A 254,854-nucleotide genomic window follows, 5' to 3' on the forward strand; every position below is an offset into this window, starting at 1 on the left:
AACTGAGCTTAGACTCATTGCTTTCAATCTACACAAATACTGAATGTGACAAACCAGTTACTAGTACTGGGAAATTTAATAAGTGCCGTATGTTAATACATTGTTTCAGTTCTTTTCATCTTGTTCAGTGACTCTTGACAAATTACATGTGAAATTGTCAATAATCACAACTCTGTACATGAATCCAGAAAATAACAAAAAGGTTTTTGTTGTAATCTTTATTATTTTTTTCCCAAATTGTGATTTAGTTGTTTTTTTGTCTTTTTTTCTTTTTTTTTTCTCTCGACTTTTTGTTGTTTTGTGTATTTCTGTGATCATTTTCTCTGTTGTCTTTGATCATTTTCATGTTTTGGTGAAAACCTTTTAGAGGAAAATACAAATTCCAAATAGTTCTGTACAGGAAGGAGGAGTGTAGAACAGAGGCCACTCATGGCCCCCCAAAACAATTACAGACACATGAGAACACGCCTTGAACATTACATTTTAATGTATGTTTAAAAGTCGGTTGGTGTCCAACATTAGTTATTTTTTTTGTAGCTCCATACTTGTTGCTTTCTTGCTGTTTTGATAGAAAAGTAACCACTAAAATCTGTAACACATGTGACGAGCTTTTTCAATTACTTTACCAGCTCCATTTATACATATTTATGTGTTTTCCTGCACATTTATTATAGGAAAACAAACAGGAAAGCAAGAAAGCAGAGAATGTGTCACATGTATGAATGAAAGAACACCTCATATCCCTTCATAGCAAGGTTGGGGTCAATTATCATTGTAATTGCGTAATTGATAATTAATTACATTTATGGCGTAACTATAGTTGTAATTTTAAAATTCTGTTGCCGTCGTAATTGTAATTGAGTTAAGATAATTGACTTTGTAATTGCCATGAAAATTCTAAAAAATTGTCAATTAGAATTTCTCACAAAACTGGGGAACCATGTTCTACACATATGTAGTTAATAATTATTAAAATATGTTTCATATCAAGCTTTCACACATTAGAAATTAAATGAGTACACTGACAGAGAAAAAGCTCAGATGCCCACACCAAAAATATTAAAACCTCTATTTTCATTGATTAGGAAGACTAACAAGGTAATCAATCGATAAGAAATAAATTAGATGATCGATTATAGTTTTGAGTGTATTTTACAGCTGATTTAGGACCTGTTAGCATTAGCTAACACGAGAGGATGGTTAACTTTTATTAGGTTTTTTCAGGCTCAGTAATTGAAATGTAGTGATTGTAATTGACTTCCTGAGAATAGGAAAAAAATGCTGGTCACTGTAATCGTAATTGAACATGGGTAATTAAAAACGTAATTTTAACTGAAAAATGTAATTGACCCCAACCCTGATTCATGGCGACAGAATAGGAGCTTTATTAAGTATTTTAGTGAATAAAATATTAAAACCTATATTTTCATTGATTAGGAAGCCTAACAAATCAATAGGAAATAAATTAGATGATAGATTATAGTTTTGAGTGTATTTTACAGCTGATTTAGCACCTGTTAGCATTAGAGATGCTAACATAAGAGGAATGTTAACTTTTATTAGGTTATTTATTTCAGGATAAGTAAATGAGATTACAGGTAATTGAAATTTAGTAATTAAGAACGAATTGTAATTGACTTTCTGAGGATAAAAAATGCTGGTCACTGTAATAATAATTGAACGTGGTTCCTATATGAATATATAGCGACAGAATGGGAGCTTTATGAAGTGTTTCAGTGAATAAATGTCTCCGATGTGTGTTTTGATCCTGTTTAACGCTGATTGAAGTCACGTGCTGATGTATTTGGTCTCATAAACGTAGATCAAACACCTCCTGTCAGGGTTGAGGTGCACTTTTAAACTTCCCAGCAGGTTTTGATGGTTTTTATTCCCAGAATGTGCTGTGGTTCCCGGCAGTGAGCAGGTCGCCCTCATGTGTTCCTTGTTGATATTCCACTGAACACTTCCGCTTCTTTACTGGCACGTTTGGTGAGTCAGGCGTGAGTCACTGCACGTGGGAGGGAATGATCTCAATCCTGGAGTCTCCGGGCAGATAACAGTCATGTGAGGCTCCGGAGCCGAAATGGACCCTCCGGCTTCCCGTAAAGAGCCGAGTCCCGGGGCGGTGTTTAGCTCAGTGGGTAGAGCGCCCGCCCCATGTACAGAGGCTATAGCTCCTCACCTGCAGCGGGTCCAGGTTCGATTCCCGGCCTGGGACCCTTTCCTGCGTGTCATTCCCTGCTCTCTCTCACCCCTTTCCTGTCAAGCAACTGTCATATAAAGGCCACTAGAGCCAAAAAAAATCCTTTAAAAAAAAAAAAAAAAAAAAAAAAAAAAGAGCCGAGTCCCACCCCGGCCTCCTGGTGGGCTCAGCCCGCCTTCAGAGGACTAATGGGACACGTCCATGTAAAACACACACGGAGAAGGACTGCATGGTCCAGTGGAACCATGGAAGCCTTTTAATTGTGTTATAGTGAATTAAAGACTATTTCACCTGCACCAGGTAGTAAACAGTTCTGTCAACAGCGGTGGGACGATATTCAAAGTTCACAAGACGATATATGATCGGCTCACAATATTTGTAGTAAAATAAAATTAAAAAACAGTGTCTATCCATACGGTCGCCTTATCAATATAACGACATTCGATCTGTATGCAGCGCCCCACATTGGCCAGTTTAGGTCACGTGACTAAGACTAAACCTAACCCTAAAAATTGATGTGATATTGGGTTATAACCTAACCCTAAGATGCTACATACATGTACTTTGGTAAATGTACCAATAGCACCAGGGGTTGTCCGTACGGCAAACGAACGAATAGACACTTTCTTTAAAAATAACCATGCTTGGGCATACATAATCTAAACCAGTGTTTCTCAAATAGAGGTACGTGTACCCCTGGGGGAGATAGCACTACAGTAGGTACTTGATATATATATATATATATATATATATATATATATAACTCTTTAACAAAACGTCATCAACACACAAATTACACCTCTTTGCCATCGGTGTGAGATGGACAACATGCTCCAAGATCATACAGTACATAAAAGTTAATTTATTGAATTCTATTACGAATACAAATCTATACAAATTATTTGAAAAAGTATTTTTGTCAAACCAAGTGTCGCAGTAAGACCAGCAGGAGACAAGTGAAGGCTGCAGTGACAATGTAGTAAATACCACTGACGTTATTTGATATATTTGTAGTAACTGTTGTTGTTATTGCAGCGGTGTTGTAATTTGCAGACGCACCCTGTGCTTTGGTCGCACACCCAGCTACACTTTGACACAAATGTTATTTATCTTCTGCTCGAGATACACATCTGTGTCTGATCAAATGATCTTGTAGCATGTTGCCCACCTCACACCGATAGCAAAGAGGTGTAATTTGTGTGTTGACGACGTTTTCATTAAAGAGTTATTGATGCTAGAAGTCCAAATCTGTGAATATCTGCCCACTTTACCAAACTTACCTAATCTTCGGAGAATGAAACTACCTATCTTAATCACTAATATGCTAAAATGATATAATTGTAGGAAGTGAGAACAAGGTAAACTACTGTGATAATTTGTGGCGAGGTTTTTGTAGTTATTTAGTCTAAATCGTTACAGTCCAGAGCAACTCACAAAACGACAACAAAAACACACAAAATAAGAGAAAAATATGCTGAATATAATTAAAAAAGAACAGACAACCAACAATAAAATACACAAAATGATATTAGAAATAGAAGATACACACACTAAGAAAAATACACTGAAATAACAGAAAAACATACAAAACGACATAAAAAACTAGCAAACGACAGCAGAAACACACACACTGAGAGAGAATAATTTAGATAATACCAGTAACACACAAAATAAGAGAAAAATGATCTATCGATAAAAGCAAGGAATCTCTGTCTGTCTGTCTGTGTGTGTGTGTGTGTGTGTGTGTGTGTGTGTGTGTGTTCCTCAAATATCTCTGCAAATCAGGCTCAGATTGAGCTGAGACTTTCAACATGGCTGCTGCTTGTTTCAAGGGTGTGCAACGTTGGATTTGCTTGGACTGCAATGATACCGTTAATAAATTATTATTATTAAACTAGTGCAGTGCCCGTAGGAAGTATGTCTTGCTATAGAAAAGTGGGAGATTTAATATTTAGCACTGTAATATAGGCTAGCATACATCTGCAGCTTGATGAGAGAGAGAGAGAGAGAGAGAGAGAGAGAGAGAGAGTGAAAGCTGGACAATGGGCTTTTAAAAATGACTAAAGTGGCTCTAATATCCTAAAAAACACGTTGTAAATATTGACCAGCAGGTGTCAGTGAGCAATGTTTGTAACTAAGGTGAGTAATAAAATTAATAATAAAAAGTTAATAATGATAAAATTCATTTTCTAATTATTTTATTAAAATAAAATAATGTAAATAATAAAATTAAAATTGAAATAGGCTTTCACTATATATATATACAAAATTTACAAATAAGTTGAGTGTTATAAAAGGGGAAAAGGTTATGTACACAATTTAATATCAATATACACACACATATGCATCCGTTTTTATTCTACTTATTTACAAAACAAGATTCATTTAAATGTGTGTTATCACTCATTCATTCCATCATTATAATGTATGGTTGTTTTTCACTGAATTCTGAGTGAAATGTTGTAGTCCGACATAAGGGGGTACTTGGATTCAAAAGTAAGAGAAGGGGGGGGACTACAGCCTAAACATTTTGAGAACCACAGATCTATGATCTATGATCTATGATCTACTTCCACGGGGGATGGTTTGAGCTCCGTCCATGCGTCCGCCCGTCTGAGTTAAAGGGGACAGCTTTTCTCAGAAACCGTTTAACATATGATAACCAAATTCAGTGTGTGGCTTCAGAGTATCAATACCTTGATGGAGTTTGAAAATGAAAAGCATGCAATTATATTTTCTGGAGTTATTGCCCTTGTTCCATTTTTTTCTCTGTTTGAGGGATCTTCAAAGGGGACAGCTTTTCTTAGAAACTGTTTAAGATAGTTAGTAATTTTATATTCTGATGTGATGATATTCTCTTATGTAAACATCTACATAAGACATTTAGGAAAAGGTTGTGAGTTGTAATGACAACTAATCTAGTGGGGGATGTTGATGACTATGTCTTCTTGTTATTATATAAAGCACAGTCAGAGCTGATGTCAAACTGGTGGTCATAATGTTATGGATGAACATGTTTCTGATACTTTGGCGTCAGAGAGGTCAGAGGTCAGAGGTGTGTTTGGATCTCTCTGCAGCAATGAACTATTCATCACCTCCTCCCGCTGTGTCATCATCATCCTCTAGCTTTTCAGCATTGCCGTGGAAACGGTTGCCATGACACCCAAAGCTCGTAAGTGATGTGAATGGTCCAGCTGCAGAGAAAACGTGTGTGTGTGTGTGTGTGTGTGTTACTGAAAGTTTTACAGTAAACTGGTCCACACTAGCGTGAATAAAAGACAGTAGGAATATGATCTTGTTTTCATCCAGTCCATGGATGGATGTGTTCAGGTGTGAAGTTTAAAACGTGCTCACCATCACACCAACATACAGCAGCTGGGTTTTTGTTTTTCCACTACACAGATCATTTTCTCTGAGATCTTTGAGTTGTACTGAAGTGTGCGTATCTGACTGTGAATGCAGTGTGAAGCATTAAAGATGTAAAATTAAGACTTCAAGTGCTTGTTTAGCAGTTTTATTCCATATTTGGATCAAACGCTGCAGGAGGGGCTGACATTTCTACAAAGCCACAAAAAGCTTTCATTTCCATTGCAGATGCTGATCAGTGTTACATAAAACACTCCAGTTCACTCATTGTCATTGCTCAAGCTTAAATGTTTAACAACTAAGAATTAATCATTTAAGTTTGATTATCTGTGCCATCTTCACTCAGATTCTTGCAAATTCATTGCTTTACATTAATTTATCAGGAGCTTATAATTGTGAGACAAAGTTACTTCCAAAATGTGATGAGTTTTAAACCCAGCTTCTATAACTGCAATGTGTAAAACTCAGATTATTTAAACTAATCTTATTAAGTGGAAGAGTAGACATTTAACCCAACATGTTTTGTTGGTCTTAATTTAAAAATGTCTTTATTTCCTGTAGATTCCTCTGAGGCAGGGGGTGACAAACTCATTTTAGTTCAGGGGCCAGTTTAATCTCAGGTACCATTATTTAGCAGATGTTAGGCAGGAAAATTAGCAATTTCAACATTTTTTTGCCGTAGTTTTTATATTTTGCATATAAATGATATAAAGTGTAAGGTATTGGCAATATTCAAGCAATAAGTGATGTCAGTCCTTGCAGGATCTTCACATTAAATGTATTTGATTTCATGACCAACTCCCATTTGAATTGCTAAATTTTGTCAAGTAATTTGAGGAAAATTGTGGGATTTTGGGTAGAAAATTAAAGTTTTAAAACCCCAAAACAGTTAGCGATTAAAAAGGACTGTCATCATGTGATGTAAGCACGGTAAAACTGTGAAAATATTGTGGAGTTTCATTTAATTTGTATTTTTAAAAGGGCTGATCTCCAACTGAATTAGTAATTCACACACAGGAGAACATGCAAACTACTCACAGAAATGCTTCAAATTGTCTCACACAAGCAAATACAGCAAATAGCTTCATTCCACCACTGCCCAATGTTTCAAACATCATTTTACAAGATTCCTCTTCTTTTTGTATATATATTCTGCTTTAAATAGAGATTTTTTTGATCATGGATTAATCATTTTTCAGTGTGGATTACTTATTATTCTTCATATGATGGTGAATTTAAAAACTTGGGGATTAAACCAATAATATCAGAAATGAGAAGAAAAAAAACAAAAAGAAATGAAAAAGCTACAAAAAGTATATGGCACACACACACACACACACACACACACACACACACACACACACACACACACACACACACACACACACACACACACACACACACACACAGCACAAATAAAGAATTTCAATGTTAGGAAAGCATGTAATAAAAACATATTTGTTTCTATAATTTAGTTATTTTATCTTATCTTAATTATGGTAATTTTATCATCCTATTTTCTTATTTTCAACTTTGTAGTGATGACCCTCCTCCTCTTTCTCTTATAATTCTGGACTCTGCTAAGCGTGCACAGTCTCGTATGCGCGTGCACGCACAATGAAATTACCCCCCCCCCCCCCCCCCCCCCCCACCCCCCCATATTTATATATTGTACTTTTTTTCTAATGGCTGTTTATGTATCAGTGTGCTGATTTTCATTTTCATTATATTCCTACCTCCAGCTCTCATGAGGCACACCCTGGACAAGGCGCCAGTCCATCACAGAGCAAAAATCACATTTCTACACTTAAAGATAAAAAAGGTGATTAAAGCAATAATATCAGAAATGAGGAAAGGGAAAACGAAAAGTGAAAAAGCAACAAAAAGTATGACACGCACACACACACACACACACACGGCACAAATAAAGAATTTTCATGTTAATAAAGCATGTAATAAAAACTACTTTTTCATTCTATAATTCAGTTATTTTATCTTATATTAATTATCGTAATTTTCTCATCCTATTTTCCTCCTTGTAGTGATGACCCTCCTCTTTCTCTTTCTCTTTCTCTCTGCTCCAGTTAGCGTGCGCAGCCTCGTATGCGCGGGCACGCGCATTGGGGGCTTGGCTCTACGTAACGGAGAGGGAGCGCGCCCGGCGGAGAGCCGTGCCGTCCGGTGTGGATGTGTCGCAGATTCAAAAAAGTGCGTGAGGCGGACGGCTGGAGTTAGTGTGTGACCGGAGAAGTGCAGTGCGCGCCTGGATCGCTTCGGCTCCGTGTCATCTCCATCACCTAGTGCGTCACTACCTTCATTCCTGCACTTTGAGCAAAACACGCACTTTGGTTCCCGCAGCGCGCGGCTATGGAGCTGTCATCCATCGGAGACCAAGTGTTCGCCGTGGAGTCCATCACCAAGAAGAGAGTGAGGAAGGTAGGAGGACTTCATTCAACTTGTTCTCAGTGCGTGTGTTTGTGCAGCCTTGGACTGAGTGTTCCCATCCACCACTAAACTAGGCTACGCACTTCTCAGCGTGCGTAACGACGCAAAGCTGAGCCGTTTTATGTAACTGCCACTAAAGTTCTTCACCGTCCGTCCCTCAGCAGCGGCTCTTTGGACGACACTACGCAGCTGTGGAGGTAAATAAATAAATAAATCAATCAATAGGCAGATAGCTACGCACTTTGTTTTGGTGACGGCGGTGAATCCGCTCCAAACTGCTGCGTGCGTCACAACCGCTGGAGCCTCGTCTGCTGAAAAGTTGATTCAAAGTGCGACGTAACATCACTTTATCCCACTGCAAAGTACACATGTCACGTGGTGCTATGTTTTCCAAAAACCTACGCCGTTATAGTGCTTGTACGCATGCGCAGTTGGAGCATGAGGAGTTGTTTTCATGACAGAGGAGACTGTTGTTCCCGAGCGGAGACTCGGAGGTTGCGCAACGTGCCGTTGTTTACGTGACGGCCCCGCCCCTTTCCTTCCCGGTGAAATGTTCTGGAAAGTGCGCGTGGGAGCAGCCGGCTCAGCGTGGATATGTGCGTGACGTGACTGCACATGAGGAGGGGTCTGTGTGTGTGTGTGTGTGTGTGTGTGCGTGTGTGTGTGTGCGTGTGTGTGTGTGTGTGTGTGTGTGTGTGTGTGTGCGTGTGTGTGTGTGTGTGTGTGTGTGTGTGTGTGCGTGCGCGCGTGTGTGTGTGTGTGTGTGTGTGTGTGTGTGTGTGTGTGCGTGTGTGTGTGTGTGTGTGTGTGTGTGTGTGTGCGCGTTCTGTTTGGAGGACACCCAGCTCTGCTGTCACTGACGTCATCTCAGAAAAACATCATTTAAAAATGAATACACATTAAAGCGACAGTAACCTCATTCCTCTGATGGAGCAGATTCCTCTCTCAGACAAAGGTTCTCAACTCGTGGGTCGGGGCCCCACAGTGGACACTATGCATTTTGCCTTGGCCCAAAATAAATAAATAAATATTACGCTTTCATTCTAATGGCTGTTCATGCATCAGTTTACTGAGAATCCACATTTACAAATCGGTGGTAGCCAATTTAATATATCAAAAGCACATATTTTAATTATATCTATTATATAGTAAAAATATATATATATATTAATATATATATATATATATATATATCAATCCATCCATTTTCTGAGTCACTGAGTAAGGGTGAATTGATATTTTGATGATTTGTTTTAATTATAATATAATTATAAATTATTTATTTTTCCATTTCCAATAGCCTACAGTGCCTATAAGTTTGAAAGTGTCAGCATTTTGTGCGTTTCATAGCCCAAATTACTAAACAGCGCTATTTCCTGTAACGGCTGCACAGTCTCACTCCGCTGTAAGGCAGAGGGAGGCCACGCCCCCTCCCAAAAGCACGTTGCTGCTCTGCCTCTGTTCCCATAGCGTGTTTTTATGTGTTTGCACATGCTCAGTCAGGTCCACAAGATGAAAACCATTTACGTCCAAAGGCAGCGTTGAGAGCTGCCTTTGGACGTAACCGTGCTATGCTAAATGCTATACGTAAGTTCACAGTACATTCGTGAATTGATATCACATGACCGCTGCTGCTACGTTCTCTAGCTAGTGAGCGGGATAACACTACAGTCAGGATGACAGCGCTAAAGACGATAAAGAAGCTTTTTTTTTGAGGAAAAACGACAGCTTTTAAAAGATGGAGACCAACACCTGAGCTAGCAGACCTTCAGCAAAGGTAAAGTCAGAACATTGTTGGTTCTTTCTACAGTGAACGGAACAAAAGGAAGGATTGACTTTGTGGATGCTCCTCACTGAGGCTGTTCTGAGTTGTTGTTGTTGTTCTTTTCTCCATGTTTCTGTGTTTCCAACACAAACAACAGATGTGCTGCTGGTCATGAGATATATGTTGTTGGGAGAGTATGGAGGTTATATTAAATAATTGTTTATGTTTCTTTAATGGTGTTTATGATGTTGATTTTGTTAGATGATAAATCTTCTTTGTTTTTTTCTTTCTTATTATGAATTTTATATTTTGATAAGTGTATTGAGATGACTGTTGTAAATTGCTTTATACAAATAATGTTGATTTGAATTGAATTAACACTTGCCAGCAGAAACATATGAAATTGTCATTGGTGTTCTTGATTTGGAATGTGCCTACCCAACCCTAGTGGTCACTGACAGAAAAAAAATGCATAACAATAGTGTGTATGCGTCCTGCACCACCATTAATGGTTGTTAATGAAGCTGAACCTTCTGTGGATGTTCATTGTGATAAAAACATTAAGCCCCTCCTCTGTGTCTCTCTCTAGGGAAATGTGGAGTATCTGCTGAAATGGCAAGGATGGTCTCCAAAGTGAGTCAGACTTGAGTCATGGTGCTGTGATCTCATCCTCTCATCATATTTCCATCAAACGGCATGGTGTGTTTGTTTGTTGCTACAGTTTAAATGTGTGTGTGTGTGTGTTCTTGGCAGGTACAGCACTTGGGAGCCAGAGGACAATATTTTGGACCCCCGCCTGGTGCTGGCCTATGAAGAGAAGTGAGACTTCACTGCTGCGGTGTTTGAAATGTTGCTGCTTTGTCTCAGGGATTCTTTTTCTCATTGTTTGTGTCAATTTCTCTTTTAATCAGTCAAGAGAAGAACCGAGCTCTGGCCTATCGTAAGAAGGGCCTGAGACCCCGCAGACTCCTCCTCAGAGTAAGCTTCACTTCTTACATATCTACTCTATTACTTCCAAGGCTTGTTGGATTACATTTACTATTATTATTGTTACAGGTTCAAAGTTTTAAGGAAAATAAATTCATCCCTGTTTCAGGATGTAACCATTTTTAATTTTACCATGTCAATTACCCGTGTTCAATTACAATTAAATTATGATTTCAGTGACCAGCATTTTTTCAAATTACAATTATTTTTTATTCTCAGAAAGTCAATTACAATTATGTTCTCAATTACTAAATTGCAATTACATGTAATCACAATTACTGATACTGAAATAAATAACCTTATAAAAGTTAATCTTCCTCTTGTGTTAGCTTTCTGTTAGCATCTTTTATGATACCTGGTCAATTCAATGCCTTTATTGTTATTATACAGTATAAGGAGATTTCTTTTTACAGTTCAGAACATGCTAAAATAATACAAACATGACATTAATCATAAATCAGCTGTACATTTTTACACTAAAAACAAATATCTATCATTTCATTTCTTTACTATCTATTGGTTGTTTTCCTAATCAATGAAAAAAAAATGTATTTAAAGAAGAAAGAGATAAATATTAGACATTACCAGAAAGAGGAACTCAGTAAGTATTTGTGGGAAAGTTGATTAGTCTTTTTATTGTTGATTCCAAACTGTTTAGTTAATGGTTTAAATTAAATGGCTGAAGTAATAACAGGTAGTTGATGATATTATCTAAGACCGTGGTTCCCATAGAGCTGGGCAATATATCGAGATTCAAGTTATATTGAGTTTTATATTTTGGCGATATAGAAAATGACAATATATATCTATATCTATATCTTTTTTTTTACTTGTTTTTATTTATACAATTGCACACAAATCGCATCATTCAAGTATTTTATATTATTCATAGAGTACAGTCAAACAGTTTCCTTTACAATTTTACACAATGCAATGTATTTTTATAGCTTATTTTGTATTAAAATAATCATTTTATGAGTGGCTGATTTAATTACTTCTCAGAACAGCATAAAAAGCGCAGTTTGATGGATTTCTGAGTGTGTTTTTTACCCTGACTTTTCCCAAAACAAGCCACACTACAGAACTCACTCACACGTGCTGTCCCTTAATAGAGAAAAAGCCAAAAGTAGCTCATATCGTGCAGCTGTTATAAATAATAAATAAATAAATAAATGTGCCTGTGTGGCTTTTTTCATCAGCAAATTTAACCCAGAATTGTCTTTCTGGTCAGACTTCATTGAATTAAAAATATCAAGATTAATATCGTATATCGCCATTTTGAGAAAAATACTGATATATGAGTTTTGGTCCATATTGCCCAGCCCTAGGTTCCCACTGTTTTTTGTCCCATGTACCCCTTTTGCATTTTTGCCAAATCACATGTACCTCCTCTTCATATCATAAGTACCCTCTCCATAATTTCATAATGTGTTTTCATTTGTGGAACAAACCCCTGAACCCCTAAATGTGTCTCAAACATTGGCTGAACAATGAGTGGAATTAAGTTAAACTACAACTTTTATGTGATTACTTCAACAGGAAGTAAATAGTCTCCTTTAGCTCAGGTACCCCTTTTTCTTATTTCTGAATCCATGTACCCCCCCTTTGTCCAACTACAGCATTTTAGTTGGAACTACTTTCATATTTGACACAGTAAAAGTGTATAAATATAGTTCTGTACGATTGTGTGTTGTTTTAATTAAATTATAATAATAATTTAAAAAAAAAAATTAAAATGTGTTTTAATTTTCCAGAAATTTCAGGTGACCCCATTTATACTCCAGGCGACCCCAAGGTTGAAAAACACTGATTTATTGGCTCCTGAATAGATTTATTTCTGTCTGTAGTTTTAATCATTTCCGGGACCAAGACTGATAATTTATTTGTTAAATTTCCGTTTTCTCTCTCTCTCTCTGTAGTGCCATCGCGTACCCTTAGGGGTACATGTACCCCCATTTTAGAAACACTGCTGTATAGCATAAAATAATCATGTTTCAAGAAATGACAAGAAAATATAGTATTTTATTTAGCAATATTACTGTTAGATTGTGGTGAATTTGACCCAAAACATAGTCTAAAAAGGAACAAGGAACATTTCCTGATTATTTTTGTTAAATCTTTCGGAGCACCTCCTGCAATGTGCCCCCGTACCCCTGTTGGGGAACCTCTGATTTAAGATATCCCCTGCAGTCAGTTTATGATAGTACATGATGTTAGAGCAGGCATATGATGCTAACTGGTTCCACTGGTCTTTTCACCACAGTTCAAATAAAGCAGCAGTGACACAGCTGTATCACAGTCTAAACAATGGAGTGATGCTTGTTTCAACGTAACCAATCAGAGCTGCTCGCCCCTCGGCTTCTTTACTGATACACAGCTTCAGTGCTAATAATAGCCTCTGAAGACCAGAAAGCAACGCTGTGCAGTGAAAGACCTGAAACGGGTGTTACTACAGGACATTTTCTCTTTTACTTTGATGCTTTCTCTTTCTCTTCTGCTCTTAGTCACACACTGTACATGGACTTACTCATCCAGGAGCAGAATACAGGCCGTGTGTAAAAACAGGAAAAGCTTAACCAATGAAATGTGAAGCTGTGGTTCAAGTTACACTCAGATAGAAGATTATGTCCTCCTGCTTGATCTTCATCAGCACACCCTCACACAAACACTTCAACGAGTCAAAAGAAAAGTATGCTTCATAATTCAAGCAAGTTCATTTTATCTTGTTTTTTTAAATAATATGTAAAGATTCCATTTATTCAGGCAACGCTTTTTTCAGGGAATTTGATTTCCTGACGTGTGTCATGAAAGCGATCAGTAGATGCTTTGATGATTTCCTTATGAAAGAACTAGGGATACATCAAAGCAATCACCCCTGAGGAAGACTGACAGTTGGCAGTCGAGACATGTCTGAATAAATGAAACCATAATATATTAAAAGTGAGATTGTGTTGCTTACTGACTTATTCATTTGTTGCTTTACAAAGGTGACATTTTTCTGTAAAATGTGTCTGCTTTAGGTTTACTTTGTGTTTAGTGTTGGTATAAAGCAGTGTTTCTCAAATGGGGGTACGTGTACTGTACCCCCAGGGTTACATGAGAGAGAGAGAGGAAAATTAACAAACAAAGTGTCAGTCTTGCATGGCATGAGATGACTAGAAATGATAAAAAAACTATACAAATAAATCTATTCAGGAGCCACTAAATCAGTGTTTTTCAACCTTGGGGTTAAGACCCCATGTGGTATCGTCTGGAGTTTAAATGGGGTCACCTGAAATTTATGAAAAATGAAAACAGATTTCTGCAATGTTTTAATAATTATCTTTTTTTGAGAAAATAAAACACAATCTTAAACAATTGTATTTCTATGATTTCACTTTGTGAATCTAGTTCAACTAAAATGCAGTAAAAAAAAAAAAAAAAATCTGAGTTCAAACATGATCAAAAACTAATTAAAAAAATGTCTTTGGAGTCGCCACAAATTGTTGATATCAAAATGGGGTCACGATCCAAAAAAGCTTGGAAACCACTGCATTAATTAGTTTCATTCACTTATTTACAAAATGAGATTCTTCAGAATGTGTGTCATCACTCATTCATTCCATCATTATGATCTGTAGTTGTTTTAAATAGTTTTCTAAGCAACATTTTGTCGTCAGACAAAGGGGGGACTTGAGTAAAAAAGTTATAGAACCACATGGTTTAAAGAATCTACTAAATATCAACACAATGTCCTCATTAAGTTTGAACACAAAACACTGCTGTGACTCAACGCAGCTTCACTGTCCAGCCTGATGAGCTCTTAACGTTACTGAGTCTGATCAGAAAAGGTGGAATTTATTTAGACATAACATCAGGATTTATTCTCATGGGGGTTCATTCTCCCGTCCCGCTTTTTTACGCGCGTGCACTTACGCTCTTCTCCTGCGCGTATTCTCCCCTCCAGGCTCCTGACACGCCCACCGCGCATAAATCAATCAAAAGCGCACAGTAAAGGAAGCAGACTGAGCCATGATGTCATTAAAATTACGGAACATGGAGTTTTACCAACGCTTGTAAATGTCATTGAAATTCGTGAAAATGATAATATAATAATATAAATAATATAAAATGATTTTAATTTGAAACGCCTTCATTGTCAAACAATGTAACAGGTTGATTTGATCAGATTATTGATCAGTTTATTGCAGTTTGAGAGGATTGGCTGCATTCTTCTGTCCGACTCCTTTTCCCCTCATACTAACGACAGATTAAGTGTGGAAAGCCTGATTTTATTAACTTTTTCCATCCCTGCATTCAGAAATGATCAGAACGTCATCATTTGTCACCAATACGGAACCTATAGATCTTTAGCGTGACCGAGTGTGATGCGCTGCAGATTTAAGGAAATAACTTTGCAGAGCGTCCTGAGATGTTTGCAGTGAAACAGAAACATTGGCTTCGTACATAATACTCAGTTTTAAATATAAATAGTTTAATGCCTTATGTATGGAATCACAGGAGTGCCAAAATTAAAAGGAAATGCATGTGGAGATATAAAGCGAATCAATAATATAAATATGTAAATAAAAAGAGAATCAATAATTTCCACAGGCTCGAGGAGTAAAGGATTACAGTGTTATGTAATCAGGATACAAAAAACATGTAACTGTAATCTGTAACAGTATATTAAAAAACGTGTAATCAGATTACACGGTTTTTTTTTGTAAAAACTGGGATTATTTCAGGGGATTATATTTTAAAAGCAAGCACAACATATTTAATGTGACTCTTAGCCTGCGAGCAGGTATTGTGTGAACAGGTATCGACTAGTCAGCCTGGACAGAAAGACCCGCCCACAGCCCTTGATGTGGGCGGGTCATTGATTTGACATTGCTTTTACCGACAGCTTGAGTCATGAAGTAAAAACAATGTCAAAACACAAATGGAAAAGACAAAACAGAAAAAGAATAAACTACATTTGTATATTTTTTTTATTATTGATTCTCTTTATATTTCCACATTTTTATTATTGATTCTCTTTTTATTTACACATTTGTATTATTGATTCACTTTAAATTTCTACATGCATTTCCTTTTAATTTTGGCACTCCTGTGATTCCATAGTTATGAAGCTGATGTGAGCGAGTTTGAGATGAGCCTTATTTAAATATGTGTGGGAATAGTTTATGGTCCATCCTCTAATGCGTATTTCACCAACCTCTGCATATGACAACTTGTTTCACTATTATTTAATCTGTAGTGGATCAAACTGTGGCTTTACGTTGGACATAGTATGAAAATAGTTGAACATCACTGTGACCAACGTGGACAGAAGTCTGACGTCTGTCAGAGTTTTTATTAATCGAGGAGCAGCAGCAGCAGCTGATGTGCAGCTGATCAGGTCCACCACACACGAGTCCGTGTGGCTTCAAATGTAACTCAGTCTCAGTTTCATCTCATCGGGTGCTGCACAGGTTTGGAAGCACGTAAAAGGAAAAGATCTTAAGCAGATGGTTAAGTTAAGATTTGAATGGGAATGCCCACATTTCAGGGTCACTTCACCCAGAGTGTATCTGGGATGGAGCGACTGACTTAAATAGATCCTCCACTGTTTTTACAAATGTGGCCTAAAGCCTTTGAAATGTCCGTATTAGAAGATCTATGCCTAACAAAACGCCTTATTTTGCACCATGTTTGTTTTTTTAACTTTTTAAAATGGGATTACTACCGTTTAAGATTCTGTGCACCGCCATGTTGAAATGACATCATTGATGACGCCAATCGCCCTTTTAGTCCACTGAGTTCTATATGAGGTGAAGCATTCAGGATCATTTAGCAGCTTTTTCAGTCAAAATGACAACTTGTGCTGCTTTGGGTTGATCTCAGAATCAGTAAAAGTTAAAAAAGTCAATGTAAACCTCTTTTGTTTACCAAAATTTGATAAACAAAATCCATGAGCCAAAAAGATCTGTGGCCGCAGGGGGCGACAGTTGTTTTGTAGGTGCCATGAAGAAGAGAAGAAGAGCTCCGGCTACATGTAAATACAGGAAACCATTGGTATTACAGGTTTTAAAGGGTTAAGGATAAGAACATGATTAAAAAGTCTTTAGGAATGAACTGCACTGCAGCAAGTTGTGCTTTTATTGTGAAAGAGGGTTTGGAGGGACACTTTGCCCATTAGCATCCATCTCTCCTTCTAGAACCTGTTTGCCATGGACCTGCGTAGCGCCCACAAAGGCACGGAGAAGCCTCCACCACGCCTCCGCCTGTCCCTCACCAGGTCCATGAGCACAGATGTGGACCAGACAGACCGCCGCCGGGTGTATCGGCGTGCTGTCAGGAGGAGGAGCCAGCAAAGGGTCTCCAGAAGAGGATCAGAGAGGGAATCCAACAAAGCCTTCCATCGTCAGAGGAAGAAGGTGGAGGACGAAGAGTGGGAATCCACCAGTGAAGACGACAAGTGTGAAAGTACCACAGAGGAGCGCTGTGCAGACAGTGTCTACGGTGAGTGTCCTGATCACAATCTGACCTTTGACCTTTCATCGTGGACATCAGGGTGGGCTGCGTCCGAATAGTCCCTCCTATCTCCTTTCCTATCCACTGTTCCTTAACCTTCTGTAGGAGTGTTCCAATTTTCTTTAAGCTCAGGAAAAGACGCTCAATGCCTCCTTTATAACCTCCTTTAGCCTAGGAAACACTGATACAACCTTTACCAAAGAAGACCAGATAATGCTGACCCACAATTCCTTGTGGCAACAACATTTAAAGGGACACGCACACCTGAGCGCTTAGGGAAACTCACGATGATTGACAATGCAATAATATGTCTTAAACAACTTTAAATAATCTAAAACCCATATATTATTAAATGTAAGCCATATTATCAGATTAAAACTGACATAAAAAGGATCAGAGACATTTTTATTCAACATAATTCATATTAGTGAGTAGAAGGTGAGTGTGATCAACCATTCTCACTGTGACGTTCTTTAGTTTACCTTTAGTTCCTCGTAGCCATGGAAACCTCTTTTCCTTTGATTTGCATTCAAACCTGTGATTTATGAGATTATATCAGTGGAAAGTGTTAGAAATGTGTTTTTAGCCCATTTTTGAAACATTGTAGTTTTTTCACCAGACAGACGTCACTAACCTTCACCACCGTCAGATTATTACGTCACCTAGTGGAAGTGTGTCTGATTGTCTAAACAAATGTGATGGCCTTTTCCTAACTCCTTTATGAAGTCTCCTTAACCCCTTGGATGACTTCATGGGGTTAAGGAACAGTGGATAGGAAAGGAGATAAGAGGTACTATTCAGACACACCCTTGGGGTCGATTACATTTTTAAATTACAATTACATTTTCAATTATCCATGTTCAATTACAACTCAAGTACAGTTACATTGACCAGTTTCTTTCCAATTACATTTAAATTCACATTTCTTATTTTCCCTTGAAATCAATTACAATTACATTCTCAATTACTAAATGCAATTGCAATTAATCAGAATTACTGAGCCTTTTATAAATAAGTCCATAAAACGTAATCTTTCTCTTGTGTTAGCTTTCTGTTAGCATCGAGTCAGTTATGACCCATGTCTTAAATCTAAGGTCCCCAAACTTTTCCCAGTCCCGTACCCCTTCAGATATTTAACCTTTTGTTGAGGAATAATATATCATTTAAAAAACAATAATAATCAGTGAGAAACTCTTGTTTTGGGAAAAATAAATCTACCTAACTTTTGTTGATTGAACATATATCAGTAATATATATATAATAATAATATATTCATCACCCTGAAACAGAAATACAACTCACTACAACTTTAATGAGTTGTTAAGAGGATGCACAGAGCTCTGCAATGTTTTCAAATTCAAATAAAAAAAAACTCTATTTGTAAATCAGGGGGAAATTCAAAGGCCCACAGAGCAGTAAATGAATGACATAGCAGCTATGCTAAAAATGTAACCAAAGATAAAGTTAAAATACAAAATTACAAAGTAAAAATACAAAAAAGAAATCCAAATCCAATGTTTGGCTGAAATTGAGAGTGTGAGTCTTTAATTGTTCTCCACGTAAAGTCTATATTTTGTTTGTCAAAGCTGAAAATCCACTTTCGCAGCACGTTAAGCTTAACGTAAACTATGCAAACGTAGCTCTCGCCATATTTGTGGTTTTTGAGATTGAGATTGTTTCTCTGTCACCACTAGAGGGCAGTAATACAGAGGCTCCTGATCTGCTCCACTACAGTATGTTTATATTTTAGTATACAATGTTGTCACACTGTTTTTCATTTTTAGTCACGTACCCCTCATGACCTGTACCCCACTTTGGGAACCTAGGTCTGAAATCATCTGTAAAATACACAAAACAAAATATTATCCATCATCCAATTTCTTTTTAATATCTTGGTTACCTTGTTAGTTATTGGTATTCATATTTTTAGTGTGAGTGTCTGAGCCTTTTTGTGTCAGTATAACACTCAATTTATTATTATTTTTAAATAGTAAAATGATTGTGAAGAGAACTGACAGGTAAACCTGATATGAAACATATTTTAATAATTGTTAACTGTATTTGTAAGACCCTAGTCTCTTTGACGCCCCCTTATATGCCTTTTTTATACCAAGTAATTGATATTTACATTATTGTTATACTATTAATATTATCAGAATAATTTCTAACACTCGGATAGTGGTCTTCACCATAACCCACAAATATGTTTTCCATGAGGAGAAAACATGAGCAGAATTACTTTTAACATGTTTATGTTTATATATATATATATATATATATATATATATATATATATATATATATATATGGCATTGCACACAAAAAACTAACAAACCAAACAATATATATATTTTGAAAGTTGTCATTAAAACTAATTATTAATAATACTATTAAGTTAGTATTCTAATAATATCAGCGCTTTGGTTGTTTAGTTCCTTTTTTTTTCACTCACTCAATTTTGCACCCCTGGATGTATAGCACCCTTAGCATTTGCCTATATTACCTATAACAGGGGTTCTCAAACCTTAAGCACCCCCTTTCTCTTATTTCTAAATACAAGTACCCCTATTGTCAAACTACAACAATCTGCTCAGAAATCTGTGAAAAAACCACTATAGATCATAATGATGACATTAATAAGTGATAAAACATATTTTAAAGAATCACATTTTCTAAATAAGTGAAAGAAACAGTATTTAGTTCCTCCTGAATAGATTTATTTCTATAGTTTTTATGGAACTCTCCTTTTGTGGAACCAAGACTGACCTTTGTATTTTCAGTTAATGTTCTAAAATTATTTCCACTATATATTTAGATTTATTTATTTACATTCGTATGATTATCAATTTTAATTGTTTTTCATTATTTTTTTTGTTTTATTTATTTTCCACTCTCTCTCTCTTAAGTACCTCCTGTAGTGTCATTGCGTACCTCTAGGGGTACCTAGTACCCCCATTTGAGAAACACTGGCCTATACAATGGGCCTGTCCTGTGTAAGACAGAACTGTAACATGTTCCACAGGTTTGCGTTTAATGAAATTGTAAATTACAGTTTTTATGCAATGTTCATGCCAATTACAATTATAAAGTCAATTATCTGAACTCAATTACAATTATAATGGACTCCAACCCTGGTTGACGTGCTGGTTTTTGGTCTCTCAGGTCAGTCCGAGTGCAGCTCGCCTCCCGTGCTGGAGCGCCAGGACCTGGAGGTGGAGGTGGAGGGGAAGGTGGAGAATGACATCACAGCGGTGAGCACCTGGGCTGACGGAGTGGGCGGAGCTACATTCCAAACTGGACACGATGAGACATTTGAAAAATCACAGGACAGTGTCCAGCCTGAGTACAGTGTTGCCGGGGGCGACAGGGAGGGAGGCAACGAGGGCGGGGTCTGTCAGAGCGTCTGCTCAGTGGTTGAGGCCAGAGGCGACAATCAGAGCGTTACCACGACAACCAAGGACGGTCCTGGGAAGGTGATCATGACTGACGTGACCATAAACTCCCTGACGGTGACTTTTAAAGAAGCCAGTGTTGCTGAAGGCTTCTTTAAGGGCTGCTAATGTGAGGTACAGAGGGACGACAAACCACGATCGACTCTCCACTCTCATTTTGTACGTGTACATAGTCGTGTACGTAAGGTGATTTCACACGTTTACAAGGCTACACTCATTTCCCGCTGCGCTTAGTGAAGATGTTATTGCCTTTCAATTAGAATTGAGAGGAGATTTCATCCGTTGGCTCATCATATGGGTGGGATAAGAAATGTGAGGCCCAGAAAAAGGGTTAAACTGAGGTGCCTGCGGCTGAGTAGACCCTGGTGGAAGGTTCCATTCCTGGGGGTGGGAGACGATAAATGAAGCAGCAACATGAAGCAACACTTGGATGCAGCTACTTTTTTTCCAGTGCTCTCAGACTCCCGGGGCTTGTTTCAGTAGCTCCTCTTTCTTACTGATAACTTTTTGTAAAGCATTATTTCCTCGTTTCTTCCACTGTTTGCACAGAACTAGCTGCATGTCAGTCTGTGCCACACTCATGCTTCGTAGGGGTTTATTTCTGTCACAAAAGGAATAAAACAAAGAGAAATAAAGTCTGCTGCTTTGTGAAAGTTATGCATTGGAAAGGGGAACAGATACACAAAAAGAAGTAGCCTACTCTGCAGTGTTTGCTGTCTGTCTGTCCTTTAACTTTTGAGGTATGAGATGATGTCTGGGTCTATTTTTGTAATACCAATTGATAAATAGTCCATTCTTCCCACCGGCTTCTGTGCATATGAAAAGGTGTCAGTTTTTTTTTTTTACACCGCCGCTTTGTAGGCTATGTACAAACATACGATGGATTAGAATGTAGTGAGCTTTAATTTATTGCATGTGGTGTGTACAGTATAAGGTAAAACCAACTGGTGTCACTGATGATGTCAGCTGGAGTCTTTCTCATTTTTGAACTAAATTTTCAATAAATGTGAATTTAAAACATCTGAGTGTTCACTCCTTTATGCACCTTCAGGTAAAGATGAAAGATTTCCACATTTCACTTTGCATGAATGGAAAAAGGACGACTCTTTATATTATGGACTTCATTTAGTCCCAAAGCTCATTCACCCATTCACACACTAATGGGACTGAGCTGTCGTGCAGGATGCTGGTCAACCACTGGGTTCAGTGTCTTGCCCAAGGACATTTCGACAGGTCCGACTGGGATCAAACCCCCAACCTCTGGATCAGAAGACGACCCCCCCCCTACCACCATTGCCATAGGATTCGTGATCCTATAAACTCTGCACCAACGAGTTTATAGGATCAAGAATCATTGATTGGACACTTTTTTTCCGATATTAACTACTTTCGCCCGCAATCATGTATCTCTATGGAATTAACATATTGATATGATGTTTCACTGGATATATTCCACCTGCGCAAAATAAGAAAACCAATTCAACTTCAGTAAAGGAAAAACTGTCATATCTAGTTTATAAATGTCTGAAACAACATATGGGCTTTTAAAAAACAGTGATACTAACATCAACTGAGATGAAATTTAATGACAAATATTGGCCAATAACAGGGTTGGGGTCAACTGTAATTGTAATTGATCAAGCTTTCAAAAAAAAAAATAATCAAAGGGGTATAATGACACTGGATTTTAATTTTTATTCGTCCTTTAATGTTGCTGTTCTTATGATATTCATGCACTCTTGTTTTATTATTCTATTGTGTTGCACTTACCACAACTCTGTACAGCACTTTGTGATTTTATCTGCAAAAAGCGCTTTATAAATAAACTACTTACTTACTTACTTACTTACTTAAACGACCCCTTGAACTGCCACCTTAACATGGTGGGGTTGTTTGAGTGCCCGAATGATCCAAGGAGCTATGTTGTCTGGGGCATTATGCCCCTGGTAGGGTCCCCCATGTCAAACAGGTCCTTGGTGACGGGTCAGACTAAGCGCAGTTCAGAAGACCACCTGGAGCCAGGCCTGGGGCTGGGGTTCGAATGCGAGCGCCTGGTGATCGGGCCTTTGCCCACGGGGCCCGGCCGGGCCTAGCCCGAAAGGACAACGTGGGCCCGCCCTCCAGTGGACCCACCACCCGCAGAGGAATCCGTAGGGGTCGGGTGCAGAGAGGACTGGGTGGCGGTTGAGGGGGGGGGTGCCTTGGCGGCCCGATCCGCGTCCACAGCTTCTGGCTGTTGGGACATGGAACGTCACCTCGCTGGGGGGAAGGAGCCTGAGCTTGTTCGGGAGGTTGAGAGGTACCGGCTAGATATAGTCGGGCTCACCTGCACTCACAGCTTGGGCTCTGGATCTGGTCCTGGAGAGAGGCTGGACGCTCCACTTCTCTGGCGTTGCCCGCGGGGAGAGGCGGCGGCCTGGGCTGGGCTCGCTTATTTCCCCCCAGCTCAGCCACCACATGTTGGAGTTTACCCCAGTGAACGAGAGGGTCGCATCCCTACGCCTTCGGGTTGGGGACAGGTCTCTCACCGTTGTTTCGGCCTACGGGCCCAACATCGGCGCAGAGTACCCAGCCTTCTTGGAGTACCTGGGAAGGGTACTAGACAGTGTCGCGACTGGGGACTCCATTGTTCTACTGGGGGACTTCAACGCCCACGTGGGCCGTGACAGTGAGACCTGGACAGGGGTGATTGGGAAGAACGGCCTCCCCGATCTGAACCCGAGTGGTGTTTTGTTATTGGACTTCTGTGCTAGTTACAGTTTGTCCATAACGAACACCATGTTCGAGCACAAGGGTGTCCGTAAGTGCACGTGGCATCAGGACACTCTAGGCCAGAGGTCGATTATCGACTTTGTAGTTGTATCACCTGATCTCCGGCCGCGTGTTTTGGTGAGGGTCTGTTGGGAACGTCTGGTGGATCCCTCTGTCAGTGGGGTCTTCAACTCCCACCTCCGGATGAGCTTCTCCCAGATCCCGAGGGATCTGGCCAGAAGAAATTCTGGCAAACCGTTCGGCGCCTCAGGAAGGGGAAGCAGTGCTTCACCAACACTGTTTACAGGGCAGGGGGGGAGCTGCTGACCTCAACTGGGGATGTTGTCGGGCGGTGGAAGGAGTACTTCGAGGGTCTCCTCAATCCCACTGCCACGTTTTCCGATGAGGAAGCAGAGGCTGGGGACTCAGAGGCGGACTTGCCCATCACCCAGGCTGAAGTCACCGAGGTGGTTGAAACGCTCCTCGGGGGCAGGGCTCCGGGGATCCTGAGTACCTTAAGTCTCTGGATGTTGTAGGACTGTCTTGGTTGACACTTCTCTGCAACATCGCGTGGTAGTTGGGGACAGTGCCTCTGGATTGGCAGACCCCAGGTCCCTCTCTTTAAGAAGGGGGATCGGAGGGTGTGCTCCAACTACAAAGGGATCACACTCCTCAGCCTCCCCAGCAAGGTCTACGCCAGGGTGCTGGAGAGGAGGATCCGGCCAATAGTCGAACCTCGGATTCAGGAGGAACAATGGGGTTTTCGTCCCAGTCGTGGCACACTGGACCAGCTCTATACCCTTCATCGGGTGCTCGAGGGTTCCTGGGAGTTTGCCCAACCAGTCCACATGTGCTTTGTGGAGCTGGAGAAGGAGTTCGACCGTGTCCCTCGTTGTGCCCTGTGGGGGGTGCTGCGGGAGTACAAGGTCCGGGGCCCTTTGCTAAGGGCTGTCCGTTCCCTGTATGACTGCAGCAGGAGCCTGGTTTGCATTGCCGGCAGTAAGTCAGACCTGTTCCCAGTGCATGTTGGTCTCCACCAGGGCTGCCCTTTGTCACCGGTTCTGTTCATTGTTTTTATGGACAGAATTTCTAGGTGCAGCCAGGGACCGGAGGGAGTCCGATTTGGGAACCTCAGGATTTCATCTCTGCTGTTTGCAGATGATGTTGTTCTGTTGGCTTCATCAAATCAGGACCTTCAGCGTGCACTGGGGCGGTTTGCAGCCGAGTGTGAAGCGGCCGGGATGAGGATCAGCACCTCCAAATCTGAGGCCATGGTTCTCCACCAGAAAAAGGTGGCTTCCCCTCTCTGTGTCAGTGGAAAGTCCTTGCCTCGAGTGGCGGAGTTCAAGTATCTTGGGGTCTTGTTCACGAGTGAGGGTAGGATGGAGCGTGAGATTGATAGACAGATCGGTGCAGCGTCAGCAGTGATACGGTCACTATCTTGTGCCTGGATCGGGAGGTCTGGGCATCTCTGCTGGGACTGCTGCCTCCGCGACCCGGCCCCGGATAAAAGCGGAAGAAAATGGATGGATGGATGAATGGGTATACTGACAGAAAAAAGGCCCAGACACACACACCAAAAATATTAAAACCTATTTATTGATTAGGAAGCCTAACAAAGTAACCAATAGATCTGAAAGAAAATAGATGATAGATATGTTTTTAGTGTATTTTACAGCTGATACAGCTAACACAAGAGGATGGTTAACTTTTATTAGATTATTTATTTCAGGCTCAGTCATTGTAATTGAACTTTAATAATTGAGAACGTAATTGTAATTGACTTTCTGACAATAAAAAAAAGTTGTAATTTTAATAGTAAATGGAAAAAATGCTGGTCACTGTAATCGTAATTGAATTGTAATTTAACATGCATAATTGAAAACGTAATTGTAATTGAAGAATGTAAAATGTCTTTGTTGTAACAATGAATATTAAAGCACAAAAACACCTACTTTTATTTCTGAAATTGAACATTGGGTAAAAGTGAGTCTGTATTTCGTGTCCATTGCTAGTGTTAACAATAACTAACATTTTTATTAATTAATTTTATTATAATTTATATCCATCATCCATCTTCTTACCCACTTGCCCAAACATGGCGCCAGTCCATTGCATTATTGCTAATTGCTTATTGCTATTACTATTATTATTTAAAGTATTTTACACATGTATACCTCACAATTGTGTCAAAACAAATGTTATCTCTGTGGTTTAGGCGTTACAGGTGAAGGGTAACTTCCCTGGAGACACCTGAAAACGTTCATGTTTTTTTTTATTTGAAAAAAAGTGATTAAAGAGTCATTATGTGTATTTTTGTATCTTTCTGTTGTATTTTTGTGCATTTTTTGTATAATTATTGTTTTTTGTTGCCATTGTAGTGATTCTGGAATCGTTTTGTGTCTTTTTTTAGTTGTTTTTTTTTTTTGTTTTTTGCATTTCTGTTGTCTTTTGTGTATGTTTTGTATAAATATTTAGTTTTGTGTGTTTTTGTTGTTGTGTTGTGTGTAAAATAAATATTTTTGAAATGACCAAATTACCCCAAAATAACAGATGCACAAACTCAGGGTATTTGGAAGCCGTTGACAAAGTTTCAGGTGGAACAGGCACCACTTTGGGGAGACATTCGCTCCGAACTGGTATTTAAAAAAAGGTGGGAAAATAGTTGCGTCATCAACTCTATACAGTACTTACTTAGAGGAACCTCCTGAACAAACAATGAACAACGTATGATGGGATCCTGAAAAATAGGACACAGAGGAACATGAGATGAGATGAATAATAAAATGTATAAATGACAGATTGTGATGAAGTGATATTTTCACAGACTTGGTGCTCAACACATCAATAAACAGTCACATTAAACCTCCACAGCAGCAACACTCAGCACAGCAACACAGAACATTTCCTCAAACATGGCAACCTTTGAAAAGTGTAAGGAGACAAACAGAGAAAGGTCAGAAACAATTACACCTGATGGACTTGATCACATGATCAAGGTTCTGGTATCTTCACTCTTGAAAAATAGCTGAATCATGCATTTTATACAGTACTGACTTAAAGGAAACTCCTAAAAATGAGTGACATCATCCTATAAGAGGCAGTGAGAGGTTAAGGCTGGAAGAAAACAGCTGTTTGTATAAACAATACCTCATTCTTATATTTATTCCACCTAGTGTCTTATGCACTAATAAATTATAATTTAAGCATTTTCTGAGCACTTTACTTGTTTGCACTCAAGTTAGATACAAAACGTTTTCTCTGGACTGTACTTTGTGCAATGACAGTAAAGTTTAATCTAATCTTATTTGAATTTTGATACATTATAATGAGTGTTTTGATCATTTTATTTTACCTCATCAGGCTACAAAAATAACTTCCTCAATAACTTACTCTTCTCAGCTATGGGGTGCCAAGTGTAAAAATGTAGTATAAAAGTTGTAGCTTACACATTTTCATTATTTATCTCACTTTTCTCATATTTAGCACATTTTCCTACATTTAACACAACATTTAACCACATATATTGAGGTAAAAAAAAAGTCGGCGGTCTGATCCTTTGCCATGCAGACGTAATCAAGCTCCAACTGAACTGCCCCAACCAGGACCCTGGAGAGGCAGTCGGCGACCACGTTCGACTTGCCGGTGACGTGACGGACGTCAGTGGTAAACTCCGAGATGTACGTCAGCTGCCGCTGCTGGCGCGTGGACCACGGCTCCGCTACCTTGGACATAACAAACGTTAGGGGTTTGTGATCCACAAACGCTGTAAACTCCCGACCCTCAAGCAAAAAACGGAAGTGCAGCACCGCGAGCCAAAGCGCAAGCCTGTCAAACGCGCTGTACTTACGCTCCCTGGGAGTCAGTTATCTGCTAAAGAAGGCAAGCGGTTGCCAAGCGCCACCCACCCACTGCTCGTGAACGACGCTGACAGCGTAGTCCGACGCGTCCGTAGTGATGGCGATCACAACAGCGTTGCTTGTGCTAGTGCCGTCTTGACGCCTCTGAAAGCTAGATCCTTCTCCTCAGTCTAGTCGATTGCCTGACCTGGGGATTTACCCTTAAGAGCTTCATACAACTGAGTCCATCAACCGTTGAAACGATTGAGCAGCGTTCTTAAGCCCAAACGGCATGCGCAGGTACTCGAACAACCCGAAGGGGGTGATCACCGCCATCTTGAGGATGTTCGCTGAGTGCACCGGAACCTGATGATATCCACAAACCACGTCCACCTTTGAGAAAACACGCTTGCCAGACAGGTGTACCGAAAAATCCTGTATGTGGGGGACCGGGTAGCGGTCAGGCACAGTCTTGTCATTGAGGCGGCGGTAGTCCCCACATGGACGCCAACCGCCATTGGGTTTTGGGACAATGTGCAGAGGGGCCGCCAACGGGCTGTCAGAGAGGTGGATGATGCCCAGTTGCTCCGTGTGAGCAAATTCCACCTTCGCCGCTGCGAGTTTGACTGGATTGAGACGCCGCGCCCTGGCGTAAGTTGGGGGGCCTTCGGTGACGACATGGTGCTCCACCCTATGTCTGACTGCAGGCATTCTCGGCACCTGGGGGATGTCAACTCTGCGAACTCGGCGAGCAGGCGGATGTACATCCTCCTCTGACAACGAGGCTGAAAACCCGTCATAGATGGACACACCGCTGGAGCATGGGAGAGAGGAGAAAGTTAATGCGTCGACTAACCGGTTGTTCTTTACATCCACCAGGAGACCGTGGGCACAGAGGAAGTCTGCCCCCAAGAGGGGAAAAGCAACATCAGCAGCTACGAAACACCACTTGAACCTCTGTCCACCGAAACACAGCTCGACACTCCGCGTGCCGTAAGAGCGGATGGGACTACCATTAGCGGACGCTAACGGCAGCCCGTCACCCCCTGCCGAGATCTCTGTCCTCGATGTGGGAACAATGCTCCTCTGGGCGCCGGTGTCGCAGAGGAACTTGCAACCGGAGACAATGTCTTTGATGAAGAGTAGCCTGCTGGAGCCGCTGACGTTCAGGGCCACGACTGACCGCCAGCCCTTTCGTTTCCCCCCGGCCTGAAGCTGCATGGGGGGCGGCACTTCTTGGTTTTGTCTCCGAACCGTGCATGACAAACGCACAGCCCATGATAAAATGTTTCTTACCCATCCTTAAGGAGGGCTGGTGATGGTCACAATTATGCAATAAAATAAATGATTTTATTGCAATAACAAAACATGCATTGCTGTCTCAAAATGTTTGCACTTCTTGTCGTGTTGACCTTTGACAGCATGTGCAGACAAGTGAAAAAAAAAAGACAAATACCAGGTAGTTTTCTTTAAAAATGAATCCAAAGTCATATATAATAAGTCTGATATGTGAAAAATTGACAGGCTTTTATTTTGAAACTACACATCAGAATTTCTTGGAACTTATTGGGTCACGCCATAAGGTTGTGTACTACAACCATGAAGTGAAATAAGACTGTGATAACAGGGCGTTTTTAAAAATAAAAAAAAAATTAAAAAAAATGAATTCAAAATCATATGTAATAAGTCTCATATTTGAAACTCTGACAGGCTTTTATTTTGAAACGACAGATCAGAATGACTTGAAACTTATAGGGTCACGCCATGAGGTCGTGTACTATAACCCTGAAGTGAAATTAGACTGTAATAACAGGGCGTTTTCTTTAAAAATGAATCCAAAGTCTTATATAATAAGTCTCATATTTGAAACTTTGGTGAGCTTTTATTTTGAAACGACACATCAGAACTTGCTAGAATTATCTTAGCCATTGTGTTCATTTTTATGTTGGACTTTTTATTCACACAAATAAAATGTCATGGCCTCATTTTCTAAGGCTTCAATGTGATCAGAATTAGGATGGTAAAATAATCAAATATTCAATAATCAATTATTTTACTAGATGTCAAATTTATTAGCAACTCAGTCATGTCCAAACATTTCCACAATGGGCCGATGTGACTGTAGCTTTTCTTCTCAACCAAGTAGCAGCACATCAGACGTGTAGTGTTCATAGGACGGTGCTTTTATTTTGAAGTCCGTCCTCAGACTGCATTACCGTACTGTCGTCAATAAACAGGCACCGCAAATTGGCTGGCGGCTAGAATGACCGCGGATTTTCGAGTGGAGGCTGGCTTGACCGCAGTTCCTCCTCCTCCTCCTGCCTCCCCTTCCCCTCATCCACCTGACGACCACCATCATCAGCTGCGGCCGCTGCTGCTGCTGAAGATGAAACTCCACCTTAGCCACCAGCAAACATCTGTGTTATTTTCACACATTTGGCAACATCTGCCTTTAGAGCTTGTCTCTTTTTATGTCGATTTTTTTCTGCGTCTCCTTCTTTCTCTCTGTAAGATTGATTGATTGACAACCGAGGCTCGAGAAGGGGGAGCATTGGCCCTCAGCTGTAATTGGTTCAGCCCTGAATCAATCATAATTAATGGGCTGGCCCAAAATCACCATCGGCCCATTTGCACGGTACGCCCGATGGCCAGTCCAGCTGTGGGTACACCCTGGACAGGGCGCCACTCCAGCAATCCAGAGACTCTAATCAACCTCACAGTCATGTTTTTTGTATTATGGAAGGAAACTGAAGGAAACCCAGCAACACAAGGAGAACATGCAAACCCCACACAGAAAGGACCAAAGTGTCCACCTCAGGGATTGAACCCAGGACCTTCTTGCTGTGAGGTGGATGTGCTAACCACTCAGTCTTTTCTTCTTGCTCCTTCTCTTTTTTTTCTGTCTCCTGGTTGTATTCTCTTCTGCTTTCTACTGCTTCAATTATCATTGTTGTCCAGTTTAGAAACCTTTTCGTTGTGGTGCGGGGAACCAAAACACCCACACATGCACAACAATGATCCGTCCTGTTTCTCTGCTTCCATTAGTGACTATAATGGAACTCTGCTCCTGGAGAAAACTTTGAAAGCAGATTCAATCCCTAATAGCTACTGTATATGCCCTAGGGGAAAGGCCCCAGACATGTTCAACCAAGGATTAGGGCCAGACTGACTCCAACAGGGTACAGGCAGATGAGGAGCTGGACACTGGAGGCCTACTTTAGATCCATGGTCTAGACTGAATAGAAACAATCCAGGGGAGTGTCTAATGACAAGAAAGATGCCATATAACAAATTACCCCAAAAAATATCACTTCTTCCAAAAAAAACACTGTAAACATTCCCAATATAAAAAATACAACATAATTTAGTCCAGAGATCCATTGGGGTATCTTGACCAAAGGTATAGTCAAGTTTTTCTTTAAATACTCCCATAAAATTTTCAAGAATCCTAAAACAGGGTGTATGAATAGCCAAAGAATAATGCAACAACTCAGTACACCCAGAGCTATAAATGGTTGATAAAGTGTATTAACAAATATAAAGTACATAATCATTGTAGCCAAATAAGTTGTGAGTCTAACCTGAAGAAGAAATTGTTCTGCTGTCCATTGTATCATGTATATTACCAGCAAGACAATCTTGTTTAACCTATCAATGTTGATTTGTAACTTTGAGTTTAAAATCATCCACAACCTTTCTAGTGGTGAAAAAAAGGGAGACAAACACTTTAACATTGGTGAAAGGGACAATTTGAAGATATTTAGGATTAAAATGATAAAAAACAGATGTAAGATGATCCAGATACTAATAAATTCCCCAATAGTAGGCAATTTCTTCAAAGGGGCCATCCTTGCATCAAGATTCGAGGCCCAAAGAGTTGTGAAAAATGAATTATTCCAATAATCCCCCAAAGATCCATTAACCCTGGAGAAATCATCTAATTTCCAACTAGGATTTTTTTTCTTCATACTCCACAATATCTTATCAATCTTGGAAATAAGAGTTTTGAAGATGTGCCAAACCCAAACCAGGGAAAGACCCGACATCCAGTAAACCTGGTGCAAAGAAGATGAAACTGATTTCAAAATGTTACCCACCAAACAACATTTCAGAATGAGACCTAACAATAGCACAATTAGGATGGTCCAGGTAATGTTCCAAAGAGGGGGAAGTGTCGTTATATGTGTTTTAAGGATTGCCAGAATAAAACATGCAACATACTGTAAGAAGAGGATCCTTATGGGTATTGTAAAGATTTTCCAATAAAACCTCAAGAGTCCTATAAAGGGAGACATGATCCAAAACAGGAAACTGACTATTTTCCAATTAACCCAGCACAAACAAGATGAAATTATTAGCATTAAAATCTCCCGGAAGAAACTCTCTAATAATTGAAAAATGCATTTCAGGCATTCCAGGATTTTCAGTATGGTACCGATCAAAAGCAGAAGAAGGCGAGACTTCAAACACGTGTTTGCAAGAGATTGTATCCATAAACTCATCCTTGGCCATAATTGGAGTGAATAAACATACTTATGGATCACCAGAATGTAAAATGTCCAAAACAGTTGAATGAATGAATGAATAGAAGGAAGAAAAAACGAGTCAAAAACAAACAATTCAAACGGATGAAGTAAATCCAAAGATCTACTGGCCTGATAAGTCCTGAGCTCTCCAGACTGGAGATGCTGTTCTCCCAGTTGGGGAACATTAGCATTAGCATTAGTGTGGTGCTGAACCAGCTCCTTTACCTCCACACAGCACTCTCCTCCACAGCACTCATCCCCCAGCAGACCCTGGTTTATCTGAGGTGGGTGAATCAGAGCAGTAGTGACTGTAGGGTGACCATCACCCGAACCCATGTCTTTTGTAACAAAAGTTGAATCAAACTGTTGAGACTCTATGGTGGAGAATAGCATGTTCATCATCATGCTGCGCCATCAAAATGAAGGAAAGACATGCTGCTCACAGTGAAGAAGTGACAACACGAAAGTCACACAACATCAAAGCGAAACAACGTGTCACGCGTGTCTATAGAGAATTTTCACGACGCGTCATCAATCCGGAATTCGCCGTATTGGCGATATTCAGCAGGTAAACAAAGCGTACGCACACAAGCGAAACCCGAATTTCGAGAGGAAATGGTGAATTATTGTTGTATTTTTGTCTGTACCAATCGTCAGACCGTGAAAAACATTTGGAGTTTTAGAGACTTCCAAAACGTGTAAAAAATCAGGGAGTCAGAGGAAAACAGGCGCTTGTTGCTAGCAAAGCGTAGGCCTTTGCTTCTATTACGCATTTTTTGTGGTTTATCCATCGCAGTGTTTACCTCCGAGTGCCTCCAACATGTAATGTTGGTTACTGCCAGAACGTGACGTCTGTAAAAACCCTCTATCAAGTTCCACAGCACATACCAAGTGCTGCATTTGATTGCACACGGAATCCTGAAGGATTGAGGTCTGGGTGGTGATGCTCTTTGCCTTGGTTGCCAACCACTGGTAAACTACACAGAAGAAGAAGAAAATTTGGGTCGTCAATTTTGAACTCCGAGGTAAATGTGTTTAATTCAGTAAACTCGGAAAACATGACTGGCCACAGCAAGCTGATGTTTGTTTTTATATTTTTAGAGGAGCAAAAATGCCTGCTGGAGAAATATATATTATAAATATAGAAAGTATCTATTCGTACGGTTGCTGGACAAACAATCCCCGCTGCTATTGGTACGTTTACCGAAATACACGTACGTAGCGTCTTAGGGTTAGGTTATAACCCTATATCACAACAATGTTTAGGATTAGGTTTAGTCTTAGTCACATGACTGAAACTGGCCAATGAGGGGCGCTAAGTACAGATGGAATGTTGGTGTATTGTAGGGATGGGCGATATTGGCAAAAAAAATAATCCTGATAATTTCTGGTATTTATCACGATAACGATAAATATCACGATAAATAAAAACTATTTTTTAAAAAATCACAATTTAGTGTAAACAGTTCTTTACAAACACAAATAAATGTGAATACATCAACATTAGACACATTGTAAAAGGCTACAATAACTGCTGAGTTCATGAGCTGATATTTTATGGAATATATTTGTGTATGTGGGTCTATCAGAGTTATTGTATATAATTCATTTAATTTCATTCCTCATTTGAAAAAAATTTATTTTCTTAAAAAAAATTTTAAAAAAAAAATGAAACCGAAACTAACTCCATTAGTGTTTTTACTGCTGATTAATGAGTTACATAAAGTTATAATTGATAAATATCTCTATGATTTTCTATAATTAAACCAGATCAAGCTGATGATTTAATCATTCAGTATATTTATGTGTAATAATCTCAATATTTACATTAGTCTAATGAGACCAGATTTGTCTGTGAACATGTGAAATATGATTAAAAAATATTGTGTTTCACAAGTTTGCATGGATGAATAGTGACATTAGTATTATATTAATATTTATTTCACACAATGTGTGACATGTTTAGTTTTTATTCTTCCATAGTAAAGTATTAAATCTGACCATAAACAAATCAATGGTTCTCTGTGGTTTTATGACAGTAAGATGTGTTCTTTTTATTTGGTCTATTCCTTATATGGAGTGGTTAGCATTAGCTCTTAGCCCTGTCTGTGTGTTGGTGGGTTAGCTTAGCATAGTTAGCTTTAGTTGAGTTTCCAGTTCATAATCATTGCTACAGGTTCATCTCTATCACCGTGTTTGTAGAACTTTAGGTGGATCTGATGGAGGAACTAGGATTGGTTCACTTTGTTTGATGTTTATCTGGTTTTAACCAAATAGTACCCTCTACCGCTGCACACTTAAAAAACATAATAATGTAATGCAATGTTTTTCAACATTGGTGTTGTGACCCCATGTGGGGTCGCCTGGAATTCAAATGGGGTCCCCTGAAATGTCTAATAATTTATAATAATAATTAAAAAACTGATTAAAAATTTATTTTTAAAATGTTTTAATTATTATTCTTTTTCAAATTACAACACCACACACAAAACAATTTTAATACTAATAACTCTATACTTTTACTTTCTCAGATATAAATCTAGTTAAAATAAAATGCAGTATAAAAATTGCTGAGCTGGCACATCTTGCCTTTTTGTGCCCTATTCCTGACAACAACAAACATTATTAAAAGCTAATTCTAGAAAGAAAGAAAAAAGTCTCTGGAAACACCAAAAATGTGTGATAATAAAATGGGGTCACAACCCACAAAAGTTGGGAACCACTGATGTAATGTCACATATAATGTAGCCCAACTGTGAAATTTGTCTCTGAAATTCACCTCCTCTGTTGAGGAACAAGATAATAATTAAAAAAATAATAAGAATTTGTTTTAGATCGGTTAATGTTAAATTTGTGGAAATGCATGGAGGCTTATGTACCCCCATGACAATGTTCGTACCCCACGTTGGGAACCAGGCTGTAGAGAGCATAAATATCATATATAGAGGCTAGAGGACTAACGGCGGATTCTGCCACGGCAACACCGGCAGCCATCTGTGGAACCAGAGGGAAAGTGAGTGATCTGCCGAACGTAAATACTTTTATCTTGCTAAAATCTGGATGGATTTGCATACGGTTTGCTTTCTTACAAATGTTATTAACGTGGGTACAAATCTGGACGTTTTCAAATGTTAAAATTGCAGCTTTTCTCTTAAAGAAATGACTTAATCATGCAGCATAGTTGTGTAAGGCTGAGACCACCAGATTTAACTTGTTAAAAAACATTTTACATTATGATTCCTTGAGAAAATTGCTGATGGAAGATTGAAGTGAAGATTCTAGACTTTTGTGCAGCCTACGGAGGCTCTAATCTGTTGTAACCAGAGCCTGTGTGATCACCTTTCACATGTAACATAGTACAATACTATGACTATATTTAGGATAATCGTTAGTTACTTAGTGGAAGTGTGTACAATAAGGTCACAAAGGAACAGACATAACAGAATTGCAAGATTATTGTTGACACAAGGCTTTTTATAATACTTACGCTCATTTAATCAATTACTGAGTGTTTTTTTTTTTTTAAAAAAACAACCTTTTTATAACTATTTTAATGTGGTTATTCTTAAAGTATCATATGGAGTATCTTTATGTAAGATTTTACTATGTTTCCTGGGTAATTTCTTATCTCAGTCCTCCACTGTAGTCTAGTTCTGGGATTTACACATGCAGTATTTCTTGATGTGTATTTGTAAAGGGAAATCTTGTACGTATTTGTTATTACAAGTAAATGTAAAATTTATGAAATATTATTAAGATACAATTTGAATTATTACTTGTTTAAACTAAACATGTAATAATTAAAACTATTTTATCATATTAGTAATATTCCTATAATAAAAGTATACATATATCTCCTGTTGCCATTCTGTACGCCAAGTTTTAGTCGCTCATATATTGATTTGACATATTAATAACTTGTGTGTGTGTTCATCAGTGTTGGGAGTAACTTGTTATTTTTGTAATATATTACAGTAATATATTCCTTTTTGAAAAAACTCAGTAGTGCAACTCATTACAAAAGTGAAAAGTGATAATATATTACTAGTTACTGTTATACATTTTCTGTTTCGTTTGTATTACGGTGTTTTTATGTTCAGGCACCTAAACGGGCAGCTATTGTTTTCACCGTTGTGTTCGGGCACTGTTGCGGGCCGCCAAGGGTCCTAACCACTGAATGTGCGGTTGACATTATTTTCCACTACACCACGCGAGTGTTCGGCTGGTCAATGTGTCGTCTGCTTTGAATGTGATGCGTTCATGAAAGAAAACATCATCACAAACCATCAGTTATCTTGTACATCAGTGAACTAATGGATAATTCATCACTGTTTCCATACTGTGGCATGTAAAAGGCTAAGACTGAATTCTGTCCTCGTTTCTCTCTCTGACCGGAGCAACTGGGTTGAGGTGTTCCAGCAAATATTATTACACAATAATCTCCAATAGTTACAATTAAAGTAACTCAAGTTACATGTATATTTGATTTAAGTGCATATTTTACTTTGTTTTCTCACTGTTTGCAATTATATGAAGAAATACAGATGATCATTATAGATAAATATAACTTATGGGGAACAAGAAATAACTTTCTGCTCCTGAAACAGCAGAAATATTTGAAACATAACTTAGACCAATGTTAATCTATCAGTGTGATATAATTAGTGTTCTGGACTAAAAGTAACTCAATGTAGTGTAACTCAGTTACATTAAAAAAAAAAACAGTAATATTTTAGTACAAATATATAACAATTTTATCCCAGTAACTTTAATATACATATATTACAAGTTTAGAGTAACTTACCCAACACTGGTATTCGTTGCACCTATCTGAAGTCTAATAAGTAGGTCATCCAAAACTATTGACTGGAAGTGTAAAATAATAATCCATAAGTGCAGTGTTATAATAGCACCTCTGACCTTCATAACAAACGAAACCGTTTGAAAATCTGTAGAAAATTGAGCAAGTTATGGTTATTTAAAAAGTACATGCGCCACTACTACACAGTGTTATGGGTGAGCGAGCTGACCGAGACAACATGGCCGCCACTGCGGACGACACAGCTAGCCTTTATATATCTATGGCCAGAGTGCTATACAGGTATCGTTACTGACGCAGAGCGGCGTTCAACAGAGTGGGGATGGAAATACCGCTAGTTATTCTGCACTTCTAATAACACACGTGCCAAATTAGACGCCACATAAAAGTAAAAACGTTTTATTGCACTTTTCCGATTCGTTCTGTCCGATTTATCCAGGTTCCGAGTGCAATCGAATGCAGCATAATGGACCGTACCATTGTCGGACTTTAACGGGTTATACAGGTGAATACATGACCTACCTGAATAGTTTGTGAACGTACGTGAATTTTGTGATATTTTCTCTCTGTTGTTAAATTTTAAATCTAAATGTTAGATACAAACATACATGTAAACCTAAAAGCTATTTGCTGTAAATCTGGTCAAAAAAATTGACATTTTAAAGGTGGTTTGTTGCTAAATGTGGCACAAAGTTGCTGTTAATGTATGTACAACTTTACAATCGGCACACAGTACACACATTTTATTAATCAATAATAGGCCTATTAAGCAACAAGAGTTTATGATTTGCTTATTTAATAACTTATTTGGTTCCGCCAAAACAAATAGGTCCAAAACTGGAAGGGAGACAGGCGGTTGCCAGGCAACACAAACATTTCCTAAATGTTGTATAAAAATCAATATACATCCAGTGACAGTGCATCCCGTCTTCATCCATATAAAATCTTAATATATATATATATATATATATATATATATTTTTTTTTTTAAAAAAAGCAGAAAGGGCCTCCTAATGCAGAATAAAAGATATTGACTCTGAAAGGAAAGGCAGATAAAAAAAAAAAAAAAAAAGTTTAAATAAGGCACTTTGTACCCATCTAGTTACTTCTCCTAGTGGATGAGTTACAATCACCATGTGTTCATGATGACTGAGCACCAGATGTACATTTAAAAAATGATTTAACCTTCATATGTCAGACAAGCAGAAACAGGAAGGCCACATGATCATTGATCATTTTCATTTTATTATAAAAACAGTATCTGAGTCCACAGTTTTTTTGTACAGTAAAAAATATTAAATAAACTCCCAAAGTTCATAGCAGAAAGATAGAGGCTGGAGCTCATGGATGGGGTTAAAGAGTCAGAAGGAAGCAGCAAAGGAGACGAGCAGAGTCAAGCTTCCTCTGCTCGTTTCTGTGCAACACAGTTCATTTGGATCACAACCCTCCGTTCACTCCACAGTAGAATCTAAAAACACTAACAGGAGCCCGCCCGCCCCACGCAGTCCAATGGTTACAGGCACACAGGTAGCACCCCCCTCCCCAAGTGTCTATAGAGGAAGGAGTGCACACACATTCGAGGGAGAGGGCTTGCATGTTTAATGAGGGATACGAGCGAGACGCTCAGCCAATTGCACCAAACTTTGACAGCATTCCCATCTAAGGACATCCTGTTTGGAGCATCAACAGTCTGTAAGAAAAATAGACTTCTATACGAAGCAGTTTCAGGGTCCCACCCCAGAATAATACAATAAATAAACCATTTCAAAAGGAAGATATGCATCATGTTTGGATGTATGAGGATAACAGCCCATTGCACTAAACTGTCTCCTCTTTAATTCACAACCATTTTTAAATCCTAAAAACATTTTGTGTCAAAAAGAAAAAATTTAAAAAGGCATTCGCTTCTGTTTCTGAAAACATTTGTTTTCCTGCAGGATGTGGAGGCGCCAAATATTTGTCCCGGTCTTTGTCCACAGTTGGAGAAAAAAATATATTAACAGCAATAACTTACCATTCATTTACTCTAATCCATTTAAAGACTGCTTGATTTAACATTCATCTCCCATAGGAAGTTCAGTTCAACACTTCTTTATTGAAAACTTTAAATAACATTTAATAATAGTATAAAAAGAAATTCTAAGTAGGAACGATAACACTGTCCTGGGTGAGTGCAGTTTGTGCCAAGAATGGAAGAGGACTACATGATATCTAAAGGGTTGTGACTCATGTTCTGGCCCATTGGGTCCTGACTGGTTCCCCCAGGCCCATGCAGACCTGCCATGTTGCTCAGCTGGGACAGCATGGTGCTCTGATCTGGTCCAAATTGCTCCATAGAGTTCTGCTGCTGTGGAGGGACCACCATGTGGTGCTGGTTCATGTGGGCCGGGTGCGGAGACCCCGTCTGCATCTGCGGAGAGATGTGATGTGGCGAAGGCTGCGGCTGCATACGTGGGGACGGACTGGAATGCGGCGGCTGTGACTGCGGCCGCGGTGACGGCTGTGGCGATCGCACCTGATTGGCCAGAGAGGTGGGCAGCGGCTGACCCTGCAGGTGGGTGTGTGGAGACGGAGCCATGGGCTGAGGACTCATGGGGTTACTGTGCTGTGCTGGTGATCCTCCAGGACCCAGATGTTGCTGTTGCTGCAACAGCCTCTGATGGAGAGCCTGCTGCAGCAGGGCCTGAGAGGACTGAGGTGGGGGGCCACCCTGAGGGGGTTGGGGGCCCTGAGGTGCCTGTTGAGGACCTCCACCACCTGGTCCTGTGTCACCACCTTGTAGGCCAGCCATGGCGTTCTTCTGCTGCATCTGGAGGTGGTGTTGGTGCTGGAGCCTCTGCTGGAGGGAAACGGACCCAGGATAACCTTGGCCCTGCTGGCCAGGGGGGCCACCGGTTGTCTGAGGACCAAGCTGGGGCCCACCTGGACCTTGTCCAACAGCAGAAAGCTGCATCCCAGACTGTCCCATGAATCCCTGCTGCTGTGGAGGCTGTGGCTGCTGGAACTGAGCGTGACTCCCTCCCATCTGCTGCTGCTGCTGCTGCTGCTGCTGCTGCTGCTGCTGCAGGTGTCGTCTCATCAGTAACTCTCTGAATTGGGGGCTGTTCAGGTTCCCCATTTGTGGACTTTGGCCCTGCATTCCTCTTCCCACTCCTTGCTGTTGCTGCTGCAGAGCTGCAACATGCTGTTGCTGCTGCATGGAGCTGAGCATGGGCCTCTGCTGCTGGAGCTGAGCCATCGACGCCATGTTGACATTCCCTCCCTGACCTCCCATGTGCATTCCTGTCTGACTCACAGCTGCAGGATTAATGTTCACCTGTGGACCCCCTCCTGTAAGCACATTTCCTACAGAACCCCCAGTTGGACCAGGTCCTCCGGGAACCCCTCCTGGTCCTCCGGGCCCTCCTTGACCCCCCTTGTATTTGGAGGCTCTCTGTTTAATAAAAGCGGCCATGAGCTGAGGGCTGGACCGCAGGATGTTGAGGACTTGTTGCTGCTGGAGCGGTGAGCTCGGAGAGCGGAGAGTCTTTAGAAGCTCCTGAAGTGCAGCCTGAGGAATGTTTCCGCCGGCGGGGAGACTGGGAACTCCAGTGGCTCCAGCGACCGCTCCACCTGCTGCTGCAGACGCTGTCGGCTGCTGCTGCTGAGTCATATTCATTAGGACGGCGTGGCTCTGAGCCTGTTGGTGCTGCTGCTGCTGTTGTTGTTGTTGTTGTTGTTGTTGATGCTGAGCTGCAATCATGGCCGGATGGTTCATTTGGTTCATCATTGCTTGCCTTTGTTGTGGTACCATGTTCTGACCCGTCCACTGCTGCTGCTGTTGTTGCTGCTGCAGCTGCTGCAGATGCTGAGGGTTCTGGACTGGGACCCCCATCCTCTGCTGCTGATGCTGCACTTGTTGATGCTGCACTTGTTGATGCTGGACCTGCTGATGCTGGACCTGCTGATGCTGGACCTGCTGATGCTGGACCTGCTGATGCTGGACCTGCTGATGCTGGACCTGCTGATGCTGGACCTGCTGATGCTGGACCTGCTGATGCTGCACTTGCTGATGCTGGACCTGCTGATGCTGGACCTGCTGATGCTGGACCTGCTGATGCTGGACCTGCTGATGCTGGACCTGCTGATGCTGGACCTGCTGATGTTGAGGTTGCTGCACCTGCTGGGGCTGCATCACCATCCCAGGTGGAGCGCCCTGCTGCTGATCCATGTGGGCTCGGGCTTGGTTCTGTGCCATGCTCCCTCCCCCTGGGTGTCCCATGCCCATTTGCTGACCCTGCTGGTGAGGATGAGGAGGCATCAGGCCGGCGGCCGCCTGAGCTGCTTGTCTCTGTAGAGACATCTTCCTCTGAGCATCTGCCACCTGCTGGATCTTCATGGCTATCTCCACGGCCGCTGGAGGGGGCCCAGCAGTGGGCTGCTGCTGCTGTGAAAGAGAAGCCTGACTCTGCAGATGATTTGGGGGCTGCTGAGCCCCAACGCCTCCGACCATGACGGCACCACTCTGCTGCTGGTGTGGAGGCGTAGCTGAGCCCAGAACTGGTTTACCCTGCGACTGGTGAATTGGGGAGGAGCCTGGTAATCTGCAGGCGTACGGAGGCAGATTGTTGGGGTGCTGCTGGACCTGAGGAAGCATTTGCTGATGTTGTGGGGAGTTCATTATGCCTCCTGCTCCAGCACCTCCAACCGACATCTGCTGGTACTGGTGAAGAGGATGTTGTGCCTGCATCCCTGCTGGCTGCTTCTGTGGTGCTCCTGGTCCAGGACCCAAAACCTGCGCTGGGCCTGGAGCGACGCTCTGAGTGGGCGTCTGTGGAGTTGGAGGTTGGGTTCCACAAGAAGTCGGTGTACTTGGTGCTGTGGAACTGTTGTTTCCTGGTGATGGAAGCCCTACTGGCCCTCCTGGCGGCCCTCCGGTTGGCTGCCCGACCCGCTGCATGCTGGCCATCCTCCTCCTCAGCATCTGGGCCTGCTGGAGTCGGTGCTGCAGCTGCTGCTGCCGGAGCTTCTGCTTGATATTCAGACAGAAAGGGACGGGACATTTGTTCTCCTGACAGTGTTTGGCATGGTAGCAGCACAGAGCAATAAGCTGCTTGCAGATGGGACAGCCGCCATTAGTCTTGCGTTTGCAGCCTTTAGTGTGCTGAACAACGCGCTTCATCTTCTGGCAGGATGGCAGGGAGCAGTTGGCGTTCCTACACTGGCACGCATGGACAAGTGACTGGATGCAGCGCTGGATGCTGAGTCGACGAGAGTCGCCGGGGCTCTGTGTCGCCGCTGCCGATTGGTTGTTGCTGTCATCATCCAGTCCTAGCCCCAGTTTGTCCATCTTATGCTCATGTCCTTTGGCGTTGTAACAATTGATGCACAAGTCATAGTCCTGGAGAGTAGAAGAAGAAGACAGATGTAAAACCAAACCTGTAATTTAGATTTTTAATGCACTCATAAGACTTTGTTTTTTGAGTGAAAGTGTCTTGTCAGGTCTAAAAATTTGAAATCGGATTTTCCTTTACTGGCCAATAAACTAGCAGACCTTTACTGTGCATTATTTGAAATCACAGGTTAAATCAGTGGTTCCCACCCATGACACCATTAGTGGGGGCCTGAGAGCATCCTTGCTGAACATTGAGCATTTATAAATAGTGATAGTAAATTGTGTTATTTTTATTTTAACCCCCAATTTTTTTCTTTTTCAATACAGATAACATTTTTTTAACCAATTTTGTTGCAATGGGGGGAGCTGAACATTTTTCTTTCTTTAAAGTAGGGCATAACAGCAAAATGAAATGCATTAAATAACGATATGAAATCATAATACTAATAATAATGTATAATGTATGTTTAGTCAGATCCAGATGATTTTACAACCCTGGAAAGCTCAGAAACAAAGTCTCCAAACAAAACAGATCTCATTAAAACTGTGTAAAAAGAATCCCAGCTCTCACCTCACAAACGGTGCAGTGGAAGCGCGTCTCCACGTGGTGTCTACACTCGTTGCAGGTGTAGACAAAGCGATCCTGGCTCTGGTTGTGGAGCTCCACCAGCATGCACATGGAACTCCATTTGGATCTCCTGAGAGAGCTGAACTCCAGGTGCTTGTCCCGGGCCAAAGTCAGGAAGGCATCGCGGCCGTCCATCAGGTCACAGGCCATCAAGGTGTCCGGGTCAGAGATGGGTGGGAGGGAGTTGGCGGTCGGGCCGGCGATGAGACGGATGACGAAAAACACCTGAAAACAACAGAGTCTCAAAGATTAACCACAGAGAAAAACCAGCAACAGTATTTTGCCCCTAAAATGTACCGTAACTCAACAACATTTTCAGATGTTTTTGTGAATTTGATGTAGATACCTCCTTGTGTTTCTCCATTGTGGCGTAGAGTTTCTGTGAGAGGTCATTGGAGACGTTGGGCATCCCTGGTTTCTTCTTATTGGCTCGGCTCATGCTGCTTTTGTTCTTGCTCGTCTTTTTGTTGTTCTTCTTTTTGGCATTCTTGCTGTCGCCTTTTGAGGCCTACAAAAGTTAGTCAAAATTTGGCATGAGAAGAGGACAACAGGCGAGGAAGAAAAATCAGAGGACTGTATCTTTTACTCACGTCTGTGCTTTCATTGGACGTGTTGTTCTCCTCCCTCTTCCTCTCCTCCTCCTCTTGCTCCAGCTCTTTGATGCTCTCCTCCAACACGTTGGGCCAGAAGTCGCCCTCAAAGTACGGCAGCTCCTTGGCACTGGTCAGCCGGTCCTCTGTGGCCTGCTTGAAAATGTCCTAAAGTGACAGGCAGATACTTGCACTTAATCAAATTCCAACAAATAGACTTCAAACACAGAATGAGGGAAGTCTGTCTCACCTTGTAATCATGAACGATGCGCTCAGCCACGGCTTTGTCCAGCATCTTCTTGTACCACTCCTGCAGGCGTTTGGGCTTAGGAATCTTCTGATCCGATGGGTGACAATGAAAGATGTAATCATCCCCCTCACTGGGAGGACAGGCCCAGATGTGTCCAGCTGTAAACCTGTATTAGGCAACAGAGATTTATTTGTTTTATTTCCCCAAATTCTTCCATTGATTTCTATTCTTAATTATTCACTCATTTCCAGTTGTCACAAATTAGACATCATCAGACCGTAGTGCACCAGAACCCTTTTCAATAGTTTTACTGCTTTAGGTTTTTAGGTAACTGTCGTTACTCTTTTCTTTTCTCTTCCTCTACGTTAGCATCACAACATTACAGAAGTTTACTTTTGTCTCGCTGTCACTGTCTCTACATTATATCTGTGACTCAAGATGAATGATCCTGATCTGTGTTTGTTGGTTCTTTATTATAGATCCAAAACATGCTTTGTTCTCTCTTACTAATTCAGACAAGAGCCCGACAGATGTGATTTTTAGGGCTAATGCCGATGACTATTTAAAAACTACTATAGAGCATAATGATGGAATGAAGGGGAATATAATTTAAGAGGAAAACTACATTTCAACATACAATATGCTAGAACAACAGTGAAAAGGATGAGTATAACAATATCGGGTTAAATTATGGCACTGCCTTTTGGATGAAATAAAACAAAGCACCAACATAAACCATTTTAAAAAGCTTTTTAAGGCATATCATTAGTAAGTATAACAAAGAAGAGCAACAATTTTACCTCGGACAGCAATAATTTATATGTATATAATGGTATAAAATATATTAATACACATAAAATAATTATCTAAGATTTATATATTGCCACTCTAAATTTAATTGATTACATTTGTACAGTATGTATAAGCTTTGCTTCAACCTACACACTTTCAGCTGAAAAACGGCACAATTGAATGTTTGTTATGTTTTGTTTTTCTGAAGACTGCCAAAATAAAATTCTACATAAAATGAGTGACAACAGATTTTAAATGATCATATTGTAAAGAAGTGGAAATAATAAACAGTATTTAGTGCAGTGGTTCCCAACCTTTATTGGATCGTGACCCCATTTCAATATCAACAATTTCTGGTGACCCCAAAGACATTTTTTTTCTAGAATTAGTTTTTGATCATGTTTGAGCTCAGATATTTATTTTTTACTGAATTTTAGTTGAACTAGCTTTATATTTCACAAAGTGAAAGTATAGAAATATTGTTTAAGATTGTGTGTTGTTTTGACTAAAAAAATGTTTTAAAAATCTATTTAAATTTTTCAGAAATTTCAGGCGACCCCATTTAAACTCCAGGCTCACATAAAGTCCTGTCCCCAAGGTTGAAAAACACAGATTTAGTGGCTCCTGAATAGATTTATTTCCATAGTTTTTGATCATTTCCAGTCTTAACACGCCTGGTGGGACCAAGACTACCACTTTATTTGTTAATTGTCCTCTCTCTCTCTGAAGTACCCCCTGTGGTGCCATTGCGTACACCTAGGGTTGGTTACAATGATTAATTTATATCGGTTAATTACTATTACCCGACATCAATTAATGGGTGATAGCTAATCATCTCAAATTAAGACCAATCTAAACCAATGACACAAAGGAATTTTTTCGGACAGGTTTCTTTGTGATCACAAAAAACAAATAGATGGGAATAAAACTGCAAACTGTATAAAAAAGGACCTCATTGGATTTAAAATCCATTCTTCTTACAGAGAGAGAAACCAGTGTTGAGTTTTTATTCTACCATGTTGAAGAATGTCTTTAATTTGTTCTTCTTACCCCATTCTCCTGACGTACTCCAGATAACCCAGCAGGATCTCGTGGTAGACGGCAGTTCTGAGGTAGCGAGGTTGGAAGAAGTGCACGCTGTCCAGGTAGGAAATATACACCCGCCTCTGATTGGGAGGCGGACAATCCGAGCCATACTCTTGGACGTGCATGCCGAAAAAGCAAACATCAGTTCCATCGATGTCCTCAAAGGCAAAGAGAGCTTTCATCCTGTACGGGAAAGACTCGGACATTTCTCCGCTGTCCACAAACCTGGAGGAGTGAGAAAAATAACTCATATTTATATGATAGGCCAGAGCTTCTCAATTCAGGGTTCAGAACTAAAATTAGGTCATGGATCTGTTTTCACAGAGTTCACACCAGGGTTGTGGTAAATTATAATTGTAATTGATAATTACTCTTTAAGAAAATTCTTTCCTGTTTGACACACCCATGAACACTCCCCCTTCAGTATGTCATCCCAACACACATGGATGTTGTTTACTTGTGTTTCTCTGTTCGCTGTATTTATAGGTAAAGACAGGTAGCTAATACGATGAGCAGAGTCGCTCTCAGGTGTTTGCTAATTGCGACTGCATCCGTTTTGATGGAGGTACGTCCTGGAAGCGAGGGGAGGGGAGAAAGTTTTTTTTTTTTTTTAAATATGGACATAAAATGAGTACAGACGATATAAGCCAGGGGTTTATTACAAAAGCATTTAAAATAAGTTAATCAAAAGCTAAATCTGCAGAGGCGGGTGATGTGGGCTGAACTGAGGAATAGAACATACTGTAAGAGGGGCCTCGTCCCCAAGGCGGAGCCTCGTCCCCTCGAGCAAAACAGCAGGAAAATGGCTGCTAGCAGGAGATTCAAAGATTACTCAAAAATACATGAATCACTCTGAGCAACACTGGAGGTATGTTTTTCAGGAAGGAACAAAACACTAACATGATATAAAGCTTAACAGTGGTTTTTACATAATACCCCCTTTAATAATAATAATGTAATCTTTATTAATGACCGTATAATGACGTGGTGAAATTCATCTCTGCATTTTCCCCGAGGGGCAGCAGTGGGCTGCCAATTGCTGGCACACCGGGGAGCAGTTGGGGTTAAGGGACTTGCTCAGCATCCCACAGTGATGGCCTGGGTGAGATTGAAAACAACCCCCATTTCCAGTTTTGAGTATACATATATTGTTTGTAAGGCACCTACACTATCCAAGCAATAAAAGGCATTTTGTGTGAATGTTTGTAAGAAATAGCAGGATTCAGAAAACCTGGAGCAATCTTTCAACAACTGTAATTAGATTGTGGAAAGAACTGCAGTATGGTGATACAGCATTAGGAAAACAGCAAGCCCCTGCATACATTTTGGAATTTTAATGAATCTGTGAATTTGAAGGGACTGAGATATTTACATCTGAATTATTTGGTCATTTACATAATCATTAATGTTGATCTCGATGATCTATTTGCCAGATTTTGACATACGTTTTAGAGCATACGCCTTATAGTGCTTCTACTTACTGTATAGGCAACAGTTTCTGCTTTTTAGATTTTTGGTTAAAAACAAATATCCAAAATAACAAAAGAAATGCTTTCAGATCATCTTTTTTGGGTTCCTTAAAGCTGGTATAAACACTGATCTGTTTGGCTGCAAGATTTAAAGATCTGAGATTCCAATGTGAAGAGTTCTGAAAGAGCCCCCAGAGACACTTAATGCTCTATTTTCCATGCGTTTAAGTCAAAAAAGCCACGCAGCGGTGCTGTTTTTGGCTGTGTACTATTCTCCCCCTGTACTTAAGTCAGTCACTGCGTGCCTTCATCCCAATTACACACTCTGGGTGGAGCAGCCCTGAAATGTGGGTGTTCCCATTCAAATCTAGCCTTACGTGTATTCTCCCATCTGCTTAAGTTCTTTTCCTCTTACGTTCTTCTGAACCTGGAATAATAATTTAAGCGACATGGACTCATAATATTACAGAAGAGACTCCCGGAAAGAATCTATCCAAAGTGACACTGTTACGGGGTGGTGGAAGTCACACAAGCCTTTACATTTAATTATATTTTATCCGTGTCATCCACTCCTTATCCTGGAAGGGGGTGTGTCGCGGAGCTGATCAGCTGTGTGCTGCAGCTCATTACAATGAAACTCTGACAGACGTCAGAATGATTCAACTATTTTAACACTGGGTACAACATAAAGCCACATTTTGATCCACTGCAAGAGTAAATAATAAGTGAAACATTGATGACAGATGATGATGATGACTAAAATTAGGCTTTCCACGCAAACAAACGTTAATCTAGCTTTAATACGAGGGGAAAGAGAGAAATTTTAACTGTGGCTCAAATAAAACAAAGTCGCCGATCTTCACACTGCAGTAATCTGATCAATAATCTGATCATATCAACCTGTTACATTGTTTATCAACAAAGGCGTTTCAAATTAAAAGAGAGCTTTATCATTTTCACAGACTTCAATGACATTTACAACCGTTGGGAAAACTCCATGTTAGGTCATTTCTAGACAGCCCCAAAATAATGACATCATGGCCCAGTCCGCCTCCTTTGCTTCAGACCTTCATTCACGGGCTTTTGGTCGACTTACGTGCGGTGGGCGTGTCAGGAACCTGCAAACAATGAATACGCGCAGTAGAGGAAAGGATAATTTGATAAAAGTGGGAGGAAAGGCGAAAAATGTTGACGGGGTTTTCATTAAAAAAATAAAAGTCAGAACTTCATCACCATTGCATGAAATAGAGAGAATGGAGGTTGTCGTACAGTTGTTAGTTTATGTTTTGAAAAAAGAAACATTTATCCCAGATGTTTCAATTTGACCACTTAAAATTTTACCTCTAATTTCCACTGGATCCGTATCTGCTGTGGAACAGCAACGCAGCTGATAGGTTTCCATTAAAGTCAATGTGCTAATTTCCCCTGCATGCGTATCTGTTCCAGCATAGCTGTGTAACTGCTCCGTCATGCTGGAGCCCAGCGGGACAGGAAGTAGTGCACAGACACTAGAGATGTCTCGATACAACTTTTTCACTTCCGATATGATACCGATATTGCAACCTTGCGTATCGATATTGATTTATTACGATATCAGCACAAATCATACATACTTTTATTACTTATTTTGTTGTGTGGAATGTTGGAAAAGGCTTGATCGAGGGATGTTACTCAAACAGAGAACAATAGTCAGCAACAGTAGGTTACTTTGTTGTTAGTGTGAACCACAGACACCTATGGATAGAAGTGCTGGTGCAGAACATTTTATCGGAGAGCTTATATCGGTGATTTTAGATGCAGTCCAATAAAATCCGATATTCGTTTTCTGGCTGATATCGGACCTACATGCGATATCAATATCGGATCGAGGCGCCTCTAGCAGACACATAATAAAATGTATATGTCTTTCAAAATGAAATACTCCGTGTTTAAGGTGGATCATATTTCCATCCATTGTACGACCCGCTTGCTCCTTCAGGGTGGCTGGGGTCTGCTGGTGCCTATCTCCAGCTTTCTTCATGCGCTAGGTGGGGTTACACCCTGGACAGGGAGGCAGTGGATTGTATTTCACATACAAATATTGACCTTATCCGTTGTTAGATCACAATAATCTCCACAAAAGCAAAAGATCTACAGGACAGGACCAAGTTGATTTCCAACACACAAGCTCATCTGTGAAGCATGGTGGAGTTAATGTCATGGCTTGGGCTTGCATGGCTGCTTCTGGAACAGGCTCACAGCAGAATTAATTCTGAAGTCTACAAAACCATTTTGTCTGACAATTTAGAGAAAAATGCAGCAAAACTAATCAGGAGAAGCTTCATCATGCAACAAGACAATGACCCAAAACACAATGCTAACATAACAAAGGAGTTCATCTGGGGAAAAACGTGGAAAGTCTTAAACTGGCCAAGTCAGTCACCAGACCTTAACCTAATAGAGCATTTTAACTCCTGAAGAGGAGACTGAAGGGAGAAACCCCCAGAAACAAACAGGAATTGAACGAGGCTGCAGTAAAGTCCTGGAAAAGCATTTCAAATGAATAATGCAACAGTCTGGTGAAGTCAATGGGTCACAGGGTGGATGCAGTTATTGCAAGTAAGAGTTATCCCACCAAATATTAAATGTTATTCACTTTAAGTTAATTTCATAATGTCTGTTCCAATACTTTTACTCACTTCAAAAGTGGGTGGGTTCAAACAAAAGGTGCCCTGTCCTAAGTTGTTTAACACATCTAGATGTAAATACCATGAAATTCTGGAATTCTGAACTTTTGTCTCATATTCATATTTTCATCTGAAACCCGAATGTCTTCAGTATACATCAAAAACAAAGGAAAGGACCGAGTGGACTGTAGAAGATGAGATGAGCCACTCCTCATGAAAAACAATGTTCAGCTCCGTCCACAGCTTGAAAAAGATGGTGATGATGCAACCAAGAGTTGTCGACTATTGCATTTGTCTGTGACTAATTCTGTTATCGATTTTTATCGACTAGTCATTGCACCCTTAGTTTGTATGGCTTTGTGCTTCTCTTTGGATTCACTACAACTCGATACATCGTGTAATTCCATGTGAATTAGCTGGATCTCCTGAGTCCTAGACAGAGGTGGTGGGGATTGACAGACTAAAGATTACACTGCAGTTACAAAGCAAATACACATCCTGTAGAAATCTGGTGTAAATGGTTTAAATCAGCCAACTACAGCCGCATACCTTGACTTCATGCCTGGCTTGACCTCCACAACCTTGTCAGAGACGTGGACGACGCGGATGGTGACCTCACCAGACTCGGGGTGACTCTGCCGCTTGAGGTAGTCGTTGACTCTTGTCTCGAGGTAGCACCCGAGCTTGGTCTGAGGAAGCCCTGACAAAGCAAACACAGCATTAGGAGAACTAGAACACTCAGGGATGGCCCTAGGATTGTGGGGGCCCTAAGCAAGACTTTGTTGTTGCCCCAAAACACTCACAGTGCAACGACCTAATCACACACACACACAGCTCATATATGAATGCAAACACACATGGAAATGTGTGACAAACACCTTCCATTTAAAATAATATGTTATAAAGCAATTACAAAGTCCTCAACATGTTTTGCCTCTTTGCTTTTCTTGAAACAAAATCATCCATGACATTAGGTGAGATACCTGTTTGCCAAGCTCATGGTTTACTGATGGTTTATTTTTCACTTCTTTTCCGATACTTAAAGGGGGTCAAAAAGCAAATCATTATCTGATTGTGTGGCCCCCTCTAATGGTTGTGGCCCCAAACAACAGCATAGAGTGTTTGTGCCATCAATGGTGTTAATTATTTTAATTTGTTTACATCTTTCTTGAAATTATTGTACGTTTGTTTTAAAAAAATAGACCTTAAAGGAATTTGATACTGTCAGAAAACAAATAGATACATCAGGACATTTACTATATTATTGACAAAAGGAAACAACATATTTGCATTGATGAGGTTTGACTATTGGGTTACTGTGCACTGTTGTTGCTTCTTCTTCATATTCATATTGACTCACAGTGTGTAACAGCAGATAGAGCCAGGTATGTAAGATGTACAGGTGAACTCTCTTTACTGTGCCATGTTGAACTACTTACTCTTGGCTGCGTATTTGTTCTCTTTTCGTGTCTTGTTTGCTTTTTTCAGGCAGCCGTCGCACACAAACCTGCAATTAGAAATCACTGAATGTCATTTTTAGTCCAACTTAGATCAAGTCTGATATCCCACACAGAACACACACAAAACAAGGAGGGAGCGATTAGTTTAACTCTACTCTGCAAAACTTGCCCCAAGTCTGGAAGACATTGTTACTGTGGAGCAGTGATGGGTAAATTAGCTTTCAAAAGTAATTAGTTATAGTTACTTTCACCAAAAAACGTAACTGAGTTATTTTTTTGTAAATGTAACTAGTTACTAGGAAAAGAAATTTTTGCATTAATTTTTTGAAAAACCTAACATAAAAAAATAATTCAGATTTTTTAGCGGTTTTCAAGGGCCAGCTGTATAAAGTAGAACAGCATAGTGACGTGTTCTTTATTTCACTTATTTATTGGAACTCAATGATGACGCTGTTACTTCCAACACTGTTGCGGATCAACCAGAGTTAGAAGAGTTTAAAGCTGTATTAGTTCAAAGTTGTGTGTTCTTTTAAAACATGCACTAGAAACACTCTCTGACGAAGTGGAGTCAGAGCAAAAAGACTTTAAAGATGTACATTTCCACCATCTGGATTTATTTTTCCAATAATTCCTTAATCCGTGGTCTTTTTTCAGTGGATCAACATTTACATTCCTTAGTGAGCCACGCAGCAGAATGAGAGGAGTGTGTTATGTGACGGATGGCTCACCCTGACGGCCATATGGTTTCATGATGCAGGACGCAGATCTGGTGCATTTTACGACCGCAGTCGGTACATTCCACGAGTCTGAGAGCAAATAGAGAGGATGGAGGGGAGAAAACAGGAGATAAGGACCACACCCAACACGGTGACGAATCTTCATGCCTCCCTAAGAGGGAACCCATTATTGGATCCCAGAGGTGACAAGTAACAAAGTATAAATACTTTGCTACTGTACTTAAGTAGTTTTTTCTGCCATCTGTACTTTACTTGAGTATTTATTTTTTGGCGTCTTTTTACTTTTACTCCTTACATTTTAAAAATGAGCTCCTTACTTAAAAGACCTTCTAAGATGAAGTCACGGCGTAAAAAGACGCAAACATTATTAAGTTTGTAAAAATGGTAAACTTAAAGCTGCTCTGGGTTTAATTGAGCATTTGCATTCGTTTTCTTGAAACATTATATTTACAAATTTCATCTATAAGTGCTGAGTTATCCAGGTGTTCATAAAAGGAAACAAATTAATTTTTTTCCATGTACCATGTTCTTAAAAATGTTAAACTCAAAGCTGCTCTGAGTTTTATTGAGCATTTACACATTTTTATGAGTGCTAAATTCTCCAGGTGTAACATTTTTAACTTGTTTCCATGTACCTGTTTTCTACAATTCCTAAAAAAATAAAAGATATGGAATTTGCTGGTTTAAAAACCCTGTTTTATTATTTGTTTTACTTTTTTACAGTACATTTATTAGCAGGTACTTTTTTTTTTTAACTTTCACTCAAGTAAGGGAGCAACCTCAATCCTTTTACCGGAGTCATTATTTAGTCAATGATCTATACTTTCACTTGAGTACTGAAGACTAGTACTTTTACCACCTCTGTTGGATCTCAAGAAATGAAATGCTAAAAAGGGGATGCATGTCACATTTCAACAGTGTAAAATAATATCTGAGCTACATGAAGCACGTACAGCTCAGGGTCGAGGGTGTCGTTTTTCTTTCTCTGAAACTGGTCTTTGTTGATGGACCTGTGGAGAAAAGACAGAAAACATTGTGCTGTTAACAGACTGGAAAGCTCATCAGCACTGTGTAATATATACTGTGGAGCTCCAACTATCATCGTCTGATGCCTTAAAGGCTACCACTGACAGAGAAGATCAAACACTAGCGTGAACCAGCAAAAGCAGCCACAGTGCAAATAACATTCATCAGTGCAAAAGGAAACACTGGTGTTGAGGTAGTTCATAGCGGCAGCGTTTACACTGATTGTTAAAGTCACAATAGCCACATCCTCAGCCTGTTTAATCACAGGAGAGACTTTATTAATTAATCTCTCCAATGATCACTTCCAACAGATCTTAATTATTACAGTTTAATCATTTAGAGGTCTATTCTTTCATCTGGACTTAAGCGCTTTTTTACGCGCCTGCAGTTAAGCGCTTCTCTCCTATGCGTATTCTCCGGTCCAGGCAGCTGACATGCCCACCGTGCGTAAGGAGACCAAAAGCGCGTATGTGTGAATGAAGGCGGGCTGAAGGAAAGGAGGTGGTGATGTCATTTTTTTGGGCCGTCTAGAATCTATGGAACATGGAGTTTTCCCAACGCTTGTAAATGTCATTGAAATTTGTGAAAATGATAATGTAACAGGTTGATTTGATCAGACTTTACGGTGGACATAGTATGAAAATAGTTGAATCACTGTGACCAACGTGGACAGAAGTCTGTGTCTGTCAGAGTTTTAATTAATCACACAGCAGCAACTGAGTGATCACAGCTGCGTGACGCACGAGTCCGTGTAGCTTCAAATGTTACAAAGTCCTTATTTCTAGTGCAATATAATGTTTCACCTTATGAGGGCGCTGCACTTATTCCAGGGTTAGAAGAACGTAAGAGGAAAAGGACTTACGCACACCGGAGAATGTGCGTAAAGCCAGATTTGAATGGGAACACCCACATTTCAGGGCTGCTCCACCCACAGTGCGTAACTGGGCTGAAGGCGCGCACCGACTGACTTAAGTACAGGAGGAGAATAGCACACAGCCAGAAAGCGCTGCTGTGCGGCTTTTTGGACTTACGCACATGGGAGAGTAGAGCCCTTAGTGAATAATTTATGGGATCCCCACCCTTAAACCTGACACCACTACAGTAGAGCTACCAGCTGAGGAAACATCATTTTAATGCAGTCAGAAAAGGTTTATTTAGGTGTCAGTCCGCTGTTAAGAAATGAATCTGTTGTTTATTTGGAGAGGATGAGGAGACATCTAGGACATGCGAGACCATGGACCTTCAGGACCAGCATTTGGACTATTTATTATTGAATCCATTATCCAGGGTTGGGGTCAATTATAATTGTAATGAAGTAATTCATAATTAATTCCAAATATGGCATAGTTAGCAACAGATTTTTAAATTTACAATTACATTTCTGTCGTAAAGGTAATTAAATTGTAATTGAGTTCAGATAAATTACTTTGTAATTGTAATTACCATGAATATTCTATAAAATGTTCAATTATAATTTAACGAAAAACTGGGGAACCATGTTACAGTTCTATGTACAGCTCTACACATACGTAGTTAATTATTAAAGTATGTTTCATATCAAACTTAACCACATTTTACCATTTAAAGAATAAATAAATTGAGGGCTATACTGACACGAAAAAGTCTCAGACTCCCACCTCCAAAATATTAAAACCTATATTTTAATTCATTAGGAAGCCTAACAAGGTAACCAATAGATAATATATATATAGATTTATTTTTAGTGTAATTTACAGCTGATTTAGGATCTGTTATTATAAAAGATGCTAACAGAAAGCTAACACAAAAGCAAGATTAACTGTTATTAGGTTATTATTTCAGGCTCAGTCATTGTGATTAATTGCAATTTAACTTTAGTAATTGAGAACATAATTAATTTAACTTACTGAGGATAAAAAATAACTTAATTTAATTGTAATTGGAAAAAAATGCTGGTCATTGTAATCGTAATTGAATTATAATTGAACATGGGTAATTGAAAACATAATTGTAACTGAAAAATGTAATTGACCCCAACCCCGCATTATCTCATAAAGTGGTACTTGTTTTATACAAAACAAGAAAATCTAACTCCAGTAAATTTTAAACTTGACTTATTGCTAAAGCTAAAGTCGTACAACAGTTCATCGTTAATAGTGTTGTACTGTGCTCACTCTACATGTGAGACATGTTTTAATAACTGCTCTGATATTATACGATATGATCTACAAAGATACCACAGGGTGGAACAATAACTTGTATACAAGTGTTTTAATGAACCTTTCATGAACAAACAAACAGCAGCCATTGATAGATTAAACAGAGAAAGTGTTTAAAGTTTCTATTACCACTCCCTTTACTCAGCATGGTAGTGCCAACATGTAATCTCTACCACTACATATCAAGTGAGTGTGTTTTAATCTATTATCAGGTGCAACAGTTTGTTTTAATGGTTACCTGCAAATGAGGTAATATTTTCACTGGCGTTTATTTTTTTTGTCTATTAGCAGGATTAGGATAAAAGCACTTCATTACTTTTGACTTTTTTATTTTTTTTTATTTTTATGAAATTTGACAGTTATGTTGCGTTAGTTCCCATTTAGCTCACAGAGTTTCATCCAGATTGAATCCTGAATGCACATTTCATCAGTTTAAAAACCAAAATGGGGGTGTCTATTAGAGCTGGGTATCATGGCCAATTTATTGAATCGATGCGTTTTCTAAAATCGATTCATCACGATTCGATTTCGATTCAGAATTGATCTTTTAAATTTTACTTGAATATTTATAAGGTGGTTCCAAACTTTTGACTGCAGTTGGGGGGGTTTTCGGGCTGTGCATTGCCATGAATACAATATGATACCATTCACGATTTGCATCTCACAATATGACAGATCCCGATACCAAACAATATGATATACATCGCAATATCAATAATTACAAATTCCACCTTTAAAAGTACAAAATTATATAAAATGCTATTTATTTAATTTTTTTAAACTTGTGAGAACAAGTGAATGGTAACTAACGGTAATTCAGCTACCAATATGAAAAACAAGTGGTACTGTATGTGTCAAATACATTTTTCAAAAAAGTTAAACTTTTGCTTCTACAACAGATTCTAATAATGTTAAGTTCTTAAATTCTTTACAAAAAGGAAGCACATACATCTATAAAAGTGTCCAGTATGTTTTATGTAAATAAAGTGCAATCCTCTTCCAGCTAAAATGCATTGAGGAGTGTGGTAGTTTAACAAGGTCTGATGTGGTTCACTGACACCTAGTGACCGGGAGTTTACGTGCTATGCATGTTAGCACAATTAAATGGGTATTTTGTTAAAAAAAACATGATGAAAAAAATCAATTTGGACATTTTATTGCGTCAATAAAATAATTGCGCTGTGAAATATCACGATATCGCCAAATCGATTTTTTCCTACACCTCTAGCTGACTTCGTCTGCCATGTTCGCACTGAATTGAATGAACTGTCCCATTGAGCCTACGCAGTCGGCGGCTTTGCCAACACCAGACTATAACGTGAGACTACAGGGGTTTGAGTAAAAATAATACATTTCGGCACCTATGAATCGATTTTGGAAAATTTCAATGAAATTTTTTTTTTTTACTCAGCTCTAGTGTCAATACGTTTAAACCTACTGTATAGTTATTAATGGGGATAGACATTTCTTACAAACCTTTAATGTGTGAATGATCATGGTTCGCTGATCAAACCACTGATCCAGATAACAGACAATATCTGGTAAAGAGGAGATTTCTGCTCTTGTAGTTTTAAGATAAGAACCAGTGAAGGTTGGGAGCTTCTACCTCATGTTGATCAACTTTTAACAGCAGGAGTTAAACAAGTTGTTGCATGTCATGTGTAAGGATGGAGTGTGATGATACTTACGTCTGAGGCTGGGAGGGGTCATCTCCAAGAGAAACATTCTCGCCTTGGATTTCGTTGAAACACTTCTCACAGAAGTGGTACCTGTCAGCAAGAAGCCCATATTTTGGTGAACTACACCGTTCGTCATCAGCACAGCCAATCACAGAGAGGGCATGGAGAAGCAGCCGCCAATCAGGGCAGGGCAGGACAGGCCGGGGGAGCAGGCGGACACACAGGAGAAGGCAGAGGGCAAGGTGGGTCGTCGCCAGGAGGCAGCAGCCAATCGTGATGCAGGGTTTTTGTGTGGGCGCGTGTTTTGATTTTGCGCATAAATTTTGGAGTGGATGATTGGTCACACCAAAGCAGGCCAATGCAGACATCACAAGCGTTAAAAAAAGAAGGGAGAGAGGGGGGAGGGGGGGAAGTCAAAATGAATATTAAAAAGCGTGAAATAAACAGATCAGACGGAGACGATGGAGAGACAGAGGGACAAGAGGGGGAGGGACAGGATGTGAACAACGACCAACAGGAGACAGAGAGCCGAGGCAAAGCAAAGATTAGCATCAGACGTCCAGTGGTCGTCAACAACAACAACAACAACAACATTACAGCAACATGAGCGACCACCAGGAGCTGTGGCTGAGGAAGGTGTGAGGATACGAGTCTCCAAACATGACATTAGGATGAGGAAAATAAATATGATAAAGCAACAGAGACCCATCATCCTTTGTGTTCATTTATAAAGTGGGAACCCTTCTTCTTCTCATCAGAACAAACACACCAGCTTTGTTTAACATTCACTCAGTTTGGAAACAACAAGTGAAGGATCACGTTGAAGAAGAGGAGAACCCACTTTATGAATGGTGACATCATGAGAGTTAAAATGGTGAGTAACAATGAGAGCTGGTGGCAGGGTAACCATTAGAAGCCAAATTACTAATTTGTGATTATTGTGATTGAATAACTGCAATTAACTAATTAACAAGCAGCACACAGCAACAACACAGAAGCTGATGTTAGTCTTACCTGTTCTGGTAGCTGAAATAAGCAGCATCACGTTGGATGGTGCACAACTGTTTCCCATAGCAGCACAGAGTCTGAGGTGAAAACTCAAACTACAGAGGGAAAAAGAAGAAGAGAAGCTATGGTTTTCCAGTGTGTCATAGCGGTGGTGCACACAGGCAGTGAAGCACGACAAAAGCACACCAGCGTGTTTCCACAAGTTCACATTAAAATGATCCAAACAGGCTGAAACAAGAAGTTTAAGGAGTAAATAACCCCAAAACCACTTTTTACCCCTGCTAAAAACAAATGTAGTTGGGTATGAAGTAGGGCTGGGCAATATATCAATATTCAAGACATATCAAATTTTCTATTTTTGCGATATAGAAAATTACAATATCACCTATACATAGTTCCCACAGGCCACGTGACCTCCCCGGATACGCCATCTGTGAGGGCAATTTTAGAGGCACACTTGTATTGTATCGATCCGTACAAAGTTTGTCAAACCAAAATACCGCTGACAACAAATATATTCCTGCTATAACGTACATAGACATTCTAAACTATTTGATTTGTTCCAAAAGTGCTAATACTATGGAAGAGTGCAGGCTTTCAAATCTCTCGAGGCGTACAACCAGTTTGTGAATGGTTGGCTGAAAGATGTGTACAGCATGAGGATGAATGGGAAAATGCTTTTGACAGGCAGGGTATGCAAAACTATTTAAGTAAGCAAGCCAATTTATACCATGGACTTCAATGGGGGGGGCTAGGGAGATCCGCCAGAAGGGCTCGGCGCGCGTCCAGAGTCTTTGCCGCCAGCCGCCGAGACCCGGTCTCCTCTGCCCAGCACTGTCCCGAGCACGCCGGATCGCCCGTCCCCTCCGACCCCAGGCAAAGGGGGCCGACAACGGTAGCAAGGCCAGGGAGTGGGGGGGAGCGCCACCACTTCGCTGTATTGGTGGTACCCGGGGAGAGGAGGGCGGTGGCAGCTGCTTCTCCAGCGGCGGCGCGAGCCCAGCTCCGCTTTGTACCCTAGCCCGACCGACCCAGCCCCGAGAGCCAATCTTTATCCTGAAGTTAAGGATCTGACTTGTCGAATTCTATTACTAAATAATCCACATTTAACTGAACTATCACAGTCATTAGTGCACCATTCACCCAACATGAAACTACCATATTGTGCTCTTTTGGCTGTAAACAGATGCTAACTTGTTTCAGCTGCCCACAGCAATGGCACCGGGTCAGGAAATGCCCGTACATTGTGACGTCATGTGGGAACCATGTATATCAAGACATCTTTTTTTTTTTTTTTTAACTTGTTTTTATTTATACTATCACACAGTACAAATAATACTATACACATATTTAATATTATTCTTAGAGTACAGTCAAACGGTGTCCTTTACATTATTTCTATATTTCTGAGATATACATTTTATTTTGTATTAAAATAGCGGTTTCAGGAGTCACTGCTTTTGTTCTCAGAACAGCATGAAAAGCACAGTTAGATGGATTTATAAATGTGTTCTAACCCAGAGCTTACCCCAAAAAAAACCACACTACAGAACTCACTCACACGTGCTGTCCCTTAGAGAGGAATAAAGACAAAAGTGGCAACTATTTGTTAATAAATGTGGCTGTGTACTAGAATTGTCTTTGTGGTAACACTTTATTGTGTTAAAAATATTGAGATTAATATTGTATATCACCATTTTGAGAAAAAATATTGAGATATGAGTTTTGGTCCATATTGCCCAGCCCTAGTATCAAGTAGAGTTGTTGATTCATTCTTGACATTTAGTCAAATCATTTCCATTTGGTGTATTTTGTGGTAAAAATGTAAGAGTGACTGCCCTCTATGGGTTGAAACCCACTATTACAATAGAATTTTGCTATTGGCTGAGAATGAAGGTTTGTGATGTTTTGGTGGCTTCTTGCATCACAAACCACCACTGATGGCCCCACCCCCAAAAAAACTAGCACTCACTTATCCACTGTGGTGAGTAGGTTGGACTAAGAGAAATGTGAATAGAGAAGTATAGTGAGTAGCTAGTTAGCATAGCATAGATTGTTCGTTGAAGATTTTTAGTATAGACTAGACTTTGTGTCTTATCTGCTTTAGGAGCCCCGCCCATAACAAAGGCATTTTTTTTTTGAGAAGAAAAAAATACAGCGAAAATAATTAAAATATAATAATTATTTATTTTCATCATAGAGGGTTTAGTTACCCTTTAAGTTTGCCCCCTCTGCAACAAATAAAGTAATTTAACTTAAACTGAATAAAAAATAAAAAAAAATATAGATAACTCAATTATTTTTACTTCTTTAGTTTTTCAGCTGTAGGTGAACAATCGTTCTGTATTACTGCCTCACCTTCCTCCCACAGCAGTATCCCAGACCCTGCATGACGGGGTCAATCTCCGTCTCGAACAACTTTCTGCCAGCTTGGAGCAGTACTTGTACACACGGGACGTCTTCCGATTATACAGCCATGCGTTGTTGAACATCAACCATATGTCCTCCACGTACTGCCATGGCTCCTGGTACTAGCCCTGTGTCCAGCTTCCGTTTGATGGTCGACAGGTCCATCGGGTTCTTCACGATGTCAAAGTAGTCCTGGTTTGGAAATGGTGGTCCAGTTGAGGAGTTTAGATTCCAGAGGAGATGAAGAGGAGGACGGCCAGAGTCATCATCAGCAATGCAGACATGGAGTAAGGACGTAACGGAGGCACGGTAGTGGAGCAGGCAGGACCAGAGTGGGGAGAGAAGAGGGTGCAGGGGGACAATGTTGTTGAGCACTGCAGAGAAGAAGGTTCACGTGCAAACAGAGAGACATGACAACTTCTGCCCTCCAGCTCTCAGCTTTGCACCCTGTGACAAAAGCCCTGGACTCAGTCTGTGGGGTTACATCAGAGTCCAAGAGACCACTGTAAGTCTGCCCAGACCACCGTCTCACACACAGCAGCATTAGCATTAGCATGTAACAGACTGCTGAGGCCCTCTTACAGACCATCGCATTATCAAATACCAATTTGCAGAGGTGACAAGTAATAAACTTACTGTACTTAAGCAGTCTTTTCTGGTATCTGTTAGGGGTGTCCCAATCCGATATTGATATCAGATATCGGTCCGATATCAGCCAGAAAACGAATATCGGATTTTATCAGACTGCATCTAAAATCTCCGATATATATTATATTCATTCAATTGTTGAATACTGTAGATATTATGTTGAAGGTTAAAATGTATATAACTAATTGGTTAATAATAAATGGGTCAGTTTTTCCTCATCCCTACTGTTGCTGATTATTGTTCTCTGTTTTATTAACATCACTTGATCAAGCCTTTTCTAACATTCCACACTACAAAATAAGAAATGAAGTATGTAGGATTTGTGATGACATCGTATCGGATCGATATCGGTATCGGCCAATAACAAAGGCTGCAATACCAGTATCATATCGGAAGTGAAAAGTTGTATCGGGACATCTCTGATATCTGTATTTTACTTGAGTATTTATTTTTTAGGCGACTTTTTACTTTAACTCCTTGCTTTTTAAACAAATATCTGTACTTTCTACTCCTTACATTTTAAAAATTAACTCGTTACTTTTAAGGCCTTTGAAGCTTTTTTCTGTTAGGCAGGTCCCTTAGTTTTATGGTTAACATTTTCAAGTTTTTAAAAATGTTAAACTCAAACTGAACACTCGCTGCTTTTTTTTTTTTTTAAACATTTTTATTTACAAATTGTACCAATGAGTGCTAAATTCCCCAAGTGTTTCATAAAGGGTAACATTTAATTTATTTCCATTTACCAGTTTTCAACAAGTTCTTTAAAATGTGTTTAAAATGTTTAAAAAGCTGCTCTGGGTTTTACTGAGCATTTGCATTTATTTTTTTTCTTGACACATTTTATTTATCATGAGTGCTGAATTCTCCAGGTGTTCAAAGGTGACAGATTTAACTTCCACGTAGTGATAGACGATACATCGGTTGTTTTTTGCATTTTTTACGTGTATTGGCATCAGCTGATGAGGGCTACTGTGTTCGCCGATCTGCATTATTTACAGAGGGCAGAAATATGTTTTACTCATTCACCTGTTTTTAATATTTGTTAAATATTTTTTACTTGTTGTCGTTCTACCTCACCTTTGTTAATTTCAATAAATGTTTCTTTTTTAAAAATGGAGACTTGTACCATTTGTTATCATTGTGTAATTTTTATGAGGTAAATTGAGGGAGCAAACGCAGTATAGGCTCCAAAAATCGGCTCAAGAAAATCGGCAGTCCGTATTGGTATCGGCCCTAAAAAACCCATATCGTCTATCCCTAGTTCCATGTACCAGTTTTCAACAAGTTCTTAAAAAATAAGACATGTAATTTGCTGGTTTAAAAACCCTATTTCATTATTGAAGGGACATTTGTTTTACTGATGTATGAATTACTATGTAAATTTAGTAGTATATACTTTGTTACATTTACTCAAGTAATGGAGCAACTTCAATACTTTTACCAGAGTCATTTTTTATTCAAGTATCTAAACTTTCACTTGAGTACTAAAAACTAGTACTTTTGCCACCTCTGGTGATTTGTAGAAAAAAAGTCTACATCTTGCCAAACAGGCGGAATGTAAGCAAATAAAAGCTTGGAGTCAAAGTTGAGATCAGGGTGCAAAACCAAGAAGAACAGAGCAGTGGCAAAGCATCAAGCAGACACAAATCTACTGTTTTCAGCACCACGGCAATAAACATTAACAACGTCTGCAGCACCAAAGCCAACGAGGCAGCGCTGAGGAGAGGCACAGGTGAGAGGGACCACTGCATCTCTGACATAGCTTTCATTTTCGATCTGACGCCGTTTAGAACAAGGAGAGATTCTTCAATTCTACACATTCATTTAGCAGACGCTTTTATCCAAGGCGTCGAGATAGAAGTGAGAAAAAAAAACCTCCATCAAGAGATTTAACTAATAAAGTTAAAAAGAAGGGAACCGGGGACCATTTTGCTGTCTCCATGGCAACAGGAGTCAGAAAATGGACCCTTCATCTCTACAGGGGAAAAGCTCACATTAACAAGTAAAAATGCAAATTACCACATAGAAGCTTCGAGCCAAATTAATATCACCAGACTGCACCATGGATGAATCCCAGCCTTTCGGTGCTGTGTCGAACTTTGTAACATGGCGGCACTGCTCCAGCAGTAAATAGTTGCGTTAATTGTCACAGGATTGTGTTTTTACGGTTTTTTGTTTCTTTCAAAACAAAGAGGGGGAAAAATGGAGGAAGAATAAAAAGCTTTGTGCCACCTCTAACACACTGCCCCCCCAACACATCACTAGAACTACAACTACTACTGGTGAGGAACTGGACTATAAGCTAGCAAGGAGCACTACAATGACAATTAAAAGAAAATATGAGAATGTCAACATATGGATGAATGACAGCAAAAAACAAGCATAGAAAAAAGGCCCAATCAAAGCAATCTTTGTTATGATTAATTCTGCTGTGTCATGATTGATAAGCTTTTATAAGATTAAAGGAAAAGTCTGAAAATTATTCTTTGTAAATAATATAATCAAGTGCAAATTGTTTTTGCAGTGGTTTATTATACATTATTGCAGGGAATCAAAAGTTTTAAAATGTGATAATATTATTTATTATTAATATCAACGTTCATGTGCCAGGGGTGCCATCTAGAAAATTATTGTTTAAGTGTTCTAGATCACTTTCACTGATTATTAATCAATTACTTTCCCTTTCTGGTGGGTTCTTTTCACCAATTACACATTAATAAAAATCATAAGGTAATAAAAACAGCAAGAATAATTTGTGATATTATCATCATGCTTCTATGTTATTGATATTCACCTGAATAATAAATGCACAAATTATACCTGCTGTTTTGATTAACATCATGATTTTTATTAGACCTCTAAGTAGCAATTAGTATTGATTAATAACCCATAAAAGTGATCTAGAACACTTTAACACCAATGTTCTAGATGGCAGCTGAACCTTGATATTAATAATAATTAATATTATCAAATTTTAAAACCCTACATTATTTAGTAATATTTTACAGTTATTTTACAAGCCAACATATCAATCACTCAGCCTTTTAGCAGTATGAATTACATTTTCAAAACAAAACAAATCTTTTGTTTTTGACATGATTCGTATACACATTCACAATATTCCTTGCTTTGATTGACCAAACATCAGCACATGCACTCACATGTGCACATACAAACACAGACACACATTTCCAAATGTATCTTTTAAAAAATAAAAATAAATATGACATGCAAAAGAAAAGTACAATTATCAATGTGGGGAAAAAAAATCAAATATGGCTACTATGGCAAAATGTAAAATATTTCAGGAAGAAAAAAATAAAATAAAATCTACGTTTTCAGAGGAGTTGAAGCAAAATGGCAGCCAGTGCAGTCCCTTACCAGGTTAGTTTTGTTACTAGTTCGAATACGTACGGGTATTCCCAGTAACTGGGGGTCCACCGGCTGACGGAAAGGCAGGGACTCGGGGTCCTGCCGGTACAAAGCCTCCAGGGTCGGCATCAGAGCCTGCCGCAGCTCCTCTGGCTTAAAGACTGGAAGAAAGGGTGAGAAGGAGAAGAATGGAGCACTTGTGTATGGCTAGTGTCTAATGCTGCGTCCACACTGGGTGCGTCACAAATGTTTGTCCATCCAGATTATATACAATGTCAATGGATAAACAGGGCCCAGAGGCAAAATCTTTTCTGTGCGGCGATGTGGTCCGATCTGCGCATCAAGAGCGTTGGCCGTGCGAGTGCTTTCCCTGTTTTTTGTCATATTTGCAACAGTTGAAAAAATATACAAATATAAATAATACCTTTCACATGACGAAAGCCAATCAAAGTGTTTGCTGACAATGACGTCAGGCCGTCAACACGGACACCGGTCTGTTCACACATTCAACCATGAAGTAGAAGCTGTGTGTGACCACCTGGAGCTGTATGACACGCCCTTTATAACTGGGACTGAACTAGGAAGGATTTGGCGTGGAGGAAAATCAGCGAGGAGGTGGTAGTAGCAGGTAAAAGTTCTCTCTGTAGTTTTCATCTTTGAAAGTCGGCACTGAGCTAGGCAGTGACGTGCAGTCAGGGTAGGCAAGGTAAGCAGTGCCTACCCAACGGTGAATTGATATTTTGATTATTTGTTTTAATTATTAATTATAGCCGACAGTATCTATGAGTTGAAAGTGTCAGCATTTTGTGCTTTTCATAGCCCAAATGACTAAACATCGCCATATCCTGGTAGGGCAGAGACACTGCACAGTCTCACTCCGCTGTAAGGCAGGAGGAGGAGCCAGGAGGAGGCCACACCCTCTCCCAAAGGCACATTGTTGCTCTGCCTCTGGCCCAATAGCGTGTTTTTATGTTTGTGCATGCGCAGTCAGTTCCCCAAGATGAAAACCATTTACACCCAATTCAGCTCTCTACGCTGCCTTTGGACGTAACCGTGCTATGCTAAATGCTATACGTACCTTCAGAGTGCATTAATGAATTGATCTAGAGCTAGAAGCGGGATAACACTACACGCAGGATAATTGTTAATGTTTCTTTAATGGTGTTTTATGATCATGATTTTGTAGATACCTAAATGCTTTTTATGTAGATCTTGTTGGGTTTTTTCTTTCTTATTATGAATTTTATATTTTGATAAGCGAATTGAGATTACTTTGTTGTAAATTGCGCTATACAAATAAAGTTGAACTGAATTGAATTAACACTTGCCAGCAGAAACATGAAATTGTCATTGGTGTTAACATTGGTGGTCTTGATTTGCAATGCACTGCCTACCCAACCCTAGTGCTCACGGCACGTCACTGGAACTAAGAGAGCATTAGCCGCTAATCACACCGGCTTTTTTCACTGGTGGTTTATGTTTATGAGAGGAGAAAAAGAGCGCAGCTCCTCGCTTCAGTAGGCAGTGAAACTCACCGAGTTGGATGTGTCGCTGGTGGGCGGTGCTTGGCTTCAAATGCACGTATGAGGCGAATGGGGACATTTTTCGATCCTGCGAAACGTTTTGTGCGGCAGATGTGTCCGGTGCCACAGATGACGCATTCGGTGTGAACGCAGCATAAGTCTTCTCCACTTTGTCTAAGGAGCTCCAGGAACCAGTGTTAATTTTGATAAGAAAATGTAAATTAGTTTTAGTCTTTTGACTAAATTCTTTTTAGTTTTAGTCAAGATTTAGTCATCTGATTGTTTTAATTCAGTCGACTAAAATACCAAACAATTTTAGTCGACTAATTCAATAACAGATTTACGAGACAAATTTTTACCACTAGTATAGGAAACAAACTAAACCTACTGTAATTTATGTGTATATATGTAATATATAAAACACAAATTTACCTTTATTTCAACACAACTGTGTCTTTATATATAAATGGAGTACTGAATGACACAGACAGACTGTCAAGTTTGAAATGGTATCTTTCTCAAATAATAATGCAAACAAAATTTTACAATGAGTATTCATTTGCAACTCAATTTATACACAACAAATATGTCAAAGATCAAATACTCAGATTAAACGTCCTGTATCAGAACCATATATGGTGATGTGGCCTTCTCGAGCCAATAAAAGCCGAAGAGGAAAAAAATGTCATATCCCCTGCGCAAAGCAGTTTCAAAACAAACATGGCGGCCGCAACTAAGAAGACCTTCGCAGCTGCGCTTGCTCTGTTTAAGAGACCTGGATATATTGTTGAAACCACAACAAGAAGAGGCTGTATAACTGTAAGTCTGTACTGTACTACACACTGTTTTCGTCTGCTGGTTCCGTTTAGAAAAAAAGAACTATGCTTGTCACGCTATTGTCGTCAGATTCCGCTCATTGTTCGATTGGTTACTCTGGCGTGTTTGTCCTGACCCCACTCAGCACTAGAACTCAAACGCCGTGAGCGCTTCCAGACTAATGGCTGTCATGAATAATACAAGGAGATTAAGATGGTTCCAGGACACATCTCTCTCTGATTTTTGTCACAGTCTATCTTTGTGTACTCTTTATTCGTTGACGATAACGTCAATCAATTTAGTCATAGTTTTAGTCTCAATCGATTACTTATTTTTTAGTTTCCTTTCGTTTTGTCTGCAAAAATTATTTAGTGACAAAGATATCTTAGTCAACGAAAATTAACACTGCCTAGAACTTAAGGTCTTCTGTAATATTCATTTTTCTAAACAATCTCGGAACATTCGACAAACAGTTCTACCTTAAGACTAATTTGTTAATGAAAACAAAAACAAGCAGGTTTTTTGATGTAAAATTTTTAAAACAAAATAATGAATAAATATTGTTTTCCAACCACTGCGCCACATGTATGGACTGAGATTTGTCCCACTGGAAACTACATGTGAATGGCTCGATATTGAATTTGAAAGCTTAAAATTTAATTTACGGTTTTCAAACTGAATTAATAACCTAAAATTGTTTTTTTTTTTCTGTTTGTTGAAAAAAAATCATAGTACATTCCAAAATCTGTATATTTCTGCTATTCAAATTCAGATTCGGTACATGCAATTTAATTTCACTACACGGAGACACACTTCCAGTCCTCCAGGTTGAGCAATCAATAACTGATCATGGAACTCCTGTTTACGTCTACAAAACCTCCTTTACAAGCCCGTTGACTTCTTTAAGTCCAAATGACGCGTGATTGCGTTTGATTGTTAAAAATCATTGTGTTGTTTGTGTAAACATGCACCTTTTTTCTTGCTCTGACTGCTGGCTGCGGGGCTGTTGGTAGCTACAGACCCTGAACCCTCCTCTTCCTCTTTGGGCTCTTTCTTCACCTCTGGCTTTACGTCTTCGCTTGTTGCAGAAGAAGAGGAGGACGAGGTTGTGTCCATAGGCTCAGTTTTACACCCATCTCCTGAAGGCTTTTCCTTTAAAAGAGAGAAAAAATAGAACATTTATAGATCAGAGAATCAGCTCATCAACTTAACAGTTACATTTCAAGCATTCTTACCTCAGTTTTCTCCTCCTCTTTCACGTCCGACAGATTCTTGCCTGTGATTTCTTTACTGTCGTCTTCTGTGTCGACTCTTTCGTCTTCCTCCTCCTCTTCCTGCTTCTTCACCTCCATTTTGACATCCTCCAGACTGGGAGCAGAGGTGTCCCCTGTGGTGAGCTGGGAGTTGGGTTCGATGGAGCTTGTGACTGAAGCTGGAGACAAAGCCTGAGTGTCTGCAGTCAATGAAGGCTTTGGAGAGAGCTAAGAGAACAACATGATGTTAGTTATGGACCAAACTATATGACAGAGGATTTCATCAGGATTGGGTCAGTTACAATTGTAAATGCGTATGATAATTAATTACAAATATGCTATAATAATAAATGTAACTGCAATTTTAAAAATATGTTGCTGTCGTTATCATAATTAAATTGTAATTAATTGTAATTGCCATTAAAATTCTAAAAAAAATGTCAATTATAATTTAATGCTAAACTGGGGAACCATGTTACAGTTCTATGTACAGTTCTACTCATATGTAGTTATTAATTATTTAAATGTGTTTCAAATCAAAAAGCTCAGATGTCACACCTAAAAATATTAAAACCTATGTTTTCATTGATTAGGAAATCTAGCAATGTAACAAATAGATAGGGTATTTCCTTTTTTTATTTTCAGGCTCAGAAATTGTGATTCATTAATTGAACATGGATAATTGAAAACGTAATTGTAACTGAAAATGTAATTGACCCTTACCCTGGCTTTGATCATTTTCTCTTGAATAAAAAAAAAAATCAATTTAAGTTGAACATGTATATGAATAACTGTTACCATAGTTTAGTGTTAGAGGTCAAACCATCATTTTTGTCTATAGAAGTACTTTTTTAGCTGTTCAATAAACGTGGTGATGAAGTCACTAATATTAATGAAACTTATTGTATCGTATGTAGATTACATTTTGTTACCAAATACTCTGATTTCCGCCATTTTATAAATATGCAATAAAAGATAATTAAGCGTATAAGGAAACATTTTTCCTCTTGTTAAGACCTTTAATATTCTACTTTAACTTCATTTAAAGAATGTTTCCACAGTGCGATATTAGGCGTTTCATTGTTTGTGGTATATGCGTTATGTATGAACAAAGTGGAGCTTCACTGAACTCACCATGGTCTGCGGTCGCTGTAATGGCACGTGGCCGTTCTGTATCGGCACCGAAGGCCTCTGACTTCCTTGGGGAACTGAGGAAGCTGCAGCTCCAAGCACCTGCTGTGTAAATTGATTGGCTTTCTCAGAGTTGGAACGTCTGTCCTGGTGGATGCGGCGGTGGCTGAGAGGACTGTTGCTGTTGCTGCTGCTGCTGCTGTTGCTGCTGCTGCTGCTGCTGCTGCTGTTGCTGCTGCTGCTGCTGCTGCTGCTGCTGCTGCTGCTGCTGCTGTTGCTGTTGCTGTTGCTGTTGCTGCTGCTGCTGCTGCTGTGGTGGCGGCAGCTGTGGTGTGCTGGGGGTATGGGGCTGTGGCGTCTGTGAGCCGTGTAGTGTAGGAGGGGTCTGATGAGGTTGAGGCGTTAGGCTGCGTGCTGGTGAAGGGGAGTTTGTACGAATGGGCGGACAGTGAGGAAAGGAAGCAGACTGCGAGGAGGTGGAGGACGGAGGCAACGTGGGTAAAGGCCCAGTGGTGTTAGCATTAACAGAGGCCATGGAGACGGCGGGCGAGGCCAAGCCAGAGGCCGACTGTGTTGCTGGGCTGCTGGCTGACATGGAGTGAGCTGTTGGCATCTGGCTCTGCTGGAGAGGAAACCATTCTCACTCATTCATTCACATCAATATCTAGGATTAAGGAGTCCCTTAGAATACATTTGTCAAACTCTACGCTCATTCCATTCGGCTGTAGAATAGATTTAGATGAGTAGGTATAGCTCATTACTTATCACACCACCTGAGTCCCAGGCGGCGTTGGAGTCAATTACAATTTCATTGATTAGGAAGCCTAACATGGTAACCAATAGATTGGAAAGAAATTAGATGATAAATATTTGTTTTTAATGTATTTAACAGCTGATTTAGGACCTTTTAGCATTAGAGGTGCTAACAGAAAGCTAACACAAGATGAAGGTTAACTTTTATTAGGTTATTTATCATAGGCTCAGTATTTGTGATGAATTGTAATTGAACTTTAGTAATTGAGAACATAATTGTAATTGACTTTCAGAGGATAAAAAATAATTGCAATTGGAAAAAATGATGGTCACTGTAATAATAATTGAATTGTAATTAAAATGGGTAATTGAAAAACTAATTGTAACTAAAAAATGTAATTGAGCCCAGCCCTGGTTCCAGGTTTTTCTTCATGAGCTATTAGCATACAATTAGTTAATAAATGTAATGTTTTAAAGAGAAGTTCATTAACTGCATGTAGTAGGTTGTAGGGGTGGTGGGAAAAACTTCCAAAAGATCAATTTGTTACATTTTTCAATTTGTAAAACAAACTAGGGAAGTCCTCTAAATTTGGATATTTCAACTACACTGTAAATATCAAAGGTGCTGTGAGGTGTTAATCAACTAATTCAGCAGTTGACTAATGTTAAATGAAAGATCGCAATCAGCAATAATGGAAAATCAAATCTATCACCATAACTGAAAATTAGTTTGTAATTAAATCACGACTCGAATAGAATCTATAAATTGGGCTGATTAACCCAGCCCTAGTAGGGTAGGTTGTCAAGGCTATTTTTATCTAGTCTACGTGGTGACAAACAGAGTCATATGTGGCCCCTGGACTAACTAATGTTCAACACCTCTGCCCTAAACCTTACCGGTGGCACAGCAGTCTGCGCTGCTTGGTGGTTCATGCCAACTGGACCTGAACCCAGTCCAGGACTGGACCCAGGATATTGGCCCGGGGAGAGGTACTGGTTTTGCAGCTGTGTGGTATTTGGCTGAGCCATCCTTGTTGTTCCCACACCCATCTGTAAACAAAAACAGGAACATTTTAGACTGAAGACCAACAATAATACTATACAATACATTATTTAAATAAAAACAGTAATAATGACAAATACATGTGGCTTTGCAATCATTAAATGTAAACAGGAAGGATGGACTAAACGGGAGCGATACACACCTGATTCATTGAAGGGTTATGAGGAAGAGGAGGTGTTGACCTCGGACCCATCGACTGCATCCCCATCTGACCAAACTGGTTCATTCCTAAAGATGAAGAGAGAAAAAAACTTGTTTGCCATTGCTGAAGTTTTTGCTGCTCGTGTAAATCATAAATTACAGGTGAAAAAGCCGCTGTAAAAATCCATACCTTTATTAATCTTATCCTTCAGATATTAGGGAAGGCTTTTGTACAATAAAGAATAATAGGCTGTAAGGATTTTCTTTAATTTGGGGAGGATAAAATATAATCTTTCAATAAAATTGGGATGTTTATTGTGTTTCTAGTTTGACCTTCTGTTTTCATCAGATGTGATGCTACACTTCCTGATCCTTTTCTAAAGCTAACACAGAGTTAATATATATGCTGGAAACACAAGTGGATTGTTCATCCAAAAAGTGAATTTCTTTCACGTTTAATTGGAGCATTCCTAAACAAATGCTCATACTTTGGATGAATTAGCTCTTTAATGTAGCTTCTTTTGTATGTATAATGTATATTAGTACAGCTTAGAGCTGGGCGATATATCGAGATTCAAGATGTATTGAGTTTTCTATTTTTGGGTTATAGCGTATATCGATATATATATATATATATATATATATATATATATACACATTATATATATTTTGTATTAAAATCCTAGTTTTGGGAGGCGCTGCTTTTGCTACTCTCCTAAATAAGCCACACTACAGAACTCACTCACATGTGCTGTCTGTTAGAAGAGAAAAAGACTAAAGTGACACATATTGTGCAGCTGTTTGCTAGTAAATGTGTCCGTGTGGCATTTGAACTTAACCCTGAATTGTCTTTCTGGTCAGACTTTATTTGAAATAAAATGATCAAGATTTATATCATGTATCACTGTTTTCAGAAAAAATATAGAAATTTGAGTTTTGCTTCATAAGGCCCAGCCCTAGTACAGCTCTATGCATCTTAGGTTCCCCATTCATTGTTTTAAATGATCTGGATCTTTAAATAAACCCTAATCAAGCATGACTCAGTGGTGAATGAATGATATGAAAGTGGATTACCTGGTGGACTTTGCATCCTGTTGGCCATCTGATTGGGTCCAACTGATCGAACCATTGACGGTTCGACATGTGGAACGTCTACAAGTCGCAGAAATCACATTTTGTCACAGAGCAGCAGTTATAAAGTCTGCTTATCAAACTAAGACCAAAGCCCTTTTAAATGTGTGATATAAATATATTGAGTAGTGTTTGGTGCAACGTGAGAAGATAGACTTGGTCCACTCACTCGGGGGCATCTGTGGTTGGCCCATGCTGGGAGGCACTTGTGGGAGCCCAGGGGAGGCGATCCCCTGCTGGCCCGGCATCATGCCCTGCTTCTGGAGCCGCGTCCTCCTCTTTTCTTCCAGCTCCTTTTGGATTTTGTAAATCTTCTCCGCCAACAGGTGGTAGTACTCGGCCTGAAAGACGAATCAGAGGAGGATTTACAGCAAATCCTAGCAGCGGATGGTGAATATATTCCATTGTTTATTAATACAGGCATTCCTGCTGCTTTCTTACTCTGCTGTTGGCCGACTCATACATGTCGCCTTCAACTTTACGAGCATATGCCACCAGGTTTTCCATCCGCCGGTCCTTCAGGGCCGCTGGATCAGGGGTGGGAAAGATTGCCTGCACACTAATCACACACATGAAAACGGGAAAAGCAAACAGACAATTAGCTTTAGAAAGCAGTGACCTATGTGAATGTAATTATGAAACATGTCGTTGATTTGAGGTTTGGGGCTAAAAACGCAATCTTTATAAAGTGTTTGAGTTTCAACCAGGCTTTGGGTCAATTATAATTGTAATTGCAGAATTGATCAGTAATTACAATTATGGACAATATTGTAATGCAAGTTGTTTTTAATATTATTATTACAACAAAGTAATAGCATTTTTGAGGGCCTAAACAAGTTCAAATTCTCATGAAAGTTTGAACGCATATTAGAACTGGTGAAAAACTTGATATTATGAAGGAATTGCACATGTGAATGGAAAAATGATTCTATAGGGCCCCCTTGAAAATTGGCCTTTAGTGGAGTTAATACAATTAGTTTCACAAACAGCTACGACATTTGATACACATGTATCACATCATCATTTTCAAGATACATTTTAACATACAGGGCAACTCCGAAACACCTAAAATTTGATCAGTATATACAACAGGCTACTGTTATTAAAGTTACCAAAATCTTCTACACAGTAATTGCTCCCAGCTGGGACTGATGACATCATCATTGTGAAGGTAGGACAGATGAGCCTTTGATAGCTTTGATCACCTTTGCCTGATAGTCGAATGTCTGCAAACTACATGGTGTCTGATTAATTCATTTAAACACAACATATTATGAAAAATCCACTTTTGCAGTCTTTTTGAACACACATGAGGTAACTTCACACGGCACACAAAATATGTAATAAATCCATGAAGTCCTTTGTTTGTGGTCTGTGTAAGTCTCACAACACAGAGAAAATTGCTCCATTTCTAATTTTTTACACTTGTGATGTCACAAGTGAAATTGGGAAAGAAAATACCCTGCCCACCACTGGTATCTCCACCCATGGACTCCACCGCCAACCTGATGAAAACTTTTGCGAAAGTCCATCTTTGTTTTTCTTGCTAGCGAAAGCGTGATGGCTACCGTTAAAACTAAATACAGGACTTGCCTGCTGCCGGTGCCTCGCCTCCACAGTGAACGTACACTGTAGCGTTAGCACTATTTGTTCATGCGGAGGTGTACTGCACTCTTGTGGTTTCCAGCTCATCTTGTGGTTCGGTGTAGCACCAGGAAGCAGATACATTTTTACTACCCGTTATGTCGCCTCGTATCGACCCTGAAGCGCTGAGACAAACTCACAATAACAATAGCCGCTTAAATATCCATGTCTTTTACTGTAATGTGCGTATTTTTTTTTTAGCTGAAAACAATAACAGTGATTGGATAGCACAATAAAATTGCTTTGGTAATCACTGATTTCTCTCGTAAAAGAGCGAGGCATGAAAGTGGAGCGTCTATAGACACGCCCACTCATGAATATGCATAAGTAGGCCCCTAAACGGCCCAATTTTTAAATCTGCTCAGAAAGTGACTTTTCAGTGTGTGTTTACTGTCATCACCACTACTGCCTCGTCTCTATACCTACAGTGTGTTTGTGTGTGTGTGTTTCATTAACAGTAAACAATGACCAACATGCTGTGGAGGAGCTAGAGGAGCAGACACAACGTTATGTTTAACGTGATCTTCACAGCACTGTTCCGCTCCAACTCCCCGCTTCCCGGGGGTCGTAGACCAGGTTACCTCGCCGCTCTCTCTCCGCTCTATGGCGGGGTCTGGGTCTCCTCACCCCCGGTGTGACTGTTGAGCGGAGAAGTCGACAGTCTGCTCGATACACTTTTATACATTGTTTATGAGTTACATGCTTATATTGAAAAATAAAGTGCACGTTTTGAAACCATTGTTTTACTGCTTGTGTCCAACAAAACACACATAGTTAGGTACAGTAGGTAAGTAATAATCCAGAAATAAATTACATTTTAAGATGCTTAAAAAATATAAAACATATTTTTCTGGGACCACAAGATAAACAAGGGCTTTTTAATGCTCATTTGTAACAACACACAGCCACAACCACAACCCCCTAGCAGCCAATCACATAGCGAGGAGTTCCCTCCACGCAAAAGTAAAAGGGCCAACTTCCGTGTCACGTTGACGGCATGCCCCCGGCATAGGTCCTAACGCTGAACCTTAAACCAGGCTTTAAAGGGGGTAGGGTTATGTCAAAATCCCTTTTTCAAGTTCTATATCATGTTAGTGTTTCGTTCCTTCCTGAAAAACATACCTCCAGTGTTGCTTAGAGTGATTGATGTATTTTTGAGTAATCTCCTGCTAGCAGCCATTTTCCTGCTGTTTTGCTCGAGGGGACGAGGCTCCGCCTGGGGACGAGAGCCCTCCCATGTTCTCTTCCTCAATTGAGCCCACAGCACCCGCCGCTGCAGATTTAGCTTTTGATTAACTTATTCTAAACACTTTTGTAAGAAATCCCTGGCTCATGTTGTGTGTACTCAATTATGTACGCATTTAAAAAAAAAAAAAAAAAAACTCACTCCCCTCCCTCTGCTTCCAGGACGTACAGTCAGTCAAAACAGCTGCAGTCGCAATTAGCAAACACCTGAGAGATATCCTGCGTTGCCATTGTTCAAAAATAAAGATAAAAAAAAAAGTAGAAAGTAGCAAAATACAGCGAACAGAGAAACAGAAGTAAACAACATCCATGTGTGTTGGGATGACATACTGAAGGGGGAGTGTTCATGGGCGTGTCAAACAGGCAAGAATTTTCTTAAAGAGACAGAAGCAAAATCAAAGTGTCATGAACAGTGTTGCTACAGAGGGAAATTCCTTTAAACCTTTACTCTCAAAGTAGCCATTTTGCCTAATCTCACCTGGATTAAAGTCCTTCTGGAGCCGAAAAAAATTCCTTCTCAATACAATACAGTGTATGACATTATATACAGTTAAAATAATACTGAATAATGTCATGAATTAATGGATTTGAAGGGCTAGAACATATAGCTTGAATTTGAGAACACGTGATCATGTTGGTCAACACATGCTAATTTCTTGCGAACATATCAAGCGTGTACATTAAGCCGGCATGTTGACAGTTAAATGAATCTGTTCCCACACAATTAAAATCTCTATTTTCTTCCAGAATAGTGTTTTTGTTGGTTTAGTTTCTTACCAGGGATTTAAAACTTAAGGTTAGCCACAGGTGCAGGAAAGTTGATGGTCTGTAGATGTTGTAGGAGGTGAAGTAGGAAAGTGCTGAGTCATTGCACAATGTGATTTATTTTAGGTTAACACATTGTTTTGCCATAATTTTATTTGAAGTTAATGTCATTAATCATCAATACCATCTGTAAGAAATAATTCATTATTTTAATATTTTTTCATGCGCTATAGAGAGCCATTGCAAAAGAGTGAAAGAGCCACATGAGGCTCCAGAGGCGCAGTTTGCAGACCCCTAGTTTAACCGAACTGTCATTCATAGTCATAGCACCACCTATTGGTAAAAGGAAATCATAGACATTATATTTGCACAGAACATTGCAGGAAAGTTTGTGACATAATCCTTGAAAATGGTCAGCTACGTCTTAACACTTTTCACATTTCTGCCACACTCATGCAACACACCTCAACGTGTGCCACGTCCCGACATGTGTGTGGTTGCGAGGGCCCGTTCAATACTGTTTGCAGCTTCAATTGCAATTTTTTAAAAATCTGTTGCTGTTGTAATCATAATTAAATTGTAATTGAATTTAGATAATTTACTTTGTAATTGCCATTAAAATTCTATAAAAATTGTCAATTATAATCTAATGAAAAAGCTTTCCCACATTTTACCATTTAAAAAAATAAACAAACCTAGGGGTATAGTGACACAATAAAGGCTCAGATGCCCGCACCAAAAATATTAAAACCTATATTTTCATTGATTAGGAAGACTAACAAGGTAATCAATAGATAGGAAAGAAATTAGATGATAGATATTTGTTTTTAGTGTATTTTACAGCTAATTTAGGACCTGTTATCATAAGAAATGGTAACAAAAAACACAAGAGGTTAACTTTTATTAGGTTATGTAATTCAAGCTCAGTAATTGTAATTCATTGTAATTGAAATTTAGTAATTGAAAACGTAATTGTAATTGACTATCTGAGGATAAAAATAGTTGTAATTTAATTGTAATTGGAAAAACTTCTGGTCACTGTAAATGATGTATAATTTAAAATGGGTAATTGAAAATGTAATTGTAACTGAAAAATGTAAAATGTCTCTGTAGTAACAGGTCAATGAATATTAAAGCACAAGAACGCTGACTTTTACATCTGAAATTAAACATTGAGTAAAAGTGAGTGAGTGTTTTGTGTCCATTGCTAGATTTATCAATAACCAACATAAGCCAATTTTAACCCTGGTTGACCCAAACCCTGGTTCCAACTGCCACAGGTTGTGATCAACCACTGAAGCACGATAAGTTGTTAATGTGAATGGTTTGTTCTTTGTCAGAGAACATTCATTCCATATGTTCTGGGCTTCTGTTTGGGACCGAATACTCACAGTTTGTGGACGAGGTGGTTTCGAAGGTCTTGTGTTATGTCTTCATGCCAAGACTTCCTAATGCATGCAGCAGAAGGAGGAGCAGCTGTGGGCATCGAACCCAGGGTCCCCAAGCTTTCAGCCATCAAGCTGAAAGACACAAATGTAAGTCAATGAAACAGTAACTGGCAGTGCCACATATGGACATGTCTGGGATCGTCTTCATGACTATGAACAGGTGAACAAAACCCAGTCCTACCTTTGTGCATTCAGGCTGTTGTGCAACATGGCATCTGGCAGTAGGTTGGACTGTTGGTTGGCAGACTGTCCACCGACTCCACCATTTACCCCCATGGAGTTTCCTCCTGGAAATCAACAAGTGTTAAAATAACACTAAGTAGCAAAACCACAGTTTGAGCAACATTTCATTTATTTTTTACATTAATATTTCATCAGCATTAAGGTTTATAGTAAAAATAGGGCAGTAATTCATTGTTAAGTGGACAAACTAGTCGACAGTGTAAGCTTTTCACATTTAAAAGGCACATGACATCAGTTTAGACTTCTTATGTTATTAACACCATCTTCTATGATGAATAAATCTTGCTGATATCTAGTAATAAAATAGTCAAACAATGCTCAGTTTGTGTGTAATCTCTAACATTGTATTTTTCACTGTCTCCTAGCTTCACTGCTGAAATCCAAAGTTGACTTTGAAAATGGTCCCCCTTCATGAAGTTGCAGATAGACATTCTGCTTGAAGTATTCATTCATCCAGCCTTTATGGATGTAAACCAGATCAGTGGTTCTCAAACTTTTTTGGCTCTAGTCCCCCTTTCTCTTATTTCTGAATCCAAGTCCCCCCTTTGTCTGACTACAACATTTTGCTCAGAATACTATAAAAACAACTACAGAACATAATGATGGAATGAATGATAACACATTCTAAATAATCTCATTTTGTAAATAAGTGGAAAGAAATACTATTTTGTGCAGTAGTTCCCAACCATTTTTGGATCATTACCCCATATTGATATCAACACTATCAGGCGACTGCAAAGACATTTCTTCCTAGAATTTGTTTTGGATCATGTAAATAAAATAAAAAAAAAACATTTACTGCATTTTAGTTTAACTAGATTTACTAAGTAAAAGAAATAGAAATACAGTTGTTTAAAATTGTGTTTTAATTTTAAAAAAGTTTTAAATTTTTCCGAAATATATGGTAAACTCCAGGTGACCCCACATGGGGTTGAAAAACCTCGATTTAGTGGCTCCTGAATAGATTTATTTCTATAGTTTTTTATCATTTTTGGTCATATCACACCTAAGGTGGGACAGAGGCCGACAATTTATTTGTTGATTGTATACTCTCTCTTTCTTTCAAGCGCCCCTGTAGTGCCACCGCATACCCATAGGGGTACACGTACCCCCATTTGAGAAACCCTGAACTAGAGGAAGGCTACAGACTCCCGTCTCCTTAGTAATAAGGGAGAGCACTCCGTCGCAGCCTAATTCCAGTGCCTATGTTGACACGTTCCTATAAACAAACATGAATATGTCATTAGTATGAGATTGTAATAGTGTTGGGTTGGGGCTGGACCAGCACTCTGATATGAACGCAATAGGATGAGGAAGCAGCCCTGCACTCTGTGTAAATAAGGAAACTCCGTTCACAGAAGTCTTCTCACTCTGAGCTGAGAGACAGTAGGGAGACATCTTGGTTTGCGTAATGATAATAATGATGATGCTATCTAACGCTGTAGGAGTCATCCGTCTGAAGGACGCCTCTCACTGTCCTCTCGGCTGCGTCACAACCCATATATGGTCATGCTCCAAAAAGCAGAACAGGTATGGGTGAACAGCAACAAATAAATGATGGACAAAATATAAAATATTTTGTGGACGCACTATTTAGGATGTGTCTTTACATTTAGCATCATCATGAATTTTGGTGTCATGTGCCATTTTAGGTAAAATAATTCATTCATCAGTTAGAGTGAAAAGATGTGAGAAAGAGCAGGAGAGGATTGTGATTAGATCAGTCTGAGAAGAGGAGAGCTCTATTCATTTCATGTAAAATGTGAGAAAGCTTGATATGAAATATATTTTAATAATTGTTAACTACATATGTGTAGAACTGTATAACATGGTTCCCCAGTTTGGCGTAAAATTATAATTGACAATTTTTATAGAATTTTCATGACAATTACAAAGTCAATTATCTAAATTTAATTACAATTATTATGCCATAATTGTAATTAATTATCAATTACGGAATCACAATAATAATTGACCTGTATAAACTGTATCTTTGAAGCTTTGATTGAATCACCAATCTCACCCCCGATAATTCAAACTGCTTGTTCACAGTGTGATGCAGACAAAGTCGTTAAACCAACCCATGGCGTTGAGCGTCCTCATCCCAGGCTGCCCCTGCAGCCCCTGGTTTGGCACGTTAGCCTGTGACGGCTGCTGTGGCATCTGGTTGCCCTGGTAAGTGAGACCTAGAGCAGCGTAGGCCCTCTCTATCGAGCTGGGGTCAATCTGGTTGCCAGGGTTTAAGTTGGGGGCGTTGGACTGAGCACCAGGTACCCCTGAACCTATAGAGTTCACCAAACCAACACCAGCACTGTTGACGAGAGCTGTAGTAAAAAAAAAAAACAAGGATAAAGAAATGTTTTTAGCTTTAGTGGATTAAGTCACAATTCATTGGTAAAAAGCTTGTTAGCTGGTGTGAGTCTTAGGATGCTTAGAAAACAGATTACTGTACACTCTTTATATAAACAAACTGATGTGTGATTTAGGGCATTTCATAAGACTTTTAAAGGAATCTATATTTATTCTTATATTAAAAACTAAAATAATGTAAAAATAAAAAAGTGTATGTAAAACAACCAGGGCATTTCAGTGTGTTCACTTCTGGTAAATATTTGTGAGAGATCACTCAAATGAAATACAATATAATTGATTATATTCATAACAAAATTATTTCTGTTATTAGAATATCAACACAAAAGGCTTTTGATCACAAAATTAAGAGAAAAGTTTGTTGAGAAAATGAATGAATGGACTCAGTTTGTAACTCATGCACATGTATATAGTAAAACACTCACACTGCTGGTTCCTCTTGTCTCCAGCGTTTTTCAGCGGCAGGCACACAGGACAGTCGTGCCGTGTGCAGTTCTTCCAATGAGAAATGATCTGTCTCGATGAGGCACAGTGTGCCACTGAGAGAGACGAGACGAGGAAAGGTGTCAGAACAACACAAGTGCAAATTGGTGACAAGGTGAAAAAGACAGGAAAATACATCAAAGAGAATGCAGAGGCTGAAAAGGCTTTTGAATCACTTGCTCAATGCAACTATGCATCTTTTCCCTTAACTCGGACTTCTTTACAACAAGATCTGAAAGCATCCAGTGTGATCCAATTTGGTTTTTATACCAAACCAAAAAAACATCCCTTTTTAGTGCTATTCTTGTCTCATACTCTGCTTATGATTGGCAAAACCGTTATTAAAGATTCATTTGTGTCTGCTGGTAATGGTTGTTGTGTTTCACTGAAATTAGACAAACTAGTACAGTGCCCGTCGGAAGTATGCATACATGCGGGAGCATAAGTAGAGTTGTCATTTATGTCCAAATGAGTATGTGTGAAGGTTGGATTTACAAAGAGGTGTACATACTCTGTAGTGTTATAAAGGGGTTTATTTGCAGGTGCAAAGTAAAATAGCGTGCATGATTTCCCTGGTTTAATTCTATGGGACATGAACATGATAAATGTGTTTGGTTTTTTAAACTCATTTTTATATTTTTTTGTTTGATGTATTTTTCTGTAATGTATTTTTTTGGAGTCATTATGTGTATTTTTCTGTTGTCTTTTTGTGCATTTTTTGTATAATTATTGTTTTTTGTTGCCATTGTAGTGATTCTGGAAACATTTTGTGTATTTTTGTATCTTTTTTGGTGTAGTTTTGTCCATTTCTATTGTTTTGTATTTTGAGTCATTTTCATGTTTGTTGTATTTTTCTGTAATGTATGTTTTTTGTGTTTTTGGAGCCTTTTTGTATATTTTTATGCATTTCTGTTGTCATTTTGTACTTTTTGTATAAATAGTGTTTAGTTTTTTGTTTTATTTTACTCATTTAGTATATTTTTATTATAAATACTGTGTGTGTGTCTACATCCATCTCCTCCGTGCGTTATCTCTCACGCACGCACGTGCGTCTTGCACATAATCCGTCGCAGGTTGTTAAGAGAGACACGGAAGTACCACCAAAAATAAACGTTTTGCAACACCAAAGTCGTAACTCTCTCTGAACGGCTCTGTGCGAGTTTAGTATTTTCATCCCGGTGTAGGAAAAACGATCGTGCAAAAAAATATCGTGATGCACGCACGCACACACACGCGCACACAGTATAGAAGTCACAATGATAACTTGTATAACTAGAATATTTCTCTCGCACTCGTTTAATAGGAGTTCCCTCTTAGGAGCAGGTAGAGTGTTGCTCATGTGCATTTTTTTAAAAGGTAGAGAGGGTGTTTTTTTCTGAACTTCAGGAAAATCCTCCTTTATACCTTTAACCTAGCAATAGCTGAACATTAGCAATACAGTTGAAAAAAGTTGAAATGGGTTGAAAAAGTTGAAAATGTTAAAAATGGTTGAAATGGTTTGAAGGCAGTAGCTTCAAAGGTTAAAGGTTAAATGGTCAAAATCAGTTGAAGAATGGCTGAGGATGAGCAAATTGAAAAAGCTGAAATTGCATGCAACAAGTCAAAAATGTTAAAAGTTAGAAATTTTAAAAGTGACAGCATAAATCTCTGAAACATTCTGAATTTTCTGATAGCTCATTTGTCAAAATCTGTGTCGGAGGTGATAACGCAGGAGATGATGCAGGAGGCTGAAACACATTTCACAAAAGTAAAAACACATTTCCAGTAGAGAGTTGAAGGTGAGGAACACAGGGAAACAAAAGTTCTGCACATGTTCAAGCCATTGAAGGAATGCTGCGTGCATGTGGCGTTCATGAAACAATTTCACAAGCAATAATGTATTAACAGACTCACCCTGGCAGGACTTGCCAGCCTGGCAGTGAGTCATGTGGTTCAGCACGTTTTTCATGGTGCGGCAGTGTGGCAGGTTACACTGCCTCACTTCCCCGTTGGCCTGCTCCCTCCGCTGGCACTTGTGAGCATGCAGCAGGAGGACCAGCTGCTGTTGAATCAGTTTCCGCTTCTCGGGGTCGGCTGTGGGGGGCCCTGCGCCGGGTCCTGCGCCGACAGAGTTGAGTCCAACTGTGGCCCCTCCCACTGCAGTTGCTCCACCGATGGGTAAAGTGCTGACGGCCCCAGGCTGCTGCTGAGGACTCTAACAGAGGAGAGACAAGAAAGCTTTAGCATGGATAGCTTACAAAAAGAGGCTAAAGGAGAAGCTTTGAAGTCATAGTTTTATAGACAACAGGCAAGACAATCTTTTATCACTGATTGCCGTGTGCTAACGTTTGGCCTTAGCCTGACTAAACACCACACAGTAGCAGTTTTTGCAAATGTTTAGAGGTCAGTCAGATTTGAAAAAAAAAAAAAAAAAAACATGATATGCAGCCATTCTTGACACTTTCTAATGTACTGTAAGTGATGAAGCTGACTGAGCTTAAAGGGGCAGTATTATTTAAAAAAAAATATCACTTTATAATGGTTTTGCTACAGTGATATACATTCCTTTAGCCTAATTCAGAGGGACAAAGTTGAAAAAGTTCTGTTTCCTCCCTCCCTTTTGTGTCCACCACAGTCCTGAAATGGATACAAGTGTCCACTATCAGAGTGAAAGTAAACTGGAGACATCACTCTGCTTTAGGACTTTAACATGTTTGGGCTGAATAAACAAAACAAACGCGCACGCACACACATACAAACACACACAGCAGACGCTGTTAGCCGCATTTTTTGGATCGATACGATAATCGCAGAGTGAAATTGCGATATATCGCCAAATCAATTTTTTCTTACACCGCTAGGTGACTTACCCAGGTTACTCTAGCGTTAAGAGCAGGTGCAGTAGTTGACTTAGCTAACGCAAGACTATAGTGCAAGAGTGCTGGGGTTAGAATGTTTTATAAATCAATTTCAGCACCTATGAATCGATTTTGGAAAATTTCAATGAAATCGATCTAAGATTGATTAAATCGATTTCTTTACTCAGCTCTACAACTCAGCATCATCTTTACGCTCTGAACTGTAGTTTTGCTGCTTAATGCCAATAAAAGCACTTTTATTCTTTTGTCTGCCTGACACGTAACTCTTTGTGTCTGAAGCAGGGAGTTTTGTCCAAAACAAGTCAACAAGCAGCTATGTGCAGATATGAAAAGGTAAAAATTGTGTATCTCATGCTTGATGATCCTTTTTGTGTCTTAAGGATTCAAGTAAAAACCACTGCCATTAAAACGTTGTGTAGTCTGAAGGGTGGCAGTCTGTGGGATGGGTGTTCACAAGTCGGACCTGCTCCTCAACTTAACACTTCACTTGTTGTGAAAGTATCAGGTTGTTTAAGGATTATTATTTGATCAAAAGTTATTTACGATCATAACTATTCCCACACTTTTACCAAACCCTTTTCAGAATTATTGTTGCATCATGAATTTGCAGTTGGATGGCAAAAAGGATATTAGTGGTTATTTTTTTTCCAAAACAAAAGCATGAGGAGAAAACGACCAACTTCCCTGTGGCCTGGTTATGTTTCTCAACCTCTAATATTTCTACTTCCTCTGCCTGTCTGTTCTCAACTGACCTGTTTGTGCAACCGGGTACGCCAATACATTTGCAAACAACAATTTCTAGAAGATGCTAAAGAACATGCTCAAATAATTTAAATATATATATATATATATATATATATATATATATATTTTGGTCTATTTTGACTTTATTTCATCAGACATATAGTGTATGCTCTAAGATCTCCCTAACACTTTCAAAAAAGGGGCTTTTACTTCCTTATGCTGGATGAGACACACAAACAAGACATTTATTGCGTTTAAATGTTTTTTCAATAATTTACCAATAGGAAATTCAACCATTAAACATATTAAATGACACTTTTAAAGTTCATCCTCCAATCAACAGTCATTGTGTGATGATTTAAAATGTCAGTAATCCTAAAAAAACAAATAAAGAAGAACAAAAGATCAGATGCAAAACATAGTAATCAGGGTTCTTGCAGCGTTATTGAGCGTAGGGGCTCACCCAGTGTTGTGTTCAAGACCACACAATCCGAGACCAGAATGCACCGAGACCAAGACAAGATCAAGACTTCCGGGAGCCGAGACCGAGTCAAGACCAAGACCATAAACATTTTTTTTTTTAAATTTAAAAAATTATATAAATTAATAAACATTCTCTCTTTAATTTTAGTTTCTTTTAAATACATTTGACGGAGAAAAAAGGTGCCTGCAAAAAATTAAGTAAAATATTAAATCTACTACTGCTACTGATAAATTCACAATTATTCTCCATATTTGAAAACAAGATTTTTATGTCAGCTGAATGTACAGCAAGTGTTTAAAAGCATTTCTGCCAAGAAATAAGATGGTGAAACTAAATAAAACAAACTCAAACCTTGGAACAGTCATGTGACAAATCAATCAACAGTTCTTGTTGAGAATTATTATTATTATTCTGGATACAGTGGAAACAGAAACTATAAAAAATAGTTATATTGTGAACCTGTTTATATTGTAGGGAACATATTATATACATAAATGTAATTGGAGTCTAAAGACACAAAAAAAACACCACTTTAAAAAGAAAATAGACTAATATAAGACCTCTTTACAGTTATTTGACTTATTCTGCGCATGTGCAACTTGCGGCGATGACGCGCTGGTGACGACATAATCCAAGATGGCGGCGGCCCGGACTACAGCCGATACTTTGTAATAAAAGCCTTAAAAGACATGGATATAATGAAAAGAGTGGATGGACAGAGGCATAAACATGCAGACTTTCACACAGACTTATTAAACACACACGGACCTCGGTAAACGGAACAGGCTTCACCGGACGGTGATTGTTTTCCGGAGTTTTACTGGGATTTTTACCAGTGATTAGTTTCTATCTCCCTTTCACTCCGCGGTCCAAACTGAAACCGAAGCCACACACACACACAGTCACATTAAGGAAGGTTGTGGCCATTATACAGGGTGGATTAAAGAATGAATAAAATATTGTTTTATCCCGTTCTTCTCCTTGTTATTATCACATAAAATGTTTAAAAATAGCAGGAATTAGTGCTGGTCTCGAACGGTCTTGAGGGAAAATCCTGAGTCAGAGACAAGACCTTTAAAATTTAAAGGTCTCTAAAAGACCGGTCTCAACTACTACAAAACTAGGCTCATGACGTAATTTTGCTCCTCTACGCTCCGTTTTCAGCAACGTAGGGGGGATTTTCTGTATTTTTTTTTATTAATCGGTACCGTCGTAATAATTGTTGCACACTTAAACGGACTTCCAGGTGTGCACGGGTTGTTTTAACTTTCTTTTTCATCTGCAATACCCAGAAACACATACATCAGCCGCATCGTCTATTTAATACAAGCGATCTGCTCGGATGCTTCTGTCTTTACCTGAGGACCCCTGTCAACACTTTGCTGCCCCCAATGCTGCCTGTCTGCATCCTCTGTGTAGTCATTGTCCAAAATAAACGATATAGCTTCAACCAGATGTAGCAACACATGAAGCTACTCGTCATGTTTACACCTCAAAAGATCATTCTACATGCGCGCGCATGGACGTGAATACGTCTGATTGAAACGTGTTCGGCCTTAAAGAGTCGGACAAGTTCGGGCCATGTTCTCTCCGGCCAGGTGTTGTTTATTTGGCCCAATTAAAGCTGTAATGTGTGCAACCTCTGCGTATGTGCGTGCGCGCGCATTGGGGAGTTTGTGTGAGCGCATGCGTCCTTCGCACATGTGTGTTTGTTCCAATATTACTGCAGGTCTCACATAATACCTCGTTTAAACATGAAAAATGCGTCTTGGAATCAGTCTTTTGAATCAAATGCTATTTCTTGTCTCTACAGTTTGTGTGTGAGTATTTATTAATGGAGGACCTATACTAAGCATGAGTAACTCTATAACTACATTCATCATCACCTTCACCAATTCAACAGATACATTTTAGCTTTAAAGTAAGGTTGAAGCAAAGATGAAAAAAACAACTTTAGCTTTACTAAATGTGCTGCTAAACATTCCTGGTGAGAACCCTGGAAATAACAATGTTTTTAAATAGCTTACCATTCCAGTCACTGCTTGACCTGGTGCTGCCTTCTTGTCCATGTTGAACTGTGCAGCCATGCTATTGGGTAGAGCTGCTTTGTTTTGGAGCTGTGGGCCCAGCCCGGCTCCTGGCAGCCCCTGACCCGACGACTGGCTGTAGGGGCCGCCATAGGGGCCGCTATTACCCATCATATTCATCTGGAAAAAAGAAGAGAAGACCATGAGATGGAAGAAGGAAAAAAGATGTTCATGAGAAATAGAAAAACATTAATACAATGATCCATTCACTTTTCCTAACATGAGAGCATGACAAAAAAAATTTAGGATTAGAAATTATAAATGTATTATTCATAAAATTATAAAACGTGTTGTTCGTGCTCTCAGCGATGGCTTCAAGCTACAAATCAACAGCAGCTAATAAAATATGATGCTTCATGACCAATAGGAAACCGGCCTGATGTAAATCAGATTTGGTCAAGCTATTTTCATCCGTCACCAAAATTTGATCCAAAAATACAGCGATTTAATTTCACAGCTTCAAAGTTCATGAAAAAAAATCAAATATAGATAGTGTGCTTAATCAACTCAACAAAAACAATTAACTAAATGAAACAAATAGAAAAATGTAAAATAAACAGTGCCAATATAACTGCGGGTCCCACTTAATATCATCCATCCATTTTCAGCCCCACTTTGTCACGGGGGTCTGCCGGTGCCCATCTCCGGCTCACACTGGGCACTAGGCGGGGGTACACCCTGGACAGTACTTTCTACTCCTTACATTTTAAAGACCTTCGAAGATGACATCACGACTTAAAAAGACGCAAACGAAACAACCGCAAAGCTGGAAGAGAAGCTTTAAACAGTTTCTATATCTATAATGAGTGCTAAATTCTCCATATGTTGATAAAGGGCAACAGATTTAGTTTATTTCCATGTACCAGTTTTCTACAAGTTCTTAAAAAAAAGCTATGGAATAAACTTTTTTATTTAAGCACATTTAGTAGCATGTACTTTTTTACTTTTACTCAAATAAGGGAGCAACTTTAATACATTTTACCAAAGTCATTTTTTCTTCAAGTATCTATACTTTTTACTTGAGTACTAAAGACTAGTACTTTTGCCACTTCTGGGCAACACACACACAGACAACCACGGGCAATTTAAATACTCCACACAACCTAACAGTTTGTAATCCCTAACAGATCGTCGGAGGAACAATAATAAGGAAGCCGGAGTACCAGGAGGAAACCCACGCAGCATGTGGAGAACATGCAAACTCCACACAGAAAAGACGTAAGTGTCCTTCCCAGGGCTTGAACGCTGGAACTTCTTGCTGTGAGGCGGGCATGCTAACCGCTATATCACCATGCGCCCTTGACAGACTATGAAAAATAAATCAAACTTGCTTGCCCCATCTCACACTGCTCAGAAAACACTCCGAGTCCTCGGACGAGTTAACACGTGGTGTTTGGTCACGTCATCACCGGAATTTCAGGCCATCACTAATTACAACACTTAAAATGTGTGTTGAGGGTCTCGGTGAATCAAAAGTGTGAGTTAATGAGGGATTCAAACACAAACAGCATAATTTTCAAAATCAGAGAGGCAGAGAATGAAAAAAAAAAGAAATGGAGGAAGAACAAATGGTAAGCAAGATTATTTAAATTAATGAAGAAATGCTCATTTTTTCACAATCTAAACTTACTTAATTTAACACAACAAACATACACTTTTTAAACATTTGCGGTGAATTTCTTCCCTCTGCTCACCTTGTTCAGTGCTCCTGGTTGCTGTGGCCTCATTCCAGTCTGACCACTGGCTCCCATTTGCTGGCTGCCCAGCTGCTGCTGTAGAGTTTCTGCCAAAAGGTTACCATTGTTCCCCATAGCGGCGCTGCCTGCGTACCCCATCCTGGGTGTGCCATTCACCACCTGCCCCCCAATCAGCCCTGCCTGCTGCTGTCCAGCGTTGCCCTTCTGAGCACCCATCATGGCTGCTGCTCGGTTGAGAGCTGTAACTCCTCCGACCATTCCAACCTGCTGCATTAGTCCAGACTGCTGCTGTGTCCCCAGGCCAGGGGGGCCGCTAACACTTCCCATCATCCCCAGGGAGGTACTGGATGGTGTGCTATTGGATGTGGGACCGCCTTGCTGGACCGGGGCTCCTGCACGCAAGAGTTCTGACAGCTGTTTGTGCTTTGCAGCTGCATCCTGGCCTCCCAAAGAACCAAGACTGACACCAAGTCCTCCAAGGCTTGTATGGAGCTGGATGGGATCCCCACCATTGGTCAACCCGAGGTCTGAGGAGCTGATGAGCTCATCTGGAAGGTCGTGCTCCAGGTCAAAGAGTGAACCAAAATCTAGGTGTAACAAAAAAAAAGCAATATAACAACACTTAGGAATAAGGAATGAAGCTGAAGACATGGCTCCCACACTTTTTCCACAAGGATTTTTCAAAACGTTTCCAAAATATTTTATCAAATTTCCATGACTTAGTTTTTAACCGCAACGATCAGTGTACTAGTGTAACAGAGGTCTGAGTGTGTCATGATTTGTAGCAAAAATGTGGCACATGTATACATGAATGCAAGTTGTAACCGTAACTTTTTTATTATATATAGCATCGTATAATGGCACGATTGCCTTTGACACCCATTTTGCAATATTTCTTTAAAATAACAATTAACTAAGTGCTACCACGTTTAATTATAAGATTACAATTAGGGGTGTCCCAATCCGATATTGAATATTGGGCCGATATTAGCCAGAAAACCAATATCGAATTCAAATTGACGGATTCTTTGATTTTTTTTTTCTTTCCCTCAATTCATTTTTTATTATATTTATTCAATTGTAGAATACTGTAGATATTATGTTGAAGGTCAAAATGTATGTAACCAATGGGTCAGTTTTCCTAATCCTACTGTTGCTGATTATTGTTCTCTATTTGAGCGACATCACTGGATCAAGCCGTTTCTAATATTCCACACTACAAAATAAGTAATCATTATTTTTTTTATTAAAAAAAATAAATAAAAATTTTAAAAAATGTAAAAATTCATGCTGATATCAGATCAATATCGCTATCGGCCACTACACAAGGCTGCAATATCGGTATCATATCGGAAATGAAAAAGTTGTATCGGGACGTCCCTGATTACAATTTCAATTTGCAGACACATTTAGTAAAAGCAATGTACAGCACAAGGTGTGAGGGACTTGCTTAACGTCCCATAGTAATACAAGGTTTCTACAGCTTGAGTCAAATTAAATTCAAGACTTTTTAATTCCCTTTGAAATTAACTTTAAGGCCGACTTCACAATAAACAAAATTGGGGGGGGGGAGTAAATGCCACATAAATTACATAGGGTTAAGGTCAATTTTATCCAGTGTCTAGTGCAGATGTGCAACTGGAGGCCCTAAAAGTAAGCACACAAACAAACACAAATTGACAGTAAAATACACACAAAAAAAACAGACTAAAATAATCAAAATCACTCAAAACACACAAGAAAAATCTTCATTGGACAGACAATTTTCTTTAAATTACATTTCCACATGCTGTTAAAGTTGCTACAACCGTGAGTTCTACTGCAACCACGTCACTGTTTTGTCGTTGGCTCCGCTGTCGTGATTGCGCAATGTTACAATAAATTATTTATATTTTTATAAAAGGAATGTTACCATTTCTTTTGAAACGTGAGATTGTAATTACAATCATAAAATCACACTTAATGTGTTGAAATTTTAATGAGAATTAAGATTCCATTTTTAGATTCATGAATTTAATGCCTTTTAAGACTTTTTAAGGATCTGCAGGAACCCTGTAATAGCGAAGGTTGGATTTTAAACATTAAAATAAAATTGGCTATTTTTGGAAAATCGTTTTTTCAAATTCCATAACTTTTCCAGGAATGTCATGAGCGTGGGGACCCTGTGAAGAGAGAAGCAAAGGCAACTGCATGCATAAGACTTTTTTATGATATCTATTTGGTGTATTCTAGCAATCTCTGCTGGTGTGTTGAGTGTTTGCTCTGGTTCAACGTCAAACTCTGACAGCAGTAGAAGTCCAAATACAGAAAAAAAAACTACACAGCAAGAAAACCATTAGTGAGCGTTATTGATCATTCACCAAAGCCAATAACTGATCTTAACTCTGTAATAATGGCTGTTTACTGGTACCTAATGGTGTCTGATCTGTGTTAAATCTCATTATTAATGTTAACAAAAACTTTTTACTTTAAGAGACTATTAATAGTACTTAGGCAAGGCAAGGCAAATTTATTTGTATAGCGCAATTCATACTCAAGGCAACTCAATGTTTTTTACCTGATAAAACATTCAATTGTTTAAAATCAATAAGAAGATTTAGAATCATCTGTAAAATCAATTAAAATCATCAGTAAAATCATCAACAAACACATGACATCAACAACAACTTAGTGCTGTCCCGATCCGATATTAGCAAAATAATCAATATAATCAATACTGTTTTTATTGGATTTATTGAGGTTATTTTTCGGGGGCTTCTAAAATATTTTTATTCAATTGTAGAATATTTTCATGTTAAAATGTATTAAACCAATTGGTAAATAATAAATGGGTGTTTTTTTCCCCTCACACTTACTTCTGTGGACTATTGTTGTGTCTGAGTAATATCACTTCAAGCCTTTTCTAACACACACACTAGGGGTGGGAACCTCTGGGTACCTCACGATACGCGATACAAAGCTCACAATAACGATTATCTCACGATATGACGAAACTGTGATTATCAATATATTGGTCAGAAATCAGTCTACGATAATCTATGACATAACAAGAAAGATTAAGTGAAAAAATACAATTTTTATTTTATTTCTCTGAAAGTCAATAAACTGAAAGTGCCCTATGAACAGAGACACTATCTTAGTGCTACATTTCTGTAAATAAGTGTCAACATATCAATGTAAATTAATAAGTATCTCTAATAGTGCTTTCTGTAAATAATAAATAGGGTCTTTCTTACCAGTGACATCGTTATAGTGAAATATTCCAGTAAACAATATATTGGTTCCTTCAACAAACAGTGGCAACATTTCTGTGAAGACGTACCTGCACATTTTAGTGAAAAAGCAGAAAAGGTTTTTTAAAAAAAAAAAAATTAATTAAAAAAAAAAAAATCGATAGCGCGAGCATATCGATAATCGATCGTGCAAAAAAATATCGTGATATGTGGCCATATCAAGACACACGCACGCACGCCAGAAAATGAATATCGAATTTTATCGGACTGCATCTAAAATCTCCAATATAATATATATTGTTGTTTTTTTGTTTTTAATTTTAAATATCTTCTATTTCATTTTTTAACTTATTTTATTCAATAATAGAATATTCTTATTCTCAAAGGTTAATTATATGTAATCCATCATAAATAGGTCTGGTTTTTTTAATAATCAAGCCTGTTCTAACATTCCACACTACAAAATAAGTTAAACATATGTACGATTCGTGCTGATAATGTATCAAAACGATATTGGTATCGACCAATACCCAGAGCAGCAATATCGGTATCGGAAGTGAAAGAGTTGTATCAGGACATCCCTAACAAAACACACATATAATATAATATTATATAAATATTTGTGCTGATATCAACATCATAGCAGAAATCAAAAAGCTGTATCGGGACTCTATTGGTAATAATTGACTATTGATCAGAGGATGACAAGTTATTGTCAGCTAAGTAAATGAAAGATAATTTGTTTCTTATAGTTGCTCTGATTGCATTTTGTGAAGATATACACTTGTCATTTTTTCCTAAGTGATTTTAAGAATGTTCATGGAAAAAAATAAAATAAACAATAATAAAATTGGATTTCGTTTTTACCTTATTGAACAAGTGTGCATAAAAAACTTCATGCTCTACATCCAGGTAGTAAAACTAATACTGGCACAAACTAATTATTAATACCAGGATGTATTTCCCAATGGGTTAAAAAAAAAAAGCGAGAGGAAATGGAGTATAACTCAACATGCATTCTATGCCAGTCCTAGGTTCCCCAAGTGGGGTACGCAAATTGTCATGGGGGTACATGAATAAAAAATATAAAGTGGAAACTCAAATCAGTCAGGAGCATCCATGCATTGCCACAAATTACACGATAGCCAATCTAAGACAGATTATTATTCTTTTTTTAATGATATCTTGTTCCTCAACAGAGTAGGTGAAATTCAGAGACACATTTTACTGTTAGGGCTACATTGATTGCGACATTACATCAGTGGTTCCCAACTTTTTTGGGCTGTGACCCCATTTTAACATCACATTTTGGCGTCTCCAGAGACTTTTTTCTTTCTTTCTAGAATTAGCTTTTAATAATGTTTGTTGTTGCCAGGAATAGCGCACAAAGTGGCAAGATGTGCCAGCTCAGCAATTTTTATACTGCATTTTATTTTAACTAGATTTATATTTAAGAAAATGAAAGTATAAAATACAGTAGTTTAATATTGTTTTGTGTGCGGTGTTATTCAAGGTTCCCACACTTTATTCACAATGATTTTTCAAAACTTTTCCAAAATATTTGACCAAATTTCCATGTTGGTTTTGAACTGCTAAGATCTATTCTACCAAAAATGAGCAGACCTTTGAGTGTACTAGTGTAACAGAGGTCTGACAGTGTGTCACAGTTAGTAGCTAAAATGTGGCACGTTGTGTCCATAACTTATCTATCATTAAGCGTCGTATAATGGCACGATTGCCTTGAACACCTATTTTGCAATATTTCTTAAATAACAATGCAGCAGCTATTGAATGAAACATTAAACAACAACTAAGTGATACCATGTTTATTTATAAGATTATTTAATTACAATTTAAAATAGAAAATGCTTTTATCCAAAGTGATGTACAACACAAGGTGTTAGGGTTAAGGGACTTGCTTAACATCCCATAGTAATAGCAAAGGTTGGAATTTAAACATTAAAATAAAATAGGCTATATTTCTAAAACAGTTCATTTATTCCATGACTTTTCAAGACTGGAAAATCGTTTTGTTTTTTTTGTTTTTTAATTCCCAAACTCATGGAGACCTAGTTATAATTTGAAAAAGAATAATTATTAAAACATTTTTAATCAGTATTTTTTTGATTTATTTATTCTAAATTAGACATTTTAGGGGATCCCATTAGAAATCCAGGCGACCCCCACATGGGGTCCCAACCCCAAGGTTGAAAAACACTGCATTACATTATTGTTTTTTTAAGTGTGTAGCGGTAGGAGGTATATGGCTACAGGTTAAATGTCTGAAGGGGTAAAGGTGTGTGAAAAGTCTGGGAAACACTGATGTTAGTGATATAAATACACAAAACGCGCTGAGTTTATGATGAGTCCATTAGAAAGTGAGCAGCAGGGCTCTCACACAATGGGAGGGGGTGTTACTACGTTCGTTCCATTGATAAACTTAACAGCTTTGAACACATCCCAATCAGAGAGTCTATCTTTGTTAGTTCATCCTAACGTTGAACTACAGATAATATAACAGTGAAACAGTTGCAACTTGGGCCGTGTCTCAGCGCGTTGGTGAACTTAATGAGCAGTCCGAACAATGGCCGGCTTGTGTACGACAATAGTCCAGTGAAAACAGAGGCTAACGGTCTCTTTATCAAACTAAACACACAACTACAAAGTGATTTTTCTTTAAATCACAAACAACATAAATAATCAACGATTCCCCGACGAACTGTGCTCTGATGAGTGCTAAAGTTATTCACTGCTAACCAGCTATAAAGCGCAGCTGAGACAATGTTTTGGACATACTGGTGTTCCATGTTAGCTAGTGACTCAGCATCCGGGTTAGTTCACAGTTGTGTTGTTGAATACAGATGTAGCTTTCAAGCTGTTTATAGAGAGTTAATCAATAATCATAATTCATTCATATCGGGTGTGGATTTTAGGAGGTGTAAAAAGATTGATCACATGAAGAATCCATTTTAAATGACATAACTTGTTTATGTCACATTATGACGTTTAAATCGTCTGCTTTGACTTACATACAGTTTAAAAATGTATTGAAATAGCTAACCTTGCCATGAAATGCTCATACTGTTGCATCTGTTTCCTATTGACGAATCCGTTTTTTTTTTGTAGTAAGTGACGTGTAGGGTTTAATAAAGGACCCCAAATTAGGCCTAAAATATCACCAAAATAAAAATAAAAAATTAAAATAAATCATAGCTTTAAGGATTTTTTTTTTTTTGTAGTGTAGTGAATTTGAAGTATTCAGTCTGATAAAGCTGAAACTAAATTGTACAACATTGAAAGTTTGCGACTGTCCGAAAACATAGCCCACAATGTGAAAAAACAAATAGTTATTTCATTATACAACATCGACAGGGAATAACTATAAAAACACAGCTATTTTGTGTTTTAAACATCTTCTGTGCCTACGAGCAACAACAGATGCCACCGGAAGCAGGTCATTAGACAACATGGGAAGCAAGTAGAGCTGAAACATCAGCCCGGCGGAGTTTAGCGATGGAGCTAGCTTACTCCCGTTACTTTCCCTTTAAACACGTTTGTAAACAACCACTCGTATGTACATTTCCGGACTGTCTAAACACTGGCGCGATAACCGTAAGAGATTTCAGACGGGCGAGAGGCCATTTTAAATGCAGTCGGACACTTTAAAGTGAAGTGGGGGTTGACTCCACTCTTCCATTGTTTGGAGGTGGACCTCAGAGTTTGGTTAGCCTGTTGAGGCTAACGCATCAAAACATGGGCGCCGCAAAGTTGCTGTAGTCGCTGGTTATGCATCTGACTTAGACCTAAACACACCCACGCCTCCAGCTAACACTTTAAAAACACATGCAACACATATGATTGTATTTGCATGCATCTACCAGCACGGTGCTAGCCGCTGTGCAGAGGAACCCCCTTAGTCTGAAGTGCACAGCTACATATCATTGATAGCGTGAAGCATGCAGAACATTTACCGTTTCCATCGCTGGCAGAGACGGAGAGCGCTGGGGAGGAGAGCTTGGGCCTCTTGGCTGAAGGCTGGCCGGACTCCAGAACATTGTCGGCCATATTTTAGTTAAATAGACACTTTAAACCGCTTTAAATCCACTGCGGACAGATGTGTGTCCCGGTAAGTGTCGTTTCTCGTCGTTCCCCCACCGGTCGGGGGGACGGCTCTCACTTCGTCTGAGTCCCTCCTCCTCGTCCTTCTCTGATGTCGGAGGTTTGGATTCTTCACAGATTTTGAGCAGGAGGAGGTGGAAAGGTGGAGTCACGAAGCGTGTGCGGCCCCTCCGACAACCTCATTTGGCCCCCGCCTCCTCTGCGGATCATTAATGGTCCCGGGATGCTGCCCGCCATGCCCGAAGAAATCCAGCAATCCAGGTGAAAGAAACAAAAAGCCCACACTACATGGAAAACTTATTCTAAACTGACTTATCGGACTAAAAAAAAATCCAGATACACCTGGATCTGCTGAGTCAACAGACTTCTACTTCTAAGATTGAAGAGGAAACAGTAAAATACTGACTTTTCTCACCAGACTTAGATACTAATACTTCAATTCAAGTCCTGTCAACTTTACAAACTTATCCATTTAAATGTGGATGATCGAGAAGCCCCAAGTAAAGGATGTCTGACTTAAATCTATGGGAAGGTAAGGACACTAAGCCAGCATCACTCACACATGTCTGCTATACTGTCCACTGATGGCGTGTTCAACATCTTCAAAGTCAACTTGAAACAAGCCTTTTGTAAATTTACCATCACTTGGATGATCTAAAAGATCAACCCGTAAATTTACACCTAATCGTGGATGGCAAATGGTATTCTTTCCAGGAAAATTACTAGAAAGTACTGGCTTTTCAATTGAAATCTAAAACTGGATGATTAAGGATCTTCTATTTGATGCTAACAAGTCAACACTTTTTTGAATAAGATATAAAATATCCCTTAGAAACACTCTGTAAAGATTCAATTGCAATTCCTAAGTTCCCAAATATACCAGGATTTTCAAGAACATTTCCAGACTCAACACAACAGTGCCTGAAAAACTTATTTCTCTTGGATGGCAGGTGATTTGGCATCAAGAAAAACCCTAAGCAAGTGGCATTTCCTTTGCAAAGTTCCTCACTATCTCATGCAACATTTTCTAGTGGGCTACACAACACATCCCTACAAAACAATCAGCTTTTTACCTTATCACTGATAATTACCCACGTTGGCTAAATGGTAACTCTTAAGTCAGAGTTGCAGATAAAAACTAAACAAATTGCAGGCTTATATTTCTATGCAAAATGATGCACTTAGTGTTGAGAGCTTGCAAGGCACTGGGTCAGAAACTAGAAGCTGCACATGATCCGAGTTGTTTCATCACCATTTGCAGAAACCCTTGGACGATCTGGCGCAATCTCTTTAGCGTGCAGATGTTTTAACAGCAGGATTGATTGGATTTCTATGCAAAAGACAGTGGTCAGTGGTGTTCCTCCTCAGGAGATCAAATGCACGATAAACACTTGGTCAACCATGAAGAAACCTAAAGCTTTCCACTGACAGGAGAAAAATGTGTTTTTTAAAAAGCTGGAAGCTCCACATCTGCACTGTAATGTTAACACCTGTCCTTTGTCAAATATTAGTGAGTAAATCCTCTCTGGGAGCCTTTGTGATGATGAAAGCCCCCCTCCTTGTTGATCCTGGCTCCTTTCCTTCTTCTCTTTAAACCCGTCTTTCTTTCCACCTCTCCCTTCTGCCCGGTAGCAATTTATTTATATAATTGTCTCTGCGGGCTCTTTCCTTCCTCCACCGCGGACACATAATGATTCCTCATGTTGCTGGTTGTCCTTCTGGCTCTTCTCCACAGCCCTCTGCCTCTGCTTTGGCTTTCCCACCGTTTTCCCTCCTCATAAATACACGCAGATATTGGATTTGTATGTCTATATGTCAGCAGGTCGGTTATCCCTGCCGTGACGTCCTGTCCTGTCTTTTCCTGATGCTGGCTCTGCCCTGGTAACACGGACGGGTTTCGGACACCCTGTCCTGCCCCGGTGGCTCCCGGAGCGGTTCAGTCGGCGGCCGGAGTCGCAGCCCTCGGTTTCCTCGGTTATCTCGTTCCGTCTCCGACGGTCCGTCCGCACAAACAAAATGGCGGCTTGTTGTTTCCACTGCTCCGATACGGGGGGAGGGTTTGAGGTACAGCAACATTAGGCGTGAAAGGGGAGGGAGGCAGAGAAGAAGAGGGGAGGATTGTCTTCGTAAATGATCGGGAATGTCCGGAAACCCGTTCAGTGGTGTTAACCGGCGGTCACCAGCTCCAGTCAGTAGAGAACAGTGGAGATCCATGTAGAAGTCTATCAGCAGTTCACAGCATCACACTGTTAATTCACACAATCCATAAAAACGATCATATGAATGCAGTTATATCTGGCTTAAATCTATTTTATATTTCATTAGCATATTTATCTCTACCACCAGAGGCTCAGAAATACTTTTATAGATGGATGGGGTGGTCAAATGGAGGTGAAGGATGAACCATTGTGATTTATTTAATATGTAATAATGAATTTTTGCTAATTTATTTAATATACTCCATAATATTAAATCCATTGTTATTCATTTAGAGCCAAACAGTAGGGGTGTGATGATGATGATGCACTGAGTTCACAATACGATAGCGGATAATCAATATTTTTGAAAGGGAAAAAAAAGTGTCAAACTTTTATTTCATTTAAACTCTGGGCATATTAGCATCAGAAAAAGTTCCTGTTGTCACAGCCTCTAAAAATGCTCCAAAATATGCCCAAACCTAACAATTTCATTAGGGTTTGTTGTTATATAGGGTCATTTCATATGCAAAGTATTTGATTCAACTATAAATAGTTTGTTTTTAAGGAAAAAACTGAAGGAAATGCAACCCTGTTAATGTGCAGTAATGCAAGTTGCCACCTTGTAACTCTAAACATAGTAACAGGGTTGCAAATTCATGATAATGTTAGCTTTTTCTCAGGAATAGAAGCTAGCTTCTTAGATAACTTATTGTTGACTAAGGGGGAACACTTACTTAAGTCAATAAGTAAAAAAAAAAACATTTCTTTTATCCTGATAATTATCGTAACAGTGTTGCGTGAGGAGGATTGAGACATTAAAAAAAAAAAAAAGAAGAAAGAAATCTGACATTGTTGTAAAAAAAATAAAAAGTACAAAATATGACTTACCTTTTCTCTATCCATGCTGTTGGGAAACTGTTTGATGTCAATTCCATTGTTTCATGTGACTCACTGTTTTCTTCTTCTTCTACCATGCTAAAAATGTTAGGGTAACGGTTGCACAAATGTTGTGGGACACAGATTCCTTGCATAATAATTAATATTAAAAAAACCAAATGTTTCCAAAATTAAAGGAGACATCTATCAACAAAATAATACAAAAGAAAGGGAATTTAAAAGGACAGTCTTGTGAAAAAAAATCACTTTATAATGGTTTAGCTACAGTGATAAACATCCTTTAGCCTCATTCAGAGGGACAAAGTTGAAAAAGTTCTGTTTCCTCCCTCCCTTATTATTCCACATTTTGTAAAAAGTCAGCTCCAAATGGGACAGTTTGATTTTTCTTGCTGCTTGATGTCACCTAGCGGAAACTCCTCCTCCTGACAATCCTGGCTCCTCCTACCCTATAAGAATGTGACCTTCTCCCTCTCAAACTACCTCACAGGTAAAACAAACGCTGCAGTTTAATATATAATATACATAATACTTTATTGTCATATATGTAGAGCTACATACACTAAATGTGTTCTCTGTATTTAACCCCTCCCTGAGGAGCAGTGGGCAGCCACGGTGTAGAACCCAGGGAGCAGTTCCATTTTTAGTATCCGTTATATTGCCTCGTATCACCTTTGACTTCATCTGACGTGTTTGTGACACAATGCAACACAGCGGTTGGACGAAACAAATAATTAAATTCATCACCTTAAATGCACTATTCCTGTAGTTAATGGCAGTGTTTGGAATAACGGCGTTATGTAACGGCGTTTTTTTTTTTTTCAGTAATGGGGTAATCTAACTAATTACTTTTTACACCGTTACAACGTCGGTATCGTTACTGAACGCTAAATGCGGTGCGTTACATTCATTGATTGAATAAACTTTTATCTGAAAGCATCCCTGGCTTCTTACTCAGCTGTTATGAGGAGGTGGGTTAAAAACAAGGTGAGAGATTATGATTGGCTAAGGTGGCGTCATGTTTCATGGTAGCCAATCAGAGCCAGTGTTTTTACACATGTGCCAGCACACGATACACACACACACTGCAGATTTGATGAATCAGCAGAGATGGTGAGCGTGAAGCAGTCTGATGAAAAGTTGTCATTTTTAAGGTGACGATACAAACACCACTTTATATGAATTATGGTCAAAGACAAGAATGTGTATGTAAAGTGTTCATTATATCCAGGAGTGAAGACTTTGTCCACATCCGTTGTAAACAACTCAAATTTAATGAAGCACCTCACAACGACACACGCATCTAAAAATCTGAATTCTTTGACATAGAGCAACTTTTTTTTTTTTTTTTTTAACAGTAACGCAAATAGTTACTTTCCTTGGTAATAAGTTACTTACATTATCGAGTAATTCAGTTACTAACTCAGTTACTTTTTGGAACAAGTAGTAACTATAACTAATTACTTTTTTAAAGTAACATTTCCAACACTGGTTAATGGAGATGAGGAGAAGAAAGTGACTTAGCAGCTTAATACTCTGATGAGTGTTTGAAGCAGCTGAATGACTCCGCTGCTGCTGCTGCTGTGATAAACATACAGCCTGAGACTGACTCACAATCACAATAGCTGCTTAGATATCCATGTGTTTTACTGTAATGTGCAGTTATTTGGCTGAAAAGAATAACAGTGTGTGGATAGCAAAAGAAAATTGCTTTGATGATCAGTGATCTCCCCCGCAAGAGCGAGGCATGAAGTCTGCGTCTATAGACACACCCACTCATGAATGTGCAAAAGTTGGCCCCAAAACAGCCTGTTTATGGAAGCGTCATGAAAGTGACTTTTCAGAGGCTAAAACTCAACAAAACAGACGAGATTGGCAAAATAAACCTCAAATACTATGTTGTTGGGGTTCTTAGAACAAATGGAGATGGGTGAAAATTAAAAATAGCATGATACTGGACCTTTAAGTTGCATTTTAACTGATTTAGTTGAGGTTCAATTCATCAAGGGGGTGGAAGAAGAGAAAATGCTATTTTAGGGGGTATTCCAGACACATTTGGTATTTAAAAAAATATTTTCAATCAACATTTTGATTTTTGACTAGTGGTTAGGTTAACGCTATTATACTGTATACACGTTAGCAAATAAGAAGGTCTTTAGTTTAGCCTTAAAGGTGGAGAGACTAGCAGCCTCCTGTACTGAGACTGGGAGCTGGTTCTAAAGGTGAGGGGCCTGGTAGCTGAACGCTGTGCCTCCTGTTCTACTTCTAGATACGTAAGGAACTTCCAGAAGACCAGCAAACTGACAGCGGAGTGATCTGCCCGGACGATATAGGGCACTAACAGGTCTCTAAGATAAACAGGAGCTTTATCATGTAGAGCTTTGTATGTTATCAGGATAATTTTGTGCTGGAGAAATCTGCTCTTTCCTGTTAGTACCTGTTAATATTCTAGCTGCAGCATTCTGAATTAACTGGAGATTTTTAGTGTTACTAGAACATCCTGACAGTAAAGAGTGACAATAATCTAGTCTAGATGTAACAAATGCATGAATTAATTTTTCAGCATCACTCTGGGTCAAGATATTCCTGATTTTATAGATATTACGGAGGTGGAAGAAGGTTGTCCTTGTGATTTGTTTACTATGAAAGTTAAAGGATAAGTCAGTATCAAAGATAACACCTAAGTTTTTTACTGTGGTGCTGGGTGACAGAGTAATGCCAACCAGAGACACTATTTACTCTGATAATTTATCTCTGAGGTGTTTTGGACCAAATAAAATCACTTTGGTTTTATCCTGGTTAAGAAGGAGAAAGTTACGACTCATCCAGGATGTGATGTCATTAAGACAAGCCTGGAGTTTTAATAACTGATGAGTTTCATCTGATTTCATTGAGAGATAAAGCTGTGTATCATCTGCTAAGAAATGGATATTTACAAGTTGAAAGCTGCGTAGAATCTACATGAGTGACTGCACAAAGGGTTTTTAAAAACGACTAGTATCCTAAAAACCACCACGTAAATATTGACTAGCAGGTGTCGTCAGTGAGCAACGTTTGTAACTAAGGTGAGTAATAATAATAAAATAAAAATAGGCTTTCACTATATATATGTAGCCTTTATTACAGTGCTAAATATTTTGCTCTGCACACTTCATTTAGTTGACTAGCTACAAGTTGACACTGTTCGCCGCAACCCAGCTTACTCTCTCTCAACAAGCTGCTGATGTATGCTAGCCTGCATATACTATAGTAATAAATATTAAACCTCCCACTTTTCTATAGTAATACATGCATCCTACGGGTACTACACTAGTAAACCTAATTGATGATCAGTTATAAGATCACTCACTGAGAGATTTAGATGAAAGGGATCTGGTTTTTAATAGTCCACATTTAATATTGTTTTCATTGTTTTATGTTCTGTTAGTAGTTTTAATTTTGATTAGATTTTAATGGTTAACTCCTCTCCTGTGGGCTTTAGTTTGCACTGCGTGCTGCTTTATACTGCTCAGCTCAGTGTTCATAGGGTGTAAGTGCTCTGTGCTTTGAATAAGAGGCTAATCTATGGAGGTGTCTATAGCTGCCTGCTTATTCTCAGCTAGACATGCACGACTAATACATTTTTCAGTTACAATTAGGTTTTATGTTAAATTACGATTACAGTGACCAGCATTTTTCCAAATACAATTAAATTACAATTTTTTTTTCTATCCTCAGAAATTCAATTACAATTACGCTCTCAATTACTAAAGTTCAATAAAAAATAATCACAATTACTGAGCGTGATATAAATAACCTAATAAAAGTTAACCTTCCTCTTGTGTTAGCATCTCTTATGATAACGGTTCCTAAATCAGCTGTAAAATACGCTAAAATTGATATTGATTACCTTGTTAGGCTTCCTAATAAATGAAAATATAGGTTTTAATATTTATGGTGTGGACATCTGAGTCTTTTTGCGTCAGTATACCCCTCAATTTATGTATTTTTTGTAATGGTAAAATGTGAGAAAGGTTGATATGAAACACATTTTAATAATTGTTAACTACATGTGTAGAACTGTAATATGGTTCCCCAGTTTAGCGTTAATTATAATTGACAATTTTTATAGATTTTCTTGGCAATTACAAAGTCAATTATCTAAATTCAGTTACAATTTAATTACAATTACAACAGCAACAGATTTTTAAAATTAGTTATAATTACGTCACAATTATAATTGACCCCAACCCTGCATACAGTACATTTTTTTGAATTGTGGAAGGAAACCCGAGTACAGTAGAAAACTCACATAAACATGGGCAGAACATGCAGACTCTACGTAGAAGAACCTTTCAGTGTCCAACCTGGAGCTTTAACTTAGGACCTGCTTGCTGTGACGCAAACATGCTAAACACTGCACCGTGCTGCCACTTTTATATAAATCCTTTTTAAATAAAGCCTTTGACTCAATCAACATGTCAAATTGTTTCACTTAACACACATAAAAACAGCTGAATTTATTAGTGACAAAAATATCTAAATCTTTATCATATGAAAACTTTGTATAAACCTCAACATGAAGGGCAAAATTCTTACACACATGACAATTATCTCGTTACTTAAACTTCACAGTCAACTTTCTCACCAATTAAACTCACTGATTTAATGTAGCGTCACTTAATATTGATTTGTATTATGTGTTTGGGGCAGGTTCCTCTTTGTTTCATTAATGTTGTGTCCACTCGTTATCCTAGAGTTTAGAAAGACACAGTTTAGAGTTTTATGGTTCATGTATTTCTGCATAATGGCCACTGTTGATGATGGGCAATCAGTTCAAGATTTTTATTTTTACAGGGTTTTAACTTGATTTTTGACCTGTATGAGTTTAAGTCATAAAAATGTTAGCGTGACATCAGTATTTCACTGTTGGTGATTACGGTTTATAACAAGTGCGCCTGATATTTAAACAGCTCTGCTTTATATTTCTGCTGCTAACAATAGAAATATGTCAGTTGTGGTTGCTTTTAACTTTTAGATATTTAAAGAATCGCCAAAATCTGATTTATTGGGATTTATCACACGGCGCAGCTTTTCCACTACATGGTACCATGAAGGTAAAGCTTTCACACAGCACAAGCTTCTTGCCTTGCTATGGCTAAACAGTCTTCATATCCGTTTCTTTTGTGACCCATCTCTGATCACAGGCTCGCTCCACATCAGCGATAGTCTTCGGTGCATCAGATGACAGAATCAGAGGTCCTCCGTTTTGACGGATCACCACGTCGTCCTCAATCCTGACACCAATGCCCCGGAAACGCTCCGGGGCCTGGTCGTTATCTTCACAGATGTACAAACCTGAGGCCAAATGAGTAGTTACACAACAACAACAGTAATTGGACAGGGAAGTTTGTATAAAGTAAAGACAATAAAACACAGGTGAGCAGTGCTGCCTTTTTAATGATTATTCAGTTTGCTTCTAGTTAAGACGCATAATTAATAAAGAATCCTTCATTGTCTGGATTGATATACAATGAAAAGTGTCCTTGTATTTTTTCTTTATTAGTGAATGGAATGGAGAATTTGCATTTGCATTACAGACAGTGCAAACAAATTACTGTCCATCCTCAGTGTCCTTATGCTGTTAGTCAGGCTTTTAGTATAAGTATTTTACAGGCAGATATCTGTGACCCTAGCAACAGATGACAGCTAAAACATATTTAGATTAAAACTTATTTACAAAAATAACCCACCCAAAGAGGAAAAAAGTCTCATATTAAATAATCAAATTAAATTAATTTCTGAATGCGTTTAGGCTAGCAGAGGAGGCTTTTTCAGACCTGATGGTTCACTGATCTTTATGTGTGTGTGTTTCCCCTTCTGTCAACACCGCTGTCTGTGTGCGTCTCCCGGCCAGTTTTTGGTCTGTGTGCATCTGCCTGTCCGTCGCTACGTGTCTCCATGTGTTCTGGTTTGTGTGGATGCTGCGTGAGTATGTTTGTGCGACTGAGTGTGCTTGAGTTTGTTTTTGTGGAATGCACGGTTGGGCGTTCCGTGGTCCGAGGGGTAGTAGCATTGCATAAAGGTTGTACGTGTGTGTGCCGCGTGGGTGGTACAGTCTGTGAGGCAGATCAGTGATTAGGAGCCAGCAGTCCGCAACTGACAGGCGTAGGTGTTGGTTCGTTTTCGGTGTTGCAGACAGTTCTTGGTTAGGAAGTTCAAGTTCTTGTCAGTTAGTCAGCCTTTTGGTTTAACCTGTTGTGTGTGGAAGAGCGTGTGTCTGCATCCATGGTTTGAGAAAGCCACAGAGGTGACGTCAAAGAGACTGCTGCCGGCTTCCAAGCCTGTACGGGGCTACGCCCACGTTGTCAGTGCGCCGGACCCTCAGCAGAAAGTCCTCTGCAGTACTGAACCTTCCCTGCTTAGTTTTTGTTATTAAAAACTGCTCAACCTAAAAACTCTGTCAGCCTGAATGCCTGCATCTGGATCCATAAGCCTGTCTCTGCCTGGTCGTGACACTGATGCTGTGACAGTCATTTATTTACTTGTCTTTACTGCAAGACCTTTGCATGCATCTGTGGAACCAAACAGTAGTTTAGTTCACCGTGTTTGCCTTCTTCCAGTGGAGAACATGCATTCAGCATCATTTGACGTCACGTCTGCAGAACTACACGGGAAAATCGCACCCAGAGTTGCAGAACAAAATGCATCACACATTTGTTCAAGGGAATAGGGTGTGGTGTGTGTGGGCTCATTCTCTTTGGTTTTGAACACTTCATCAACCATTAGCATCAAAAGACTTAAATTAAGTGATGCAAATCCATGTACCCTTTGTTCTTTGGTTATTCCGTTTTAAAACCAATTCAAAATAACAAATAAACAGTGTGGTTATTTTGTTTTACTGACTTATAACAAAACAGAAATACAGAAACCACAAAAACCACAAAAGCTGCATTTTTATTTTTTTCCAAATGAAATCTTGTTCCGTTATTGTGATATTTGGATATTTATAGGGACATTAGAGCAAGAGCTCAGATTCTGTCAGAGTGTGTTACAGTCCAAATAGTATCAAAATAAACTGGTGACTGACCATCAACTGTGAGGCTGGTTTTAAGGAACAATAGATGTTAGAATTTCAACCATTTGACACTTTTGCAAAAACATTTATACAGCTTTTTTGAGGGCAGTAAAACATTTTTTTCTGCACGTTATAATACCGTTACCACTAATGGAAGCCGTCAACACAGACGGAAGTTGATCACAAGAAATGAGGAGCACCAGTAGATTCCTTACACCACATCTGGTTCCTTTAATCACATATTGTTTGTATTTATTTATGTATTAATAACATTTCTATTCACCAGTTTATCAGTAATGTGACTTATGCGTTACTCCGGCCCCACCATCTGTGGGTCCCTTCTGTGTGGTGATCTTAAAACATGAAGCTCTCGTCCAATGTTTCCCGTTCACACAAACAGAAAAAGATTTAATTTTAAAACAGAAAAACGCTGCTTATCTGGTTTTGTATTTCTGTTTTTGTTTGATGTCAGTAAAACTAAATAACCACACTGTTTATTTGTTATTTTGATTTGGTTTTAAAACTGAAAAACCAAAGAATGAAGGGTAGACGGATTGATGTGCCTTGAATCAAACAAAAAGTGAATTCTAGTTCAAACTACTTTTTTTCTTGGGATGTAAAGGGGCAGAATAAATTCTTATGTAAGAAAAAATATGCTCCTTTGTTAAGAAAATTACTAGGAAATAGATTTAATGAAGTCTAAACCATTTTTTGCTGTTAAAATTCACACTGGTCATGGACACATGGTACGTACCTGGTTCTATGGTGATGGCCATTCCAGGCTGAAGAGGTTGTGAGCGGGAAAGCTCTGGAGTATCATGGACATCCATTCCAAGGTAATGACCAACATGGTGGGGGCAGTATCGCCTTGCAATCTGTGAATGAAACAAAGCAAAAACAACTTTTGAATTGTGATAAAAATGAGAAAATGATGCACAGTGGGAGTCACCACTGTACATATATAGATAAGGATATGTACAGAGGACAAGTACATGTATATATATATATATACATACAATGGTGTGAAAAAAGTGTTTGCCCGCTTCCTGATTTCTTACTTTTTTGCATGTTTACATTTTTAAGAACATCAAACAAATGTAAACATTAGTCAATGATGACACAAGTAAACACAAAATGCAGTTTTTAAATGAAGGGTTTTATTAATGAGGAAGAAAAACAATCCAAAGCTACATGGCCCTGTGTGAATAAGTGTTAACACATCCTGTTAAAACATAACTGTGGTTGATCACACCTGAGTTTAATTTCTGTAGCCACACCCAGGTCTGATTACTGTTCTCCATCTAGAAATCACTTAAATAGGACATACCTGACACAGTGAAGTCGACCAAAAGATCCTCAAAAGCTATAGACATCACGCTGAGATCCACAGACATTCAAGAACAAATGAGAAAAAAGTAAAATAAATCTATCAGTCTGGAAAAGGTTATAAAGCCATTTCTAAAGCTCTGGGACTCCAGAGAACCACAGTGAGAGCCATTATCCACAAATGCTGAAAACACGGAACAGTGGTGAACTTTCCCAGGAGTGGCCGGCCGACCAAAATTACCCTAAGAGCGCAGCAACGACTCATCCAAGAGGTGACAAAAGACCCCACAACATCATCTAAAGAACTGCAGGCATCACTTGCCTCAGTTAAGGTCAGTGTTAAGAAAGAGACTGGGCCAAAATGGCAGAGTTCCAAGACCAAAACCACTGCTAAGCAAAAATAACATTAAAGGAGACAAATGCTTTTAAATCCTTCCTTTTTACATATAAATCATACAGTTGTGGTCTATATAAAGCAGAACGGCAATGCTTGGGTCTGAATTCCTCATTATTATAGCTCCACCCCTTTTCTACCCTTTTCTGATGTGCTTCTGAGAGCAACTCGTTTTGGTGCTGTCTCTTTAAATGCAAATGAGACACTTCATACCCCGCCCCCTCTCCAGGTTGCAGAGGTGACACTCGGTTCAACTCCACCCTGTTCGGCCATTTTTGTAGTTTGATAGAAGAGATACGGCTATGTAGCGGAGCATAAACTTTTTATTCAGAGATTATTTACAAAATGTCAACAACGTTAGACTTGTCCATCCAGCCTTACATGTTCCAGCCAGAGTCTGACCCAGCGGAGCGAGATGAAAATGAAGATGATGAACCTGCAGAACCCTAACAAGTGAGCTAACACAAGCACCAAGCTAACACAAGCACCGAGCTAACGCTAGCGCCAAGCTAACGTCACGAAATGCATTTTAATACAGTCTTTTCAGAGACAAAAACATCAAAATGAAATGACTAATGAAAACTTTAGACTTAAATTAAATCACGTAGGCCATATCATCAAGGATCTAAAACGAGCACACAGCGCTAACATATGAAGACGGTGCAACTGCTAATGCTAACAAAACAATGACAGGGACGTCTTATCACACTTTTTAGCGTTATTTACAGCTTACCGAAGTGCTCTGTTCATCGTCTCCAAAGATAGAAGGAATTGAACCCTCAATCAGACAAAGTCTTTCTGTAAATCCTTCTTAATACTGGTGGAGGTTGATGAAGCAGTCATCATTGAAGTGCTTCGTGCACACTAAAATGACCTTATCCACAGATGTGGTACATTTCTATAAAAAATAAAACTCAACCAGACACTTTGAAAAGGTTCTGATGCTGGGAGACGGTGTAATGAAGCGTGTGGGTTACTACATCCAACAACCCAACATTTTGACTTATCCTCTCGTAACTTCTGCATCCTGGAGCTTGGACTACAAAATAAAAGCGAGAAATATAAATGGCGGATTGCTGAAGTGTTGGACCTGGAGTCGATGTCTTAATTTGGCAGTTCTGCTGCAAATACTTTGATGTTATTGTTCAAAAAATGTAATAGAGAATTGAAAAATCGAAACGGATTGAAAAATATGACCAAAACAGAATATAAAGATAGCAACGGAGCACCTGAAGAGACTAATTTGAACTTTTCTGTACTTCTAAACACTAAATATACAACAAAATGCATTTAAGGGCTAAAAAAAGTGGATTTAACATGATATGTCCCCTTTAAAGCTCATCTCATTTTTGCCAGAATACATTTTGATGATCCTCAAGACTTTTGGGAAAATATTTCGTGGACTGACGAGACAAAAGTTGAACTTTTTGGAAGGTCTGTGTCCCATTACATCTGGCATAAAAGGAACACTGCATTTCAGAAAAATAATATCATACCAACAGTAAAATATGGTGGTGGCAGTGTGATGGTCTGGGGCTGCTTTGCTGCTACAGGACCTGGAAGACCTGCTGTGATAAATGAAAGCATGAATTCAAAGAATGTGACATCAAGCTGAAGCCAACTTGGGTTCTAGAGCAGGACGATGATCCAAAACACACCAGATGAAAATATTTGGAGTGGCCTAGTCAAAGTCCTGACCGCAACCCTATTGAGATGCTGTGGCATGACCTTAAAAAGGCAGTTCATGCTCAAAAACCCTCCAATGTGGCTGAAATATAACAATTCTGCAAAGATGAGTGGGCCAAAATTCCTCCACAGCATTGTAAAGACTCATTGCAAGTTATCACAAACGCTTGATTGCAGTAGTTGCTGCTAAGGGGGGCCCAACTAGTTATTAGGTTTAGGGTGCAAACACTTTTTCACACAGGGCCATGTAGCTTTGGATTTTTTCTTCCTCATTAATGAAACCCTTCATTTAAAAACTGCATTTTGTGTTTACTTGTCTTATCTTTGACTAATGTTTAAATTTGTTTGATGATATGAAATGTGGACAACATGCAAAAAAAGTAAGGAATCAGGAAGGGGTAAACAGTTTTTCACACCACTGTGTATGTATATATATATATATATATATATATATATATATATATATATATATATACACATATATATATACACACAGAGAGAAGGTAAATACAAAGCTCTGAAAAGTCTTCCAAATAACTTAAAAACTAAATATTTGTACACTTCATATTTTAGAAGATGTTCATAAATGAGCCAAATTCCTACAGTTAGTTCTCGGAGTACATTAAAGCTGTAGAAGACCAGTTTCTTGAAAGCTCACTTTCCTTATTTGTAAAACTAACTGCTGTTATGCAGAAGAGTGTTTTTATGATGATCACCTGTAGTACATCTGAATCACTGACGCTGGCCTTCAGGATGCCAAGTCGCTTTAGCTGTCGTCCCAGCAGAGCCAGCATGGAGCTGTAGATGTGGTCTAGACTGACGCCCGGGGTACACAGAGACAAGCAGGAGTGCTGGACCTCCAGAACAGCCTCATACAACTCAGCCTGAGCAGAACTAAATCTGGGAAGGAGGACCATTGAAATTGAATATTTTCTAAAGGTGCAGTATTATAAAATAAATAATAATTTTATAATGGTTTTGCTACAGTGATATAAATTCCTTTAGCCTCATTCAGAGGGCCAATTGAGGGGTGGAATATTTCTCTAAACAGAAAAGGTGAAGATGAGAAGAAAGTGGCATAGCAGCTCATTTGAGTGTTTGAACCAGCTGACTCAGCTGATAGTTGAGAGTTTACCTTCCTGCAGCACAGAGCGCGCGGTTACAATCACTGCCATTTTTAGTAGCTGTTACACCGCCTTATATCGTTTTTATGGGATGATCTGATGTCTTTCTCACCCAGCAGTCGGACAAAACAATGGACTATCGTCTTGAATGGACTAGTTCTGTGATCATAAGAGGTGAGGAGGATAAAGAAGATTGTTAATGATTTACTGCCGTTGCTGCTGTGATAAACACACACACTGAAGCAGAGCCAGTCTGCATCTACAGACGCAGCCACTCATGCATATGCATAGAGGCCCCAAAACAGCCTGTTTTTAGGAGCACTCTAAAGGCTCAAACATACTCGGGCGGACCCCGCGCACAACGCTCTCAGCGCGGACTGTCTGTTTACCTCAGAGCTGACATACTTGGGTGCATCGCCGTGTATAGTTTCCATTAAAATCCCACATGTCCCATGATCCTTAGCGCTTCTCTGTAGTCCTTGTATTCCTGGAACGTGTTTTAAAGGTGTTGCTACTGTTGTAGCTGTCTGCCAGTCTCTCCTCTAAGCTCATGTTCATCTCTTCTGCTCTGTTTCACCAGGAGCCACTTTGTCTGCACATGATGTCAAAGGTCAACACTACAAGAACCACAATCTGTTTAAGACAGCAATGCATGTTTTGTTATTGCAATTAAATAAATACATTTATTTTATTGCATAATTGTGACCATCACCAGCCCTCCCTAAGGAAGGGTAAGAAATACTTAAGATATGGGAAAAATATCATACCACGATTTTTTATTCGCGAAATCACGATCATGATTTTATCACAATTTTTTTTCATTCAAATCATTTAAACTATTTTAAAGTTATTTACCAATAAAACAAACCAAATCACCTACTTAAAATCATCGCCCTAAATGGAAAAAAAGGAATAAAAGATAATTTTAGACAAGGTAATTATTAATTTTTCTTTTAAATTGCATGTAAGCAATTTATCAAACTGGTTCCAAGTACAATTAACATCAAACTAAAGGTCTGACATGTTCTTATAGTCACACAGTCTTTTTACTTTGTTTAACTAAAGTAGTGTAGCATTATCATTAGCATCACTGCTCCATAACGAGGCAGCATATCAGTCGAGTGATTTCTATTAGTTATTGAGGTAACACACTCATATTAATAAAATCATACATTAAACAGTGTTTGAACACCTCATTTCACACAGTTTAGACAATCATATCCTTTACAAGATAAAACGTTACTGCTTTGGTTACATTAGGCCTGGGTGATATGGACCAATATTCATATCTATATATTTTTCCTCAAAATGGCACAAGGTGATTTAATCAATAGTTTTACAAGAAAAACAATAATGGTTCTAAGTCAGAGGAGAAAAATGCCACAAAGACACTTTTATTAATCACTAGCAGCACAATAACAACATTTTGTGTCACTTTTGACTTTTTCCTTCATTAAGGCTGAAATGTGATTAAATTATGTAGTGTTGCTTTTTTCAGGGCAGCTCTGAGTTGATGAAAGTAGTTTTTAAAGTAAATCACATTCAGGTCACTGTCTCTTTAAGAATGTGTAAACGGGGGCGTTAGCTACAGCAGCAGCAGATCTCTGCTACAGCGCAGCGACAGAGAGTTAGTTAGAGAAGAGAAACACATGCAGTGTGTCCTCAAACATCTCTCAGTGTTTCAAAGTGATAAAGTTTAACAGACAGACAAACATCTGCACTGAGCCTCTGACAGACAGTCGCTAACACAGCTAACTCTGTGTGTCTGTGCACTGGGGAGGAGGGGGAGCGGAGCGTACTTTTGCTCTGTTCACACGCTTATTAATCTGTAATGTCTGTAATGCTGACATGCTGACTAGCAAATGGTGTGATTTGATTATTGCAGTGTAACGATCGGCTGCATTTTTCTGTACAAGCCACAGCTAAAATCTCTCTTTTTCCCCTCATATTAACGGCAGCTTAATGTTTGTTTGTGTGGAAAGCCTGATTTTATTAACTTCTTCTATTCCTGCATTCAGAAATGATCAGCACATCATCATCATCTGTCATCAATACGGTACCTGTAGCTCTAAAGCGTGACCGAGTGCGATGCGCTGGAGGTTTGAGGAAATAATCTTGCAGGACGTCCTACTTTAATACAGAGGAGACAGAAATGTTTGCAGTGAAACAGACCCATTGGCTTCCTACATAATACAAAGTTTGAAATATAAACTGTTTAATGCCTTACGGAGCCTCATTTCTAAATATGTGTGGGAATTGTTTATCCATCCTCTCATGCGCATTTCACAAACCTCCGCATAAGACGGCTTGTTTCACCATTATTTACTCTGTAGTGGATCAAACTGTGGCTTTAAGTTGAACATAGTATGAAAATAGATGGACATCACTGTGACCAACATGGACAGAAGTCTGACGTCTGTCACCGGCAGAATGCGCGTAAGGTCAGATTTGAATGGGAATGCCCACATTTCAGGGTCGCTCCACCCAGAGTGAGTAACGGGGATCAGTGACTGACTTACGTACAGGGGAATAGCGCACAGCCAAAAACACTGCAGCTGCGCTGCTTTTCAGACTCACGTGCAGGGGAGTATAGAGCCCTTATTGAATATTCCACCCCTGAACTGCATAGAGCATAACGCAGAGTTGGTCAAGCAGGGTGACCAATACACAGACACTTATTGGAGCTGGATCAATAAAAGTCCACCTTAAAATGTGCACTTTTGTCACTAGTCACAATGCCACAGTTGTCACAAGTCATGAGGAAGTGTCCATTGGCCTAATGGAAGCTGGGATATCTGTGATGGCCGTGTAAACACTTGAATGTGCATCATTCCACCATCAGCAGGTTGAGAAGTGGATTCAGAGCAATCGGAAGCACTAGGAATCATCGTTAACACCTTTGGGATGTTCAGACAACGTGTTGTGGTTCAAGGAAACGTGCACAGGTCAATATTGACAATCTGGTTAACTCTATGTGCCAGAGATTTACCGCTTTATGTGATGACAATGGGGGACACATTTGGTGCTAAGTGCTGTGGACTGTACCAACTGACCCCTGGTGGGTTTAGGCAGTGATAACTCATGAATTATGCATAGTAAATTGATTTTGTTGCTTGAATAATAAGAGAAGAATAAAATAATTGTTCTGTTCTGTTGTTTCAGTTGATTAAAAAAAAACTTTATTTTGTGTTTATATTTTTGTTCATTTTACATGTATTGTGTTTCCTTTATTACTAATTTACAAGTAGTGATTGATCTATGGCTCTCAGCCTCCTGCTGGTTCGGTGGGCGGGGCTTAAGTGGCTCTTACGATGCTAAAGGTATCGGATCCCTGCTCTGGACTTACCTTCCATTTATTGGCCACGTGCGAGTGATGTCACTGACATATCCAAAGTATTCACAGCCACCGTCAAGAAGAACCATTTCACCATCCTGACAAAAAGCAGTGAAACAAACATTATTGACAGGCTGATCAAACATAGTTATCTGCTGATGCTTGCATTAAAGGCCTTACCTTGACAATCTGGTTGTTATTGATGTAGTGCAGTGTGTTAGCTCGGTTCCCTCCTGCGACCACAGGTGGGTAGGCCAGGAAGTTGGCACCATGGATCCGATTCTCAAAGTCAAACTAAAATCATAGCAAAGTTTTCAGATTACTCAACTTTTTATGGTTGAATTTAATCATTATGGTTCATAATTATTTTGAAGGTATTTTTCCTGCAGTTAAATTTCATCATTTATCAACATGACCTGCATCACCTTGGCAAACAGCACTGCTTCATCCACGTCACCCCTGGACAGAGCCATCGTCTTCTTAAAAGCCTAGAACAATAATTTCTCAAGATGAAGCAAATGTTTACTTAAATTTCAATGCAACCTCTTCAACGGCAAGCGTCTAAATGTTGTAAAGAATCAGTGAAATCACACATTCTATACCTCTCCGTAAACCTAAGAAACTCAGCTACAACTGTATCTAACCCACATTCAGAACAAAAGACCACAGCACACACACCAGGCCATTATGTTCAAAGAGAGAAAAGTTAACAACTCGGCAAACACTGCATTTTTCCACTGCTGTGAGTCACAAAATAAACACAGATCTCTATAACAAGAGCCTACGTGAAACTACAGGTCGAGGTGAATCCACTGATATACAGGTGGAGTATGTTACGTACCAAAACAATGCCATAAAATCAGAAAATACACAGCGAAAAGTCAGCAATGATGTCAAATCGTGTTCTACCTTTGTTGTTTCTAATCAAAAGTTGCTCCAATGTGCATAAAACTCCATATTTTGATAAATCCAAATTGTGTCATCAGATAAACACCGCCATTACAGATAACCAGCCATTTCACAGTCCAGAAATCCGTCCAATGAGTGTGCAGCGCTCGTGCATAAAATGGCCGGTCCCTCTTTTACCAAGCTCTGATTGGCCAGGGCTAAAGCCCTCCCCCATAGTGTTTGATATCACCAATTTCTACAGGCTCTCAGCTTTCCAATGCCATGTCAATCATTCTGATTCGTCAAAGCATTGCTGAGCTAGACACATGCGTAACGACTTCAAAAAGTGGAACCAAAAGTACATTACGCATGGCACCGCAGAAACCTGAATAAAGGATATGTGCTTATTTAAAGCCAAAATGCAACATCTAGTGGTCAAACATAAGACTAACAATGATTGGAATCAATTTGACTGTCATATTACAGTTACACACTTGTTTACAAACTTCTGGAAAACTTTGGCACAGTTGTGGTAAAGTGGGCTTCAGCCTGAACTTTTTTGTACAAAAACACGTACGTTTGGCCTAATGTTTATTACTATTACCAAACTTGATGCAGTTGATGTCCATACATTAGTTCAACTACTTCTGCTTTTATAGCCTTCGTTAATGAGAACTGACTTTATATTTGATGTAAATCCCTGGTTTCTTTTGAGCGGACTACAGATTTCTATATTTAAAATATGATTTATTGTCACTGTATCATATATTTCCAAAAATTCACATAATCTGTAACCACTAAGGGTCCTACTTCAATCTGAACAAAAATTTGCTATGTAGGTCACGTAGAAGCTTCGAAAAACTTTATTTGTTATGGGTATGTGATTTTCAGAGAAAAGTCGCTGGGGCTTAAGAGGTTAAAACAAAGAATGACACAAAACATTTGCAGGTGACTGACCTGTGCAGTGATACGACCCGCCTCCTGCATTAGCGCCACCTCAGCAGAGCTTTTCAGGGCCCGAAGAGAATGTATAAGAGGGCGAAGAGAGCGAGGTGTCGGCCCTACGTCCAGGATGGGACTAATGTGATTCTGGTGGAGCAAAGGGTGGGTGGTGGGAGAATTCTCATACCACAGTACACTGGCTGAAAGAGGACAGAAGAGAAACAAATGATCTTCATACATTCAAGAAGCAAGTTTCCCATTTAAAAACATTCCTGTTTCCTCAACCTTTCAAACTCTTGAGAACAAGGCTCAGCTCTTCGGTGCTGTGAATTCTCTCGATGCCGGTTAAAGCAGCCGCCCCCTCCTTCCCAGACCGAGGTCCGTCCCACAGCTCTCTCCCCGGGTCTCTGCGGGGGACGAACAGGATGGCCTCGTCTGGCCGACCCTTCCCGTAAAGAACCAAGGCACTGTCCGGCTCGAGGAAGCCGCTGAGGTAGAGAAAATCCTGAGAAACATTTTTTTGTAGTTAAATAAAAAAATTATTAAATCAACATTTTAATTGAGTTGCCAGCAATGTTTTTTTAATCCATGCCTAATATTTACCTTATCAGTTGTAATAAATACTTTTTCTAAATATATTACAACTATTTTAATTTGAGTTAAATAAATGTTTATAGCCTGCACTACAGTAGAGGATATTAAAATTCAATGGCATAACCCGTAATGGTGAAGTTAAGACTGTACAATATAGGGTTTTATTGAGAGATGTTTGATATTAGCTTTTTGCCAACATCTGATATGCCGATACTAATAACAGATAATAACAGGTCACAAAATATACGGTACGTTTCAATGGCATTAAAACATTAAGCCTAATTTTTATTGTGGCTTCCCAAGGGATGTATTCTAGAAACCAACATCATCTGTTCCAAAAATGAAACCAAATCAACTTCAGTTAAATGAAATTAATTAAATCGGTGCTTTCACCTTTAATTGGCCATGTAATGTTATTACATTAATGGAATTTGTCCTCTACATTTAACCCATCCCTGAGGAGCAGTGGGCAGCCATTTTGCAGCGCCTGGGGAGCAGTTCAGGGTTAAGGGACTTGATCAATATCCCACAGTGATGGCCCAGGTGAGGCTTGAACAGGCAACCCTCCGATTACAAGCGTCCTTAACCACTAGGCCACCACTCCCCACCACTAAAACCAGTTAATACGATATCACACACTCTTCATTTTGTCATTAAAGTGTAATTTAAAAAACACAACACTTACTTGGTTTTGGTGGAAGGGATAGGGGATATCATTGCTCATGTAACGGGTGGGATGAGACAGAATGATGGCCAGGTGAGTGCTGGAGGAAGCAGAAGGTCCCATTCTTTCAGCTTGGGCCTCAATCAGAGAGGCTAACCGATGCCTGCGTAGCTCATATTCTGTCTGGGTCAACCCTGGAGTCACTTCTCCTGAAAGCCAGACGGAGAGAGCAGGAATTTAAGTTCAGTTTTATGCTATTTTTCACACATCTCCACTTGTTCTATAAACCCCAACAACATAGTATTTCAGGTTTATTTTCCAAAACTCACCTGTTTTCCAGACTTTTAGGCCTCTGAAAAGTCACTTTCATGACACTTCTAAAAACAGGCTGTTTTTGGGCCTTCATGCATATGTATGAGTTGGCGTGTCTGTAGACACAGACTCCATGCCACAGCTGATCATCATAGAGATTGTCTTTTGCCATATTTAAGCGGCTATTGAGTCCGTCAAATGCTGCTTCAGGGTGTGTGTGTGTGTGTGTGTGTGTGTGTGTGTGTGTGTGTGTGCAGCAGTCAGCTGTTTCAAAACGCTCAGTGGAGTGTTAAGCTGCTGAGTCACTTTCTTGTCATCCTCACCACTTCTAACCACAGAAATAGTCCATTTAAGGTGACAGTCCATTGTTTTGTCCGACCGCTGCGTCGCATTGGGTCACAAACACATCAGATCACATCCCAGTGGCTCCAAAAACTAAATACCAGTTGCATTGACCTCCCACATCTTAAAGACCCTGGAGAGACTCATCCTGGTGCAGCTCCGACCATCTCTCAGATCATACCTGGACCCACTACAGTTCACCTACCAGCCCAAGGTTGGAGTTGAGGACGCCATCACCTACACGCTCAACCGTGTCTACTCTCACCTGGACAAGCCAACGAGCACTGTGAGAGTCATGTTCTTTAACACCATCCGTCTGGTTCTACTGGGTGAGAAGCTGACAGAGATGCAGGTGGACTCCTCCATTGTGTCCTGGATTGTGGACTACTTAACTGGCAGACCACAGTTTGTACGCTTGAGACACTGTGTGTCTGACAAAGTGGTCAGCAACACCGGGGCGTGGCCCCTCAAGGGACTGTACTCTCTCCCTTCCTCTTCACCACCTACACCATGGACTTCAACTATTGCACTGACTCATGTCATCTCCAGAAGTTCTCTGATGACTCTGCAGTGGTTGAATGTATCAGGGAGGGGGACGAGGTGGAGAACAGGGCTGCTGTGGACAGCTTTGTCACATGGGGTGAGCTGAACCATCTACAGCTCAATGTGACAAAGACCTGAAGAGAACCAAGAGGTCAGTCAGCCCTGTCTCCATCCAGGAGGTCAGTGTGGATATTGTGGAGGAGAACAAATACCTGGGAGTGGTGATTGACAATAAACTGGACTGGAGGAGGAACACTGACTCCCTCTACAGGAAGGACCAAAGCCACCTCTATTTTTTGAGAAGGCTGAGGTCCTTCAACATCTGCAGGAAAATGCTGAGGATGTTTAATGAGTCAGTGGTGGTGAGTGTGATCCTCTACGCTGTTGTTTGCTGGGGGAGCAGACTGAGGGTCACAGACACCAACAGACTCAATAGACTCATCCACAAGGTCAGTGACGTTGTGGGAATTAAACTGGACTCTCTGACAGTGGTGACAGAGAGGAGGAGCCTGTCTAAGGTGAAGGCCATCTTGGTCAATGAGTCCCACCCACTCCATGATGTGCTGGTCAGTCACAGAAGAACCTTCAGCACCAGGCTGATCCCACCGCAGTGCTCCACAGAACACCACAGGAAAATACAATTCAGCACTGTAACCTCACAGCTTTGATTGTTGTAAATATTTCTATTTTATTTGTATATTTATATTATTATTCTGTTATTTTATGTTTTACTGCTGTCATGTGTGCACTTGTATTTAATCCCTAATTAATTAACAGTTTCTTTTACTTTTTTTTTACTTCTCTTTCTTTCCGTCGTGAGGCAGGTTAGTTTTACCCTACTGATGATGTGTTGTTGCAATAGTAATCCTGAAAACTGAGAGAATGAGGTTGCAAAAGTGTGTACACCCTCTTATAACTGGGGACGGGGCTGTGTTCGGATTGAAGACAGTTGTCATCGAGTGCAGAAAATATGGCACAACAGAGACTTTACTAAAAACAGGACGTCCGTCCAAAATTAATGACGAGAAGAAAAGTGGTCAGGAAGGCTGCCGAGACGTCGACGGCAACATTGAAGGAGCTGCAGCAATTTCTGGCAAGTACTGGCTGTGTAGTACATGTGACAACAATCTCCTGTCTTCTTCATCTGTCTGGGCTATGGTGGCAAGACGGAAGCCTTATCTTACCAAGAAAAACATTTTGCAAAAACACATTTGAAGTCTCCCAAACGCTTGTGGGAAAATGTGTTATGATCCGATGAAACCAAGGTTGAACTTTTTGGCAATAATTCTAAAAGGTTGGCACAAAAACAACACTGCTCATCACCAGAAGAACACCATACCTACAGTGAAGCATGGTGGTGGCAGCATCATGCTTTGGGGCTGTTTTTTCTTCAGCTGGAACTGGGGCCTTAGTCAGGGTGGAGGGAATTATGAACAGTTCTAAATACCAGGCAGTGTTGGTACAAAACCTTCAGACTTCTGTTAGAAAGCTGAAGATGAAGAGGAACTTTATCTTTTAACACCACAATGATCCTAAGCACAGCATCAACTAAACAATGGCTTCACCACAATCAGATGGAGGTTCTGGAATGGCCCAGCCAGAGTCCAGACCTGAATCTCTTTGAACATCTGTGTGGTGATCTGAAGAGGGCTGTACACAGGAGATGCCCTCACTATCTGTCACATTTGGAGCAGTAAAGAAGTGTGGGTAAATATTGCATCATCAAGATGTTCCACACTGATAGACTCTCACCCAGTGCTGTAATAAAAGCCACAGGTGCTTCAACAAAGTATTAGTTTAAGGATGAGCGTGTTAATGTAACCAGGTTATCTTAAGTTTTTTATTTTTTATCTTTCCCCTTTAAAGGTTTCATCTTACAGGTTATAGGTCACATTAAAGGTGGAAAAAGTTGTGAAATTATTTATATTGGCGTCATTTTTTTACATCACAAAAACCTGGCATTTGAACAGGGGTGTGTAGACTTTTTATATACACTGTATATCACTGTAGCAAAACCATTATAAAGTGAATTTTTCATAATACTGCCCCTTTAAGTTCAGTAAAGATATATGTGGACATGACCCTTCAAACTAACCCCCCAGGATGAAAAATCTTTGTGTCAACATTGTCATTACAGTGATCTCACCATGTTTGATGAGATGTGGATGTGAGAAAGGACTGGGCTGACCCAGGTATCGTGCAGGTATCAACTTTGGTTTTAAACCTCCTGGTTTCACTGAAATGCTTCTGCAGCCAATCCACCCTGTGGAAAACAAACAAACAAAAACAATACAGGATCAAAATAACGTGTCTAGGGAACTTTCTCAGGATACTTAACAATATAATACATATTTGATTTCTTTAGGACACGTACGTAAGTTAACAATGCCAGCTGTCAGCTAAAAGCCTGGTGCATGAAACCACTGACACCCTGGATTTTAGAAAGAATTGCATGTTCTCCCTGAGTGTGGTTGGGCCTTCTCTTCCTTAGCTTTCTAGCTAAAGTTAGAAACAAACTATACAAGTAATTTTAGGTGAGTCTCTGAACTACTGAAGTAAATGTGTGTCTATGACGGAATATCGACACCACTTGTACCCTCAACAATACATCTTGTGACGTTTTAATATAGCGATATACTGTCCCACCTCAAGTACATTTGTGTGGTGTAAGTGACTTTTAAAACAGATTGAAGATTTTTAATATCATAACAGTCACAGCAGTTGAAGTTATCTGCTGATTATAAGGGTATTATTATTGCCAGAAAATAATAATTTCAATAATATAATCATTATATTTTTAATTTTTTAAAAGTCAGACCTGAAAAACTATTTTTGGTTTAATTTGCTGATGCAAAATGCCACACAGGTTCATTTATTAACGAACAGCTGAACAATATGTGCCACTTTTGGCTTTTTCTCCTCTAAAGGACAGCATGTGTGAGTGAGTTCTGTAGTGTTGCTTGTTTAGGTGAAGGTCTGGGTTAAAACGCACTCAGAAATCCATCTAACTGAGCTTTTCATGCTGTTCTGAGAAATAGTGAAAGCAGTGACTCCTAAAACAAGTATTTTAATACAAAATGAGCTATGAAATATATATCGATATAGGCAATATTGTAATTTTCTATATCGCTAAAATAGAAAACTCAATATATCTTGAATCTCTATATATTGCCCAGCCCTATAAATGACACCTATATATGGCTCTAATTATGAAAGGCTCTAAGCAGAGAATATTGTTCTCTGTACTATTGTAGTGCCCGTAGGAAGTAAGTATTGCTATAGAAAAGTGGGAGGTTTAACATTTAGCACTGTAAGATAGGCTAGCATACATCTGGACCTTGCTGAGCAAGAGAGAGGTGTGTGTGTGTGTGTGTAGCTAGTTGACTAAATGAACTGTGCAGAGCATAATATTTAGCACTCTAATATAGGCTACATATATAGTGAAAGCCTACTTTTATTTTTATTATTTATGATTATTACTCATTTACAGGGTGTTTCTTTTTGGATATTAGACCCACTTTAGCCATATTTAAAAGCCCTTTGTGCAGTCACTCCTGTAGACTCTATGCAGCGGTCAGCTTATCCCGAGTTACCATGACTACCTGTCAGCATTGAGCTGTTCTGCAAACTGCATTTAAAACAATTTTATTAAATAAATCATGAACGGTATCATTGCAGTCCAAACAAATCCGACGTTGCACACCATTGAACCAAGCAGCAGCCATGTTGAAAGTCTCCGCTCAATCTGAGCCTGATGCGCTGAGATATTTGAGGAACACACACAGACACACAGACAGACAGACACACAGACAGGTTTCTTGCTTTATAGTTATAGAATAAGAAGAAGAGTCAAGTCGTGTCTTTACCTGAGCAAAGCCTCAATATGTGTTGCTTTACAAGAACTACCTGTTTATCACACAGGAAGTTAGACCCATAAACAGGAAGCAGTGGTGTAAGAACTTTGTGGATACAGCTTCACAGATCCTCGTGTTATTTAAACTCAGAAAGGTCATGTTTAGTGTTAATCTAGTATCCTTTAAATGTTTACTGCATGTAAAGTGCATTGAGTCGGTCTCACCTCCATTCACAGTCCGTTGCAGCAGTTTGACAGTAGACATCAACGAGTTGGAGGCTGAAGGCAACATTGTTGCTGCAACTTCAAACAATGACCAGTCAACACATACCGCGATACCTTCAAAGACAACACACTAACACACGCTTTAGGGTCAAACAAACAGTCTGAGGTGAAATATCCTCTGATTACCCTCCATAACAACACGCTGCCATGTCTATCAACCATTGGGATTGGGTTTGTTATGCCCTTGGTTTAGTATTACAGGCAGAAAACCGAAACCCATCCATTTATGCATGTAAATATCATAAAACCAAAACCTGTACGTTAAAGCTTGATTTTGTGTTAACTGTAATTTATATGGTGTATTCTCTTTTCAAGGATGTGTTAACGGGATAAAATAAATAGACCAAACCTGAACTCCCTGCACCTGTCAGACACTGCAGAGGGAAACCAACTATAGGTCTGTCCATTAAAGCGCCTGAATAAAAAGCCTAAAAGCAACCGCTGCAGCAAGTTGAAGGAAACCAAACGCTCCGGAGCTTCAATCTGTCTATTAATCGCTCAACTGCCCGGACACAGAAAGGTGTGCTTCCATCATTAATGTTTTTATTCTGTTTGCTGCTTTAATGAGCTTAGATTCCACAACAGTTCGAATTATTTGGTCGAGTGCCATTTAGGCTAACAACGTCGCACGCCAAACAGACGTTGGGAGGCAAAGCTTTCTAGAAACTTCCAGACCTTTGTTCTAGTTTATCTGCTAATGGTTAATGAATAAAATTGTCTTGATGTATAAATTTCATTTTGTGTTGCATTAATGATCAAAATAAGCCTAATTTAATCCGTGCGGTTGGCGCTCCGAGCTAAGTGTGTCCCAACCTAGGGTTCGCGAGTAGGAAGCGCTGAACAGAACTCTTAATTTGAAAAAATGGTTTTTAAAATCTGGATTTTGTTGTTCTTTGTTCATTTATTTGTGCTTTATATTTTATTTTGTACATATATACACAAAAACATTAAGTTACGGTATCTGGCACTGAACAATATAGTATTACTTTATTATTACAAGGAGCTGCTGGACTTACAGTACCAACGGATCAGATGGAGTTTCTGGTGTAAAACGCATTAATTTTTGCTATAGACCATTTTAGTGAAAGTGGTACAGCCCACACAACCTTTTCCCCGGATGTAAATATTTATGTTCCAATTATATGATATTGTTTTTATATTTTCTTTTTCGTGTTTACACTTTCTATTTATGCCTTTTTTTTCCTTTGCTGGAAGTCAAGATTTCTGACCACAATTTTGGCTGCGTGTATTAAACATATTCATCAAAACAATCAAAAAATTATTATAGTCATGGGAAAATAAAAGCCAATCTGTTTAATTGTGGTTAAATCAGTATTTTCATCCTCTGTAATTACTCTGAACTCACTGTATGTCTGAACTACTTGACAAAAACACTCATAAAGTATCATCATCTTCGTTGACAAATGCAACACGTTCTGAAACTAACTGTGCTTAGCAGAAAGACTTCCTGGATTAATGAATACATGCATCAATGCTAAATCTACAGTAAAAATGGGATCTTTGTATTGCCAAACCCATCATGCTAGCTCAACCTTTTCTCTCATTGTGTTTGTTTTGACAGCAAATTTTGATTTAGTTTGAGGCATAGTGTTTTGATGAGAATGCAACTTTGTTTGCATCACAATTTATTCATCAGGACTAGTTTTAGCAGAATAAATTACAATAAGATTTGTCCTTGCTCCTCAATATGTTGTTATTCTATCTTTTCAGATAAGAACACTATGAACCACCTTTTGTAGGTTACAGTGGCTTCTGTTGGGTCAGGTTTGGTTCTGGTTTTTATTCCCACAGAGCTGCTTGCTGGACGTGACACAACATGGATCCACGGAAATTGTCGGAGCTGAAGGGCTTCGTGCAGCTGTGCGACTCCAACCCGTCAGTGTTGCACCTTCCAGAGATGGGCTTCTTCCGCACCTGGCTGCAGGGGTCAGTATACCAAAGAGCTTCACCATTGTTTACCCAAGGGACAACCCTTGGGGCAGTGTTGAAGTGAGGGTTGTGATCTTCCGGGCAGGCGCGGCTGGTAGTGGCAATGGCAATGATGGTGATAGTGATGCTAATAGCAATAATGATTTGTTAATAATTTATTTATTACTCCACCTCACCTAACTATTAGTAACTACTGGGACAATTATGACAGACTTCACTTGAAGAAAATCCACACACGTCTTGCAATAAAAAAAAAAATCAGTGTTTACCCCATCAATATTCTAAGATACTGTCCTTTAAAGGTTCAGATCCCTCTCTCTCCACCTTCCCCGCTGCTCTCTTGCCCTGCCTCCAAACTTTTTAAAGTTCCTCCCTCAGGGGAGCTAACAGGCTAACGTTAGCCAGACAGTAATATAACATGCTCTGTTTAAAGCATGTTACTGCAACACTTCTCTCTCTCTATGTACACACAGTACACCAACCTAGCAGCAGCAGCAACACAGTATCACTTACAACAGCTCACATGGAGGCTGCTGCACGCACACAAACACATGCACCACATAGTTCTAGTGTAACAATTACAAATCAAACATAATGTAAATCAAGCAGCAGTAATTATCTTTCAAGCAGAAAAGTCACCATTTCCATCTTCTACTCCTCCAGACCATACACTGTAAAAAAAAAAAAAAAAACAGTGCTGGGAAAGGGGCGGGGCCTTTGAGCAACAGCTGTCAGACAGCCCATCAAACACAATCCTGGCTCTGATTGGTTCTTTTTACTCGGTCGTGGAGCAGCAGGGGGCGGGGCTCAATGAGCCTGTTTTTTTTTTTTTTTCACAAACTAGTAGTTTGATGTTTGATGTAAAGTTGTCCTTACATAGTGACAGCTTTAGCAAATATGACAAAGACATTTTTATAACAGTTGCAGACTGCACCTTAAGTTAGTAAAGTATTTCTAGATAAAACATTAAAAACCGATTAATTAGGAGTTCCAAATGAGGAATTACCTGACATTTTTGACAAAACATGTAACAAAAGCAGTCGTTCTCACTATGTCACTGTGGCCTCTTCTAGCTAACAGTTTATTTAACTTCCTTTTTTATTTTTCCTGCATTCAGAATGGGTGCAACACTCCCTCCTCCACCTAAGGCAGGGGGCTCATGTCAAGTAAGTCTACTTTGCTGTCCCAGATTATTTTTTGTATTGTTTAATGAGTTTTAATTGCCAAATTTCTTTTGATGAATGCCTTTTTTCCCTACCTGTAGGGAGGCTGTCCATGTGGTCCTTCACCAACAGCAGCATCTGCTCCTAAGCCTGAACCTCCTGTACCGTCTGAGAGTGAGGAGAGTGAATTAGGTACTGTGATTTTGGTCTCACTCCTCAAACATCATCAGGATAAAAAAAACAAAGCAAGCAAAGTTATTTGATCACCTTTGAGGTTGGTTTAAATTATATACATTTTTAAGTGGGAAGAAAAAAACTCATCTCTAAGGGCCTGTTGTTCAAAACATTTAAGTTGGATCAAAATGATCCAAATTTGGAAATCCCATTTTTCTGCTATTCATATCAGGTAATCTGTATTAATTTTATCCCAGTTGTTCAAATCAAAGCAAAAATAAACGCCTTTTGGGTCTATATTGCGAAACTACATTTCCTGTTATTGCGCTAACTTCCAGGATTTAATCAGTGTGTGCTGGACTACGAAGCTGGCTTACGTTTTACGGAGCTAAAGCACCATGGTAACTTATGCTGAACACCTAACCTAGTCAGGACCAGGGATGCGTCCGAATATTCCTTCCTATTTCCTTTCCTATCCACTGTTCCTTCACCCCTGGAAGTGTTTAAGTGGTGGCCATGATAAAGAGCTTTCGAGTTCTCTTTAAGCTCAGGAAAAGGAGGCTCAATGCTTCCTTTATAACCTCCTTTAGCCTAGGAAACATGGATGCATCCTTTACCAAAAGAGACCAGATAATGCTGACCCACAATTCCTTGTGGCGACAACATTTATAGGGACATGCACACCCGAGCGCTTACGGAAACTCACGAAGACCGACCAGGGACGGACATCATGTAAGTTACCAATGCAATAATGTCTTGAACAACTTTAATTAATCTAAAACTTATATTTTATGTGAGATATATTATCAGATTATAACTGACATGAAACAGACACTGTCGTTCAAGAAAAAGGGCTCAGAGACATTTTTAGCCACATTTATTCAACATAATTCATATTTCTGAGTGAAAGGTGAGTATGAGCACCCATTCTTAAAGTAACGTTCTTTTAGTTTCACTTTTGTTCCTCGTAGCCTCTTTTCCTTTGATTTACATTCAAATCATCTGAATTTTGAGATTATACTGTATCAGTGGAAAGTGTTATAAATGTGCTTTTTTCCTATGCTTTTCACCTAGTGATCACCTGATTGTCAAAACAAACATGATAGCGTTTTCCTAAGTCCCCTCCTAACACCTTTCCTTAACGCTGCAATGTTAATTCTGTCTTTTAGAAATTGACAACGATGGAGTCATTGAGCCGGACACTGTTGATCTGCAGGAGTCTGGCGAGCTTGATGATGTTGAGGTAAAGTTTTAGTTCTTATGATGTTAAAACTAAGTTATTTGGGTTATCGGGCAATATGAACCTCACTATGGGCTCTATTCTATTCAGAGTGTCACTGTGTGTGCTGTATAGATCCAGAGGTCTATAACGTTATAAACAAAACTCAGAACAACTGGTTATCGTCACACTGCACATTTATTGTAAACAGGGGAAGATCAAACACTGCTTCTATGTTGTTTCAGACGGGACGGTAACAGAAAAGTAACATAAAGCTCTGTCCATGTGTTCAATACAAATCAGGAAGAAGGCAAGTCTGACTGAACTCTGACCTTACGTTATCATGGGGCCCTTAAAGGGACAGTCCTCCGAAGACCATCGTTACAGTGCGTTAGTAGTTGTAACTGGTATATTATAATACTTTGGATAATAGTATCTGATAAATTCACAATTGTCAGTAATAAAAATAAATCAATAATTGATAGTTAATTGTATTAATAAAAAATAAACTGTACAGCACTTTGGTCAGCTGAAGTTGTTTTAAAAATGTGCACAAATGCACATAATTCTTTATAAACTATGATATTGTTCTCTACACTTATGTTATTAAAGGTCCCTGTGTGACATTAGACATGTGGCTTTAACTGACTTACCTTATTTTAAGGGTTAAAAGAAACTAATAGATAGGTTATGCTATTATAGTTAGGGGAAACCCCAATTACATCACAGAGAAAACATCAATATGTATTGATTATTGCCATTCTGGTTTGATTTTATGCATCAAAGCATCATCTCAAGGCAAGGGCACAATAGAGATGTACAGTATATATATTGTGATATAGCTTGAAAATATTGATGTTAAAAAAAAAAGGGCAGGAGAGAGGCACGTAAAAAAGAAGCCCAGAGAATAGGGCCTTATGTCACTGCTGGTACGTTATGACATTATTTTGCCCTCAGGTCACAGAGGAGATGATGGATCAAGCCAATGAGAAGAAGAGTGAAGCCATTGACGCTCTGGGAGAAGGTTGGTTAATATGAGGGTCAGAGGGTGTGCCAATATTTTTGACTCTTTTTCTATACAAATGCTTCAAATGTGTTGCAGGTGATCTTCAGAAAGCACTGGACCTTTTCACTGAAGCCATCAAGCTGAACCCCCACGTAGCGATAATGTACGCCAAGAGAGCAAGGTGAGAGAGACAAAATTATTGTTTCTAGGTTGTCAAACACAAAAACCGTTGTGTATCCAACCTTTTTTTTTTTTTTTACCCTGCATCAGCGTCTACATTCGGATGCAGAAACCTAACGCTGCCATTAAAGACTGTGATAAGGCCATCAGCATCAACCCAGACTCTGCACAGCCCTACAAGTGGAGAGGAAAAGCTCACAAGTAATTGAATTATTCGCTTCACAAAAAAGTGACTATGACTAGCACAAAGAGGTCTGCACATGCACTGTAACCTAGTATCTGATGCTATGGCATTTTGTAGGGCACTTAAAAGGACACGCTACAGGGTTCTCGCCAGTGCTGTTCAGCTAAGGGGCGCCTGATATTGTAATTTTTCTTTAAAAAAAAAAGCACATGAAAAGCACAAATAACTCCATTAGTGTTTTTACTGCTGATAAATCTTGTTTCATTTATCTGATAATGAGTTACATAACTTTATGATTGATAAATAACTATGATTTACTATAATTAAACCAGATCAAGCTGATGATTGGATCATTCAGTATATTTATGTGTAATAATCTCAATATTTAAGTTAGTCTAATGAGACCAGCTTTGTCTGTGAACACGTGAAATATAATTTAAAAAAATTGCGTTTCACAAGTTGGGACGGCTGAATAGTGGCATTATTTATGCTAACATTTATTTCACACAACGTGTGACATGTTTAGCTTTTATCCTTTCATAGTAAAGTGTTAAATCTGACCATAAACAAATTGATGGCTCTCTGTGGCTTTATGACAGTAAGACCCAGTCGGTGTGTTAGCTTTAGTTGAGTTTCCAGTTCATAATCATTGCTGCAGGTTCATCTGTCACCGTGTCTGTGGAACTTTGGGTGGATCTGATGGAGGAACTAGGATTGGTTCACTTTGTTGGATGATTGTATGGTTTTAACCAAGTAGCGGTCCATGATGTACATTGGGGGAAAAAAAGTATTTAGTCAGCCACCAATTGTGCAAGTTCTCTCACTTAAAATGATGAGAGGACTGTAATTGTCAAATGTTTTCTGTAAGTCTTCACAAGGTTTTCACACACTGTTGCTGGTATTTTGGTCCATTCCTCCATGCAGATCTCCTCTAGAGCAGTGATGTTTTGGGGCTGTTGCTGAGCAACATGGATTTTTAACTCCCTCCAAAGACTTTCTATAGGGTTGAGATCTGAAGACTGGCTAGACCACTCCAGGACCTTGAAATGCTTCTTACGAAGCCACTCCTTTGTTGCCCGGGCGATGTGTTTGTGATCATTGTTGTGCTGAAAGACCAGCCATGTTTCATCTTCAATGCCCTTGCTGATGGAAGGAGGTTTTCACTCAAAATCTCATGATACATGTCCCCATTCATTCTTTCCTTTACACGGATCAGTCGTCCTGGTCCCTTTGCAGAGAAAAAGCCCCAAAGCATGATGTTACCACCCCTATGCTTTACAGTAGGTATGGTGTTCTTTCTCCTCCAAACATGACGTGAGTTATTTACCAAAAAGTTCTATTTTGGTTTCATCTGACCATATGACATTCACCCAATCCTCTACTGGATCATCCAAATGCTCTCTAGCAAACTTCAGACAGGCCTGGACATGTACTGTCTTAAACAGGGGGACACGTCTGGTACTGCAGGATTTGAGTCCCTGGTGGCGTAGTGTGTTACTGATGGTAACCTTTGTTACTTTGGTCCCAGCTCTCTGCAGGTCATTCACTAGGTCCCCCCCGTGTGGTTCTGGGATTTTTGCTCACCATTCTTGTGATCATTTTAACCCCACGAGGTGAGATCTTGCGTGGAGCCCCAGATGGAGGGAGATTATCAGTGATCTTGTATGTCTTCCATTTTCTAATAATTGCTCCCACAGTTGATTTCTTCACACCAAGCTGCTTACCTATTGCAGATTCAGTCTTCCCAGTCTGGTGCAGGTCTACAATTTAGTTTCTGGTGTCCTTTGACAGCTCTTTGGTCTTGGCCATAGTGGAGTTTTGAGTGTGACTGTTTGAGGTTGTGGACAGGTGTCTTTTATACTGATAACCAGTTCAAACAGGTTCTATTAATACAGGTAACGAGTGGAGGACAGAGGAGCCTCTTAAAGAAGAAGCTACAGGTCTGTGAGAGCCAGAAATCTGGCTTGTTTGTAGATGACCAAATATTTATTTTACCAAGGGATTTATCAATTCATTCATTAAAAATCCTACAATGTGATTTTCTGGATATTTTTTTCTCATGTTGTCTCTCATAGTTGAGGTTTACCTATGATGAAAATTACAGGCCTCTCTCATCTTTTTAAGTGGGTGTACTTGCACAATTGGTGGCTGACTAAATACTTTTTTGACCCACTGTATCACAGTTTGGAAGCTTCAGGTAGCCATGCCGAGCACTGCCGTCTGTGTGTGTGTGTGAGGGCTGGGGGCGGGAGGGGTGGTGAACACTGTGGAGCTTCTGTAAACAGCATTCCGCTCCAGAGAATAATAACTTGTTGACAACAAACAGGTGCAGTTTTTATTTTTTATTTTATTTGAAGTGTGTGTCTTGGAATCAGTCTTTTGAATAAAATGTTATTTTTTGTCTACATTCATCATGACCCTTCACCAATTCAACAAATAACTTTTAGCTTTAAAGTAAGACTAAAAAAAAAACTTTAGCTATACTTCACTAAATTTGACCCTCAAGTTATACATTTCAAAATTTTCCGCACCGGTGGTGCTCACTCGTGTGCCACACGATCCCCTTATGTTGTGAGAACCCTGCGCTACCTTTTTTTTCCAACAAGAATAGAATTTTGTGTTTTAATGATGTATCAAACATGGGTAAAATGTTTTTTTTTTTTTAAAAAAATAGGTTGAATTTTGTACAGCAAAGGTTGTATTTTGGGTTTTTTTTTTTTCAATAAGGTCAGCCATGTGTGATGATAATGATACAGTTTGTTAAAATTCCAAAAGGCTGTCTCTCCAAATCTAGTAAATACAGTATTTTGTGACGCTGTAGAGGGATGGAAGCTAAAACAAGTTGTTTTGAATGGATTTTGTCATCTGTGTAATATCAACATTTTGTAAATATTTATTGTAATTGTGAGGAAATAAGGAAATGACCATTAGTTGTTCTCAAAGCTGCTGGAGATAAAATTTAATCAAAGATCCTTTGCTCGGAAAAAAAAAAGATTACGGTTGAAATTGCCGCTTGAGTTTGTTTTGATCTCCACTGTAAACACTTTGTTTATTGACATTGTCAGAACAGTTTGGTGCATTGCATTGTGGGATGTGGAGTCCTGTAGATGGATGCGTAGAAGTGATTTTACTGCATTCTTACTGTGATTTTTTTTTTTTTTTTTTTTTTGTGTTTGCCCCTAAAAACTTTGCCAAAGTGACTTCCCAACACATTTCTGGAGTTTTCACTGAAAGTTGTGGCAAAGCAATGGCATATTTTTATTTTGGGTTTTAGTGCTAAGGCTAGGTTAGTGTTAACGCTAGGTTAGTGTTATTCTAATGATATGTTAATGCTAACCAATGATGTGTTAGTGCTAGGGATGTAACGATTAATCATAAAGCAGTTAAAAATCGATTCATAGGTATCAAGGTTCACATCTATGCTGTGAAAATTGAATCGCAGTACTTTTTTTAACCAGAAGTGTTGGCGGCGAGCGAAATCTGCTACTACTTTCTTTCTGGCCACCTTCTACTCTTTCACATATTCATAAATGATTCCTTACCCCTTTAGCACCGAAAGAATATCTGTAATATTATGTGAATAGCTGTAAAAGTCACGTTTTTCTATTAGCTCTGTCTGCTAGCATAGCATCTCTTCTTCACTGCAAGATATCTGCATGCTAACCGACCACTGGGTTACCAGCGCCCTCTTGTCCAAACAAATATCTGACCTAAATACAGTAAAATGACTTTTTTTAAGTCCAATTGTTAGGCACAAAATACATTTTCAGTTGCACTTTTAAAAAGAAAAAGAACTATTATGCAGTTTTGCATTGTTTACTATAGAACCAGAATTTAAATAAGCTTCTTCTTCATTTGTATTATTCCTTTATTTATTTAATTCAAGATTTATTTCTAATTAAATTGCATTGTTTTGAATAGTTTATCAAGGGATTCTTTTGACAATGAAAAATAGTATAGTATTTTCTCCCAAAAAAATAAAGGAATATTTTTCAGTCATTTATATACAGTCCCATTTTGTAAAATAAATCGTGAGAGAATCGTATCGTGAATCGAATCGTATCGTATCAGGTGTTGAGTGATGCAGTGTGACGCGGGCCAGAATATGCATCCTCACTCGCATTTTCTTCAGGAAATGCAAATATTCTAGTTATTTGTCCGACCTGAAATATTTGTCATTGGCAGCAGTTTTGCAATTCTTCAATTTGTCATCTTGTGTTTTGAGTGCATCACGTGTTTGTGCATGTTGTTGCAGGCTGCTGGGTCACTGGGAGGAGGCAGCCAAGGACTTGGCTACAGCCTGCAAACTGGACTATGACGAGGACACCTGCACCATGTTAAAAGAGGTGCAGCCAAAGGTATGCGTCTGAATACAAAGAATGTTCCCTGCTCGCTGCTTGGAGCGGGCGATGCATTAATGTGATCATCCTTCTGCGTCCTCGGCCCAGGCACACAAAATTATTGAACATAGACGCAAATACGAGCGCAAACGAGAAGAAAAAGAGATCAAAGAGAAGCAAGAACGGATAAAGAAGGCCAGAGAGGAGCACGCACGAGCTCAGAAGGTAAAACTGAAGATATTTAAAAATGTTCAGATAAATCATGATTAGATTATAAACCAATGCATTTGTTTCACTTCTTTTAGGAAGAGGAAACACGACAATCTGCAGCAGGAGGAGGAGGAGGGGGGGCAGGGTTCTTCCCTGGTAGGCCAGTTTATATCAAGTAGTTGCAATGCATGATGGGATGAGACAGCCTGTTGTTGCAGCAGATTAATTTTATGGAACTAAAAGCTTGGATTGATCATTAGTGAGGATACAGGAGGCATCCTCACTATTATCAGTTTTTTTCTTTCGACTGCGTTAACTCCTCCTACACAGTTTGTTCGATTTTGACAGATAAGCAAGATTTATGCTATCACTTTTATAATATCTAACTTTTAAAGCTTTTGACTCATTACATTTTTTTTCCCCATTTATTTGTATTGGAAATTTCAGCTTTTCAACTTTGAGGCCCTTCATCCCCAGCCATTCTTCAACCGATTTTGACCATTCAACCTTATTGCTAATGCTAAAGCTAGGCTATGCTAATGTTAACGCTAGGTTAATGTGAATATTGAGCTAAAGCAGTGCAACGCGGGCCAGCACCTGCATCCTCACTTTCATTTTCTTCAGGAAATGTAAATATTCTATCTTGGACTCTGTGAGCTCATGTTATCCTGCTGGATTTATGATTTTGTTGTTGTTTAGGTGCTGCTGGGTTTCCAGGTGCTGCTGGATTCCCAGGTGCCGCTGGGATGGCTGGGATGCCAGGATTCAGTGAACTCCTAAAGGATCCTGAGCTGCTCAATGCCATGAAGGTAAAGCAATATGGCTGAGTTTAAATATCACTACACTTTTACACATTACTAAGCTGCACATGTACAGGTACATCTCAAAAAAATTTGAATATCATGAAAAAGTTTAATATTTTTGGTCACTCATTTCATAAAGTCAAACCCAAATATGATATAGGCTCATGACACAGAATTAATTATTCCAAGCCTTTATTTCTTGAAATTTGATTATGGCTCACAGATGATGAAAACTCAAACTTCAGTGTCTTGGTAAATTAGAATATTACATAAGATCAATAAAAAATTACGTTGAATTGCCTTTGAAACGATATATATCCCACGACTGTGTTCCAATAAATTTAGAAAATACCGGAAATGGGGGTGGAAAATCAGGATTGAGTGTCGATGCGTACACATTCATAGAATATACTTACCAAATTTCAGCCCGATCTGTTCGCAAATAACAGAGGATTTCAACTAGTATACACAACAACAACAAGAACAAAGTGAGTGGCATTTTGAGTCTGGCAGCCCGGCCTAAAAATTTAAGGCTTCTGATAAGTATGTTAATTTCTATGCACTCAATAATTGGTTGGGCCTTCTTTTGCATGAATGACTGCATCAATGCTGCATGGCATGGAGGTGGTCAACCTGTGGCACTGCTCAGGTCTAATGGAACCCAGAATGTTTTGATAGCAGCCTTCAGAGTGGTATTTCATAAAGCAGGTTATGTTCAAACTCTGAGTTTGTTCAGGCTCAAATGAGGGAAACTCTGAGTATCTCATTCCTAAACGCGAGGTATGTTCTACTCTGAGTATGTTACCATGGCAACATTGTCCGTGAACTAAACCTGGTCGCTGGCAGGTTTTATCAAAGAAACCCTGGGTTTCTACCTGGCTCCGCCCACCTGAACCTATAATGGAATCAGATACCCAGAGTTTCCCATCGCGGGGGTATGTTGACCCAGAGTTTATGGATAGACTCAGTTTGTTAACCCTCCTTTATGGAATACCCCTCAGGTCATCTGCATTGTTGGGTCTGGTGTCTCTCACCTTCCTCTTGACAGGTCAGGCCAGTTTGCTGGCCAATCAAGCACAGTAACACCATGGTGGTCATTGAACCAGCTTTTGGTACCTTTGGCAATGTGGGCAGGTACCAAGTCCTGCCGGAAAATGAAATCAGCATCTCCTTAAAGCTGGTCAGCAGAAGGAAAAATTTTCTTTGGACTGAGCAACAGTCCAGTTCTCTTTCTCCACAGCCCAGGTAAGTCGCTTCTGACGTCGTCTCTTGTTCAGGAGTGGCTTGACATGAGGAATGCCACATTTGTATCCCATGTCTAGGATTCGTCTGTGCGTGGTGGCTCTTGATGAGCTGACTCCAGCCTCAGTCCACTCCTTGTGAAGCCCCCCCAAATTCTTGACAATCTTCTCAATGCTGTGGTCATCCTTTTTGCTGGTTCACCTTTTCCTACCACACTTTTTAATTCCACTAAGTTTCTATGAATATGCTTGGATACAGCACTCTGTAAACAACCAGCTTCTTTAGCAATCACCCTTTGTGGCTTCCCCTCCTTGTGGAGGGTGTCAATGACTCTTCTCGACATCTGCCACGTCAGCAGTCTTCCCCATGATTGTGTAGTCTACTGACCCAGACTGAGAGACCATTTAAAGGCTCAGGAAACCTTTGCAGGTGTTTGGAGTTAATTAGCCTATTAGGACGTGACACCATGACCTTTAAATAGTATTAAGGATTTGTTTGATTTCAAGCATTTTACATTTTTTATCCAGCTTTAATTTTTTCAAGTCCAGCCACAAATTCTCTATAGGATTGATGTCTGGGCTTTGACTCAGACAACCAGGTAAATGTTCTGGAGTCATCCGTTCCTGTCACGTGTAGTTTTTGCAGTAAGCATTTTATTTTCCTTCTACCTTTACGAGCCTTCCAGGACCAGTGACTGAGAAACATACCCACAGCATGATGCTGCCACCGCCGTACTTCACAGTGGAAATGGTGTTTTTGGTGATGTGCAGTGTTTAGTTTTTGCCAAACATCTTGTCTGATGGCCTAAAAGCTAAATTTTGATCTCATCAAACAGAAGAACCTTCTTCCATTTGGCCATGGTGTCTTCCACTTGCCTTTTGGTGAACTCTAGTCAAGATCTAATATGATCTTCCTTCAACAGAGGCTTTCACATTGCCCCTCTTCAATAAAGTTCATAAATCGCTAGATGCTCACTCTCTCCCCTCTCAGCAGCTGAAGCTTTTAACATCTTCAGAGTAGTCGTAGGTGGCTTCTCTCACTATTCTCCTACTTACACAGTCCCTCAGTTCATGAGTACGTCCTGATTTTGGCAGATTTACATGTGCCGTATTTCTTCACCTCTTGATAATAATCAGAGAACAATAGTCAGCAACAGTAGGCATGAGGAAAACTGACCCATTTATTATTAACCAATTGGTTACAAAAATTTTAACGTTCAACAATATCTACAATTGAATAAATATAATTTTGGAGATGTTAGATGCAGTCTGATAAAATCCAATATTCATTTTCTGGCTGATATTGGACCGATATCAATATCTGAACGCGACACCCCTAGTTTTGAGGTAATTAGCTGATTAGGGTTTGACACTATGACTTTCCAAAACTGAACCTTTTCACAATATTCTAATTTTGTGTCATGAGCCTATATCATATATGGGTTTGACTTTCTGAAATGAGTGATATTCAACTTTTCATTATTTATTTTTTTAGATGTACCTGTAATTGATTCTGTTCTTTATTTGAACATGTGAAGACAAAATGTTGTAAAATTAATTGAAATACAAGACCTGCAACAAAAGTGTCTGTCAAACCTACTTAATTCTAGCTCTTTTTAGAACCTACAACTGATTAATAGTTGATGTAACGAGCGTACCATAGTTTTGTATGAAGTAAAGAATGACAGTGACTTGAGATATGATGCATTAAGATATCTTGTATTCATTTCAGAAATCTTTGAACTGTTTTGTCATTTGCTGACCTGCTTGCTCCATTTCAGGGTCACGGGGGAATGTAAATAATTGATCAAGAAATTTAGGAATCAAATCGTTTCACTGTTTCCACCACCCCTAACACTAAATGGGAGTGGCTAATCAACCCCAAAGTATAAACACTGGACAATCAACAAGTAGGGTATTTGATTTTCTGTGATCTTGGAAAACAGATGGAAATTACAGAATTCACCTCCTGAAAAGGAGATTTTTTTTATAACTATTTGTATTGAACAAAATCAAGCAGAAATTGCAACATGACATGGAATATACCATTACATGCATGTTTGGGCACAATATCACACTTATTTTTAATGAATGGGTGGGCAAAAAGATGTTTGGAACAATTTCAGGAAGTTTAACAGCTACTAAAGTCATCCAATTTCACTTATTAGCATCAATGTGACGACCTTGCTGGTCAAACAAAAAACCCAAAGGCCTGAACAGCTATGAATCTAGCTCCATATGTACCAATATACCAGTGTCATCACTGTATTGGTAGGACTGATGACATCAACAGTGATGTCAGAAGTTCCACAGTGTGGACGGGAAAAGGAATTTTGATATGTATAGATCTATATATATTTTTTATTTTGGTTGTCAGAACATCACCAAAAATTAATCATCTGATCCTTGTCCCATTTATCAATTTTCCTGAACATTTCATCCAAATTCATTCATAACTTTTCAGGTTATCTTGCTAACAGACAGACCAATAAACGCAGGGTAAAACATAATCTTCCGCTCTGCACTTCGCGCTTGTCGGAGGTAATAATCAAACAACAACGTGACGAAAACAACACAATGTAAAACTAAGTAAATAGCACTCAGACAATACATGATAAGCTAGTGATGCCTAGTACCTGGCCACACACCAAATGGACCAATAGGAAAGCGTCTGGGGCCCTGGCTGTATGGCCTTACTGGACACGCTGAAGTGTGTATTGAGCACGTGCAGCAGTGCATTGATTGAGAGCGCTGCAAAGGGCCACTTCTCGCTGTGCCCCATAGAGATCAGCTCAGACAAATCCACTCTCAACAACATTACAGACAAGTCTAGAGAAGAAATACACTGTTCACCAAATAAAACGTTAAAGATTGGATTTTCAAAGTTCAGTTTTGCTGAACAACATAATTATCCTCTGCACAACTGTGACATCACGGCCCCTAATGCAAAAATGCCACTGCACAGGATGACAACAAAAATATCCATAAGTTTATAAAACAATCAAAATGCAAAAAATAAAAACCATTAAGAAATGTATTCGTTGCCATAAGCATGCAACTCAGTCACTGTTTAGTAGTTAATTCTGCTGTCGTGATTATGCAATGTTGCTGTAAATTGTACTTTTTTTTTAAATAAAATTAATGTTATCATTTATTTTATGTGAAACTAATTACAATCACAAAATGAGACATTTTAATGACAATTAAGGCCTTATTTTTAGATTCATTAATTTAATGCCTTTTAAAACTTAAGGATTTGTGAGAACCCTGAGATATTATGATTAAAGACTGATTAATAAGAGGATAAATCTATTTGAAATGAAATCTTCTTTGTAGTTTATCTAGATTAAGTATTTTACCATTTTGTGAAGAAGAACAAAGTCACTTCCGTGTGTCTCTCTTTACGTTCCCAGGACCCTGAGGTGATGATTGCCCTCCAGGATGTTGCCCAGAACCCAGCCAACATCTCCAAGTACCAGAACAACCCCAAGATCATGGCCCTCGTCACTAAACTGAGTGCCAAGTTTGGAGCTCCACCTCAGCCATAGAGACCAAAGCTGGTGGAGAACTGTTACTCACTGTGTGTACTCCAAAGGAAAATTATGGTGACAGTGCAAATTTGACATAAAAAAGCATTCTAAAATTCTTAATTCCAGTTTGCGTTTAGCAGCATCTCAACAAAGCAGGCATTGGCTTTGATTCTTGTTCTTGATTATTAATGAAGCAGCTCATCAGGGACCGTTCAATTCTTCTAATTCTCAAATGTTTCAACACAAAAGCTCCCGCAATGAAATGCAGATTCTGCTCAGATTGAAAATGTGTTTTAGGTTTAACAGCTGTTTGGCTTTCTTCTGCTTTAAAGTGCTGAACTCTTCAATCTTCAGTACTTTTTGTTATCAAATCTGTTGCACTGTAAAAGATGTATGATCCCTTTGGAAACATGATTCATTAATAAAAGCTCTATTGCTCTGTATTTGATGTTTTGAAATGCTCTAAAATTAAGCACTAAAATGTTTGGGAACTTCCAAACTGAACACTGTTTAAATCTGTTGTTTCCTTTTAACGTCAGACATTATAAAATAGGGTCACTCAGTATAATTAAATAGTATTAAGGATTTATTTGATTTCATGCATTTTAGATTTTATAACCAGCTTTAAGTCCATAATGTGGTTTTCCAGAACTGCCACATCTGATTACTATAATAAAAACTAAAATGTCAGATCTTAAATACAGTACCTATCATAAGTATTCACCCCCATGGATGAGTTACCCTTTTATTGATTTAATAAACAAATCATGGCTAAAAAAAAAATAATTTGAAATAAACAAAAATCTTTCGAAAAAATGTTTGCATAATTATTCATTTGCTAATAGTCAGCATTTAGTAGGTGCACATTTGGCTGTATTCACAGCACTGGGTCTGTGTGGATGAGTCATCACTCTGTAACATCTGCACACGCGTTGTTCTCCACTCAACTATACTGCTCAAACTCTGACAGGTTGCGTGGCTATCGGGCATGAACAGCCCTTTTAAAGTCCAGCCACAAATTCTCTATGGGATTGTTGTCTGGGCTTTGACTCAGCAACTCCAGAACATTTACCTGGTTGTCTTTTAGCCATTTTTGCAGTACACTTTGGATCATCTTGCTGAAAAATGGTCTCCCACGACGTGGTTCTCTTGTTGACTGACTGAGATTTTCACAGAGGATTTCAGTGTATTTTGCTGCTTTTTATTTTTCTTCTCCCTTTACAAGCCTTCCAGGGCCAGTGGCTGAGAAACATCCCCACAGCATGATGCTGCCACTGCCATGCTTCACAGTGGGGATGGTGTGTTTTTGCCAAACATAACATCTTGTCTGATGGCCTAAAAGCTCAATTTTGATCTCATCAAACAGAAGAACCTTCTTCCGTTTGGCAATGGAGTCTTACACTTGCCTTTTGGTGAACTCTAGTCGAGATCTAATATGATCTTTCTTCAACAGAGGCTTTCACATTGCCCCTCTTCGATAAAGCTCATAAATCACTGTATGCTCAGTCTCTCCCCTCTCAGCAGCTGGAGCTTGTAACTCCTTCAGAGTAGTCGTAGGTGTCATGGTGGCTTCTCTCACTATTCTTACACAGTTTATAAGGACATCCTAATCTTGGCAGATTTACATGTACCATATTTCTTCACTTCTTGATAATTAATTTCGCTGAACTCCAGGGGATGATCAGAGCCTTAGAAAAGTGTTTGTGTCCATCGACGACATGTATTTTTCAATAACCCTTTCCCTGCGTTGCTTGGGATGTTCTGTCTTCCTGGTATAACCAGGAATACTGATCAACCAGTCACTAGACCCTCTAGACCAGAGGTAAGCAACTTTTATCACAGCAGGGTTACAAAAATGTGTTTGCTTCATCGGAGGGTCATGTGATCAACATTCATGTAAGCATTTAGAATAATGAGCGATCTGAGCATTAATACATTAAGAACAAAGTTTTTCTAGTAATTGTTTTTTCTCTCTTTCTGAATATGTTTGTCTTGCTCGTGAGGCATTTTTTGCATTTCTGTTCTTGTGTATTTTTCCTGTAAAATATGTTTTTTGGAGTCATTGTGCATTTGTTGTCTGTTTGCATGTTAGTACTGTGGGTTAGCTGAGTCACTATCTTGCTATTTTCTGTAATTTTGTGTATTACTGTTGTCGTTTTGTTCATTTTTGTGAGTGTTTTTTTTCTTGTCTTTGTATTTTTCCTGCAATGTTGTATTTTTTTTTTTTTTTTTAATGTATTCTTGCTTTTGTTTTAAGCATTTTTTGTACATTTACTTTGGTGGCCGCATAAAATTAGACCGAGGGCCAAATGTGGCCACTAGACCGCCAGTTGTTTATTTGTGCTTTAGACACAGGTGTTTTATATCCTAATCACTTTAGACACACCCACACAACTCAGGTGATCCTCATTTCAATGATTGTGAAACTTTGCAATGATTTGATAGACCATTAAATTTAAAAGCGGGTAAGTAATTATGTAAACAGTTATTTTGTAGAAGCCTGTTTCTGTTTTGACATTGAACTGTTATTTCCAAGAAATCTGTTTATTAAAAATAAAAAAGGGTAAATCATCCAATGAGGTGAATACTAATGAGTTCACTACCCTGCATTAGCATTACTAAAATGAAGCCTTCTTTCTTGGCCATAGAGGTGTGTCTAAATGTTAATTACACAGACTGTGGTAAGATTCGTTTATTCAGGACACTGAAACAATCACAAGTGGAAAACAACTAACATCATTAGCTCTGAGGAAAAACCAAGTAAAGATGGAGAACAGATGAAGCCCTTTAGTGCCCGTATCTGTGAAAACAAAAACATTCACAATGGATTAGTTCAAGTAGAAAACACTAGCATTTTAAAATTAGTGATACTCACTTCTGAAACTCCCACTCTCTGTTATCCAGGGGACACACTTGTCTGGTTTTAAGCCAGCGAGAAATACAGTGAAAGTGGAAGGCATGCTGCGGGAGAGAGACAACTTATAAGAAACACTAGAATTGTTTTCTGTTAACATTTACACAGAGGTGGAATTCTGTAAATCTATTGGGAAATGGATGAAATTCTACTAGAAGTAAACATACATTGCAGACACCCCAGGCCACAGTGCACTCTTCAGAGGTGGCAGAGGCCTGGTTGGCCTGGCACTCTATGCCTGATGGAGGGCGAGAGCGACATAATACATCAGTTACACATGCAAACCAAAAAGCTATCAACGTTCGCAGGACTTCACTATTTATAAGTTAAATCCAAATGTGTATAAATGACATCGTTGAACAGAACTTACAGAGATCCATGATGTGGTTCCTGCAGATTGCACAGTTGTCTACCACGATGTCCCAGGCCCACAACGCCACAGCGTTCCACTGCAGGGAAATCACAAACATGTAAGTCTAAGGGTGTCCCAATCTGACATTAGCTGTGTTTCCATTACCCCTGGAAATGTGCAAAATCTAAATAGGGCAATAAAAACTGGTCATTTAAATACTTAAAGTAAAAAAGCACTCAAATATCACTAAAAAGTGTTGCCACTTTCATGAAGAGGAATTTCAGACATTTTGATGTTGAAATGTGTCGCAAAAGCGCCAAGGAAACACTTTTTCCGCAAATACATGTCACAGAACGTGACGTACCTGGTCATATGACCACTTCTCTCAGAGAGAACATGGCACGGTACATGAAGACAGAAGAGAAGACAGGGACATTTCTTAGCATTATACATGAACATTATTAGACGTGAAACAACAAAGGAATACAGAGCAAGTGTCGCGGGATGAGATTTCACGGTAGTTGCGAGGTTCCTTTTCCCTTCAAAGTAAACAAGTTCAAAGCACAATTATACTTTGTCTCACGGTACGTTATCAATTCACTGATGGCAAATTTATGTCAATGTCAACTTTATTTATATAGCACATTTCAAAACAGCTACAACTGCCCAAAGTGCTGTACAGCAAACATTATAAAATACAATGTAAAAGCAGTCACAAGATATACAGCATAAAACAATAATAATAAAATACATGGGATCTGCTCAACTTGTGTTGAAAGCCAAAGCAAAAAGATGGGTTTTCAACAATGACTTAAAAACATGAATGGACTGGGCCATTTTGACATTCAGCTGAAGGCTGTTCCAGAGACTCGGAGCCGCTATGGCAAAAGCCCGGTCTCCTCTGGTTTTGTGCTTAGCTATAGGCACCACCAGAGTCATTTGATTGGAGGATCTCAGTGTTTGACCTGGATCACAGATCAACAGAAGCTCTAAAAGGTAGGATGGAGCCAACCATTCAGACATTTAAAAACCATCAACAGTATCTTGAACTGAATCCTAAAACTGACTGGAAGCCAGTGCAGAGAGGCCAACACAGGAGTTATGTGCTCACGTTCGTTCCCGTGAGCAAACGCGCGGCTGCGTTTTGAACCAACTGCAGACGCCGGATGGAAGTTTGATCGAGGCCACAGTACAGAGAGTTACAATAATCTAAGCGACACGTAATAAAAGCATGAATGACACGCTCCAGGTCGGCGTGAGGCAAATAGGATTTTATTTTGCTAAGCAAACGCAGCTGAAAACTTATTTGTCTGTCAAACTTAAATAAACTGTCCAAAACAACCCCAAGATTCCTAGCAGGGTCGTGGAAATAGATACTCAAAGGGCCCAGAGCAGTGACATCACACGAGTTACCAAATACAACAATTTCAGTTTTTAAGTCATTAAGCTTTAGGCAATTTTGAGCCATCCAGTCCTTTACTTCCTGTAAACAGTCAAACAAAACTTGAGCATTGTCTGTGCCTGGCTTCAAAGGCAGATACATTTGCAGGTCGTCTGCAAAACAATGAAAGTCCATTTTATATTTTCTGAAAATTGACCCAATGGGCAACATATACATTGAAAACAATAAGGGGCCCAAAATGGAGCCTTGCGGCACGCCACAGCTGAGTGGGGCAACTCCAGAAACGTAAGGACCAAGGTGGACGGCAAAAGATCGATTTTCAAGGTACGATCTAAACCAACTTAAGGCAGTACCTTTAATGCCAACATGATTTTTGAGGCGTGAAAGCAATATTTCATGGTTGACAGTGTCAAATGCTGCCGTTAAATCTAAAAGTACCAAAACAGTAGAGCAGCCTGAATCAACAGTTAAAATAAGGTCATTAAAAACTCTGAAGAGTGCAGTCTCAGTGCTGTGACGTAACTTAAAGCCAGATTGAAATTGTTCTAAAATACCATTTACATCCAGATAAGTTTGAATTTGAGCAAAAAACAGTTTTTCCAAGATTTTTGATAAGAAAGGCAATTTAGAAATTGGCCTGTAGTTTGCCAGGACTTCAAAGTCCAGGTTTTGCTTCTTAAGCAGAGGCTGAACAACAGCATGTTTAAAGGAACTTGGAACGCAGCCTGATGTCAGCGAGGAATTTATAATCGCCAGCATATGAGGCCCAATCGCACCCAAAACATCTTTGAGCAGTTTAGGAGGGAAACAATCAAGCGGACAGTTAGAAGCTCTTAATTTATGCACAACAACGGACAGGTCGCTAAGGGACACAGGTTCAAAACGCTCAAAAGTCGCAGAACACACAGAAGTAACACAGGGATCAACTACTTTGAAAGAAGAGGTTGAGTCCCTAATAGCAGTTATTTTGTCAACAAAAATTTCAGAAAACTTTCACACAAAGTTTGAGAATGTACAAGATAGTTTGAGTCAGTAGGTTTCACAAGTCTATTTAAAACATTAAACAGAACTTGGGGTCTGTTATAATTTGTAGAAATCAAGTTTGACATGTACTCAGCTTTAGCACACTTCACAGCTTTCTGATAATTTGATAAACAGTCTCGCAAAATGCCCAAAGAAACGTGAAGCTTGTCATTTTTCCACCTCCTTTCTATGCGTCTACATTCACGCCTAAGTGTACGAGTAGAGTCATTCAACCATGGCTCAGACACAGACTTGGATTTAACCATTTTCAAAGGATGGAGGAGCATGTAGAACTAAACATGCTAGTGACCTCTTCAACAGAACAAGGTGATAAGACCAGTGTGGGCACCAGATGAGTAAAAGCATTTGAGAATTCTTCCGCTGTCGACGGGCTTATAATGCGCCGCGGCACACGGTTTAGCTGGAGCACACGGAAGTGTTAGTGAAAACAAAACTGGCAAATGGTCCGATATCTGCGTGCTACAGAGATTATCAATGCCTACATTTAAACCATGAGACAACACGAGATCAAGTGTATGCCCCTTTTCATGCGTAGGGCCAGTTACCCACTGTGTAAGATTAAAAGAATCGATGGCACTTAAAAAGTCCTTTACCAGAGGCTTTGAGTCACAGCAAACATGTATGTTAAAATCACCCACTATTAAGAAATGATCACATTTAAGAACGGTTCCTGCTACAAAGTCTGCAATGAAGTCTTTGTTAAACTTTGGAGGTCGATATACCAGCGCGCACAGAACAGGCAGTGTTCTGTATTTCAATCAACTGCAGTTCAAAGCTTGAGAAAGTTGTTGCTGGACGTTGTCGGCATTTAAGACTGGATTTTAACACCGACGCTAGCCCTCCGCCCTTTCCAGAGGTACGGGGAGAGCTAAAAAATGAGCCGCCTGGAGAAAGATGTTCAGAGAAAGCTGAAGACTCACCAGGACGTAACCATGTCTCTGTCAGAAACATGATATCCAAATGCTGGGAAACGAAGAAATCATTGAGTACGAAGGTCGTTTGCCAGCGACCTGACGTTAAGCAGTCCCATGCGAAGTATATCCACGTTTTTCGGTGAAGAAGCTCGTGCTAGCAAGCGCAGGTTTTCCTGATTGACGCCGCGGTGGTTAGCAGCTCTGGGACGCCGGGTGCGGAGCCGCTCCAAGAGTTGCGACGGCATCAGCTGATGCCCCTCCTGGATACCACTGGGCAATACAGGGACAAGACAACGCTCACTTCCCCGAGATGTAGCTGGGTTACCATAGCCGCCTTTCTTTCCGGATCGAAGGAAAGCTCTGATTTTAATCAAAGTACCTCCACGCTTACGTCTTCTGCGGGAGCGTCTCCTCCAGGGCACACCAAAAGGTGTGCGCAGAACGCCGGTTGGCGACGCGAGGAGTGGCGGTGGAGGACATGAAGACTGTCTAGCAGTACAGTTCATCAAATTTAGATTTTTTTTTATTGCACCATCCAATACGTGAATATATATATATATATATATATATATATATACACACACATGATACACAGAGATAATACAGTACAATGAGAATAGGTGAGGAGTGGATATTTACAAATTTACACTGTGTGTATGTTTCCCTTAAAGGTCACGTCATGCTATTTTCACCATCATCTCCATTTGTTCTATTTGTTTATTTTCCAAAACTCGCCTGTTTTCCAGAGTTTTATCCTCTGAAAAGTCACTTTATGAGCAACTCTACACAAACAGGCTGATTTGTGGCCTACTTATGCATATTCATGAGTGGCCGTGTCTATAGACGGGACACCGACTTCCTCCTCCCCGCAGGTGACGTAGGGCCAGAGGACGGCCCGCCCTCTTCCCACCCACTCTGTAGCTGAGCTCATGCTGCTTTATAAACACAAGACAGAGCATGGGGGCGTGGCATTCACCGGTACATACATAGACTGTAGAAAATATATACACGCTGAAATGATCACCTTCTTGAGTGTTTGTTTACATGTCAATCATGGCAGGTGTGGCTTCTCCAGCTCAGTGTCAAATTCATCATCAAAGTGGGAACGCTTCATCAAATTATAGCGAGGTGTTTGTGCTCACCCTGCAGTAAGGAAGGAGTCAATCACCCTCTAACTAACGATTGAAGGAATCAATGAGAAAAACACTTTGGGCATGTGTATGAAGCCATAATAGAACTTTATTATGTTTAAAACACACAAAAGTCCATTAAAGGGGCCATATGTAGAATTTGCAAGCAATTTCTGCCACCACCAGGAGGCAGTAGCTCAGTCCGTAGAGACAAGGGTTGGAAACTGGAGGGTGGCCGGTTCAAGTCCCAATGCGGACCAAAAATACAGAATTTGTTCTGGTAGGTGCCCTTGAGCAAGGCACCAAACCCTAACACTGTGCTCCCTTCATTGTAAAAGCAGCCCCACTCTGACATCTCTCCATTAACGCATGTCCACAGGTCCTGTTTGTGCATGTGTGTGTGTGTGTGAGAAGCATGTCCCTAAAAATCCCTTCAGGGATTAATAAAGTAATTAAAAAAAAACACCTTTGAGACACCGGAAATTAAAACTCCACTCTCAAGCTCTCAAGGCATCAACAGTGTATAGTTATTTCAGAAGATGACATATTGAAGTGTTTCACCTCTAAGTGAACCAATAAGTAACCTGTGTGGACCTGAGTGGATTATTGATAATGTTGTGATCATGAGATAAAACATCAACTAACCGGGCCAAAGGGGTCATCTCTGCATGTCGGGAAGAAGAGGAAGTTACGTGTGTGGTATTGATGAGGGAGAGACTTGGAGGAATGCCAAAATACAGTAAGAAATCAATTCAAATCTAACATAGATAACAAAATAATAATTTTGCCAAAAACCCAGTCTCAGAGTTGTTTTTGTAGTTTTATAGAAGGAAACTAATGTTGAGGTGTCACTAAAGCAAAAAAAAAAAAATGCTTCAAAGTAGGGATGGGCGATATGGACAAAAAAATTATCCCAATAATTTTTGGTATTTATCACGATAATGATAAACATCACAATAAATAAAAAATATAAATAAATAAAACAATCTCTAAATTGCCCATAGGAGTGAATGAGAGTGTGAATGGTTGTCTGTGTTGCCCTGTGATGGACTGGCGCCCTGTCCAGGGTGTACCCCCGCCCAGCGCCCTATGAGAGCCGGAGATTGGCACCGGCAGACCCCCGCGACCCTGTAACGGGAATAAGCGGGTATGAAAATGGATGGATGGAAAACAATCTCCAACTTAAAGTGTAAACAGGTTCCTGACAAACATAAATCTGAATACATCAACACTAGACACATTAAAAAAGGCTACAATAACTGCTGACTCAGAGTTCATGAACTGATATTTTATGGAATATATTAGTGCATGTGGGTCACTATTAGTTAGAGGTGGGAATCTCTGGGTACCTCATGATACAATACGCGATACACAACTAACGATAACAGTTATCTCACAATATGACAATACTGCGATTATCGATATATTGGTCAGAAATCAATCTACGATAATCTATGACATAAGAAGAAAAAAATAGATTAAGCGAAAACGCACAATTTTTATTTTACATCTCTGAAAGACAATAAATTGAAAAAATGTCCTATGAACAGTGACACTATTTTAGTGCAACATTTCTGTAAATAAGTGTCAACATACAGTGATGTTGCTAGGTACGCGTCCTGCGTCCCTGAAGCATACAAATGTAAAAGGACGCAGTAAATCCACTATCCATGTGTTCCAGGGACGCACCTCATTTTCCCATGAAAAACGATACATTGTGAATAGAGCTGGGCGATATATCGAATATACTCGATATATCGCAGCTTGTAGTCTGTGCGGTGTTGAAAATGACCATACCGTTAAACTCGCGGACTTTTTTTTTTTTTTTTTTTTTTTTTTTTAAATATCTTAGTGGCATTATGCACAAAAGGTGCACTTAAATTTAGTGTTGTTTTGAAATGTCATCTTAATGACAACATGCACAAAAGGGCACTATTTGTTTTAAAATATTGTAGTGGCATTATGTACAAAAAGTGCACTTTAATTTTGTGTTTTGAAATGCCATGTGAGTTGCATCCTGCACTAATGTCTTGTTTTGAAATGTCTCTGTGACAATTTTGCACAGAACGTGCACTTTCTGTTGACAATTTTATGTTTGAGCCACTCACTGTTTAATAAATACAGTTATGTCAACTTTGACTTAGTTGTGATATCCCCTTTTTTGCATGAAAGTTTAAAATTGGCATATATTAATGCAGTATGATCAAGAATGTTTTAATGTACACATATAGAATCATCATACTGGTGTGATTTTGTGCATCAAAGTGTTAATTCAAGGGTAATGCAAAATATCGAGATATATATCGTGTATCGTGACATGGTCTAAAAATATCGCGGTATTTATAAAAGGCCATATCGCCCAGCCCTAATTGTGAACAACAACTTCTGTTTAAAATCACAGTAACTAGCAAAATAAACGTCGCCATCAGCGGACCCCTTCACGCAATAACTCAGCACAGACATGATCACCTTGAGTACATGCTAGTTTAGCCGCTACAACAACAATCAGCAAGTTAACTAACAATACACCACAAACATATCTGATCATTTTATTTTTCTCAACAGACTTTACACTGTGTTAGTTAAGTTACATTTTTGTGCTATAAGATTCATAGTGATTGATTCATTTGATTTAGTTGATGTTCAGACAAGAAGATTCTGGTGACAATTTATTTTTTGACTGTCATGATGATGAGAAAGTTTTGTTTGTGTTAAAATCTTTTATTGATCGTTTATTTTTGTAGAACAGACACCATTTTGTTTTCATTTGAATTGTATTTGTTTAATTTCAGATACATTTTGAATATATCTGATAATTATAGACACACACCACCATTAAAAGAGCTTAACACTACAATTTAAGAAATAGAAGAATATAAGAAATAGAATTTTTTTTTTTTTTTTTTAATTGGGGACCCATTGAATTTCCCAGAGACCCACTCAAATACCACCTGTGGGTCCTGGGGACTCACTACCTTTAAAACCCATCAACATCACTGAACATACCATTGTAAGTATCTCCATTAGTGCTTTCTGGAAACAATAAATAGGGTCTTTCTTATCAGTGACATCATTATAGTGAAATATTCCAGTAAACAATATATTGGTTCCTTCAACAAACAGTGACAACATTTGTGTGAAGACGTACCTGCACATTTTAGTGAAAAAGCAGAAAAGGTTTTGAAAATAATAAAATAAATCTTAAATTAAAAAAAAAAAAAAAAAAGCGATAGCGCGAGCATATCGATAATTGATCGTGTGAAAGAAATATCGCAATACATTGCCATATTGAGATATGGTCACACTCCTACTATTAGTGTTATTGTATGTAATTCATTTATTTCCTCACTTAAAATGAATTTTTTTTTTCAAAAAAAAAAAGCACATGAAAAGCAAAAATAACATCATTACAGGACTCTACACCAGTGGTTCCCAACCAGGGGTACGTGTACCCCTAGGGGTACTTGAGCAAATTGCAGGGGGTACTTGGAAACATTGATTAATCCATTTCCAACATGCTGAGTCATTTTTAAGCCTATTTCAGACACTGTACATGCCAATCCAACATCTTTTCCACCCATTGACAATAAACGGCATTAATGGAATAAACAATATTGTGGCCTTAATATCCTACTAATAAACATGTTATGCACATTACTAAAAATTGAGGTAAATATATTCTCTGATCTCTGATATACATTAATTGTAATGCACAAAATTGATATTTAGTGTGTGTTAAATGTACAGGTTGACATTTTCAAGCTGTAGTAGATTTCAGATGCCAACATGTTAACAACATGTAAATAAAACAAAATAGGGGGGTTCTCCTAATCTGAAGAGAGGCCTCAGGGGTACATGAGACAGAAAAGGTTGGGAAACACTGCTCTACACTAACGTTTCCAGTGGCGGCACTGGTGCAACTAGCTTTCTCAGTTGGTCACACCAGCACAGAATTTGGTAGCACTTTTTTTGAGGGGGTGGGGGGAGTGTACAGCATAGCTATGCATGCTGATAAATAATTGACTTAACTGGCATACCGTAGTTTTGTATGTAGTAAATATTGACAATCACTCGAGATATATTTGCTAAATGTTTTCAGGTTTTAGTGTCAATATTAAGTTTTTCTGCAACAAGCAGTGGCTGAAATAACAGGTCATTTATTTTATATCATTTTAAAAGAAGACGTAACAATTTTTTTTAAAAAGGCCTCGAGACTGCGACCAAGACCAAAATGGTCGCATATGCTAGTATTTTTTCAGTATGTGCGAGTGAAAATTTTAACTGGTCGCATCCGTGCGAGTGTGTATGGATGACTTTATTTAGGACGGAGCGGCTGAGCGCTTTGTCACATCCCACAGAGTGCACCGCTCTCTCTCACCGCGCGACAGAGACTTGGCTGCGGGTAATGCAACTGTGAATGCACCGAGTACAAACACCAATGAGCTCCTTTGGAGTGCGTGCAGTCCACAAATGAAACCAGGCATAACGAGTCGATCACTGAGTTCACGCTCACATTGAGGGCAGCAGTAAAAAGGAAGAATGTGCTGAGCTCAGCGATAAAGCGTACACACTCATCAGAATCATCATGGAGGGACCAGAACTGATGGACTATGATACCAGGACAGCGGAAACTGGTCCCCTCCTCAAGTCCGAATATGTGCAATATTATTAATATAAACACTATTAAAACACTTAAGATCCCTGGAATAAAATTACAAACGCTGTTAGGTTAGAAATATCAGCAGAGTGAAGAAGCTTGTTGACGTTTTCATCCCTCTCGACCTATGTCTAAATATTTGTGGTTATTAAACGAGCTGGGAAAGTTCAGCCTCTTTCAACGTCTCCACATATCAAAGGATGAACCAGCTGCTGATTATTAATCCAAAACCTTTGCCTGTAGAGCAGGGGCGGAGCTATGGGTGGGCCTGGATGGGGACAGGCCCACCCAGGGAGATTCATGAAAAAAATAAATAAATAAAAAATTATATTTTGTGAAAATACATTCTGTGAATTAAGAGCTTTGTTATAGATTATTAGACAAATTTCTATGTAAAATCTGAGAGTAAAGGAGACTAGACTAGCTCACCGTTGTTGCACCAGTTATTATTGGTGTATATGTAAACACCGCCACCCTCATCTCCTGTCTTACATTTAAATCCAGCTTCAGGAAGTCCAGTTTGTTCTCCAGAGAGCGGACATTAGAACACAGAATGGAAGAAAGCTGCGTTCCATGAGGATTAGCTTTTAGCTTGGTTGTTAGCCCAGCTCCTGCTTCTGATCACATTGCTTACGTCACCGCTGGTACGAGGCTTCGCAGGTCACTGAATGTAGTCGGCGTAGCAATCCGAGGCTCTAGGTCCAGAGTAGTCTCATCTAACAGACTATAACCGTTTGATCTATACTATTTTACAGTAACTACGCTACAGGTTCACTGTGAAATGTTGCTAACATGAGCCTCTACAGCCGCAGCCGACCTCCAAACTTCTATAAGATTTAAGGTCTTCTGCTGTGTATGGCTTGGTGAAAACCAGGTAGTTGATGATATCAGGATACATAATAGATGGAAGACTCTCTTCATTGATCCAAGACGAGGAAGTCGACTCGTATGGATCTGCACCACCAATAAACCATATTTTATCCAAATATCGTGCCCTTTCCTGCGGACCAAGTCCTTCCCTGTATGCCTTTGCATCTATAATACATTTTGAGGAGCTTTTCTGAGATTTATCCATCACAGAGTACACCTCTGTGAGCCTCCAACATGTAGTGGCAACATCCGCTTACCTCCAACATGGCCACGTATCAGTGTGTTTCTTCCTCTGCCTTTATTTGACAGATTTTTATCTTGTTATTGTGGTTGCCACGCCTGAGAACGGTAACAAAAACAAACTTCATCTTTAAAGCAATTGACTGATGTTCGTTGCGAAACTTCAAGTTCACCAGCGATCAGAATGCGGGTTACTGGAGCAGGTAGACACAGCTGTTGGACAATGGCGAAATGGGCTAAACAGTTATCTGAGGTCCAGCTGTGGAGTAGTGGTCTCTACTGTATATCCACTCATAGGTATAATATTTGTACCACAGGCTAAATTACAGTGGCCCAGCAGATTTTATTATAGCCTATAATAAATTGTTAACATACATCTCATATCAGTTTTAAAAATAATCAAACCCATCCTGATTTTTCCAGGGCCACCCATTAGCCACATTCTGGCTCCGCCACTGTTATAGAGGTAGTTCACAAAAACGTGCTTAACACAAGACAATTGGTCGCGGGACCGCGCACAAGCTTCACGGTTTCTTTAACTAGTAATTACAACAACTGCCTTCTCCAAGTTCTACATTTTAAATCCACACGTATAATATACACAACCAACCAAAACTAAATAGAAATAACTAAAGTGAATGAATAAGCACAGGACACGTGAATAACACACCGCGCTCCCGCTATCAACCACCACTATATGGCTTGTGATCACTTTTTTCCGCAACGCAGTCTTAAACCGTTTACGTTAGCATGAACAGCTAGTGGCTAAAGAGTGAGCGGCACTATAGAGACACCATGAGCTGTTTTAACACCATCAACACACAACACATGGATAATGCGGGTGTTTGTTGTGCGAACGATAATGAATGTACCTTTTTCACTTCAAATCGCTTCTTGCTGGCCCCGCTGTTGGTGCCACTCGGCGTATCGACATCCATCGCTGCAGCCATGTTTGAGTCTGCGCAGAAGAGTGAATGACCCGGAAATCATTTACAGTGCGTCATGATGCATCAGCAGCTTTTTCTAACGCTGTGTTCGAAACATAGGCTACGTGAACCCCCTGGCACTCTTTTTGTGTATTTTGTATGTCCTTGTATACTGTTTGTATATCATTTGTTCGCAAAATATAAAAAAAAGAGTGTGGGAAAAAAAGTTCCAAACATAGGCTGCGTCCGAATAGTCCCTCCTTTCTCCTTTCCTATCCTCTTTCCATAACCCCGTGGATGACGTCACTGGGTTAAGGAAAGGAGTTAGGAAACGGCCATCAAGTTTGTTTTGACAATCAGACGCACTTCCACTAGGTGACGTAATAATCTGACGGCCGCGAAGGTTAGTGACGTCTGCTGTGGTGAAAAAACTACAAATTTCCGAAAATTGACTAAAAACTCATTTCCACTTTCCACTGATATAATCTAAAAAATCACTCGGCTTGAATTTAAATCTAAGGAAAAGAGGCTACCAGGCTACGAGGAACACATTCCTTGTCACATTCTTTGCCGCGCCGCCTTTGCGGTGCTGCCTTTGCGGTGCTGCCTTTGCTGCGCCGCCTTTGCCACATGGTGGGTTCCCCTTTATCTAAATGTTGATGTGATGATGTGAAGAATTCTCGGCGGACACCTTCTTGATATAAACACAACATTTTATTAATACAAAGTGAAGATGAGTGTCCGAATTTGACCCTCTATGGTATGGTCTGAGAGCAGCAAAGTCAAACGCTACTCTAAGGGAAAAAAACCCCAATAGCACCCCCCCCCCCCGGACCGGGAACCCCTGAGGGCGAGCCCCCGGGCTAAGTCCCCCGAGCGGCACCCCCCCACCCCAGCCCATGAACCGGCCACAGTCCAGCAAGACCGCACAGCCCCAGACGGCGCAAGGACAACAGCCCAGGCCCCGCCGCCCACCGGACAGCGCAAGCCACAGGCGCATGAGCGACCGGCGCTGCCACCGTGGGAAGAAGGTACTCCAACGGCACACACCCGGTGCATAACAGTAGCCCCCAACAAAGGGCACCCCAGACACACCCACCAATCCGCAGATAGCAGGACAGACCTACCAGGCGGCCGACAGCAACAGCAACCACCGAAAAAGCTAGCCCCCCCAACAAACAGCATCCATTCCCCAATGGAGAGGCACTTCCCTATCTCCTGTGTGAATGTGTGTGTTTAGTGAATGTATGAGGTGTAATTAATCCAACCTTTGTGTTTATATGTGTATGTGGTGCAATAGCTCCAGAGGGTGGAGGTGGTGGTCGCACCCTCTGGGGGTGGTGTGTTGTGGTGAGATTAAAGTTGGAGGGATTGGTAGGGCAACTTGAAGTGGGAATGCCGCCCCCGCGCCACTACTCAGTAGCACAGGCGGCGGCACCTCCACCCCCAGCCCCACCATCCACCCCCCAAGGGTTGGGTATGGGTGTGTGGTGCACCACGTGAGTGAGCCAGACCAGCTGGGAGTGGAGTGAAGTGTTCATTTAAGAGGCCTGTCTGGTGTGAGCCATCCACATGGCGGGCCATCGGAGAGGGTCGATGGCGCAAACGGGCACGCGGCACCGCGGGCCAGAGCAGCATGGCCAGAGACCCAGTTTGCGGCACCCCCGAACCATGTCGGCCCCACAGAGCACGGCAGCACCCCCACCCCCCAGGCGTGGCCGGGCACCAGCCATACTCTCCAGTGGTCCAACATGCAGCTTTTATTTACATAGTTTCACTCTAATTGGTCTGTCTGAACTGACCTCAATAGTTAGTGCTTCTAAACCAACAACCTGTCTTTTAGATCCAATTCCAACTCCACTATTTAAAGATGTTCTTCCACTAATCAGCACTAATATGATGAAATGGATTAACACATCTCTAGTAACAGGTTATGAACCACAGGCCTTTAAAACCACTGTAATCAAACCTCTCCTTAAAAAACCAACCCTCGATCCAAGTGACTTGTCCATTTATAGACCAATATCCATCTTCCTTTTGTTTCCACAATTCTTGAAAAAGTCATCACAGGTCAACTATGTGATCACCTACATAGGAACAATTTATATGAGAGCTTTCAGTCTGGCTTTAGAGCCAATCACAGCACAGAGACTGTCTTAGTAAAAGTAACCAATGATCTCCTCTTAGCCTCAGACAGAGGGTTGGTCTCAGTTCTGGTGATCTTAGATCTCAGTGCAGCCTTTGATACAGTGGATCATCATCTACTGCTGCAGAGACTGGAAAGTGTTTCTGGGATTAAAGAAACAGCGCTGGGTTGGTTTAAATCCTACCTATCAGACAGAACCCACTTTGTTTATGTTAATAATCTCTCCTCAGCGCACGCCAGAGTTAATCATGGAGTTCCACAAGGTTCAGTTTTGGGACCAATACTCTTTACATTATATATGCTTCCACTAGGTAACATTATCAGAGAACATAATGTACATTTCCATTGCTATGCAGATGATACACAGCTTTATCTCTCAATGAAATCAGATGAAACTCATCAGTTATTAAAACTCCAGGCTTGTCTTAATGACATCAATTCTTCCTGAGCCAAGGAAGAGAGCGAACGTGTTTTTCAGAGCTCCGGGAATGTTATACTCCCGTCTGATAATGCGACCTTGATTACCAGCGAGCAGCGACCAGCTGCATCTGAAGAGAGAGAAAACTGGGCCCAGAACATGCCAACAAAAATGGAAGAGAACTTTAAGCTCCTCAAAGAAGAGCTTAAAGAAATGATTAAGGAGATGAGACAGGATTTCCTTCCTTAAGACAGGACCTATCTACGAAGATGGAGAACATGACGAATGCCCTGGAGAAATCATTGAAAATACTGGAGAATGATGTCAAGGTACTGAAAGAAGAAAATGTAAAGAATGCAAAAATCAGACCGATTTACAAGGGTGGAGAAAAATGGAATTTCACTAATTATCGACCTATATCAATATTACCACAATTATTAAAAATTCTGGAAAAACTGTTTATGAACAGACTCGACAAATTTATAGAAGATAATAATTTACTACATGAAGGACAATACGGATTTAGAAAAGGACGTTCAACAGCAATGGCTATAATTGACATCACGGAGAATATAAGAGAAGCATTAGAAAAAAAACTATTTGTATTCGGAATTTTTCTAGACCTAAAAAAAGCCTTTGACACAATTAATCATGATATTCTTCAACAAAAACTTCAAAATTACGGAATAAAGTACAACGCCTTAAAATGGATAAAAAGCTATATGACAAATAGGAGACAATATGTTGACTTTGAAGAACACACATCAAAATGCCAAACCATACAATGTGGTGTTCCACAGGGTTCAATTTTAGGGCCAAAACTGTTCATTCTATACATAAACGACATTTTCAAAGTCTCAAATTGCCTCAAACTAACGTTGTTTGCAGATGACACAACCATTCTATGCACAGGCAAAGACATTAAAACTCTAATAGAGTCAACAAATGAGGAACTATTAAAAATTCAAACTTGGTTAGATGTAAATAAACTAGCCCTAAACGTCAGTAAAACAAAATTCATTAATCTCGGAAAGAGAAAAAAAAACGGTAGATATAAGAATGAAACTAAACATGGAAATAATAGAAGAAGTAATAGAATATAGGGCACTCGGAGTGTGGATGGACGACAAGCTGACCTGGAAAAAAACTACAAATAGTTAAAAACAAAGTTGCCAAAAGCAGTTACATCCTATGGAAGCTTCAACAAATCCTACATACCAAATCACTTAAAACAATCTATTCCTCACTCATAGCATCGCACTTAAATTACTGCTCCGAAATATGGGGTAATAACTACAAAACGTATCTTGAACCACTATTTAAACTACAAAAAAAAGCTATAAGAATTTTACATAAAGTACCACACAACACACACACAAACGTAATATTTGAGGAGGCAAAATACCTAAAACTGCAAGAAATAATACACTACAACACACAAATACACGCATTTAGGGCTTCATCAAATAAACTACCACATCGAATACAAAAACGTTTCACATACAATCAAAATTCCTATGAATTCAGACATAATAATGTGTTTAGACCAAACAGGGTCATATCAAACGTTGGCAAACATAGTACTGTGTATAGAGCCATGAACCTCTGGAACAGCCTTGACGAAGAGACACAACAGTCCGATAATCTGAAACAATTTAAGGACAAAACGAGGAGTACATTTCTACATGCATACAGATCTCAAGTCAACTCTTCATTGAACGCTACAGCGACGACATGGAACTCATCAACTGGTCATTGAGCACCATTGACAAAATCTTCTCAACGAGGCAATTGCTTCAGCACGAAATACTGTGTCCAAAGGACACATACCCAGGTGGATATGTCATGGATGCACGAGGGAGAAGCCAGATGCTCTGTCTCTCCCAGCTGAAAGTGGAAGATGTGGAGGACATCTATCTGCTAGGAGTCATGATCTTTGGCCTGCTAATGATGGGGGTATGTGTATGTGCATGTGCCTTCCGGATGGATCGTAAGCTGAGGCGACTTTCAGAGGATATGAAGGTTCTCCGAGAGAAGAAGAACTTCACGTTTGGAGAGTTGGAGGAACGTAAACAACGACTGGAAAAGAAAGCCCGAGGAAATACGGAGGAAAAGGACAGTGAAGAGGAATAACAACAGGAACAATGACTGCAGACGAGAACACATCACAAAAAAAAAAGGACAAAAAAAAAAAAAAAAGGGAAGAAACGAGGTTGGATGTAAAATTATTTGTGCTCAAATTAGGGGACGGATCTGGATAAGCATAATGCTTTTTTCCGTCGCCCTTTCCGGCATGAAAAAGAAAAAAAAAAGACAAAAAAAAAAAAAAACAATGATGTGATTTTGCTCTGAATGTCAAATGAATTTCTGTGAATGCAACCATGTCGGAAATGAACTGAATAAATAAATAAATAAATAAACATCCTGGATGAGTCGTAACTTTCTCCTCCTTAACCAGGATAAAAACCAAAGTGATTTTATTTGGTCCAAAACACCTCAGAGATAAATTATCAGAGTAAATAGTGTCTCTAGATGACATTACTCTGTCACCCAGCACCACAGTAAAAAACTTAGACATTATATTTGATACTGACTTATCCTTTAATTCTCATATTAAACAAATCACAAGGACAGCCTTCTTCTACCTCCATAATATCTATAAAATCAGGAATATCTTGACCCAGAGTGATGCTGAAAAACTAATCCATGCATTTGTTACATCTAGACTAGATTATTGTAACTCTATACTTTCAGGATGTTCCAATAACTCACTAAAAAGTATCCAGTTAATTCAGAATGCTGCAGCTAGAATACTAACACGTACTATTTCTCCAGTGTTGGCTTCCCTTCATTGGCTTCCTGTAAAATCTAGAATAGAATTTAAAATCCTCCTGTTAGCATACAAAGCTCTATGTGACCAAGCTCCTGTTTATCTTAGAGACCTGTTAGTGCCCTATTGTCCAGGCAGATCATTCCGCTCTCAGTCTGCTGGTCTTCTGGAAGTTCCTAAAGTGTCTCGAAGTAGAACAGGAGGAAGAAACTCTTGAAAGATTCAAATTAGATATTGACTACAACTGTGACTTTTGCAGTTAGAACAAGAAACTATTACACATTTATTGTAGGCAGTGGCTATCTGTACGGTTGCCGTATCAATATACCAACATTCTATCCGTACACAGAGCCCCTCATTGGCCAGTTTAGGTCACATGATAGGGAGGCGACCAGGAGGCATCAGAAACAGATGCCCGAGCCACCTCAGCTGGCTCCTTTCAATGTGAAGGAGCAGCGACTCTACTCCGAGCTCCTCCCGAGTGACTGAGCTTCTCACCCTATCTCGCAGGGTGTGCCCAGCCACCCTGCGAAGGAAACTCATTTCGGCCGCCGTATCCGCGATCTTGTCCTTTCGATCATTACCCAAATCTCATGACCATAGGTGAGGGTAGGAACGTAGATCGATCGGTAAATTGAGAGCTTTGCCCCCCGACTCAGCTCCCTCTTCACCACAACAGTCCGATACAGTGACCGTATCACTGCTGACGCTGCACCGATCCATCTATCGATCTCACGCTCCATCCTACCCTCACTCGTGAACAAGACCCCGAGATACTTGAACTCCTCCACTTGAGGCAAGACACGTACAAATAGACACTTTCTTTATTCTATCACTGCTGCTACAACAAAAACCTCTGGACTTACATACAGCAACTCATTTACAATAAGACAGGTCATGTGATTGGCCTCTGGGAGAGCGGCATTCTCTTTTACTTTGAAAACTCATCCACTCCCAAAAACCAAACGGACATCATTTTGAAAATGAAATGTATCTATATTTTAATGCCATAAAACATGTAACAAATGAAAAAGCTGTGAAACTAAATAATGTAATATATGCATACACTGTATGTTTGCAAATTGTGTTTCCCTGTCACCCCTTTATTGTTATTTATTTATGTTTATTAATTTATTTGTTTCCTCTCCTTTCTCTCTCTTTTTTTAATTTTTTTTCTCTAATTACATATGTAATTAAATCTATTTCCCTGGCTCTATTAACCACATAAATGCCCGTCTCTATCTTTCAACGCATGCGCGTAGACTACGTCACTTCTTTCACTCGCAATCCTTACAACAGAGCTGCTGGGACGTGATATTTGAATGTCAACCCACGTTTGTTAAATGTTTTAATAGTACACATATAAATATGTAACTGTTTTGTGGGGTTTTTAATTGTTGATTTAAAACACACACACACACACACACACACACACACACACACACACACACACACACACACACACACAATACACAATACACAAAATTTACATTAAAAAAACAAACAGAAAATAAGAAAAAAAACTAAAATAAATCGGAATTCACTCAAAACGTAAATTTCTAATTCTTTGTAAAATAAACCGACCGGATTAAGACGCGTTGTGCGCATGCGTTGAAAGGATCTGGTTCATGAAAGGATTGGGGACTGACACATGTATATAAGCTCGGTAAAATCAAAGCACCTAGAAATAATAACAGTGAAATATAACTATTCACAAAACACATAAATATGAGGGGAAGAGGTAAAGGACACTCAAAAGAAAACTTGTGAAAACTTAGGTTCCACCGAGATTTGAACTCGGATCGCTGGATTCAGAGTCCAGAGTGCTAACCATTACACCATGGAACCGCTACAACACTTTGGTGTGTAACTCAATTATTAACTGTATTGACTGCCACTTTTAATCTTGAGGCGCATATTAATATGATACTTTCCTTATGAGAGAAGTCGTAGTAATACATCAAAGCACTCACCTCTGAGGAAGACTGGTAGTTGAGTCCAAACATGTCCGGAGATAGAATTTATATATATATATATATATATATATATATGTGTGGAATCAAAATAAGTGTTCACATTAATAGTTTGACCTGTTTTCTTGCTTGTCTCTTCCTTCATGTATTTAACTTTGAATATTGCTGTTTCTTTTATTGTGGTAATGTTTTGTACAGTGCATTTTCCCTCCTTACTTCATTATTTGTTACTTTTAACCCTTTGAATGCTTCCTGTGGACAGGTGTTGTAAATTGACATGTGCTAAAACTTAAAGGGCCCATGTTACGCTAAATGGACTTTTCTGTACTTTAAACATAATAAAGTTCTATTATGGCTTCATACACATGATCAAAGTGTTATTTTCATTGATTCCTTCAATCATTAGTTAGAGGTTGATTTACTCCTTTTTTACTACAGGTGAGCACAAACACCTCCCTATAATTCGATGACTCGTTCCCACTTTGATGATGAATTTGACACTGAGCTGGAGAAGCCACACCTCCAGGAAGCTTACATCTGGGTACCTAATATAATTGGGATGTCCACATCAAATAAATAAATATAATTTGAAAAAAATGTCATATCGTTATCGTGAGCCCAATATCATCCACCGCAGTGTTTCCCAAACTTTATTGTCCCATGTACCACTTAGCCTTTATTTCTGATCACATGTACCCCTTAGCTCAGTGGTTCTCAAACTTTTTTCACCAAATACCACCTCCGAAAATACTTAGCTCTCCAAGTACCACCATCGTGACCAACATTAAAATACAGTAGCGTAGTAGGCCTAAGTATTCATTAAAAACAAGGCAGAGGTTTTATTTAACAAGTATATTTAATATTATTGGCCACTGTAACATTACACACAGTTTGAATAGTAACACTGTTTACTGTATATATTCATCTAAACTCTTTCCTGTCTCTCGTCCAACATTAACCTTGAATTTAGGCCTTTTTATTCATGTATCTTTGAAGTTTTGCTCATTTTAGAATTTGAGCCACAATTATTGATGGATGAGAAAAAACAGTCTGTGCACATAAATAAAAAATCAATGTTAAAAATTAAACTGACAAATGGTTCTGTGTACCTCCTGAGAGGTGTTCACGTACCCCTAGGGGTGCACGTACCCCGTATCTACCGTATCGTTAATAGAAGCGTTTCATCCCAACCCTATACTTTCCCAAATTGGTGTGACACAATTCTATAGGACTAGAAATATATCAGTATTATCCTCGTTTTTCAAATCTGGTGTTTCCCGAGTCCAAAGGACAGATTACAAAGAAACCCACACAGAATTAAAATCCTGACCACTTTATTAAAAAACAACTTTTTCATTGGATTATGAAAGACTAGCAGGCTGTTGAACAGGTCAGTTTGAGTGTCTCCTTTATTGTCACTCTTGCTGGTTTTCTCAGAGGTTTCTTCTTTAATGGTTTTGGTTTCACTGCTTTCACTTTGCCTTTGGGGAACCTTAAAGCACTGGCTTTGGATTGAGGTCCAGACTTAACAAGCTTTTTGTTTGGATGCGACACATTCTCTGGGCAGGACTTGAAGTTTTTGATATCCTTGACCTTTTTACCCCTGAGCTCTGGAGGGTGAGCGCAGGTCGCAGTCACCTCTACACCCACATTATCCATCCATCTGAGTAGGAAACACAAACACATCAATGCTTTTAAGTACATACTGTTACTGCCACATTTTCATTTGTATTCTTTTTTTGTTGTGTATCCTATTGTTTGGTTGTAAAAGAGCAACGTTAAAGGTCCAGTATTATGCTATTTTTTACCCATCTTCAGTTGTTCTAAGAACCCCACAAATTCGTCTGGAGTTTTAGCCTCTGGAAAGTCACTTTCAGACGCAGACTTCCATTGACCGAGATCACCCCTGGTAGAGGGAAACACCGACTTTTTAGGGTCTCCGGGAATGATGCACATATTTTTTTTTTTGTTTTTTTTTTGGGGGGGGGATGGGGGGGGGGGCAGACCTTTCTGCTGATACCATGTTCGATCCAATCCGAGCACTTTTGAAAAATCAAAGGAAGAGACTTCCAGGCCCGGCCAGCCAGGACTCTACCCAGGGAGGAGTCACCCTGCCTGGCCAAAGGGGCACCAGAGATGCCTCCTGTGCATCTGAATTCTCTGTGATCGGCAATTGGGGAACAAGATGGCTGCATCTACAGACCGTGGAGACGCCGCTCCTCAGCTACCGTCAGAGATAAACATTTTACTACTAAATGCCAACAAGGAAATGACCAATCTACGGGAAGAGATTTGTCGCCTTTCTAACAAGCTAAAAAAGAAAGATGAGCTACTTACACTGATGTCCACCCCATATTCATTTTCATTCCATCAGTATCCTGTATCATGTTTTTTTCTGCAGTCAGTGTCTTCTCCTCGTCCTTCTCTCTCTGCTGTTTCAGGTGTCTTGAAGCTGGAGCTGACACTTCCTGATCTGTGGTTTATGACTCAACTAGTCTAGGACACTGATGTTCTATTTCTCTATCCTGTTCTGTTCTCCTCCTTCTGTCTACCAACCCCAACCAGTCGACGCAGATGGCTGCCACCTGTGAACCTGGTTCTGCTGGAGATTTCTACCTGTTAAAAGGGAGTTGTTTCTTCCAACTGTTGCTAATGCTTGTTCATGTGGATTTGTTGTTTTTTTCTTATTTCTTACGAATTTTATATTTTGATAGCGCGTCGAGATTTTTGTTGCAATTCACGCTATATAAATAAAGTTGAATTGAATTGGTCCCATCGATGGGGTTCTCGGCAACAAGCACCGACTTCCAAGGTCTCCAGCGGGCGCAATTCGGACTGTAGCTGAAAACTAGGTGCATATTTGGACTCGGGAATAAAACCTGTTTACTGATACTACCGTAAATTTGGACTATACCCAGGAATGATGCACATATTCAGACTCGAGGGGGACCAGACCTTTCCACTGACTCTATTTCCATTTCGCTTAGTACATGACTGGCAAAGATAAAATCCTGCCACTGGGTCCGTAAAGGCTCTGATGAGGGGAGTAAAATTATATTTGTCCGTCGTTCAAAGCAGCCAAAACAGCGCAACTTTTGTGACAATGTCTTGCCTTCGCCATGTTTGTTTTACCAGTGAGGTAGTTTGAGAGGGAGCTGCTCACATTCTTATAAGGTGGGAGGAGCCAGGATCGTCAGGAGGAGGAGTTTCCACATTGTGACGTCATAAAGGGACAAAAATCTAACTCACCCATTTGGAGCTGACTTTTTACAAAATGTGGACTAACAAGGAAGGGAGGAAACAGAAATTTTTCAACTGTGTCCCTCTGAATGAGGCTAAAGGATGTTTATCATTGAAGATGGATGCTATTAAATTCATCAGTTGACGTAGGTTGAAGTATTTTCCCATTTTGTTCAGATTAGTGAGGTTTGAGATTCTTTGAAGAGACAGAATGTTACAGAGGGATAATTTCAGATTTTAAAAAAAGCCTTTACGTGAAGACAAATCAGAGAAACTTTCTCACAGTTGTTTTTCATACAGCTGAATGTTGTCTACAGCAGTTTTTCTTAAATGGAAGTACGCGATGGCACTACAGGGGGTACTTGAGAGTCAGAGAGAGGAAAGTTAACAAATAAAAATATAAAAAAATATGGGTTTTTTAATGTTTATCTTTAGTTGAAAATGATAAAACTACTAAATATTAACAGTAACTCACAAAAATGACAACAAAAAAACTAAATAAGGGAATATATTAAATAATAAAAAAGAACAGACTAACAACAACAAAATTACACCAAAAACACACAAACACTAACATAACAAAGACACTAAATGAGAAATAAAAAAACAAGATTACGAGAAAATACACAAAAATAAAAGAGAAACTTGCAAAACGACACCAAAAACACACAGAGAATAATTTAAATAATACCAACACACAAAAACAAGAACAAAAACACACAAAATGAAAGAAAATATACTGAAAATTAAAAAGAACAGACAAACAACAACAAAAAACATAAAATGACACCAAAAACAAATAACACACAAGGATCAGTGTTGGTCCTTTATCAGGAGGGAGATGACCGGAAAAGAAAGAAACTTTAGGATTTATTCAGGAAACCTAAATACTGTTTCATTTCACTTCTTTATAAAATGATATTCTTTCAAATGTGTGTTATCACAATAATTCCATCATTATGCTCTATAGATGTTTCAAAGTATTCTGAGTAAAATGTCGGACATAAGTTATTTGTTTACACTTCTTACTAAATAGCCTCTCCAACTGCATTTATATCCATACTGACCCACGTAAAGGCAGAAGAAGACAGTCACAATGCAGTGGATTGTCCTGCAGGTCCAGCGCCTCCAGGCTGGACAGTGAACTTAAGTCAGGGACTTCTTTCAGCTGGTTTCCTCTCATAGTCAATGTCTGCAGAGCAGAGTCCAGACCCAACACGGCGTCCCTGGACATCTGGTACAGGACAAGACAGAGTTAATAATACATTTGTGGAGAGAATCACAGAACCAGCAATAGGAGAAAACAATAAAGCAGATTTTAAACCGTCTCCCACCTTCTCCATCCCCATCTCATCCAGGTAAAGCCTCTTTAGGCTTTGAGATATGGGCTGAAACGCTTTTGGTCCGACCCAGCCAATTGCGTTTTTGGATAAACTGAGCTCCTCCAGGTTGGGTGTGTGGATCAAAGCGCTGGTGGGCACAGTGGTCAGTTGATTGGAATCCAGGTGAAGTGTACCCAGGAAAGCTGAGGTGAAAGCACCCTTAGCAACACTGGATATATTGTTCTGGTTCAAGTACAGTTCTCTGAGCTCTGGATTTACTGCAGAGAGCATGTTAGCAGGCTCCACTTTGGAAATGGTGTTTCGCTCAAGATGCAACACAAACAGATGTGGAAGGAGAGACAAAGCTACAGAACGGACACAGAGAGACACAATAAACACAGGTTTTATTAACTCTCCTGGATTTACTCACTGACCTGGTCCAGGGAACACCGTGAGCCGGTTGTCCTCCAGATGGAGGTAGGTGAGTTTTGGGAGCCCAGCAAAGGCCCTGCGTCCCAATGATGTGAGAAGATTGTCAGAAAGATACAAATACAGCAGCTCCTTCATCCCCTGGAAAGCACCGTCTTTAATCTTTCTAATCTTGCAGAGCTCAAGGTGGAGAGAAACAACGTGTGCAGATCCTGGAAAGCTACTGGCAGGAAGGTAGATGAAGTTGTTACTGCGGAGGTCCAGCAGCTGTGTCTTTAGGGGAAAACCTCGAGGAACTTTAGTTAGACCTTGACCTTCACATGTGGCATGTTGGGCTTTGATCTGCAAGGAGTCGCATGAGTAGAACATTCAGAATAAAAACAGTCTAAGCCTTTTTTGGAGCAAAGAACTGTAAATGAGTCCAGAGACAAAAACATTTATACCAGTGATTCATCATTGTATGAAAAAAAAAAAAATCACTGGATTTCTTGCAGATGGAATGTCTGAACATACATGTTATTTTGATGATACGTACTCACGCCAAGCGGGATACACATATACCGGTACATTTTAGCCAAAAATGGTGCACAGAACAAGAGTTCTCCTCTTGGTTTACTCAAATGTTGTTTGTGCGGTGAAACCCAGGAACCTAAACTTGATTCATAAATTAAATAAAAAGTGGCCAAGTGGTAAGATATCAAGAACTGTTCATTCCTTCTTCGTTTGTTCACGTAAATGCCCACAACACTAAAACCAGTTCTGGAACCAACATTTGGGTCCTGACTCACATGTTGAGAACCGCTGATTGAGAAAATTCAGTGAAGCTGGCGCAAGTTTCTGGACTGTGAGAAGAAACACATTAAATCAAACCCATGACTGGCAACAACTTTCCTACAAAAGTTTAAAGTGAATTTGTAAATGTGTCGACAGATTAGCATAATTGCTTATAAATATATACTAGGTTTTACACCGATATGATTGGCCTTTATTTTGCATTTTATGCAATTAATGTGGTCGGCTGTAATGTCTCAATTTGCAGATCCGATCAATGACGTCATTGTCGTGATGAAACTTTCTGTAGATGCTCCCATTGCATTGTTTTATCGTCTCATTTACAACAAAGAGTTGTTTGCTTTGCATGACACGGCTTTAATTCACTCACATTTGTGCGCAAAGATGAAAACCTGAGAGCAAACGGCAAAAATGTCTCTGTTGGAGTGAAGCGGCTGAACACCAAACTTCTTCCCCAGTCTGGCTCTGAAAGCAGGGGCAGCGTCTGCTGTTAGTGTGTGTGTTCGTTAATTCAGCTGGAGCGATGCACACCCGTTTACTTTCACTTTCATACCGGACACTACTGTCCGTTTCAGGGCAGTGGTGGACAAAGCTGAACTCATCCTTATTTTTATAGCGCAAATTACAACAAAGTCATCTCAGAATGCTTTAACAAAATATAAAGTCTATAGTAAGAAAGAAAGAACTCAACAAGATCCACATGAACAAGTATTTAGTGACAGTAGGAAAAAACAACTCCATCTTTTTTATAGGAAGAAATCTCCATTGGAACCAAGTTCAGAGGTGGAGAACATCTGCTTCCACTGGTTGGGGTTATTGAACAGAAGGACAAACAGGATAGGATATGAGGATAGAACATCAGTGTTCCACATTAGTTGAGCTGTGAACCATTGATCAGGAACCACCAGCTCCAACATCAAATCACCTGAAACAGAAGAGAGAGCGGAGGGCGAGAAGAAAGCACAGACTGCAGGAAAAACACTATGATAGACTTGTTCCTAGTGGTTAGGTTAATATTAATATTAAACGTCATGCAGCCACCCACCATGCTCTCTCTGAAATACGCTCATTACAGACAACATTTTGTCTGTTTAGCATAATTGCTTATAAATAGACAAGATTTTGTCTGTAATGGGCGCACGTAGAAATCTCAGCGATCATTACAGAGGGGATGCTTCTCCGCTTTAATTATCGCAACTATACGGTGTACGCTTTAGTGAATAAGTAAAATACACAGAAGTGCGCGCGCCTGTGTGTGTGTGTGTATGTGTGTATGCACCCCAACTCAACTGTGCACCTGTGAATATGGCCTATGAGCAACAGCGGGTTTTGCGATGCTACAGTCAGGAAATACAGTATGTGTTTGCTCCTAATGCTAATGCTAATGCAGGTTTCACGTGGTTCCAGTGTGGTCTGCCTCCACGGCTTCATCTCCAACTCTCTTGTAGTCGACACAGCTGCTGTTCAGGAACTAAATTAAATGATTTTCAAGTGCTGGAGTGAAGCTCACATTTACATCTGCCATGTTTTTTTGCAAGTGCTCGGTCTGCATGTTATGTTCAGGTCCTTCATGGAAATTCTTCATCTCTTCCACTCCCTCACAGTCACAAGGCTGCTTTTAGATCCTTAAACATGGAATCGTTTGATTTTCCATGAATCTGTATCTGGTTGTACCGAAGGAATTCGGTCGGTACCTTAAAAAAAAAAAAAAACCTGAATTCATATGATCGGATCAGTGATAGTTTTTTTTTTTAAACTCACTGATCGGTGATCGGCCCAAAAATCCTGATTGTGTAAAGCTTAATATACTACACAACCCCACACACTGAAAGATACACACTATGCACAGCAGTACACATTGGAGCTGCAGCCAACCCCACAGAGAAGAATATGCTTCGTTTCTTCACTCACGTCACATTCACAGTGAATCGGACACTTGACTTCCTGCTTTGGTTTGTCTGTGGTGGAGGGAGGAGGGCTTTGAGTGCTCATCAGTTCCTCCTTCAGCGCTTCTGTCCTGCTGCGGCAGCGCAGACGCACAGAAGACACTTTTTGCAGCAGCTCGTCTGTGAGGTGAGCAGGTCCAGCACAGGCTCCCTGGAGCTTTAGACCTCCAGCTCCAGCCCATTCCCTCAGGGCTCGCAGGTAGCAGTTACAGTAGAGTGGGTTCCCTTGAGGAGAAAGTGTGATTTACATGTAGATATACACCATCAGTCATCACCTAGAACATAAATCACATCTGCAGGTGAATGGGTTAGTGATCCTGCACAAACGCAGAGTAATCCAGAGCACTCAGAGAGCGCAAACCTCTAATCTTACATGAGAACAGACTCCCTCTGACTCCAGTTCTCCACATGGATCTGTGTCTGTGTCTGGTGAATCCTTTCTGAACCAGGGAGGGACATGAACAGAATGCTTGAAGCTGATTGGGTGAAGCACCTGTCCACCATGATTTGTTTTAGCCAATCACACGGTAACAAATGATGATGTCGTCATCGGCATGCGCCGCATAGACGCTGCTACAACAATAACAAGGCTACGCTGGTGAAAACTTTCTTCTGGGATAATAATGCTGTGGTCATTATGTCGTTGAGTGACTTTTGTCGTTTTTGCAACACAAGTATGTGAGTTAAGGGCACGTTAACCATCCTCCTGCATTGACATCTTCCTATTTTGATTCAAAGCTATGCTAATAATGGTAGCCCTGCTAGTTTCTGTCTCTGCAACTGTACATGTGCCAGTTTTGCTTCAGTGTTTCTACCTCCGTCACACCCAGATATCCTGCCCTAAACCACAACACTGCCTCATGATTGGTTCTAACAGGTTCAGTTCAGAATCAAAAGGCAAAGGCGGGAACAGCACAAGATGGATTCTGGTGTTTGTGAACACCAGGAGAATACATCTTATAGGCAAGGTTAGCAAACCTCAGCCAAGTCCCAAATCTCCTTTCCAGATGTTGTCAGTTATCTGGATCAGTGATCCTGATCATGGTACCATGATCATGAGCACCAAATGAATGGGTAACCCATAACTGAGTCAGATTTCATAAAGATCGATCAATTACAAACTGAGATATGAATTTTTGAAATTTTACCAATGATCGGGAATTTTACATTATTGAAACTGATCCAAAATCAGTAAATTAGATTCAGATCCTCTCCAAAATTGAAGGGAATCTTCCATGGCTTAACGTCTGTCTTTGGATATAATTTTGTCAAACTCCGTTAAGACGTTTTGATGTGATTCTGCAAACAAACAAACAAATAAACAAATGCATAAACGCTGAAAACATTACCTCTTTGGTGGATGTAATAAACATTAAAGATAAAAAAAATGTACAAACTGATATTTTCATTCTTAAACCTTAATGGTAGTGTATACTGAAAACCCCTAAACAACTCTGCCCCCTAGTGTTATAAATCAGTGATTCTCGTACCCCTTTTCTCTTACTAAGTACCCCCTTTGTCCTTTGCTCTATAGTTGTGAAAAAACAACTATAGAGCAAAATGATGGAATGAATTATTAAGACATTTTAAAGAATCTAAATGTGTAAATAAGTGGAATGAAACAGTGCCTCTAGTTTTGATCATTTCCAGTAATCTCCCTCCTGATTTGGGACCAACACTGATCCTTGTATTTTCAGGTCACGTTCTAACCAAGATTATTTCTATCATCATTTTGTGCGTTTCTGGTGAAATGTTGTGTATTTTGTTGTTTGCCTGTTCTTTTAATTATTCGGTATATTTTTCTCTTATATTGGGTGTTGTTGGTATCATTTAAATTATTCTGCGTGTGTGTGTGTGTGTTTTTGATGTTGTTTAGCTGTTTCTGTTATTTTGTGTAGTTTGTAGTGATCTTGTGTATTTTTCTTTCATTTAGTGTGTTTTTGTTGTTGTTTTGTGAGTTGCTGGTAATAGTATTTTTGTCTCTTAGTGTGTGTATATTTTGTGTCATTTTGTTATTGTTTGTTCTTTTCATTATTTAGTATATTTTTCTCGTTTTGTGTGTTTTTGTTGTCATTTTGTTAATTTTCCTATACTCCCTGTAGTGCCATAGCGTACCCCTAGGGGTACAAGTACCCCCATTTGAAAAACATTGTTATAAATGATAGAATGGCTTTCTAATAAAAACACATGCTTTTTGAAATAAAAGTAGTGTTTTATTTTGTTTTTGTTAAACACTCTGGAAAATTAGTCCTCGACCTACTTTAGTGCCCTGAGCCATGAGTTAAGAACCAGTGTATGAGAGCAGTCGTACCGGTCAGGTTGAGGCTGCTCAGCTCCTTTGGACCAAAGAGCGGCTCCAGGTAGCGGAGCTGATTGTGACTGAGGTCCAGGTGGGTGAGGAGTGGTGAACCAGATAAAGCCAGCTCGGACAGATCCTGAAGAGACATGTGGTCCAAGTAAAGGTGTGTGAGCTTTGCCATGGAGACAGACTCCTCCCCGAGGTAGATCATGGGGTTGTGACTCATGTCCAGACGTGTAACCTCACGGATCCTTCACAGGAGAACGTGCACACAGATTAGTTGATGAAGGAATCAGAATTCCTTTTTTAATCCCAGGGGGAAATTACTTTTGTTACAGCCACAGAACACATCACAAATAAAAGAAAAAACGTTAACAAAGACAAAAGAAAGAATAAACAAGTGTATAATTAAGTAAAAGACTGTTAGAAATAGGGATCAGAAACACACACATTACAGTAGTAGAAAATATGATTTAGATATGTACATCAATCAAGCTGTGAAGTTACAGAGAGGAAATCATTCCTGCCTGTGGAGATCAAACTGTATAATTCATGTGGCGTTCTGTGGAGCACCGTGGCTGGATCAGCCTGGTGCTGAAGGTTCTAAAGGTTCTTCTGTGACTGACCAGCACATCATGGCGTGGGTGGGACTCATTGACCAAGATGGCCTTCACCTTAGACAGGCTCCTCCTCTCTGTCACCACTATCAGAGAGTCCAGTTTAATCCCCAAAACGTCACTGACCCCAACACTGGGAGCAAGAAGGTTATTTTCTGAGACCATTTCTGAATCTGGTTCGCTAGATTAACAGACCTGCAGCCCTTTAGGATAAGATACCAAAATGACTTGTCACCTGGCCATGGACTGCGTGGGGAAGAACTGCAGCTCATTGTGATCCAGGCTGAGGCGGCGTAGGGTGAACAGTCCAGTGAAAGCTTCAGGAGCCAAGTTGTTGAGGGAGTTGTGGCTCAGACGAAGCCACTTGATGTTCTGCAAACCCTGGAGGAGAATCAGATCATTGTAGAGAAGTGGTTCTCAAACTTTATTCACCAAGGGGGTCTATTCTCCCGTCTGGACGCAAGTGCTTTTTTGCGCGCCTGCAGTTACGCGCTTCTCTCCTATGCGTATTCTCCAGTGCAGGCTCCTGACACACCCACCGCCCGTAAGGTAGACCAAAAGTGTGTATGTGTGAATGAAGGTGGGCTGAAGGAAAGGAGGTGATGTCATTTTTTTTGGTCTGTCTAGAAATCAAGAAACTGAGTTTTCCCAACGCTTGTAAATGTCATTGAAATCTGTGAAAATGATAAAGCCTTCATTGATAAACAATGTAACAGGTTGATTTGATCAGATCATTGATCAGATTATTGCAGTGTGACTGAGTCACAGTTAAAATCTCTTTCCTTGATCAGCATCACCTTCATCATCATCATCATCATAGCTGAGCCTCATTAAAATGTGTGGGAACAGTTTGTGGTCTATCCTCATCTGCATATGACAGTATTCTGTCCCTCTTATTTCAGCACATTTATGTATTTTAAGTTTCTAAGTTGATCTATTTGGAATGCACGTGTGGTTCTCTGTTTGCCCATGAGAGGTCACTGTTTGCCTTTCTAACTTCTTCTTTGGTATTGGCTTTGTTTGTGGTGCAACTGCCTATTGGCCACTACCTGTAAGCAGTGGCTAATGACGTCATTTTAAGGGCAGCACTGGAGGACTTCACAGGCAAAAACGCTCCTCTGTGCACTTTTTGCTGAGTGTCAAGACATAATCTGTAAGTTACCAATGACTTGTAATGTTGTGCAGTACTTTATTATTTGTTATAAATGTTTATTTATGTAATTTCTGCATAAATCGTTTTTCCTGCTGAGTCTAAGCTAAGCTATGCTATTTAGATCTGTGCTAGTTGTGTTATGCAATAATACCACATGTATAGTAAGTTATATACTCTTTTATTTGAGATTTGTACATATATGCAAATAGTGATGTATATTTTATCTGTTTTGCAGTTTTACAAAAAAATTAAGAAATGGTTTACGGACATAAAAGACACCCCGAGTCCTGTCGTTTCTAGGGCCATTTCTTTTGTGTTAAGCTAGCTGTCTAAGTTAAGTTAAGAAACACTTAGCTGATGGCAGAAGAGTAAAAAGATTATCTACACGTCAAGATGTGAAGAGACTGATTGTTTCACTCTGTAGTGTATCAAACTGACTTTACGTTGGACATAGTATGAAAATAGTTGAATCACTGTGACCAACGTGGACAGAAGTCTGTCAGAGTTTTAATTAATCACGCAGCAGCAGCTGAGTGATCACAGCTGCTGCACGATGCATGAGTCCGTGTCGCTTCAAATGTAACTAAGTTCATATTTCTAGTGCAATATAATGTTTCACCTTATGGGGGCGCTGCACTTATTCCAGGGTTAGAAGCGCGTAAGAAGAAAAGGACTTACGCACACTGGAGAATGCGCATAAAGCCAGATCTGAATGGGAACGCCCACATTTCACCCACAGTGTGTAACTGGGATGAAGGCACGCAGCGACTGACTTAAGTACAGGGGGAAAATAGCACACAGCCAGAAACAGCACCGCTGCGCGGCTTTTTGGACTTACACACATGGGAGAGTAGAGCCTTAAGAAAATACTTTGCTCTCCAAGAACCACCATAATGACCAACATTAAAACACTGTCGTGTAATCGGCCTAGCTATTCATTAAAAACAAGGCAGAGGTTTTATTTAACAAGTATATTTAATATTGTGGGCCATTTTAACATTACACACAGTCTGAACAGTAACACTGTGTTTAAATATAGGAAAATAAAACAGTACTTAAACAATTAATCACAAGATAATAATTTGACATACCACAGTTTGAGAATAAGTGATGTAGGTAAGGCCCTGGGCCCAGTTTTTCAAAAGGTTTAATCTGGATGAAATTGATCCGGATTTGGTAATCCTTTTTTTTTTTGCTATCGAAAATCACGTAATCCATCTGACTTTTGAGAAAGCAACATCACATTGGATCAGTTTGATTTCAGATAGAATCACTAAATCTGGATAACCAGTGCCCATCTTTGTTTGATGAAGGGCCCTTTAAGTCTTTGGAGACCCTGACCAACCTCCTGCATTCTGCCAGAACAAGACCAGAACCAGAACCCAAAGGGACACAATAGTTAGACACTATTTCTGATTTAGTTTTGGATTTGAAAAACCAGTGATGCCATTGCTTTAATATCCTTTTTATCATGGCATGCATCACTAAAAAATGATCTAAAACTAAAAAAAAATGTAAATACCAAAAAGAATATACATAAATTAGTGACAGAATAAAATCTATTATATGTGGTTAATATTGACAGCTGTTTGGGGGATTCTTTTATGAGGCTATTTCTACTTTGCTGTAGGCCTATACTGTTATAAACTACATAATCACTGTGGATAAACAAATCAAAACCTTATGAATAAATTGGCTATGTTGCAGGCTATACTGCATAATTCAAACATATTATTTGATACAAAGTTTCATTACATTTTGGGCCTGAAATCAACACTGAATCCACCTTTCTGATGGGATCACTTGAATCCAGATGTTTTGGATCAAAGTGATCCCAATCCTACTAAAAAGTTCTGAAAAACCCAAACCAAAGGTTTGATCTGGTTCAAAACCAAGATTGCATTACGTGAGCTAACCCGATTATGTAATCCATTTTTTCTTTTGAAAAACCTATTTTCAAGATTTGATCTAATCAGTTATCCAAAATCCAAGCGGATTACTTTTGAAAAACTGGGCCCTGGTGCTTCAAATTTGGCCTGTGGATTCCTTTTTAATAAAAAAGCATTGGTCACTTAAGTAAAACACCTTATCTTTATGTTTCAGAAATGAATGATTTCCACTTAGCTAATTGGAAACATAATTTTAAAAGATAAGTCCATTGACTAAGTTTTAAATTGCTATGATTACTCTAGTTTAGGAACAAATGAGACATGTGGCCTTTCGATTACCACTAGTTTGAAAACTGGAGTGTGTGTATCAAATGAAAGGGACACAGAGACTCTTCTCATCTTTCTAAGCACCTGGAAGGCCATGTTGGGGATGTAGACCAGCTGGTTGTAGCTGAGAGTCAACATGTTGACAAAGCTGAGCTGCATGAAGGCGCCAGGTTGGACCTCTTCAATGCGATTGTGTTCCAAACTCAGCTCCTTCAAGGAGGAGAGCCCATCAAAAGACTCCTTAAGTGATGCAGCAGGAAAAAGCAAGCAAGATATCACATCAAAACTCAAAAAATAAACGTTGCAAAAGTGTCACTCCTGCTGAATCAGTAATCTGACCTGGTACAGGATGTGGATGTTGTTATAAGCCAGGTTTAATGAGACCAGACGCCCAAGGGAGCGGAAAGCTCCTTCCTTCACCTTGTTAATGCTGCAGCGCTGCAGGTTGAGATGAGTGAGGTAAGGCGTGTGCACAAAGGCAGCTCTGGGTAGCATTTGCAGGTTGTTGTTCCTCAGGTCAAGTTTCAGTGTAATCTGTGAGTGGAAATCAACAGAAAGAATAATGTATCCGACACTGGCATAGAGATCATCACAGTTAAAGGGGCAGTATTATAAAAAGATCACTTTATAATAATTTTGCTACAGTGATATACAGTACATCCCTTTAGCCTCATTCAGAGGGCCAAAGTTGAAAAAGTTCTGTTTCCTCCCTCCCTTGTTATTCCACATTTTGTAAAAATCAGCTTCAAACGGGACTGTTGGATTTTTCTCGCCTTATGACTCATAAGGTGGAAACTCCTGACAATCCTGGCTCCTCCTACCCTATAAGAATGTGAGCTCCTTGCTCAACATCCCAGTGATAGCCCAGGGAGATTTGAACCAGTGACTCTCTGATTACACAGCCGCTCCCTTAACCACCAGGCCCCCCCCGAACTGATTCATAATCACAAAAGCTGCTTAAATAGCCATGTGTTTTATTGTAATGTGCAGTGTGTGGATAGCTAAAGACAAGCACTCTGGTAAAAAAATAAACAAGCCCTCTCCAAGAGTGATGCGTAGAGTCTGCGTCAACAGACACGCCCACTCATGCATATGTACGAAAGACAAATAACAGCCTGTTTTTAGGAGAGGTCTGAAAGTAATTTTTCAGAGGCTAAAACTCCAGAAAACAGGTGAGTTTGGGAAAATAAACCTCAAATACTATGTTGTTGGGGTTCTTAGAACAAATATATATGGGTGAAAAATAGCATAATACTGGACCTTTAAGGATGGATTCCCCTTCAAAAGCCACATTACATATAAACAGACAGAATTATGATGAGAGCCACTGTACGAATATGTGACGTATTGGAGTTTGTAAATAGAATAAGTGCGTGTGAAAGCTTTCATGCCTGATTTGAGCAGGATTCAGAGAAGCTTTTAATAGGACAAAGCTGTTGTTAGACGTCATCAGATCTCAGATGATATGACCTAAATGTTTGAAGAATTAGTGCAAAACCAAGTGAAGTCCTTCTACATCCATGCAACATTGCAACACCTTTTACAGTAATACATGTTTTAACGGTATGACATTAGTTCATAACCTCACTTACAGCGCTGCAGTGTTGCAGTATTAATCAGACATGGAAATATGTACAAAGGAAATCAAGTAAATAAATAATAAATTAAAAAAATCTATTTTTGTTGATACTTGACTTACTGGTATTCTTCATGCTGGTTTCCTATTATACCTTACAGACTGGCTGAATATAGTTTCATCAGCTTGGATCACTTTAAAGACTTTGATAAAATCAGTAGCTAATGCTATACAGTATATTTGATTTCAGAGTGATTACCCACACAAAATGTCTACATAAAAACACATTTATATGCAAGTTTTGAGTCAATTTGTGCCCTTTAAAAGAATGTATTATCTTCTTCAATCAATGATTAAAAATTCCATGTAAAAAAAAAAGGTATGTACAGTATGTATTAATACTCCCATAATCCCACTGTAGGCCTACTACATCCCATCTCTTTACACAACTTAAGGTTGCAGATGGCTCAAGTGTGCTAAACAAAGTTTTTGTGGAAAGGTAAACCCTGCACATGTTGCCAGTCCATCATTGAGCGACACATGCAAAAGGTTTCATATAAAATCTTAACTTAAATAAGCTTTGTACTGTATCTATATAAAAAAAAAAAAGTCATTGTCTTGCAAGAATTTTCTTAGCATTAATTATTGTCATACATTGTGTAAAACTGGAGCAAAAAGAAAACAGCATGGTGAAATAATCTAATAATATTTAATTTAACTTAAGTTTCAAAAACAAACTTGAAGTCAAAGAATGCATCAGAGACTTTGTCACCTCATCTACAGTGGAGGGAATCTGCGTCAGGTTTCTCCCAAAGCAGGTTACTGAGAGTTTGGTGCCGTCACAGCGGCACTGTCCAGGACATTTTCCTGCATCTGTTGGTAAAAGGAGTCTTAAGCTCAGCAGGATGGCCGCCGCCCAGAACTGCATCTGTGTCAGTAAGACAACGAGTGAAAAAACCACAATGAGGGATTGGACCAAAATGTGTAATAATACCACATTTAGTAACTGAAATATTCCATTAAATCCAATTTAGACAAAAAACAAAATTTAAGCCTTACCTTTACCAAAATGCTCCTGTCAGTGTTTATCTGTATGGAGCTTCAGTCATGAAGGTAGGACCTGAAGTCACTTTGAGCACACTCAGCTCGTACAGAGTAAGACTGACTTACAACAAGGATTTGGTACATTCTTGTTGTGGTGACCCCTGAACCCTGCAAATAAACACACAGGCACTACATTTCATGCAGGCATGGAGGCTACAACAGATAGTACTAGTAGGTGTAGACACAATGCAGCTTGGATTGGTTTGTTTTTTAAACTTGCTTGATCACAACAAAAGCTCTCACACATTTGCATCCATGGTTTAAATCCAGAGCTGCGATGCAAAAACCCTGAGACGAGGAGTATCCAACAATTAATGAAATGTTTTATTTCGACACATGAATCCAAAAACTCAGTCTTACACCACAGAAGCCAGAAAACAGGTCAATTCATTTATTCTGTTCTCAATCTTCAGTTTATCAGCATTTTTACATAAATTTGAACAGCATCCCTTCTTAGTACACTTCAGTGAAATACATGAATATTTCCCATAAAACAGGAAAATTAAATAGGAGAATTGATGGAAACAGATGGCTGTGCATCTGCTTCACATCTGAGGGAAACCTGTGACCCATGCTGGGTATCTTCAACCAGGAAAACAGAGCTGTATCATAAGAGTTAAGGTAAGTTCCAAGCTGTGAGAACTGCTTTCAGTTGTATTCACTCAATAAGGGCTGATTTCAAACATTAAGTCCAACTGGAAATGAGCAGCAGTGTCATGGTGAAGGCGGTCTGATCGTCAGCAGCTCTTGAAATGTTTTCTGGTTTGAGTTGATGTTTAAAAGGTCCGTCAATTTTTCAGTTAAAGTTCAGTCTGTGTGTGTTCCTCAGCTCTCAGCGCGGAGTTTCTGCATTGTGGACTGGAGCTTGTTTCTGGCGCTGCCACAGGACTCCAGAGTCTTGCTGTTCCTGTTGATGACAATGTGAATGTTTGACCATTAGTTTCTACTGATTGGTTCTTTAAGGAGTAACTATGCCAACCCATGTTTTACTGAGTGGACACCCCATTTATGATAAACTGCATCCTCTAAGGCAGTGTTTCTCAAATGGGGGTACGTGTACCCCTAGGGGTATGCAATGACACTACAGGGGGTACATAAGTTGAGAGAGAGAGGAAAATTAACAAATGAAAGCATTAAAATATGGGGTTTTATAATGTTTATAAAAATAGACAAAATGACACCAAAAACACACACTAAGAAGAAAGGAACTATTACCAGAAACACATGAAACAACAACAAAGACACACTAAACAAGAGAAAAATACACAAGATCACTACAAAATACACAAAAATAACAAAGAAACATACAAAACACCACCAAAACACACATGGGGGGGCAGATTTGCTAAAGGTTTAGGGGTATTAAAATGTGCGCAAGCGTCACTCCACGTGCTAATAAGGGGTACAAACCCCAGGGAATCAGGACTGCACGTCATCTGCGCGTCACAATGTGCCCACAATCCATTTACCCCGCTTCCCTCTGATGACTATGGAAAGTGGGTGGATCTTACGAAGGGAGCAAAAAAAATGGGAGGAGGAAATGCAAATAAATGAATGCAGTGGGCACAATGCAATTCATCAAACCTGGGACTGTTTGCGTTGATTTTTTTAGTACCAGAAAATAGTACGACTGACAAGCAGGTGCAAACACACACACACAGATCTGCTGCAGTAAATGTTGACACAAAACACAGCGAAGATGGAAAAAAAGACTCCAGTTAATTTTTCTATTATAAGAAAATAATTTAAATAAAACACTTGTCAATACTAACAGCCACTGAATGAGAAAATGCAGAGTATGCAAAGACAAGTGTGTTGAAAAAGCTTTTTAATAAAAAAAAAAGGGCATCTTGTGTCTGTTACCAATACTTGGTGTGATGGCCAAGCGGAGACACTGATGTAAGTACTTATTTGTGAGTTGACTGGAGCGCATTCAATCTGGGCTCTGACTGGTGGAAATGTCAGGGCAAGAAACCCCCCCCCATTGATACTTGCCAGTCCCTCCAGGATTTTGCGATGTTGCAGTCACAACTATTAACGCAAAATCAAGCAAACGCCGCAAAATCAGTGCGGCAATGCAATTTTTCCAAAAGCCCGTAAATGTGCTGAAAAAAAAAAACAAATATGTGGCCGCTTATTGTTATTTTTGGCATTTTAGCACTTGTAACAGTACCCAACGTTGATTCATAAAAGTGGAGGTAAACTTTTTTGTTCAAAATGCCATATTATCATCAAGCAAAAGCGGAAGTCGTCTATGGACAAACATTTTGCTTCTGCCATGTATGTCAACAGAATGCAAGCCAGTGCACAAACAGGAAGCACACAATATCATTAATAATAATAATAATAATAATAATAATAATAATAATAATAATGCATCAATTTATATAGTGCTTTTTTGGACACTCAAAGTTGCTTTACAGAATTAAGGGATTATTCTTTAACTCCACACTTAGTCGTGATAAGCTACTATTGTAGCCACAGCTGCCCTGGGGCAGACTGACAGAAGCGAGGCTGCCATAGGGCACCATCGGCCCCTCCCACCACTACCAACACTCACCCACACAGTATGTTCGTTAATGCTTTGTATTTTTTATTTTTTGATATGCCTAAAGAAATGTCTTCATGACAGGTTCATGTTATGCACTTTAAGATTCCTGAAGTTCAATATTGTTTACTAACTGGCACTACTGATGATCATTTTGATTAAAAACTGTTAAACCTTTTGCATTCAGGGTATGCTCAGTGTATAAGCTAAAAGAAAAAAAGGGTTTCCATGTTTTACAAGATTGTGTTGGTGTTTGCTTTCCAACAATAAAGCATATTTTTTCTAGAACATGTCTGGTAAATATGTATCTATAATTGGTAGAAACAATTAACTTAATTGTGTTTATGGGCTGAAAAAAAATTGCAACTTTTTACAGCAACTTCTGGGAAAACGGCCCGCAAACAATCACAAAAAATGACTGCGAAATCCTGGAGGGACTGACTAGGGCTGGACGATATGGACTAAAACTCATATCTCAATATTCTTTCTCAAAATAGCGATATACGATATAAACTCAACTCAACTCAAAATCTCAAATTAAGTCTGACCAGAAAGACAATTCTGGGTTAAATTTGATGATTCAAATGCCCCACGGGCCCATTTATTAAAGAACAGCTGCACAAGATGTGACACATAATGTGGCTTGTTTAGGGGAAGGTCTCGGTTAGGACGCACTCAGAAATCCATCTAACTGAGTTTTTTATGCTGTTCTGAAAAGCAGTGAAAGCAGCGACAACTAACAAAAAAGTATTTTAAAACAAAATAAGCTATTCAAAATACATATATCGCTGTAGGCGATATTGTAATTTTCTATATTCCCAAAGTAGACAACTCGATATATCTTGAATCTCGATATATTGCCCAGCCCTAATTGATAATTTTTCTTAAAATGTATTACATAGTTAAATTCAACAAGTGTACAGTGATAGATGACACTATGTTACTAGTAATACATATCCTGTCAAAGAGATAAAAAGCAAACAAATCCCAATCAAATTTTATTTTTAATCTTTATTAATCTATTCATTTTAAAAAGTCAAACTAACTTCATTATTAAGGCAACATTATTTTATGCTGTGTAACAGAGGGTCTATTTCAGTATTTTTTAACAAACTAGTTGAATATAAAATGAAACATGAACATCAAAGCATTGGTTATTTATTACTTACTCAGAGAATCTTAAATATTAATGTCTGAGAATCAAATTTACTCCAAAGTATTCTGAGAAAATAAACCTCAAATCTTAAAGGAGCCTTCACCTGCCTGAGTAAAGTTTGGTGGTGTTTTGTACCTGGGAGCTGCTTGCTGATTGGCTCATTCTTTCACGCCCTTACCGGGACATGAAGGCCTCCAGCACAGCCACGCTCTCTTTAGGAAAGTAATCCTGTTGGACGACGTGCTCCAGAGCCTGGAGGTGCCCAGGAACCACCAGCACAGGTTTGACTTTGTCCTCGCTCTGAAGGCACAGCACCAGTATGAAACACAAAAAAGGCAAACATTAAAAATAAGTCATTTAGATCCTTCATTTAGAAAAGTCTGAGATTATGTTAAAAAACATGAACCTTGATCAGTCCGAGAAGCACCAACAGAGAGGAAACAAAGTTGTAGCCTTGGAATGAAGCAGAGCTGAAGGCCTTCTTCAGAAGAGCATCTAGAACATAGATGAAGTGATGCTTTTAGATCAGAAATTCATTTCTGTACAAAGAACGAAGACTAGCATTAAAGGTGTGTTATGACAATTATTATATTAATCATCATATCATCAAATGTGTGTTCATGTGTACAATTTGTCATGTGTTAATACACGATAACTGCATTACTCTTTGCACTTTTGAACAGCTGAGTCATGTTAGCACACAGATAAGACACCAGCCTGACCTTCAAGGCTCACATGCACACACACACACAGACACCAACTGACGCACACGCACTATCAAAGACAGATATCAGTGGCGCCAACTTTCCTCAATACATCCACCTCTTCATCATTTTCCAACATCTCCACTGTTGGGAGCATCTGACCCCCTCCTTTTCCTCTCATCAGGGTGGAACTTTTTTCTCTATCTGTATAAAGCTTGAGCTGAGAAACTTTCCCAGTTAGTTGTTGCTGGCCGCCTTTCCTTTCTATACAGGATGGGACACTCTTTTTGTACTCTTTTCCATTTAGTTTATAAAAATCCTTTTTTTATAAAATCATCATGCTTTGACTGGACTCCAACATTCGACCAGAGCGCCAATCATGTCTCCAAATGAGGTTAACCGCAAATTTAGCTTCAAAATTAAGTCAAATACGTGTCAAATAATAATTATGGGGGAAAATAATGAAATAAATGAACTGACAAATTCAGCTCTATAAAAATAATTGGGTTATGTTGTTAGGTGTGGAGTGTTAAGATTATTCAGAATAAATAGAGGATAGAATAAGATTTTGCCTTCATAAATAAGAGAGAGCAAAGAAAAACAAAACAAACAATTTAAATAAATAAATAACATTATTTATTTATTTGGTTAAACTTATTTGGCTTTTCACATCTCCATGTCTCCCAATTGTATGTATTCATATTGAGAAGACATGTAGTCACGCTCCACACTTCTCCCGCATGGCTAAAAGCTCACTAACCCACACCTAACCATTGTGTGATTGTGCAGCAGCACCTTTTAGGATCTGAAAAGCTCTCAGATCCTGACCTCTGACCTGTCTCTGCCTTCCTGGAAGCTATAACTGAGCACCAGAGCCATACTAACTATTCATTTAGTTAGTCAACTAACCCTAACACCCCTTCTCTTTAAACAAGTTTTATTTCATTTTATTTGTTTTTCCCTTTTTTCTCCTGTTCAGGTACCAACCGATCCCAAGAGAGGTTGCCAGGTGTGTGGAGACTACCCTTCCTCTGACAACAACCAATCATCTACACGATATTTGGCCTGATGACTTCGTGATCATCTCCTGATTTTCTTTTTCACGAGACACACGCTCTGTTGAAAAATTGCTCTAGAACAAGAGCCTAGATCAAGCCCTGAGGACCCACCGGATTTTTGTTCTTCCTTTGCTTTGTTTATAAGCCACACCCATGGAAGGCTTATAGCTAGGTAGACGGTGGACAACCTCACACCTGGCTGGAAGATGATACAGTCACAAGCCCTTCTGCTGCGATTGAGGAAAACACTCAAGGTTCTTCACTCATGATGCCAATCAAGCAGGGTGGTTCTAATCATGGTTCCACTATTCTTCTGTCTATTGGTGACCCAAGCTACCAACGGGGCCACTGGACTCAGTCAATGAATATGTGTGATATCCTTGATGTAAATTGTGATTTGCTAATGATATTGCTTATCTGGATGATAGACTTTTTGATTTTTGATGATTCATGCCATTGACAATAATAATGAAGTTTTTTGGGGTTTTTGCTTATTTCCACATTTTTCTTGTTCTCTCAGGTATGTCTGTGTCTCACAAAAGAAGAATATATCCAATGTATGACAATAACGATGCTAATGGTTAACCCTGAAAGACAGCAAAGGTGGATCCAAGGTTATTCTACTGGAATATAATAATTTTGTTTCTTGATTTGGTCATTGATGGCAACCAAAAGTGGGGAATGTTATGGCAATTATTATATTAATCATTATATCATCAAATGTGTGTTCATGTGTACAATTTGTCATGTGTTAATACATGATGACTGCATTACTCTTTGCACTTTTGAACAGCTGTGTCATGTTAGCACACAGATAAGACACCAGCCTGACCTTCAAGGCTCACATGCGCACGCACGCACACACACACTATCAAAGACAGATATCAGTGGTGCCAGCCTTCCTCGATACATCCACCTCCTCATCATTCTCCAACGTCTCCACTGTTGGGAGCATCTGACCCCCTCCTTTTCCTCTCATCAGGGTTGAACTTTTTCTCTATCTGTATAAAGCTTGAGCTATGGAACTTTCCCAGTTAGTTGTTGCTGGCCACCTTTCCTTCCTATACAGAATGGGACACTCTTTTTTGTATTCTTTTCCATTTAGTTTATAATAAATCCTCTTTTATAAAATCATCATGCCTTGACTGGTCTTCATCATTCAACCAGAGCGCCAATCATGTCTCCAAATGAGGTCAACCGCAAATTTGCAGTGACAGGTGCAGTCGGTAACTTGGAGGAGAAAGGACTTAGCATTAAATTTGAACAAGTACAACTTTCAGATCCCTCCCTCTCGGCTGCTCTCCTGCCCTGCCTCCAAAGTCCCTCCCCCTAGAGGAAGCTGGTGTGATAATTGCTAAATGGCCAGTAAACTACACAACAAAACCGATAAAGGTGCACTCACACCAAACGTGACATTCAAATCAATGTAAATGACGCAAACAAAGTGACGTGACTTGCATGATTTGAGTGATGAGGTCAAGCGCGACCTAGTTGCTTAAAGTTGAAAAATTTGAACTTTTCAAGGGACTTCAAGTGACAACTCTCCCATCCATGACTGAATGTAGAGCCGAGGCAGCAGCTCCTCCCTCCCGCTACAGTGAGACAGCTGCAGCAGAGGACTGTACTACACTTCCTCAATTTACCGGGCAAAATTAAAGCGGTTAACTTCTTGAATAAGCCTACATTCTGGGTGAACTCACCCTTTAGTAACTCCGTAAGTTGATCATTTAAACTGTATAAGCGGAGTCGTCTATGATAAGTGCTGTAAACATACAGCCGGAGAAGAAATGATCAACCCTCTCTCCCCCCTATCACCGGCTCTACGCGCGCACGCGCGCGCACACACACACACACACACACACACACACACACACACACACACACACACACACACACACACACACACACACACACACACACACACACACACACACACACACACACACACACACACACACACACACACACACACACACACACACACACACACACACACACACACACACACACACACACACACTGTTCCCTGGTCATTGTGTCACTAGAAGTGACCAAAACGTACCACTGTGTTCAAGCGACTCATCAGGGGAGATTGAAGTGACCGCAGTCGCATTCGGTGTAAACGCATTTTTGCTGTGTAAGCTGTTGATGCTAAGCTCGCTGAGGAGGAAAGGGGTGGGAGCTGTGATCGACAGCTGTCAGACAGTCCATTAAACACAATCCTGGTTCTGATTGGTTGTTTTTGCTCAGTCGCGGTGGATTCTGGCAATTTGCAATAGGAGCAGTAGGCGGGACTTAATGAGCATGTTTTTTTTTTTTTTTTTTAACAGATTACTAGTTTCATGTAATGCTGTCTTTACATAGTGACAGTTTTAGCATATGACAAAAAGCCATTTTTATAAGAGTTACCTATTACACCTTTAAATCATTCATCAAATGAAGTGAATGTATCTCACCAACGCTTTCCAACACTGCAGCCTTAACATCACTGCTGTCCTCTTTGTACACGGAGGCGATCTTGAGGAAGGCTTCAGCTGTTTTAGCTGCATCTGACACATTCACCTGACAACACAATTCAAAACTCATGAATGATCTGGTTTGTTCCCACTATAGAAAAAATACATAATTGAAGTGAACACAGGTTAACTAAAAACATTTTCCCAAAATGTTCTGTAAAGACTCTTAAGCTACTGTAACCGTATTCACAAAGCATCCTAAGAATAAAAGTAGCTCTTAGTGACGTTATTTTAAGATTTTTCTTAGAATTTTTTCCTTTTTAGGATAAAAAAATAATTCACAAAGCATCTTAGGCCCCAAGAGAGCTCCTAAGGTGTAAACTGTTAGGAGTAGTGAGGAGGACTTTTAAGAAGCCTTAAAAGTGTCTTAAACAAACAAACAGAAAGAAAGACAGAGAGGACGATTAGATATTCTCTGAATGTTTAACGACAGTGATTTAATAAGATGCTACCAGCTTATATTTATTATTATAATAGTGTTTCAGGATTGTTTTTATTTTTTCACACCATGCACCAAGTCACATTCCTTGTATTTTTTAAAACTTTAATTGGCAATAAAACTATTCTGACTTTTCTCACAGCGTAACGTAATAGCAGCCCTGTATTGCTGCGTGATTTGTTAACTCCCTTGTTTGTGTGCTGTAATCCGCCCTCGCTTTGATTCCAGCAGGTAACAGTGCTTCACACACTCGTATCTTGTGCGCGCACACAGAGGGAACCACGCATTGATTATCAGGGCAATGAGTTCCCAGGTCTGTCTCTTCCTTTGTGCCGTGATCAGAACCCAGTTTCCCTCTTAATACTCTTGTTTCACTTTTTAAAAGCGCTCCAGCAATCACAGTAATCACTGACAGCTGTGTCTGCTCCACCATTAATATCAAATACAGTTCATAAACTGGTAAAATTACCAATGTGGACAGTAAACAACAATAAGCCAAACAATATAATAATCAGCAGGTGAATGAGTTTCAAACATTTTAAGATGTGTACAAATTATTTAATTTTGCTGAAATAAATTAACGAGTGCTGTGCCCGTAGGAAGTATGTATTTCTATAGAAAAGTGGGAGGTTCAGTAGCTTTTTCATGGACAGTTAAATAAGGTTGTGTTTGAAGATGGGACGTAAGGGACATTTCGGTTTGTTGTGAAATGTGTACAGTGATAACTATTGTGTTTTCATATAATTTGGCTTTTAGCAAGGACACTGTAGGGAGTTGAACCCCATCTATTCCGATTCCAGTCTGTTGTCCTTGCGGATCCGGATTTCCTCAGACCCGAACAGACTCGGTCTGGACTTGTTTTGTTTCATTAATCCACAACAGTCAGTTTAAATGCACACAGAATTTGTAAAGCATTTATGAAATTATTGTAAAAAATAAAGAACCAAGCAGCAGCCATGTTTAAAGTCTCCACCCCCCCCTTCTCTAATAACCAATCACAGCTCATAGCAGACTGGGAAATACCCAGCAATAGGGTCAACCACACCTCCTCACTAAGATAAATAAAAAATTCTGTGAACTCCTTGTTCCAAGTTGCTCTCAGAAACTTCCTGATGGCCCCTTTTCAGCTAAGATTCCTGGCTAGGAATGTTTAGGCTAAGTTGGAGCTCTCTGAGAAGCTTTGTGAATACGGGCACAGGTTTTTCTCCTCTTAAAAATAAATATGTGACAATGTAAAAAATACAGTGTGTAGAAAATAGTTGCAATGTTTGATTTTATTTTCTATTTTGGAATATCATGAGCTAGTCTTAGCATTAAATATGGTGATCAGTTAAGCTCTAAGTCATGACCATTCCCACACAGTGCACTACATCAAAATAAAAAAATTAAAAAACTATTATTTATATAATAATTAAGTCTTTTTTCCAGCTGAAAAATAATGTTTCCTCCTCGGTTTACCTGCTGCTCGATCAGCAGAGCTCTCTTGGTCCCCAGTTTGAGCAGTTTGTCTGGAGACGGGAAGCTAAGGAAGGAAGCCACGTCCGGTGGTCGAGGTGCTGATGGGGGGGTGGAAAACTGTGCAGAAGGGGAGAAGCAAAATCAACCAACATGAAACATTTATACAAACCATCCCATGAGGCTTTTTATTCAACTTAAACTCCAGCTAACATGCAGCTGTTACAACACACATTTATCTGACCTTGTTGCTAATGTTTTCCTCTTCTTCCTCCTCCTCCTCCTCCTCCTCTTCTTCTTCTTCTTCCTCCTCCTCCTCCTCCTCCAACTCCTCATCCAAGTCATCTTCGTCCTCGTCATCATCATCCTCATCCTCATCATCCTCCTCAGGCTCACCCTCATCATCACTGTTGACAGTTTAGCCAAGATGTTAAAAGATGATAAAATGAGTCAGAAACACGTCCCCACACAGCAGGAATGTAAATACTGTTTAATGGATCTGTGAAGGAAAAATAGACACTGGCCACATTTACGTGGGAGCTTTAATTCCTCTTCAATTCAGAATAAAAGTTATATCCTCTTTGAATTGACCTTGTAAAGACTTAATTCCTAATGCAAATGTAATTCCGAATTCAACTTAAATGCAAATTGGGTGGCTGGTTTATTTTTATTTTAATTCCGAATTAAATAATTCCTCTATCTTGTAAACGTTTAATTCCGCTTGAAGTTAATTCTGATCGCTGTGAGCATGCTCAGCCAGTCGCGATGATGCGCAGGTGATGACATAGTCCAAGATGGAGCGCCCGGACTAGAGCCGAGATTATTTATTTAGATAGAAGACATGGATCTAATGAAAAGAGTGGATGGACGGAAGCATAAACATGCGGACATTCACACGGACACATGGACTTATTAAACAGTAACACACACAAAGATTGGGTAAACGAAACAGGCTTCACCGAACGGGGGATACCAAAACCCATAGACGGAGTAAATGTGTCCCCGTACTGCATTCACAGGCTGTAATATCACCAAGTTTATCATTTTTCCGAATGATTTAATCAGAATAAATACTTCAAATTCAAAAACATCATGTAACCGTGGCCACTCAGAGGAATTCCTACCTAAGACTTCCCAGGATGTCGCCCATGTTGATGCCTTCCATGGCCTCTTTGACAGCCCTGCAGCCGTCCTCTCCGAGGCAGTTCCCTGAAACCAGAGCGATGATATGACATAGGATGGTTTGAAAATAGGTTATGGCGATGATGCTTCTCAACTTATGGGTTGGGACCCGGAAGTAGGTCAATTACCTGTAGACATATGCAGCAGAATGCTGTCTTTTTGCACCTTTTACAATAGTTGTCAAAAATACAATCTTCAGTATTTATTTACCAATAAAGTATTCAGGAATATGTTATTTTTTATTTGCAATTTTTCCAATTAATTTTGTATTGTTATTTAATTTATTTAAGTCTGCTAAACTTAAAACCAACAGCTACTTTTTGGGTTTTAATCAAAAGGCAATTGAACAAAAGTATTCCGCTTGCTGCTTTGGGTTGAAACTGCAAAATGTTTTCATTCGATAAATTAGAGTTTAGACATCTTACTTGATTTGGGTCAAGGCTCGTTTTTAGTGGGTGAAGGTTGATGATCTGAAGCCACACTATTTGAGAACCACATTGGCATCTTTGATCCGCCACACATTTTTGTGAAGAAAACAGTGTGAAAAGCAGAGCGGCTATAATCTGTTACATTGTTTACCGTTTAGGTCCAGTTTCTCCAGCTGGTCTTTGCCTTTCACTGCCTCAGCCACAGCCAGAGCTGCTTTATCTGTGATCTCTCCATATGACAAATTGAGGTCCTGTCAAAACACATACGGAAAAACAGATTTCAGAAATCTTGAAACAGAAATCCTGAAAAATATATTAAATTCCCGTCACACCCCTCCAGTCAAATCAAATATTTCTAATGAAGGTGGGACACTGACTCACCTTAAGGATGGGAAGCCCCTCTGACACGGTTTCTGCGATTGCTTTAGCTCCTGCTGGTCGTACCAGACAGTCTCCAAAGTTAATCACCTGGACACTGCGTAGGTTTTTCAGCGCCTATGAGGACAATTATATTAATTATGGCCTGAGCTTTACATTAAAATCATTGAAGCATAACTTTTGATAATGTCCTTAAGACATTTAAGGTCCCCACACTTTGTGATTTTTCAAAACCTTTCCAAAACATTTGACCAGATTTGAACATTAAACATCTGACAGTACTAACAGGATTCATTATTATCTTTTTTTAATATTAGCTGCCAGGCTGATGAGTTGAGTGACTGTTGTTATATAACCTTATTGTTAGTCGTCTGTGTACCTGAGCCATGGCGATAGCCCCCTTTTCAGTAAAGGTGTTGTCATTGAGGTTTAGGATTCGGAGGCCAGCGTTGTGTTGCATGGCAGTGGCCAGGGCTGTTACACCAGGATGATTGATGCCATTTTGAGGCATGTGAACCTCCTCCAGGCTTCCCATTAACTAAAAAACAAGAAGGGACAGCAGTTTGACAGATAATCAAAAACTATACACTTCAGGCACAACACTTAATATCTTATTTAGGTACACGTATTAAAAATAATTCCATTTTGGACAGACAAAACTCAGGTCAGACAGACACAGCTCGCTGTTTCCCATACACATTAATTTGTGGTGTCCAGCCACAAATAGATTTTGGCAGGGACGAGGCTTAAAACTGCATTTTACACTTTTCCCACCAAAACAACCCGGTAAATACAGGATGTTGTGACGATGCAACCAATCAAAGCGATCAGCGCACGCATGTCTAGAAACAGGCCAACGTGTCCGTGAAGCAGCTGTAGGTTGAAACAGAGCATAAACTAAAAGTTACTCTCAAGTGTGATTTATGTATCGGCCATGTTTACATCTGACACATGGCTCGAAAAAATCCTGACTGCACATCAGTAAAGCTGCAATGATTAGTCGACATAATCGATTATGTTGACTACATAAAATGTCGACGCTATCAAATCTGCGTCAACAAATTTCTGATAAAATCTGCTCCAGTACCTTACATTGACCGCTAGCGACAGTGTTGCTCCACCAACTTTGTGCATTAAACAGCGAAGAAGAAGAAAGGGCGGAAAGAGGAAACTTACTTATTTACACTGTTTACTACTACTACTTTGTTCAAGAGAACTTACACTTTAAGTTTGTGACATTTCACGTATTCGTGATTTTATTGTGATTTCAATTATATTTTGTGTGTTAAATATAACAACTACACTACAAATACATGTTTTTGTCATTGTTTTAATTCCTCTGTAAAAAATGCTGTCATAGTACAACAGAGACACATTCACAGGTAGAAGGATTTAAACAGGTGCGCTAAAAAAGCAGTCCAATATATGTGCTTCAAAACAGAAAAATAATGGTGATTGGTCGACTAATCTCTGTACATCAGCAGCATGAATTCAGCTTTAGTGTCAGCGCACATTTCACAACGATTCTCTGAACTTTATTACGACTGATTTGACTCTTTCAGAAGCCCAGTCCGTTATAGGCTTGTACATTATTATTTAATGTATACATGAATGTGTTGAGTTAAACATATTTAGTATTTTATATTATATTGTGCATTGTTGGAATGTCACTACTATAAATAAATATCATTATTTTTTAAATGATTTATGTTTTGAAGCATCAATATAAATGTATGCAACTGTAATGTAGTGCTGCAACTATAGATTAATCGGATAAATTACACTTTTGTGTTTGTAAACAACTTTATCAATAGTGTGTTGTGAAATATGAAAGACCTCTTAAAATAAGCAAACAATTGTCAGTTATTCCTCAAAATTTTATTCAAAATTATTTTTCAAAACTTCGACTTAACAGTAAACAAATGCCAGGGCAAAAAAATAAAATAAATAAATAAATATACAACCTATTTCTTTAGGTTTATCATAATAAAAAAGTAAAACAGGTGTAGCCATTGCTATAAACCATCTGATAGGACCTGCAGCTTCCTCCACGGTGCATGAGGGACCTGTCCGAACACAGCTGTCCATGCGCCGCTATGATGTACTGTGGGGGACAAAAAAAACATTGATTTGTACAACAACTTCAATAAACTCGCTTATAAGTAAATCTTTTGGGAATGAATGCAGCTTTGTCCATATTTAGCATTTGTGAATAAATATTGTTTAGTTTGTTGTTGTTTTTATTCATTTTTATATTTTTGCCGTTTGGTGTATTTTTCTGTAATGTATGTTTTTTGAAGTCATTGTGTATTTTTGTATCTTTCAGTTGTCTTTTTGTGCATTTTTTTGTATAATTATTGTTTTTAGTTGCCATTGTAGTGTGATTCTGGAGTCATTTTGTATCTTTCTTAGTGTAGTTTTGTGCACTTCTGTTGTCGTTTTGTGTATTTTTGACAAATTTTCATATTTTTGTTGTCGTTTGGTGTATTTATTTTTATGTTTTTTTGGAGTCATTTTGTGTGTTTCTGGAGTCATTTTGTGCATTTCTGATGTCTTTTGTGTTCTTTTTGTATAAATAATGATTATTTTTTGTTTTATCTTACTCACTTTGTATATTTTTATTATAAATACCTTATGTGTGGTGAGGACATGTTTTGAGGTGTGTGTGTCTTTCTGTAGCGCTACACACGTGCGGGAAAGGTGAAAAGGAAAGTTATGTGAGTGCGTTTTTAGCGCATTTGCCCTCTTGTTACTTTGCCTCATCACTATTAACTCATAATAAAGGATAAAATGCATTACCTTGTCGAGGCTCCAGCTCAGAGTCCACTTGCAGAAGTGGCATTGACGTGAGGATGTTTTCTTTTCTGGTGCTGCAGCAGCATCGTGGAAGTCCTGCTATGGTAGACTAGATCCATCTTACAGTATCTACACTGGACTACGTTGTCGAAGCAAAAAATGGTCCCACACTTTAACATTTTTTGTTTTTTCAATTAATTCAGTCCGGGTGAAACATGACGACGCCAGGGACCGTCTACAAAGCGACCACGATACGAACTTTGGTAACAGGAATTAAACAAAGCCTTGAGGCAGAGAATTATTAGAGTTATTTGAGGAATTTTTCAGCCCGATTGTAATGTTTTAATTTTAGTGAGGTTAGTAACATTCAGAGCCATAAATGCTAAGATACTAATAAATGGCATCATCATTTCTTCTCATTTTCGGTTTCGGCCAAGAATCTCATTTGGGTGCATCCCTACTTAGCATAAAGACCTCTCAGAGGTTTACACAGCTCAAACTCATGTTATATGAACCTGTGTCTATACAAATATAGCTGGAAACTCAACATGTGCATTAACTTATGCTGTTTGTAGTGTTAGCCAACATGCTAACCACTTAATGTGTGTCCAGCTGCTGCTGCCGGTTAGACAGTTAAGTTACCTCATTTAGTTACCCAACTTAATATTCAACATTATCACTTCATTTAAAGGCATAGAGGAGGATTTTCCCAAAGTTTAGAAAAGAAAGGCTTTCTCCACTTTTTGAAAAAATGCACATGCGCAACACGTCTATTAAACATGTGAAAGAGACTGTGCACGAGCCCAGTTTTCCTCGTGCACAGCTTTGTTTACAAGTTGGTGTCGACATCGCTCATACAAGCTTAGTTTCCAAAAAAAGATTTGCACTTTTCCAACTATGTCAGACTTGCCATCAGTAAGTGAAAAGTGTGCATGCGCAGCAAGCAAAAACTAGCCACAGCCTTACATAAACATATCACCAGAATGATTGACCAATTAGGAGGACCAATAGTCTTTATGATCCACCCAGAATTTAAAGTCAAAATAACATCCTTCACAATACTTAAGTATTTTAATCAAAATGAAGTACATTTCATTTTTTGTATTTTAATTTGAGGTTATTTCTAACTCCTTGTTTTTCTGTCTTTTTATTGCATGTGTACTTATCTATATATATATATATATATATTGCATTGGTTACGTTTTAAAACACTTGTTTTAGGAGTTGCTGCTTTCACTATTTCTCAGAACAGCATGAAAAGCTCAGTTAGATGGATCACTGAGTGCGTCCTAACCCAGATCTTCCTCTAAACAAGCCACACTATAGAACTCACTCTCACATGCTGTCCCTTACAGGAGAAAAACACAAAAGTGACACATATTGTGCAACTGTTCGTTAATAAATGTGCCTGTGTGGCCTTTTGCATCAGCGGATAAACCCTGAATTGTCTTTCTCGTCAGACTTCATTTGAATTAAAATGAATGATTTATATCGTATATCGCCATTTTGAGAAATGAGTTTTGGTGCATATCGCCCAGCCCTAGTCTTATGTTTTTCAAACATTGCCATTATCCATGACAGAGGGTTTTGTGAAGCTGTACCTGAAAGGCCTGAGCCAGGGCCTTGGCGCCCTCGTTTTCCAGTCGGTTCCTCCCAGCAACAAACACTTTAAGACAAAGGGGCGTTCCTTCTGTGCTGGATTTTTTATGACACTGAATCAACGAGGCTGCCAAAATCTGAGGAGAAAAATAGTAAACAGGAAATAAAGTTAACAGCAACCATCTTTTCACCTTATCTAAAGTTGTAGGAAATGTATTAAAACATGCGCACTTTTACGAGCAAGTTGATAAAACCAAAAACTGAAAAAACAAAGGGAATCTCTAACAGCAGAGAGATATTAGACACATGAAAATTATACATCAAAGGATTAGCATCAGACAACCAGGGTTGGGATCAATTATAATTATAATCGCTTATTTTATAATTAATTACAATGGCACAATTATAATCGTAATTTTAAGAATATATCGTTATTGTAATCGTAATAGAATTGGAATTGAGTTAAGATAATGGACTTTGTAATTGTAGTTACCATGGAAATTAAAAAAAAAAAAAAAAAACTTTCAAATTACAATTTAATTAAAGGCAAAACAGATCTATGGCTGACATATAAGTAGTTAACAAATATTAAAATGTTTTCCCACGACCTGTCAGTGAATTTTCACACTCATACAGGTGATAATGGTTAGACAAGTTAGAGTTAGGATATAACTGAACTTTTTTTTAATAGGGACGATACAATTTTACAGAGTAACAATACAGTGAATCTAACTGATGTTTGGTACAAAGAGTTTATACTTATTGCTTAATTCCAACTGTTGTCCCTAGTTGGGCTTTTACATTAGATATTATAATGAATGCACTAAAATTTAAATGTAAAGATGTTACAATGACATCACACACAAAAAAGACTGCATACAATCATTACAATGTTATATCAGTAAAAAATACCATTGTAATTGAAATTTAGTAACTGTAATCGTAATTTACCTTAATTCATTCGAAATTGTAAAAAATGTTGGCTCTCGTAATCATAATTGAATTGTAATTGAACATGAATAATTGTAATTGACCCCAACCCTGCAGACAACTATAATAAAGGTAAAAATGATTAATTAATCATAGCTTTAGTTGCAGCACAAATTGAGAATGTTAAGTTTTGTGATAGCGTTTTAAATATTATCTTAAAATCAACTCATACAGTGGCACAGAAACTTCTCAAAATGAAATTTAGAAAGTGTTTTTAAATGTAAGTTTAACTGACTGATACAAACACTTTCACAATAAATGCATTTTTCCTCTTCTAAACAAGGCAGAATTTAAAACCACAAACAACGTAACAGTGAAGTCTGTTGGCACACAATATGTCGCTGTATTCACAAGAGACTGATACTACAATAAAAAAAACTGATTTATAAATGTTTGTGTTGCAGGACTTTCACACAATGTGAATTGAACTGAAAATATTGTGACAGTTTGCAATTAATAGGTAAATAAACAACAACACATGAACAAATCAACAAATAAAAAATTTGAGACAAATAACCCAAAATACTGGAATAAAATAAAGATTCTTAACATTGTGACCACCTGACTCTGATGCAGTTTGAGCTACGATATAGTGAATCAAAGACCTTTTTACAAACGAGTGATGACATTTTTGTCAATTAATTAAAAAAAAGACAAAAACTTTAATTCGAGCTTGTTTTTAACACTGAGTCACTGGGACAATAACTGTAACTGTACATCTGTTTCATATTTATATTTTAGCCACACAAAAAAAAACCTTAAGAGCAAACTGGCACTAATAATACAATTAAGACCAACAATAACTTAAAAGTTTTCTTAAAAAGATCAAACTAAGGGTGCTTTCACACATATAGTCCGGTGGACTCACACATTGTATTTGCCAAGCGCACCAAACTGTCTGAACTACGTCACGCAGGCAAAACAGTCGGTCTCCAATTGGACAGAATTTAAAAAAAGAAAAAAATACTTTAACCTCCAATGCCGTGACAATGTGCCGCTGCCCTGTCACTACTGACAGTCGCGCCATCACGTCCTATATTTGGTTTCTCTTCCTATGTTTTCCAAAGGAAATCCTAAAACAATTCCCACAAAAAAGTCATTAATAATAATAATTAAAAATAACCCATAATCACACGATGCCACAACCTGTGCTAATGCTCTACATAAACAGAGATAACTCCGCTCCGTCTCCACCTGTCAGCGCTCAGAGCCGTCATATCACGGGAAAGAATGTGTAACATGTGAAGATATGTGAATATATACGCAGATAAAACAGAGCAGTCAAATGTACAGCCATCGCTGATCATGTGAACAGTTTGGAAAAACAGAGATGAGTGAAATAAGTGAATGATGTGGGAGAAATATGGAAGAGAGTGAGGAAATGTGACGTGTTGAAAATGGATGAATGGATGGATGGACGGATGTGTGTGTGTTGCTGCTGGAGGCATGCAGCGGCACAGCGGCTCCTGATACGCTGTCACTGGTGGAGTTGCTCTGTTACAATTGCGCTTCAATGTAAAGTCCTATGTTTGGTCCTGGTTGTTTTCTCACATGGTTGAAGACCGCACCATGCTTCACTTGAGCCGAACCAAAACCTATACTTTTCAGAGGACCAGAGTTTACTTGTTTCCTCCACACCAGAGTTTCAGTGACCTTCACATATCGCAAAAAGGCCGGACTATCCGAGGAAGTGAAGCATGGTGCGGAGCCAAGAGGTACGTGTGAAAGCACCCTAAAAAACTCGGAGTAGATCAAAATGTGATGAACTAACCTTTCCACCTCCAATGCCCATGCCACAATTGTTGAGCCGTAGCTCCTGCAGCGTGAAGCAGGAAGGACTCTTTAGAAGCTTCTCAATGCCTTTCACTCCATCTGGCCCAAAAGCGTTATCGCTGAGGTCCAACACGGTCAGCCTCGCACCAGCAGACATCAGAGCATCACCCAGAGAGATCTTCAACACAGAGATGATGATGATGCAAACCGAGTTGGAACATTCTAAATATTTATAACCAGATAACGATCCACAACACGTGCCTGTCCTGATAATCTTGTACCTTACCAGAAAGATCTTAAACTTCATTTTGCAACAACAAAAATTCAATAGAACAGGTTGATTACCAGAGAAGGTGGGATCTCTGAACGCAGACGACCTGTGAACATGTCGCTCCAGTGACAGCGCTATAAGTTAAAGAATGAAGTACAGTGTCAAACACAGTAATGAAAGCAACTTACAATCTGTGCACTATACATGACTGATTGGATTAAATCACAAACTGTGAAGTGCACAAACCTTGAAGTCTTTTTTTGTCTCCAGTGCCTTAGCAATGGCCTGTGCAGCTTCCAAACCCACAGTGTTGCCCTCTAGCCTCAGAGCCTGCAAGCCTTCAAAGTCCTGGATCTCCTTCACCATCTCCCCCACTGTGATGGAACACAAGGTACCAGAATAACAGAATTTAGTCATAACATTGAGAATTTAAACCACAAAAAACACGTATGCATTTTGATTTAAGCACAAGCGTCATCTCCTTCCATACCAGGACTCTACAACCTTTACTCTACAAGGAACCATTTAACCTCATCTCACCTGGATTAAAGTCCTCCTGGAGCCATAAATACCTTCTCTATGAAGACAATATAGTGTATTACATTATATACAGTTAATATTATATAGAATAATGTTTGATTTAATTTGATTTAATTTATATTGATCATGTAAATGGAAACTTAAAAACAGTTTAAAACAAAATAAAATAACATCAAGAAATAAAACAGTATCTTCATCTTCAAATTCTTACACATCTCAGTTTACATGAACACAATGTTATATAAAAAAGATTTTTATAGTTAATGTATATGAAAGTCTACAAAAAGTAACATGAATATGATAACACATGATCATGTGATCAACACATGCTAATTACTCATTTCTTGCCACACATAAAACATACATATTTAACCTGTACATTGGTGGTTAAATGAATCTGTTCCCACACAATTAAAATCTGTATTTTCTTCCAGAAATAGTGTTTTTGTTGGTTTAGTTTCTTACCAGGGATTTAAAACTTAAGGTTAGTCACAGGTGCAGGAAAGTTGATGGTCTGTAGATGTTGTAGGAGGTGAAGTAGGAATGTGTTGAGTCATTGTACCACATGATTTATTTTAGGTTAATAAATTGTTATATTCTGATTTTATTTGTTTATTTATTAATCATTAATAACCTCTGTAAAAAAACAACTACTTATTTCAATAGTTTTTTCAAGCTATAGGGAGCCATTGCATAAAAGTCAAAGGGCCACATTAGGATCCAGAGCCACATGTTGCAGACCCCTTGCCCTGGGAGAACCACAGCTGAACATCTGTCCTGGCATCATAGTCCATCAGTTCTGGTCCCTCCATGATGATTCTGATGAGTGTGTATGCTTTATCGCTGAGCTCAGCACATTCTTTTTTTTTTACTGCTGCTTCAATGTGAGCGTGCACTCAGTGAAACTGATATGCCTGGCTCCGTTCGCTGACTGCACGCACTCCAAATTGGTGTTTATACACGGCACATTCACCGTTGCATTATCTGCAGCCAGTGAGCATGCACCGTCTCCTCACCCGCAGCGTGGAGAGAGAGAGAGAGAGAGAGAGAAGTGCACTCTGTGGGAGGTGACGATGCGCTGCGTCCAAAATAAGGTCACCCATACACACTCGCACGGATGCGACCAGATAAAATTTTCACTCACACACACTGAAAATATACTAGCCCTGCATGAAGACAATCATTTCTACATTATGTTTTGAACTCTTATAGTACGTTCACACTAAAAGCGTTTCGGGCGTCTAAATCGTGCCTCACGCCCGTAGTTGGACACTTGTGCTCATTGAATCAGACGCTTGTCAACAGCGTTGAAGATGCTCGGGACGTGCGTCCAAACAAGTTGGGAAGGGAGCGCATCGAGGGGAGGGGCTTCTCTGTTGGTGGTGGTGTTCATACAATGGATGATATTGTGGCGATCAGTTACGTTCATAATTCACCCAGTGACTGTGAAGTGGTGGGAAATATTATTGTGTTGAGAAGGCGGTGTTTCCGGTCGGATGTATTTTGGTGTGACTCAGTGTGTGCACTGTGATGTCAGAGGGCTATAGAGAAGTGTGGTTGAATGGAGAATAAAGTTTGGAGTTCCTTGCTGTTCCTCGCCCCCTCCGACTCCCGTTATTCAGAGAGTGGCTTGGCTTTATTTGAGCCTCGTCACCATTTCTGGATTCACCAGAGTTGAGCTCAAACAAGAGTCGCTTTCAGTGCTTCTTCCGTCGCTCCCGTGCCCAGTTTGAAGACCTGATGACCTGCATCAGCGCTCGCATCTCCAACCAGGACCCCAACTACAGCCGCTCTATTCCAGCAGAAGAGCCTGTCCATCTGTCTCCGCCTCTGGTTAGTTTTTTTCCTTCTCATTATTCTGAATACGTCACGGTTGGGGAAAGCTCTTGATTGGTCGACGCGCCGTGATATGCCCCAAAAGTTCAACAATCTTAACTCCAGCGTCAGCCGCGTTGGAGGCACCGGATGCACATCAAAAACGCGTTGGAGGCACCGGATGCACATCAAAAATGCGTTGGAGGTGCGGGACGCACGTCAAAAGCGTCCGCTGCGCGAAAAGCTTCAAAATGCGCCGCACAGGAGACGGGACCTCTGACACTCCCTAGAAGCGTGTCCACCATATATTGCGAATGTAAACCAGACGCTTTTGATGCTTTGGACGCGTTTGGTGTGAACGTGCCATTAAAATTCCAGCAAAAAAGCTCCTGTTTGCATTGGAAAAAGAGCAAAACATTGAAGTAATGTGAACTTTTTAAAAATGTATGCCATAAAATCCTCTATTTACCTATCATGATGGTCACATGGGTTTTGATGTGGTAGTATGAAAAGTGAAGGCCATTATTTGGAGCCTCTGGTTTATTAAACTAAATCAAGCGTAAATGAATTATGACAAGGAATATACCCTCACACGCCTGTTTGGGATGATATCACACATTTACACGTAAATTCTCGCTGTTAACGGTTGGACAAAGAAACAGAAATGTCAAGTCTTGCAGTATGACGGACTTCAACCTCCTGAAATGGATTTCATCTCTATGAAACGGACTAAACCATCACCTACATGTTTGGCACAATAATACACATTTACACAACATGTTTTATTGTAACACAAGTGGCTCAATGCCATGGACATGTCAAATCTCACACAATGTAATCTTGAGTGATTTCAGCAAAGTTTTACAGCCTAGAAATACAAATTAATCATAATTGTTAACTCAATTAACCGTATTAAGCATGTTTAGCATGATTTTGGGAAGTTTAATAGTCAGTATTGATATCTAATAAGGGAAAGGGAAACTGACATAGAATAAGACAACTCTGAAAAGAAATTATACTTTTTTTTTTTTTTTAAATGAAAAGTGAGAGTCTCAAAATATGAAAGTCTGATATGTTCTTCCTTAGCTTTATTATTTATCTATTTATTAACTAATTTGTGTCATCAATGGATGCCAGTATTAATTTGTGAGATATAGTTTAAGGTCACATAATGGTTTTTTTTTTTTTTTTTTTTTTTTTTACAACAATGTAAATATTCTCATCAAGCAATACATAGTTTTCCAGGAAACGGCAGCCAAAACTAACCAGACTGAGCATCATCCAGCTTCTGTCCCTGGCCTTTGTAACTCAGCTCTCCGTCCTCCACCCCAGTCTTGGCCAGAGAGTCGGCCAACTGTGAAACAATGTCTGTAGCCATCGCCGAGCTGAAAGCAAATCAAAAGGAAGCACATTCTGAATTAGGATTCTCGTTAAAGTTATTTCAACATATAACAACTTTAAATATTGCAATAAATCAATGTTTGATTTTAAATAAGTGTGCAGACTGCATTACATCAAAGTGCATTTCTATCTCAAAACAAAACATGCTCCATAATGAAGGTTTTAAAGATTTTACAAGTGTGTCTGACATCATAACTTTAGCAATTTTCAACTCTACAAATATTATCTCCTCACATAAAAATATTCACCAACAGCATTATTGTTGTGTGACATTATCATAATAACCCCTCTTATCTCATTGGTGTGTGTACAGTGCATGTTAGCCATGAAAGTATGTGGTTGTCCTGTGTTTAGTGCAGTTCCCACAATAATAATAATAATAATAATAATAATAATACATCAACTTTATGTAGCACTTTTTTAGGGGAACTCAAAGTCGCTTTACAGAATTAAGGGATTATTCGTTCACTCCACACTTAGTGGTGGTAAGCTACTACTGTAGCTACAGCTGCCCTGGGGCAGACTGACAATCAATGCAAACACATTCATCTAATAAATGACACCATGTTCTACCATATGTAAACGTAGAATCAGAATAACACGAAGCAGAAACCTATGACAATATCATCATGACCATCTAATGACACTTCAACGGTTGTATGATTTGTTATATTATTTATAATTACCTTTTGCACTCCTATTATACCGATTTTGCTGGAGAGCTTATAAGGTAGCTACAATTACTCTAATCAGATACCAATACCAAGCCACTAAAATATATACAAATGCGGCCACCAGCGCCAAACACGGGCGAAGTCATGAGCCAGTCAACCGTTAGCTATAAAACCAATAGATTCAGAACACCAGCAGCAGACCATGTCTTCACTTCGGGGTACTCCAATACTTTTAGCCTCAAAAAATGGAGAACAAAGCTAACCAATACAGTTTTAAGTGATTCAAAAGAAAGCATCAGTATTACAAAATGGAAGTTGTAAATAATTATCAACCCTCCAAAGTTAGTTAGTTAAAAAAAAAACATAGTTAGCTAACAGCTTTAGCTAGCACAGGTACGCTATCGTAAGACGAAGCGTGGCTGTAAACAAGGCCTTTCCGGTTCTTTCTCTAAATAGTAATAGCAGTATTACGTTCGAGCGAGGAATTAAATAGCTTAATATTCGTATTTACTAAACGTATAATACTAATAGTAAACATCAAGTCATCACCTCTACGTTTTAGTGCTGCTTCTCTGCTGTCACGCTCCCGCTCGACCCGGCCTTTCAAAACCCAACTCCGCTCACGACGTAGCGCGCTGACGTCGTAGAGCAAGGAATGCTGGGATTTGTAGTTCAAACCTTCAAACATGTACCTTTCCCTTGCTTTCCCTTTGTTTAAAGTTACTAGTGCATTGGCCGTAGGAAATGTGTATTACTATAGAAAAGTGGGAGGTTCAGTAGCTTTTTCACGAATGGTTAAATAAGGTTGTGTTTGAAGGTGGAACGTCAGGGACATTAAGGTTTGTTGTGAAATGTGTAGAGTGATAACTATTGTGTTTTCATACATTTAAATGAATAAATTGGGAAAAAGCAACGCACCGACATTAAGTTTTGTCTGGAGAAACACTTTGAGACACTCACGTTTACATGGGAGTTTTAATTCCTCTTTAATTCAGAATAAAAGTTAAATTCACACACAGACTTTTGTGATTGTCAGGGTCAAACATGAGCTCATCAAAGATAAAGACAAACAAAGTATGTAGGTCAAAGCACATTCAAAAGTTTAAATCTTACAGTATTCTTTTAATAATAAGATGTTTTACATCTAAAAATCAAACAATCAGTTATTATAGTTAGTTAAATATGACATTTACCACTGATATAAAGCAATACTAATTATGTTTGAGATTTATTGATTTATTTATTATTTATTTATCATTTAGGGATCTATTCTGTTTGTTTATTTGATTTATTAGGTATATCTATATGAGTTGTTTAATGTGTATTAAAAGTATTTAAAATTTTAAATCTCAATTCATTTCAGAGTTAAATGAATTTGTGGTCATTAATAAGGGCTCTGTCGATGATGCCTGAATATTGTGGGAAATGTTTTATTCGAGGCAATACTATTCAATATGCTTCACATGCTAAAATATCCAGGACGTCCAGACTGCATGGACTGCAAAGCAAACTGAAAGTGTTTGATAATTTACTGCAACTATGTTTTCATGAAAAACTCAATACAGTATGATTTGACAATTCTAATCAAGAAAAATGTGCCTTTTATACTGGCAGACTGTATTAAGGACACAGGAGGGCGTTATGTGATTGTGAGGGGCATCTTATATGGAGAGGGAGTTGCATTTATGAGTTTGTACTGCCCCCCTGGACAACCGGGGGGCTACGTGGTTTCTGCTTTCACAAAATTAGTTAATTTTAATATTAGGAATTTAGTTGTTGGGGGAGATTTTAATTGCCATTTAAATCCACTAATGGACAAATCCCCAGCAGGTAAGCAACACTTACTACCCCAAGCTAAATTAATTTCAAAGCTATGCGAAGAGCTGGCATTTGTAGATGTGTGGAGGGCACAACACCTGACAGATAAGGAATTTACTTTTTTTTCAAAGGTACATACATGCTATACTCGGATAGACTATTTTTTTGTGCCCAAATCCTTATTGCCATCTATCACATCAAGTTCTATAGGTAGTATAGTTATATCTGACCACGCTGCCGTCTTTATTGAGTGTAGTATTGGGGGTATGTCTGATCGGACCAGTAGGTGGCATTTCGATTCCTCAATATTATATGATAAAAAATTTGCTTCATTTTTTGTGGAGGAATTCAAACAGTTTTTTTCAATCAATGCAGCGTCCACAGACAACCCATCATTGTTATGGGAGACATCTAAAGCTTACTCCAGAGGCCTAATTACCTCCTACACTAAAAGTAAACGACGAAGACAAACAGAACAGAGAATTATATTAGAATCTAAATTAAAGAAAGCTGAACAAGACTACCTCATTAAATCTTCAAATGGCAAACTCAAAGAGATCTCTGCTCTTCGATCCGCACTAGACTGTTTGTTAACAAATGAAGCAGAACGGAAAATGAGATTCGCTAAACAAAAATTATATGAACATGGCGATAAGCCAGGCAGATATTTGGCCTATTTAACAAAAAAAAAGGCAGACTCTCAAAATATTTCTTCAATTAAAGATGTAAATGGCATGCAATTTTTTGACACAGCAAAAAAAAATGATACATTTAGAAATTTCTATGAGACACTATATAATTCACAGTTGCATACTAATAATTCTGGTTTAATGGATAGCTTTTTCTCACATCTCGATCTTCCTACATTAACAGAGGATCAAAAATCTTCCTTAGACTCTCCAATATCTAGGAAAGAAGTTTTGGATGCTATTAAAGGATTACAGTCTGGGAAGGCGGCAGGACCTGACGGACTCAGTTCCGAATTCTATAAAGAATTTTTAGATGTATTAGTAGATCCACTTCTAAATATGTATAATGATTCATTTGTAAAAGGCCTATTGCCTGCGTCTTTGAGGGAAGCCAATATTTCACTAATTCTCAAAAAGGAAAAACCACCTGAAGATTGTGCTTCGTATCGGCCAATCTCTCTATTAAATGTCGATTTGAAAATTCTCTCGAAGGTGCTAGCAAAACGTCTGGAAGGACTACTCCCCTTGCTTATCAACCAAGACCAAACAGGTTTCATTAGGGGCCGCAATTCATACAATAACATGCGTAGGTTGCTGAACGTGATACAAATTTTTCAACAAAAGTCAATGCATGGTCTGGTTGCCTCTCTTGATGCTGAAAAGGCATTTGATCGTGTCGAATGGCCTTTTCTGTTTTACACCTTAAATAAATTTGGTTTGGGTAGCACATTTATAAATTGGATTAAGCTTCTCTATAGTAGCCCCTGCTCGGCGGTCCTAACAAACGGTCTGCGGTCTCCCAGCTTTCAGGTTCGGAGGGGTACACGCCAGGGCTGTCCCCTCTCCCCGCTGCTTTTTGCCTTAGCCATCGAGCCTTTAGCGGAAGCTGTGCGAGTCAATACGGACATACACGGTATAGCTATCGGTGAGAGGCATCATAAGATTACTTTGTACGCGGATGATGTCCTTATTTTCTTGACTAGGCCTGAGGTGTCCATTCCCTCTCTTGTTGAGACCATCAGTAGATTCAGTGCCATCTCAGGATACAAAATAAATTTTAACAAATCAGAGGTTATGCCTTTGGGCACTTTAAAAGAAAAACCTAAAATCCCCTCTCCATTCCCTTTCACGTGGTCACCAGAAGGATTTAAATATTTAGGGATCAAAGTAGTACCCAACTTTGATAGAATGTATAAATGTAATTTTATTCCCCTCTTTGATCGTATTAAAATGGACTTTGAGAGATGGAAAAATTTGCCCCTTTCCTGGTTGGGCCGTGTCTCGCTCCTGAAGATGAATGTCCTGCCCCGACTGTTATATCCGATTCAGATGATCCCAATTCTTTTCACACATAAGACAATAAAAACTTTGAATGGATGGATGAGCTCATTCATCTGGGCTGGAAGGAAACCACGTTTAAAAATCTCCACACTATGCCTTCCATCCTCAAAAGGAGGCCTCGACCTCCCAGACATAAGAAAATATCAGCTCAGCGCTCACATGCGTGCTGCAGCTGACTGGGTTCAAAATCCTGTCTCTCTCTGGCTGGATATAGAGGGCTCCATGTCCAAATTCCCTTTGAAGAATTTGTTATTTCTTAAAAAGTTCAAAAATCTGAAGTTGTCCTGCAGTAATCCACTTTCAATTCTCACTGTAAAGGCATGGAAAATAGTTAAAAAATTGGAAGGGCGATCTCAACTGACTTCTTTATTTACACCTCTGTGTGATAACCCTCTCTTTCCACCGGGAACGACTGACTATGGATTTCGGGTTTGGGAATCTAAAGGGATCTCTATTCTCTCAAACTTAATGGACGGACCCTCTATGCTGTCCTTTGACCAAATGGTTGATAAATATCACATCAAGAGACAGGATTTTTTCCGCTATTTGCAAGTGAGAGATTATGTTCAAAAGAAAACTTCATTACTTTCGGACCAATCTGTTTCTGACTTTGAAAAGCAAATATTCTTACCCAAGTTTAAAACCTCTATTAAGTCATCTTATAACATACTTAAAGAGTATTCAAACACTAACATTTCCCATTTGCGAGGGCTGTGGGAGAAAGAATTGGGAATGGAAATTAGTAATGAGGATTGGGACGATATATGGAGTAATGCTAACTCCCTAAGTGTCTGTAATCGAGTAAAAGCTCTACAATTTAAAATTTTACATCGTGTTCATATCTCTCCCTCCCTATGTCATAAATTTAATTCTGACCTTTCTCCGTTATGCCCCAAATGTAAGATTGAAGTGGGCACTCTTACACATTGTTATTGGGCCTGTACAAAAATACAATATTTTTGGTATGTTGTAAAATGTGAACTAGGGAAAATATTTTCACTTTCTGTTACTACAGAGTGTAATCCATTGACCATGTTACTTGGAATATCTGATGTCACTATCACTGGAAAATATGAAAGGAGACTTTATAGAATACATTTTGTGCGAGGAAATGTGTCCTTCTGAACTGGATTTTGGATAAAGCGCCATGCAAAGATCAGTGGCATCGGACAGTACTGGAATACGTGTCTCTGGACTACTTAACCTGCAAATTACATGGTAAAGATGATGTGTTTCACAAAATCTGGGACCCTTTTATGTCGTACATTGGTATGGATATTTCCACCCTTTTTTATAGAGGTGCTGTGTGAACCTCTAAGACAACCCCTACAGTATGTTTAACTGCATCTTTCTCTTCTCTGCATTCGACTATCCCACCTGTCTAAACTGAGCCGGAATGTTTGTTTTTTTTTGTTTTTTTGTTTGTTTGTTCTCTGTTTGATCTGCTTTTGTTTTTGCTGTTCTATTATATCTTGTGTTTTTGAAAGCAAAAATCCAATAAACATATTTTGGAAAAAAAAAAAAAATACAGTATGATTTGGTGAAGAAGGAAATCAACTATATTCTTAAGCGTCATGCAGAATTTTTAATACATTGCTATTATTTGAATGGGGCTGGACCAAGCCATTTAGTTGCTCTTAAGCTTAAGGCTGATAAGCAATTCTCTGATATCTCCTCTGTTAAACCAACAAGTGTTAACTCTGTTTTTCTTTTTTTATTCCAAATGATATAGTTCAGAGTTGGCACAAATCAAACATGTTTGCCAAAACTTTTTTGATGCTGCTCATTTACCCAAACTATTGGAAGACGATTTGATTAAACGTAATTGTCCCATTACGCTGATTGAACTTAAAGAAGCGGTTCAGGAAATGCGTAGAGGTAAATCTCCTGGCGCTGACCAGATCTCACCTGAATTTTATGCAGCTTTTTGGGATCATCTTGGCTTTTTGTCGTTTTACATAATTCAGGCATCCCTAGAGACTGGATCCTTTTTAAGAGACGTTAATGTTGCAATAATTTCATTATTACTCAAAAAAGATAAAGACCCACAGGAATGCTCCAGTTATCGGCCCCTCTCTCTGTTGAACGCTGATCTGAAAATCTTTGCTAAATTATTAGCCTCCAGCCTTTTATGACAAAATTAGTAAATTGCGACCAAACGGGTTTTATAAAGTCAAGGACTGCTGCTGACAATATGAGGAGGTTACTGCATATAATTATTGGTACCTCAACAACTAAATTACCGGGAGGGGTTTTTTTACTCAATGCCATGAAGGCTTTTGATAGGCTGGAGTGGCAGTACCTGTGGTCTTTGTTGAAATCTTTTGGCATGGGTACAAATTTCATACAAATGCTCCAGGTCCTTTATAATAATCCATCAGCAATTTTAATCACCAGCAAGAAATGTTCCTCACCCTTTGCTATTGCCAGAGGCTCTAGACAGGGATGTCCTTTAGTCCTCTTTTGTTTGCGCTCTCTCTGGAGCCCCTGGCCCAAGTTATTCATCTGTCTAATAAAGTCACTCCAATTGAAATGAACGGCACGAAATATCACATTTCTTTATACGCAGACAATGTTCTTTTGTATGTGGGGGAAGTTCATTCAATCCCCTATTTGTTATCAATATTTGATAACTTTAGTGACATATCTGGTTTCAAGATTAATTGGGATAAATCTGCTTTTTTACCATTGAATGAGAGGAACTCTACTCTCCCCACTGGAATTCCGATTGTGAAACACTTTAAGCACCAGGGAATTGAAATCTCCTCATCTTTGCAATCTATCATTAAAACTGATTATGACGGTGCTTCGCTACCAAATTCTCTTCGTTCTCGTGTTTCAATAGTTAAGATGAACTTGTTACCCCGTGTGGCAGAGTGATAGGGGGTGTATCATTTCAGGAGGTTGCAGACAACTCCACCAGGGGCATTTCGCAATTAAAAACCGCCATGAAAACGTGCGGAGTACCTTAGCAGTCCCCTTTACAGCCACATCCCTTGTTAAAGTTTGTAGATGGTACATGTGGATTAAAAAGTGTCATTTCTAAAATGTTCTCTCACTTTTTGGGACAGACTTGTGTACCATTGCTCTTAGAGCCGAGATGAAGGTCAGATATTTCAAATTTTCCTGTACATGTTAGAAGTTTGATTAAACATACAGGAACATGTAGTGTGTGGAAGAACCATCATGTGCATTGGACCAGACCAGAAAAATTGTGGTGGTTTTCTGAAACTTTAAACAGTCATTTTAACAATTTTGAGTTCTAGTTTTGAGATGTTCACATGTAAACACCTACAATTAAACTAGTCTTAAGGTTTAGTGCATGTAAATAATTCAGTTACAGGTATCCAAAAGGAAATGATAGAATTTTTTAATCAACCAATTTGAAACTTGAACTGAAACCATCCACAAGCCAAACTGTAAGGCCAGAATCAGCACACAGTCCGGACTATCGCATCCTTTTTTTGTTGGTCACTTAATATATTGATATATTGTTAAATTGGCCATACGTGTTTCTTGACACTTAAATCATCCCATATATCATGTTTTTAATTCCGTTTTAAAATTATGCCATTTAAGAAAATTAAAACAAACAGGCATTCCAATCATCAAACTCAAATTTAATGTTGAGTTGATAAAGACTGATTACTTTTGATATTTCTGTTTTATTTATTCCACCAAAACACCAAAGCTAATTCCCTGGACAGGCTAATATATATGGTAATAAAAAACACTTCCTGATTCTGATTAACTATGTTTAATAAAACAAAGTTCTCTATTTGTTTTTATAGGGATGCCTCAAAATAAAAATTCTTGGTCAAAACCGAAAATAAGAAAACCTAGGCCGAAAACCAAAATAAATTATTATTCAAATTATTAGTGCCATTGCATTTATGGCACTGAATGGGCACTAACCTCACTAAAATAAAAACAATGCAATTGTATAAATGAATATTAATGCTTCAAAGATTGAATCAATTACAAAATATGAAAACATTTATTTTGTACTGACATTTCAACAATGCACAATATGAAATAAGAATATTCAATATTTAATTTGATCCCATTATAAATTGAATAATATTGTACAGGCCTACAACAGCCTTTGCAGTTATCAAAGTTATCACACCTCTTGTTTTTAATTTTTATTAACCTTTTATGATGTTCCTACTGTTGTTTTAAATTATCTTGTGTTTTATTATCCTTTTATGTTGCTGCTGTTTTAATTGCATTTTTGCCTATACAGGACTTTGTGATTTTATCTGTGAAAAGTGCTGTAGAAATAAAATTGACTTTCTTATTTACGTACTTATGTAGGTTGTAATTTGTCAAAATATCCAGAGCACTACAATGTTATTAACAAACTGCTCCAGTGATGTACTGAAATACAATGTAACTGCATGTGTAGGTTGACCCATTAAGCTGATCATTTAGTGTGTTTTTGTAAGTGGACAGGATGGGATGACATATTGCTACACCTTACCATACCTTTATTATAGCCAATAATACTTTTAAAAACTCTAACTAATAATTAAACATTGTATCCTTAAGCACATGTCTTCTGACAATGTCTAAGGAAAGTGTCATGATTAGTACAATGAAACAGTTTTAGTATTGTATACTGTGTGTGCAGTGTTGGGAGTAACTAGTTATTTTTGTAATATATTACAGTAATATATTCCTTTTTGAAGTAACTCAGTAGTGTAACTCATTACAAAAGTGAAAGGTGGTAATATATTACTAGTTACAATTAAAGTAACTCAAGTTACATGTATATTTGATTTAAGTGCTTATTTGCTTTGTTTTCTCACTGTTTGCAATTATTTGAGGAAAAAATGATCATCATCCACTATAGTGTGCATTCTAGCTTTAACACCATTCATCCAACTTTAGTTTAACATCATTAAAACATTTTTATGGCAATAATAACTACAATCTGTATAACTAATATCTGTTTTTGGAAACGATTAAACTTTGCGCTTTGAACATTTTAATTTAATATATGACCAGCAGGGAGCATACCAAATTATACTCCTAGCCCTGAGTAAATAGAAGAAAAAACAGGTCGATAACAATGTCCAGATTTAATCTTGGGGTGGGAAGCACTGTAAACATCATTTTATATTGTTTTTGACCATATATATATACTGCCATATTATATATACTGTATTATATATACTCACATATATATTATGGCTTATACACATTTACCTTTTTATAACAAAAAGCACATGGTGAATACTGCTGAGGCTGCACAAGCTTAATAAGCTACTTTATTAACAGAACATATTTTTATTTGCATCTGGCATGGGTAGAGAAAAGTTAAGTCATATCTTCTACTTTTCTTTTTTTTTTTTACATTGTCAGCTTTATTTGAATGTCTCAATCTTCCTCACGCAACACGGTTACGCAAATTATCATGATAAAAGAAATGTCTTATTTTTTATGAGACAAGAGGAGAAGAAGAAAGACTCAAAGAGATGGAACATCATTGGTGGAGTCGAGCCGGAGCGAGCGGAGAATGGCGGTTGACATAAACTGGTTTGTGACTGGACCAGAATTGCACAGGTAGATGAGGAAGAGGATGACATGGAGTCAGGTAGCTGGAGCTCAGTGGACAGTCAGAGAGGAAGGTGGATAGATGAAAGTTTAAAAAATAAAAGAAGCCTCGAAGAAAACAGTTCAGATGAGGGAGGGAGTGTTGTTTGTAAAAAGATAGGGCGAGAAGAATGGAAAGTCATTCTAACAATTAGTAAGGAGAACGAACACGTGCAGGTGAGTCCTGTAGCAACGTCAAGGGAACTGAAGAAAAAGCTTGTAGAGGTGGAAATAGCTCAAGTGCTGAGGGATTGAAGTTTGATTGTGTCATGTGACGCGAAGGAGCAGAAAAACAAAGCGTTACGGATTGAAAATATTTGTAAGAAAACGGTGAGTGGGAGGAGAAATGTGGGTGAGGGAAGGCCGGTGAGAGGAGTGATAACAGCCATTCCCGTTGACGAGGATTTGGAGAGACTTAGGAGGAGTTTTTGTGGGGTTGAAGTTAGTAGAGTAAAAAGATGATTAAGAACAGTGAACAACAACCAAGTTAAACGTTTTTCTGTGATGTTATAAATCCAGGGGAATATACCGCCAGAGCGAGTCTGAGTGGGATGCATGAGTGTTCCTGTCAGACCTTATGTCCTCTTTAATGGTACGGTCACATAGCAGCAGCTTGTGGAGGAGAGCACAGATACGAAGAGTGTGGAGAGAGAGAGCATCTTAGATACTGTAACTGTGGTGGTCAACACAGGATAACGTTTGGTGGATGTGAAGTCAGAAAGAAGTAAAAACTGCCAATAATCTCAGTTATGCAGAGGGTGGGGGAGAAAACAGGAAAGCAGAGACGAGGTACCTAGAATACAGACAAATCAGCCAGTGGAAGCTAATGCAGGACTCCAGACAGATAAATTGGTGTTATTTATGGCATACGTGATTAATTGTGCAGATCAATAGTGAGAGCTGCTGAAAAAATTTTAGGTATCAAAGATGTGTCTTGGGAGCAGGTCAAGAAAAAACTTGAAGAGGATGGAAGGTAGGGAGGATCAGGTGATAGAACAACCTGATTATTTTACAGTGGAATGCAAGAAGTCTAATAGCAAACGGTCAAGAAGTTAAAGGATTCATCAATAGTCAGGAAAATAAACCAGACATCATGCATTCAGGAAACTTGGTTTAGGCCTGAGTGAGATTTTGTTATTAGTGGCTATGATAGTATTGTTAGAGATAGGAAAGGGACTAGTAGGGGAAGCTATGAATGGTTCTCCTCGGGGAAGCTTAATAAGCCCGTTGTTATTTTCCATCATGATTAATGACATGTTTGAAGAAACTGAAAATGGAATTGGACAATCACTTTTTGAAGATGATGAGGCAATATGGATGAGGGGAAGAAACCAAGAAAAATACAAAGATCTATTAAAAATATTGAGGAATGGTTCTTTAAATGGGGATTCAGATTGTTTACAAGGAAAATAATAGAAAGTGATCTAAAAATAAAGTTGTAGAATCAAGAGCTAGAGAGAGTGAAATACTTGAAGTTTTTAGGAGTATGGTTCGATGAAAAAATAACATGGGTCTTACACATTCAAAAGATTGTCGAAAAGTGTAAGAACATTTTAAATGTCATGAGATGTCTTGCTGAGAGAGAGTGGGCAGCAGATATAAAGGCTATAAAGCCATATACACTGGACCAGTACGAATGGTATTGGATTATGTGTGCGTAATGTTTGGCTCAGCAGCATACACCAATTTGAGGAAATTGGACAATATCCAGTAGGGGTGTGTATTGTCTGGCATCTGGCGATACGATTTGTATTCCAATACATAGGTCACGAAACGATACGATATATCCCGATATGAAAGTATACAGTAAGGCAATTAATGCAATTTTTTTTATGTATATATGACTTAAGAAACAACTAATCTGTAAATGTGTTCACCTTCATGAGAACATTTGGTATGAAATTTATTTTATTGGCATATTTTACATTCAAACATTGGCTTTAACTTGCCATGTGCCAACAACTTAAAATAAATAAATAACACAATCTTCCTGTGGCTTTTAAAGCAACTTTGACTTTAGTGCAACATGACTTCAGTGCAACTTAACTTTTCGCGGTGACATCATCATCCAGGACATTTGCCTTAGCAACGCCCTTTGCCATTTTAAGAGGGGATTACATTTGCCTGACAACTGCTATTTACACTATTTACTGCTGACAACACAAAGGTTTTACTCAATGTCGTACGAATATTTCAGCAGATTAGAGCCAAAGGCCAAGTACCGATATGAAGGGAAGTTATATCTGGTTGTTTTAGAATCATGTCCATACCAAACACCTCAACGTTCATGGAAAAACGACCTGACAACATGGTCAGATCTCCAATCCAAAAGAAGATGAGGACTTACAAAAGCTTGGATGCATATATTTTCTTTAAGGTAGGCTTATGTATGTGTTTTTGTGTCTATATAGGCCTGTGTCATCAAGATAATTGGCTCGTTACGCGATGTGGCTATGCTAGGCTAGCGCCACTAATAATATAATAATAATAATACAGCCTAAATTAAAACATAAATGGGTATATGAAGCACATTTGTTTATTTAATATACTTACAGTTCATATACAAGTCAACGCATTGCATATTTACTGTTAATTTCACGTTGCTTGTCTTCAAGTTAGACGTACCTTTTCAGCACTATAGCCAGGCTAACACAAAGTCAGAGCTCTATTGAGCCCATGATTCCTCTAGCCCTCAGCTGTGAGGACTTTATGACATTTTTTAACGATAAAATTCATAAGATTAGAGATAAAATTAGCCACTCCCTGCCTTCACCTGGGCCTGCTGTACCATTAAATGTAAATAGCCCTAACCTAAACTGTTTCACACATATAGGACTTCAGGAACTTAACTCTATTATTTCATCCTCCAAACCATCGACCTGCCTTTCAGATCCGATCCCAACTAAGCTGTTTAAAGAAGTTGTTCCCCTGGTCTGCCCATCTTTGTTGGAGACAATAAATATATCTCTATCAATAGGCTACGTGCCACAGTCCTTTAAAGGAGCTGTAATCAAACCCCTTCTCAAAAAACCTACTCTTGATTCCAGCACTTTAGCAAACTACAGGCCTATATCTAATCTTCCTTTTATTTCAAAGATTCTTGAGAAAGTTGTGGCGGCTCAGCTCTGTGAATTTCTTCAAAACAACAGCCTGTTCGAGGACTTCCAGTCAGGCTTTAGAGCTCAACACAGCACAGAGACTGCTTTAGTTAAAGTAAATAATGATCTACTCTGGGCTTCAGATGAAGGACGACTCTCAGTGCTGGTTTTATTAGATCTTAGTGCAGCTTTTGACACTATAGATCACTATATTCTACTAGAGAGATTAGAGGAATTACTTGGAATCACAGGGACTACCCTAAACTGGTTTAAGTCCTACCTATCTGATAGGTACCAGTTTGTACACGTGAATAATAAGTCTTCTGTGTACACTAAAGTAAGCTACGGGGTTCCTCTGGCATGCTCGGTTGGAGAGAGGTTGGAGAGGGCGTTAAGAGAGAGGTCATTTAGGTTAGAGAGGGACCGGAGAGGGTCCCATTCCTCTTTCAAACACTCCCTCTATGTCTGCTTCTTCCCTTGTGTGTTTGCTCCTGTACTCCTTCTGGCTTTTGTCTTGCAGGTCCGTGTGATCGTCAGTGTGGAGTTACAGAGTCTCAACAACTCTGTCTCCACCCTTTCCTCTGCACACACCCAACACAGCATAACGTGGATGGCTGTTCATCATAGGAATGGGATCCACACAAGGTTCCTGCTGCTTAACAGAAGGTTTTCCTTGCCGCCATGATGAATTCATGTTGGGTGTGGGATACATATGTATGTGTATATACGTATATATGCATATGTGTGTATCCATAAAATGAAGAGTTCGTCCTTAAGACTGCTCTACTGTAAAGTGCCTTGAGATACCATTGGTTATGATTTGGCGCTATACAAATAAAGATTGATTGATTGATTGATTGACATACTAGTCAAACATTTCAGTCATTACTGAATAAATTACAATTTAAATGTAGGATAATTCATAATCAATGTCATAAAATCAGTCAGGAAGAAATTATATACCCAAAATACACAACCTACCATTAACGTAATGTCTACTGCAAACATACGACCACTTTGATTTTGGGCTCCATGTAGTTCCATCTACGTTTGTTTACCTCAGTGCTTGGATCCGTAATTTACATTTCTGTCAGTATTCTGCAAAAGTTTATCTTTACCTTCAGCCAGGCGTGGTTATGACAGTTAAATACTAAGCATGAATTCATGTTGGGTGTGGGATACATATGTATGTGTATTTACGTATATATGCATATGTGTGTATCCATAAAATGAAGAGTCCGTCCTTAAGACTGCTCTACTGTAAAGTGCCTTGAGATAACATTGGTTATGATTTGGCGCTATACAAATAAAGATTGATTGATTGATTTGGTCCTTATACAATAAAAATCAGCCAGACTGCAATACAGCCCTGTGAATCGTTCTGACGGGCACAGAACGCCGTCCGGCTTCACACCACACTTGTGGTTACCGGACATCCTGCTGGTTGAGCTTAAGTTATTTAATATTATTCTTTACATTGTATGTGAATAACTTTATTGTCTGCTTACTGTATATTTGGTTTATTTCATTATACATGCATTTGTTTAATCCTTGTTGGTTCACATAACCACAACTTCTGTTTGAAATTCCCATTAATTCTTTTATTTTGCAGTTACTAAGCGCCAACGGTGGTGGTCCTGGTATCTGGTGGAGGGTTTTTTTTCGTTGTGTGCTGTGCAGTCCCTGAGTTGACGTCCCCACGTGTGTGTGTGAGTGTTTGTTGCCACATTTTAGGTGTTTTATTTTCCTGAGATCCGCCAACCAGCCTCAGCACTGGTCACTTTTGTTAATTGATTTTATTTCAAGTAAACATTGTCTCAAGAGAAGTATATTCTTGTAATAAACAGATTTTTTAAACTGGAAAACACGTCTAGAGCTCAATTAATTGACGGGCCTGGGTGGCTTACACCATCTTTTCTTTGCTAATTAATAGTTTATTGTAAAGTAATTAAAAGAGAAAAAAAACCCATCCTGCCACATACATATATACAACTGTGGCTTTTACCTGAAGCCACTGTAGATCTCACACTGTTGGAAAAGAAAAAGAAAAACTGATCATTTCAACTCAGTCCATATATTGTACAGGAATATATTGATGTTTACCACAATTATGTTAAAATCTACACCGATGCATCCAAGAACACAGCCAACAATGTAGGAATTGCAATAAATATACCAGAGTTTCAGGTTAGAATAGGGAAAAGAATCAGTGAGGGCTCATCTGTTTATACAGGGGAAATGATAGCAAACAGTGGATAGAGGAAACAAGCTCAGATTCCAGTTCATCTCTCATTAGTTTACAGAACAACCATTCAGACAGCTGACCAGATATTTTATTAGAAATAAAGCAAACATTGTATAGAATTCCAATGATGGGAATTACAGTTATATATTTGTGGGTACCAGCACATATAGAGGTTAGAGGTAATGAGCAGGCGGATAAGGTCGATAAGGAAGCAAAGAAGGGCACAAACCACAGTCATGTAGACATGATAGTAGGTTACAGCAGAATGGAGGTGAAGGGCATAGTGAAGAGGAGACTGAAGGAACGATGGCAAAAGCAATGCAGGAAGAAAGAACTGGGAGGTGTTTTTGTATTGAGTCCAAAGGAAGGTTGGAGAAACGAGAAGAGCTGGTTTAAATAGAAGATGTGAAACGGTAATATAAAGATTTGGGCACTGTGGATTAAATAATACAGTATTTAAAATGGCAAAGCACAGAGTGGTGGGTGTGAATAATGTGAACAACAGGAAACAGTTGAACATGTTTTTATGCAGTGTTTGAAGCAGAAAGAGGACAGCTAATCTGTAATCTCAGGAAAGAGCAGATGCATCTGGATAATTCATATTTTGCAAAAAGAGTCAGACACTAAATATTATAAGATTTTATGTCAGTATCTTAGACCAACAAAGTTGATAGATGTTTATATTTTGAATGATTATTTAATTAAAATTTATTTTTGATTATTACTGTGTTTTATTTTTTCCTCAGTTATACATTAGTGTTAGTAAACATGCTGTCCACACTCCTTACCAGTAGGTGGCGGAAACGCACAATTCCTTTGATTTCCAATAAACTTCACAAAAAGAAGAAAAAGACACACTGACGCACGGCTGGTGACGTCACTAAGCCCCTCCCACACAGCGTGTCCCTGAAGAAGTGTAAAGCTGCTGCTGCTGGAAAGCGAAACTTAACTGTGCAGCCTTCGCGGCCCACACGGTTTATGTCACTGTTTTTATTTCAGAATCAACGCAATAATCACCGTTTCCCACTTCCTGTGAGCACGTGCTCGTTGCCCCTCTGGGCTCTGATTCAGCAGCATGGCGGCGACGACATTCTGAAGCTTTTTCCTCTGTTTTAGGAACTTCCTCTCGGAGCAGGTAGGTGTGACCTGAAGTTGGCCCTAAACTACACCCTACAGCAAGGCTTTAATGGTGTGGTGGCTTTTATTATCTCTGCTCTGTTCGTCTGATTCATTGCTTTTAATCGTTGTTTCATGTGCTTTTTGCAGTAAACAATCATGGATCCTTCCAGACAGAGACGCAAAGAAGAGATCAACCATGCCCTGAGATTCATAGAGTGAGCACTGGACACTTTCTAACATCTGACATCAAACAGTGTCTGATTTCATCTCACCTTTTCTTCTCCTTCTCCTCAGGTCTTCACTTGCTTATCCAGACCCAGAAGGCTACAAGGTACTAGATCAGGATGGACTGAACTGTTATCACAGCAGGGGCCACAAAAATGTCTTTGTCTGATCCGAGGGCCACATTATCAACATTCATGCTCGTATTCAGAATAATAAGCAATCTGAGCATTAACACAGGAAAGAACAAACGTTTTGTTGTTGTTTGTGGACTTTTTCCTTGGTTATTGTTTATTTATCTGGCATTTTGGAATTTCTACTGTGTTTTATGAGTCAATATGTGTGTTTGTTATTTCTTTTGAGTTATATTTGCATTTTGTTGATTGCCAATCTAATCTTTTTTTAAACATTTTTAGTATTTTTGTACTTTGTGAGTTTAGGTGGTTGTTTTGTGTGTATTTTTGGAATCCGTTTTGTATTTTTGTTGACGTTTTTTGTGTTGTGCTGTTGTTTTGTGTGTTTTTGGAGTTAAACTTATTTTGTGTATTATGTTGGGCATCATATTGCTTCCAATTTCTTGAATTACAATTTTTGGTGGAAAATTCAGACATTGTTTACTTTTATTTAGGGCTGCACAATTAATCCAACTTTAATCGTGATCAGGAGTTTAGTTGATGCAATTAAATTAACCGCATCGTCGGCAATATTTTAATTTAAAACGTGTGCTCTGCTTCATATGAAATCAGGCTCTTTCACAACCATTAATCAGCAGCAGCTTTGAGTCATTTGGTGGATTGATGTGAGCTGTTAGTGTTTCCAATGTGTTGCGTTTTGTGAAGGCACTCTGTAATAATGTATTAATTCAGTTAACCCTTGCTACATTTTAAATTCTTGGATACATTTTGTTTTTGGTATAATTTTTATTTAAAGCTTCATTTTGCACTGTAAACTGTTCAGATATTGTTTTATATTAAGTAGTGCAAAAGAAATACAGATTTTTCCCTAACATGATAAATAATTGTGATTATCATTTTGGCCTTAATCGTGCAGCTCTACTTTTATTGATCTAAAACAAAACATGCTAGAACAACAAAGTGAGGTCTTTGACCATCAATGAGGTGCTCAAAGTAGAGTTTCTGCATTGACATAGGTGATAATGTTGCTTTAACATCTGTATCCAGATCTCATTAAGATGTTCCTTAAAGGTGGTTAGCCTTGGTTATTAAAAGGGAACAATGTGTTTGTGTCATTTGTCTCTAAAGCTCATAGTTAAGAGAGTACATGTTCTCATAATATTAGAAATGTTGAGAATAAAGCCCTGTTTATTCCTTACTACACATTATACTAGTGTGATGTTAAAGGAAAAACATGTTTTCTGACCACTTGTGTGATCCATCCTGATTTATCCCCCAGGACTTCCTGACTAAGTTAGTGTGCAATCTACTAGATGAGGGTAACGCCTTCTTTCGAGACGGTTTGTGGGAGCCGGCCATCAAAGAGTTCACTGAAGCCTTGAATGTGTCGTCCTACGCCGAGACGAGCAACGTTCAGATCCCTGTAGTTCTGCTGGAGAGCCTGTATGTCAACAGAGCCGCTGCTTACCACAGCATGGTGAGATACGTCCAACACTCTGGATCAATCTCGTTGTTTGGACTTGTTTAGGTTTCTACCAGGGATGGGACCATGGACACAGTTCACGATGCAATGGACAATAATGGGGCCACGATAACAGTGCAATACCATATTTTTGGAAAGGGAAAAAAAATGCATTCGGCTCCATTTTATTTTAACTCTGGGTATAACCTTTACAAATTGAAAGGAATTTAATATTAAATAACATAAATAAGACATGTTTTTCTATTTAAAATGCAAATGGAACAGAGACTGACAATTGATGCCAGGCTAAAATTAAAACCAAATCATATGATCATGGTTTTTATTTGCTGTTTATTTTTTTAAAGAATAAACTAGAACAGTCTACACAGCCCAGCTTTATCATACGTACATGTTGTTTTTCAACAATATTAATACGTCTACATTTTCTGCCAACAATTGAGACCTTTGGGCATTTTCTTCGTTGTATTGTGATACCACTCGTACCATTGATGAAAGCTCTTGTGGCATTTGAATTTTACGATATACTGTATTGTTGCCTGATACAGTCCTGATCAAAATTTTAAGACCAGTTAAAACATTTACATTTTGCACTGTTGGATCTTAAGAAGGTTCTAAGTAGAGTTTCAAACTGAAATTAGCTGTTCATCACGTTCTTCTAAACAAAATTTTTTCACAGCATGTCGCACGAAAAATTTTGAAATGTATAACTCTTTGAGGGCCAAAATTAGTGAAGTAAAGCTAATGCTTACTTTTAGGGGTCTGCCATCTAAGGGACCTCACAATTCAATTTGATTCGATTTCGATTCAGTGGATGGATAAAGAACACAATGAATTATTAATGCCAGCGACCGTAAGTGCTGAGACAAATGTGCAGCTACTCGTCATCGTTGTTGTCTTCACTTTCAAATTATTGTGTAAGAAAAGGAGCTGGTCAACATGCTTCCATTCACGGTGTTCTGCTGTGCAGTTACACAGTGGTTCGTGTTTCTAGGCGGGTCAGGTGGGTAGGTGGGTGGGTGGCCGACCGACATCACCACCGACACCTAGTGCCAACTGTCGTGATTCGGTCTTCATGTCGGGGCACTGAGGACAGCCAGTGAGAGGGGCACCAATCTCCACTTTCCCTCCCCGCCGGAGAGGGCTAGGTGAGGTAACCATGTCCACGACCCTGGTAAGTGGCAAGTTAGGAGCGGGGCGTTGCCTTAGCCGCCTGGCCCTTCCAGGCCACAGTATGTTTGAGCCTCGGCGCACAGCAAAGTCCGAACTGTCCACACTCCTCGGAGCTAAATTATGTGGACGGTAATTACGTACACAAAGGATGCACACAGGCAGCATGGGGGGCAGCTAAAAGGCTGCAGGGGTCCTCAGGTAAAGACGCCAATCACCTTTATTTAATACATGGTGCGGCTAATGTATGTGTTTCTTGGTTATGCAGATTAAAAAGAGGGTTAAAAGAACCCATTCACAACTGGGAGCCCCCGTTGTGTCCAAGTGTGCAACAGCTATTACGACGGTACCGATTAAAAAAGGAAAAAACAGGAAATACGATGAAAACTGAATGTAGTGTTGGCAAGAACCCTGTAATACATAAGATAAAGTTAGCTGGCTTCATTCAAACACCAGCATTTATTACATTCATTTTTCATAGTATACTTTCGAGTAGAAAATCAGTCTCAGTTTTAGGTTTTTGATGTAGGAAAGGGTTAATTGGCTCTACAGAAGGAGGTGTCCTTCAACATTTCACCAGTGCGAGTTGTCCTGGACAGTGAACTCAAACACTCCTGGAATCAAGGATTTTAACAGTTTCTCATTTGTTTTTAAAGCGTGCATTTTAGATTTTTGGAGTTCATCTCGTGAGGCTTTTGTGACCCCGTGTCCCCTCACTTTGTAATACAAGTGTGATATTTGGAAAAACATGATCCACAAAACAATGTTCACTGAATCTGAAGCACTGACCCTAAAAAAACAACAGTTTTTTTCATTAGTGAGAATGGTGTTGACTAAAGAAGCAAAAATGTCATTGTTCTTGTTGTACAGGCTGTATTTTAACCTAACCACATGTCAACCTGCACACATAAAGAAATGATTACTTAGTCAAATTTCTAATCCCTGTGTCACTTTTTTTATTTTTGAAAGATTGTTTTGTGTTTTATTTGTTTACAGGGTGACTTTGAGCAAGGCGTGCAGGACTGCGACAGCGCTCTGAAAGAGTGCAGTGACAGCCGCAGGGCGCTGTACAGGAAGGCTTTGTGTCTGAAGGAGCTCGGGCAGTATAAGGACGCCTATCAATGCACTACCAACTGTCTGCTGCTCTCGCCTCAGGTAACCAAAGCACAAGAGAGGGGGCTTTATGTCACGGTTGTTTGTCAAGGTTTATTTAAATGAAAACTTGATTTGGAGTTCAACAAACATTAATTTAAGGGTTTTTTGTTTTTTTTTTTGTTACGGTGAAATGGATCTGGAAATTCTACTATTCCACACAGCAACTTTAGGACACAATATTTACTTCCTGCCTTAATAGAGACAAAGTGTGAGATCAAGGTTGTGCACGTTACCTGTCAATAATTAAAATCTCCAAGGTTCTTGTTATAATTCCGATACTTTATCGATATTGCAGCCTCGAGTATTGTCGGATATCGATCCGATCTCAGCGCAGAAAATATTTAATAATAATTTTTTCATATGAATGTCAGGGTGTCCACGGGGTCTTAAAAAGTATTAAAAGTTGATAAATCAATTGTGGGAAAAAAATGTAAGGCCCTTAAAAAGTATTAGAAAAGTCTTCGTCACGATTTTATGAGGTATTGAATTTGATTGATATTCAAGCTTTGACTCAGTTGCGTACTCTGAGCTAGATCACCTCGGGGCTGCACCCGTACGGGATGATATTTTGTCAAAAATATTCTCACCGGTAAGAATATGTCATCCCACGATATAAACGATAAATTCTCATGTCGGAAATTAGCGAGGACCACGGGCCATTTGTCCCTCAATTTAGCCAAGAATGTCCATAAAAACCTTGTTCCACAGAACAAAGCTACCTCAGAGAGCCGTGGAGGCAGCAGCATCGGTTTATGGGTCGGAGCAGAGCGTGTCCGTGGAAACTCCGTACAAGATCGTTCAAAGCCCTCACCAGTCGCGTCCTTACTGGAGACACTTCATCCACCCGCGGCGCTTGTCATTTATTATTTATTTACGTCTGTATATATATTTTCTGTGTTTATTTTTTCAATATACTTGCAAAGAATTACATTTCCTGAATGTTTTGGTTTTGTTTTTCAGTCTGTGTGTCATATGTAACAGGGTGTATTCATACTATATACTTATACAAATATCCTATACGTCAGGAGGGAAACCTGGCTGGCACCCATTAAAACAGAACCTAACAATCATAGCAACAAAAACCATTAAACAACTGCCAAACCGTCACATCATAAAGCCACAGAGAGCCATCAATTTGTTTATGGTCAGATTTAACACTTTACTATGAAAGGATAAAATCTAAACATGTCACGTTGTGTGAAATAAATGTTAGCATAGTATTTATGTCACTATTCATCCGTCCCAACTTGTGAAACGCAATATTTTTTAATGATATTTCACGTGTTCACAGACAAAGCTGGTCTCATTAGACTAATGTAACTATTGTGATTATTACACATAAATATACTGAAGGATTAAATCATCAACTTGATCTGGTTTAATTATAGGAAATCAGAGAAATATTTATTAATCATAACTTTATGTAACTCATTATCAGATAAATAAACAAAATTCATCAGCAGTAAAAACACTAATGGAGTTATTTGTGCTTTTTTTTTTTTTTTTTAGAAAATAGCTTAGTGATCCACATGCACTAATATATTCCATAAAATATCAGCTAGGTGCTATGTGTCTAGTGTTGATGTATTCACATTTATTTGTGTTTGTAAGGAACCTGTTTACACTTTAAGTTGGGAGTTTTTTTAATTTATTTTTAATTTATAGTTTTTATTTATTGTGATTTTTATCCTTATCGTGATAAATACCAGAAATTATTGCGATAATTCTTTTAGTCAATATCACCCATCTCTGGTGGGATGCCTTTTGCACACTTGGTAAGAAAAGGATAAGCGTAGCAACGATGGGCATCAGTACAGTTAAAGTCAAAGAGCTGAAGAAAATCCTGCATGATTTGTGCAACACACTTTAAATTGATGCAGACCATCTTGCTGAGCAGGCAGAAGGAAAATCTGGGTCATTAATGGCCCTATTTATCACCAAGTCCAACACTTTGCAAATAGGTTCTTGTTTTCTGCCAGTTGGCCTTGAATAACTGTTACTTGTTGTGACCTGAGGGGAATTTCAATAAACCTGCCTTTAGTTTAATTCATTCCTTTGAGTTTTATTCCTTCTCAGCTTACATCATTTCTGTTCAATTACAAACTACAACTGTTAAAGATGTGATGCTAACAACAGCTTAAAGGTGAAGTCGGTAACTTGGAGGAGAGAGAGGACTTTACATTAAATTTGAAGTTCAACTTTCACATCCCTCCCCCTCCGCTGCTCTCCTGCCCCACCTCCAAAGTCCCTCCCCCAGAGGAGGCTGGCGTGTAAACCACACAACAAAACTGATCAGACTCTCAGGTCACTACATAAAGATATTGTCTGCTACTTTTTTATAAAACAACACCAACCAGTAATGTTAGCATTAGTATCGGAAACAAGCTAACGTTAGCACTGGCATTGGAAACCTGCTGCTAGGCTCCCTGTGTGCTTCTTCTCCTCCACGGGTGCAGCTCTGTGCTGGGCTGATCGTCTGCCTTCTCCTCCAACCTGGATGTCTGTGTCGGAGATCGGGAGCGTTTGGTGCCTCCGCTCCTCCTCCTCCTTCCTTCATCTCCTTCTCCGGACTGAGCTCCATAGGCACACTACCTCTGAGCATTGCTGTGGCTCGGCCACGCTGCTGCGATCACACACACTTCCAATTTCCTGGTGTAAATAAAAGCGTGGTGTCCGCCCTTCTTATTTGTTGTGACTCAAACAAGCTTGGGCCGTAACACGAAGGTATTGGCTCTCGGAGACGTCAGCTTAAAGTCACTTTTCTACAATTTACTGACTGCACCGTTAAAGTGGTTTTTTGAAAAGTCTTAAAAGGTATTGAAATTAACATCAGGATTCCTGCATATACTGTACCCTGATTGTTTGAAAAGTCTTGACCAGTTACAGAACAATAGTCAGTCACAGTAGGTATGAGAAAAGAATGACCCATTTATTATTAATCAATGGGTTACATACTTTTTAACCATAAACATAATAACATTCTACATTTGAATAAAATAAATACATTAGAGGATACCGAAAATAACCTTACTAAATCTAATAAAAACTGCATATATTATATTGGAGATTTTACACACAGGCCGATATAATCCTGGACTTGTTTTTTTGCTGATATCGTACCCCTAGTCGCTCTTCTGCTAAGGTGAATAAGGTAGAAGAGTGGTGTCTCATCTCTTCTGATAGTTTCATGTGTCTGATCTTTAACAGGACAAACAGGTGTTGGAACTTGCCCAGGAGCTGTCCGTCCATCTGGGACTGAGAACTAGAAAACCATATGTCAGCACAAAGGTCTGTAAGAAAGACACAAAGAGGTTTTTAGCATTATTTTGTTATCTTGGGTACAAGTGAAAGAACCTGAGTGTTATTTGTAGAAGGTGTTTTAAAAAGAAATGTCAATTGATTTAAGGCTGGGCGATATTACGATATATCAAAATTTAAGATGAATCGAGAGTTCTATGTCTTATAAAAAAGATATGATTCTTATCAGTGTAGCTTTATTTTTAAAGCTAATTTTGCATTGAGATAACAGTGACTGCTTCTGCTATTTCTCCTGTCATTTTCTGACAAAAACACCAAGCCACGGTACAGAAATTACTCACATGTGCTATCCTAAATAAGCGAAAAAGCCAGTGTTGATATTGTGCAGGTGGCTGTAGATAAATTGAGCATAGCGTTAGTTCAGGTAGGTCACAGACGTCAAGCCAACCACACCTCCAATCAACCAACAGCCCAGATTGGCTCCCCATTGGCTAATGCATACAGGAGGCACTACTTAAACCGTGACTACTGTCTCATACCTCCTCAGCAAACATCTCGCAACCCACCTCCACCCCAACTCCTAGGGGTCAGTATGTATCCAACTATCTGGGTGTCATTTTGCTGTCATTAACATCTGCTCTGCTCTGTTCCAGGAGGATTCTACTAACCGCTCTCCTTGCTTTAGCCTTTAGCCAGGGCTCATGGAAGGTCAGGGAGGAGTGCTCTCCCTACCTCTGGCTTTCCCTGTAAGCACGCGGAAAGGGCAAGGAGGTCCCGGAACAGACCCATATCGCTAAATATTTAAATTCCAATGCATCATTTTTGGAAATTAATCATTTATTTTTGAATAAAGTGGTCCTAACTGAACTGTCTGTGTGACATTTTGAGCAAGTCACTTTGATTCCCGATTTTATTTTTTAAATTGATATTGTTTATTGCCATTTTAAGAAAAACTATTTTGATTTTGTCCATGTTGTCCAGCCTTAAATGCATTTAAGATATTTACATAGGCTGAAAATACTCTGCTCATTATTGTACAACTACATCCATTGTTGTGTTGTGTTGCATGTTGGGCTTTTGCTGCATCTTCTTGTTTTGCATTTTTGTATTTTTGTTATGTTTTTTCCAGAGGCCAAGTGGAAAATTAGAAAATGATTCCAGTTCTCTGCCCAACCTCCCACCAGGTAAAAATGTGGACTCAAATCTTCATTAAAAACTCTTTGTAGCAAGTCTGCTTTGGCCAAATAACGTTAAAAGTGACTTTAAATATACAGTCTTAAGTGACAGATATCTAAATGTCTCACTCTTCCTCCTCAGTCAGCTTTCCCAGCATGCCTCAGGCCTCCCTTCAGTCATCAGTGGCCAGTTGCCGCCGACTTCCTGTTTCATTATTGCCTGAAAACACAAACCCTGTGGATGACTCGGAGCTGATCGGAGATGATTTGGACAGTTACCTGGACAGCTTTCCTACTGAGCCACACTCTGAGGTGAAGTCTCTGCTGAAGATTAATCACTGTTCACTGATGTCGGGGGAAATCCTCAATGTTCTGTGTTTATTTAATTACTTAAAGAGGAACCAAAACACCAAACCCACATTTTTCTGCTGAATACATATGTATTTGGCTATTAAAGCTGCACTACCTGATTCTTGAACCATGACAGAGGGGCATGGCTGAATTTGAACCATAAATCCCATCCCCCACTGTGATAATCCGTCCCAGTCTCCTCCTCTCACGGAAGTGCATGAAATCGGGAACAAGAGCTAAACGTGCACTATCGGTAACATACGTCGCCCAGCAAAAGGATGTACACTCCTACAAAAGATGGGAGGAGGGACAAGTTTTCCTCCTATCTCAGCCATCAGTGAGCATTGATTGACAGCTGTGATCACTCAGCTGCTGCTGTGTGATTAATTAAAACTCTGACAAACACAGACTTCTGTCCACGTTGGTCACAGTGATTCAACTATTTTCATACTATGTCCAACGTAAAGTCACAGTTTGATCCACTACAGAGTGAAACATGCTGTCATATGCAGATGAGGATGGAACACAAACTGTTCCCACACATATTTTAATGAGGCTCAGGTCACTTTAAACTATTTATATTTAAAACTGTGTATTATGTAAGTTAATAATTTTGTTTCACTGTAAACATCCCTCTGTATTAAAGCAGGACGCTCTGTAGACGCGTTATTTCATCATATCTACATCATCTAACTCTGTCACGCTTTACAGTGATGATGATGATGATGATCATCAGACAGAAAGCGGCCGATCCTCAGTCACACTGCAATAATCTGATCAAATCAACCTGTTATATTGTTTATCAATGAAGGCGTTTCAAAATAAAAGTAGCTACTTAGCTACTTCATGAGTAATGTCCATAATCAAGGTATTTTTTAAATTTACCCCCTAGTGGCAGCTCAGAAGAATATCACTGTGGGATGTTGAGAAAGTCCCTTAAAGGGGACATATCATTGTTTTAAATCCTTCTTTTTTACATATAAATCATACAGTTGTGGTCTATATAAAGAGAGACAAGTCAAATAAATGAATGATGTGGGAGTAATACGGAAGGGAGTGTGGAAACGTGTGTGTGCTGACAAAGCGGCTCTGAAAATGGATGGATGGATATGTGTGTGTGCCTGTTGCCGTGACGACAGTGTGTGTGGTTGCTGTGTGTTGCTGCTGAGCTGTCACTGCATGCAGTTGCTCTGTTCCTCAGACAAAGATCTTCTCTGCCTTTGTTTTGCTGGCTCCGCCCTGATATGAGTTGGAGAAAAGTGACTTTGTAGACAACCGTGTGCATAATCTATCATTAGTGTGTCTTGGGCTGAGGTAAAGCAGTACATCTTGCTATCGGGTCAGACGCAGGAAAGTTGAAATTGCTGTTTTCTGTCCAGAGACAGCAGGGGGGAATGAAAGACCCCCAATCACCCCATAAACACATGTATTACCCTCATAGGGACTATGAGTAGGATTTACTAAGGTGAAAAAGTTACTTAGTTCTGCTTAAAATGAATGATCTTCAATGTATTGATCTATGAGGCCTACACTGTCTTATTGTGATTAGGAACGTTTTTGCTCAGCAGCTTTAAGCTTCTTGCTCTGTTTTTCAGACAGCTTTCTTGGTTCCCAGCACAACCTCCGTATTCACACTCGCCGCCCCTCCCGGCCTCCCCGATCCTACGCCTCAGCTTCCTCCCGCCTTTTTCAGCTCCCCCCACAGCCACCTCAACTCACTGGACTCCTTCTCTGCCACCCCCACTGGAACGCTGGACATCTTAGACGACCTCTCAGCAGCCTCCACTAATGGAGTAGTAGGAAGCGTTTCCTCAAACTTAGCACAGACGATCACGGCGCTGAACAGTCTAGATACTCTTGATGACCTGGATGATTTATTGGATGAAATCCCAAATCCTGCTTTGAACAACAAGCTAGACCTCAGAAATACATCTCTTGAGGGTCTTCCTGCTATGGAACCTGGCATCAGGGACAGTGCGGTTCTTGAAGTGGGCTTCACAGCTCTGGACCTTCACCAGTTCAACTCACTGGACAGCTTTGACTCCTTTCCTTCTGCTGCAGCTTTGCCTTCGGTCTCAGTCGGAGTATCAGGCCTGGATTCTCTGTCTGATTTCAGCACAAACGGTGATTATTAGAAGACATTTCATAATATTCTTTTTTTAATGTATCTTTTTTTGGTGTTGGGAATACAGTAATGGACACAAAAATAATTATGCAAATGATTAGTCCCATTGCATTTATGGTTCTGAATGTGTACTAACCTTGCTAAAATTAAAACATTGCAATTGAATAAACTAGTAATTATACTTTGAAGCAGTATTTCTCAAATGGGGGTACGTGTACCCCTAGGGGTACGCGGTGGCACTACAGGGGGGACTTGAAAGAGAGCGAGAGCGTGGAAAATCAACAAATAAATTGTCAGTCTTGGTCCCGCCTTAGGCGTGATATGACGGGAAATGATAAAACTTTGGAAATAAATCTATTCAGGAGCTACTAAATTTGTGTTTTTCAACCTTGGGGTCGGGACCCCATGTCACCTGAAATTTCATTTTTTGAATGTTTGAATTATTCTTTAAAAAAAATAAAAGACAGTCTTAAACAACTGTATTTCTATACTTTCACTTTGTGAATATATTTGAACTAAAATGCAGTAAAAAAAATTCAGATTAAAAAATATGAGTTCAAACATGATCAAAAACTAATTCTAGAAAAAGCAATAAAGTTGCACTTTTGATATTATATCTGATGTCTACAGACATTTTTAAGTGCATAAACTCAATTTTTTCTTTAAAAAATCTGAGATTATCGCCCAGACCTATTGACAACAACAATAATAATAATCAAACTGTAAAATTTAAATAAGATAGAATATATAAGATTTAAAATTTTATTGGAAATAAATTTGAAAATGTGACTTTTTTTTGTAACTTCATTTTTATGAATGGTTACTTACATCTTAAGTTTGTTATCCTTAAACAAAAATAAAAATAAAATACGTTATTAGTTTGGATGTGTAAATGGACATTATACTCCTTACCAATGGAAAGTCCCATTTGCAGCAGCATTGAACAAAGGTGAAGACACAGCGGGGTATGTGAGGTTCTAGAAAACATGCTTAAAGACCAGGATACCTTTGGGATCTATCGCAAATAGGATTGTTTACTTTGCCCATAACATCTATTTTTTTTTTTTTACATTTGTTAAATGAATTTTGTGCACTGTAAAACATGTCTTAATTGATTTAAGTTGTTCGCTCTGTTTTCTGTTCTCCTCAGGTGTCTCATCCTTTTATGACGCTGCAGCTCCAGCCACATGCGCTACAGCCACATGCACTCTAACAAACCAAAGCAAAGTGAGACATTATGGCATTTACTCTATTCTTCTAATGTGTTCAATGAGCTTCAAATTTGGCTTTGCCTTTTTAAAGGAGACGCATCACCCGAGTCCAGCTGCTCCTTCCCACCCACTGTCGTCCACACATGAGTTCTTGCAGGCGTGTGCAACCTGTTTCCCTCAAAAAGGTCTGTCGGGACACACACACACACACACACACACACAAATCCAACTCGCTCATTTGGAGCTTACTTTTTATAAAATGTGGAATAATAAGGGAGGGAGGAAACAGAACTTTTTCAACGTTGACCCTCTGAATGAGGCTAAAGGATGTTTATCACTGTAGCTAAACCATTATAAAGTGATTTTTTCATAATACTGCCCCTTTTATCCTTTTGGATCAGGAGGCAATATAATCAATTTTGATTTCAATTTGGCCAGATCAGAAAAACTTTGCCTTTTTTAAAACACAAAAAGGATTCTCACCAGGAATTTTTCACAGCTAGGGGGGATCGCGTAGCGCCGCTAGCACAGACCATTTTTAAATTTATAACTGAGGGCTAAATTTAGTGAAGTACAGCTAAAGTTATTTGTTGAATTGGTGGTGAATGTAGTTAGTTCCTCATGCCTGGTATAGATCCTCCACTAATAAATACTTGCAGACACTGTATAGAAAAGAAATAACATTTGATAAACTGCAGCTTCATGTGTCACTACATGCTACATCTGGTTGAAGAACAATGTTTATTTTGGATGGTGATTACCATAAACATCATAATACGTAGACGCCGCATTGACTGCTGCCGCCCACTAGAGCGGTGCGTCTACAGGGCGGCCATCTTGAACCAGTGGCAATCGCTCCTACAGTGTATTTCATCTATAGAGGAATGTGTTACTCTATTAAAGTTGTCATAAATCACTGAATTCGCAAACAATTTTCACGGGGGTTGTTTGTAACAAATGTCAGACATGATAAATAGATAGATAAATAGATAGATAGATAGAAATAGAACAAAAGGAACCCAGAAAATGTTCAGATGTGCTCAGTTTTTTATCGACAACATTGTTTAAGGCTATACATTGCATTTGACAATTATTATTGTATAATTGTACTACTACTGTATTATTATTGCTATTCTTATGAACATAATTCTATTCTCATATTATTTTTTATAATTTATATTTTATATTATAGTTACTGGTGTTCTCATATTATTATTATTATTATTATTGCTATTATTATTTATTATATTACCTTATTATTGTTTATTATTAATATTATTACTGGATTCTTATTATATGATTTTGTTATTGCTATTATTATTATTCTTATTTTTATTATTATAACCATTACTTTGTTTATTACTATCACTATTACTATTATATCATCATTAATTATTGTAGCCAAATAACTGAAATATTCAAGAATGTGGGAGTGGAGATTAAGTGTTAAGTGGTAAAACCTTGTATCATAGCTACATGTGACGTTTTTAAAAAAATTTAAATTTTGGAAATCGGTTCAAAATTCAACGAATAATTCTACTTAAAGATTGAGAAATGTTGTAATGTCCATGCACCGCTGCCTCCACCACCACCGGTCCAAGATGGCGGCGCTGTTGACGTGTCCCTCCACAGTCAATGCGGCGTCTACGTATATCATGTCTATGGTGATTACGGTTACAAAGCGGAGGATGCACACAGGCAGCATCAGGGGCAGCTAAGTGGCTGCAGGGGTCCTCTGGGTCCTCGGGTAAAGACTGGAGCATCTGAGCAGATCGCCTGTGTTAAATAGTGCGGCTGACATACAGTATGTGTGTCTCTGTTATGCAGATTGCAAAGAGAGTTTAAACAACCAGTGCACGCCTGGGAGTCCCTTTAGTGTAGTTGCAACAATTATTACAACGATAACGATTAAAAAAAGGGAAAAACAACAGAAAAACCCCCTTACGCTGCGACATCACTCCCTATTGGATCAGAGTTACAACGTCGGGGGCCCTTACGCTCAAAGTGGCTGGCAAAAACCCAGCAAATTTAGGAATATTATGCCAAAGTTTTAACCTTTCCTATTGTAAACGGGTGTATACAAACCACTGAGGTAGTTGTGAGGAGGAAGCATGATGTTATAGAACTCTAGAAGTGATTAACAAATAACTTTAAGGGTAATTTTCTATTTCAGTCCAAATTGAATACCATGAGGAGACAGATTTGGTCATGTGCCTCAAGTTTGACATCCCTGGCTCATTATTATTGATCTGTGGAGTTTCACTTTAAAACGGTTTTCTGTCTTTTGGCCCTAGGAGACAAAAACAGTGAAATCCTCTTTGCTTTCTTAGGCGTGGGGATTTACAGCTACGTTCACAAGCAAGACTTACCCCATCAATGTCAGCGAAGCATTCTGCTATGTAGACGAAAGGACGAGTATAAAGCAAAGTGGACCAGAGTGCGACGCATTCCTACTCCGAGTGGATTCACTGGACCTTTTGTACTTTGTAGAGGTAAAAGTCCAAAAAAGAAACTTGATTTGAGCTTGTTCATACATATAGTTTGATATTTACAGATGATGATGATGATGAGGGTTTCTCTTAAAAAAAGCTCTTTATCTTTTTCTTTAGAGGTGTTGAACTCTGAAGTTGGTCTTTGCCAATACGGGGAGAAATGCACATTTGCCTACAACCAGTTGGAGATCGATGTTTGGACTGAAGAAAGGAAGGGGACGCTGGACAGAGACCTGCTGTTTGAGCCCAACCCCCTCCGCAGCATCATCCATCTCCTGCAGGAGAACAAGGGCACGTTCATGTACCTCTGTCAGGTTAGCGCACCCCAACTTTTGTGTCCTGATGGAGAAGATAAGGGAGCTGGGACAGAAAAAGTACTGGCAGGCATACGCAGTGCGTTTTTTTTTTGTTGTACTCAGCTCCAGCTCAAATTGTGCGACTTAATTACAGAGTCCGAATGTTCGCAGCTCACTATTCATGTTTTCACACTATACGGAACTACACTCTGACACGACCTGACTGCTCACACTGTACGTCTATCAGGGTTGGTGTCAATTTAAATTGTAATTGAGGAATTGATACTTAATTACAATTATGGCATAATTTTAATTGTAGTTGTAATTTTAAAAAGCTGTTGCTGTTGTAATGGTAATTAAATTGTAATTGAGTTCAGATAACTGACTTTGTAATTTCAATTGCCATGAAAATTAGAGGAGTTATAATTATGCACAAAACTGGGGAACCAACAGTTCAATGTACAATTCTACACATGTAATTAATAATTAATAAAATATGTTTTTATTATCAAGCTTTCACACAATTTACCATTTAAATAAACATCAAAACCTATATTTTCATTGATTAGGAACAAGGTAATCAATAGATAAAAAATTAATTAGATGATAGATATTAATTTTTAGTGTATTTTACAGCTGATTTATGACCTATTAGCATTAGAGATGCTAACACAAGAGGAAGGTTAACTTTTATCAGGTTATTTAATTTAAGGCTCAGTAATTGTGATTAATTGTAATTAAACTTCAGTAATTTAGAATATAGTTGTAATTTACTTTCTGAGGATGAAAAATAATTATAATTGGAAAAAAATGCTGTTAACTGTAATCATAATTGAACATGGGTAATTGGAAACGTAATTGTAACTGAAAAATGACATCCAGACACCAGGTATCAGGAAATACAACGTAAAAATTCGAAGAAGAAGAACTCTGAAGCGTCGCCATTAAAACACAAGAAGAAGAAGCAGAACCCGGAAGTGGAGAGACACTAGCGATGCTTAGGAAAACTATACCATGCGCACTATACCATGCGCACTACACCATGCGCACTACACCATGTACACTACACTACAAATCTTGAATGAAATAAATAAAGGAAAAATACAAATGAAGAAGAAGCCTATTAATTTAAATTCTGGTTCTATAGTAAACAATGCAAAACTGCATAATAGTTATTTTTCTTTTTAAAAGTGCAACTGAAAATGAATTTTGTAAATGGTAAATGGACTTGATTTATATAGAGCTTTATCCCCACACTGAAGCAGTCTCAAAGCGCTTTACATATCAGCTCATTCACCCAATCACTCTCACATTCACAGGACTGCCATGCAAGGCTCTAGTCGACCACTGGGAGCAACTTAGGGTTCAGTGTCTTGCCCAAGGACACTTCGACACGTAGTCAGGTACTGGGATCGAAACCCCAACCTCTCGATCAGAAGACGACCCTCTACCACCTGAGCCACGGTCGCCCTTAACAATTGTGCCTTAACAATTGGACTTAAAGGGGACATATCATGCTAAATCCACTTTTTTAGCCCTTAAATGCATTTTGTTGTATATTTAGAGTGTTTAGAAGTACAGAAAAGTTCTAATTAGTCTCTTCAGGTGCTCCGTTGATATCTTTATATTCTGTTTTGGTCATATTTTTCAATCTGTTTCGATTTTTCAATTCTCTATTACGTTTTTTGAACAATAACTTCACAGTATTTGCAGCAGAACTGCCAAATTAGGACATCAACTCCAGGTCCAACACTTCAAGCAATCTGCCATCTTTATTTCTCGCTTTTATTTTGTAGTCCAAGTTACGAGAGGATAAGTCAAAATGTTGGGTTGTTGGATGTAGTAACCCACACGCTTCATTACAACGTCTCCCAGCATCAGAACCTTTTCAAAGTGTCTGGTTGAGTTTTATTTTTTATAGAAATGTACCACATCTGTGGGTAAGGTCATTTTTGTGTGTGTGAAGCACTTCAATGATGACTGCTTCATCAACCTCCACCAGTATAAAGAAGGATTTACAGAAAGACTTTGTCTGATTGAGGGTTCAATTCCTTCTATCTTTGGAGACGATGAACAGAGCACTTCGGTAAGCTGTAAATAACGCTAAAAAGTGTGATGATAAGACGTCCCTGTCATTGTTTTGTTAGCATTAGCAGTTGCACCGTCTTCATATGTTAGCGCTGTGTGCTCGTTTTAGATCCTTGATGATATGGCCTACGTGATTTAATTTAAGTCTAAAGTTTTCATTAGTCATTTCATTTTGCCGTTTTTGTCTTTGAAAAGACTGTATTAAAATGCATTTCGTGACGTTAGCTTGGCGCTAGCGTTAGCGCGGTGCTTGTGTTAGCTCACTTGTTAGGGTTCTGCAGGTTCATCATCTTCATTTTCATCTCGCTCCACTGGGTCAGACTCTGGCTGGAACATGTAAGGCTGGATGGACAAGTCTAACGTTGTTGACATTTTATAAATAACGTGTGAATAAAAAGTTTCTGCGCCGCTAAATAATCGTATCTCTTCTATCAAACTACAAAAATGGCCGAACAGGGTGGAGTTGAACCGAGTGTCACCTCTGTAACCTGGAGAGGGGGCGGGGTATGAAGTGTCTCATTTGCATTTAAAGAGACAGCACCAAAACGAGTTGCTCTCAGAAGAACATCAGAAAAGTTGTAGAAAAGGGGTGGAGCTATAATAATGAGGAATTCAGACCCAAGCATTGCAGTTCCGCTTTATTTAGACCACAACTGTATGATTTATATGTAAAAAGGAAGGATTTAAACGTATATGTCTCCTTTAAAAAAAAAAAAAAACGTCATTGCACTGATTTACGTCAGATATTTGTTTGGACCAGCAGAGGGCGCTGGTACCCCAGTGGTCGGTTGGCATGCAGAAATTCTTGCAGTGAAGAAGAGATGCTATGCTAGCAGACAGAGCTAATAGAAAAACGTGACTTTTACAGATATTCACGTAATATTACAGATATTCTTTTGGTGCTAAAGGGGTAGTTAATCATTTATTAACATGTAACATTAACATGTAAGCGTAGAAGGCGGCCAGAAAGAAAGTAGTAGCAGATTCCGTCCGCTGTGTTCACTGCTATACAAGAGACGTGATAAATATATAGCGCCCTCTGCTGTTTAAAAAAAGTACTGCAATTCAATTTTCAAAGCATCGATGTCAATCGTGATATCTGTGAATCGATTTTTAACTGCCTTACGATTAATCGTCACATCCCTACCATGTACACGACACCACGTGTACTACATGACACACGATTTAGCCGAGACTCGGATCCCAAACATAGTGTAGCGTAAAATAGCACAAGTGTGTGCGTGCATCCGTCTTTGTCCGTCCGCGTCCATCCGTGTGTGTCCGTCCTTCCGCATTTGTGTGTCCGTGTCCGTCTGTTCGTGTCCCATTTACTTTCTCTTTAATGCCAGACACTTCTGTCTATTTCAGTGGGCTGGTGGACACAGAAGCATGTGTATGTGCACTTGTGAATATGAACTATTATCAGCCATGTTTACTCAACCAGCAGCTACTGATGTCATGATGCTCTTGTGCATGCAATGTTATGTTAAGTCCTACACGAACCACCAGTTTGATGGAGAAAATGTGTGATATTCTCCCCAAAACTGTCATGTAGTTATATCTGTGTTTCCCTAGGTATGTAACTCGGTAATTCTGCAATTGGATGTAAATAACTTGCAGCCCTCTATTTAATGTAAATTATGAAACAATTCCTAACAAATGCTTAAAACATATAGAAGTATGCAACATTGTTGTGTCTCTACAGGCACAGTTAAATGCGCTGACTACTGCATATCCATTCAAGATGCTAAATAAAACCTGTTCAGGAAGTCCAGAGAATAGCACTGAAGTTCTTCCTTTCCTGTAGCTATGTTGACTAAGTAAATACTTTAATGGCCCAATACTTTTTAAAAATATTTTTCAAGGTATCCTTTTACTTTTGGAACCCCGTCCAGAGTTTTCTTGTTTTTCTTTATTGCATTTATGTGACCAACTTGAAATTCCTCTCCCGTAATCTTATTAAAGTAAATGACTTCCCAATCAAAGATGCTGTTGTCTTAGGTCGGGTCAACCTATAGCATCATAAAGGCTCAAACATACTTGGGCGTACACCCGCAAGTGGCCAATTAAATGCAAAGCTCAGATTTTACTACTGCGCAAACTTCTCTGCATAGTTGGTGTCACACAAAGAGGAGAAACTGGCAGACGAGCTCCGACAGTAGCGACACCTTTAAAACACGCCCCCCTTTCAGAGATGGAGTTGTGCGTACGTTGGTTGCAACAAGCAGTTGTTTGTACTACTGTTGCTGTGTTAAATTTGCCCCAGAGCTCTGGCAATAATGAGGTTTTATTCTAATATTGTGTAAACAAACAAATGAGAGTTTCCTGCTGAGTTAACATATAATAGTTGGTATGTACACTTAAGCTCTACTAAACGGTAACACGTTTGGTCTTGTAGAAGCTTCTTTCATTGTCTAGTATTTACTGATTGTTTTGCATGAAAATCCATGTAAATCAGCAGCACCTGAAGTAATTTAGAATCATTTATTTAGTAGTTTATTTTAGTGGGACAGAGTGTATTAATGTACAGCCGAAGTTGTAAATACCCCAGATTTAGCTAAAAAGCTCATTTCCATCCGTAGTCCCATGGTGCAGATATGGAATATAAAAGGCAAAATAATAAACATACACAGCAGACATAATCAGACAATACGTGATACAATACAGCAGTGGTCGCCAAACCCATCGATCGCGATCAACTGGTAGATCTTTGAAACATTCCCTGTTGATCGCTTTTCATGTGTATGAAAGTGTGTGATTGCTGAGACACCTCATTCACACAGTTGCTCCGGTCAGAGAGCAACTGCACTGCATTAGCTTGTCATTAGCATTAGCTTAGCAATAGCAATAATCTAGCAATAACATTAGCCTAGCATTAACATTAACCTAGCATTAATCTAGCAATAGCATTAACTGCTCTATTTATATTCTAGTTTCCAATGTTGTCATTGTTTTTAATTTTCATTCACGTACCCCCCATGTTAATTTGTGTACCCCTGGGGGTACCCGTACCCCACTTTGGGAACCTTGGGTATATACGTTCTTATAGTTTTCTATATTGCCAAAATAGAAAACTTGATATATCTTGAGTCTTGACATATCACCCAGCCCTGATTTCTATATCATAAGACAGCCTAAATGAAAACATAAATGGGTATATAAAGTACATTTGTTGATTTAATTTTTTTTTAAATTTATCTTTTAATTATTACTACATTATAATACGGGATAATACTAATATGTGATGATGGCGGGAAAGAGGAATAAAATACGGGAGTTTTCCACCCAAAACGGGAAACTTGACGGGTATGTTGTTGTTTTGCTAAATCGTGACCGTCACCAGCCCTTCCTGCACTGCACAAAACTTGAACAGGTGGCCTTTACTGTGTCAATACATCTCATAAACTAATGTGATTACTTTGAATTTGAGCAAATGTGCAGCTGGATAGATGTTCCTAAATGATGAGGATGATGATGAAAGTAAAGTAGATCTATATTGTGATGTAGTTGACCTGGGCCACATTAGCCAAGCACCTTTAAACACATGTGCTCCAAGTCCCTCTCATTCATGTTTAGAGGAACCACTTCTCATGCAAACGCGAACAGGAAAGTCGTCAGTCCGAGGCATGTCCTTCTTCCAATGACACTCACCTGCTAACCATGTTTGTCTTTCTGCTGCATTTTGTAGATTTGCTACGACAACAAACCCAGAATCATCAGTAAGCGCAGCAGAAACAATCCCGTGGTCTGTTACAATGTGGACGTTCGCCACAACTTTGACACCAACAAGCAAGTGGATCTGTAACCTTCACGTCCTGTCCTCTCCTTTATTAGCACTTAATATTTCTGAAGTCTGTATTTAATTGTCACTCAGGTGTCTGGCGTTTGTGGTGAGGTCCCACAATGTCACCTACGGGAAGATTCGCCCACTCATTCCAACATGCTGCTTGGATTTGTGCAGTAAGGCCCTTCGATACGACTGCGAGAAAGAGGAAAACTGCCCCTACGCACACTCCGTCATTGAGTTAAAAACCTGGAAGGTGCAGCGAGACACGGGTATCAACGCCTAGCACACTGTTCTGATTTATTTTAGGAAGAGTGTCAGATGGAGCCTACAGTGACCAGAGGTGGCAAAAGTTCTAGTCTTCAGTACTTAAGTAAAAGTATAGATACTTGAATAAAAAATGACTCTGGTCAAATTAAAAGTAATGAAGTTGCTATTTGATTAAAAGTAAAAAAGTACATGCTACTAAATGTACCTAAGTAAAAAAGTAAAACAAATGTCCCTTCAATAATAAGACAGGGTTTTAAACCAGCAAATTCCATTTTAATTTTTTTTAAGAATTTGTAGAAAACTGGTACATGGAAACATGTTAAATCTGTTACTTTTGAACATCTGGAGAATTTAGCACTCATAATAAAAACAATTAAGGGACATGGCTAATAGAAAAATCCTGAAACTACCAACATTTTTCATTTAGCCTCAAGACAATCATGTGGCCTTTTTGGTGTGAAAATACTGTAGTTGGTTTGTGTTTTTTTATGGAGTGACGTCATCTTCGAAGGTCTTAAAAGTAACGAGCTCATTTTTTAAATGTAAGGAGTAAAAAGTAAAGATATTGGTTGAAAGGTCCCCTATCAATAAAAAATCTGCTCAACCCAGCAGTGGATTCACTGCTGATTCTAATGAGCAGCAGTGAATCCTGGTTGCCTTTATTTACATACACAAGGAGCTCTTCTTCTCTCCTTAATGGCGTCTAAGAAACAGCAGAGTGGGAACTGTCACCCCCTGTGGCTACAGATTTTTTCGGGTTACGGTTTTGATTTATCATCTCTCAGTAAACAAAAGAGGGTTACATCAACTTTTTTAAACTTTTACTGCTTGTTAGAACAACCCAAAGCAGCACAAATTGTCATTTTGACTGAAAAAGCTGCTAAATGATCCTAAACGCTTCACCTCCCATAGAACTCACTAGACCAATAGGGGCTTATCACGTCACCAATGACGTCATTTCATGGCACGTAGGGTAAAGTAGTCCCAGATTTAAAAGTCCCATATCATGCATTTTTCACACATCTCCATTTGTTCTAAGAACACCAAAAACATAGTATTTGAGGTTTATTTTCCCAAACTCGCCTGTTTTTCAGAGTTTTAATCTCTAAAAAGTGACTTTCTGACCAATGGTCTGTTTGCTGCCTGCTTATGCATATTCATGAGTGGGCGTGTCTATACACTGACTTGCCTGCATGACTCACTCTGAGGCAGATCAATGATCACCAAAGTGATTTTCTCTTGCTATCCACACACTGTTGTTATTGTTTTCAGCTAAAAAACTGCACATTACAGTAAAACACATGGATATTTAAGCGGATATTGTGAGTCCGTCTCAGAGCTGTGTGTTCATCCAACAGCAGCAGCAGCAGCTTCAAACACTCACAGGAGTGTTAAGCTGCTAATTCACTTTCTTCTCCTCCTCATCTTTATTAAATACAGGAATATATATATATCTATATATACATTATATTTAAGGTGATAATCATTTGTTTATCACCTCAACCGTTGTGTTGCATTGAGTCACAAACTCGTCAGATCAAGTCAAAGGTGACATGATGTCTGCTCCCTGGGTGCCTACACTGCAGTTTTCACTGTGGAAGGGTGGCACCAGCAGCAGGCACTTCCTGGAGGGGGCGGTTCATAATTCTAGTGACGTCACTAGCATTTGAACCGCTCGTTTTTCAGAAGAGGACAGAGAAGCAGCTCAGAGAGCAGGATTATTGAGGATTTCTCAGAGATGCAGGATGGAAGCCCAATAATACTTTGGGGGTGTTTATGGTGAGGAATTAACATTGTAACAAGGTTAAAAACTCAAAACAGTTGATTTGCATGATATAGGACCTTTAAAAAAGTAATGAGTAAAAGTAAAAAGTCGCCAAAAAAATAAATAGTCAAAGTGCAGATACCAGAAAAAAATTACTTACCAAGTATACAGACACGGTTGTACAGCAGTCAGTAGCACTGTCATCCTTCCTCCATAATATTCCATGTGACGACACAGTTCCCTGGGAGAATCCGGGTCCAGGACTGTCCTGTTCCACACCACGCCTGCCATCGTGGGCAATCGTTTTGAAGTTCTCTCATATGAAAACGGGGACAAACTCAGTCCAATTAAGCCGACCAAAACAGCCGCCAAAAAAACGCCTCTACCACCGCCTGGATTAAATTCCTACCGGCCAAAAACCTCCTTTGTAGCCCGTTGAAACCTCCTTAAAGCTGCAGTCCAGAGGCATGCTACTGCAGCACTGGCTCAATGCCATCTGATGACGGAGGATCACCCCCAGACATCAGCGACCCTCGCACCGTTAGAAACAGGGCTGCTTCAATGCCAACCGGCGCCGATAACAGTGACTTTCCCGCAGCTTTCTGCAACCCGAGCACCACCAGACGTTCCCACACAGACGCCAGTCAACTCCGAGGACGGAAACTCCATCACAGCCAGCTGTGATCCACCCGCCGGACATTCCCGGTAAGTATAACAGGCGCACACTCACTCCACAAACTACACTCATTATCGGCGATTCAATAACAAGGAATATTAGATTCTTTAATGCCATAACACACTGTATTTCAGGTGCTACAGTTCACACTATCTTAAACAAACTTAATCAAATGTTACCCACGCTGCCAGCAACTGTCACTAAAATAGTGTTACATGTAGGGATGAACGATACCACCCGACGTGAATCGATACAGACCGTGAACGAGTTTAACCTTCTCTTTAATGTTCTAAAGGCAATATTCATTTCTGGCCCTCTTCCTACATTAAATAGGGGTATAGAACGATTTAGTTGCCTATTACACTAGCACAACTTCTTACAATCCTGCTGCAAACTCCATAATTTCACATTTATTGATCTTTTGGAAACGTGCTTATCTATTAAAAAAAGAGAGTATCCACCCTAATTTACACGGAGTACAATGCTAAAATGAAATTTACAGTCTGTGATTCACAACTCCACAAGCGCATGACTAGCTGAGAATAAACCGACAGTTACAACAAACGCTTTCATAGATAAGTTCTTTACTGAAAACATAGAGCAATTATACCCCATAAACACTGTGCTGAGCAGTACAGAACAACATGCAATACAAACTAAAGCCCACTATAGAGGAGTTAACCATAAAAATCTCATCAAAATTAAAACTACAAACAGAACACAAAATAATGAAAAAACCATTAAATGTGAACTATTAAATATCAGATCACTTTCGTCTGAATTCCTCTTTGTGAGTTATCTTATAACTGACCATCAATTGAGTGTATTATGCCTCACAGAGACTTTTATTGCTCTCATTGAAGCCAGCCCTCCCAATTATGGTAATCCCCATATTCCCTTTGAGAGTGGTCGGGGAGGAGGACATTTACCCCAAAAACCGAACCTAACCAAAATTCATTTGAAAGCCTCTCACTTGAAATTTGTAATCCCAAAAACAAGATAGAAAAACCCACTTTACTGGTTATAGTTTACCTTCCTCCTGGTCCATATTTCGGAATTTCTCTCTGAATTCTCTGATTTTTGCACTGATCTGGTGCTGAGCACTGATAAAGCTATCATAGTAGGTGATTTTAACATTCATGTTGATGATGAAAACAGCCTAAATAAATAATTCATCTCACTATTAGATTAAATCGGCTATACACAACATGTAATCAAACCAACTCATTATCTTAATCATGCCCTGGACCTTGTTCTAACATATGGTCTAGATACTGATCACCTGACAATATATCCTCAAAATCCTATTCTTTCAGATCACTTCCTGTTATCCTTTGAATTCAAAATATCAGCCTGTTTAAATTCTGAGAGAAGAGTACACTATAGTAGATCACTGTCTGAGAAAGCTGTAGCTAGATTTAAATATTTAGTTGCTTACCTCTGATCCATATGATATCTCAACAGAGAGTAGCTATCAATGTCTAACGACAGAGAAAATAGATGATCTTATTAACAGAGCAATGTTGTCACTGCACACAGCTCTGGATGCTGTTGCTCTGCTTAAAAAGAAGACATATGTTATAAAAAGGTCGCCCCCTGGTATAATTCTTTTAAAACCAGACATCGTGGAAATTGGAAAGGAAGTGGCTCTCCTCAAACATGGTTGAAGTTCATATAGCCTGGAGAAAGAGTTAACTTATAAAAAGCTCTTCGCAAAGCTAGAACTTCCTATTACTCAACTCTAAAAGAGGAAAACAAAAATAATCCTCGGTTCTATTCAACACTGTAGCCAGGATCACCAAAAGCCACAGCTCTTTTAAACCCTTTATTCCTGTTAACCTGAGCAGTGATGACTTCATCAACTTCTTTACTGATACAATTCTAACAATTAGAAACAAAGCCAATGTCCCCTCTGCAGGAGTGCTCAATAATTTCTTAAACAAAGCAGCTCCTGAGGTATCCCCAACAGGCAGCTTTTATTTACATAGTTTTACTCTAATTGGTCTGTCTGAACTGACCTCAATAGTTAGTGCTTCTAAACCAACAACCTGTCTTTTAGATCCAATTCCAACTCCACTATTTAAAGATGTTCTTCCACTAATTAGCACTAATATGATGAAATGGATTAACACATCTCTAGTAACAGGTTATGTACCACAGGCTTTTAAAACCACTGTAATCAAACCTCTCCTTAAAAAAACAACCCTTGATCCAAGTGACTTGTCCAATTATAGACCAATATCCATCTCCCTTTTGTGTCTAAAATTCTTGGAAAAGTCATCACAGGTCAACTATGTGATCACCTACATAGGAACAATTTATATGAGAGCTTTCAGTCTGGCTTTAGAGCCAATCACAGCACAGAGACTGTCTTAGTAAAAGTAACCAATGATCTCCTCTTAGCCTCAGACAGAGGGTTGGTCTCAGTTCTGGTTCTCTTAGATCTCAGTGCAGCCTTTGATACAGTGGATCATCATCTACTGCTGCAGAGACTGGAAAGTGTTTCTGGGATTAAAGAAACAGCGCTGGGTTGGTTTAAATCCTACCTATCAGACAGAACCCACTTTGTTTATGTTAATAATCTCTCCTCAGCGCACGCCAGAGTTAATCATGGAGTTCCACAAGGTTCAGTTTTGGGACCAATACTCTTTACATTATATATGCTTCCACTAGGTAACATTATCAGAGAACATAATATACATTTCCATTGCTATGCAGATGATACACAGCTTTATCTCTCAATGAAATCAGATGTTATCAGTTATGAAAACTCCAGGCTTGTCTTAATGACATCACATCCTGGATGAGCCGTAACTTTCTCCTCCTTAACCAGGATAAAACCAAAGTGATTTTATTTCTTCCAAAACAGGTGTTATCTTTGATACTGACTCATCCTTTAACTGTCATATTGAACAAATCACAAGGACATCCTTCTTCCACCTTCGTAATATCTCTAAAATCAGGAATATCTTGACCCAGAATAATGCTGAAAAATAAATCCATGCATTTGTTACATCTAGACTAGTAACTCACTAAAAAGTATCCAGTTAATTCAGAATTCTGCAGCTAGAATACTAACAGGTACTATTTCTCCAGTGTTGGCTTCCTTCATTGGCTTCCTGTAAAATCTAGAATAGAGTTTGAAATCATCCTGTTAGCATACAAAGCTCTAGATGATCAAGCTCCTGTGTATCTGAAAGACCTGTTAGTGCCCTATCGTCAGGGCAGATCATTCCGCTCTCAGTCTGCTGGTCTGTTGGAAGTTCCTGAAGTGTCTAGAAGTAGAACAAGAGGCATAGCATTCAGCTACCAGCCTCCTCGCCTTTGGAACCAGCTCCCAGTCTTAGTACGGGAGGCTGCTACTCTCTCCACCTTTAAAAGTAAACTCAAAACCTATTTATATGCTAAAGCGTATACCGTATAATAGCGTTAACCTAACCACTAGGAACATAGCTCTAAACCTTAAAATAGGAACTAAGAACTAAGATTATATTGTAGAACACCAACATTATATTCAAACATGATCCATCATCTACACATAGCTCTAATGGGCTGTAATGGGATGATGTCCAGTCAGACACAGTTGTGCCAGGTTGTAGACAACCCCCCACTTCTGTCCCTCATTGCATAACCCATCATACTGCTCACACTGCTTCACACCATTTACACTGATATCCACCCCATATATATATATAATTTTTTTTCTGCAGTCTGTGCCTTCTCCTTGCCCTCCGCTCTCTTTTTTGTTTCAGATGTCTTAATGCTGGAGCTGGTGGTTCCAGATCGATGGCTCACGGCTCAACTAATCTGGAACACTCAAATGGACTATCCTACTATCCTATTCTATTTGTCCCTCTGTTCACTAACCCCAACCAGTCGAAGCAGATGGCTGCCACCTCTAAACCTGGTTCCGCTGGAGAATTTTTTCCTATACAAAAGAGGGAGTTTTTTCTTCCAACAGTCTCTAAATGCTTGTTCATGTGGATCTTGTAGGGTTCTTTCTTTTGTTCAGAGCTTTGAGATGACTTTGTTGTATTTTGCGCTATATAAATAAAGTTTAATTGAATTGAATTTAAGTACAGTAACAAAGTATTTGTACTTTGTTACTTGTCACCTTTGACAATGACCGATATTATCCTAAGGGCAGAGAAGAAATCAAATGTACAAATTTAAAGTTCATTCACATTGAAATAAATATGTTCATGAAGTAATAATTTAAACTGTTGTATGGACAGAATCAGTTCACTGATATATTGCCTTTTTGTTTGCTTGTAATTTTCTCGGTAAAATGATCTATTTCCCTTTCTTACCACTTTTTCTTTTGCAGCCTGCAGAGGGTCCAAACCCGGGTACAGCTTTTACAGTTCACCAGTTAGCTAAATAGTGTGCTAACACACTAGATGGACAACCACATGTACACACATTAATTCCTCTAAAATACTTAAAGATCCGATTAGCTTAAAATATGTAAATGTCTAAGTGCCCGAGTTCATGGATGGTTGGAGAGAACTGAGAATGTCGCCATTCTTTGATTGGTATTCAATGTGAGATATGCTGTCAGCTAACGATGCTAATTAGATGTACTTGTGTGTGTTTTTTTTTTTTTTTTCAGGTATCAGACCTGATGAGATAATAAAAGTGTCTGAGAAACATGAAAAGGAGATGCAAAACTTGTATAAATCGAAAGCAATGCGAGTAAGAATGTTTATAGTTTTCTGTCCTTCAAAGCCACTGCCAGTTTTATTTTTAACTCAATAATTATTGCTTTTCTCTGCTGTACAAACCTGGTCTTTATAATGGGGCTTTATTAGTATGGATTAGCTTTTATAAGAAACAGTCTTATTGATTGTTTAGTGTGTGTGTATAAAGTGTGATCTACGGACAATTAACGCTGGGCAATATATCGAGATTCAAGATTTATCGTTTTCTATTTTGGCAATATAAAAAATTACAATATTACTTATATCAATATACAGTATATATTATTCTTTTTCATAGCTTATTTTTGTATTAAAATACTCATTTTGAAAAACTCTGTTTTATAGATTTCTATTTGCGTCCTAACCCAGACCTTTCCCTAAAAAAAATGCACTACAGAACTCACTCACACGTACTGTCCCTTACAGGAGAAAAAGCCATAAGTTGCATATATCATGCAGCTGTTTAGTTTTTTTTCCTTCTTTTGTGTATGTTGTTGTCCTTTTGTTATTTTTGTTCTTGTATGTATTTCTGTTGTCTTATTTTGCATGTTTTTTTCTTTTTTTTTTTTTTTTTGTTTTTTTTTTGGTTTTTTTTGTTTTTGTTGTATTTTTGTATTTTCTTTTTTGTATTTTGTTGTTCTTTTATGTTTTTTGTTTTTGCATTGTGCATGTTTTTTTCCTTATATGTATTTTGTTGTCCTATTATGTATTTGGTGTTGTTCGTTTGTGTATTTCACTGTTAATTGTGTTTTTGTAGAAATTTTGTGGATTTTTTGCTATCATTTTGGGGCACTAGTTGCCAGTGTTTGTGATACAAGCACAAGTTATTTTCCTTACCAATCTTAAAGCTCTGTGATGTTATTTTTTTCCTTTGTGGCATTTTGCATCAGTAATTTAATCCAGAATTGTCTTTCTGATAAGTCTTATTTGAAATTATTATTATCGAGATTTATATCGATATTGCCATTTTGAGAAATGTATTGAGATTTGAATTTTCATCTATATTGGGCCAGCCTACTGACAATAAAACTATTGATACAAATACTCCTGGAGATTATAAGAGTGAGCTAGCATGTAGTTTGAGTCGTAGATGTTATGGTTAATTATTATAATGTGTTATTGACTCCAGTAGATTTTTAATGGCTTTTTTTTATATAGCCTTTCCTGTAGAAGGTGAAAGTACCGTAATCCAAAAGCAGGAAGAGGGGATGGGAAAAATCTAACCTGAAGATGAAGTTGTTGCGGGCCCTGTTTGCGAGACGGCCACGCCGTCGAACCGAACAAAGGCCTCAAGCACTGCTCGGGCAAAGCCAAACACGCGTGAGTGAGAATAATGAATGTCTGTCTAACGATTTAATGCTCAGGTTCTGTCAGACTTACTCTGAACTGAAACTACTGTTCATTGATTATTTATCCTGAGAGATGATGTTTTACTGTTACAAAAAAAGCTCATGTGAGAATAAAAGCTAAACTCTCTGATGTTCAGGTGGACCAAGACACCAAGTCCTGCTGGTGCGGTCCGTAGAGAGGAGTAAATGGGTTCAGGTTCGACCCCTGCCACATGCCAAACATCACCCTGCACATTATGATGTAAGTCTCACTCCTGCTGACGGTACACAAAGACACTCACTTAAACTCTTTAGCCCCACCAGACCCGCCTGCGGGGGCAAGCTCTAGCTCTGTGACTCTCATGGTCTAAATGTTGTAAAGAAGAATGAAACGCTTCTATACCTCCTCTGTAATCCTAAGAAACTCAGCTACAAACTGTATCTAACCACATTCAGAACAAAGACCACAGCACAACACCCAACCATTATGTTCAAAGAGGAAAAGGACAACTCCACAAACCTCTGCCTTTTTTTTCACTGCTGTGAGTCACAAAATAAACTTGGAGCTATAACAAGAGCCTACGTGAAACTACAGGCTGAGCGATCCGTTGATATACATGTTAGGTACGTTACTACCAAAACGATATCAGAAATACACACGAATAGGCAGCAATGATGACAAATTGTGTCTACCTTTTTGTTTTTTGTATCAAAAGTTGCTCTAATATGCATAAAGTAATCAATACCACTATTACATACAGGCATCTGAGCACTTCTCAGTCGAGAAATCTGTCCAATGAGCGCATAGCGCTTGTGGTAAAATGGCCGATCCACATTTACCCAACTCTGATTGCCAGGGCTAAGCCACTCCCATAGAGTTTGATGTCACCAATTTTTACAGGCTCTCAGCGTACAACGCCAGTGTCAAACGTTTTTAATGGTCAAAGCATTGCTGAATAAGAGTCTTGCGTAACGGCACCAAAAAGTGGAACCGCAACGCATAGCAATCGGAAACCTGAATAAAAATATATTTTGTGTTTATTTTGAGCCAAAATACAACATCTGTGTCAAACAGACTACAATAATTGGAATCATTTTGACGTCATATTACAATTATAAACTTGTTCCCAAACTTGTGGAAACTTTGGCACAGTTGTGGCAAAGTGGGCTTCAGCCTGAACATTTTTCTACAAAAAGATGTGTATCGTTGGTCTAATGTTTATTATATCACCAAACTTGCTGCAGTGATGTACAATACATTAGTTCAAATATTTCTGCTTTATAGCCTTCGTTAATGAGAATTGGTTATATTTGATGTAAATCTCTTGGTTTTTTTGGGAAACAAACTACAGATTTCTATATTTAAAACATGATTTATTGTCACTCAGTATCATATATTTACAAAATTTCACATCATCTGTAACCACTAAGGGTCCTAATTTAATCTGAACAAAAATTTGCCATTTAGGTCATGTAGAAGCTTAGAAAAACGGTATTTTATTGAGTATGTGATTTCATTGAAATGTGCCTGGGGCTTAAGGGGTTAAACACTAATGCCAGAAATAGAAGCCCTGCGTATATCTGGCGGAGGGCACCCGACTACCGCATCTGGGAAGGAGCAGACACGCATCGCAGCGGACCCGGTGGAAATTAACACATAGAATAAAGTGGAAACCTATCGGCTCCGGTGACGTAACGCAGCGGAGCCGCACCCAGTGGAAATTGGGGGAAATCTGACAGGTTAAGATTTGTTGTTTTGAAGAAAGAAATAATCAGATTTTTAAAATGATTTTACTGGTGTGTTTTTATGTGAAAGGTGCTGAAGACGTTAGTGTGTTGAGTTTTTGCGTGATCTGCATTTAATAACGCCATGTTTTTCACTTTTTTTTTTGTTTATTTTATTTACAGATCTGCACACAGATCTTGAGGAAAGGGAAATGTACCTACCCTGGTAACTGCACCTTTGCTCACAGCCAGGAGGAGAAGAAGATGTGGACGTATATGAAAAGTAACGAACGTGAGTTGCATCTGTTTTTAGCTTATCCTGAGGAGAATTACTGAGTCTTCTACATTTTCTTATGCAGATACACGCTAAAGCAGTGGTCCCCAGTTATTAGACTGGGCTACAAAAAATAATTACGTTTTAATGAAATGGAAGTTTATTTTCAGTGGTTTTCTAGATTGTCTTTTTTTTTGTTTTTTAATCGCCACTTCTGCTTGTGTGCACATCTCTGTTGTGCTTTAACCAGATTAACCCTTTAAGTGACATTAAAAAAAGTATATGTTTAAGAAGGACCTATATCTGTATACTTTTTAAAACTGTACCTTACGTCTTTGAAACACTAAACAGGCAGCAGTTTGTCAAAATGTTAGAAAAATAAAGATTTCATGCAAAAGAAGAAAGTAGTAAAAAAAATGTACCATTAATATTATTGACAGGTACTGTATATAATGAAAAAACAGGTTTGTCACTTCTAAAATAAAGGCTGGATATCTTTTTGTCTCGTACGACCTGCTTAAAATGGGTCCCTTATCCACAGGTTAAGAACCTCTGATCTTGGTTTTTCACAAACAGTGAATCACATCCTCACTAACATGAACTTCTGTGGTTAATGTATGGACATCTATGAGGCAAACACCAGTTTTTTGGGCTGTTGGAGAAAATAGAGAAAAATCTCTTACTTTTAATCTACACAAAAACCATGGTGAAGAATGTCTTTGTGTTTGTAGTGTGGGACATGCAGCAGATGTACGATATGTGGCTGTCTTTAACTGTGCAAAACCGCCAAGAAGAACCAGCCCAACATGCCTCAGATGACCGAGACATTGTGATGCCAACAGATCACGCTGAACCACTGGTGAGCTGATGGTTTCACAAGCATTGGTTCATGGTGCAGGGCAGGCCACGTGTTATTCCTGTTCAGTGAAGAGCACAGTATTTGTAGTTGACTGTTTTTGTGTGTTTTTAGGATGGTTTCCACTGCCGTCTGTGTGGTCGGCATAGTAACAGCGAGCGGCAGTGGCAGAAGCACATTTCCACTGAGAAGCACAAGGACCGAGTGTTCAGCTGTGAGGGAGAAGACGATTCTCTCACATGGAGCCACCGCTTCCCTGGACCTTGCTTTGAGCTCTGCCCCAAGTAAGGGTTTTAGTTAGTTTAACCTTTTCAACCCCAACAGACCCGCCGGCGGGGGCAGCTCCAGCTTCCGTGACTCTCATGGGTCTTAATGTTGTAAAAAAATGAATGAAATAACACATTCTATACCTTCCTAAGAAACTCAGCTACAGCTGTATCTAACCCACATTCAGAACAAAAGACCACAGCACACACACCAGGCCATTATGTTCAAAGAGGGAAAAGTCGACAACTCGGCGAACTACCTTTTTTCCACTGCTGTGAGTCACAACATAAATAATAAGAGCCTACGTAAAACTGCAGGCCCAGCTGAATCCACTGATATACAGGTTGAGTACGTTACGTACCAAAACACAACACAAAATCAGAAAATACACAGCGGAAAAAGTCAGCAATGATCACAAATTGTCTTACCTTTGTTGTTTCTTATCAAAAGTTGCTCTAATGTGCATAAAACTCCATATTTTGATGAATCCAAATTGTGTTGTCAGACATATACTGCCATTACACACATCTGAGCACTAATCAGTTTTTTGTACAAAAACGTGTATCTTTGGTCTAATGTTTATTATTTTCACCAAACTTGCTGCAGTTGATGTCCATACAATTATTTCTGCTTTTACAGCGTTCCCTATGGATAATTGACTTTATTTTTGATGTACATCTCTAGTTTCTTTTCAGCGGACTACAGATTGTTGTATTTAAAACATGATTTATTGTCACTCAGTATCATATATCTCCAAAATTTCACATCATCTGTAACCACTAAGGGTCCTACTTCAAACTGAAAAAAAAAAAATAGCCGTTTAGGAAATGTAGAAGGTTAGAAAAACATTATTTGTTATGGGTGTGTGATTTTTGGAGAAAAGTGGCTGGGACCTAAACATTTGTCTGGTTAGAGACAATAATGTAAATGCTTCTCTTTCCGTTTGATAAACACTGATCCCCTCATACATACATACAGTATTCTTTTTTCCTAACTGTTGCCTTTTTCAACCTGTGGCTCATCGAGGGATGATTGAGTTCCTCCTTTATTTTATCACATGGTTTGTACAATAATGTGTGTGACCAGTGATGGTACAGAAAAGTCAATCAAAACAAAAGAAGCACAATCAGATCAACCATGATATTATGAGCAAAGGGTCACACTGAGAAGGTCCAGCAATAACTGCCAAAAGAGCCCTGACAGCCATGGTATAGAATCGATGAGATTACTAAAGCAGTGGTCTTCCAGTTGTAGCTTGGGGTCTGTGAAATAATTAAAAAAATATATTGTTCATGTTGTATCATTAAAAAATGTTCAATGACGTACGGGGACCAATGCACCAATAAAACATACTTTACATGTGCAATTTATGGATCCTGGAAATTATGCAGCGCTGCATCACTGTGAAATGTGATGTACTCTTAATGTTAATTACTACTACAAAGATCTTAAATAATTAAGTTGAAACATTAAAAGATTAAATCATTCCTATGGCATACAGGGCTACAACTGGCAATAAATAGTTTTTAATTGTTGTGAGGATTATGAGGGGGTTCTTGAAGAATTTTCTCCCCTGGATCCTAAAAGTTTGAGAACCCCTGTTCTAAAGGAATGCTGTGGGGTCTGGCACTAAGACGTTAGCAGCATGTGCATCGCATCACACACATGGGATGCTACTCAGTCTCTACAGGGCAGTGTTGTCCAGGTTACAACAGTCTGTAAAAATGAGCTTCTCTTTTTACGGTTGCTCTCAAACACACACATTCAAAACCGTATATCTTGTTTTTAACTTAATGTTTCAGATTCAGATTCGGAGAACTTTATTTATCCTTGAGGGGCAATTAACTTCCAGATACATCCTGACCAAGAAACATGAAAGATAATAACATATCATGGAAAGTAATGGAGAGTGTGGAGAGAAAAAACAGACCTTGACAGGCTGTTCTCAGGGTGGCCGAATGAGATAAGAGAAGATGTTTTCATGATTTAGATGCAGATAGAGGCTCCTGCTGGATTAAAAACAAGACAAAAACAAGGCAAAGAGAGAAAGCAGAGAAAAAAGGAGTTTCCAATGCAATCCTTACCAACAAGTGTCAGTGGGATGATTGGTATTACTTTACTTGTCAAGGGTCAGTGTGAGGCAATTTGTCTCGCTTTGGCCAAATTATAAATGTGATTAACTCTTTTTCTGATGTGTGTGATGGACAGGCTGACTTCCAGTTGTCCTGACGGCATGAGCTGTGACTACGCCCACAGTGGGGAGGAGCTGCAGGAGTGGATAGAAAGACGGGATTATCTGCGACAGAAGCTGGCCAAAGCCAGAGAGGACATGCTCATCATGCCTGATGAGTTTGATTTTGGGAAGTACAACTTTTTATTGCAAGACTGAGGAGGGGGGGGGGGGGGGGGGGCAACCTTGATCTCACTGCTAAGATGGCACATATAAACCAACATGGGCTGGTGATCAGTTTGTTCAGTTTACCAAAGAGCAGAGATAAGTATAAGGATTGTGTCTTTTAAGGTTCAAAAATTGCAATTTGTTTTCAAACAATCTTATTTTCGGAAACCACTGTATTTGTTTATAATGCCTGCTCACATGCAACAGCAATGCATGTTAATGCCACTCTGTAATACACCAAATGGTTTGCAAATCTCTCAGAAATCAAGCCTTAACAATTAGGGAGACATTCTGTATTTTCTATGCATTTTTTTGCCTTAACACCCTCGTGGAGTTTTTATGTGGTTTCTTTCCACAGCTTTTTTTTTTTTTTTACACCAACAATAAAGGCTCATTGTCCTAAAGTTTGTCTATATTCATCTATAAAGTCCTGTAACATTTATGATTTGTATCTGGTCAAAGAGCAGTAGTTTATATGTTGGGCTGAGCACTACTCTTTTAGTTTATGTGCGACATGTAGCCAAGGTTGATTTAATTTTGGGTGGCCAAGAAAAAATTCATCCATGCGTACATGATGAATTTATTAAGTATTATTCCACTAATATTCAAATTGTTTAGCTTGCCAAACAGTGACTGGGAGGAATTCCAATCAGAACTTACATTTAATACTTATAAAAGTTGATGTTTGGTGATTTATTTCTGCTATGATCATTGTTACCACCAGCTACTGATATCCCAAAACAGGATAAGTGGGTTTAAAACGTAGTTGGATAGTAATGGACAGTTTTAGTTTCATTATGTTTTAATATATTTCATTTACCTTTATTAGGGCACTTTATTATTATTGTCATTTTCATCATGTAATAATGTATAATATTTGGAGTGTAACTTAAGTAAATACTAGAGGTGACAAGTAATGAAGTACAAATACTGTACTTAAGTAGTTTTTCTGGTATCTGTACTTAAGTTATTTATTTTTTGGGAGAATTTTTACTTTTACTCCTTACTTTTTAAAACATATATGTACTTTCTACTCCTTACATTTAAAAAAATACTTTTAAGACCTTCGAAGATGACGTCACGACGTAAAAAGACGCAAACCAACAATCGCAAAACTGGAGGAGCCATGTACCAGTTTTTAAAAATGTTAAACTCAAAGCTGCTCTGGGTTTTATGGAACATTTGCACTTTTTATTTCATTTTGCACATTTTATTTACAAATGTTATCTATAATGAGTGCTAAATTCATCAGAATTAACAAGTTCTTAAAAAAAGATGGAATTTGCTGGTTTAAAAACCCTGTTTTATTTGTTTACTTTTTTTACTGAAGTACATTTAGTAGCATGTACTTTTTTACTTTTTCTCAAGTAAGGGAGCAACTTCAATACTTTTACCAGAGTCTATTTTTATTGAAGTATCTGTACTTTAATATGAGTAATGAAGACTAGGAGCCTCCTTTTGCTTCCTCTGCCTAAAACTGTCCTGCGTTGTGTGGTTTGAATTCCCGCCAGTAGAGGGCGCCACGTGCTGTGACGGACTTCCTTCCTCCTGCAGTCCTTTTACATCCGTGCACGTGCGGTATAATGTGAAGTAAACGCCACGCGCGGTGAAAGTTGTTGTTTTGTCCTTTAGTCACATCCCGCCTCCCGTTCTGATTGGCTGCTCTAAGCGACGGCGCCATGCGTGCTCCAATCCCAGCAGAGCGGCGTGCTGAGTGGGCGTGGCTAGCGCTGTTTGACACATGCATTTGTCCCCGTGACACTGGAAGTTTGTGAGAGTGATTCAGGTGAAACGTTGTCCTCATTCCGCTGTTTAGGCGTGTGTACAGACTGTTTGTAAAGTACAGCTTATTTTACAGCTCCACATCTTTGCGGTAACTGTAAACTACGGTAACAACATGTATTTTTGCGACAGGAGCGAAGTTCCAGATCTCAAGGCTCTGGCGGAGTATCCGTTCTCCTTCTCGACCTTTGATGACAACGGTAAGAATATTTATCAATTAATGCAGGAAAGTTTACATGTGTGTATGGCTAAAATGATACTTATGATCAATATTGTAATCATGATTATAATCACAGTAATTTATCATATTTGGTTAAAAAAAATAAAAAAGTTTTTATGTTTATCCTTTGTTAAATTATTGTCTTTGTTCATTTTTATTTTGTTCAAATGTTTTTATTAAACTGCTTTCAAACCAACATGTGTACAGTTTACAATACAAAATTAAGCTTTAAATAAGAATTATCCCAATAATTTAAAGTGTCCCAAGGGCTAAATATACACTATTACAGAGCACAGCCCGTAGTGTAACCAAAATGTAAATATTGCCGATGACCAGTTTTATTTAATCATGGAAACTGAAATTGTGATGAATATTAAAATATGATTAATTGTGCAGCCCTACGTGTGTAGTCTATACATAGCATTTACCAACTATGTGTCAAGAAAGTAGTGGGACTCCTGATTTCATGGACACATAAAAAATGAACATGATATTATGAAAAATGTATTGTAAAATCATACTATCATATTAAAGAAATATATTAAACAATTAAAATAACACTAATAATTATTACTATCCTGCCATGTTTCAAACCCACTCATTCAGCAGAAATAATAAAACCCCAACCCTCCATTGTTTTTTATGTTTAAATTTACAATGGAATACAATACAGTAAAATGAATAAGCTATTTTCTCTTTAATCAGAGCTAAAAACATTCAAGAAAAACTCCAAGTAGGTTCAAATGCTTATATGCTCGATTTTATTGTTTATTCCTTATTTCTTTTTTCCGTCACGTTATTTGTGGAATGGATTAAATTCAGAATTTATTATTTGTGGATTTTATTGAATTTGTCATGCAGTCCACTTGCATTGTTAATAATTTAAAAAGTGGTTTCATGTAGATGTGGCTGGCAGAATGACATCTGATCTGAATATAAAATGAGTTTAACAGATCAGTAACAGAGACCACATCACTCATACCTTCTTTATTTGGATATATTTGCTGTGTCGAGAGAAAGCAAAACAAGCTGTTGTGCTGATGAGTATTTAATTTAATCTGTGATTTAAAAGGTTGTTTGAAACACTAAAATTAAAGCTGTGCTGATGCAAAGGTTGAGCAAAACCTAAGTGAATATAACAGCTTTCTTGATGTGATGTGAGCATGTGTGTCATTAATATGTTTACGTGTTTAAATACATTTCAGCAGGTATTTATTAACTAATGCAGGGATGTAGATGCACTTGTTGAGGCCTTGAGTTTACTTTGCTCAGTGTAATTTTTCCTTAGTAAAGGGAAACATTATTTTATTTTTCACTATTGTTTATTTTGAAACACTCCCTGTTCTCGATTCCTAATTCTTCATTAAATGTTTTGGTTGTTTCACTGATTAAATCTATATACATACATTTATTCAGGTGCCACTAAATCAGAGTTTTTCAACCTTGGGGTCGGGACCCCATTTGAGGTCGCCTGGATTTTAAATGGGCTTTCCTGAAATTTCTGAAAAATTTAAATAGATTTTTGAAAAATTTCAGCTATTATTTTTTTTAACAAAAGACAACCTCAGACAAAAAATAAAATTAGATTTCATTTTTTAATTTCTTCCAATATTTGCTCTGTTTTATCTTTTTAATCTTTCACTGGCTCATTATGATTTATACATTTTTAAATAGTTTTATAAGCAAAACGTTATAGTCTGACAAAGGGGGGGGGGCTTGGATTCAGAAATAAGAGAAAGGGGTACTAGAGCCACTGATTTATCAGCAGTGTTCTGTGGATCTTTTTGGCTCATTAAAGGAA

At 39.0% G+C, this 254,854-nt stretch overlaps 8 protein-coding genes and 1 non-coding gene across 10 annotated transcripts; 3 read left to right on the plus strand and 6 right to left on the minus strand.

The window, feature by feature from the left end:
* The first annotated feature begins 7,678 nt into the window (after window positions 1-7,678).
* On the plus strand, window positions 7,679-21,736 carry cbx7a (chromobox homolog 7a). Its single transcript, XM_028454413.1, has 6 exons — window positions 7,679-8,005; window positions 10,369-10,412; window positions 10,533-10,598; window positions 10,691-10,757; window positions 16,949-17,252; window positions 20,427-21,736. Exons 1-6 carry the CDS (start codon window positions 7,937-7,939, stop codon window positions 20,822-20,824), a joined length of 948 nt encoding a protein of 315 aa, XP_028310214.1. The 5' UTR covers window positions 7,679-7,936; the 3' UTR covers window positions 20,825-21,736.
* A 16,139-nt stretch (window positions 21,737-37,875) lies between these two features.
* LOC114468760 (CREB-binding protein-like) lies at window positions 37,876-97,459 on the minus strand. Its single transcript, XM_028455822.1, is given in 33 exon segments — window positions 37,876-42,031; window positions 42,597-42,878; window positions 43,000-43,161; window positions 43,244-43,411; window positions 43,494-43,659; window positions 45,336-45,596; window positions 50,056-50,206; window positions 50,946-51,013; window positions 51,695-51,772; window positions 52,657-52,713; window positions 56,616-56,696; window positions 57,621-57,709; window positions 59,973-60,032; window positions 60,035-60,145; window positions 60,147-60,215; window positions 64,053-64,204; window positions 67,354-67,534; window positions 67,618-67,863; window positions 68,770-68,908; window positions 69,045-69,388; window positions 70,417-70,569; window positions 70,725-70,810; window positions 71,798-71,875; window positions 72,024-72,195; window positions 72,296-72,413; window positions 76,900-77,028; window positions 77,138-77,243; window positions 79,281-79,523; window positions 79,995-80,108; window positions 81,946-82,246; window positions 86,166-86,345; window positions 87,920-88,509; window positions 95,127-97,459. Coding segments are annotated over 33 exon segments (8,409 nt in total). The 5' UTR covers window positions 95,221-97,459; the 3' UTR covers window positions 37,876-38,851.
* Window positions 97,460-103,386: 5,927 nt separating this feature from the next.
* Window positions 103,387-122,110, minus strand: xpnpep3 (X-prolyl aminopeptidase 3, mitochondrial). The gene is made up of 11 exons (XM_028454535.1): window positions 121,651-122,110; window positions 119,719-119,835; window positions 116,397-116,584; window positions 115,403-115,622; window positions 115,133-115,317; window positions 113,713-113,775; window positions 113,468-113,581; window positions 113,300-113,385; window positions 109,546-109,729; window positions 106,178-106,298; window positions 103,387-103,703 (listed from the first exon to the last, which is right to left on the minus strand). Exons 1-11 carry the CDS (start codon window positions 121,715-121,717, stop codon window positions 103,504-103,506), a joined length of 1,545 nt encoding a protein of 514 aa, XP_028310336.1. The 5' UTR covers window positions 121,718-122,110; the 3' UTR covers window positions 103,387-103,503.
* st13 (ST13 Hsp70 interacting protein) lies at window positions 122,092-138,153 on the plus strand. Its single transcript, XM_028454537.1, has 13 exons — window positions 122,092-122,230; window positions 123,523-123,657; window positions 124,778-124,826; window positions 124,925-125,015; window positions 126,167-126,240; window positions 127,174-127,240; window positions 127,319-127,403; window positions 127,493-127,603; window positions 131,842-131,944; window positions 132,035-132,151; window positions 132,232-132,292; window positions 132,836-132,945; window positions 137,594-138,153. The coding sequence occupies exons 2-13, from the start codon at window positions 123,548-123,550 to the stop codon at window positions 137,726-137,728; spliced, it is 1,113 nt and encodes a 370-aa protein (XP_028310338.1). The 5' UTR covers window positions 122,092-122,230; window positions 123,523-123,547; the 3' UTR covers window positions 137,729-138,153.
* A 2,234-nt stretch (window positions 138,154-140,387) lies between these two features.
* Window positions 140,388-152,261, minus strand: rbx1 (ring-box 1, E3 ubiquitin protein ligase). The gene is made up of 5 exons (XM_028454538.1): window positions 152,106-152,261; window positions 140,995-141,073; window positions 140,792-140,862; window positions 140,586-140,671; window positions 140,388-140,510 (listed from the first exon to the last, which is right to left on the minus strand). The coding sequence occupies exons 1-5, from the start codon at window positions 152,181-152,183 to the stop codon at window positions 140,498-140,500; spliced, it is 327 nt and encodes a 108-aa protein (XP_028310339.1). The 5' UTR covers window positions 152,184-152,261; the 3' UTR covers window positions 140,388-140,497.
* A 7,068-nt stretch (window positions 152,262-159,329) lies between these two features.
* trnaq-cug (transfer RNA glutamine (anticodon CUG)) lies at window positions 159,330-159,401 on the minus strand. The gene has a single exon. It is a non-coding gene; the product is annotated as a tRNA-Gln (tRNA).
* A 1,496-nt stretch (window positions 159,402-160,897) lies between these two features.
* LOC114468131 (chondroadherin-like protein) lies at window positions 160,898-176,272 on the minus strand. The gene is made up of 11 exons (XM_028454837.1): window positions 176,176-176,272; window positions 175,889-176,044; window positions 173,880-174,074; window positions 173,625-173,780; window positions 170,407-170,552; window positions 169,567-169,805; window positions 167,221-167,480; window positions 164,523-164,859; window positions 164,101-164,453; window positions 163,834-164,000; window positions 160,898-161,189 (listed from the first exon to the last, which is right to left on the minus strand). The coding sequence occupies exons 2-11, from the start codon at window positions 176,042-176,044 to the stop codon at window positions 160,898-160,900; spliced, it is 2,301 nt and encodes a 766-aa protein (XP_028310638.1). The 5' UTR covers window positions 176,176-176,272.
* Window positions 176,273-176,525: 253 nt separating this feature from the next.
* On the minus strand, window positions 176,526-200,590 carry rangap1a (RAN GTPase activating protein 1a). Of its 2 annotated transcripts, none has more exons than XM_028455677.1 (16): window positions 200,493-200,590; window positions 199,135-199,253; window positions 195,760-195,887; window positions 195,588-195,647; window positions 195,241-195,420; window positions 192,482-192,616; window positions 188,464-188,622; window positions 188,088-188,201; window positions 187,858-187,957; window positions 187,221-187,305; window positions 186,341-186,503; window positions 186,100-186,216; window positions 184,143-184,248; window positions 180,331-180,419; window positions 180,103-180,224; window positions 176,526-177,127 (listed from the first exon to the last, which is right to left on the minus strand). In XM_028455677.1, the coding sequence occupies exons 2-16, from the start codon at window positions 199,244-199,246 to the stop codon at window positions 177,046-177,048; spliced, it is 1,752 nt and encodes a 583-aa protein (XP_028311478.1). In that variant the 5' UTR covers window positions 199,247-199,253; window positions 200,493-200,590; the 3' UTR covers window positions 176,526-177,045. The 2 variants fall into 2 exon arrangements, with proteins under 2 accessions (XP_028311478.1, XP_028311479.1); XM_028455678.1 differs by having other exon boundaries at window positions 176,590-177,127; window positions 180,060-180,224.
* Window positions 200,591-215,606: 15,016 nt separating this feature from the next.
* On the plus strand, window positions 215,607-251,063 carry LOC114468132 (zinc finger CCCH domain-containing protein 7B-like). Its single transcript, XM_028454839.1, is given in 24 exon segments — window positions 215,607-215,867; window positions 215,999-216,066; window positions 216,146-216,182; window positions 217,487-217,684; window positions 219,854-220,012; window positions 223,220-223,300; window positions 224,400-224,454; window positions 224,588-224,757; window positions 226,392-226,920; window positions 228,072-228,148; window positions 228,224-228,317; window positions 230,463-230,624; window positions 230,742-230,938; window positions 236,697-236,797; window positions 236,883-237,064; window positions 244,116-244,198; window positions 244,961-244,967; window positions 245,463-245,523; window positions 245,690-245,698; window positions 245,700-245,793; window positions 247,440-247,548; window positions 248,262-248,389; window positions 248,501-248,670; window positions 250,862-251,063. Coding segments are annotated over 23 exon segments (2,943 nt in total). The 5' UTR covers window positions 215,607-215,867; window positions 215,999-216,007; the 3' UTR covers window positions 251,043-251,063.
* The last annotated feature ends 3,791 nt before the right edge of the window (window positions 251,064-254,854 follow it).

Source organism: Gouania willdenowi, chromosome 8 (genome assembly GCF_900634775.1).
Source record: "Gouania willdenowi chromosome 8, fGouWil2.1, whole genome shotgun sequence".
NCBI classification, from domain to species: domain Eukaryota; kingdom Metazoa; phylum Chordata; class Actinopteri; order Blenniiformes; family Gobiesocidae; genus Gouania; species Gouania willdenowi.

Bases quoted from the DNA above. Each gene is read 5' to 3' on its own strand.
- cbx7a (XM_028454413.1), top strand. From the start codon at position 7,937: ATGGAGCTGTCATCCATCGGAGACCAAGTGTTCGCCGTGGAGTCCATC. The intron at 8,006-10,368 runs GTAGGAGGACTT...GTCTCTCTCTAG, and splicing joins CCAAGAAGAGAGTGAGGAAG to GGAAATGTGGAGTATCTGCT. The intron at 10,413-10,532 runs GTGAGTCAGACT...TGTTCTTGGCAG, and splicing joins TGGCAAGGATGGTCTCCAAA to GTACAGCACTTGGGAGCCAG.
- rbx1 (XM_028454538.1), bottom strand. From the start codon at position 152,183: ATGGCTGCAGCGATGGATGTCGATACGCCGAGTGGCACCAACAGCGGG. The intron at 140,863-140,994 runs GTAAGTTCTGTT...GCCCTCCATCAG, and splicing joins GAACCACATCATGGATCTCT to GCATAGAGTGCCAGGCCAAC. The intron at 140,672-140,791 runs GTATGTTTACTT...TCTCTCCCGCAG, and splicing joins TGGCCTGGGGTGTCTGCAAT to CATGCCTTCCACTTTCACTG.
- xpnpep3 (XM_028454535.1), bottom strand. From the start codon at position 121,717: ATGTTGCCTTCAGCCTCCAACTCGTTGATGTCTACTGTCAAACTGCTG. The intron at 115,623-116,396 runs GTAAGTGTTGTG...AATGTTTCTCAG, and splicing joins ATCCCTTCCACCAAAACCAA to GATTTTCTCTACCTCAGCGG. The intron at 113,776-115,132 runs GTCAGTCACCTG...TTATTGTTCTAG, and splicing joins CGGGTCGTATCACTGCACAG to GCTTTTAAGAAGACGATGGC.
- st13 (XM_028454537.1), top strand. From the start codon at position 123,548: ATGGATCCACGGAAATTGTCGGAGCTGAAGGGCTTCGTGCAGCTGTGC. The intron at 125,016-126,166 runs GTACTGTGATTT...TCTGTCTTTTAG, and splicing joins GAGTGAGGAGAGTGAATTAG to AAATTGACAACGATGGAGTC. The intron at 126,241-127,173 runs GTAAAGTTTTAG...TTTTGCCCTCAG, and splicing joins GCGAGCTTGATGATGTTGAG to GTCACAGAGGAGATGATGGA.
- LOC114468131 (XM_028454837.1), bottom strand. From the start codon at position 176,044: ATGCAGTTCTGGGCGGCGGCCATCCTGCTGAGCTTAAGACTCCTTTTA. The intron at 170,553-173,624 runs GTGCTTAGAAAG...ATTCTCCTCCAG, and splicing joins TCCCCAACATGGCCTTCCAG to GGTTTGCAGAACATCAAGTG. The intron at 164,454-164,522 runs GTCAGTGAGTAA...TCCGTTCTGTAG, and splicing joins CACGGTGTTCCCTGGACCAG to CTTTGTCTCTCCTTCCACAT.
- rangap1a (XM_028455677.1), bottom strand. From the start codon at position 199,246: ATGGCTACAGACATTGTTTCACAGTTGGCCGACTCTCTGGCCAAGACT. The intron at 195,421-195,587 runs GTAATCAACCTG...TCTGTGTTGAAG, and splicing joins CAGAGATCCCACCTTCTCTG to ATCTCTCTGGGTGATGCTCT. The intron at 186,217-186,340 runs GTCAGATAAATG...CCTTCTGCACAG, and splicing joins AGGAAAACATTAGCAACAAG to TTTTCCACCCCCCCATCAGC.